Source organism: Capra hircus, chromosome 4, assembly GCF_001704415.2.
Source record: "Capra hircus breed San Clemente chromosome 4, ASM170441v1, whole genome shotgun sequence".
NCBI classification, from domain to species: Eukaryota; Metazoa; Chordata; class Mammalia; order Artiodactyla; family Bovidae; genus Capra; species Capra hircus.
The window spans coordinates 95,279,704-95,568,061 of NC_030811.1; the positions used below are offsets into that span (position 1 = coordinate 95,279,704).

The following is a 288,358-nucleotide window of genomic DNA, read 5'->3' on the forward strand; positions in this document are numbered from 1 at the left end:
AAGGAGGAGAGGGCGGGGCTCCGCGGAGATCCACGCTGGCAGGGAGGAAGATGACAGCACCTCCCGGCTCTTGGCCCCAGTGGGTGACGTGGCACCATTTTGAATGAGATTTTAAAATTAAGCACCTGGCCTTGTTTGAATGAAGAAAGAAAGGACGGAATGAAGCAATAAATGAATAAATGTGAACGACTTAACCGAGAAAAATGAAGTGGGGAAAATGAAAGGAAGGAAATGAATAAACGGAAAGATGAAATATCTGCTTTTCTTAGAAAATAGGTTTGATGTATGACCCATAATTGTGACTCTTGTCAGGTTGGATGTATCCTACAGGGATTTGCAAAAATGCTAATGAACTTTATGAATACATGTATAAAAAACAGAAAATCAAGAGGTGGGTTTTTGTTTTTTGTTTTTTTGTCTTCCAACCCTGCCTTTCAATAAGCTGGGGTGGCCGGGTTGGGGGAGTGGTCCTCCACAAATAACTGAGAAATTTTAAATGACAGTCTCCACTTCTGTCAATTCATTATCCCTTTGAGCCTCTGCTATAGAAATGTATAATGGATCTTCAAATGCCTCGCATGTAAATTGGGATATTAACAGTATGTCAAACACTTTTTGCACAGTTTCTGGCACTGTAATAAGGACTCAATAAATGCCAGTTAGTATTAGTATATCTAACAGTTTTTGAATACCTACCGCATTTCAGGCCCTAAGCTAAGCAAATAAAGGTTTGGTTATTTCATGGTGAAGTGAAGTCTCAGTTGTGTCCGACTCTTTGCAACCCCATGGACTGTAGCCCACCAGGCTCCTTGGTCCATGGGGTTTTTCAGGCATGATTACTGGAGTGGGTTGCCATTTCCTTCTCCAGGGAATCTTCCTGACCCAGGGATCGAACCCAGGTCTCCCACATTGTAGGCAGCCGCTTTACCGTCTGAGCTACCACGGAAGCCCATATTCATGGTGCGTTCTACCAAAAAATGATCTTACAGAGAAATAACCAGATATTTATAAAATATCTAAACCTAAGGGTTCATGCTGAGTAAATTACATTAAATAAAAGCAGCTGATAAAAAGATAATTTGTCTTCTTGGAATTATCTGCTTCCTCTTCTAACCTCTCTTAACCTCCCCAGACCTCACTTCACCAAGAAAGCCACATTAATTCTTTAGCCCTGGTATTATTCCATATTAACCTTTTGTATCTGCCCCAGAAGAGTTCCAGCTTTTTAAAATTTTTAATCTGGAAAATGACCCTCAAACCCAAGTAAAACTTGGTAGCTCAAATTTCCATTTTAGACGCTTATTTACGAAAAAGAATTAATGGGGAGATCTATTCTTCCTCCTCTCATTAGTGACAAGATTGCTACCACTTGAACATCACTCAACCAACTTTGACAACTCTATGCTTTCTTCATATTACTCTTTATTGTCTCCCTGTGGGTTCATCATTTGTGTGTGTGTGTGTGTGTGTGTGTGTGTGTGTGTGTGTTTTTGTTTTTTTTTTGTAGGAATGTCCCTTTTCAATCAGGAGTCCAATAGGAAGGAGATGGCTCATTTCAATGACTGAGAAGAGTTTAATAAAGAGACTGTTTTGAAAAATATGGACAAGGTTAAAGGTAGCAAAACAGGATGGTAAAACAGCTCAGAGCTAGAAAGAGCAAGCAGTCACAATTCCCCTTAAGTCTGAGGGGCAGTCTAAGGGAGCAGTTACAGAAACCAGGCAAGAGCTGCAACCGTAGGAGGGCTGTTAGAGCTGTGGCCTTTAAGAGAGAAAACAAAGAAAATACTGCAAATTGAAAAAGAAAACAAGTGAACATGGTGGGATTTCTTGGAATTTGGGTGTAGAAATTTCAGATGATCCCACCCTAACAAGAATGAGCTAGAAAAGCTACAAAATAGTTTTTAAAAAAAAGAAAAAGAAAACCTACCAGGAAACAAAGCAAATGAACAGACAACAACAAAAACTCACAGATACGGAGGACAGATTGGTGATTACCAGAGAGGAACGGAGTGGGAATGTGGGCAAAGAGGGTGACCAGTGTTAATTTATGATGATGGATGGTAATTAGACTTTCAGGGATGATCACTTTGTAGTGTATATGGTTGTAGAATTATAATGCTATACACCAGAAACATACATAATGTTATATACCAATTTTACCTCGATTAAAAAAAAAATTCTCATAGAACAGAAGAAACAAAGACATCTAAAGGGAACTAAACCCAAGAAGTAATGACATTCTTAGGAAGGAAAAATCCCACAGTGCTTTCACTCTTGAGTGTAAAGTCACTCAGTCATGTCCGACTCTTTGTGACCCATGGACTACATAGCCCATCAGGCTCCTCTGTCCATGGAATTTTTCAGGCAAGAGTACTGGAGTGGGTTGCCACTTCCTTCTCCAGGGGACCTTCCCAACCCAGGGATCAAACCTGGGTCTCCCTCATTGAAGGCAGACGCTTTACCATCTGAGTGACCAGGGAAGCCAAGCTTTCACTCTTAGGGATTAGCTATTAGGGGCTTCCCTGGTGGGGAATCTCCCTGCAATCAGGAGACTGCCTGCAGTGAAGGAAACACAGGCTCCATCCCTGCGTCAGGAAGATCCCCTGGAGAAGGAAGTGGAAACCCACTCCAGTATTCTTGCCTGGAGAATCCCATGGACAGAGGAGCCTGGCAGGCTGCAGTCCATGGGATTGCAAGAGTTGAACACAACTTAGCTACTAAACCACCATGGAAAGAAGACTGCCACACAGCCTGGATGGCAAGAGAGTTTGAGGGAGAATGGATACATGTACATGTGTGGCTGAGTCCCTTCTCTGTTCACCTGAAATTATCACAACATTTATAATCAAATATTGGTGTGTGTGTGTTCAGTCATGTCCAATTCTTTGCAACCCTTTGGACTATAGCCCACCAGACTCCTCTATCCATGAGATTTTTCAGGCATGAATACTGGAATGGGTTGCCATTTCCTCCTCCAGGGCATCTTCCCAAACCAAGGATCAAACCTGCATCTCCCATGTCTCCTGCATCACAGGCAGATTCTTTGCCCACTGAGCCATCAGGGAAGTAAAATAAGTTTTAAAAAATATTTAATAAGAAAGAAAGAAGAGTGCCGTAGAAAGGGATAAAGAGAAACTAGATGATTATTTTAAACTATCTTTTAATGTGCACCTGTGGGCTAGTGTTATAGTCTATATTTCTAGGGTCCTAGGCCTCAGAGTGAGTGTATACGTATTTGCCAGCTCTAACCCATGGGTCTTCACTTAGTATAAGGATTGGAAGCTCTGTAGCCTGTGATCAGATAAAAGTGCTCCCTCCACAATATCTCAGGATGCACAAACGTCCTCGAGTGTGACAGTGGCTAAAAGCTGAGAAAAGGACAGGAAAGACAGAGCAATCTGGGTCTTTACCCAATTCAAAGCAGTGGCTGCCAAAGGCTAAAGAATTAGCCAAAGAGGAAAATCTCTTTCCCGTGGGCTGCAAGAGCCGTCCGGGACTGGGATAGAACAGCAGGAAAGGAAAAGAACTCACAAGGACATGAGTGAAATCCAAGGACATGACTGACGAATGAAGAACGCTCCACAGCGAAACAAAAAAGTAACAGCTAGGTTGTAAGCATGTCTCCTGAGGCTCAGAGTGCTGGTCGCTGGGCTGTAAAGTACAAAGAGATCGTATAGAAGGAAAACCTTGATTGTAACCTCAAAAACAACTGAAGCCAGTGCTGAAGAACCCAACTAAGCCTGTAACAAGTCCTGACCCAGCTCAATGACAGTGTGTACTACTTAGGTATCCATAGTAGTACCCTGGCAAAATAACAGATGTACTGTTTTCTGTTGGGAAATATTACTTGCTTCACTCTCAGTGTTCTTTTATATATACCACCTGACACAAAATCAAAATTATGGAAGATTGGATAATCAAAAAAAAAAAATTGACTATGGTCAAAAGAAGAAATGGAAGCAAAACCAAAGAAGATCCAGATGTTACAGTTATCAGACAGGTCTTCAAAACTCAACCAGGACTGCGTTAGATGTGCAGAAGGCTAATTGGGAGAAACATCTGTGAGGGTAAATAGGGATATTAACTATAGGAGGCTAGGAGAGTTAAGAGACATCACTTTGCTGACAGATGACCATATAGTCAAATATGGCTATGGTTTTTCCAGTAGTCATGTACAGACGTGACAGTTAGACCATAAAGAAGGCTGAGCACTGAAGAATTGATGCTTTTGAACTGTGGTGCTGGAGAAGACTCCTGAGAGCCCCTTGGACAGCAAGGAAATCAAACCAGTCAATCCTAAAGAAAATCAATCCTGAATATTCATTGGAAGGACTGTTGCCAAGGCTGAAGCTCCAATACTTTGGCCACCTGATGCAAAGAGGCAACATTTTGGAAAAGACTTTGATCCTGGGAAAGATTGAGAGCAAGAGGAGAAGCGGGCAACAGAGGACAAGATGGCCATGAGTCTGAGCAAACTTAGTGAGATAGTGAGGGACAGGGAAGCCTGGCCTGCTGCAGTCCATGGGGTCGCAAAGACTCAGACATGACTGAGCGGCTGAAGAGCAACAACAAAGGATAGCTAAGGGAATGCAATATAGGTCTCACCTCTAGAGAGGGAAGGAAGGATAAAGGAGAGGGAGGAAGGAAGAGGGAGGAAGGGTGGATGAAAGGAAAGGAGGAGGGAAGGAGAAAGGAAGAAAGGAAAGAAGGAAGGTCTTGGACTGCAGTGCGGTTTTTAAAAGCTTTGGCCAGGCCAGCAAGGAGTCTTCAAGCCAAAGCCAAACGTCAGAGACACCCAGCACACCCTCCAGTAATGAGCCTGCCTTAAGTACTACCGCAGTCACTGCTTGGAGACATCAGCACAAAGGCTCTGATGGACTTCAGACTACAGCCTGGGGGCTGGCTCAACTATGCTGCCCACAAGAGGAAGGGTGTTTTCTTGTAATAATTCTGACTATATTTCCCCCTTCTGTCTTAAAAATATTTTTCTGGTCACATCTTGCAATTTTTCAGTCTTCATCATTTTACCATGAAGGAATTCTCTAACTACATCTGGGTAATCCTTTTTAGGTTTTAACAATTCATATTTTAAAACTCTTTCTTTGTGGCTTATGTTTTTGTTGTTGTTGTTATTGTTTGGTTGGTTGCTAAGTCCTGTCTGACTCTTTGCAGTCCCATGGACTGTAGCCTGATTTCTGAGGCAAGAATGCTGGAGTGAGTTGCCATTTCCTCCTTCAGTGGATCTTCCCAATCCAGGGATCAAACTCGTATCTCCTGTGTCTCCTGCATTACAGGCAGATAGATTCTTTACTCTGATGAGCCACTGGGACTTGGGTTTAGCTTGACACCACCTTTATTTTTTAAATTCTCGATTTTTTTTTTTTTCCTATCAGTTCAGTCAACATTTCTTTTTTTAATAATTCAATACCAAGACTTGATTTTCTTCAACAAATCCTAAGCAAAATTATTCATAAGCTGTTGCACAGAATTTTTAACTATCTTACCAAAACTCTTCCTAAAATTCTCAGAAATATGAACATAAAATTGCTCATGCACAATTTATAGTCACATAAAACATCAGTAATACAGCAAATTTTAAACTGCTTTAACTGCAGTGAAAGTGAAAATCACTCAGTCGTGTCTGACTCTTTGTGACCCCATGGACTATACAGTCCATGGAATTCTCCAGGCCAGAATACCGGAGTGGGTAGCCTATCCCTTCCCCAGGGGATCTTCCCAAGCCAGGAATCCAACTGCGGTCTCCTGCATTGCAGGTGGATTTTATATACACTTTGCTATACTATATCTCGACCCCAGGATATTTTCCTTAGTCAATAAAATATTATTATATAAATTAAGTGCCAGTTTTTAAAATATCTATCAGTGATTTTACTAGAATCGATCTAGTTAAATTATTTACGGTGACAGCTTTTTTATTACAAAATTTTTTGTTCACTCTTTCTTTGATATTCTTGTGTCTCCAGGGAAAATAAAGGAAAGAACTGTAGATACTTTCTTCTGGAATGATTTGCAGCTTTTTGGATTGAATGAAGCTCAAGATGGGAGTTTCTTGGCCAAGAAAGAGCCAAGGAACAGATCAATAGCTGCCTGTCTCCTTCTAATTCCATCTCTTGCTCTGTTTTCTCTATTATCCTTTTTGATGTTTTGCCAAAATTTAGAAATTAAATGCAACACATTCATTCTGCCTACAATAAATATGCTTTGCAGAATGTTTCACAATTCATGCTAAAGGACCTTAAATCATAATTCATTCTCAGAAAATGTTTTTCTTCTAACTACAAATTAAATTTGAAGTTCTTTTTTTTTCTTGCTTTTACTTGCTTCTTTATTCTCCTGTCCATGTGATGCCAAGAAGATGAAAACATATGGCTATATATGATTATCTTGTCATATATAGCACCCCAAAATCTCAATTCTAAATTTCTGGGATGATGCTGGGTGGCATATTTAGCCATTAATGGGCAAATCCAGCTTAATGGTCAGACAAATCAGCTGACTTAAAAGAGGCGGGACAATCGGCTTCAGGGATAGGATAATCTACTTAACCTTTGCCTCTTTTGTCTCCACATCCTCCCTTCCAGTTTTTCTTTATTCACTATGCTAAGAATGCGCCAGGAAGATAACAGTTTAGAAGGAATTGATGACATTTACAATGTTCCATCACATCTAAGACAAAACTTTCTGGAAATCTACCCTATTTCAATTCTGAGGCCTGAACGTGTTTCATTTTGAGTAGTATAGATCACTATGTGTTCCCTTAATATTTATTTAGCCCAATGGCTACTTAAGTAAATGTATTATTTTTCATTTGGAAGCTAATAATACTGACTTAATTAGTACAAATACATCAGAATGAATAGGAAAATGTACAATTAAAGTGATCAACCATCTTATAGCTTATTTAAATAAGCTATCATTGTCTTTGAGAAAAACAGAAGGAAACCCAGCATTTATGAGTAACTATTTTTGACTTGTAAAAAAATATATCTTTTTGACTTCCAAAAGTGAGATCAATACAGATTAATGCAGCTTCTGGTACACTGGAAATCATCCAAGCTGGAAATAACTCAGGCATCCATCCATACTAGAAATGGGTGACTAAGTCATGGTGCCCATTAGTGGAAACCAATCCCAAACCAGAAATGAAAAATATCCAGCTACCTCGACCACATGGATGTGTCCTACCCAACATGGACTTAAGTAAGAGAAACCCAAATGCAAGAAGGCAAATTTTATCATTTCATTTATATAAAATCCAAAAACATAAATTTAATGACAGTATTTAGAGATGATTGCATTTAGAGATGACTGATAAAAATTACAAATAAAATTGAGGGATTGATGACCATAAAGATCAGGTAGTCACGCATTTGGGAGGGTGTGTGTGGAAATAGTAATTGCAAAAAGCTGACAGGGGACTCCTGAGATGCTGACAGTGTTCCTGAATGATCACTTCGTAATTTAACTATGACAGAGGAGAGAAATATTAATAACCTAAAGTAGCAGTAATCTCATATTTTATATTATGTAAACAATGTTATTCTGGAAAAAAAATACACACCCTCCCAAATTCGTAACTACCTGATCCGTGTATTTTTCAAACTTATTTCCTTGCACAAATTTTTCTTTAAAATGGTAACTGTATATTAGAGCATGTAGCTCATAAGGTGACTTTTGTCATTTGAACCCAGGGGGTTTTGTATATTAGCTGATTGCTAAGTCACTTTAGTCGTGTCCAACTCTGTGCAACCCCGTAGACGGCAGCCCACCAGGCTCCGCCGTCCCTGGGATTCTCCAGGCAAGAACACTGGAGTGGGTTGCCATTTCCTTCTCCAATGCATGAAGGTGAAAGGTGAAAGCGAAGTCGCTCAGTCATGTCTGACTTAGCGACCTCATGGACCTCATGGACTGCACCAGGCTCCTCCATCCATAGGATTTTCCAGGCAAGAGTACTGGAGTGGGGTGCCATTGCCTTCTGCTATAAAATGCCGATGATGTCTTCATAATAATTCTTTTTCTTCACGATATTTTGGGCAACCTACCAGGTACAATTTAGGGCAAAGAGACAATTTTTAGAAATAAAAGCAGGTCTCAGTTAAGTCAAGTCATATCCTGTTTATAAGTTCGAGTATACTGGAACACATTGTTAAGCACTTTCCTAAAATAAAGGAACATGGTAAATTTTTTGAGACTTTAAACATCATTCAGAAAAAATGTTTCTACTTTTTGGGCCACACATCTTGTGGGGATCTTAGTTCCTTGACTAGGGATTGAACCTGGGCCACAGCACTAAAATCTCTGAGTCCTAACCACTAGACTGCCAGGGAATTCCTCAGAAAATATTTCTGTTCTTCTCTCTCATTTTATTGAAATTGCCCAGTGTGTTGAATTCTAGTTTGGATACTATTTCTTCTTAGAAGTTTGAAGTTCTTTCTTATTAAATTATTATTATTAAATTTTATCTTGCAGTGCTGTTAAAAAGTCCAAAGCCATTCTGATTCCTGATACTTCATTTATGACCCTTTGCAATTTTTTGTTCCTCTCTTTGAAAGTTTGTAGATCTTCTCTTTAACCTCAGTGTTCTGAAATTGGAGGAACACTTTGAGAAAAAGATTATCAAAGTACAAAAAAAAAAAATTTTGGTACAAAATTAAATTGTCTAAAATGGATAAAGAAAACACAATAAATTATACATTTTTTAAAAATAAATGATCAGTTCTAAAACCTCACAAAATCCTAAAAAATATATATATAGCTTTTATTAATCTACTGTCTTATGTAACTATATATTTCCTATTTTTTGGCTATTTTTAAAATTTTATTTTTAATTGGTAGATAATTACTTTACAATATTGTGTTGGTTTCTGCCATATATAAGCATGAATCAGCCATAGGTATACATATGTCCCCTCCTTCTTGAACCTCCTCCCATTGGCTGCTCACTTTTGATCTCTTTTTTTAATGGTAAATGTTTTGTAATATATTCCACAGAGAAAATAGAAAAGTTATCCAGTCTTTCTCTAACACAGTTAACTGAAATTTTAATTTTTATTATCAGTAATTTAGATTAACTTTTTCTACTCTACAACTTATAGTCACAATTCATTAGTGATAATACTATTTAAATTTGAATAATGTCTGATACTCATTATCTATTTCTGCATAACACATTACATTACCCCCTACATTTAGTAGCTTAAAAAATAATCAGTTTAGTATATCTCATAATTTCCTAGGACAAGAAGTTGAGCAGGACTTGGTTGGCTAATTCTCCTGCTCTACGTAATGCTGACAGGATTATTTAGTGATATTCAGGTGACAAGCAGGCTGGTCTGGACAGTCTCTGTTCACGTGCTGGTGAGATGCTCTCTCCCCGTGTAGTCTGAGGGACTATTCGTGTAGCCTCTGTGTGCATTTGCTACATGATGACTTTGTTCTCTAAGAGATGGAGTGGAAGCTTACAGTCCTCTTAAAGACAGGCCTCAGAGCTGGCACAGTAACACTTCTTATACACTGGGCAGAGCAGTAACTTGCCAGGCCAGATTCAAGGGGAGAGGAAACAGACCCAATCTCTTGATATGAGTCTAGAAAAGATTTTGTGGGGTGGTCTTTATTATACCACAGTGGTTCTATTTCAGTGGTCTCTTGCTGTCTAACAAGCTGCCTCCCCCAAAATAGAGACTTACAACAGTAACTTATTGTTCTCTCTCATGGTTCTGTAGGTTCTCTGAACTCAGTTTGGCCTTTCTCACTAGAGGTTTCTCATTCTGTTGCAAGCAGATGGAGGCTCGAATTGACTGGATATGAAAGATGGCACCTCACCAAATGCCTGGGGCCTCAGTTGGCATGGCTGAAATATTTGGGGGATGCAGGCCTCTTACATGACTAGCTTGAGCTTCCTCACAGCATGGCAATCTCACGGTAATTGGACTTTTTATGCAATGTATTGTATTCCTAGAGTACGTTTCAAGAGATCCAGGCAGAAGCTGCAAGATTTCTTAGGACTTAGCCTCAGAACTCATCTACATTACTTTTACCACGTTGGTCAAAACCAAGCAATACAGCCAACGCAGACTTAAGGGAGGAGACCGTAAAGGCCAGAATACCAGCAGGCGTTGAGGGTAGCTTTAACATTAGCAGCCACTCCCTAACAAATTTCTTACATATATATGCTCTTCATTTCAAGGCATTTCATAACCTTAAATGCTCTTGAATCAACAACTCAAAAAAATTTGCATTGATAGCCATATATAGTGAAATATTTTACAAGTTTTATGCAATTCTATTGATATGAGAAAACTTCCATTTTGATGAGATATGGTTGAGACAGAATCTTCCATTTACAATTTCACATACCAATGCTTGAAAGGATTTTTCACAGACTTCCTTCAGTCTCTATAAATCACAACATTCCTCCCCAACATTCCTCTTGCGCTGGGTTCCACAGGATAAATTCATAACCCTTTTCACTTCTGGTATGGCAGATTAGCACAGTGGCAGTGAGTTTTCCTGGAAGTCATTCCTAGTCCCATGACTAGCTAAACCATATATGCAATACATATGAAATAGCTATATAGGGAAGTGACTGCAGGGTACATAACTGTATCACACTAAACCCAAACTAAATATGTCCCTAACTGAATTCAGTTATGTGGATGGCCTCCACAAAGCCACCTGACATGAGGGAGAATATGACAGAGGAAAAGTTAGAATAGAGAGAGTCAGCTGATCAGGGTTAAACATTTATGTATTTTACAGAAACATTGGACTACTTGAGTACATTGCTAGAACCCCTCCACGGCTTACTTTAACCATACTGATAACCTTACTTTGCCCTCCCTGCCCTTTACCTCCAGCCTCCTCATCACCTGAGGGCCACTTTCCTCTGCTGTTACAGTATCTGTCACGTCCCTCCTTTGCTCAGATTTTGGCCTGCTTCAATCTACGGCCTATGCGGCAACAAGAGTCGTCACTCTGAAACATAAATTTGACCTGCTTGTAATTCTAGCTTAAAATCCTCAGTGGCTCTTTGGTGGTGGTGGTTTAGTTGCTCATTCATGTCCAACTCATTTGCAACGCCCTGGACTGTAGCCCACCAGGCTCCTCTGTCCATGGGATTTCCCAGGTTGCCATTTCCTTCTCCAGGGGATCTTCCCAACTCAGGGATCTAACCTGCTGTCTCCTGCATTGTAGGCCAATTCTTTACCACTGAGCCGCCATGGAAGCCTGATTCACTGGCTCTTTACCATTTTTCAGATTCCTTAATAAGGTTTACAAGGCTTTTCAAAGACTGGACTATACCTCTACCTTTCTTCCTAATTCCTCTCATTGGCCTTTCCAAAATTCTTTAATCCAATCACACTGAACTATTTTCATTTCCTGGTATTCTTTTCACTCTGGGCCTTCTTAATTCCTAGGGTTAGGTACTGTTAGATATGGTAGATGAAAATTTGACCCTGAAATTTCATAATTCTAACAAAAGTGTATGCCTTGTATATGCAAAATTGAAAGTCAAACAGCTGCCTTTCATGCGGTGACCCAGTAACAAAAGCAGCTTCTATCAAATCACATCAGGGTGACCACCTGCAGGGTATAGTTCAGTTTAGTTCAGTTCAGTCGCTCAGTCGTGTCCGACTCTTTGTAACCCCATGAATTGCAGCACGCCAGGCCTCCCTGTCCATCACCAACTCATGGAGTCTACCCAAACCCATGTCCATTGAGTTGGTGATGCTATCCAGCCATCTCATCCTCTGTCATCCCCTTCTCCTCCTGCCCCTAGTCCTTCCCAGCATTAGGGTCTTTTCAAACGAGTCAACTCTTCACATGAGGTGGCCAAAGTATCAGAGTTTCAGCTTCAACATCAGTCCTTCCAATGAACACCCAGGACTGGTCTCTCAGGCTGGACAGGTGGAATCTTATGTCAGTCTAAGGGACTCTCAAGAGTCTTCTCCAACACCACAGTTCAACAGCATCAATTCTTCGGTGCTCAGCTTTTGTCACAGTCCAACTCTCACATCCATACATGACTACTGGAAAAACCATAGCCTTGACTAGACGGACCTTAGTCAGCAAAGTAATGTCTCTGCTTTTGAATATGCTGTCTAGGTTGGTCATAACTTTCCTTCCAAGGAGTAAGCCTCTTTTAATTTCATGGCTGCAATCACCATCTGCAGTGATTCTGGAGCCCAAAAAAATGAAGTCTGACACTGTTTCCACTGTTTTCCCATCTATTTTCCATGAAGCGGTGGGACTAGATGGCATGATTTTACTTTTCTGAATAGTGAGCTTTAAGCCAACTTTTTCACTCTCCTCCTTCACTTTCATCAAGAGGCTTTTTAGTTCCTCTTCACTTTCTGCCATAAGGGTGGTATCGTCTGCATATCTGAGGTTATTGATATTTCTCCTGGCAATCTTGATTCCAGCTTGTGCTTCTTCCAGGCCAGCATTTCTCATGATATACTCTGCATAGAAGTTAAATAAGCAGGGTGACAATATACAGCCTTGACGTACTCCTTTTCCTATTTGGAAGCAGTCTGTTGTTCCATGTCCAGTTCTAACTGTTGCTTCCTGACCTGCATACAGATTTCTCAAGAGGCAGGTCAGGTGGTCTGGTATTCCCATCTCTTTCAGAATTTTCCACAGGTTATTGTGATCCACACAGTCAAAAGCTTTGGCATAGTCAATAAAGCAGAAATAGATGTTTTTCTGGACCTCTCTTGCTTTTTCCATGATCCAGCGGATGTTGGAAATTTGATCTTTGGTTCCTCTGCCTTTTCTAAAACCAGCCTGAACATCAGGGAGTTCACAGTTCACATATTGCTGAAGCCTGGCTTGGAGAATTTTGAGCATTACTTTACTAGCATGTGAGATGAGTACAATTGTGTGGTAGTTTGAGCATTCTTTGGCATTGCCTTTCTTTGGGATTGGAATGAAAACTGACCGTTTCCAGTCCTGCGGCCACTGCTGAGTTTTCCAAATTTGCTGGCATATTGAGTGCAGCACTTTCACAGCATTATCTTTGAGGATTTGAAATAGCTCAACTGGAATTCTATCACCTCCATTAGCTTTGTTCGTAGTGATGCTTTCTAAGGCCCACTTGACTTCACATTCTAGGATGTCTGGCTCTAGATGAGTGATCACACCATCGTGATTATCTGGGTCATGCAGATCTTTTTTGTACAGTTCTTCTGTGTATTCTTGCCACCTCTTCTTAATATCTTCTGCTTCTGTTAGGTCCATACCATTTCTGTCCTTTATCAAGCCCATCTTTGCATGAAATGTTCCCTTGGTATCTCTAATTTTCTTGAAGAGATCTCTAGTCTTTCCCATTCTGTTGTTTTCCTCTATTTCTTTGCATTGATCTCTGAGGAAGGCTGTTTTTATCTCTCCTTGCTATTCTTTGGAACTCTGCATTCAGATAGGAATATCTTTCCTTTTCCCCTTTGCTTTTCATTTCTCTTCTTTTTACAGCTATTTGTGCTATTTGTGCTATTTAAAAGCAGGGTAAACATCTGCTTTTAAAACAGTCATAAGGGGTCCAGACACCTTCTGCTCACAGTCCCTGGGCCAGAATAAATCAAGCTGCTTGAATAACTGCTGAGAACCACTAACTGGGTAACATTACCCATAAGCTACTCCCATCACATCTTCTCTTTACCATTCCCATCATCATTTTTATCATTCCTTTTGCCCAAATCTTTTTACTTATCTCTCTACACATTCTTAATACACTAATAACTTCCGTGAGGACTCCCCTGCTAGCTCTGGTGCTAATGAATCTGCCTACAATGCAGGAGACCCAGGTTTGATCCCTGGGTTGGAAAGATCCCCTGAAGAAGGGAATGGCTACCCACTCCAGTGTTCTTGCCTGGAGAATCCCAGGGACGGGGGAGCCTGGTGGGCTGCCATCTATGGGGTTGCACAGAGTCAGACACGACTGAAGCAACTTAGCAGCAGCAGCAGCAGCAGAGGAGCCTTGTGGGCTACAGTCCATGAGGTTGCAAAAAGTCGGACACGACTGAGCGACTGATACATACAAAACTTCTGTGAGAGCAAGAAGCATGTTAGTATGGTTCAACATTTTGTTCTCTCCTAGCGCCTAGGAAATTCTAGGCATTCAATGACTGTTCTCAGAATGACTAAACAAATACACTGACACTATCAAACGTTGATTACAAGACTCCTAGCCCCGACTTTCCATAAGCCCCTGAAAAAATTATTAACTATAAGACTTCTTCACTTTTTTTTTTTATACTTTACTTAAATCATTATGGTTTCCTATGTTATTCACCCCATTTTAAAGATCACAGAGTTGGGGCTTAGATATCACGAGGGAGTCAAAAGCATTCCCTTTGTAGAGCAGTCCTGAGTTACTTAAACCTTGCACATTGTAAAGAAAAGCCAGTCTTCACAGCTACCCTTAACCAGTTTCCAGAAGATGAGCTAAGCCATGGAATATTCAACCTGATAAGTGCTTTGCATGCCTGAGGCCTTAGGCCATGCTGCCTTTGTGGTGAATGCCTGTTCTGCTCTGGCAGGGGCGGAGCGGACTGGAGTCCCTCACACAGGGTTAGAGCCCTATCTGCGCGCATGTGTGTCTGCATGCTTGCTCAGTCATGGCCATTGTGTTTGACTCTTTGCGACCCCATAGACTGTAGCCCACCAAGCTCCTCTGTCCATGGGATTTCCCAGGCAAGAATACTAGAGTGGGTTGTCATGCCCTCCTCCAGGAGACCTTCCCGACCCAGGGATCAAACCCGCATCTCGTGCATCTCCTGCATTAGCAGACAGATTCGTTACTGCTGAGCCACCGGGGAGGCCAGTGTCTACCTGACTCAGTTCAGTTCAATTCAGTTCAGTCTCCCAGTCATGTCTCACTCTTTGCGACCCCATGAGCTGCAGCACGCCAGGCCTCCCTGTCCATCACCAACTCCCGGAGCTCATTCAAACTTATGTCCGTTGAGTCGGTGATGCCAGCTAATCATCTCACTCTCTGTAGTCCCCTTCTCCTCCCGCCCTCAATCTTTTCCAGCAGCAGGGTCTTTTCAAATGAATCAGTTCTTCGCATCAGGTGGCCAAAGTATTGGACCACTACCTGACTCACCCCAGTAAAAACCAAAGTAAGCTTCTGTGGTCTGAAACATTTCACATGTGTCATCGCATAGCACTGCTGGGAGAATTAAAGTGTCCCTGCGTGAGGGACAGGGAGGGGGCTGTCCACTGGGAGGGAGCCGAGCACTTGCACCTGATTATTCCCAGACCTCTCCCCATGCAGCTTTTCCCCTTTGCTAATTTTCATCTGTGACCTTTCACTGTAATAACCTGTAACCACACATTTAACAGCTTTTCATAGTACTGATAGTGACCCTTGAGATAGGGTGGACTTGGGGACCCCTGGCACTATCTAACACACCATGCTCCCTGCCCTGCCAGATTCTAACCTATATTCATTATAAACTTAGATTTTAAGTTGGAAAATAAATATTTTTTATAATATATAGGAGAAGGAAAATAGCATGGACATATTAATAAATATTTTATTAATGGACATATTTTATTTGAATGGATATATTTTATAATATGTGCATGCTGTTTTCCTTCTCCTAGCTGGAGATGGCTCTTGAGAGTCCCTCGGACTACAAGGAGATCCAACCAGTTCATCCGAAAGGAAATCAGTCCTGAATATTTATTGGAAGGACTGATGCTGAAGCTGAAACTCTGAAACTCCAATACTTTGGCCACCTGACGTGAAGAACTGACTCACTGTAAAAGACCCTGATGCTGGGAAGATTGAAGGCAAGATGAGAAGGGGACGACAGAGGATGAGATGATTAGATGGCATCACCGACTCGATGGACATGAGTTTGAGCAAGCTCCGGGAGCTGGTGATGGACAGGGAATCCTGGCATGCTGCAGTCCATGGGGTGGCAAAGAGTCAGACATGACTAAGCGATTGAACTAACTGATTGATGCTATTTTCCAGAGATACATAGTTTGAGATTAGAAGTTTGTTAGAAGAACTCAGCAAATAGCACACAAGAGAGTTTTAAATCATTTCTGTGTTTCTTGGCAAGCATCAAGTAAATGTCCAGTTTTAACCAATTATCTTGAGGCAATGTGCAATAAATTAGTTTATGCTGTGAAAACACACAGTCTTACAAAAGTAAGACTGATTATTGCCTCATTTATTTTAGAAAATCATAAGAAATATGACTATTTATTTGGAGAAGTGGTTTTGACACGTGGCATGATATAAATACCACTTACTTGGCAGTCTATAAATCTTGTTTAGCCATGGATTAGGCCTTGCATAAGTCTGATCCTAGAATTTACTCATCAGGTCTTCCCTGGTGGCTCAGAGGTCAATGCGGGAGACCTGGGTTTGATCCCTGGGTCAGGAAGATCCCCTGGAGAAGGCAATGGCCACCCACTCCAGTATTCTTGCCTGGAGAATCCCATGGACAGAGGAGCCTGGTGGGCTACAGTCCACGATGATACAACTTTTCCAATACCCCGTTTAATCAGAGTGAGGAGGAAAAGAGATAAAACATATAAAAAAAATCTGGAAACATTAAAACGGTACATGAATGTAAAACATTATTGTTGTTGTTATTGTTCAGTCACTAAGTCCTGTCTGACTCTTTTGTGACCTCATTGACTGGAGCCCACCAGGCTCCTCTGTCCATGGGATTTTCAAGGCAAGAATACTGGAGTAGATTGCCATTTCTTTTTCCAGGAGATCTTCCTGAGCCAGGGATCAAACCAATGTCTCCTGAATTGGCAGGCGTATTCTTTACCACTGAAGCATCAAGGAAGCCCAAAACATTATTATATGTTCTCAATTAGTGGCAACAAGGAAGTGTTTTCAATGTAATTTGTTTGTACTCTCTTAGGAAACTGCTTTTAAGAAGACTCTTTCATAGGAGTTACTTGAATTCTTGACCATAAGGCTCATACTTAAAAGCTTAACACTTTCACGCATAAAGTAATATGCACTTATATTGTTAACCTCTAGGTCAAGTGGCAGAGTTGGGTAAGGAAAGGCATGTTTTATACATTAATTTATAGCTCTAAAATGATGTTAAAGCTGAAACTCCAATACTTTGGCCACCTCATGTGAAGAGTTGACTCATTGGAAAAGACTCTGATGCTGAGAGGGATTGGGGGCAGGAGGGAAAGGGGACAACAGAGGATGAGATGGCTGGATGGCATCACCAACTCGATGGATGTGAGTTTGAGTGAACTCCGGGAGCTGGTGATGGACAGGGAGGCCTAGTGTGCTGCAATTCATGGGGTCGCAAAGAGTCGGACACGACTGAGTGACTGAACTGAACTGAACTGATAGCTCTAAAAGAGAGTAAGATTGGACCATAAAGAGAAGATGTTTCAGTAAGCCAGGAGCCAACCCTCATCAATATAAATACTAACCCACTCCAGTACTCTTGCCTGAAAAATTCCCTGGACAGAGGATCCTGGTGGGCTATATAGTCCATGGGTCACAAAGAGTCACCTTCACCTATAAATATGAATTAAAAGCACTTAAACTTGTTTTTGTTCAGTTGCTCAGTTGTGTTGGACTCTTTGCAACCCCATGGACTGCAGTATGCCAGGCTTCCCTGTCTTTCACCATCTCCTAGAGTTTGCTCAACTTATGTCCATTAAGCCGGTGATGCCATCCAACCATCTCATCCTCTATCATCCCCTTCTCCTCCTGCCTTCAATCTTTCCCAGCATCAGGGTCTTTTCTAGTGAGTTGACTCTTCACATCAGGTGGCCAAAGTATTGGAACTTCAGTTTCAGCATCAGTCCTTCCAATGAATATTCAGGATTGATTTCCTTTAGGATTGACTGGCTTGATGTCCTTAAAGTCCAAGGGACTTTCAAGAGTCTTCTCCAACACCACAGCTCAAGAGCATCAATTCTTTGGCATTCAGCTTTCCTTATGGTCCAACTGTCATATCCATACATGACCACTGGAAAAACCAGAGCTTTCACTAGGGGCACCTTTAATAGTGCTCAAATAACACCAGATATGATCCAATAATGTGACATAATAATTCAGTCAGGATAAGCTAGGTTATGATGTGGTCATGTTAACCCTGAAATCTCATGGATGAACACAACTGAAGTTTATTCCTTGTTTATGTTGTTTTATCAGAGATGGCAGAGCCTTCTGCTCTGCATTGTCACTGGATTTGGGATGATGGAAGCTAAGGAAATCAAGTCAGAATATTCACTGGAAGGACTGATGCTGAAACTGAAGCTCCAACACTTTGACCCCTAATGCAAAGAGCCTATTCATTGGAAAGGACCCTGACGCTGGAAAAAATTGAAGGCAGGAGGAGAAGGGGATGACAGTGGGTGAGATGGTTGGGTGGCCTCACCAATTCAATGGACATGAGTCTGAGGAAGCTCCAGGAGATGGTGAAGGACAGGGAAGCCTGGAAGTCCATGAGGTTGCAAAGAGTCCAATACGACTGAGCAACTGAAGTGAAAATTTTATGTAACAGAAATGACTTGGTCTATTCTACACATTGTGGGTTGACTCCTAGCCAGTATCCATTTACTCCAGTTACCTTCTTCCTTGCTTAAATTATACATTCAATTTCCCAAAAAACATACAGTGCAGAGGAACAGATTCCCGGATTGCAGATTCTCATTCTGTCTGCAAGCCTGGTTCTTAGATGGCTTGCTGGCCTTCCTTGACCACAGGCTTTGCTTCAGGTGTAGACATATGAACTAAGGGGTTTAACTAACGAGAATCTCAGGAGTCTTGCCTGAAATATTGGGACAAAAGTAGCATTTCAGAGTAGGGAGTTGTAAAGCATGGCACATGCATGATAAGGGAACCAGTATGAGAATGACAACACAGAGAAGTGTTGAATAGCCAGTAGAATAAAAGAGAAATGAAGCAAGAGTCACTGACTGGGCTTAGCCAATCACGAAGCCTTATCCTTCCCCTAAACTTGCAGAGGAGACAATGTGTGTCTTCATAAGGCCATTGAGTCAGATATTTTCTTATGTGCAGCCAAAGATATTTTAACAGATTAAATATCAAAATTCCCAAACATCTGCACAGTTATACTGTTAACAATAATTTCAATTATATTCCGTGCAGTGACCAATGAAACTTCATTCAACAGTCTGGATAAAACCAACTTTAGATGCGATCACATGAGTCTGTGATCCTAAATGAGTTAAAACTGATAACTCGGCAGGAACACAGAAATGAGTCCCATTGTGTTGGTCAGGGCTCTCCAGAGAAACAGAACCAGTAGGACAAAGAGTGAGAGACGCACAGGGAATTTATTCATAGGAACCGACTTAACACACTTATGGAGGTGAGAAGTCCCACAGTTTGCTGCCTAAAAGCAGGAGAACCAAGAAAATAATTCAAGTCTGACAGCCTGAGAGTCAGGGGAACCAGTGATGCAAGTCTGGGTCCAAAGGCCCGAAAATCAGAGGGGGGACCCGTGGCGTTAAGTCCAAGTCTGAATCTGAAGGGTAGAGAACCAGGAACACTGTTGTCCAAGGGCAGGAGAAGGATGTCCAAGCTTAAGCAGAGCGAGCAAACTTGACTTTGCTCTGCCTTTTTGCTTTCCACAGGCCCTCAAGCGACTGGATGACATCCACCCATAGTGGTCAGGGTGACCTTCTTTACATCCGCGCAGGCCAGGAAATGGAGTTTTACCAGCTCTCTGGGCATCCCTTAGCCTAGACAAGTTGACACATTAAATTAGCCATCACAGCCACTGAATAATCCCTCAAACTTGATCTGCTCAGACACCCTTTTCTCTTTTCAGGTTTTGCAACTGCCTTTGCAACTTTCCTTCTTAGCTTTTCTTTTTCAAATTCCTGAAGTATCATCACCCCATCTCCACCCAGCAGTCTCTGTCTTATGCAGCAATATTTAAGAAATCCACGTGTTACTTTTACAAATGACACCTACCAACTGCCTATGTTTGGTACAAAAGGTTAATTGAACATTAAGTGAAATTTATCACTAGCAAACAAAAATTTCAGGAAGAAGGAGCTGAAATGAGCTGAACATGATCTTTGAAAATGTGGCTACTACATCGCGGTGCAAATTGTTGGGGAAACAGAATTAAAAATGAAATCTTCTCCCAATCCAAAAATCTCTCCGGAAAGACAGTAGAAAAAGAAACACTTTTTATTATTATTATTATTCCACAAGCATTAAATTCGTTCTAAGAGGCTGCAAGAACAGAGAGGAATCTTAACTTTTTACATAGCCTAGCAGACAGAAGTCATCCTTTACATGTTCAAAAAAAATAGTAACGAGTCCTCAAGTAAGAGGACTTGCCAGCACCGTTTGTCACATGTAGTTTATTCTAACTTTACCTGGTAATTATGTGGCCAGCTACATTATCATTGGCTTGTTGGCTTTACCAAGAAGAAAAGCTACATTCTTATTTTCTTAATGACAGGAGGTAGTTTTGCAACTCAGAACCAAGCACCCACCTAAATAAGTCTACCACTGTCCCCCAGAAACTGGGAGAAAGGGGTGCTCTCTTCCTTTATGTTCATGTTCAAAGAGACCGCTCCCAGTTTATTGAGAGAAACATTCTCAGGTTACAAAGCTAACCAAATGCCAATCCAGTTCTCGAAAGAATTCAAAGCACTTCCAATTATAGCGTTTCTAAAGTAAATGTCAAAGAAAAAAAAGAGAAGAAAATCTCTCATTTTCTACAGGGAATCAAGCCTCTCATTTCTCATTTTTACTTGTCCTTACATGATGCACATGTTTTGATTTTATTCTAGGTGTCAAAGACAATAAAATAAGTGAAAATTCATTCAGCAAATATATCTGAGAGTGCCTATTATGTGCCAGGCACATGCTAGGTAGGTCCAAAACCCTTTGACTTTATTCTAAAATAAAGAAGCTCTGTGCTCAACATCACTATTTATTAGGGAAATGCAAATCAAAACTACAATAACGTAGAGGTAGGTGTGGGGGGGGAGGTTCAAGAGGTAAGGGATATGTATATCCTTATGACTGATTTGTGTTGTTGTACGGCAGAAACCAACACAACAGTGTAAACTAATTATCTTCCAATTAAAAAATAAATTAAAAAACGGAAAAGAAAACTTCAATGAGGTATTGTCTCAAACCAGTCGGAATGGCCATCATCAAAAAATATACAAAAAATAAATGGTGGAGAAGGTCTGGAGAAAAGGGAACCCTCCAACAATGTTGGGAGGAATGTAAACTGGTACAGCCACTGTGGAGACTAGTATGCATGTTCCTTAAAACACTAAAAATAGAGTAATCATATGACCCAGCAATCCCACTCCTATTCAAATATCTGGAGAAGAGCATAATTCAAAAGGACGCACATAGGGATTCCCTGGTGGCTTAGAGATATAGAATCTCCCTGCCAATGTGGGAGACGCAGGTTCAATCCCTGATCTGGGAAGATCCTGCATGTCGCAGAGCAAGTAGGTCCATGAGCCACAGCTATTGACCCTGTGCTCTAGAGCCTGGGAGCCTCAACTCTGAGCCCAGCTGCTGCAACTACTGAAGCCCAAGCACCACAGAGCCTGTGCTCCTCAGTGACAAACCTGCATGCTGCAACTAGAGGAAAGCCCATGCAGCAATGAAGACCCAACACAATCAAAAATAAAAATTTTTACAAAAGGGTGCATGCACCCTGGTGTTCACTGCAGCACTATCTACAATAGCCAGAACACGGAAGCAACCTAAATGTCCATTGACAGAGGAATGGATAAAGAAGTTGTGGTACATATACACGTTGGAATATTAGTCAGCCATAAAAAAGGAATGCAGTAGGGCCATTTGCAGAGGCAGGGATGGACCTAGAGTCTGTCAGAGTGAAGTCAGAAAAAGAAAACCACATATTGTGTAATATCATTTATATACAGAATCTAGAAAAATGGTAGAGATGAACTTATTTTCAAAGCAGAAATAGAGTCACAGATATAGTGAACAAACATGGTTACCAAGTTGGGGAGAAGAAGATGGGGTGAATTGGGAAACTGAGACTGATACACATACACTACTATGTGTGAAATAAATAACTGATGAGGACCTACTGTATACCATAGGGAACTCTACTCGGCACTCTGTGGCTACCTAAATGGGAAGGAAATCTGAAAACAGAGTGGATATATGCATTGTTTGTTCATGCAAGTGCTCAGTCATGTCCAACTCTTTCCTACCCATTGGACTGTAGCCTGCCAGGTTCCTTTGTCTATGGAATTTCCCAGGCAAAAGTACTGTAGGGGACTGCCATTTCCTTCTGTAGGGGATCTCCCCAACCCAGGTATCAATCCTGAGTCTCTTGTGTCTCCTGCATTGGAGGCAGATTCTGAGCCCACTGAGCCATTGCGGAAACCCCAGATATATGCATTTGTATAATTGTTCCACTTTGTTGTATAGCAAGAAACTAATGTAATATTGCAAAGCAACTATACTCCAATAAAAATTAATTTTAAAAAAAGTTCTGAAAATAAAGCTGGTTGTTGTTGTTTTTATTTTTAATCAGTCTGGGGCTGAGATTCTTTTAGTAGCAAAATTTGAGCTAAAATGCCATGAGACTCTCTATAAATTTTATTTACTCCACTTGCTGTAAATAAACTTTAATACATTTTACTGAGAATTATTAATGTGTTTCAATAATATTCCAGCCCCTGCTTAATTAGCTTCAGTTATTGTTTTACCTTGATTTTTGAAGTAGGAAAAAACATCAAAATGTAAGGCAATGGGAAGAGAGAGATTAGCTATATATGTGTGTGTGTGTGTATAAGTTGCAATTATTTTTTTTCTTTGATTCTACATTATAGCAAATTAATGGAGGTCAGAGGTCAAAGAAGTAGAAAGAGAAAAGAGACAAACTGAAGGAAAGGGAAAATGGAAGCGTCATAAATACATACGAGGGGAAGGATCATGTTTGTTTTATTTTTCTGTTAAATATCCAGAATTTAGCACAGAGCCTAATACAAAGTGGAAGCTCAAAATTATTTGCTTCATGAGATGTACACGAGAAAGGACAGCTGGAGGAGCACAGACAAGAGAGAAAACAGACAATTATATAATAAGCACCAAGGGAAAGGAAACAAACAGCATACTCCTAAAAAAGGGCTAGGGAAGAAAGCGGGGGTGGGGGACAGAGAGAAAGAGATGAGAAAGAGAGGACTGAGAGAGAGAAGAGAGAGAGAGACAGGAAGGAAAGAGAGAGAGGGGGAACAGACAGAGAGAAAAGAGAGAACTGGGGGACAGGAAGGAAAGAGAAAGTAGGAGCTCTGAGCTCTTAGCCTGGTGACAGCCAGCTCTTTGGTGCAGAGACTTCAGAGTTCTATTATCTTTGATCTTTGAAATGCTAACTCACAGATTAAAGACTTTCCAGCACTTGCTATTTAGACTAACTTCTAGAGGAAGCCTCTGAAAGGCCAGGCCACAGCAACTCCCCAGGTGGCAAATGATGCTTTTGGTTGCCCTGACAGGGACTAAATTGCCAGGGTGATGAGGGGAAGCCCTGCTCAGGTCTGAGGCCATCCATCTTTTCCTTAGAACGAGTAAAAGATACTCTGGCATCGGATATGTCTGCATTTGAAAAGAGATGTTACACAGTATTGCAATAGCACTCTTCTTTGCCATAGGATCCCTTTAGTTTGGTAATATCATCCAGGGTCATTCATTCGGTAATGGTTAGGAACCTCTGACTATTATTCAGAAGATCCCTAATCTTTCAAGTTGTCTTTTGATGGTGTCTTCCTTTTTTGATTTTTTTTTCCATTGTAAAATTCTATTGTTTTTGTTGGAACCCAGGAGATTTCATCTAGGCAGTAAGGAAGAGTGAGATGGGGTACAGGGCCATAGAGACAAAAGGGTCTGTGAGGAAGGCAAGCCCATTATCAGCTAAGTGATATTGGAATGCATTCTCCCTGAAACTGAGTCCCCCTGAAATCAAGTTCCTCTGCCAGGTGTATGATGAACCTCTCTGTCTAAAACTTTATTCCCTTTCTGGTCCTGCCCTTGTTCCCCTCAGGATTGAGGAGTAACAAAGAAAGTGAAAGTGAAAGTGAAAGTCACTCAGCCGTGTCCGACTCTTTGTGACCCCTTGGACTATACAGTCCATGGAATTCTCCAGGCCAGAGTACTGGAGTGGATAGCCTTTCCCTTCTCCAGGAGAAAGAAAAAGGGGGGTTGAAACCAAGCAGGGGCCCATGTGGGTACAAAAAGTCCCTCCATGTCCCCCATTTCTTGTTTTTAGAAAAAGGCTTTAGTTTCCTAGGCCTTCCCTAAGTTCCAAAGAGCAAACTCAAGCAGTTACTAATCAGGGAAGTGAGGGAATGCAGAAACAAAGGAAAAGCAGATAAACAAGAAAAATAATGATAATAATTTAGCTATAGACATCCTGAGTTCCTCCTCAAAGGACATGCATGACAACCTGATACACATCCTTGAGTTCTGCAAGAACTAAGATGCCCCTACCCCCAGCCCAATCCAAGTGAAGAATGGTGAGTAAGTGTTGAGCAGAAGCTTGTAGACCCCAGACTGGTTGGGACCAGACGGCTGCTTAAGATTCTTGAAACATCACCCTATTACCCACCACCAAACCAATCAGAAGAAAGTCATACTTCCTTATAGTCCTCACTCCAAACACTGCCATTAAAATCCTTCCACCCACTTCCTGGGTGGTTCAGTGGTTATGACTTCGCTTTCCAATGTGGGAATGCAGGTTTCATCCCTGGTTGGGGAACTAAGATCCCACATGCCTCAGAGCCAAAAAACTGAAACATAAAATGGAAGCGATGCTGCCACAAATTCAATAAGTCCACCAAAATAGTCCACATCAGAAAGTCTTATAAATAAAATAAAATCCTTCCCCGAAAGTCATCAGGAAGTTCAGATCTTTGGAAGATGAGCTGCTCATACTTCTTGGCACATTACAGATAAGTCCTGAACTTTCTTCACCAGTAAGCAGGCTTTGCTGCACAGAGGGCAAGTGGACCCAAGTTTGGTTCAGTAGCAATGTCAGCATGAAGAGTCACAAGAACAAGCAAATATTTGGACATAGGGAAAAAAGCAACAATTTAATTTTAGCTGTTTCCTCCTCATAGCCAGGAATTCATAGTCTTAGTTGCTCCTTGAAATCATCTGAAGAAGTTTTTAAAAATATGGATTTCTTGACCTCACATAGTTTGATGCAATGGCTTCAGAATGTGTCCTAAACATCTCATAGTAAACACACATACTCCTCACACACACACACCCTTCCAGGTGGTTTTAATAAAAATCCACAGTAGCAGTCCCCAACCTTTTTGACACCAGGGACCAGTTGCATGAAAGACAATTTTTCCATGGACTGGAGAGGGGGGATGGCTTCAGGATGATTCAAGCACATAACATTTATTGAGCACTTTATTTCTAGCGTTACTACATTAGCTCCACCTCAGATCATCAGGCATTAGATCCCAGAGGTTGGGGATCCCTGCACCAGGGGACCTGCTAATCTTCTGTTGTATTGAATACTATTAATATCCACACAACCACTGTTCTCATCTAACTTGTGCACTTGAAACACTTCAGGTGTTGTTTTACTTCAAACAACTCTTGATTTTTACATCGATCTCCCCAAATCCAACTCCACTCTTCTTCCATATTCACCCTCTCCTCCCACGTACCTCCTATCACCCCTAAAGCATGTGAAAATCTTCTTGACACCTTCAGATACCTCATACCGTTCTCACATTCAGTCATCAAGTTCCGCTGACTTCACTTAGGAAATCTGTCCAATTGTCTATCTCTCCACTAGGCAGTTCCCCAATCTCTGCCCTCCACCAATACACACACACACACTGACACACTCATTTTGCACTTGAATTACTAGGGTGGTCTCTGAACCAGCTTTCCCTCTCCCACTCTTGTTCTCATAGAATTCATGCTCCACAGAAATTTGTTTATGACACACTCTTGCTGAATGCTTTCAAGATCTTAGAACGGTGGTTACCAGAGTCTGTGTGGGGAAAATGGAGAGATATTAACTAACGGACACAAATGTCATTAAGCTTAGCAAGTTCTGGGCATCAATATACAGTGTGGTGATTATAGCTAATAATACTGTATTGTATACATGAAAGTTGCTATGAGAGTAGATCTTAAATGTTGTTACCACCAAAAAAGGGCAACCGTGTGACAGGAAAAGGGCAAATAGATGGGGAAACAAGGGGAAAAGTGACAGGCTTTATTTTCTTGGGCTCCAAAATCACTGCAGATGGTGACTGCAGCCATGACATTAAAAAATGTTTGCTCTTTGGAAGAAAGGCTATGACCAACCTAGACAGCATATTCAAAAGCAGAGACATTACTTTGCTGACAAAGGTCTGTCTAGTCAAAGCTATGGTTTTTTCCATAGTCATATATGGATGTGAGAGTTGGACTATAAAGAAAGCTGAGAGGTGAAGAATTGATTCTTTTGAACTGTGGTGTTGAAGAAGACTCTTAAGAGTCCCTTGGACAGCAAAGAGATCAAACCAGTCAATCCTAAAGGAAATCAGTCTTGAATATTCATTAGAAGGACTGATGCTGAAGCTGAAACCCCAATATTTTGGCCACCTGATGCGAAGAACTGACTCATTGGAAAAAACCCTGATGTTGGGAAAGATTGAAGGCAGGAGGAGAAGGGGATGACAGAGGATGAGATGGTTGGATGGCATCATCGACTCGATGGACATGAGTTTGAGCAAGCTCTGGGAGTTGGTGATAGACAGGGAAGCCTGCTGTGCTGCAGTCCATGGGGTCACAAACAGTAGGACACGCCTGAGCGACTGAACTGAACTGACTGATGTGACAGGATGGAGTTATTAGCTAAGGAGGTAGTTGTAATCATTTTGCCATATATAAATGTATCAAATTAAGACTTTGTAAACCTTAAATTTACACAGTGTTTATATCTTTTATATCTGTTAAGTTTATATCTCAATTACATCTCAATAAAACAGCTTGAAGGAGGAGGATCTTTCTTTTGCTCTAAGGATAAAGTTCCATTTGTTTAATTTGACCCACTAGGTCCAGACCACTTCTACAAATTCATTTCCCACTCCCCTCCCCCACTAACCCTACTTCTATGTCTTCACTGATCTTTCTTCTTCATTTTTAGGCCACATCAAATCTCCAGTCTTCTGAAAGGCCTTCATGCAGGATCACTGTTCATCCTGCCTAAACTGCCCATTCTCATGTCCTTTCTCCCCCACCCCTCCCCACCTCAGATCTTTATGCCACTTCCATGTCATTTTCAGCCTGCATTTTATGTACCTTTTAGTTCTCAAGCTAAACGTTATCTCATTCTAAACTAGGTTCCTTTCCTAAATGCTCTAACATCCTATACTGTTCCCTCAAAGCATTTCCAATAATTGCAATTAAATATTCGTGTAGTTGTGAATGTGAGTTTTACAAAGTCATGGATCAGGTCTGTCTTGTTAATGTTAAATGCCCACCATGTATCACAATGTAGATCTCACAGATCTCAAACGCTAAATATTTGTTGAACACATGGTTAAAATAGGGGCTTCCTCTTCCCATGTTATCAATATCCATGGGATTCTCTTAACTCTGGACGACTGATGAGCACCTGTGATTCCCAGCTTGGCTCTCACAGGAAGAAGGTGAGGATGAGGAAATCAAGGTAAGAAGAAAGTATAGATAGAATGTTAACTGGACAGGCTTAACACTGAAGTTTTCTAGTAATCTGTGCCTTTTTGCTCAGTCTCTGTTTGATAGATTGTCTTCCTTGATAAAAGCACACACTTGCTTGCCCAGCGGGTCCTGTTGGATTGCTGTCCTGCTGCTATCCTAAAGCAGAGATCTGGCACGCAGGATATGATGTAGATCATGGGACATGAGCAGATAGGGACACACGACAGCTTAGAATGACAGCACTGACACCAGCTGAACCGGAAATTTCCGGTCACTGATACACCTCTGTGATTCCAGAACCTGTTCGACATTTTCAGTAAATCTCTCTTCTGGAGGAGCTCTGCAGTCCAGAACTGTCTTTACCTTCCACCACATGGACGTTTCTAAAGTTACTACACTATTTAAAATTTCTGTCTAGTTCATATGGTTGACTCTTTTTTGTTTCAGAGGCGACTCACAGAAATAAAAAATGTTTCTGGCTAGTCTTGTTTTGGCCCCAGAATGTATGTTGTCATTGTTCAGTTGTCAACTCGTGTCTGATCCTTTGTGACCCCATGGGCTGCAGCACACCAAGCCTCCCTGTCCCTCACCATCTCCTGGAGTTTGCCCAGGTTCATGTCCATTGAATTGGAGATGCCATCCAACCATCTCATGCTTTGTTGTCCTCTTCTGCTTTCAATCTACAATCTACTCTTTGATTGATTGGCAGTTTACCCAATCCTCCAATTACCAGTCAAAAAGCAATCTACTTTTTTTTTTATAGTAATCAATTAAAAAATATAGAGTGAGACCATAGTAGCTAGAACTGTGAAGGCAGTACAGTCAGACTTTCCTCCGGCTGCTCAGCACTGATACAGTTAACAGGGCTCTAGATCTGACCAAGGAAATTTCTGGGGACTTCCAAAGGGATTACCCAGCAGAGGTACCCACAACCCTCATCCTTTCAGGCATCTGATACCACGAACTCATTTAACTGCATGAGGAGCTGCATTTTCCAAGTTATTCAGCACCTCCGCTCAGCAATACTGCACAGGAAGAAGTCTTAGGACAGTCAACCAACAGGGGCATCGCAGTTTGGAAACCTTCTTCTGGTGCCAGGGGATCCTAGAGATGGGACTCAGGCCCTAAAACACCGACAGGCAGCCTGCGTAACACCAGTGCAGGCACCACCGTCCCTCCAGTGTCCCCAGTAGCATGCAGGGTCTCTTGTCTTAACCTCCTGGGGGTGTCTCTACTGATGAATGGGTAAAAGTACAAAGAAAAAGAAATTATTTATTGCTCTGTTTTTTAATTCACTGAGCATAAGCAGAAGATTTATTACCAGTCTTTTATCATTTAATGAACTATCAGTATATACGTGATCATAGCTCATTACAACATAAATCTCTGTATTCATTATTAAAAGAATCTCATCTCATTGTTAACATTATTATTAACAATTGATATGTAGTGAGGGCTCACTAAGTGTTGACAGTGTGTTTAAACATGTTATTTGTGGATTATCTCATCTAATTGTGACTAAAATTTTGGGAGAAGCTAGGTAATTTGTGTATGAGAAGACCTGTATTACAAAATAAATTTTATCTCATTCAACTGTGCCAGCAACCTTGTGAGATATTAATAAACTCATATTAGGGATGACAGTAATATTAATAAGGGAGGTTAGGAAACATTTGTAGAAAAATAATGGTCAAAATTTTTGATAAGTAGGAACAGAAAAGTTTGTTTTAAAGCATTTGGTAAGGAAAGACAACAGATCTTAAACAGGACATAAGATTAGAGACCTCTATATTAAGATGGCACAAATATTCTAGTGTATCAGTCATAATAAATAACAACTTAAACTTGCAGAACACATTTTATTCCATTCTATATAATTCTCAAAATATGAGATGGAAAAGGATGAGATCCTAAATAAGAGCCTGTTTAAGAAACCAAAAGAAATAAGCATCCCACCAATGAGTTAGAAATTTTTTCTTTAGTTGTCTACTTAAAAAAAAAACTCACTGAGAAAATATATTTAAATATAGATTTGATTCTTGAACAATGCAGGGGTTACAGGTGCCAACCCTCTGTGAAGTCAAAACTCCAAGTGTTATCTTTGTCTTCAAAACAAAGAAATTGATGAATGATTCACCCAAGGACAGGAAGCTAAAACAGTTTGAATAAAATCAGAAATAAAAATCTAGTCTTTTTGATCCCACATATTGTGATCCAAAATCACTGCAGATGGTGACTGCAGCCATGAAATTAAAAGACGCTTACTCCTTGGAAGAAAAGTTATGGCCAACCTAGATAGCATGTTGAAAAGCAGAGACATTACTTTGCCAGCAAAGGTCCGTCTAGTCAAGGCTGTGGTTTTTCCTGTGGTCATGTATGGATTCGAGAGTTGGACTGTGAAGAAAGCTGAGCGCCGAAGAATTGATGCTTTTGAACTGTGGTGTTGGAGAAGACTCTTGAGAGTCCCTTGGACTGCAAGGAGATCCAACCAGTCCATTCTAAAGGAGATCAGCCCTGGGATTTCTTTGGAAGGAATGATGCTAAAGCTGAAACTCCAGTACTTTGGCCACCTCATGCGAAGAGTTGACTCATTGGAAAAGACTCTGATGCTGGGAGGGATTGCGGGCAGGAGGAAAAGGGGACGACAGAGGATGAGATGGCTGGGTGGCACCACCAACTCAATGGATGTGAGTTTGAGTGAACTCAGGGAGTTGGTGATGGACAGGGAGGCCTGGCATGCTGCGATTCATGGGGTCGCAAAGAGTCGGACACAGTCAGCTGACTGACCTGAACTGAACTGAACTGATTGTGATCTCTAATCCAACAAAAGTTTTTTCCCCACATTCAGCTGTAAAATGAAAACATGAGTACTGACTGTATTTATTGAAAAGAATCAAGGTGTAAATGGGTCAATGCAGTTTAAATCCGTGTTGTTCAAATGTCAGTTTAATGCAATCACATAAAGAGCCAGCCTTTCAGATATAGAAATTCTAAGAGTAATTTCCATTTTTAAGTTTTTTATAAAAATGATAGACTTGTAAAATAAATTTATTAAAATTTGTATTTTGAAATTTATGCATTTTCTTTAAGGGTGGTATAGCATTTAAATACCCACACCCAGAAGTCACACATGACTTGTTATCTGTAAAAATTTGGATGAGTAACTTAGCTTTGCTTATCTGGTTCATCAGCTGTCTAGTCAGATTAACAGTTGCTTTACCCTACAGGGTTGTTTTGAAGCTAAAAATAAAATTAATTATTTGGCTTTCGGGAATTAAGTATAATGACTGAAATGACAATTGTATTCACCTAGTCACATAGAAGAAGTGGCAAGAATACACAGAAGAACTATACAAAAAAGATCTTCATGACTCAGATAACCACGATGGTGTGATCACTCACCTAGAGCCAGACATCCTGGAATGTGAAGTCAAGTGGGCCTTAGGAAGCATCATTACAAACAAAGCTAGTGGAGGTGATGGAATTCCAGCTGAGCTATTTCAAATCCTAAAAGATGATGCTGTGAAAGTGCTGCACTTAACATACCAGCAAATTTGGAAAACTCAGCAGTGGACACAGGACTGGAAAAGGTCAGTTTTCATTCCAATCCCAAAGAAAGGCAATGTTAAAGAATGTTCAGATAACTGCATGATTGCACTCATCTCACATGCTAGCAAAGTAATGCTCAAAATTCTCCAAGTGAGGCTTCAACAGAACATGAACCGAGTACTTCCAGATATTCAAGCTGAACTTAGAAAAGGCAGAGGAACCAAAGATCAAATTGCCAACATCTGCTGGATCATCGAAAAAGCAAGAGAGTTCCAGAAAAACATCTACTTCTGCTTTATTGACTATGCCAAAGCCTTTGACTATGTGGATCACAACAAACTGTGGAAAATTCTTCAAGAGATGGGAATGCCAGATCACCTTACCTACCTCTTGAGAAATCTGTATGCGGGTCAAGAAGCAATAGTTAGAACTGGACATGGAGCAATGGATTGGTTCCAAATTGGGAAAGGAGTACATCAAGGCTGTATATTGTCACTTTGTTCATTTAACTTATATGCATAGTACATCATGCAAAATTCCAGGCTGGATAAAGCACAAACTGGAATCAAGATTTCTGGGAGAAATATCAACAATCTCAGATACATAGATGATCACACCCTTATGGCAGAAAGTGAAGAGGAACTTAGCCTCTTGATGAAAGTGAAAGAGGAGAGTGAAAAAGCTGACTTAAAACTCAACATTCAAAAATCTAAGATCATGGCATCCGGTCCCATCATTTCATGGCAAATAAATGGGGAAACAATGGAAACAGTGACAGACTTTATTTTGGGGGGCTCCAAAATCACTGCAGATGGTGACTGCAGCCATGAAATTAAAAGATGCCTGCTCCCTGGAAGAAAAGCTATGACCAACCTAGACAGCATATTAAAAAGCAGAAACATTACTTTGCTGACACAAGTCCGTATAGTCAAAGCTATGGTCTTTCCAGTAGTCATGTGTGGATGTGAGAGCTGGACCATAAAGAAAGCTGAGCACTGAAGAATTGATGCTTTTGAACTGTGGTGTTGGAGAAGACTCTTGAGAGTCCCTTGGACTGCAAGGAGATCCAACCAGTCCATCCTAAAGGAAATCAGTCCTGAATATTCATTGGAAAGACTGATGCTAAAGCTGAAGCTCCAATACTTTGGCCACCTGATACAAAGAACTGACTCACTGGAAAAGACACTGATGCTGGGAAAGACTTAAGGCAGTAGGAGAAGGGGATGATAGAGGTTGGATGGTATCACCAACTTGATGGACCTGAGTTTGAGCAAGCTCCAGGAGTTGGTGATAGACAGGGAAGCCTGGGGTTGCAAAGAGTCAGACACGACTGAATGACTGAACTGAACTGATGTACTTATTTGATTATTATGTGTTTTAATTTGGCAAATATCTGAATTAGCTCTGACTGGCAACATTCCTAATACTGAAGCACATTAGAACACAGTTTGCACTCCTATTTAAATGTATTTGTTTTATTCATCTATTTCTAAAATTAATATCTGACCAATTTTAGGATGCTCAAAAATTTGACATTTATAATTATCTTCAATCTTTTAGAAGAAATTTTTATGTCTCCTTGATTTCAGACACTCAGTAGGGCTATCTGTACTTCATATTCAACTTGGAGTTCCATGTGGGTTACCCAGTATGTTAGTTGGTGTCTTAGTCAGCTCAGGCTACTATAACAAAATGCAATAGACTGGGTGGCTTAAACATAAGACACTTCTTCTTCACAGATCTGAGCTTGGGAATCCAAGATCAGAGAGCCAGCATCCTAGGTTCTGGTAAAGGAATTTCTTCCCACTTTGCTGATGGCTACCTTCTTGCTGTGTCCTCATAGAGCAGAGAAATAGAACAAGAGAGTACAAGCTCGCTGAGGCCTCTTTCATAAGGATGATCATTCCATCTTGGGGCCCCATCTTCAGGATTTTATGTAAAGCTAATAACCTCCCAAAGGCCCTACTTCCAAACTCCCTCACAATGGGCAAGAGGACTTCATCACATGCATTTTGAGGGATGCGAGAGTTCAGTCCGTAACATTTGGCTAGGGTTGCCATAACAAGATACCACAAGCAGGGTTGCTTAAACAATTGAAATGCATTGTCTCACAGTTATGGAGGCTGGAAGTCTGAAACAAACATGTTGATAGAGTTGGTTTTTGCTGAGAGTCATGAAGGGGAATCTGTTTCATGCCGCTGTCTCAGCCTCTAGTGGTTTGCTGGTAACCTTTGGCATGCCTTGATGTCTCTGTGTGTGTGTCTCTGTGTGCAATATTGCCCTTCCAATAAGGACACTGGTCATATTGGACTAGGAATCCATCTTACTCCAAAATGACCTCATCCTAACTAATTACATCTGCAATGATCCTATTTTCAGATAAGGTCACATTCTAAGGTACTGGGGGTTAGAACACCGACGTATGAATGGACAGGGGCACGATTCAGTATGTAATGCTTAGTTATCCTTACTATCTATAAAGCACAAAGATATGAAGCATATTACTGAGCTCCTTAGTAGACATAGGATATATTGATTTTTCACATTAATATAAAATATTATTTAAAACATTACCTGGTCAATGTTTGACATATTGGCCATACTGAAATAAAATTCTGAGCTTTGTGAATTAAAAAGGAGCATTTGTTTACAGAAGGAAAGTGAATCCTATGTTTCATCTGAGAACACTTTACCAAATCAAATTTAGCGATTTGCTGAGTTTCCTGGTATGGTACTTTGAGTGTTTAAAAGTGTTTTCTCAATTAGCTATTAAAAACTACTTAATTTTACATAAAGCAACTTTCTCTTTAGAGCCTTAATTAAAAGTCAGTATTCAATTATTTATGTACCACTCAGGGTATCAAACAATTTAGAAGGAATAGCAAGTAACATTCCACAGATTTGGGTTCATTTAAAATATGTTTGAAATAGCATATATATGATAACATTTAAAATATGATTATGACCTTCCTTATTTGACTTTGTTATCTGTTGGCCTTTACAGAAAGCTGCCGGCTAATGCGGTCTCTGATGGGATCAAAAGCCAAGAAGATGCTGGAAATATTTTGAATACTCAAAAGTCCAGAGAAATTTGAAGCTCAGAAAGTTGTACCAGCTAGCAGGAGGACAATTAGATTGAGACATCACTTTAAGAGCTAAGTAATAATCATGCTGAAAGAAAGAAGACTTGGTTACCTAATACAAAAGTATGCCTGCACCTCCTTGGTGACCAAGCAGGATCTGGGGGCATTACACTCCCCAATCTGGGGACCTCCAGCCCTAACCAGCTGCCTTAGACACTTCTGAAACAAGAGGAGTTGAAGGGGATTTCCATGGTTCCCCAAATAATGAGTGATGTAAGTACTCATCACCCCACTCTGATACCTCAATATCTACTGCAGTAAACAGCTACCAAGGGTGACAGTGCCCAGCATGGACAAGCTGCCCAGGGAGGAACTGCAAGAGTTGTATCCCAGATGGAAGCAAGTCAAGTAATTTCAAGGGATGCCCGGAGGCATAGTGAGACTCTGACCAGGTATAGCTAAACAGCAAAACCTTCTCTGTTTTTACATACGCAGGATCCCAAAAGTCTCAGTTCAGTTTTAAGTTTTAATATCTTCACTAATATAGATGTCACAAACTTATAAAATCAGTGTGATCTGGAAGACTACCTGTACTTATTTAGTTTTAAAATATTTGAAACATTAATTTTTTGGTTCTGTTTTAGTCCATCTGGAGATGGCAGACACTAAAACAAAAAATTAAATTAAAACTGTATCCTTTGGTCAATAAGAATATGAAAAGATGCTGAACATCACTAATCATTAGGAAGATGAAAAATCAAAAACACAATATTATATCACCTCATATTCATTAGGATGGCTACTATAAGTAAACCAAAAACTAGCAAGTGTTGGCAAGGATGTGGAGAAATTAAAACCCTTGTGCCCGTTGGTGGGAATGCAAAATGGTACAGCTACTATAGACAACAGTATGGCAGTTTCTCAAAAGATTAAAAATAGAATGACTATATGATCCAGCAATTTCGATTCTGGATATATATCTAAAGAATCGAAAGCAGGGTCTTGAAAAGATATTGATACATTCATGTTCATAGCATTATTGACAAAGCCAAGAGGAGGAAGCAACTCAAATGTCCATCAATGGATGAACCAGTAAACAAAACATGGTATAGACATATAAGAGAACATTATTCAGCCTTAAGAAGGAAAGAAATCCTGACACATGCTACAGAATGGATGAACCTTGAGGACATTATGCTAAGTAAAATAAACCAGTCACAACAAGACAAATACTGAATTATTTCATTAACATGAGTTATCTAGAGTAGTCAAATTCATCAAAATAGAAAATGGGAGGGTGGTTGCCAGGAGCTGTAGGAAAGAGAAAATGGGTATTTGTTTAATGGGCATAGAGTTTCAGTGTCCCGAGATGAAAAAGTTCAGGCAACTGGCTGCACAACTATGAATACACTTAACACTACTTAACTGTACATGAAGAAAGTGGTAAATTTATATTACGGGCTTTTTATCACAACAAAAATTTATTATTCAAAGTTTCTCAAAACTGTATGACGTGATAAATATAAATAATTTACATTTTCAATGTTTTTTTCTTTTGAAGCATTTATACTTCTGAGATTATCAAAACTTAAGAACCTGTAACACCTTTGAGATACCCTAGGTTTGGGGTCTTCCTTCCATTTATGGCTGATAGTGCATACTATTTGATTTAGCTAAAGTGTGATACTACTATACTACATGTTGTAAATAAAAGCTTTAATATTATTTTGAAAAGCTTGATATTTCACAAGTTTGCATGGATTTGAAATCTATTTGCATTATCAGAGAACTTTCAATATTACCAACATTTCTTTGGTAATATAAGAAGTGAAGTGCCATCAGATCTTAAAATATAATTTCAAATATATATTTTAGAATCGTTGCAAGAACAATTCAAGGTGTTTTACTTTTAATTAAGAAAAATTTCAAATGTATTTAAAAAAAGAACAGAGATGCTGGGAAAACTGGAGGCCTATGTTTAAGATTCAGTTGCACACTATTGAAAGTTACTAGAAGAATCAGAAGACTCATAAAACTACTATGTTATGAGGAATAAAGAATGTTAAGTTGTAATTAAAAAATACCTATAGTTTTAAATGAAGATGAACTGTTTTTAAAATCAAAGTATTTACTTGCAAAATTAAATTTCACAAATGAGACCATAAGATACTCTTTTAATTTAAATGATCAAATTTTTCTTTATCTTTCTTTCTTTTCTTTTTTTTTAATTGGCTGAGTTGCTTCCAGCAGATCAGTGAAGTCATATTGGTTATCAGGAGCCTGGTGAATAAATTCAACCTTCTGAAACAAACACTGTCCAAAACCTTAAGTGAACACTGTTCTCCAAAACAAATATTTTTAGAAACACTGCTTTCCGTAAAACAAAACAGTTCTAAGGTCAACAATGCTTAGGGGATCTCTAATAAAACAAAAATAAAATATAAATATAAAAACAAGTTAGAAAATCGAAATACTAGGGGAAAATTTCTTTCCCATTTAGTAAACAGATGAAGATACTCACTTTTGGATGATGAGAAGCAGACTAAATGTAGATTTAACTTACTTTTTTTTTTAAATTTAAATTTATTTATTTTAATTGGAGGCTAATTACTTTACAATATTGGATTGGTTTTGCCATACATCAACATGATTTAACTTACTTTTTATGGTTGGTAAAGGGTAAATATTGTCCTCTATCTTTCTTTCTCTCTCAACATACGACAATGACTAACCTAGTGATGTAAATTCATGCATCAGTTGTTTCAGCACCTTTCTATTTTTCCATCTGTTTCACTGAAGTGAAGTGAAGTGAAGAGAAGTGAAGTAAAAGTTGCTCAGTCGTGTTGAATAGGGACTTTCTCCTTTGACTTAATCACGGCTGAATTTAAGCATCCAGGGCTAATAATTTTTTTCTCTTAGTTCATTGTGAATGAGCATTGTAAGCAAATGCTCTGAAATTTTGATTGACATTTTAACAATTGTTGTAGATTGAATGATTATCCCACACACTTACCCCAGCAAGATATCCATAGCCTCATCTCCAGAACTTGTGAATATGTTAGTTACTTCCATGGCAAAAGAGCTCTGCAGATGTAACTGAATTAAGGTTTTTGATATGGAGAGATGAACCTTGATTATCTGGATGTAACACACCCACAAGAGTCCTATAAGAGGGAAACTAGACATGCATAGCCCAGAGAATATGCCACTGCCATTGAAGGTGGAGGAAGGAACCACAAGCCAATGTGTGCAGGCATGTCTAGAAACTGGAAAAAAAGATTCCTCCCTAAAGCCTACACAAGAATACATCTCTGCTGATCCATTCTAGACTTTTGACCACCAGACAAAAATTTGTATGGTTTTAAGCTAGTACATGTGTGGTGATTTGTTTGCCAATAGGAAATTAATCCAACAATGGTCTGTGAGCACCTTTCACTCATCTCTTTTGTGGCATCTACACCTGTTACCTCTGGTGTTGCTTTTAGGTGTGGTTTGGAAGCCAGCACTGCTCAAGCCTGTACCTCTGGTTGCTGCCCTAAAGGTGACTGAAACCCTAGGTGACTGGTGTTGCCTTAGCTGCCTTATAAAAAGGAACTCGGTTTCTCTTGTGTGCGGCTAGCTAAGATGTAGATTAGAAGGCTATTCACCATAACAGAAACACTAAAAAAATCAATTTTAAGTAAGATAGACAACCTAGAGGAAGATCCAAGGGAACATCCATAGTTAAGCCCAGTTAGTGACTCTAATTAGTAAGTGTTAGCTCTCCTTCATCACGGCTTAAGCCAATTTGAGTTTCTATAAATTTGAGTAGAATACACTCATCTTGAACCTATTCTGTTCTGAGGTAAGGCTGGAACTATCACACCAAATTGATATGAAAAATGTTTCCTAACTGCAAGACTCTTATGCTCTTTAATTAAACATTGATCTGTGAGGCTTTCTCTGATTATCACTTCTCCTATTTGGTTCAGAGCCCAGACTACCTGTGGTGTGCTTTGCTTCCATGCAGAATTAAGAATATCATGCTGTCTCCTTTCATTCTCCTGGCCTGGGTTCTGTTTGCTTTTCATCTACTCCCTCATTTACCTTCCAAGATAATAACTTCAGAGCTGCTCTATACGTGCGTGTGTCCATCCATGTCTTCTAGCATTTTCTGCTAAAATCCTGCGGAAAGACAGCCTGTAAGAGATGGTCAACTTTCTAGAAAAGGCGGGTATGAAGCCACATTTAGGTCACTCTGAATTCTGCATTTCTGAACGCCAGCACCACTTCCAAACAATTCCAATCCAGTTTCAAAAATTGAATCTTTAGTGCTATATGTTTTACTTTATACGTTCTTTTTCAGTGTTTATAAAGTGAAGAAAAGAAAACCCAATTTACCCCAAACAGACACTAATATGTGCAGCATCTGTGGATAGCAGAGAGAGTAACTGTCTCCCCAAACAGACACTAAGAGGCCATATCCTTCAGTTGGCTAGTGCATTGGACGAATCAAGATTATAAGCTGAGTTACTAAAAGCTGAAAGTACAAGGAGTTATCTAAACTACTCCATATCTCTTAGAAAATAGTCGACTGCTCTTTCTGAAACAGTACCCTGTTCTAAGGCCAGTCCCTACCCGAGAAGGACAAATAGTAAGTGGGTCACCAAAACAAGCGCTTCGTTAAATTAGCCTCAATTCTTCCTTTTAATTCCTCCACTCTTTATACCCTGAGTTCCCTTTACTCTTCATTTTTCCATTGTGAAAATACAAAAATATGTCCAAAGGAAGGAAGAAGGGCCCCCAGGATGAAAATGAGATGCTAATAGGGGACTCTGGTGTTGACAACAGCACATCCACTCTACAGGAGAATGGGCTGTCTGGCTATAATCATCTGCCTGAGCTACCTTGATACCACTCTTTGGAAAGCTCTTGCCAGCTGCCTGCTATTTTTTTCCCCAGAAGCAGCACATTCTTTTGTGAGTTCTATGTAATTTCCCTGAATGCACACATTTCTAACATATTTTGTGGTTCAATCTTTAGCAGTATCTATTTTACTCATTTAGCTCCTAGCAAATCTTTCATTATTAGAATCGTTCTTTATGTTCAGCATGATTTTAAACAACAAGAATATTTTCCCTATATTCAAAATAATACACAAAAATGGACCTCCAGGGAGTTTATTTACTTGCTTGAAACTTTGTTAGTCATTGTACATGAAAAACAACATTTTTTTATATACAAGCAGAAAAAACAAGCCTTTGGATTTCATATAACTAAAACGACTTTAGGAATTAATATTTGACTTATATGATTATTTTAATCCACAGGGCGGCAGAGGAAGGTATCAGTGGCTTTTATGAATTTGATTGAGCATGTAAAAAATTGTGATCTGTGGCTTTAACAAGTGTTACATTTTTCTACGACAATCATTCTTTTAGGGTGTCCTGTACAAAAAGGATCTTCACGACCTGGATAATCACGATGGTGTGATCACTCATCTAGAACCAGACATCTTGGAATGTGAAGTCAAGTGGGCCTTAGAAAGCATCACTACGAACAAAGCTAGTGGAGGTAATGGAATTTCAGTAGAGCTATTTCAAATCCTCAAAGATGATGCTGTGAAAGTGCTGCACTCAATATGCCAGCAAATTTGGAACACTCAGCAGTGGCCACAGGACTGGAAAAGGTCAGTTTTCATTCCAATCCCAAAGAAAGGCAATGCCAAAGAATGCTCAAACTACCACACAATTGCACTCATCTCACACGCTAGTAAAGTCATGCTCAAAGTTCTCCAAGCTAGGCTTCAGCAAGCAATACGTGAACCGTGAAATTCCAGATGTTCAAGCTGGTTTTAGAAAAGGCAGAGGAACCAGAGATCAAATTGCCAACATCTGCTGGATCATGGAAAAAGCAAGAGAGTTCCAGAAAAACATCTATTTCTGCTTTATTGACTATGCCAAAGCCTTTGACTGGGGGGATCACAATAAACTGTGGAAAATTCTGAAAGAGAAGGGAATACCAGACCACCTGACCTGCCTCTTGAGAAACCTATATGCAGGTCAGGAAGCAACAGTTAGAACTGGACATGGGACAACAGACTGGTTCCAAATAGGAAAAGGAGTACGTCAAGGCTGTATATTGTCACCCTGCTTATTTAACTTTTATGCAGAGTACGTCATGAGAAATGCTGGGCTGGAAGAAACACAAGCTGGAATCAAGATTGCTGGGAGAAATATCAATAACCTCAGATATGCAGATGACACCACCCTTATGGCAGAAAGTGAAGAGGAACTAAAAAGCTTCTTGATGAAAGTAAAAGAAGAGAGTGAAAAAGCTGGCTTAAAGCTCAACGTTCAGAAAACAAAGATCACAGCATCTGGTCCCATCACTCCATGGGAAATAGATGGAGAAACAGTGGAAACAGTGTCAGACTTTATTTTTTTGGGCTCCAGAATCACTGCAGATGGTGATTGCAGCCATGAAATTAAAAGAGGCTTACTCCTTGGAAGAAAAGTTATGACCAACCTAGATAGCATATTCAAAAGCAGAGACATTACTTTGCTGACTAAGGTCCGTCTAGTCAAGGCTATGGTTTTTCCAGTAGTCATGTATGGATGTGAGAGTTGGACTGTGAAGAAGGCTGAGCGCCGAAGAATTGATGCTTTTGAACTGTGGTGTTGGAGAAGACTCTTGAGAGTCCCTTGGACCACAAGGAGATCAAACCAGTCCATTCTGCAGGAGATCAACCCTGGGATTTCTTTGGAAGGAATGATGCTAAAGCTGAAACTCCAGTACTTTGGCCACCTCATGCGAAGAGTTGACTCATTGGAAAAGACTCTGATGCTGGGAGGGATTGGGGGCAGGAGAAGAAGGGGACAACCAAGGATGAGATGGCTGGATGGCATCACTGACTCGATGGACGCGAGTCTGAGTGAACTCCGGGAGTTGGTGATGGACAGGGAGGCCTGGCGTGCTGCGATTCATGGGGTCGCAAAGAGTCGGATGTGACTGAGTGACTGAACTGACTGATAGGTATAATGTTATAGATGGAATATATATGACAACAATTACACAAAGGATGGAGGGGAGGGTAGATAGGTCTATACAGTTATGAGGTATTTATATTTTATGCAAAATAAAACAATATTACCTCTAAGTAAACTGAAAATTTAAGATTGTCCATTTTAGTCCCTAGAGCTGTCACTAAAATATAAAAAGGTACAGCTAGAAAGGAATAGATAAAGTGGAATTCTAAAAAATATTCAATTAATTCTAAAACTAGGCAGGAAAATGTAGAAAGAGGGCTAAAAACAGAAGGGACAAATAGGAATAAATTCTAAAATCGTAGACTTAAATTCAACTATATGAACAATGAACCAAGCACTCCATTTAAAGGGCAGATTATCGAGATGGATTTTTCAAAAAGCAAGACTCAGTTATGTTGTGAACAAGAGTCATACTTTAAATATAAATGTACAGATTGAGAGGACAGGAATGAAAAAAGATATGCCATACAAATATTAATAGTATGCCTTAAGAGGGTGGAGTGGCTGTACCATCAGATAAAGCAGATTTCAAGACAAAGATTATTACTAGAGGCAAAGAGGGACATTTCATAATGAAAAATCAGCCATTTCATGAGAAAGGCACATTAACCATAAATGTGCACACAACGGATAACAGAGCTTCCAGATATATGAAGCAAAGTAAGTCACATTTAAGAGAAAGGGACGGTTTATTACCAGAGTTGATCTTAATACCCCTTTCTCAGAAATCGATGCAGCCCCTGGGCAAAGAAATCATTAAAGAACATAATCTCTGAACACCATCATCAGACCTGTAGATCACACACTATTGTCAAGAATACATGGCACTTTCATGAAGACAGACCAAACACTGGACTGTATAACAAGTTTCAATCAACTTAAAGCTGTGAAATCATTGTGTACAAGTTCTCTGATCGCAGTGATATTAAACTAGAAAGTAGCAAACCATATTAGAAAAACACAAATATCTGGAAAATAAATGCATTTGTAAATAGTTCATGGGCTGTTGTCACAGCTCATAATATTTCAGAAGTCATTTAGTAATCACTATGATGTGAAACATGCTTTGATGTGAACAGAAGACTAGAGCCTGTATTGGGCAAAGTAAACACCTTTTCTAAAGTCCATGGAAAAGCTTTAAGATTTGGTGAAAAAAAGATAAATAATCAGATATTTCATTTGCTGTTTTATCCTCAGCATTAACAACATTAGAATTTTAAAATCTTTGTTTACCAGCCAGTTAGCCTAAATATAATCCTCCTATCTAGACTCCTATATGCATGTACATATAACATTCATTTTTCCCTCTTCCGTTGCCCCTATATTCCTAATACCCAGAAGACTATTTCGAGAATACTCATCTTCCAGTTCTATTGTATTTAGAAAAGCTGCTGCTCTTTACTACTAAACCTATTCTATGCTTATTGATGGGAAGCTACTATGAAGAAGAAAAAAAAATCTGAAAATACATTTTCATTTCATTGCTCAATAAGAAGATAAGAAATTGAGGGAAACTAGTTTCTAGAAGAACTATAACTTTTCAGAAGGTGTTTGTTCTCATGCACCTGGGAAATGAGTTCATACCGGATAGCAGCCACTTTCATAGCTTGGTCTGAGTTATGTAGTTACAGGGCATTGACATCCTCTATTTTCTTAAATCAGGAAAGAAGAAAAAAACAAAAAACAAAAAACAAAATGATCTGAAGCATAATGGGTCATCTTGCCCCCAAAGATATTTTCCAGTCTCTGATCCAGTCTTCAAAAATAGTGAACTCTATTGTCTCACTAACCCCTTACCTGTGCCAAAACCTGACATTCTAATTGTCCTCCTACCTCATGTCTTTCATGGATGTGTTTCAGGATAATCTGGTGCCTGATTTTAAGTTAGACCAGTGGCTTTTTAAACCGAACGGTGGGTCAGAGTCACCAAAAGGGCTGGTTACAATAGATCGCAGGGTTGACCTCTAGAGTTTCTGGAGTGGATCCTGAAATTTTCCGTTTCTGCCTCCCTCCCAGGTGATACTGCTGCTGCTGGTCTGAAGTCTACACTCAGAAAACCACTGGGCTTTCCTGTTCAAGAGGAAAGAGAATGCTAAGAAAGGTTCCAGGATTTCCTCAAAGGCGTTTTTGTATTGCAAGAAGTCAAGATTGTCTGAATTTAGATTTTTCAAACGTTCTCATACTTCTTAAAAATACTTAAGTATTCAGGGAAGATAGGAGCTTGAGAGAGCTAGGGAAGAAATGATACAAATTCAGTAGTTTTTGAATTAGTCTAAATTAAAGTCCTATTCTGTGAGGCTAGGTTGCTTCAACATGCCTATTCCAGATTAGCTAGCCCAGTGGTTCTCAACATATGGTCACAGGTTCAGCAGGAACAGCAGGACCTGGGGACTTGCCAGAAAATGCAAATCCTCAGGTCTTACCCCAGGTGTACTGCGTCAGAGACTCTGGAGCTGTTTACAACCCATAATTAACAAGCCTTCCATGAGATTTTGAGCGACTAACTCTCTCTCTGCCATGTGATCCAGATGGTTTTCAGATAAAGTTTGAAAACCAGTAATCTAGTCCAGTTAGAGCTTCCCTCTCTTAGACATGTTCTAGGTCAGAGAGAGCAGGCTGAGGGGTTCACAGTTGGTCAATATCCACAATGTACTGGTGCAGATAGAGGCTGGTTAGACAATCCTCATGAGAAAGTATTTTTACTACTTTTGAAAAAAAAAAAAAATAAAGGATAGGATCAGATCATTTTGTAAATTATGGCCCCACGTTTTACTGGCTCTGCTTCAATAGTTTTACTGGCTCTGCTTCAACAGAATGCCACAATCAATAGTCATGGATTTCTGTCTAGCTCATTAATTCAAATTCTTACTAAGTAGCAGTCAGACTATGGTCCCAAAGCTGAACTTTTCAAAGATATAGGAACACATTAGGATGAATTTATGATCAACCCTTTAAAAAGGAATTCTTAATGCACATTTATTCATTCAAACATTTTTCAAACACCAACTTCCCGCTAAGCTATGCTAAATGGCAATACAGAGGTGAGCAAAGTACAACCCACCTCCTTTACTGAAGATCTAGCGGACTTCAGATGGCTGCACAGGGGTGCACCTTGGTAACCATCTGGCTTTGCGGCTGTCAGTGTGGTCCTGACACCAGGGGACTGGTGTTGGGTGTCTCAAGTATCACTGAGAAGTTGTCCTCAGACCTTGCCCACACCTACTGAGTCAGAAACTGAGTGGAGCAGGGAGGTGAGATCAGCAATCAATTTTCAGTCATTTGGGTGCCCCTGATGCATGCTGAGATTTAAGAACCCACAATCTACCCTAATTATATTTTACCTTTCTCAGGTCACAGACCTAAGAATCTGGGCATCTGATGAAAACAGTCTTACTTTTCACTTTGGATGTTGTGAACTCTGAGGGCCCAGTTTAAGGACTGATATCGTACAAGCCTTTATTTTACAGTTAAGCAAAGTAAATACCAAGAGCTGAGCAAACTCAGGGAGATAGTGAAGGACAAGGAAGCCTGGCATGTTGCAGTTCATGGGGTCACAAAGAGTTGGACATGACTTAGCAACTGAACAAGTGACTTACTATTTAAGTTAATCAACTAATTAATGACAGAAGAATGGTGCCTCCAAGCTCAAACCAACCAATTCCAAATTCATTTCTCTACTCCTCTATTTACACGGAAGGAAAAGCCAAAATATGGGTGCAAGAACACCCAATTCCTGGTCACAGGAATCTATGATGTCATTAAAACATCTATCCTGCCCATATAAAATGTAACTAGTCCTTCAGAGAAGGCAGGCATAATTTTTTTTTTTTTTGTAATGACTACTACAAGGAAATACATGCAATTTCCAAAACGATCTCTGACGAGCAGAAATGCTCCTAGGAATTCTTTTCTGTGCTAAAAGAAAATAGGGCAACATTTTGCTTAGTAAAAAAAAGTGTCCTCATGTTTCTTGTTTTTGCTGAAAGAGCTGGGTATTCCTGTCTGTAGATTGACAAGGGTCCACTTTATCACATACCAGAAAAGAACTCAACATAGAAACTGACAATGAAACTAGGCAAAGTTAAACAAAAGAAGGTCTAAGTGAACTGATCCTATATGTGGTCACCTCAAACACAGGGGAAATGAACCTATGCTGTCAGAACTCAGGATGACGATCTACCTAGAGGAGGGAGCAGTGGAGGCTGGGAGGGCGTGTCCTCTAGGACTGTGCTCACAGTTATGGTCTTCACTGGAGCCCTGCTCACACAGGTGTGCTTAGCTTCTATTCAGACAACAGTCTGCATTTTCCTTTCTTATAGGTATATACACACTTGAAACACACACATAAAACAAGGTGTTTTAAGGATGCAAAGATTAGCTCTAAAAAGTTGTTTTTCCTGGAAGAAATATCTTAATCCCATGGAGGTGTCAAGGCATCTATCATGAGGAACCTTGAAGTTAGTAATTTTTCAGAAGAACTTAGTGTAAAGAAATAATTGCCTATAGCCACGTTGGACCTGGTGTATTTCCAGACAGCTCCTTTTCTTGGCTTAATAAGATATTCTCCGTACTGCCAATGCAGGGGGCCCAGGTTCAATCCCTGGTGAGAGAACTAGATCCCATGTGCTGCAGCTAAAGATTCTGTGTGTTACAATAAGACCTGGTGCGGCCAAATAAAGATTTTTTAAAAACACAAATTCAAAAGTAAGACTCCTTGTGTTAAAGTTATTCAAATCCCTTGACCCAAATTCCATTTCAATTTTTTTTCTGAATAACCATAGATGAACAAAACCTTATGTCAGAATATTTTAAATGGTTATTTTTAAAAGAAAAACAAATAAAGATATTTTGAACATAAAGAGTAGTAATTGAACTTACACTGAACATAAAGAGTATTATATTATGCTCCATCCATACCAAGGATAATTATATATATTTTAAAATCATGTACTTCAAGGATAGTTATTGAGGTGGCAAAATGGTATCAAACACTGCTTAATAAAGAGCAGGATAAAAATGGTACAGAATAGACTTAATTTGTTAAAGAATTAAGCAAAGCCATATTTGTAAAAAATATAAAAACATTTAAAAAACATAAAAACTAAGTTCCCAACAAGCCATGGGGCAACTTGCCCCTCACTGCACTGCAATTACTGAGCCTGTGCTCTGGGACCTGCTTGCCACAAGAAAAGATCCTGCAGGCCTCAATGAAGCCAAATGAAAAAATATTTAAAAAAAGATATTTCCTACATTGTCTTTTAGTGCTGTCATTAACATTAGTTTTAATCTATTCAGATTAAAAACTCTGTTTAACATAACATACAGTTTTCATCTAACTAGAAATGATTTTAGTATGTATTAATAGACTAATAATAATAATAGACTAATTAATAGAGATTGATACTACTGTGGTCACCAGCCTCCAAGAGAGCCCTCGAGTCTCCCCACTGTCTGGAAGTCACACCTCATGTCGTCCCCTTCCGCACTGTACCCGAGTTGGTCTGTGCCACCAGTAGAACCCGACAGTATGGTAGGTCACTTCAAGTACTTAGTTATCAAAGATAGCCCTTCCAGGGCTGCCTTTCTCACACCACTCATTCTGGGGAAAGCCAGGGGTTATGCCATGAAGACTCTCAGGCAGCCTAAGCAGAGGGCCTGTGGTAAGGGACACGAGTCTGTAGCGAAACGTCACCGAGGAACTGAGGTCCTCCACCAATCCTTGCTTTGGGGCCACACCCCACAGGCCCCACACTCACCCAGCCTCAAGACTGAAGAAAGAGCTCCAAGGCAGCAACAGGGACATCAATGCTTTAATGGATGCGGGAGCTTATTTGTCTGAAGCAGGATCCTGGAGCAACACCCCACCATGTCAGTAGACAGCAGCAAAGACCCCAGGGCAAGACGTGGCAGTCTTTGGTACCAGGGGCAAAGGGAGGTTATCAGTTACAAGGGAATTGACATCAGGTGTGCACTTCAGTCACCAGGAGAACCAGCAGAAAGGCCGCTCCTTTTAAACTGTCTGAGTAGAGGGGTCTGATCTAACGATTAGAACAATCAGCACCTGGGGCCTGGAGCAAGGAGGCATTTCCAGATTAGACTATGACTAAGACAGAAGGTCTGTCATGTGATGAGGGTGTAGGGGAGGCTGAGACTTATTGAGCAGGGGTTCCCTAGTGGTGGCTCAGACATAAAGAATCTGGGACCCAGGTTTAGATCCATGAGTTGGGAAGATCTCCTGGAGGAGGGCATGGCAATCCACTCCAGTATTCTTGCCTGGAGAATCCCATGCACAGAGCAGCCTGGCAGGCTACAGTCCATGGGGTTGCCAAGAGTGGGACACGACTGAGCCACTAACACTTTCACTTTTCTTTTCCCCAACCTGGACCTGGCCACACAGTAGGAGGTGAGAGGCCAGCAAGCAACAGAAGCTTCGTCTTTACAGCCATTGCTATTGCTCACGTTACTGCCTGAGCTCTGCTTCCTGCTCAGTGAGATCAATAAATGTAACACACTTGAATCATTCTGAAGCCCTGCCCCTGCCCCCATCCGTGGAAAAATTATCTTCCAGGAAACTGGTCTCTGGTTTCAAAGTGGCTGGGGACTGCTGATGTAGACAGAGCAAGAGAGCAGCCATCTTGAGTGGCCTGAGCTTGCCCCACCAACAGCTTGACTGCAACCTCAGGAGAGGCCAAGCTGGAGGCCACCCTGCTGAGCTGCTCATGGATCCAAATCACAGAAACTGATAGGATAAATGTCTGTTGTTTAAACTTGCTAAATGTGGGGATAATCTGCTGTGTAGCAATAGATAACTAATGCAATTAGTTTTATAATTAGGACAAGTTTTATTTAAAAAAAGTAAAAGAGATACTTGTCTTTCTGAGAAAGAAGGGGCTTTGGTTTGAGGCTTCCTTAAGTTTTTGCTGATAGGCATCCTTCTTCTCCCGCATGACTGCACATGCCTGCTAAGTCACCTCAGTCGTGTCTGACTCTTTTCGAACCCACGGACTATAGCCCATCATGTTCCTCTGTCCACGGGATTTTCCAGGCAAGAATATTGAAGTGGGTTGCCATTTCCTTCTCCAGGGGATCTTCCTGACCCAGGGACTGAACCATCTTTGGCGTCGCCAGCATTGCAGTCAGCTTCTTGACTGCTGAGCCACCGGGGGAGCCCCTCATCCATGATTACGTACCTGAAAATCACTATCTTAAGCTCTGTTTGGAAAAAATATTATGTGCTAGAAAACATTAAGTAGTTTATACGTTAGAAAACTGACTTCCCAGATGTTTGCTCAGTAGAAGTGCTCCTGACCCTTCTTGAGCAACCTTCTGATTGAACTGTACAAACATACATTTCATTATAATTTGACAGCAGAAAATAGGGGCAAAAGGGCATGTGTGTGCAACTCAGTAATGGGACTTTTAGTTCCATCTTGGTCACTAAGACCTAGGACAGTAGGTCTGAGTGTGGATACTTTGGAAATAGTGGGGCAAAATCAAATACCTTCTTCACACATCTTACTCAAGATCCCCAAAATGACAGGGAACATGCTGATTTAAACTTAAATCTAAAATACATAAAAGTTGACATATAAAATTGTTATTACAAATTGAATGTAATTTTCAATATTTTAATCTTTAACTATATCTGTCAAAACATCAGAGATGAAGATTTAACTTAGAGTGTGCCTGCCATGTATACTAATTGGCAGTCAGTACTTGTCAAATTAGTTTGCCAAGTTTGCTTTCAATAAAAATTATTCATTTTTTTCATTTCAAATAAATACATTGAATATGTACTCTATGATGTGAATACCATTTAACTTCATAATTCTTATTTTTGGATAGGCAGAAGGAGGGGCAGATGGAGGCTTGCCATGAACTAATGGACTGGAAGAAATAAGATGCAGATTGAAAGGAAAAACCAGAAGGAAAGAGGAGCATTTTCCAGAACAATTTTAGGAAAGAATATATAAGCGCCCCCTGGGGTATGCTAGTCACTTCAAGGGGCTGTAAAGCTCTTTATCCTATGACTTCTACTCATTCTTGAGTACAGTCATTCTTGTCCTTATTATTTCCTGCATAATGAAAATGACATCCTCACACACAGATAATATTATTATTATCATCAATTTATGGTATTGGTGCTGCTGCTGCTAAGTCACTTCAGTTGTGTCCGACTCTGTGCGACCCCATAGACTCTCCAGATGATATTATTATTATCAATTTATGGTATTGGTGCTAGTGTGCCTACACTTTTGGGTGGATTTCTACGACACTACAAAGGTAAGTGAAATATATTCGCCAATGATACAAGGAGTAGAAGTGCTTTGATCAACAAGAACCATTCAGCATTTTGGATGGGAAAACAAGCCTGACATTGAAATGTCATCTGTACAAGAAGTCAGGACAGTAAAGAAATAAAAGCGTTGAAAATATAAGCCCAGATTTTTAAAAAGCCATTTATTTTAAAAAACTGGTTTGTCAAATCACATACACGAGCAGATACACAACTACCAATGTGGCCCTGTAATAGACACCAGTGGGGCGTTCACCACACAGTACCTGAAAAATACAGCTTAAAAAAGAGGAGTCTGTGGAGTATTTCGCCTCAGATACCTACTGGACTCCCTGTTGAATGGCTTTAAGTTAGCGAATAGTGAGTGAGAGGTAGAGTCCCAAGTATAATCGCTGATGCCTCAGGGCTCCATTTAAAAACAAAACAAAACAGAAAACCATTTCCCCTTGGCAAAAGGGAAGTCTATCCTATTTTTTTTTTTCCTTTGTGAAAACGGAAGCCAAGTTTCTCTTCTCAAATGGCTCAGCATTCCCAATAAAAGTGTTGTGTGGTGACCTAGGTATTGTGCTTCTTGAGCCACCTAATTCTCTTCACCTTCAGATTCAGACTCTACGAGAGAAGAGAGAGACAAGTCAGGTTGTTTTCTTCTGAGACTGTTAAACGAGGTCAGGAAATAGTTTCTATTCTTATCTCCCTGTCCCCTAAAAAAACACATTATTGCCTGGGTGTCCATTGACTAAGAGAGTCAGAAAGGGCAGAAGCAAACTTTTGGATTTTTAAATGAAATTGACTTTCTAAAAAGGCAACATACTCAGAAATATTACTGGTGACTATAACTACTTGTATGTTTCTGGATCATCAACTTCTCATGCCTAGTTGGATTAAGTCTCATCATTATTGCTCTTCCAACTTGTATTCCCACTTTAAGCACGTCAACCAGTAAAGGTGCTATAAAAAAAATGATATAATTCCATAAATGTAATTATTTTTCTCCTTTCACATCTGATTATTTCTTCCTCTTTGTCCTCCACTAGGAATACTTTAAGAGATTTTGTTTTGTTTATCATGCAGATATTTTCATTGCCTTGATTCAGAAATGAAGGTTTAGAACTTCAGTTTTACAAAGCCAAAAAAAAAAAAAAAAAAATCTGTGGAGGGAGGAGCTATTTTGAATTACAGTGAGAAAGGATCTGCTAAATGGCCACCAAGGTTGTTAAATACAATCATACCTTCCTCTGCGTTTTGTAACCACTCCACAAATTTCTTCATCTGGTCAAGGAAAACACTTTTGCCTTTGGCACCATGTGCTTCTTTGTACCACTTCAATATCGCTTCTTCACTCAGCACATCAGCTGCAATTTCAAATCAAACATTTCAAAGTTATTACATACATATCATGTTTTAAAGCAAGTTCATGTCTTACAGCTTAACAGAAAGCAATCACTTCAAATATCAAAATTCTGTTATGAAAGAAACTCATATTGAAACTTATCAGAAGACAAGAACCAAGCTTGTTTCCACACAGCACAGTGTCCTGTGTCCAGTGCACGTTAGTAGTGCGGGTAGTGATGTTGTTTAGTTGCTCAGTGGTGTCGAACTCCTTTGTGACCCCACAGACTGTAGGCTTTTCTGTTCATGGGATTTCCCAGGCAAGAATTCTGTAGTGGGTTGCCATTCCCTTCTCCAGGGGACCTTCCTGACCCAAGGATGGGACCCTTGTCTCCTGCATTGGCAGGTGGGATCTTTATTTCTGAGCCACTGGGGAAGCCCAGTAGATAGGATCGTCAGTACTTTAGTGATGATGGTGGGACTTGGAAATCTTACAGTGTTAATTTCCTGGGAGGAAACTGGGTTATTTTGCCAATGAATCAGCAATTCTAGCATTTCAGAATACCCTTTGTCCTGCCAGTTTCAAACACATCTTGATTAACCAGCGACCTCAAATGACTGGTCTTTTAAGGGGATTTACTTTAGGAGAACAAAAGGGCAAACAATAAAAAATATTGTAGATAGAATGCAATAATGATAATATTAATGATTAAATATAAAGATGAGCTTCCTGGGTATACCATGGGACCAATATACACAGAATCCAAAGTTCTACATCAGTCTATCGCTGTCCTAAATTTATTTTCCCACAATATCTAAATCACATGAGTTTCCTTGTACACCATTCAGAGAGAAAGACGTGTTAGATAGACTTCCTGCAGGTTTTTAAGAAAAAGTGTTATCTATTAACTATCTACTACCTAAAACTCTACATTCCACAAATACACCTTGATACCCTCAAGTTATCATTAACTTGGAATAGTTAATGTTAATAGAAAGGGGAATGTGGAAACAATAGCCTACATACTTTGCCAGTGTTCTAATGGGTTGTCTTTCGGGATTTTGGAGTGAGAAATGAAATAGAAACCATAGAAAAAGGATTTATTATTATCGCCAATGCCTGCCCAATCCACTGTAAATGCTGATAAATCATTCTAACGATGTTTTTGTAGTTAAAATATACCTTTAACTTATAAAAACAAGAGAAATGTTTTGATATTGCTTTTATTCATAATATCACTGATCTCTTCATAACAAAAGCCTTGTTTTTTAAAATTAATAACTGGCTCTCAGATTCAACTGAAGAGATTAAATTGACTAAAAATGCACGATTGGTTTTAGAAAATAGAAAAGTGTGTTTTATTTTTTATTTTGATCATTAAATACACTACATTTTGCAAATGAAGATAGAAATCTGGGTTTATTCATTTCTAAGGAATAGACTTAGAAATTATAATCAGGAGTCCTAAGTAATTACTCTTAGCTTCTAGTCTTTGAGTTTCTCATGTTTCCAGCTCTGCACTCTCCACTCACAATGATAAAAGAACTTTCCTACCTCTGGCCATCAAAGCCTAGTTTTCATAGCCATGAGAAGAAGATGGTTTACAACTCGAGGAAGTGATTTGTTACTGGGTAAGAACACTTTGCAGAAAATTTCCAGGAACACTGATTATCTCAAACATGAATTTTAAAAGTCCCTTTTATAGGATTTGTTTTTATGACATCTTTAAGATGCCTGTGATTTCTACTAGTAACTTCCAAACTGTTTCATCATGTTCTCCTATTAGTAAGATAATTTTGAGCACATACATTCCCAACATATGTATATTTTTTGGTTTACAAACTATATGCATATACTAACAACTACTCTTCATGGGGTTCTCAAGGCAAGAATACTGAAGTGGTGTGCCATTCCCTTCTCCAGTGGACCACATTCTGTCAAACCTCTCCACCATGACCTGTCTGTCTTGGGTGGCCCCACACGGCATGGCTTAGTTTCATTGAGTTAGACCTAACAGAAGCAGGAGATATTAAGAAGTGGCAAGAATACATAGAAGAACTGTACAGAAAAGAGCTTCATGACCCAGATAATCACGATGTTGTGTTCACTCACCTAGAGCCAGACATCCTGGGTTGTGAAGTCAAGTGGGCCTTAGAAAGCATCACTATGAACAAAGCTAATGGAGGTGATAGAATTCCAGTTGAGCTATTTCAAATCCTCAAAGATGATGCTGTGAAAGTGCTGCACTCAATATGCCAGCAAATTTGGAACACTCAGCAGTGGCCACAGGACTGGAAAAGGTCACTTTTCATTCCAATCCCAAAGAAAGGCAATGCCAAAGAATGCTCAAACTACCGCACAATTACACTCATCTCACACGCTAGTGAAGTCATGCTCAAAATTCCCCAAGCCAGGCTTCAATAGTACATGAACCGTGAACTTCCAGATGTTCAAGCTGGTTTTAGAAAAGGCAGAGGAACCAGAGATCAAATGGCCAACATTCGCTGGATCATGGAAAAAGCAAGAGAGTTCCAGAAAAACATCTATTTCTGCTTTATTGACTATGCCAAAGCCTGTAACTGTGTGGATCACAATAAACTGTGGAAAATTCTGAAAGAGATGTGAATACCAGACCACCTGATCTGCCTCTTGAGAAACCTATACGCAGGTCAGGAAGCAACAGTTAGAAGTGGACATAGAACAACAGATTGGTTCCAAATAGGAAAAGGAGTCTGTCAAGGCTGTATATTGTCACCCTGCTTATTTAACTTATATGCAGAGTATATCATGAGAAATGCTGGGCTGGAAGAAGCACAACCTGGAATAAGACTGCCAGGAGAAATATCAATAACCTCAGATATGCAGACGATACCACCCTTATGGCAGAAAGTGAAGAGGAGCTAAAAAGCCTCTTGATGAAAGTGAAAGGGGAGAGTGAAAAAGTTGGCCTAAAGCTCAACATTAAGAAAATGAAGATCATGGCATCTGGTCCCATCACTTCATGGGAAATAGATGGGGAAACAGTGGAAACAGTGTCAGACTTTATTTTTTTGGGCTCCAAAATCACTGCAGATGGTGACTGCAGCCATGAAATTAAAAGATGCTTACTCCTTGGAAGAAAAGTTATGACCAACCTGGACAGCATATTGAAAAGCAGAGATACTACTTTGCCAACAAAGGTCTGTCTAGTCAAGGCTATGGTTTTTCCAGTGGTCATGTGTGGATGTGAGAGTTGGACTATGAAGAAAGCTGAGCACCGAAGAATTGATGCTTTTGAACTGTGGTGTTGGACAAGACTCTTGAGAGTCCCTTGGACTGCAAGGACATCCAAGCAGTCCATTCTAAAGGAGATCAGTCCTGGGTGTTCACTGGAAGGAATGATGCTAAAGCTGAAACTCCAATACTTTGGCCACCTAATGTGAAGAGTTGACTCACTGGAAAAGACTCTGATACTGGGAGGGACTGGGCGCAGGAGGAGAAGGGGACGACAGAGGATGAGATGGCTGGATGGCATCACTGACTCGATGGACGTGAGTCTGAGTGAACTCCGGGAGTTGGTGATGGACAAGGAGGCCTGGCGTGCTGCGATTCATGGGGTTGCAAAGAGTCGGACACGACTGAGCAACTCAACTGAACAACTACTACTGTTAATGTTATAAAATAAATATAGAACTAAACATGTAAAGGGAAATTCTATTTTTCCTTCTCACCATAATGAATCATGTTATGATACAATCTACAGGTTGCAAAGGCGACAGAGCGTAGCTTAGAGACACTGTCTTGTGTCTTCCTTATGAAGGTTGAGAGCTCACTCCTGCGTTTGATTGCCCCGCAGAGGCCAAAAGAGACCATGCAAGTACTAGAATCCTTGTTGGTGACTGTGCTTGTGAAAAGGACTGTACATGACCGGGAAAACTTACCAGATATATTGTCTACTGAAAAATCAGACCAACTTCGTACAGAGCTGAGCTCGTGGAAGAATTTAATAATAAACACCTGCTGCAAGACCAAATCTCTAGGGAAATAAATAATAAAGAAGGGACAGAAACAATGACACAGGGCAACTTTGAGGCAAAGTGTGAATATCAAAAAGAAAGTTAACTTCTGCGTAGGAAAAAATCTAATTACAAATGAAAGGAGCTCCTTGACAAATGTAGGAGAGAGAGAACTTGTGTTTTCCACTAAGGGAAAGTAGGGAGAAGAGTTCATTATAACCAGGAGATGGAGATGACAAAGTGATGGGATCTCCTCCAACTACCTACTAGGAATACAGACGATCAGTAAAAGTACAGTAAGAAAGGAGACATTCCACAATTGTACCAAGGCCTCTCATATTACAGTGCGTTTCTCTCCCTTCTATGTGGCCAACTTCTTCATCACCTCTGGGGAAAATACTCTGGTCCCTTGAGAGCCTTCCTCTTTCCTTCACCAAGTTAGCTCCAGCTCGGAGTTAGAGGCCCCTCCGCTGTCTTCCTTCCACTTCTCATCATCATTTATTGGTACCAGCCTTCTTTTAGCCACTGATATGGTGATTATAGGAGAGAGCCACTGCAGTATTCTTGCCTAGAAAATACCATAGACAGTGGAGCCTGCCAGGCTACAGTCCATCGCGTCGCAAATCAGACATGACTGAGTGAATGAATACACACACACATTGTGATTATAATTTTGGGTTTTCTTCTATACTCTGAAATCCAGGCAGTCAGGGACTGTTTTGTTCATCTCATTTCCAGCATTTAACATAAGACTTGGCAGCTAGTTTGCACTCAGTACATGTATAATAAATAACCTGATGAGAAAAACTAAATATGTCTCAATGTGTAGAATTTTAATTCAAAATTTCAGTTTTCATGAGGGTCAAAGAGACAATATCCTAAGAGTGTTATGAGAACTGCAAAGTGTTAGGTGATGTCACTTATTTAAATATTTAAGTTGAAAACGATGTCACCTGAAACATAAAATTCAGTGCTTTTTATGAGCAGTGGCGTATAGGGACATGAGTCAAACATAATTTACCCTAAGAAAGCTGGGACTATATGTGAGAAGGTCAAACATCTTTTAGAATAAGAAACTTCTTTTAGAAAAATGTGTGTGAGGAATAGAATTTAACCTAAGAAATATCTGCAAACAATAAAACCCATAATAGAGATACTAATAGTACTTGAGGAGGTAGTTTTATATTTTTCCAAACCTACATGCTGAGAATACACTACCTAGCTTTAGGAAGAAAGAAATCTATTTTAGAAGGTGAATAATGCAACATTAGAAAAGTAGTGATGGACTTACTATTTTCCTTACTTCCTTAGAAATATAAAAATCTAGATTCTAGTACAAAATGTGAATCTTCAGGAAGGGACCAATCACCACTGTCTCCTTTCACTGCTGCAAAGCATTACTCAAAGTTTATTCACTTTCACTCCTCTATTTTTTTTCTATAAAATATATAAAAATGAAAATTTTAATAATGGCACTCTTTTAAGCAATTAGGTTTTCAGGGGTGACGTGGGGAGTCATATCCCACAGTTTCTGTTATCCTCAATTTTAGCAATACAGGAAGATGAGTGTATGTAATAGAGATACTCAGAGAAGGCAATGGCACCCCACTCCAGTACTCTTTCCTGGAAAATCCCATGGACAGAGGAGCCTGGTAGGCTGCAGTCCATGGGGTCAAGAAGAGTCAGACACTTACTGAGCGACTTCTAAAATGGGAAAGGAGAAATGATTTCCATTACATTTTTGAAAACTGGCTTTAAATCAAAATGTAAAGGGCTTCCCATCACTAGATAAAAGAAGCAGACAAAACACTATTTAATATTTGTAAAATGTGTATGTGTATATGGAATTAATGGTTAAGCATAATCTTAACCATGTTACTACAGTTCATGGGATTTGTCACTAAATAAATATCAATAAATATCCTTTAGGTCAATCAGTAAATATCCTTTAGGCATTCAATAAATATCCTTTAGGTCAATCAGTGATCTGAGACCAACAGTCACAGCATCACCTGGAAATTTGTTAAAAGGGAAATCTGAGGGCCCAAGGCTCAGAGGATAAAGCATCTGCCTGCAATGCAGGAGACCCGGGTTCGATCCCTGGGTTGGGAAGATCCCCTAGAGAAGGAAATGGCAACCCACTCCAGTATTCTTGCCTGGAGAATCCCATGGACAGAGGAGCCTGGCGGGCTACAGTCCACGGGGTCGCAAAGAGTCGGACATGACTGAGTGATTTCACTTCACTAAGGCTGGACGCACTGAATCAGAATCTTTGGGGAATCTGTTTTAACAAGCTCCCCAGGTGATTCACACACACACACAGGCACTGGAAAAGGAGTGCTTTAACAAACATAGTCCTCAAGTCTTCCTAGACATATGAAATACAGGACAAGAACATCCAAATCCATATAAAGACAAACGAAATATATGTCTACTGGTGCACAAGCGTTTGCTGAATGAAATAAGGCCAAGGTAAAAACTACTATGAAAAGGAAGGTAAACACAGTAACTCTCCTAACAGTCATAAAGAACAAACATTCTTCAGGGATTCCATGTTCTCAAGAGAAAAAAATGCAATTATTTTATTCAGAAGAACAGCCTATATATATAATTTTGTGGAAAACTGCAAAGTTACTTAGAAAATGATATTCTGTTTTAACTTCTCAGTAAAATATAGTTTAGGTTTCTATTTGCAAGTTTCCTGATTTCATTTCCAAAAACAGCTAGGCCAGAATAAAACTGATGCTGACACTTATGTTCCTGTGTTCCCTTGGGCCTGCTCATACTCACCACAGACTTTACTAACTGAAACAATCTATTTAATAGTTAACCTACGGTGTAAGGAACAGCTAATGCCTCTTCTTTGTACTTCTTGGTGCCCATTTCTTGGATATAATTCCAGGCCACTGTTCCTTAGAGTTTGGGGCTGAAGAATAGGAAATAACTCAAAGCTGCCAGTTTTGCTAGCTGTTAGTAGTTGTTATAAAAAGTATAATGGGGAAGGATTCTGACATTCATTAATAGTTAAAAAGAGAAATCTGAAGAGTAGGATGTTAATAGTTAATATGCCATCTAAATGCCTTTACTGATTAAAAAGTAGTTTGTCTTCGCCACTGGGTACCACAGGTATGTTTGCCATAGGACCTGCAGGTCTGGTTCTGATGGGTTACCTAGCATTAAGACATTGCTGTCTCATGACCTGGGGTATCATGTAAGCCCTAGTTTTAGGATGTTGCTATCTCACAACCATATCCAAGTGAGTCTAATACAGACCTGGCCAAAAAAAAAAACACCAAAACCAAAAACACCTTTTATTGAACTTCAAATGGGACTCTGCAGTCATCATAGTCTCCCACTGACACAGAAAACTGTGCCGAATACCTTAGTGCTGAGAAAGCAAAAATATCACCCACACACTTATGGGCAAGAAGAATGCATTTGAAGAATCTGGATAGCCAATTAAAACTCTGTGAAATGCTATCACGCATTTTTTTCCAAATAGCTAGCAACCGATAATGTAAAATTTTTACATTCCAAACTGTCATTCAAAATAGACAAATTTAAGAACGCATCAAAAAGAAAAGAAACATTTGACTGGTACTCATTTATGTGTTTGTTGTGTGCGTGTCTGTTAGTCACTCAGTTGTGTCTGACTCTTTGTGATGCCATGGACTGTAGCCTGCCAGGCTCCTCTATCCCTGGAATTTTCCAGGCAAGAAACCTGGAGTGGGTTGCCATTCCCTTCTCCATGGGATCTATCGGACCCAGGGATTGAATCCGGGTTTCCTGCACTGCAGGAGGATTCTTTACCGTCTGAGCCACCAGGGAAGTCCATTAATTTATACTTTAGTTTTCTTCTGTTATGCCATTTAAGATAGCAGTAATTTCTAATGAACATTTCATCATGTTCAAAACGTATCATTGTTTAAATGTTCCTTCCCCTCTCCTCATAAAACTAACTACAAAGCTAGACCAAAGAATAGTCTAGGATCATTTTTTAAAAATATACTATAGGTATAGAGATTGAGATCAGTTAAAACCCTAGAGCATTCATTTTTTAATAAACTGGCAGTACCAGTTGTCATGGCAACCTAAACCTTATAAACATAATGAACAGACAGTAAATCTGAAAATCTAAAAATAGTCATTTCCTGGGCAAATAGGAGACTGGGTGAGCCAAATAACTAAAACACAAAGTTTAAAGCTAATTTAGAGCCAGCTTGATGGTATCTGAAAGGCCTGAACATGCTTCTGGTACAATTCAAACACAGACCTTCTTTTCAGTAATTACAGTCTTTTTCACCATCCTCCCTCCCCATCTTCCGAAATTATAAGTTCATCACCAGTCTTCTAGCCATTTCCATCAGTGAGAGGTGCACAGGGGCCTAATCAGACTGGGACCTGGGGCCACAGGCATTTATGGGTTTTGTATGAATACCCCCTCTCTCTACATAATATGGCTGCCTCACTAAAACTCAGAGATGAGCAGAAACCCATGTCCCCCTCTGCATCACCCCTTACTCTGGCCCAAAAAGAGCTTCAACAAAACACGGAAGCATAGTGGCAGAACGACACAGATACATACCTTTGTAAAAGAGGACCACAATCTTCTGAAAGGCTTTCATGAAATGGATGTTGTCGTAGCAGTATTCCTGAACCTTCTGCAGGAGGATCAGCTCTGACTGGCCTTGGGAGCTGAACACAGCCAGGAGTGGAGCGTATTGCTGGAAGAGGAGCGGGGAGGAAGACCGTTCACTTTTGTGGGAAGTATAGGGCTGATGCCACTTGAAGCACAGCAGTCACCTGGAGATGTGCTTAGAAAACTTCCACTTTGAGGATTATCTTATTATAATATTGTGTCCAACCAAAATGAATTTTCTATCCCTGCACCATATCAGATTTCTCTCATTGCACCTGCTAAGAGAGACCAAATAGGAACTCCTGGCTCTGTCAAGAGACAACTGCTATGCTATGTGTTCATCTAATGGATATTGTGAAAATGAGGCAGAGATCCTAAGCTCTGAAGGTTTCCAGGCCTGCTGTGATTCTTCCACTCCTGGCTCTGCCACTGGAAGAGTAGAGGTCTCTTCCCAGATCCCCTCACAAAACATCTTTATGGTTTTGTTTTGTTCATATTGCTCCTTCTGTCTTAAATGACCTTGGCTTCCAGTTCTTGATGTGTGTGTATCTCTCTCAGTCCTGTCTGACTCTTTGTGACCCCACTGATGGTAGCCCGCCAGGCTCCTCTGTCCATAGAATTCTCCAGGCAAGAATACTGAAGTGGGTTGCCACTCTCTTCTCCAGAGGATATTCCCAAACCAGGGATCAAACCCAGGTCTCCCACACTGCAGGCAGATTCTTTACCATCTGAGCCATCAGGGAAGCCCCTAGTTGTTGATGTTTGGCTATTATTTTGTCTAAGAGTTACTGAGCTCAGCACAAACTCCTCCTTCGATCCTTCCCTGCATAGGCTACTCACTGCTCTGTTCTCCTAAATATTGAAGAGTTATCTGATTTACATCCTACCAAGTTTATACTATGTAGGTGTCCGCTTCCCAATTCAACTGTAAACTCTGAAGGCAGGTTCTAAGTCTTCTACGTTTCTTAATAGTTTTACAGGGAGAGGATGATGAAAGCAAACACATATGTATCCCCCTACAAAAATATACAATTTATACAATCAGTTGATTTCTTCTACCACTCACTTTTCAAATTCTAACGTCAACTTGTAGCTGACTCCTTAGGAATTTTTGTCAGGTAGAAGGAAAACTAACAGACTATATTTCTCTTTAATACTGAATATATGACTATTCCGTGGATTTTCTGATGTTTTTAATAAGAACTTACCCTCAGTTATTTCACAAGCTCTTACATCTCAAACATTTTAGGTGGTGGCATATTTGAAAGGAAAAACATTAGGAAATACATGTTTGGACTGAACCTGGGACACTATGATTAGAACCCGTCTGTCACACTGTTAAAGCTGCAGCTGGCCTGCAGCCAAGACAGCCTGGCTGGAACCCTGTACCTTCAGGTGTTTGAGGGCCTGCTCCGCCACGAGTTCCTCCTTCTTGTTCCATTCCACAGCGTTCATTATACAGGTCCACAGAAGTCCAATCACTGCTGTTTCTGGAAGATCATTCCTTTTCATTTCTTCTTTAACATAGAGAACCACCTACATTTCACGAAGATAGGAGTCAAAAGAAGAACAGGCAGGTGGGGAGATCCCCCCCTCTCTGTGCTTAGTGAAAGGTTTGGGGCAGACAAACACACTGCTAGTCCCTCCCTTCCTGGCATATGCTCTCAAGTTCCAAGGCAGAGGAGAACACAATGATTTGTTCTCAGAGCGGATTTATTTTTAGTTCCCAAATTAATAGGCTTAGCTCTGGCCAGGAGCTGCTGGGTAATAGAAAATAACAGCGAATCTTGGTTTCTCAGAGTTAGTCTTTTACAGGCAGGACCCCTGTTGAGTTCAGCAGGGCAAGGATTATTTAAGCCAGTCTGACTTTCTGGGGTTTGAAGACAGCAACAGAGCTGTGAATGTCTACTTCCAATCCTCAACTTAAAACCTCTTGATGAAAAGTGTCTTGGGTTGGTATGAGGCACTCACTACAATTTATTCTTTAATTATAACTTTCGAATATCTTCATGCCTTATGTAAATAAATTGTAAAGTGCAAAGACTTCTTTTAGATGGTATATATCAATGTAGCAACACTCAGCAGGCTATTTTCCTTCAGAATTACTTTTAAATGTGCAAATGTATCCTAAAAACCTGATCATATGGAATAAATTCTGCCTAACACTGTATTTTATATTAAACTTGTTTGCAAAAATCTTTCCCCTTTTGAAATAAAATCCCAAGTAGAGTTGAGGACTTTAGTACACGCATGTATGCTAAGTCGCTCAGTCCTGTCCAACTCTTTGAGAACCCATGGACTGTAGCCCACCAGGCTTCTCTGTCCATGGGGATTCTATAAGCAAGAATACTGCAGTGAGTTGCCGTTTCCTTTTCCACGGGATCTTCCTGACCCAGGGATTGAACTTGCTTCTCTTAAGTCTCCTGCCTTGACAGATGGATTCTTTACCACTACCGCCACCTGGAGGGCTTAAAAAGTAATTAAAAACCCTTATGCATCTTGCTGCTGCTGCTGCTGCTAAGTTGCTTCAGTCTTGTTCGACTCTGTGTGATCCCATAGACGCCAGCCCATCAGGCTCCACCATCCCTGGGATTCTCCAGGCAAGAACACTGGAGTGGGTTGCCATTTCCTTCTCCAATGCATGAAAGGGAAAAGTGAAAGTGAAATTGCTCAGTCGTGTCTGACTCTTAGTGACCCCATGGACTGCAGCCTACCAGGCTCCTCCATCCATGGGATTTTCCAAGCAAGAGTACTGGAGTGGGGTGCCATTGCCTTCTCCAATAATGCATCTTAATGTACCACTCTGTGAGCTTCCCTGGTGGCTCAGATGGTAAAGAGTCTGCCTGCAATGCGGGAGACCCGGGTTCGATTCCTGGGTCAGAAGGTCCCCTGGAGAAGGAAATGGCAATCCATTCCAGCACTCTTGCCTGGAAAATCCCATGGACAGAGGAGCCTGATAGGCTACAGTCCATGGGGTCACAAAGAGTCGGACACGACTGAGCGACTTCACTTTCACTTTTGTGAGCAGTACACCTACTTTTCTCCCTTCCTTTTTAAAATGAAAGTATACTGTTTTCTTTCCTGACAGCCTGGATTGCAGCGGGGAAAGCAGCTTTCAAGAAAAGAAGGAACGGAGGAGTCCCAGACCTCCAGCTGACAGGGAAAAGCTGCAAAGAAATGTGACATCTCTATCCCTGGAAGTATCACAGTGTTCGTTATAGCTTGCTTTTTTCACCATGGAAAATCATGTTCAAGATTTTTGCTTGGATAAAGGTTACTGAATATATTGCTGACCTTAATGCTATGAGACTTAGGACCAACACCTCCACCTGCTGGCCAGAATCCATCTTGAAATCTCAAATTTTAAATCATACATGGTACCTTGCAAGGCTCTAGGCAAGCAGGGTGGTGAGGATTTGGGACTTGAGAGTTAAGTGGCAAAAGGAAAGGACTTTTAATGCAACTTTTGAATTATCACATAAAAGTTTTTTTAAAGTTCAAATGGAAAGTTTTCTTCAGGCATGACTTAAAAAAAGAAAGATATAGTCATAGCCACAAGAACTATAGCTATACAAAAATATAGTTTTTACATTATGCAGCTACCCAGTTATTGTGAGTGGAAGCCAGCAAGTCACTGGTCCAAGTGGTCTTTATCCATGACGTGAATGTAAAACCACCCCCTTTTTGTCTTAAAATTGAAATCTGCATACATTAAGCTAATACCTAACCATATTATATAATTTGCAATAAAATGGGAAAAAATCACCTTAAACTGAGGTATAATGCTAGTGGATAGCAGCGGACAGTGAATTTATTAGGCAGATGAAATATTTTGACAACCATAGCAACCTGGTAAATAAGTCATTTGTATGGAAATAACCATTCTTTTCTGGAACATCCTGGAGGATGTTTCTGATATTGAGCTCATCTATATGGTATGAAAAGGACCTCAAGTTCATAGCAATGAACAAAGGGCAGTCTCCTTTAAGGGAGGTGAAGTTTGTACCACACAATCTAGGATACGCCCCTCGCCCGTGGTTTTGCAGTGAGGTGAGCCCATGGGCCTCACCTCCTTGATCGGGCATTCCTGAGAAAGACGCTCCTGGAGTTCCTTCTGCAGCTCCTTCCTGGTGCCCAGGGACTGCTGGACTCGGAGGAAGTCGGAGAGCTCCTTCAGACCTGCGTCCGTGAAGTACTTAGCGAAATGATCCACACTCTGTCTGTTAACTGGGAAGAGTTCCTGAGAGAGAAAAGACAAGAGACTGTCACACAATAAGCCATTCACATTCTGCAAGCATAAAGAACATTTTCATATTAAAGTAGCACTTGGACTATCTCACGAAGAAAAGAGTAAGGGTTGATTTTTGAAAAGAATACATCTCAAGGTATATTTCTTGAGCACTTGCTAAGACACCTTTCAAAATTAGGCAATTTGACAAAGAATAAAAAAAGTAGTTTCACTCATTTGGAACCACTATTTACTTTTTCTTTTACTTTAATTGAAGTATAGCATATGCAAAAACAGAGCCAAGTGTGCTAAACTAAGTATAAATAAGGTGATAAATGAGTAAGGCTGGGATTATTTTAAACAGATAAGAGAAACGGAAATTATCAATCATACTGTTTCCTTAACTATGAGTTAACAGACAAAAACCAGTTTTAGTAATGCTGAAATGATTTGAGATACGATTTAAAAAAAAAACAATATTGACTATTATCATCTCATAGACCTCGATTCACATTCTGAGAAAATGCTGCTATTAGTCTAAAATAGCTCAGAGCTACAGGGAATTTTTGCTGTAACTCTTGATGATGGTGGCTCTAAATTAAGTTCATGGTGAGATCTAATCTAAACCTGTCCTACCAACTCTTCAATTCATTACATAATTCTTTTGGAAATTTTTAAAACGCGCAGTACACCATGGCTGCTCTTACATTTTTACCTCATTTCCATTTCACCTTATACAGCTTGGCAGGGGCTTAGGAACACTTAGTCATGTTCTAATCCTGTGTGACTCCCAGCACTCAACTAAGAAAGCAAGGCAGTTTTCAAAGCTCTCACATTTTTCAGACTGTTGAAGAGTCTACAAAATAGATCCAAACTTTTATGATGGCTAGATTTGGATATATATATTGGCCAATGGCTATATGGGCTTCAATAAAAATCTCTGAAGAAAGATCTGTAACAAATTTGCCAAAGAAATGCAAAAAAGCAAAATGGCTGTCTGGGGAGGCCTTACAAATACCTGTGAAAAGAAGAGAAGAGAAAAGCAAAGGAGAAAAGGAAAGATATAAGCATCTGAATGCAGAGTTTCAAAGAATAGCAAGAAGAGATAAGAAAGCCTTCCTCAGTGATCAATGCAAAGAAATAGAACAACAGAATGGGAAAGACTAGAGATTTCTTCAAGAAAATTAGAGATACCAAGGGAACATTTCATGCAAAGATGGGCTCGATTAAGGACAGAAATGGTATGGACCTAACAGAAGCAGAAGATATTAAGAAGAGGTGGCAAGAATACACAGAAGAACTGTATAAAAAAGATCTGCACGATGTACAAAAAAGATAATCACGATGGTGTGATCACTCACCTAGAACCAGACATCCTGGAATGTGAAGTCAAGTGGGCCTTAGAAAGCATCACTATGAACAAAGCTAGTGGAGGTGATGGAATTCCAGTAGAGCTATTTCAAATCCTCAAAGATGATGCTGTGAAAGTGCTGCACTCAATATGCCAGCAAATTTGGAAAACGCAGCAGTGGCCACAAGACTGGAAAAAGTCAGTTTTCATTCCAATCCCAAAGAAAGGCAATGCCAAAGAATGTTCAAACTACCGCACAATTACACTCATCTCACACGCTAGTAAAGTCATGCTCAAAATTCTCCAAGCCAGGCTTCAGCAGTATGCGAACCATGAAATTCCAGATGTTCAAGCTGGTTTTAGAAAAGGCAGAGGAACCAGAGATCAAATGGCCAACATTCGCTGGATCATCAAAAAAGCAAGAGAGTTCCAGAAAAACATCTATTTCTGCTTTATTGACTATGCCAAAGCCTTTGACTGTGTGGATCACAATAAACTGTGGAAAATTCTGAAAGAGAAGGGAATACCAGACCACCTGACCTGCCTCTTGAGAAACCTATATGCAGGTCAGGAAGCAACAGAAGTGGACATGGAACAAGAGACTGGTTCCAAATAGGAAAAGGAGTACGTCAAGGCTGTATATTGTCACCCTGCTTATTTAACTTATATGCAGAGTACATCATGAGAAACATTGGGCTGGAAGAAGCACAAGCTGGAATCAAGATCACCGGGAGAAATATCAATAACCTCAGATATGCAGATGACACCACCCTTATGGCAGAAAGTGAAGAGGAACTAAAAACCCTCTTGATGAAAGTGAAAGAGGAGAGCAAAAAAGTTGGCTTAAAGCTCAACATTCAGAAAACGAAGATCATGGCATCTGGTCCCATTACTTCATGGGAAATAGATGGGGAAACAGTGGAAATAGTGTCAGACTTAATTTTTGGGGGATCCAAAATCACTGCAGATGGTGACTGCAGCCATGAAATTAAAAGAGGCTTACTCCTTGGAAGGAAAGTTATGACCAACCTAGATAGCATATTCAAAAGCAGAGACATTACTTTGCCAACAAAGGTCTGTTTAGTCAAGGCTATGCTTTTTCCAGTAGTCATGTATGGATGTGAGAGTTGGTCTGTGAAGAAAGCTGAGTGCCGAAGAATTGATGCTTTTGAACTGTGGTGTTGGAGAAGACTCTTGAGAGTCCCTTGGACTGCAAGGAGATCCAACCAGTTCATTCTAAAGGAGATCAGTCCTGGGTGTTCTTTGGAAGGAATGATGCTAAAGCTGAAACTCCAGTACTTTGGCCACCTCATGCGAAGAGTTGACTCATTGGAAAAGATTCTGATGCTGGGAGGGAGTAGGGGCAGGAGGAGAAGGAGATGACAGAGGATGAGATGGCTGGATGGCATCACTGACTCGATGGACGTGAGTCTGAGTGAACTCCGGGAGTTGGTGATGGACAGGGAGGCCTGGCATGCTGCGATTCATGCGGTCAGCAAAGAGTTGGACACGACTGAGCGAATGAATTGAACTGAACTGATAGGGACGTAGCCAGATGGCTTCTGTCATGATTCAAATTTCAATATTCTGTGTACCATCATCCCATAACCTGCGCTGAGTTGAGTCATGAGTTTCAAAACGTCAGAACAGAGTTGGTGGGAGCAGCATTAAAACATACGTTCACGTTAAACAAACATTTCAAAACTGACTGAATTTCTGTCATTGATATTTGTCAAGAGGTCTTCTAAATTTGTTGGGGGCAAGGCACTAATTTAATTTTTAGTTTCTTCTATGAATTTAGATATGAAGTATTTTGCTAATAACTGTATACAATAGAAGTTTTACAGAAAAATAAACTGAACCTCAACAAGGTTAAACAACTAATTAGGCAGCTAGAAATTTAAGGACATGGCTGCATGACTCCAAAGTCAATAATTATTTGTGCCAGCATTCTGTATTCAATTTAGGAAGAATGTGACTGCAAAGTCTGATTGCAAGTTACGTTCAGAGTAATACACCATCAAAGTGATTTTTTAATTTACTTTTATGAACTATAACCATAGTCCTTATGAATGACATGTAATATCTTGAAAACTACTATTCTGAGCTGATCTCTACATTTCTGCTCCTACTAAATTCTCTCTTTTGCGGTTCCCAACATGCCATGCCTCAAAGGCTTTGCCTGAAATACTCTTCCTGGATATATCTAGATAGTTAGCTTCCTCACACACGTCACCTTATGAGAGGCCTTGCCACACCACACAGAGATACGTCACTGTTTGCCTACTTGGTTTTCCTCTCAGAGCACTTTTTACTTTTTATTATACTACACATTCAAATTAATTATTCAGTTTATTGCCTGTTCCCCTGCAATAAACTATAAGCCCCAGAAAGACAAAGGTTGCTTGTTTGACTTTCTTCAATAGCTTCAGCTCAATATCTTGATCACTGTTCCCTTTTCCAGTGATGGGAGAATGATGTCTCCCATCTCCTCTCTTCTAGGAGTTGCTATATATTTTTCTTGCTTCTGTATTACAGAAGTAGGTAATTGCTAAATTTCGAGAATATGCTATTTTTCCCCCAAAGGGAATTTTGTCAAACAGCTTAGTGAAACAAAAATTTCCTCCTAGATGGTGGAACTGACACTCTAGTTCCTCATTCATTTGTAAGTCAGCAAACAGCATGCAGGCATGGTCTAAGACATAGCCACCCTGTCCTCATGGAGTTTCTGGTAGAAACTGCTACCTAAGCTTTTCATGCTCAAAATATACTAGACAAAGAAACCTAGCAAAAACACTTAAATGATATGTTTTTCAAAAAGGAAATACATTAAACATTTTTTTAAATGAAGTAACCTAATCAAGTTAACCAAGCTGTGATTACTGGTGTCTTTAAGGAACCATACTTCAAGTTAGAAGAGCATAGCATTCTCAAAAGTTTAATATGGGAAAGAAAGGTTCACTCTTACCCTCAACCCACACTCACATACAGTGCCTTGTAAAACACCTGATAATAAGCATAAAATTGTAAGGATGAATGAATAAAAAATAAATTGCTATTCAAAAAAATAAAATGGATAACCAACAAGGCCCTATTTGTATTGCACATGGAACGCTGCTCAGTGTTATGTGGCAGCTTGAATGGGAGGGGAGTTTGGGAGAGAATGGATACATGTATATGTATGGCTTAGCTCTTTGGCTGTCCACCCTAAATCATCACAACAGTGTTAATTAGCTATATCTCAATACAAAATAAAAGTTTAAAAACGAGAAATAACTGAGTCTTCTGTGTTAAGTAGTAATCAACTATATCTTTTTTCCTAATAATTCACCCAGCTATCCTTTAAACAAGTGTTCAGTGAAGTTCCTCCTTGTTGTATCTGTCTTCACAGGTGGAGAAGTAGCTCATGAGTAGATTAAATCTTCCTACCCCACTGGCAGGCTTCTCACTGACTACTTCTGGCCAAAAAAGGTGAGCGTCTACAACACTAGAAGGGCTCACTTCGGTGTCCTATATTCCTGTCCTCTGACATGAGGACAGAATGGCTCTGGTCGGAGCTGTTCCTTCCCCATGGGTCCCAGAAAGAAAGGGCATGTAGATCTCAGTGGGCTTTGCTGAGCTAAGATACAGCTACTCCACAGACTCAGGGACGAGAATACACTCTTTCATATGAACCTCCACCGACATCAACAATCTATTCACTTGTCTTCAGTGACTTCCAGACACCCTACGTTGCTACAGAGTAGGTGCCACAAAGGCAGGAAACTTCTCTATCCTGTCTCTACTGACTCTACAACTTCTAGGCTAGAGCCTGGCACAAAGCAGACACTTAATAAATACACACTAAAATGAAAAGTATTGTCAGTGGCAAAAATCAACAAGAATCTAGAGTTAAATTTTTCTTCCTTCTCAAATTCTAAAGACTTCCAAGAGAGCTATTTTAAGGTAAATTGCAAAAGATAAAGGGATTTTAAGTCACTGAAAATCCAAGAGTTTACAATGAGCCAGATTTAGACTTATCCCATGGATCAATACCCTTGCACAGTAGGACACACTGGAAGAGAAAACAGAGAAGAAACTAGGTAAAGAGAACATGGCAAGCATGTCTTTTAACTTTAGACTTTGTCCTAAAATTGTAAAGGCAGATTCACTTGGAGCTATCTCTATCACAGCTGTGGCTTCTAGCAGAAAGAAATTATAGGGGCAGATAGAAATTATGAGAGCAAATATTTTTCTTGATTTTCTTTGAAAAATACAAAGATATAGATGTAAAAATATAATCAAGCAATCATGATGATGGAAGTTTCAAATTAACTACAATTAACTTGTTCACTTTCGTAGGTATCTAAGCATTTCTAAGGAATCTTGGTATAAATAAGGAATCTTGTTTGAACTTTTATTTTGTTAACAAACTAACCTGTATTTGAGATCAGTGTTATTCAACTATGACTCAAGATACCCACAAATGTCTAATTAGGTGAGATCAATGTGATCTCAAATTTCATATTTAAAACTTTAAATTTCTATAGTTATTAGCTGCATCAGAGGTAATTCTGATAAATTTTTTCACTATGTCAACAAACTTCCAAATTTGAAAGTCTCCACATTCCTTGTGACTCTTTAATTTTATCATTCCATTTATTTATGCAATGAAGATTAAACTGGAATTAGTTTCTATCTTACCATAATACAGAAATAAAAGGAACCATGTTCCAATTCAACATAGACTCGAGCATTTGCGTATTACATTGCACACACTGAGAGAGCCACAGCAGAAGCATGAAACATATAACCCTTTGCCCAAACAACACTTACAAGCAGCCTTTTATCTAAGTTGGCTTTTCTCAAAGAGGAGGTAACAGAATTGGCATCTTTTTCTGCCATCCATGCTTTAAAAAGCTTGACAGCAAATGAGGCCGCAATGCCTGTTAAAAATAAAAGAGAGAGAGTAAACCTTTTATAAGAAAAACTGCTTGTGATAATGCGTAAGGCAACATTCCCCATTAGGTGCCCTGAAATGACCAAATAACTTAGAGACTTGATTTGGTACAAAAAAAAAAAATGGAAAGCTCTCTAGGCTGTTCATTACTCAAAAGAGAATATTTTCATGAGAAGTAAAAAAAGAAGTTACAGTACTTTTCAAACTTGGACTCCCACATTCCAACCTGTTTTAACTGTAAGTTTATTTTTACCGTGGTCAAAACCATATTCAAAGCCAAGGATGTTACAGTGTTTTGCCTCTATTTCACTCTGTGGTTCACCAATATTCCACGTTTATAACAGTTATCCTGAGGTACAACAAATAAATCACGAGCCATACAACTGAAATGTCAACATGTCAACTAATCTGTTGATAAATGATGCCAGTGAAAGAACATCAATAGTGACAGGTATAAATAAATAAAGTTGTAGATGAACATGCATCATTTACTTTACAGTTTTACTTCTTGTAAAAAGCATTTTAAAAGATTCATGAGTTAAGCTATAAAAATGTCAGTTCTGTTTTCAGCTGAAATCTTTTCTGGATATTTTTAAAGAGATTTTAAAAATTGCTATGTTAATCAGGAATCCACTCAGTTACATACTCATTTATAACAAGATTTATTTCTAAATATAAGTGATCAGATAACTAATAGACAGCTTTTCTGTGAACCCAAAATGTCTAAATTAATGTTGCATTTATTTAATGAAAATTTAAGGAGTAGTTGATACATTAAACTGATTTTTCTGAGTTGAAGGCTTCACTATTGGTGATGGTTTAAACAGTCTCTAGTCCCCTTTCCAAAGAGAATTCCCATCTTACTGAGGCCAGGTGACTTCTAATTAGTCTAAGCCCTGGCACCACCCTCCTTCTGCAATGATTAATAATGGGGGAAAAATTCGAGTCCTGAATGATATTGCTTTCACTCTGAAGTCTGTTTGACTTTTACATATATTGTGACATAAGAAATAAATGCCCTGAAATGGGGGAGGGAATAAATTAGGAATCATCGGATTAACACATACACACTACTATATATAAAATAGATAACCAACAAGGACCTACTGTATGGCACAGGGAACTATGCTCAATATTTTATAATAACCTATAAGGGAAAAGCATCTGAAAAAGAATATATATCTGAATCACTTTGCTATACACCTGAAACTAACAACATTGTAAATCAAATGTTTCAATTAAAACAATGTTAAAAAAAAAAAAAAAGAAATGCCCTGACAGAAATTTATGTCCTGTCTTCCAGTTACTTGCAGGTAAACAAGCTCAACTAATACAGACACCAGCTTTATCCAGTGTTTTCCTTTTGAATAGCAGAGAAACTAAGCCCCTCCAGCCTCAAACTAAGACAATAAACATGAGCTAGAGAATTTTATGTTGTCAACTTGTTGACCTGGATTTTTAATATTATCATTACTTCATAGTCAATATAAAATTTAATATAAACTTATGTAATTAAAACATTTTAAAAGGATCTTGTAACCCTCATTGTAAGTAAGAGAAGTAAAGTATGCCTGAAACTAGCTAGGAGTCTAAAAAAAAATCAGGCTCAAACCTATCACTGTGCATTAAAAGTGGCCCCTAGTGGAAGGATTGGAGAAACTTTGTACTTGAGATTCTGCTGAGTGGATGACTCCCCTTAGCCATTTGTTGGGTGGGAAGTTGGGGAAAAGGTATAATTTCATAACCCTTTCCTATTTGGGAAGAAAGAGTTTAAGACTTTAGTTTCTAAAGATGGTAGAGTATAAGGAAGAACCATGTGACAGGGGCACTATGTCACTTCTATCGCAAAAGTGTTCTTTCCTACCCCTCCTAACATTTTACCATAAAAAATTTCAAGAACTTCTTACGGAAGAACTGAACAAACTGAAAAGTAAATACTCATGTACTCACCATCTTGATTCTGCAGCAGTTAATATTTTGCTGTATTTGCTCTATCACGTTTGTCCATTTATCTTTCTAATAATTTAATTTTTAATACATTTCAAAAGAAATTACATACACCATTTAAGTTTTTAATATAACCAGAAAGAATTATTTTCTGTTATAAATGCTAGGGATAAATCTGATGTAATTAACATTTACTGTTTACATTTTATCTTTTTCTCCTAGTATAAAATGGCTAGTACCATAAATAAAACATGAAGGATCATGAATTCTTGTCAGGAAAACATTTTAAAGTGCTATAATATTTTAACAATATATTAATAACAATTAGAGAATCTAAAACTATAGAGAATCTCTAAATAATGTGATTTGACTCTTGATTTACTATTCTTTTCTCAGTTATAAAAAATTATAACTCATTTCACTGCAGGCATGAATGAGGCTGGGACTTCACATCTGTAGGAGTAAAACCCAATTCTAAGAAGAAACAGATGTTTTCACAAAAGCTCTTTTAATTTGTCTTTAAGAAAAAAAAATAACTCTTTTGTTTAACTGCATTTAAAACTTGAATATCATTATCCTCCTACAAGAAAAAAAAAGCCCACTTCTATATTATGCTATAACCAAGTAATTGTATGTATGCCCATCAAACTCTTAATGCCTTAAAATTAGAGCAAAACTCTTAGGCAGCCGTCTGGACTTCTAAAACAGACATAATGAATACTTTAAAAAAATGTGATAAGAACGAACATCTGAGCACAAGATCTTGAGGGGGAACAGTTCAGAAGAATGGCCCAAACCAGTGAAATAATAGTTTGGGGGGCATTTAGGAAAGTGAAGGCCCATTTTTGGCTGTTCTACTAAATGGAAGCAAGTGTTTTAGGCTGGCATTCTGTTTCTGAGGGCAAAAAAGGCTAAATATCCCACAAAGCATAAAGAGTCCTGCACAATGAAGCACTGTCCCAGCAAAATATGTCAGTAAGCATCTATGTTGAGAGAAACAGTGTAGAACTGATCAATTTCAGGGTCTTTGACTGAGACTTAAGGCAAAAATTCTGGTTTATTATTATTCTTTAATTGTCTTTCTATAGGTGTGCATATTTTTCTCCTAAATTCCTACAAGAAACACATACAATCCTTATATTGTTTGAACACACACACACAGCCTCTTACGTGGAGCATGGATGGGCAGCAGAGAACACCAAGAAGAGATACTGGTATTTTTCTTTGGCTTTCTTTTCCCAGCTGACAGGTAAGAAATGAACATACGTACCTTCTTTGACTAAGCTGTCAGTGAAGAGACTGGTGAGGATGGTGGCAGGCAGGGTGCCGCTGCCCAGCAGGATCCCCGACAGCATTGCCAACTTTGTCTGCTCTGTTTCGGAAAAGGCTTTAAGGAAGAGGAGAAGCTGCGGGTCAAACAAAAGAAACCATGTCTATAAAGCAAAGGACTAAAGTAGGAAAATAATAAACGACGCACATGCACGGCTAGATGGCTCACAACTGATGGCTCACGGGGGGCACACTTACTCACTGGAGACACACACCTATGTTCCATGATAAATTGGGTGCGATAGAAAGGGACTTTATCAGGCCCTGTTCCTTTCTCCCAAATTTACTTACAATTTAGCTACAGATAACATGAAATTAAAAGATGCTTACTCCTTCGAAGAAAAGTTATGACCAACCTAGACAGCATATTCAAAAGCAGGGACATTACTTTGCCAGCAAAGGTCCGTCTAGTCAAGGCTATGGTTTTTCCAGTGGTCATGTATGGATGTGAGAGTTGGACTGTGAAGAAAGCTGAGCGCCGAAGAATTGATGCTTTTGAACTGTGGTGTTGGAGAAGACTCTTGAGAGTCCCTTGGACTGCAAGGAGATCCAACCCATCCATTCTAGAAGAGATCAGTCCTGGGTGTTCTTTGGAAGGAATGTTGCTAAAGCTGAAATTCCAGTACTTTGGCCACCTCATGCAAAGAGTTGACTCTTTGGAAAAGACTCTGATGCTGGGAGGGATTGGGGGCAGGAGGAGAAGGGGACGACAGAGGATGAGATGGCTGGATGGCATCACCGACTCGATGAATGTGAGTCTGAATGAACTCCAGGAGTTGGTGACGGACAGGGAGGCCTGGCGTGCTGCGATTCATGGGGTCGCAAAGAGTCGGACATGACTGAGCAACTGAACTGAACTGAACTGAACATTCATGGGAAGGAAAAGAGGCATTTGGAGAATAATGTGAACAGGTCACATAAATAAATTTGACTGTATACAACAAAGGGTAAACATTACAAAGTATCTTCTGAATACACTGTTGCCTTTCATGGGTGTTTCATTTCTTTGCATGCTCCCTTAGTCCTGCGCCCCCTCACTACACCCCCACCCCATCATACACCTACCCATTTTCTTTGGGTTATAATAAAAAATAAACAATAATAACAAAACAGAAGTCAATAAGCTGTGACAGCCAGCATATACTTTTTTGAGCCCACAGCATACTTTTTTAAAACAAGACTGGGTGAAAAAGGGTTTTCAAGGTTCTTGATGCCTCTTTTAAACACGGTGTGATTCAAACTAGGTATTTCCTAGACCATCGAGTTTTACCACCAACCCCGGTGATGAGGTAATGGAGGGTGTAACATAAAGAAAAGTTACGGGTGGAGAAGAGGCCACTGCTGCGGGTTGGAAAGAACAATTGTAATGAGAGGGTGACAATGCTGTCTGGGTCCTTCTGGGTTGCAAGGCTGCCAACATCATATCCCAGCAGTAGAGGAAGTGACAAAGCAGCAGCCCCAGAAAACTTGGAAGGGAACGCAAAGCAAAGGGGCTAAACCCCACTTGCCACTGTGAGTTCTAGGAGTATCCATTCCCTCCTTTTTCCTAACCCTCCTCCACCTAGTGCTTTGACTCTATTTGTATTTCATGGCTACTTTTCTCTGTTTCAACAGACTTTAGGCATGTAACTGAGATTCCCCAGGGCCGAAAATCACGACTGGGGCTCTCCAGACTTATTCATTACCCTGCACTGATGGAAAAAAAAATCATTGGCATAAATACAGACTTATTAAGTGCTTCATGGCCAATGAAATTGTTAGCTCTGTGCAGTGAATAGGGCTGTATTAATGTACCATCCCCAACAGTTACAGTATTATTATATTATAGAGAGGTTATGTGACTCTCCAAATATTTATATGATGAATAAGTGGCAGAACTGGAATCAAACTAGCCCATTTCACTCCCCATTTAAGCCTTTTAAAGTCTCAATGATTTAACAAGACTTTCTAAGCTCACAAGAAAAGAGGGAGTCAAGGAAATTGGTATCAATGGTTAAAGCTCCAGGGTGCAGCAGGAATGAGGTAAGAAAAAAACTGACAAAACTAGATACTTTATATCAATCTGGCTTTTTTCTCATTGTCAAAATAAGAAAGATTCAAGTAAATAATGAAAAAGAGCCACGATAAAAATATTAACACTATTTAAGAACATTAATATACTCATATTCACCAAAAACTCAATTATATTTAGCAAAATGGTGCAAAAGTTTTCTTTTCTTAAAATTAATATCCATATTGCTCAATTATACGAATAAGTATTAAAATCAGATGCTACATGTATTGCAGCAGAATTTTCTTTAAAAAATGGATACTCTGAAAAATAAATAATTCTTGAAAGCATATTCATCAAATGAATCAAGTGGAAAGTTTTCAAGGTTCAAATGAACTAGGATAAGAAAAACATAAAGGATATTATTAGGCAAAGAGGAAAGATGTTTATTTGAATGCTTTAATATCATTTTTTGGTAATATCTATCCCTCTATTTTTGGAGAAGGCAATGGCAACCCACTCCAGTACTCTTGCCTGGGAAATCCCATGGTCGGAGGGGCCTAGTAGGCTACAGTCCATGGGTTGGACACGACTGAGAGACTTCACTTTCACTTTTCACTTTCATGCATTGGACAAGGAAATGGCAACCCACTCCAGTGTTCTTGCCTGGAGAATCCCAGGGACGGTGGAGCCTGGTGGGCTGAAGTCTATGGGGTCGCACAGAGTTGGACACGACTGATGTGACTTAGCAGCAGCAGCATCCCTCTATTTTAATGACACACTCCTTATTTTCTAAGCATCTAGCCAAATAATGAACCACTTTAATCCATTCAAATGTTTTCCCATGGTAAAAAAAAAAATGTAATACATGCTAATAGAATAAATCTAACAGAATAATATAAAAATGTGAGTAATCTCCTCTTTAATCCTATTTCCTTAGAATAAACATTATTAACGGTTTGAGATGTGTCCTTTCAAATTCTTAAATGTACTTCTATATGCCTACATTTTATAAATAACTACATGTATACACATGCTTTTATTGAACTATACGTTGATAACAGCTCAAAATTGCTGAGTGGAACAGACAGTTTTCTGAACAGTTTATGTGTATATGACTATTTACGAAAGTCTTGATCTTCGCTTTCAACAAAGAAATCTGAGGCACAAAGAAATTAAGTAATTTGCTAAGGTTAAACTTCTGCCAAATGGTTGTTCTTTTCCTTAACAATTTATCATAGACATTTCCTCTCATCAGTTCATGTGGTTATGCCTCATGCTTTGACTGCATAGTATCCCACTGTAGAGAGAGACCATGATTTAATGAACCTGTCTCCCACCATGAAAATTTAGCTTACGTCTCAATACTGTGATGGACATCTGTATGCATATATAGTTGTATGTTTTCATGCTGAAGGATTTTTTTGGTATGAAAGTTGAGCCATGAAGAATATAGATTTAAAAACAAAGATTTTGCTGCTGAAGTGTTTGCTTTATATGGAACCATTTTGAACAAAGGGAAGCAAGAGTGGGTAAGCAGCAAAGTAGACGTTGCAAAGTAACAAAGTTGATGTTCTGTTTATTCCCTTGGTTTATAATTTGGGCAGATATCTAAAATCAGAAATGATGGCAAAACTGCCATATATAAATAAAAGGGGAGCTACAAATCAGAAAGGAACATACTGCAATTTCTGAAAGGAGGGCTTCTTTAATAAGGTGCTATTGCTTATTTGGCTATTTATTAGAGGTCAATTACTGTGCTAAGTACCTTACAGCTCATAGAATTATCCCTACAACAACCATACATGAAGTCCATACTTTTATTGCAGCTATTTTATAGATGAGAAAAACCAATGAGATTTACACCCAGATACTATTTCACAAGGTATGCTTCTATTTCCTTTGCTAAACGGCATCTTCAACAATTAAAGAATTTTAGTGATTAATAGCTCCTGCGCTATGCTCTTTCATAAGCTTTAACTAATCATATATTCTTTAAAAATATTCCTTTGAACAAAGCATGCTGGCTCACATTAAACATGAAGGAAAAATTCTAATCATGTATTTCTTTCTACAGCTATTAGCTAATGATCTATCATACTCATTTCTTCACTCAACAAGCATTTATTAAAAGCTTAAAGAGGTCTGTGGTTCTCTGGACTACCACTATAAAAGCAAAATTTTCATCCCTCTTCGTGTCATATTTTAGCAAACAGAGTATATTACATCTGAATTCTTACCTTTTTCATTTCATCCTCAAATGCTTTTTCCAAATACTTGTATCTCCTGATGAGTTTGTTGAAGACCTAAACATAAAAGAAACCAGTCAATATTATGTAAACAATTTTAAAACACAAACTCACCTCAACCACACAGGTCTACACTAATAAACACATGTAGTTAAACATTCTCCTACTGTGATATGAGAACCACAAACATTTCAAGAGTTATTATGACCTGGGGGATAAAACAGAATCAAAACGCACGTAGGAAAAAAAACAAATCCATTTGAGAATATAATAGGTGAGAAAACAAAAATGACTTTGATGAAAATAAAATGAATAAATATAATTTTAAAACTGTGTGACACAGAGATGGAAAATATTAATAACTGAAACAAAGGGGATTACAGATATAATCACTGAGATACATGATGGGAGGAGATCAGCGTTTAGGGGAGATTATACTTCAGGTGAATACAAACATGATTTCAGCAGATAAACAATAAAGACTACTGGCCCCCACAATCCAGTTAGAATTCTCAAGCAGGATTTCCAAGTGTGTCAGTGGAATCCTGGGCTGTTTTTTAAAGAGGAATGATGTTTGTTATGGACTGAACATCTGTGTTCCTCCTAAATTCATACATTGAGGCTCCACCCCTAAAGTAACTCTAACCTCTGGGCTCTAATGCCTGATCTGAGGCAGAGCTAATGTAAAGGTAATAGAAATAACGTGCACAATAAATGTGATGCAATTGAATCATTCTTTTCCTAATAGGCTGCTTGTCCTTTTTTTCTTGGCTTATGGTTCTTTATTTAATCTGTATATAAATCCTTTATTGGAGAAGGCAATGGCAACCCACTCCAGTACTCTTGCCTGGAAAATCCCATGGACAGAGGAGCCCAGTAGGCTGCAGTCCATGGGGTCACGAAGTCGGACACGATTAAGTGACTTCACTTTCACTTTTCACTCTCATGCATTGGAGAAGGAAATGGCAACCCACTCCAGTGTTCTTGCCTGGAGAATCCCAGGGACGGGGGAGCCTGGTGGGCTTCTGTCTATGGGGTCGCACAGAGTCGGACATGACTGAAGCGGCTTAGCAGCAGCAGCAGCAGCATAAATCCTTTATAGGCTTTATGTATTACAAGTATCTCCTTGCTTCTTTCTTCTGAACAGCTACCTAATAGTTTATTAATATGAATTACCAAGCTCTACTTAATTAGTAGCTTGTGGATCGACTTATGGATTTTCAGACCTATGGATTTTCATCCTTTGATGTTTTAGTTTTGAAGGATACTGCTAAACTACTCTCCCTAAAGCTGGAACCAACTTATATTCCAACAGAAATTGTGATTTCTCATGTCTCTTATGGATGAAAGGTAAAAACACTCCATCTTCCTGAAGTTTAATGATCACTGTCTTATTATGAGTGCAGTTAAGTATCTCTCCATATGCTTAAGAGCTACTGAACATTTCTATTAAAAAAGTGACCTGATGAATTTCTGAATCTTAACTTTTCTTAAATCTTATTTAAAGGTTTCCCTTTCAGCACAACAATCTCTCAGTGACAGGCTCTACCTGAGCATAGTTTCGGATGGTTTCATGATCTTCATTTGCTGAAAACACACAGTGGTTGGTCATCTTGGTCTTATCACCATCATCTATGCGTGTTCCTCCAGGGGCTAATAAGAGAATAGTTAATAACCATTAGGACAGCACTGAAATCAGACGAGCATGTGTACAAGAGATCAATTCTCGTACATCTAGGAAAACTGTAAAAGTAGGTATCACATAAACTTTCGTAGAATGATGTACATGTGTAGATACACAGTTTTGTAGAAGATTATCACCTTAATAAAATTTTGTTCAAGTGGTTGTGTTTATTACAAAGGGCTAATTAAATCTTATGAATAAATTAATTGCATCAAAATAGACTCTTGAAGGAGTTAACTTTTCCAAAAACTAATTTACTTATGAAAGATGTTTGTACGGTTTGATTTGTGTTTTTGCTGTGCGGTGCAGCATGTAGGATCTTAGTTTTCTAACCAGAGACTGAACCCATGCCCCCTGCATTGGAAGCAGAGTCTTGACCACTGGACTGCCCTTGTTTATACTTCTATGATAATGCAAAATGGTTATTCGAATGCGTATTCCTTCCATAGGCTATGAGACTGTTGATTACATACTTGACTTCACTGGACCCTTTAAGTCTGGTTCTTGCCAAAGTGTATCCTTAACTATGATAGCTAAACAATAATATTTATTCAGTGAATTTAATTTGATTATTCTCAATGTAGTTCCTGATGTTTCCCACATCAGAACATGGTTCACTTTCCAGGTTTGCTACTAATATTTTGCTGGGCTCCAGTTCACCAACACTAGTACTATCCAGACCTGGCTTTTATAGCAATCTTGATGGTTTCCACTTCAGTAGGTATTAAGAATGTTTCCTCCTCACTAACCCAGTTATCCACACAGTGTTGATCAGTATACACTCTGACCCCTTATCATTTATATTTGATCACCCAGCAGTTCCACTGGCTAGGAAAGAGTGTATTTTATTGTTGTTCATCTTTGCCCCCATACACTATACAGCATCATGGAAAAGTGAAGTCGCTCAGTCGTGTCCGACTCATTGTGACCCCATGGACTGTAGTCTATCAGGCTCCTCCGTCCATGGGATTTTCCAGGCAAGAGTGCTGGAGTGGATTGCCATCTCCTTCTCAAGGGGATCTTCCCGACCCAGGAATCGAACCTGGGTCTCCCGCACTGCAGGCGGACGCTTTACCATCTGAGCCACCAGGAAAGCCCTAAGTATCATGGAGGAAATGGACAAATAAATGGATTAGAACAAAAGAAGGCCTTTTTTCTACCACTCAACTTTCCTCATTCAAAGGCTTCCCAGGTGGGACAATGGTAAAGAACCCACCTGCCAATGCAGGAGATGCAAGTTCAATCCCTGGGTTGAGAAGATCCCCTGGAAAAGGAAATTGCAACCCACTCCAGTATTCCTGCTTGGGAAATTCCATGGACAGAGAAGCCTGGCAAGCTACAGTCCATGGGGCTGCAAAAAGTCAGACACTCATGCACACATGCTCAAAGGCTTCTCCTATAAGTTTCATCGGCGGCCATTACAAACATTGGTTGATTAGAAGGCCAGAGTCAGAACACTAGGTAGTTTTGTTTTCTGATTTTACTTCATCAGAATTAGAGCGGAAATTTGAGCAAGTCAAATTAGGTTAATAACTACTATACACTCAAATATTTGTTGAGTAGGTATTTGAACAGGCCATATTTTAGTGTTTTGATTTGAGTCATATTTCATACCTTTGGATGATATGAGCTACAAATAGCCAACTGTTTCTTACAGTTTTGTAAGTAAATTCGTTTTTAGAAATGTCAGCTCCTTCAGGAGTCTGTTCTCATGCAATTAATTTATGCACAATTCAATTAGCCCTTTATATTGAATACAACCACCTGGAACAAATTTGTTTTGGGGGGAGGGGAACAAAATCTTATTAAGAGTATAATCTTCTAAGACCTCTGGACTAATGATTCCTATCTGATAGAAGTTACATAACTGAAAAGTCTGATTTGGAAACCACAGTCTTTTAAGAGGTAAAATTTAAAAACTGCATTCTTTTACAAAACAAAATATTTGTTATACTTAATAATATTGCTATACCTCGCTTTTTTCCCCCCGATAGTGGGACCAAATATTAATTGCCATTTCTAAAAACTTTGTGAAATTTTCTGTTTTTCTCAAGGTAGAAATAGAACAAAAGTAAAGTGTTTCTTGTATCTACTCTTCAAAGCATACATCTGAAAAGCCAAGATAACTATTGTCTCAAGAATAGCAGCGGAAGGTAAATATTTTTGTGGATGTGAAGAAAATTCTTACATACTAAATTAGCAAACAAAATGTTTATATAAAAAGAATGCACCTGGCTAACTTTTTTCATTACATCATAGGTCTGGCCTCGGTAGATATCTGGGGTTATACTAACTGTGCTCATATACTGTACCAAACATTTTCTCCTACGCCCTTTTGGATGTATGCACGTGGCGTGAAAACATGAATTCTTTTTTTCACACATATGGGGTTTATTAGGAAAAAAGCCTAACAGTGGAAAGGGGGAAAGACTGACAAAGAGTGTTCAATGTGTGTGTTTGTAAAAGGAAGGTGGTGGTGAAGGAATCTCCCCTGAGCTCTAAGTTCTGCGAGTAAGAGAGAGGTAAGATGCTGCAGACCTTGTGATCCTGGTACAGGCTGCAGGGATAAATTTGCTGATCATCATTATGGAGATGGTAAATGAAGTCTTGAGACAATCAATGCAAAGCATATAACTTTGACCATATGTGAGGCAGCAAATATGGAAACCTATGAGTCACATGACAAGCGGCACTAAGAGAAGGAGCAGGGAGTCCAAATTTGGTCTACGAGAGGAAAGAAAGGGAAATACTTCAAGGACGATCCAAGGGTCAGCAGTGCTGCCAGCAAGGTACTAAGAGCTGAAAAGGGTGCCCCAGATAGACAGGTGAAGTCATTCGTGACTTTGACAAGAACCAAAACTGACCGAAGATTATCCTTGCATACGATTTACCAGTGTATCAATAAAACAGTTAAGGAAATTGAAAAAGCCAATAATCACAACAGGAAAGGTTCAATCTCACTCTTCATTATGGTTTTCATTCTTTTCAGAATCGTTTGAGGTAACACTTATTATAGCAAGAAAGACAACACCATACTGCAAAGTAAATACAAAACAACAGAGAGAGTTATTGTGTTTGTATAATATCATCCATCCTCAAAAGTTTATGCATTTAGGTAAAGAAATCTGTAGAAAAGAATTAACCAAATATTAACAATAGTTATCTCTGGGTATCGGCATTTGAGCACACTTCAGTTCAGTTCAGTTGCTCAGTCGTGTCCGACTCCGCGACCCCATGAACCACAGCATGCCAGGCCTCTCTGTTCATTGCCAACTCCTGAAGTCCACCCAAACTCATGTCCATTGAGTTGGTGATGCCATCCAACCATCTCATCCTCTGTCGTCCCCTTCTCCTCCTGCCCTCAATCTTTCCCAGCATCAGGGTTTTTTCAAATGAGTCAAATCTTCGCGTCAGGTGGCCAAAGTATTGGAGTTTCAGCTTCAACATCAGTCCTTCCAATGAACACCCAGGACTGATCTCCTTTAAAATGGACTGGTTGGATCTCCTTGCAGTCCAAGGGACTCTCAAGAATCTCCTCCAACACCACAGTTCAAAAGCATCAATTCTTCAGTGCTCAGCCTTCTTTACAGTCCCCAACTCTCATATCCATACATGACCACTGGAAAAACCATATCCTTGACTAGATGGACCTTTGTTGACAAAGTAATGTCTCTGCTTTTTAATATGCTAACTAGGTTGGTCATAACTTTCTTTCCAAGGAGTAAGCCTCTTTTAATTTCATGGCTTCAATCACCATCTGCAGTGATTATACTTGTTTTAAAATATCTACTTTCTGCTTTATTGACTCTGCTAAAGCCTTTGACAGTGTGGATCACAACAAAATGTGGAAAATTCTTAGAAAGAGATAGGAATATCAGACCATCTTACCTGTCTCCTGAGAAACCTGTATATAGGCCAAGAAGCAACAGTTAGAACTGGACATGGAACTGCAGACTGGTTCCAAATTGGGAAAGGCGTACATCAAGGCTGTACATTGTCACCCTGCTTATTTAAGTTACATGCAGAGTACGTCATGCAAAATGCTGGACTGGATGACGCATAAGCTGGAATCAAGATTAATGGGAAAAATATGAACAACCTCAGATATGCAGATGACACCACTCTAATGGCAGAAAGTGAAGGAACTAAAGAGTCTCTTGATGAAAGTGAAATAGGAGAGTGAAAAAGCTGGCTTGAAACTCAACATTCAAAAAACTAAGATCATGGCATCACTTCATCATTTCATGGCAAGCAGATGGGGAAAAACTAGCAGATTTTATTTTCTTGGGCTCCAAAATCACTGCTAATGGTGACTGTAGCCATGAAATTAAAAGACACTTGCTCCTTGGAAGGAAAACTATGACAAACCTTTGTCAGCAAAGTGATGCCTCTGCTTTTTAATGACAAACCTAGACAGCATATTAAAAACCAGAGGTGTCACTTTGCCAAAAAAGGTCCATCTAGTCAAAACCATGGTTTTTCCAGTAGTCATGTATGGATGTGAGAACTGGAACACAAAGGAGGCTGAGTGCTGAAGAACTGATGCTTTTGAACTGTGGGGCTAGAGAAGGCTCTTGAGAATCCCTTGGACTGCAAGGAGATCAAATCAGTCAATCCTAAAGGAAATTAATCCTGAATATTCACTGGAAGGACTGATTCTGAAGCTGAAGCTTCAAAACTTTGGATACCTGATGTGAAGAACTGACTCATTTGAAAAGACCCTGATGTTGGCAAAGACTGAAGGCAGAAGGAGAAGGGTACGACAGAAGTTGAGATGGTTGGATGGCATCACTGAATCAATGGACATGAGTTTGAGCAAACTCGGGGAGATAATAAAGGACAGGAAGCCTGGTGTGCTGTAGTCCACGGGGTCGCAAAAAGTAGGACATGACTTAGTGACTAAACAACAACAGCAATTTCTGAGTATTGGGATTCAAGCACACTACAAAGTGCTTTTATATGTGGACTTGAATTACCTATATAATGATAATGAGATTTTCATAAACAGTAGCAATAAAAATAAACCTGGCACAGAGTGAAAGCCAGCAGTTCAAATCAAAAGGGAGTCTGGAAGTGAATGGGGCCATGTATCAGCACAGATAGATATAAGAGCTCAGAGTGAAGAATTAAAGGGTGGCTCTACCTAGAAAGGGCTTCCCTGGTGGGTCACATGGTAAAGAATTCACCTGCAAGGCAGAAGACCTGGGTTCAGTCCCTGGGTTGGGAAGATCCCCCGGAGGAGGGCATGGCAACCCACTCCAGGATTCTCGCCTGGAGAATCCCCATGGACAGAGGAGGCTGGCAGGCTACAGCCCATGGGGCCGCTAAGAGTCGCACACAACTGAGTGACTAGGTAGGTATATACCCTGTCTTAAAGTAGGTTGGCCTAAGCAACATTTCTCAATGAAAGGCACTCGCACCATGCTGTGCAGGGCAATTTCTGATTGTACAGAATGTTCCTTGCAAAGCAGAGTAGGTGGCATACCCGGCCTCCACTCCCAGGTCTCTGTGACAACCACAACACTTGCATACATTTGCATATGCCCTCCAGGTAGTTGAAAAATCACTGACCTGGGGATCTGACCACTTCCGGTGATTTACAATTACCATAGGAACTAGTTATGAAAACCAAGCTCTGAGAACAACTAGAGAGGAAAAATGAGTGGTTGTGATACCTGTTAAACATTTAGATCAACATACCAGGACACTTAAATAGTATTCTGAAACCTTTTCCCCTGATGCCCCTGCTCTGAAAGATAACAGTTTTTACTTTGCTTTTTACCTATTTTTAATAATTTCTGAACTTTTATCTTTAATCCTTTTTTGTTAGTTACACACTCACAATTGAGAAGATTTTTTAAAAAAATTAATTATAAACTATATTTCTTAGGCATTTTATTATTGATTGATGAAATGATATTTAATGAAACACTGGGACTTCTTTTTAAATTTGTTGACAAAGTTAAATCTCACTGCTCATCGTACCAAAAAAAGGGGTGGATGGGACTAGAAAGAAAGGTGCTATGGCAATTGGGATTTAACTTGCAGGCATATTCTTTATTGTCCGAGCCACTAGGTAAGCCCCTTAAATGTACTGGAATGATCTAGACAAGTGGTCTCCAGCCTCTCTGGCACCAGGGACTGGGTTCATGAAAGACAACTTTCCCACGGACTAGGGGTTGAGGACCGCTGATCTAGATGATCCCTGAACTATAACGCAGAAATTACCCCTCGTAAATCCACTCCAGAAACATTCAAAGATCAGGGACACATAGGAAAATTGGCTTTTAGCTATAGCCAAGTGGCCAACCTTGTTGTCTGTCAACAAAAGTTCTCAGTTCTATGCTTCTCTTAACCCACAAACATTTCACAGCCACATCAACACCATTCCAAATCATAATCTAGGTAAAAGTTCTACAGGCTCCCATTTGTATTTTTTAAAAATCAACTATCATGCATGTAAAGCTTATAAAGATTCTGTCTCATAAGAAAATATTTCAATACAATTGAAAGTACGTAATACTACAAGATGCTCTAGTATATGGCTTACCGAGCATACTGCCAGCCACCAGGATATCGAAGAGTGTGTCTGCATAGCGACGATAATCTAATCTTGAGCCTGTGGAGTCCAAAAACTTGGCTACAGCTTCAAGGTCATCACCAGCTTCATTAAGCCCCTGGACAAGTGTATCCCTGAAGACTGTGGGTTCGAATTTCTCTTTTTCATCTAAAATAATAGATAATACAATGGCTCTTTTACTTATACGTCATATTGCCAAATGCAACCATACATTTCCTTTGCTCACTGGTTTTTATTTGATAGCACGATTATTCAAAAGTTGAAAGACAATTAAGATTGTCTACTAATTTTTCATGTTAAAGCCCTTGTTTAAATATTCATTTAAGCAACTGATTTCCACTAAATGGGGCCACACTTTAATACATTAAAAAGTTGATGATCAATCATTTGTATCACTCATAGGGTACGCCAATGTAACTGTGAGTAGGCCAATGCAACTATTAACTCTAACTCTCTAATAAAAAATAAAGTATAACAATCAAAAGTTTAAAAAAATTTTTTCTATCCAGGATAGAAAAAGAAAATGACTCAGGGAGACTCACCTAAGAATAAGGGAGAATATAAAAACAAGCAAAATAAAGACTGGGAGGGAGGAAATAAAGAGGGGTGGTACTTTAAAAAAATTTTTAATTGAGATATAATTGATATGTGATATTAGTTTAATGATTTGATATCTGTACATATTGCCAAATGATCACCATTAAGTCTAGTTAGTCATCACCATATACAGTCATATATTCTGGCTTGTAATGAGAACTTTCAAGATCTTATTTCCAGTATGCAATACAGTATTATTAACTGTAGCTGTCAGGCTGTACATTACATTCTCACTGCTTACTCTACCGTTGGAGGTTTCTTCCTTTTGAATACTACCTCCACCCACTTGCCCACCTCTTCATACCTTCTCCTGCAACCATCAATCTGTTATCTATGAGCTTTTTTGTTGTTTTTATTGTTAAGATTTCACATATAGAGATCATATAGAATTTGTCTTTCTTGTTTCACTTAACATAATTCCCTCCAGATCCATCCATGTTGTCACAAACAACAGGGTTTCCTTCTCTTTACTGCTGAGTAATAAAAACTTAGGTTGTCGCTATACCTTAGCTATTATAAATAATGCTTCAGTGAACACTGGGGTGAATGTATCTTTTTGAGTTAGTGTTTTCATTTTCTTCAGATAAATACCCAGAAGTGGAGCTGCTGGGTCATATGTAGTTCTACTTTTAATTTTTTAAAGGAACCTCCATACTGTTTTTTATAGTGGCTGCACAAATTTACACTCCCACCAAGGGTGTTCAAAGGTTCTCCTTTAACCACATCCTCACCAACACCTGTTACTTCCTGGAAGGATATATATATTTTTTAACAGGATAAGTTATTCCAGAATATTTAAATATTTAATAAATATCTGAGCTATATGTTTATAAATCCAGCTTCAGAGAAGACATTGTCAACCTTCCTGGTTGCATGACCCCTTGACAACCTTCAAAAATACTAAAGATTCCAAAGAACTCTTGTGTTTATGGACCCATGGAAACTTATTTTATAGAAATAAAATTAAAACTATTTATTACATGAAAGATATTAGTGAGAAGATAAGCACTGTTTTACACTTTTGCATTTCTTTAAAAGTCTGGAGTAATGGCAGATAGACAAATTCTGAAATGTACTGCGTGCAATTTGTTGCAATATCACACATCCTGAAACGACTGTTAAACTCCTGAGAGAATGTGTTAAAGGGGGAAATATTATCTTGGTATTTTATTACGGAAATTGTTTCAATTTTGTAGATGCCCTGAAGTATTTCAGAGGATTTAAGGATACAGATACTATGTAACTTTCTCTCCTCAGCACACTCTAGACAGACTTCTTTGTAGATGGTCACTTTGGAGTAAAATCTTGAACAAAGTAAGGATCACTTGAGAAGATAACAAACTAGATGTCAGATGAGGAGTTAAAAAAAAATGACTAGATAAGACAAAGGATCTAACATTCAGTTCAAAGAATTTCACCTTTTCCCCCTTATAAAGACTGAGTCGGCATATGGGGAAACAGGGCAAAGGATGACATTCCCCCAAAATATTCTATCATAAATGTCTTTAGAGAAGTAGATATTGCAACTGTTTTGTTTTGTTTTGTTTTGTAAAGGAAGAAAGAGGAGGAGAAGAGAATGCTATGGAAAAAAGAAACATTTCATGAATAAAAAAAAGAGTACTTGGAAATGAAAAATATGGTAGAAAAACTTAAGAACTCAATTGAAGAGTTAAAAGAGAAAGCTGAGAGTATCTCTTAGAAACTCACAGGAAAGTCAAAGACCTACATAATAGAAGCATAAAGATAAGAAGAGCAGACTAGCCAAATGTCCAAACAAGTGAATAAAAAGATACTTTTCTTAAAAAGGGGAGGATTTAAAACTTTTAAGAAATTTCAGTTTTAAAGGAGACGTGAGTTTCCCAGTGAAAGACTGTCTGTGGACACAGCACAAGGACTGAAAGCAGACCCACAAGGAGCCTTCATTACTGTGAAACTTCAGAACAAAGCAACTCGCTGAAGTTTCAAGGGCAAAAAACCAAATCACATACAAGGTATCAAGAAACAGAACAACCTTGAATTGCCCAACAGAAATACCAGAAGCCAGAAGATAGTCCTTCAAAATTCTAAGGAAGAACAATTTTCAACCCAGAATTCCAGTGTCTGGTCACACTATTAATTAGACACAGTTAAGTGGAGTTCAGTTGCTTAGGCAAGTCTGACTCTTTGTGACCCCATGGACCGCAGCATGCCAGGCTTCCCTATCCATCACCAACTCCTGGAGTTTGCTCAAACTCATGCCCATAGAGTTGGTGACGCCATCCAACTATCTCATCCTCTGTCGGCCCCTTCTCTTCCTGCCTTCAGTCTTTCCCAGCATCAGGGGCTTTTCCAATGAGTCAGTTCTTCACATCCGGTGGCCAAAGTACTGGAGCTTCAGCTTCAGCATCAGTCCTTCCAATGAATATTCAGGACTGATTTCCTTTAGGATTGACTACTTTGCTCTCTTTGCAGTTCAAGACTCTTCAACACCATAGTTCAAAAGCATCCATTCTTCAGCACTCAGCTTTCTTTATAGTCCAACTCTCACATCCATACATGACTATTGAAAAAACCATAGCTTTGACTAGACGGAACTTTGTTGGCAAAGCAATGTCTCTGCTTTTTAATATGCTGTCTAGGTTGGTCATAACTTTTCTTCCAAGAAGTAAGGGTCTTTTAATTTCATGGCTGCAGTCACCATCTGCAGTGATTCTGGAGCCTAAGAAAACAAAGTCTGTCACAATTTCCATTGTTTTCCCATCTATTTGCCATGAAGTGATGGGAATAGATGCCATGATCTTTGCTTTTTGAACGTTGACTTTAAGCCAGGTTTTTCACTTTATTCTTTCACTTTCATCAAGAGGCTCTTTTAGCTTCTCTTGCTTTCTGCCATTAGAGTGGTATCATCTGCATATCTGCGGTTATTCTCCCACCAATCTTGATCCCAGCTTGTGCTTCATCCAGGCCGGCATTTTGCATGATGTACTCTGCATATAAGTTAAATAAGCAGAGTGACAATATACAGCCTTGACGCACTCCTTTCCCAATTTGGAACCAGTCTGTTGTTCCATGCCCGGTTCTAACTGTTGCTTCTTGATCTGCATACAGATTTCTCAGGAGGCAGGTCAGGTGGTCCGATATTCCCATCTCTTGAAGAATATTCCACAGTTTGTTGTGATCTACACAGTCAAAGGCTTTGACATAGCCAATAAAGCAGAACTAGATGTTTTTCTGGAATTCTCTTGCTTTTTCTATGATCCAGCAGATACTGGCAATTTGATCTCTGGTTCCTCTGCCTTTTCTAAATCCAGTTGAACATCTGGAAGTTCTCAGTTCAAGTACTGTTGAAGGCTCGCTTGGAGAATTTTGAGCATTACTTTGCTAGCATGTGAGATGAGTGCAATTGTGTGGTAGTTTGAACATTCTTTGGCATTGCCTTTCTTTTGGATTGGAATGAAAACTGACCTTTTCCAGTCCTGTGGCCACTGCTGTTTTCCAAATTTGCTGGCATATTGAGTACAGCACTTTCACAGCATCATCTTTGAGGATTTGAAATAGCTCAGCTGGAATTCTATCATCTCCACTAGCTTTGTTCCTAGTGATGCTTCCTATGGCCCACTTGACTTCACATTCCAGGATGCCTGGCTCTAGGTGAGAGATCACACCATTGTGGTTTTCTGGATCATTAAAATCTTTTTTGTATAGTTCTTCTGTGTATTCTTGCCACCTTTTCTTGATATTTGCTGCTTCTTTTAGGTCCATACCACTTCTGTCCTTTATTGTCCCCATTGCTACGTAAGAGCAGATTAAACACATATTAAAACATTCAAGGCCTCAAAAATTATGTTTCTCATTCACTCTTTTTAAAAAGCAATTGAAACAGACACTCCACCAAAACAGGAGAGTAACTCATGATTTCATGATCTTATTAAGTTATGAGATCCCGGGAAAAAGAGAAAAAAATCTAAGAGACAGACAACAGTACTTTTCAGGATAGTAGGAAAAGGGACATTTCAAGCTGTACTGTTAACAACTGGACAAGTGGCCTAAAGAACAAACTGAATGGAAGAGTGTTTTCCAATGCAATCATACAGTATGAAATGATACATAGTTAGAATTCCTTCAATAAAATGTCATTGTTAGAATTCCAAAAGTGTTTATATGAAGAGATTTACATAACAAAGGAAAGTGTAGTGCTGTCTAGTTTTAAGGTACAGAAAGCTAAGAAAAAAAAAATCAATTACTATAAACTCATTTAATCCAAAGTGAAAATGGTGTTCAGAAAAATAAATTATAGTTTAGCTCTGAAGACCATGTACCAGGTCACAATGATATAACCCCTAATCAGGAGTCTAGCTAAAACTGATAAAATGAAAGAACACAGACCAAGAAGAGGATTCTGCAGGTGGGTGGGGGGCGTGAAAGAGACAAATCCTCATCTCCCACAGCAGAAAGTGCATCCATAATATACCTCTCCAACAGAAACATCAAGAAACAGCCAAGTAGAAGTGTTATGTGGTCATAGGAATGCAAATGCGGAAAGAACCAGTTAAAGGTTAGAAAGAAGACTGCTGGAAAACAGACTTGCTGCTGTTACAACATGTTTTGCAGAATGGTTTGACTATTTAAGCCATGTATGTGTGGACTATTCAAACCATGTACGTGCATGACTTAGACACAATTAAAAACTACATTTTAAACCAGAGAGCAGCTATCTGGTTTTTACAGACTGCCTACCTACGGTGTAACAGAAAGGATGTGTTGTAAGAGGTTAATACCACAACCTCAGAAGCAGAGAAGAATGGCATTCCCAGTACCAGTCACAGCGTAAGATTCCACGAAGACAGATGTAAATTAACTTGAACACTATTTGCCATGAACAAGAGATAAAAGTCCCTTTGATTCCATAAGCAAAACATTACGCAGACAAGAACATGCAAATGTTGACTGTGGGGGAAAACATAATTAGGGTCTTGTTGTGAAGCGGGGGAGGGAGAGAATGGGCGCCCTACAAGAACAGATCATGGGGTGTGGGAGGAGCAGGCAACTGTGACCAGAAAGACGAACTCATTGGCAAGCATCATCCCCCTGCTGGGCGTCCAGCTAAAGGGTAATTCTCCTCCCACCTTGGGAAAAAGTTCTGTTTCCCTTAATAAAAAAACGTGAGAAGTGAAAAAAAGACCACAGGTTGCTCACTAAGTATTAGTCACTCAGTTGTGTCTAATTCTTTGTGACCCCATGGACTGTAGCCAGCCAGGCTCTTCTGTCTATGGAATTCTCCAGGCAAGAATACTAGAGTGGGTTGCCATTTCCTTCTTCGGTCTCCTGCATTGCAGGCTGACACTTCACCATCTAAGCCAATAGGGAGGACTATTAAGCTTACTAAAACTTGTGACCAGCTCCCAAAATCAACTGAGGCCACCCACATAATGGCACCCCAACATACTAGGATGTTGATTCAGGCAGAAGAACAGACTTTTTGATGGTTTGAAAATTATAAATTCGAAGCATTGGATAATATGAGTTGGTCAATAAAGTACAATCCAGACCAAGCTACAAATACAGACAGCTTTGTTTTGAATCTAACAGACAACTTAAAAACTTTTGCTTGTGAAAAGGCTTTCACCCTCCAGTTACACTTTTTCAAAAGACTTGCTAACAGAGAGGAAGGCAGTATATTACAGCCAGAGCTATTTCAACAGTGAGTAATAATGCAGTAGGTCAAAATGCTCATGTATAGCTTGGGAATCTTAAAAAGTCATGACGGCCTGGAAGGATTAATAATTATCTTGCAGGATGAAGAACAGAACTCCCATGTGCTAAGTGTTCATCTGCAGGAATATAAAATTCCTGTACAGGAAAATGGCAAGAATGTTAATGGAAGTTTGGGGAAACAAGACAATACTTTTACCCAAAGGTTCTTTTTCACCTTAAACAACCAACAGTAAATATGATGGATTTTCTAACCATACACACAGATTGACTTCCAATATATATTACCTTAAATGATTTACTTCATTAGTTCCTAACACCATTTATTACAAATCTTAAGTTATTCAAAACTGCCAACTCAGATCTAAAGCCTCAGAGAGAAACCTGAGTATGTGGTCACTCTGGATGCCTGATGTTTGGTCATTTTTTCTCACTCCTATTTTCACTAATTTTAATTGTATTTTTCTACAAAATTTAGAGGGGGACCACTTGAATTATTAAACATTTCACCTCGCTCATTTCATCTAAGCATAACAATGGCTGAGGCGAGAAGTGTTCATCCTTCTCAGATTCCCATAAGTCGCAGCAGAAAACATAATTTCTTTGGAGAAAATATTACAAGTAAGATGTGCATATTTCATAAAGGATAAGTGCTATATGATGTGCCCTACTATAATGTTTGGGCTTCCCAGGTTGTGCTAATGTTACAGAACCCATTTGCCTATGCAGGAGACATGAGACACGGGTTTGATCCTGGGTTTGGGAAGATCCCCTGGAAGAGGGAATAGCAACCCACTCCAGTATTCTTGCCTAGAGAATCCCCAAGGACAGAGGAGCCTGGTGGGCTACAGCCCATGGGGTTACAAAGAGTCAGACACGACTGAAGCAACTTAGCATGCACACACCATAATATTTCATTTTGATGTTAAGAAGAAAAAAAAAAGAACAAAACATTTTTAGACTAACTTGGCAGGGAAGAGCATTAGCTGTGCTAGGGAATAGTTACAAACTGAAGACAGAGCTTCAGAAGACAGCCTATTAAAATGACCTTGAAATATCCTCTGCAGATTTCTTTTCTCAGCTCTATGAAATTGCCAACCATTTATCTGAAGTCAGCCCCATCATAATAGCAAAAGAAAAGCCAAAACACGATGAATTGTCAGGAGGCAGTTTACTGTTATGAAAAGCAGAAAATGAGGCTGATCCATTTTTGCCCCCAGTCAGCAGTTTGCACAAAATGGCTCAAATGCAGCTTTAAATCCTCAACAGACCTGAGTTATATAAATCTAGATCAACTGGCAAATTATGGATAACATATTTCTGGGTGGCTCTCTGTGTGTACTCCTGAAGCAATGAGACGCAGGCACAATCTTGCCTGTCAAATGAATCAGAGGCAAACCAGTTCAGTATGAGAGGCAACCTTTCTGTTTCAGAACTGACTGACTGTAAGAGCCAGTTTACTCGTTGACTCATGCTTGCTCTTGTGCAATCCATCCTAAGGCCCTCTCCTGGCGTTGGAGCTCAGCTACCGTGAATCAGCGTCACGTTAAGAAAGCTGCCTGAGCTGAAGATCCAGGTCTGAGATTAACACGTTCCCTCAGCGGGCAGGTGGTGGCAAACCTTTCTTCACCTCACAGTGGGGCATACGTTAAATATTATCACATTACCAGGAGCAAGAATACCTTAACTGTGACTAGATTTCTGATTAAGTCCTTTGGAAATCATCGACGTCATTTATTTATTTTTTTCCCAAGACTGCTTTACACAATGAGACAAAGAATGCATGCTGGTTTCGGCACCTTGCATGGCTATCTGCTTCCAGACTTCAATCCTCATTGTGTAAGTGGGGACACAGTTTTTTAAAGGACTAAACACAGGGGGTGGTTCAGGCTATACTTGTTCTTCATTTATGGGGATGAGTCAAGAATGCAAAAAATAAAAACATAAAAATAAAAGCATATAAGACAGAAATACTGTACAAAATAACTACTTTTTTGGTTTTTAAAACTTTTTTTTCATTTTTTAGAGAGAATGTGAAGTTTTTTTGCAGGCAGCATTTACAGTTAAATTTAGACTTACTGCTACTGAGTGTATATTCTTATAATGTCTTCTTATTCAATTGACCCATTGTATTGAGAAATCTTTTCTTTCTACATGACCACACTGGGCTGCTTCTTACATAGACACCACTACAAGAGAACCTCAGCTACAGACACTGGTGGGGAATGCCAAAGGCCTCTGACACAGGTTAACAATTCAACAGTTTAGTGCTAGAAGACCATTACATAGCTTCTGTTTCATAATCAGCAATGAGGCCTTCACAAAGATATTCAATCATCCTTTATCTTTACACATGATACTTCCTTAAATATTTTTCAGTCACTTTCCTCAGTGTTAGTCATACCATGTTTCATATTTTAAAAAGTTTCCCAACCAAGTTTTAGCTCAACTATTCTTAAATCCAAGAGGATTTCTGTATAATTATACAAAACTGGTTAAATATTTAGAATACTTAAAAATTCTTTATGCAGAGAAATGGTAAGATGAACACAAAAGGAGTCACACATACAGATGTTTTAACAGCCACCATCAAACTGGCTTTATCACTACTTTTCCCACAATAAAAGACACTTGAAAATATCATGAATTTTAAAGTTTTAAAGATATTTAGGTAAATTCATTCGACTTTCTAAAATTCTGAAACGGTTACAGCTCTATTATATCTCTTTTCCTCATTTACTCCTCGTAGCTTTACTATCTTTGCATATGAACATTTTCTTAAAAACATAAAGAAAGCAAAAACCAAGTGCAAATGTCAAAAATAGTAAAATTTATCAATTGCCTTCATAGCCTCACATGAGACTAAGGGAACCTGAACAGACATAATTACCCTCATTTTGTAGCTAAAGACACAAAGCTCAGACAAGTTAAATGACTTGTTCAAAAATCAAACACCTAAATAACTGGCAGTTCTGAAGCTTGAATGCCGAACTTTAGATTTTACAGTCAGAGCTCAAAAGACAGGAATTAATGAGGTTAGGTGGAAACAAAGATAATACTAATTTTCTTTGTGGAATTAAGAAACCTCACCTAAAAGTGGGCTTCATTGGTAGCTCAGCTGGTAAAGATCCCCTTGGAGAAGGGAACGGCTAACTACTCCAGTATTCTGGCCTAGAGAATTCCATGGACTGTATAGTCCATGGGGTTGCAAGGAGTCGGACATGACGGAGTGACTTTCACGTCCCTTCACTTCAGCTACAACTGGAGCCCAGACATGCCTGTAGGGGGAGCTCTTACACTCTCTCATGCACCATCAATTATTCCAAACAGGAAGAGACTAATGCCTTCACCTCTAGTCTCCAACAGAAAGCTATGGCCTACTTTACTATCCAGAAGGAAGAACAAAACTTTTCTCCACCTAACCACAGCCCAGCCAATCAGAGAGTGTACCAGTGCAACCTATGAGAAGCCTGCATACTTTGGACCTCTAGCTTCCTAATGTGACTTGGGTTATTACAGCCCCTCTCAGCTTCTCTCTTTTCTCTACAACGGCAAGTTCCTCACCCTTGTTCTGATTTGCCCCATAGTTCAAATATCCAGAATTGCAATTTCTTTGGACTATTCTTGAATAAATTGGCTTTTGCTAGTAAAATAACTGGTTTTATATTGTTAAATTTGACATTCTCCAAACTTATATATTGATTAGCACTTTAAACAACATTTCCCCCCAACCACCCTCCTTGCCTCCACCATAAACACACAAACACAACACAACTTACCCCTTTTCCGAGTTTTGAACCGCTGGCCTGTTAGCACTGGCTTCTGATGCTTATTCATAAAATTTCTAAAAACAAAAAAATAAAGATTATGTGCTTCAAATAAACAGTCCATATATTTCCAGTAAGTATGTTTGACTTTACTCATCTAAATATACTTTTCAAAATGAGATAACTGTAACTACTGAAATAGCGAAACATTTAAAGTTTTATAATATCTGCTGCTGCTAAGTCACCTCAGTCGTGTCCGACTCTGTGCCACCCCATAGACGGCAGCCCACCAGGCTCCCCCGTCCGTGGGATTCTCCAGGCAAGAACACTGGAGTGGGTTGCCATTTCCTTTTCCAATGCATGAAAGGGAAAAGTGAAACTGAAGTCGCTCAGTTGTGTTCGACTCTTCGCGACCCCATGGACTGCAGCCCACTAGGCTCCTCCGTCCATGGGATTTTCCAGCCAAGAGTACTGGAGTGGGGTGCCATTGCCTCTAGTGTTGACAAAAGACACAAGGAAAATAATCATAGACATAAACTTTGGCATAAGGGATAAAGTCCATGCAATACGTTTGGAACGCATTTGGTGAATATAAATATTTACATGTACAAAACCTATGGTCCAGCAATTTCTTTACAAGGAATTTATTCTAGTTATACCCACCAAGTATGTAAATATACTCATGGTATGTAAATATACTCATGTGTATCTAAAAGGATTTAGTTGCAACATTGTTGGATGCATAAATAAATGAAAAAGTCAAATACCCATAAACCAGTATCTGGTTCAATAAGTTATAATAAGCCATTGAATGGAACTATGAAGCATTACAAAATAAATTAGATCCAAATGTACTACATATGGCCCTGGCTACCTCTCTGATTAAGTTTCCTATACCTATCTTTTCCCATCACTCACTCCTCTAGTCACCCAGCCCTCTGCTTTTCCCACTGGGCCAGGGAAGGTCATTTTTCTTCTGGGAAGACTCTTTCCCAAGGCATTCATGTGGCTTTACTCTCTGCATACAAACACCTCCTTTTCAGAGAAATTCCCAGACCATCCTGACTAACAAGGCTCCGTGTCTTTCTCTAGCTTTATTTCTCTTCATTGCTTATAGCAGCCCCTGGCATTCTTTAGGATTTGTTTGCCACGGTCTATTGCCCTGAAGACAGTGTAACCTCCCTGTGGGCAGGGACTTCACAAGTTTTACTCAAAACTGTATCTTTAGCACCTAAAACAACACTGAGATCAAGTATTGAATAAATAATTGTCAGTAAGCTGTCATACTGAGAAAGATGTTCAAGGTAAATTGTGAAGGGAAAAAAGCAAATTGAATAAAAGAGTGCAAAGCATAATTTTTTGGTTAAAAGGGGGTACTTGTAATATTTGCTTTTCTAGGCAAGGAACATTTAAAAATGAGACAAGAAACAGTTTTTCATTTGTTTGTTTACTTCAGAGGATGCATATTTGGGCTTTTTAATTCTTCTACTGGAGTTAATAATTTAAAGTATCATAAATTATCTTTTAAAAAAGTGAAAAACCTGCTCTAAAAAGAGCTTCTACAAACTGAGAATAACCTTGCTGACATAAATATTACAATCTGAAAATGTATCTAGATTGCCTAAGTTATGAAGACCAAACAATTCAAGATAATGTGAAGCAAACTATTTCTCTTTCAAAGTTTTTTAAAATTGTAATTAAAAAACATTCTCAAGAATGTGGAAAAATTATTATTCAATTTATGTACCAAAACTTTCTTCCCACCCATCCATTGAAAGAAGAGAAACACCTATTTTCACATAGAAAGCAATCTATTTATCATGGAAAAACTTGAATCGCCATTTCACAAGTGAAATTCATTAAAAATAAAGTAACAAAGCCCAAAAGTAATTTCTTTCATGGTTAAAGAGAGAGAATTTTTGTCAGTCTTATAAAGTGAACTTACTACATTCTGCTTTTAGATATAAAGGTGACTAAGCTAGATTCCAAGCCCTCAAGGAGCACAGAGTCCAGCAGGAGATAAAATACAAACATTTCCAGTACAATGAGGCAGGTGAAACAACAGCGGGGCTCCCCTAGGTCAAGAGTAGCGAAGGGATCGACAGATGTACGTGTATGGGGCAGCAGCTGCATATGAAATAGTTACAAATGCAATAACCTCAATCAGTGAAATCTCATTTCACTTGAGAGGCACTGGAAACAGAGTTTCTAATGCATTATGTATATTTACAGAAAAGTTCTTTCATTCCGGATTTTCCCTGTTGGCATTTTCAACAGATTCACTCTAGATCCACTGGGGCACAAGTAATGAATATAGCTAAGTGTGCATGTAGTTTCCTTAATGCTTCCATACCTCCCCAAACACAACAAATATTATACAAAATATTTTCTTGTGTTAGCAAAGAAAAAAAATACCTGTTAAAGGGTTTGGGTCTTGTACTGAGATACACAACCAAAAATAGAGCCTGAAACTTCTCCAGGAGCTGAACATGTACGGAAGGCATTACCCTTTGCCAAAGATGTTTTTATTTCAGAATTTAAAATTATTTTTAAAGTGTGTGCCCCTTCTATTAGAGTCTACAGTATAAATACATAGAATTCTCTAATTACCTTAATATCTTATTTCTGTTTTCCTGCTAATGGAGAATTACCACCAAACAAAACCTACCTAGGAGTGAATTACTGTATTTTAAAAATTCTTTAGCTCCATTTATAATACCTTCTTTAGTTTTAAACAGGAAAGTTTGTATCTTCAAAGTTCAGTTATGTGGGCTTGTTTTATACAACCTGAACGTATTCTATGTGGAAAATAAGGTAAGAACACATAAATGTTTAAAAAAAGTATGCAAAGATTTTTGACATATACAACATCAAAAATTAAAATAAACAAACACACACAAATAGAGATTCACCTAGTGGTATTGAATGACTAAGTGAAGATATTCTGTTCACCAAAAGTCTCTATCACTTAGCTGTTACTATTTGGAGCAGAGGCTTGGCTGTTCTCTAAATTTAGCTCTGGTGCTACATTATAATCTGCTCCAGAGAGGGTCAGCCTTTATAAGGCATTCACTGAATCCTGGCCGAAGAAGAGCAAGGGTGCGTAGACTAAGAAACTGCACCAGCTTAAACCTGGGCAAGTCACAGCAGAAGGGCAACAAGGGCATTTCTCTTAGGCCAACCAAAAAAGGTCACAGTTATTAGATTGCATTACAATTTATAACTTGATATCCACTAACAGCATGATAATTTGGCTTCCATTCAGAACACTGTAACTCCAACATTCGCAGAGAAAAATAAGCTCATGTCCCACCAAAATGCAAAAGCTCCATGGTTTAAAACAGTACTTATTTTTTAAAAATTTTTATGTAAAGTTGGAAATGTTAGAAGATGAGGTCATAAAAATACTAAAATGATCCACTCAATCAAACATTAGAGACGAGGTCCTCTATTAATGAAATAACAATTTAAAATCAATTTCTATTTGAGCCTAAATGGCTAACTGACCTCACACCCTTTTCACATTCCATCTCTCACTTCCAACCAGACTCTGGGCTGCAGTGTGACGAGGGGCCAGCAGCACTGAGGGGCCTCATGGCTGCTGTAGGCTAATTCTGCCACTTGCCCTGCCCACCTTGAGTAGACTGACACCTCGTGAGTTGCCTTCCCTTATACTCTTCTTTAATTCTCTCCATTTTGGAAAGTGTCTGATCAGTCAGACAGACATATCTTCCAGCTGTCCCTCCTAGGGGAAGCCTGTTCTCAACTAGTAATTAAGAGATCTTGCCTGTCCTGGTCTGGCTCATCTCTGAAGTATGATAACCTACTTTATGTAAGGCATTTAATACCGCTAATATATACTACACATAAAATAACTGCTATTCAAACAATCTCGACATTATGAATATGGATACTCTAAAGTGGGGTCACAATCTTTTTCCATAAAGGGACAGAAAGGAAGCATTTTAGGCTCTGCGAGTTACAAGGTCTCTACTCTTCCGATTCGCTGTTACAGCCTGCCTGAAAGCAGCCACAGGCAAAATGCAAAGAGGTGGTCCTGGTTGCATTCCAGTAAAACTTCATTTACAAAACAAATAGTGGCTCAAAATGGGCCTCCAGACTTTAGTCTGCCAATACCCATCCTAGAAAGTGAAGTGAAGTCGCTCAGTCCTGTCTGACTCTTTGTGACCCCATGGACTGTAGTCTACCAGGCTCCTTCGTCTATGGGATTCTCCAGGCAATACTGGAGTGGGTTACCATTTCCTTCTCCAGGAGATCTTCCTGACGCAGGGATTGAACCTGGGCCTCCCGCATTGCAGGCAGACGCTTTAACCCCTGAGCCACCTGGAAGCCATCCTGGAAAGGCAGTGCCTAACACTACTGTCTGTGACAGTGAGAATGTTCTGTATCTGCACTGTCTAATATGGTCGCCACTAGACACCTGTAGCATCCTTGGAGTGTGGCTAGTGTGAATGAGGAAGAAAATGCTTAATTTTATATAACTGTTATTAGTGAAAACTGAAACAGCCAACATGCCTAGTGGCTATCATGACGGGCAATCCCGTTCCAAAGCATTCCCCATGGCTCAACACACAAACTTGATAAGACTTGATAAGAAGATGAAAATATACTCAAAGAAAAGCAATTTCTTACTTAGCATTTTTCAAATAAAGTAACTGCAGAGCATTTTGCCCAAATTTCAAAACTATGTGTCTACAGCAGGAAAGAAAAGAAAAAGTACCAAACTCCAAAGTGAAACTCTCTGTGTACAATCAATATTACTTAAGACAATGGCAACAAAAAGACCTCCGATTGATTCTGATACTAACAATGATTTTTGCTGTTGTTTAGTTGCTAAGTTGTGTCTAACTCTTTGTGACTCCATGGGCCGTGGCCCACCAGGCTTGTCTGTCCATGGGATTTCCCAGGCACACTTTATTCTTTGGGTATGATACTGTTGCCATACAAAATTATTCCCAAAGAATAAAGTGTGTTGTACAGATGCAACAACACCAGGACACAAAACTCAAAATATTACTGAGCCACTTCACTGCAATATTCTAGGGAAATACTCTGTGTTTAGGAGCAAGTTTCAAGAATTCAACTCTACGTAAGTTTCAGTATTTATAATAATTGAAATAACATTAAAATTTAAAATAAGTAGCCTATCTATAAAAGAAGAATGTTTTAAAATACAGGCAAATATTTCTTTAATATAAATATTATTGTTATATTCATATCCACTTCACTTTTATAATTAATGATATCAAAGGACAAAAATATTTATCTTATAAAGTACAAAACAATAAACTGAAACAATAGTTTCCAGTGAGGAACACTAACGATTGGAACTTAAATTGTGCTGCTAAGCAATGACTTTATAAGAAAGAGGGATCAAAAGCCTAAGGAATTGTGCTGTGAAAAAAATAAACACTGAGTTAATTATGTTCACCTAAATCTTCCTTAAGAAGACAGAAAAGCATCATGATTAAATTTTTATTATAACATTTCCAAATCTATTTCCTGTCTTAAACTTTATCTTGTTTTTGAATACTGGATTTTTGCTTCCCTTTTAATAAAAATATTTCAGAAATTACATTTTAACTATCACTGTACAACCTCTTCATTGAAATAAGATGATTACGTAATGTCCCTTATTTCATCTCAATGAAATTATTTTCAAAAACTCCCAAGAAGTATAAATAACTCCTAAATAGTTTCACTCTGCTTATCCATTCATGCTATCTATTTAATGAACCCTATACAAAGTCCCTGGGGCAAGCACACCTCCTTCTCTGGGAGCTTCCACTTTCCCCAGAGGCAGTCTCTCCTGGGCCCTTCCCTTCCCCCAGCAACTGACCAGCCCCTCTCAGCTTTCCAGATGGCCTAATCTTGCTGATGTTATTCTTATGTCTCAACACTCTGAAAAACACAAACACACCTTCAACTACAAACACTATATACTTCAGCTTTTAGAAAAGTCATCCCTCAAACATAACATCTCAGGGTATTTTAATAACAAAATGTCCTAAAACCTTTGTGCTAGATGAGACCCTTAGAATTTTTATCTACAAGACAAGAGGATGGTGATAAGAGCTGCATACCTACTAGAATACTTCAAGCTGTAAATTCGGAGAATTTAGAGGAAATGGTGGCATGAAACAGAGAAATATCCAATGATTAAATGTCTAGCTGTGGTTTAAACATGTTTATTAATTTATCAAGCATTTGAGGGGCGCTTACTCTGTGTCAAGCACTGTGCTAGAGCAGTGGCTTCAGTCCAGGGTTAATTTTCTTCCCCAAGGGACATTTGGCAGTGTCTGCAGACATTATTATTTGTCATGCTGGGAAGACTGGGGTGCTACTGGAATCTAGTAGGTTGAGGCCAGGGCTGCTGCTGAACCATCTATAATGTTGTAGGAGAGCCCCCTACAGCAAAAGGTTATCTGGTCCAAAATTTCCAGTGTCAAGGTTGGAAGACCCCACACTAGAGAGGAAAAACAGCAAGCAAAGCCAAAGATGGGCTTTGCTCTCAAGAATTGAAAATTGTACACACAGGTCTGCACATATCAGAGCCGCAATCAGGCAGATATTTCCTTGAGAGATTTGTTTGCCAAACAGTAATGTCAGTTTTAGACAAAACAAACGTATCACTGAGTAGCTCTGGTGAGGAGTGATGATAATGAGGAGACTATGTATATGGGCAGAGGGTATATATGAAATCTCTGTACCCTTAACTTTGATGTGAACCTAAAAAAATTAAGTTTAAAAAATCAGCAGGGAGTGGTGTCAAATACCAGAGCGCAAACCAGTTGATTTAGGCTAATTTTGTATCAAACACAAAAGTGATGGGAATGTTTATGACTATCAGCACAAACAGAAGATTAGATGGTAAGTTATTATGGCAAGGGGGATTGAAATCTGTTCCTCTATTAGCGTGTTAATCAAGGAACAGAAGAAAACAGAATTTTCTGAAAAACAAAACAAAAATACTAGACTGGTAACTAGTGGGAGAATGTTGCTTTGGAGCAGTGGCTTAAAAAACATGGGAATGGACCTTCAGGAAGTTCAAACGTGGTGGTGGGCAGAAGTCCAAATATCTTCTCACTTGTGAGTTCTCCCAGGCCACTCCTGCCCCCATTCTCCCAGGAGGGAACCTGCCCAAGCCTGTTTAGCAGATGAAGCTTTATTCGAAGAGTTGCACACACACAAAAAGTTACACATGCCTATTTCACAATGAGGAGAGCATAAACTGGATATAAATATCCAACCTTAGCCTGGGACTTATGGGACACAGCACACTGATATGAGACTGCATTCCCAGGTACAATTTTAAAGGAGTGAATTATACAAACTCAAATTAAAAGGGGGAAAGAAGGCGAGAGCACAATTACAAACTCTCATGTATACTTTCTAAAAAAGCCTAAACATATAGAGAATAACTAACTCCTTTGCATTCACTTATTAAACATACACTGTGCTGTGCTAAGTCACTTCAGTCTTGTCCGACTGTTTGTAACCCTGTAGACTGGGCCCTGCTAGGCTCCTCTGTCCATGGGATTCTCCAGGCAAAAATACTGGAGTGGATTGCCATGCCCTCCTCCAGAGGATCTTCCAGATCCAGGGGTCAAACCCGAGTCTCTGATGTCTCCTGCACTGGCAGACAGATTCTTAACCACTAGCAGCACCTGGGAAGCCCTACCTGGTACTGGCAATAGGGATGCAGTGGGGACCAGACAAGATGCATAGATGAGATGCCTGGCGCTCACTTTCTAGCAGGTAGGGTTCTGAGCCAAGCACTGCACACAATTAGCTGGCAGTGTGAGTTAAGAAGGAATCGTCTCCAGCATGTTAAAGTCCATCGTGATGAATTTGAGTTGCAAATTGTGTTTATTAATGCTTTAACAATTCGATGTGTGTTATTGTTGTTGTTTTTTACTTTTTAACTTATAATGGCTATCCATGAAGCTTGGAACAGGTTGAAACCTGAAGAACTAAACCTAGACCCACTCTGATAAGCTATAGACTCTAAGACTCTGAGATGTCATGCCACTTGTCTGAGGCCATGCATTCCATTCTAACCTTGGTGATAACAGCAGAGATCAAAGAGGAAAAATCAAACACAGAACAGCCAGGGCCAGAACCCATCAACTGTCTCCTCACAGTGCACTTCCTCCAAAGAACCAACCGAAGTTTGTCGGGTAACAATTTACATGATCCTTGACGGCAGCTTTTTCATTATGTGCCTCATGGATTTTATGGGTTTAGAGTTAGAGAGAGTGAAGCATAAATATTAATGTCTAGTTCAGCACTTGGATAAACTAAATTAGCATATGTTACCTCCAAAATGCCAAATAGTTCTCTGTGGAGTTCTGGTAAGGAAAAACACATTCATCTTTAGCAAGAGGATTTAACAGAAATCCTGACTCTTATGGACGTGTAAACAGCAGGAAATTTATGGCTCCCTGGTTTCTGGTACTATGGGAGCCAGTGCCCAACTTGCTTCCTGCAGAGGCTCGACCCTCATGTAAACACCATCTTCACACTCCTCCACGCCGAGAAGCGGCATCCTTTCCTCTAGCCAGCAGCTTCCTCTGTACCAGCGACACGGGCTTCTCCTTCCTGTTTACAATAACCCCTTTCTATTACCTTGTATACTGAGAAGAACGTATGTCCTGTTCTTTTTTTTCTTAGAAATGGTCACAAATCCAGGAAGCCATAGACGTTGGTTTGAAAACCATTCAAGTCTTTTGCGTGAATATGAGAAAAAGGACGACAGTAGAATGTTATAAAACTGCACACCTCACAGTGGCTTATGATAAAGTGTCCACAGTGCTGAGTTAATATTCATTACTGTTCCCCTTCTCTGCCCAGTGGTTGTCTTCAGATTTACTTAGAAGTCCTCCAAATAACAGTGCATCTAACAATTATTTTCTGAAAGTCCTCATCTAACATAAAAATAAGCTGGATTATGAGAACAGGAAACATAATTCTACATTGCTCACAAATTTGTTATTATGGTTTTCCTATTAATATATAATTTCTGTAATTAAGATAATTAAAGATAACAAAACAAAAAATACCAAAGGCTACACCTGCAGTTAAAAAATCAGGCAAGAACAATGAAAGCGCTCTCTTTTGGTGTTTGTCAAAATAGAATGGGTCATTCAGTGAGTTATCTAAACCTTTTATTTTCAAAATAGTTTACAAATATGACTATCAGAACATTTTTTGGCACTCTTCACTCATCACGTGCCAAATTTAGAACAGGTCAGTTCATTCTAGTTGGCATTTAACTGCACAAAAGATACTAGCTGAAGAGACCCATGGCCCCAGCACATACATCAGAGTGAGCTAAGAATGAAAAATACTCTTGTATACACTGCTGATAGTGGTAGATTTTATATTTTAAAAAATTTAGAAATTATTTTAAATTATCACAAACTTTTTTCCCCAGTAGATATTAAGGAAAAAATGTTGTGGAAACTCCTAATGACAATCACAATCCCGCATTAAAGTGATTCACATTAAATCTGATTATTAAATCCGAGTTGCATCTCTCAGGTCTAACTGTTTCAGTCATTATTCCATTCGTCAATAAAAGTAGAAAAAAAATCGGAACAATCCAATTGGCAAAAAAAATCAGACAAGAAAATTCTTTAAAGGCACTGTATAGATAAAAACAGGTTCCACGGATTATATTTCATTTGTAAAATAAATTTCATAAATAATTTCCTACTCATTTGATTGTCTAGCTGTCTTGGCTATTGGTATTTTAGCTATTTTGGATAATTTTGAATCAGTTTGTATTCAAGGACACAATATCCTAATAAGTATATGATTTTCTCTTCCATTGCTTCTTTTCATGTCCATTTCAACTTTCCTGTTACCAACAATTCTAAAGATACTGCTTTATAATTTTCAGTTTAGTTGAAAACATGTGATGTCATAAACTACTTGAGAGCAAGAACAAACCTAGAGTGCTTTAAAATATAATCTACCTCTTCTATGACATAAAAATTTCTAGTTCCAAGATGGTCAGCCAGAAAATTATAGGCAATATTTATTTTATAAATATTTATGTTACAGTCTATTATGGAGTTGTTTTCTTAGGGGTTGTCCTCCCTGGAATGTTTTCCATTTTCTGGCTCACCTGCCCAAATTCACCAATCCTTCCACACTCTGCTCACAATCTCATTTTCTCTGAGCCTCCCATTGAGCACCACCCATTCTGGAACCTACACATGTGGACTGTGTTGCTCAGATTAGGCATTAGAGAAGGCTGTTTAAAGGAGGAGCTGAGAAGGATTTGAGTAAAATGTGAGGCAGAAATGGGTGGAGGAAGGCACTCTGGGAGCAGGAAACCTCTGGGTGGATAGGGGAATTAAAGTTGAAAGACTGGAAGGAGCCAGATAGCCACTTGAACAGGCAACGGACTCTAGTCATTGTTTCAGAGACTGGCAGGTCTCCTAGAGGACACTGGAAGCCTCTTGAGGACAAAGACCACATCTATCATTTGGGATTTGCTGAAAACAACAGATACACACCAAGAGATGTAATTCTAATAACTCTATCTCAGGATTAACATTTATATATATATATGTACATGTATATATATATATAAGATCTTTCTTATTAATATATATATACATGTACATATATATATGTTAATCCTGACATAGAGTTATTAGAATTACATCTTTCATGAAAGTCTCTCTTGAAAAACAAATCTCTTCCAAAATGTAGGAAGAAGGGCTTATGTGAATACTAATTTCTATACAATTTTACTTTAAAATGACTTCTTACCTAGGCCTACAACTATGTTATTCATCTACTTCTCAACTGCAAAAACAGGGAGAATTGGCCCTAAAAATATCAATTAGTTTTTATATAACACTTTATAGTTCACAGGGCATCCTCAAGAATCCTCAAAGTCACCATGTAAGTTTGGTTACCATCCCTGTTTTATATATGAAGAAAGTGAAAGCAAGAGAGGTTGCCTTGGAAAAGCCACCTCATCACAGAGCCGTGGCTTTGCCACTCTGATTCTCAGGGCTGTGGCCGTGCTTGGCTGTCTCCCAGGGCTCATCCATAATCATTTCCCACCAGGTCAGAAGAGGCTACTTAATGGGACTGCTATACTCCACAATCAACAGACCAGGAAGAGATTTTACTCAGAGGCTGATGAATGTAGTTTTAAGGGCAGCTTCATCTGCTGGGTTGTTCTAACAACCCAGCAAAAGACAATCAAATAACGAGACATAAAAACACCGATTTTCTACCTTAAATGTATTTATTGGGAAGGCGAATACTACCTTTCCCTTCTGATGCAGAAACAGCTTTCTATTTTTAATTATTGCAATTGCTTTACTATACTCAGAGATAAAGAGGCAGCAGCCTAGAGTCTTAAATTCCACAGTGACCTAGCGAATATAAATACATATGAGTTGAAGTTGGAAGCACCGCGTGTGTGCTTCAACATTACCTGGCAATGAGACTGGATTGGCTGCATCGCCTTAGATATTGCGAAGGCTTGGCTTTGAAGCTTAATTAAATATGCTTTAAAAACCCTTCCAAAGAAAAAAAATCTGGAAGATTATAAATGATACCAAAATATTTCATATTGGCCTCTGGAAATATTAACATTTCATAAGTCCACAACATCATACGAGAAATGTAAACATCAGGACACACAAGTTATAAAGTTTTAAGAATTCAGAAAGCAGGTGTCAAAACGAGCATTTACTTAAGCAAACCCTGAGGAAGGGCATGGCAGGCACACCTGAGTGCGGTCCTCATTTCCTACACTGAGAGATTTGTTCTAACTACACTGATGCTGCTCACAACATTACCAAAGTACTCCTTCTTTGGAAATGTCTTCTGACGTGGTTTATGAGACAGAGAAGAAAATCGGTCTCTCTACTTCATTCACATCTTGATTTTCTCAGTTAAACTAAATATATTTGCACCCCTTGTTCAGACTTGTCTGCAAATTACTCTGTCAGAGTTCAAAAAGGATGAAGATTAACTGACAGCAGGATATTCATAAGCCTGTGACACAGCACTGAGAATGCCACCTACCCCTTCTTCCTTCGGGGGAGAAGTTAAAATGTGACATGAACAGTTTACGGAAATGCATTGTTCACAAGACAACCTTTTGCACGTTTAGGTGTAACTGTTTTAACATTAAATGGATAACTGCATAAGCTAAACTCCAAGGACAGAGAAAGAATGTTTGTATCCATATTGCTTTCTTTTTTTAAAAAAACTGAAAACAACAATTTCTTAAGAAGCTGTAATACTTCCAAACCTTCCTTTTTATTTCTCTATTTTTTTAAATTTATTTGGCTGTACAGGATTTTACTTGCTACATGCAGAATGCCTTAATTGTGGCATGTGGGCTGTAGGTCCCTGACCAGGGATTAAACCTGGGTCCCCTGCATTGGGAGCACAGAGTCTTAACCACTGGACCACCGGGGAGTCCCAAACCTTCCTTTTTAAAACTTCATTACGGAAAAATCTCAAACATATCAAAAGCAGAGAGAATAACGAAGTCAGTGTACTCACTGCCCACTTTAAACTGTTAACAGCATTGGTGAGTTTTGTCTCATTAATATTCTTACTCAGTCCCTTCCCATCACTGTCACAAAATTAAATTAAAGCCAGTGTTAGATATCCTACCATTCCCGCCTTAAATAATTCAGTACCCATGTCTAAAAGATAAGGGATATTTTAAAATATAACCATAATATTAGTTTCAGACCTAAAGGAAAATGAAATTCCTTAATATCATCAAATATCCAACTCAGTCAAGAAGTGTACCTAAGACAAGAGTCAAATGTCAAGGAAAACATTACCCACCAAAGTTACAACACTCAAAAATGAGCTATTCCCCTGCAATAAAAAAACAAACAGCATTCTCTTAAAGCACAGAGTTGGAAGTCAAAGGTTTCAAAGAGAATCCAGGAATGGTTTGCAAAATTTGTAGCACGTACATATGAAGAATTTTTTTTTCCCTTGGTTGATAGCATTCATCAGAATGTCAAGCAGCTTGAGACTGAAAACATTTAAAGACCTTCTGCCCTTGGTTATGACTGTGTGTGCTTAGTGCCACATCACCTCACATTGCCAGGAAGGATTAGTCAAGTAGGGAAATAAATCTACCTAAAATAACTTAGCGATCAAGCTGAATTCATCTCAGTATGCACTGAGCACACACTAGGTGCAAGACACTGGGTCCCGGTCTTGAGAAGCAAAGGTAAACTAATCCTGGTTAATTTACAGTATAGAAGGAGAACGGATCAAACAGATTAACAAACACTGAACTAGAAAGTCACGAAAAAGGTGCTGGCTCTAGGTTATTTTCATGGAGCTCCCGATGAAGAAGCAAAGATGTTAACTTAGGGGTGCGGGGAGGGATCAGGGCTAATAAGGAGATAGGAGAAAATCAGAGGATGTCAGCAATTGTACCAGCAACTGACGAGGAAAGACTGTCCTTATCGCCCTTGCTGATGGACAGGAATAAACATGTTTACTAGGGCCTGTATTCCTCTCCTGGATAGAGCAGAAGAAAGTTTCTTGAAAGTTGACACCTGATCAGATCTGGGAAGGAGAGAAACACTCAGTGAAGAGGAAAGGGAGGTCATTCCAAGAAGAGAGAAGAGCAGGAACAAAGGGGTAGAAGTTACTGGCACGTTAGGGAATCAGCAGTGAGGTGAGCTTAGAGCAGAGTTATGTGGGAAGGGCTGGCTGGCTGGAAATGCTGGCTGGGACCAGAAGTCAGAGCCTCCCAGACCAGACGTGGACCTCTTGTCTGCGGCTCGCGGAGGGGAACTGGAAGTACTTCTCCAGCCGAGACCAGAGCCTCTACTCTGCGGCCAGTGGAGAGCCACCGACAGGTTTTTAAGTGAATCAGTTCTGTCTTTACAAAGTATGTCTCATCCTTCAGTAGAGGATGAGTGCTGACTGTTTATTGGTGGCCTTGAATGAGCCAGATGGGAAGCAAGCTACTTAGGAATCCATTGCAATCGGCTGAGAGGTCCAAGGTATTAGGAGTAGGCAAAGGGCTGACAGGGACACATATAAGAATTTCAGACATTTCAGAATTTTCTTTTTCAGACGAGGAAAGAAACCAAAGCATTATATAAATTCCATTACACAGTGTGCAACAGTGTGTTAGCACATTTTTCACTTGTTTTAAAAAAAGTGGAAATACACCTGCAAGTTATAAACATACAATTTCTCAGTAAAGGTATGAGAAAAATAGACACTATGGGTTGTAGGACATGGAGAAAAACTGGGAAGAGGCTGGAGAGTTTTTTGTATCTTTGTCTCACTGAACCACATGAACATGTTACCTATTAGCTAAAGAATATATACTTTCCCCCTTACTTCCAGCCACGTAGATAGAGCAAAACGCAAAGAGAAAAGGTTTTGGAGACCTAGGTTCCAGTTTGGGCTGTGATACTTCCTAACTGTAGGGCTGTGGGCAAATTAACTTCTTTTTGTTTCTGTCCTCTTATTTTCAGAAACAGGGGTAATATTGGCTTATTTTGGGGTCATTACAACAATGATTAAACTAATCCTATACAAAGCTTCTGGTGGACTATCTGGTGCTGACTAAGTACCCAGTAAGCAGTAGCTATTTTATTACCAACAAAACTTCTTTGATGTGAACACATTCTTCATACAAAAAAAGTTCCTTGAACAAGTCTAAGTTATGTTCATTAGCCGATCCGATTCCTACATTCAATATTAACACTGTACAAAACAATGAATGTAACCCATATGATAAACACTACCCATTACATTATCCAGAAATTTAAAATTAACATGTTACTTACATGCATTTCAAGGCAGATATTAGCTGCTTTATTTCTAGCTGCCTAGATTTACTGAATGAATGCAGTCACAGAGGACTAAGTATCAACAAGGCACCAGGAAAACAGGTAATAAGTTGCTATCCTTTAGAAACTGACAACCTCAGTGAGCCAAACAGGTGTGACCTTCAAGTAACCATGGCCCCAGTTTGGCAGAAGACATGGAAATTCTGGCAATGAAGCACCCAATTCTGTAACATCCCTTCAGTTCAGTTCAGTCACTCGGTCGTGTCCGACTCTTTGCGACCCCATGAATCGCAGCACGCCAGGCCTCCCTGTCCGTCACTAACTCCCAGAGTTCACTCAAACTCATGTCCATTGAGTCGGTGATGCCATCCAGACATCTCATCCTCTGTCGTCCCCTTCTCCTCCTGCCCCCAACCCCTCCCAGCAACAAAGTCTTTTCCAGTGAGTCAACTCTACACATGAGGTGGCCAAAGTACTGGAGTGTCAGATTTATAGGATGTTAAATCACATGGTAAGGAAAGGTTACTCTGTAAGCATTTTCTTAGGTTTGTGGGTTGCTCCTTCATGAGACTGTGTTTTTAATCAGCTGTAACTGTGGCAATAGCAGCATTCTAAGTGTTACAAAAGATGGGTCACTCAAAAGCCTTACTACTTGTTTGAACAGTCACATCATTATTAAAGCATCCCTAAACAAAAGTTTCTTTGTTATACATTGAGTTGAATAATTTCAGACCATTTTCATGTGAGATGTTCTGGCTCAGATTTGCCCCAGCCTGCAGAGATGAAGCCTTAGAAAAAAAACATCTGGGATTCAGGGGGGGAAAAAAAAATTTTTTTTTAAAGACAGGAAATAAGGGTGAACATCTTCCAGGATTTCATAAGTGTTAGTGAATGCTTCCAAGAAATGAAGGTGTAAGGCCAGAGGAAAATACATTTCACTTCATATATGGCACAAGAGGAGAGGAAGAGTGGTGGGGAGGGATGCGTAACAACAACAACAAAAAAATCTACGTAATCATTCAAATTATTCTCTTGCAAGCAGAAGGGTCTTGGGAGAAACACTAATACTAGACTGTAGAGAAACTGTAAACACTAATTTCTAAACAGCTTTCACCAATGCTGTAAATATGTTATGGATAAGCACCCGGGAGGAATGATTGACTTCATATTAGCAAGCAAGTCTTGTGGCTGAGCCACAGGAGGGTGCACACTTGTATTTATCCCCTAGCTTCCCATAGTGAAACCTTGAGGTTACATATTACAGTTGAATGAAGGTTGGATTAAGAGGCTAATCTAATGCTATATATAGACAGCAACACCAATTTAATCTCCGCCCCTTCCCCCTCCCCTCTCTATTTCCATAAATCTCAAGATCTGAGTTACAAAGAGACTGGCAACTCTAGCAGAGTGAAGAGGCCCTTCCTCCTCCCTCCCCCTTGACTGTCTCCCCTAAATCAAGTAATAGTGCACGTGTAAATTGCTTCCAAACACCTTTTACAGGCACACAGCGCGATCGGATCCGTTTTTCTTCTACAGCTTCCACAGAGGCCGGAGGAGATGACAAGTGGGGGCGAGGCGTAGGTTGCCAGAAGAGACTTATTCTCACATGCTTTCACCTCGCTTGTAATGGGGAGCTCCTTTCCTCCCCACCCGTAGTTGAGAGCCTCAACCTTGGCTTCCTCCGGAGTTGCATCTGGCGGTGCCACGCACGAGACGCTGTGCACCCGCCACTTCCCACCGCGTGGCCAGCCCCTGCCCGCTCTTGGTCTCTCGGGGCGGCCAGACGTGGCGAGTGGTGGGTCTTTACTCTAGGGCACCGATACGCTGTATAAGCGATGGTAATGGGGTGGAGGGGAGGCTTCCCCACCGAGAGGCAGGAAGCAGCCCGAGCAGGCACATGCTTCCTCCCGGCCACCTTCGGCCGGAGGGGAAGCTCCCAGTCGGGCTTTGGCTCCGGTGGTCTAAGGCTTCCCGGCTCTCCCCTGCCCTACCTGGTTTGCTTCTCACCTGTCCGAGGAGGTAGCGGCGACGCGCGAGGCTGGGGGCTGCGGCGATCCCGGCAGCGGCGGTGGCAGAAGCGGCAGCGGTGGTGGCAGACAATGGAGGAGTGAAGGACAGACACATTGACATCCACACGGAGCTCGGCGCAGCCCCGCCTCCCACGCTGCCCCGCCTCCCAGCCCGCCCCCGGCCCGGGCCGCTCCACTTCCAGGGAAATAAGGGGGGGGGTGTATAGCGAGAACTAGGGAGATGCATGCCCGAAGAAGAAATTTTTGAACACAGAAGTTTCAGATAGAGAATTTAATTATTGTGTGTCCTTAAATATCTGAACCGGAAAGAGTGGCTTCGGGGAAACGTGCAGGAAGCATTTAATTACCCCCCAGTGATTTTCTCCATTTGGTTTTTCCTCCCCAGGCCCTTCCAATGGGACAGCCTCGCTGCGGCCTCCTGCAGCTCCTCCTCCCTGCCGGGCCAACGAGGCGCGGGGGGCGGGGACTACCGCTGGGCCTGCGGAGACCGCCCGCCCGGCTCGCCCGAGCTCGCCCGCTGCTCGCCAGCTCCTGGAAGGAGGAGAGAATTCGAATGCTTCCGCGGTTGGCTACTTAGTGTCCTAGTCGCAAGTTGCCTAACGTTGCGGCTGGCTTTCCTAATACAGAAACGTCGTTTCTTTTTAGTACTCCCGAAGACACAGAATAGCCGTCAAGCTGGCGGAAGCAATGGTTCACATAAAGAAAGGCGAGCTGACCCAGGAGGAAAAGGAGCTGCTGGAAGTCATCGGAAAAGGTGTGGGTGCTGGGCTGCGACGGGGGCTTTGCCTGCCTGGCTGGGGAGCGGAGGGAGGGGCGTGGCGGAGCCCGGGCGGCGCCCCAGGCCCGGCTGACCCCAGGTTGCGGTTTTACGAGGTTGACACCTTACCGCCGGGAAACAGCGCTCCTCCCTTTGGTCTGGGACGAGTTGCGGGGGCGGAGAGGTGGGGAGGGAGAAGCGCAGCTGGGACGAGAGCGGAGGTTGCAGACTTTCGTCCTCTGAATCAGCTTTTAGAAGGTGGCACCTTTCCGGGCTCCACATCGGATAATAAAGAACCACCCGGGGGTGGGGCCTCAGAATGTGCATTCTTCAAAACTCCTCAGGTGAATTGACCACAGCCCACCTGGGCGATAGTGGCCGGAAAGTTTCAGGCTCTTACACCGGTGTCTACAGCGCCATTTCGACTTCCGGAGGCCGAATGATCTGGATCCATTGGCTGTCTCCGCCCCCTTTGGGGGGGGTGGGGTGGAGAGAGCTCCTAAGGAGCAGGGTTCTTTATAAGGGCACAAAACGACATCTGTAACTTGCCGCATTGAGGCTTCTGCCTGCAAGGCCTCCCTGGCATCCTTCCAGAAGCCCCCGACCGCCGCAGAAACTCGCGCGAAAGCGCGAAGGGGTTGAGGAGGCGTCCACGCCGCCTGGCGCTCTTTGGCAGGGCTGGGATCTTGTAATCGCGCTCTGCGCGCATTCTCTTCCGTTCTCCCTACGCGAGTCTCCTTCCACCGCTCCTGGTACTAGGGAGGGAGACGCAGGCCCCGGGGACGAGCCAGAAGCCACGTGTCCCCTCAGTCCCCCAGCGGATATCCCAGAAGAGTTTACTGCTAAGTCCCGTTACCTGGCAGGTGCCAACAGCATGAATACGTTGCTTCTGTACTGTCGCCACGCGGGGATGGGGATGCGTGGGAACTGCGGGCGTTCTTCACGTGGCTGTTTTAAGCTCAAAATGAGCTTGCCCTTGATCGGGATCGGCAGAGAGGCTGGTCATAATAACATAAAAAGCTTCCCAATTTCCAGTCTTTCTTTATAAGTAACATGGCTCAAATCTGGACCTACATAGAGAGAGGAAGGCAAACTTTATACTGACAAGGAAAGTCTGCTCGGAAAAGAGAGAAAAATCGGATTGGAACTCAACAGGTGCTGATGACCTGAGCTCACCCGATGTGACCTCAACAATTTTAAGTCAGTCACAGCTGTGTTTGTCATGATAAGTGTTCTTTGCCCAGAATTTGTGGGACTTGGAGTTAGTGCGGTGTGTTTGTTCAGCATGGTTCTCGCCGACCTATTTGGCATGCAGTCTGTCTGTTTTGCCTATCTCTGGTTAATTTCTCCGTGCTTTTTGGTGACTCTGGGATTAGGCTCCCCAACCATGTGAGTCTCAGCTCTGTGCCAGGTACAGTGCTGGGCAAAAGAGGAGACAAAGGATCAGTTTACAATCCACCAGGGATGCAAATGCTGTTTTTAAGCAGTCCAGGGCTATCACCTTCTCTCAAAAGTGTAAACAAGAGAGCAGTTTTGTAAAGTGGGTCTCTGAAAGGCGTTGATGGTGTGTGTGTGTGTGTGTGTGTGTTGGAGGGAGGGCAGGGAAGGGAAAAGCTTGGATAAATTATTGGGTGTCTACTGGTTTTTATTTGTAAAGATTAAATGAAACAATTGATGGGAATTTAGCCTGGTTAACCCTGTGACGTTTTTTTTAACTGGGCTCACATTGTTCAACAAATTACATAGACCCTCTTTCAGCTATTTATTTGGTTCAAGCTGATGAGAAAAGAAGTGAGATGGACTTAGTATGTGATACATTCTTGTCAAGTGAAGGTCAGTTGGACATCACCGTATTCTTAAAAGTAATGAGAAAACTGTAGCCAACCTTTACTGACTATTATCATGGGTCTGGCATAATTCTTAGCACTTTACATGTATCCCTGCATTTAATCTTCATAAGGTAGGAATACAGACTTCTCCGTAGCTCAAAAGGTAAAGAATCTGCCTGCAATGCAGGAGACCAGGGTTCGATCCCTGGGTTGGGAACTTCCTTTGGAGAAGGGGATGGCACTCTACCCCAGTATTCTTGCCTGGAAAATTCCATGGACAGAGAAGCCTTCAGGCTACAGTCCAGGGGGTCGCAAAGAGCTGGACACGACTGAGCAACTAAGACACACATAACACTTTACAACATTTTAAATGAGTTAGTATATATAAAGTATTTAAGATACTCTGTTAGCTATGACTATGGTAAATGTGGCAGTCTCTATTTGATAGATAACAAACCAAGGAATTGAAAAGTTAAATAGCTTGCCCAGTGTAACACAGGTAATAAGTGGCAGAGCAGAGAGATCACCTGGCCCACAGTTGTAGAAACATGCTGGACTTGAAAACAAACTAAAGAAAAAAATGAAAAAATGAAATCAACACCATAGCAGTCCATACCATATCTTACTCACTTTGAAAGGTAATTGCATTAAAATATTATCATCTGTCAAGTTAAATTAATTTTAATTGTAAGTGATTTTGTAGTTTTGTGTGCAAGTGGCTCAGGGGTGAAGAATCTGCCTGCCAAGCAGAAGACAGTGGATTTAATACCTGGGTTGGGAAGATCCCCTGGAGAAGGAAGAAGCAACCCACTCCAGTATTCTTGCCTGAGAAATCCCATGGACTGAGGAGCCTGGTGGGTTACAGTCCATGGGGTCCCAAAGAGTTGGGCATGACTTAGCAACAACAATTTGTAAAATAATTGTTGGCTTATCGTGGAACAAAGGTAATAAACAGAGCTTATATTTGTACTCATAAGAAGCATTTTTTTTTAAAGAAGTAAGTACAGTTCTGATATTTTCCCCCCTTTTTGTACATTTCTTGACTTTGAGAAGCACTGGATTAGTCAGTACTAGTCTGTGAAATTAACAATAAATTTCTAGCCAAGCGTGACCTGTCACCTTGCCCAGTCTGAAATAAGCTCAGCAAATAAGCTCAGCAAAGTTTTGAATGTCTCCATCCTGCTAATCACTGCCCTCCAGAAGTTAAGCAGATTGTAAGGGGGACTTATAGCCCAGAGAATACCACATGTGGCACTGGGCACTTTAAGAACAATTTCTCCTTTTGAGTGAATTCATATGCTAGCTACTCTACAGGTTGTTTATCTGTTGGAATGCCGAGAAGAAGCTCCAGGTGAAACGGAGAAGCTGTTTCTCACATATCCATTTAAATTATAGTCACTGACAGCGTCCACTTCACAACATTTCAGAAGAGAAATGAAATCACTGAAGCACAGTTTAGTGGCTTATATTACTTGTAGAATGAGCCATTCTTCCCAAGTTCTGATATCTTTTTCACTAAACACTAAGGAAGCGCTGTTTCAAGTAAATGAAACCTCCTTTAAGAATATAAACCAGAAGGTCTTTCATTACTTATCTTGTTTAGTACTTGAAATCCCTGGAGTCAGTGTTGCTGATTTCACAAGAAAATAATGTACTTTCTTTTCCTTTTCTCTTTTTCCATTATTTGTGTTAAAGGAGCCATGAGACAGGCTTGAACAATAAGGTTTATTCTACCGGTCTTACTGGAGTATAATTTAAGTATGATAAACGATGCATATTTAAAATGCAAATTTTTTAAAAGAGAGTTTTAACATAAGTATACATCCACGCAGGCTTCACTGCAATCCACACAATGACCAGTTGCGTTACCCCAGAAGATTCTACATACCTTTTGTAATCTGCCACTCCCTCCAACCCTGTCTCTAGGCAACCACTGATAGGTATCTGTCACTATTGGTTAAATTTATCTATTCTAGAATTTTATAAAAGTGGAATTATAAAATAAGTAGAGTAAATAATTCCCCCCCCTTTTTTTTTTGCATGACTTTTTTCACTCAGCATCATGATTTTGAGGTTCATCTGTACTGTACCGACAGTTTGGTTTTTATTTTCTTCTTTTATTCCCCGTGTATGGATATATCATTGTGTGCTTATCTGGTCACACTTAGGGACATTTCAGTTGTTTCCAATTTGAGGCTGTTAAAAGATCCTGCTCTAAGGTCCTGTGGAGTTAATATGGTTATTTCTAGTGCCTCTGGTATATAGAAAGATTCAGTTCACTTCAGTCGCTCAGTGTGTCTGACTCTCTGTGACCCCGTGGACTGCAGCATGCCAGGCTTCCCTGTCCATCACCAACTCCCAGAGCTTGCTCAAATTCATGTCCATTGCATTGGTGATGCCATCCAACCATCTCCTCCTCTGTCGTCCCCTTCTCCTACTGCCTTCAATCTTTCCCAGCATCAGGGTCCTTTCTAGTGAGTCTGTTCTTTGCATCAGGTGGCCAAAGTATGGGAGTGTCAGCTTCAGCATGAGTCCTTCCAGTGAACATCCGGGACTGATCTCCTTTAGTATGGACTGGTTTGATTTCCTTGCAGTCCAAGGGACTCTCAAGAGTCTTCCTCAACACCACAGTTCAGAAGCATCAATTCTTCAGTGCTCAGCTTTCTTTATACTCCAGCTCTTACATCCATACATGACCACTGGAAAAACCATAGCTTTGACTAGACGGACCTTTGTTGACAAAGTAATGTCTCTGCTTTTTAGTATGCTGTGTAGGTTGGTCATAGCTTTTCTTTTAAGGAGCAAGCATGTTTTAATTTCATGGCTGCAGTTACCATCTGCAGTGATTTTGGAGCCCCCCCCCCAAATAAAGTCTTTCATCGTTTCCATTGTTTCCCCATCTACTTGCCATGAAGTGATGGGACCAGATGCCACAATCTTAATTTTCTGAATGTTGAGTTTTAAGTCAACTTTTTCACTCTCCTATTTCAATTTCATCAAGAGGCTCTTTTTTTTCTTCTTCGCTTTCTGGCATAAGGGTGATGTCATCTGTGTACCTGAGGTTATTGATATTTCTCCCAGCAATCTTGATTCCAGTTTGTGCTTCATCCAGCCCAGCATTTCACATGATGTACTCTGCATATAAGTTAAATAAGCAGAGTGACAATATACAGCCTTGACGTCCTCCTTTCCCTATTTGGAACCAGTCTGTTCTTTGTCCAGTTCTAGGTGTTGCCTTTTGCCCTGTATACAGATTTCTTGGGAGGCAGGTGAGGTAGTCTGGTATTCCCATCTCTTTAAGAATTTTCCATGGTTTGTTGTGATCTACACAGTCAAAGGCTTTGGCATAATCAATAAAGCAGAAGTAGATGTTTTTCTGGAACTCTCTTGCTTCTTTGATGATCCAACGTATGTTGGCAATTTGAAAAAGATTCAGGTCTCCTAATAATCAATTATAGCATAGAGTTCAAAAACAAATTTAAATTCAAATACATAGAAACAGTTAACTATATGACTGGGCAGGTTTTACAACCTCTGTGGGCTTCCTTGTGTTCATTTACAAAACAGCTCTTTTAGATTCTTTTTTTTTTTTTATGCAGTGATTCATAATCCTAACTTAAGGACATTTGGTTACAAAGTTTAAAAATAGATATGAGTAGAAGAATTTAGAAACTTTATACTTAAACAGAGTCAGTATTTCAAAATGCATATTGTAATTAAAAGTCTATTTAAAAATACATTTATAACTATGTATCTATGATTAAATCTGTATCCATGTATTATTTTAAAATCCAGACACTTTATTTTATACATGGTTTTACTTACACATAAATGTTATAGCAACTAACAAGCCAAATAGGTTTTTTAAATACTTAACTTTGGTATAGATTCCTCACAAAAAGACATTCCTTTTGGGAAGTGAAATGAAAGTCGTTCAGTCATGTCTGACTCTTCCAGGCCAGAATACTGGAGTGGGTAGCCTTTCCCTTCTCCAGGGGATCTTCCCAACCCAGGGATCTAACCCAGGTCTCCCACATTGCAGGTGGCTTGTTTACCAGCTGAGCCACCAGGGAAGCCTAAAACTCACACGTACCCAGATCCTGTGAGTGTCTGATGGATTGCTGGGAACAGAAATGTCATGTTTGTTTCTCCCTTTTTGTTTGTTTTGGCTACTTCTTGTGCTCAGTGAGACCAGTAGTCCCAAACTAGAAATTAGGAGTGTCACAATAAATTTTATTATGCTGCTCTAAATACATATAACAGGAGCATCTAGTGTGCACTGAAGTTGTACTCTGCCCTACACCAAGACAAGCCCTTAGTCCTAAGAGCTGTATGGGATGGATGTTATTATTTCTGCTTCATCGATGGGAACACTGAGGGTTTTATAGGACTTGTTCATTTTTAGAGTGATGCTAAAAGGTCTCTGGGGTGGTGTAAGAGAGGGCAATAACAGTGAGACTCTCACGCTTACCATCATCTCTTTTCTGCTAAAAGGCTGGTCCATCCAGGTAAGTTATCAATCCCACCCTAATGGAGCAGGTTAGGTTGTGTTTTCTTCTCTGGAGTAATTTGGAGAAAGTCTCAACAAGGGAACCAAATCATTAAATATTATTTTCATCATTATAGGTCTGTTCATTGTTGTCTCCAGTGAAATGTCTCATTTCCTATCCCCCTTTTACTACCACACTTCTTCATCTTAAGAGTTTGTTAACTGAGATTTAACATATTTCTTTCCCGAGGAAAGCAATTAATCTTTTAAACTTAATTGCAAAATATTGTTTGAGAGTCTCCTATAGGCACAGTGAGGAATGGCCAAAAAAAAAAAAAATCCTTCTGTGTTAACCATGCGTTTCCCATTTCCATGCCGTTGTAGACTTGTACAGGTTCCCACTAATATCATTAAATTAGGAACACCAAATTAGAAATCATTGGAAGTTTCTCTTCTTAGGGGTATTTTGCTCATGTGTTTTCTAAAATCTGTTTTCATTCTCTGGATTCCCAAACTGTTTTAGAAAAATTTTCTAACCATGGTCCCTGCATTTCAAAAGACTAACTGGTATTCCATGGCATGTAAGTGAATGCCTCATCTTTTTTTTTTTTTTTTAATTGCCCTGTGACTGGACAGATTCAAAATGTGTTGTTAGCCCTTGGGCTCAACTTTTATAGAATTATCGGCCTGTTCCCTAACATGAGCCAAGTGTTTGTGATTGTAATTCCCATCTTCCCCCTAACATATAGCAGGATTTGGCATGCTCACAGTCCCTATTAGTATTCTCCCTTTATTGCATAAGCATCTCTTGGTTGGATAAAAAGTAACTTCAGTTATTCCTCAGTGGATAATGGGGTTAAACTGGAGCATCTTCTTCAAGTGAAATTGGGATGCTGGAGTTTGTTTGAATTCCTTTCCAAAGATGTTTGAGTCTCTGGTGAAAACCCATGGGTACGGATAAGCTTCTGTATAGAACGTGCTTGCATAATTGAAGCCTTTCCCCTCTCTCTCTGTAGCTGTAGCCATTCAACCAGTGATACCAACTGCCTCTCAGATGGACTGCAGGATCAGACAAACGAACTATTGACAGAACGGCTGTCATAGTCCAGGGCCTTGCAGATCACTCACTTGACATTTCCCCAGCCGAGCTGTTGCAGCCTCAGTCTAGGAGACATTTCTGTATCTCCCCTCTGTTGGTGAGGAGCACTCAGATTATGTGCCTAAGATGCAGATCAGGTAGAAAGAAGCAGGCTAAACTCGAGTCTGCTTTCCAGCTTTAACTCTGGAAGAAGTGCAGAGTTTAGCATATTCTTGAACTATAATTCTAAATTTAAAAAGAAGAAATAATTCCTCATTGAGAATGCTTCAGTTCTTCTATGTCCTTTCAGAAGAGAGGCTTAGCTCATCCTTTCTCCCTGAGAACGTGCAATTTCATTATCCTGTTCCCCTTCACACTAGACATTTTTTGGCAGAACATGTGGTTGGCTTCTACTAATGGTGGTAATAGCAACATTTTCTCCTGAGACTGCTTGCTTCTGTCAGTATGTCTTATAGACGGCTGGAAAACCTGACAGTTGTGGCCCAATTACAGCTTATTTACACATTTGCAGAAACTGACCTTTAGTTTTATATCAGATGACTTTCAGTATGAAAGTCTGAATCCTGGCCATAACGGCACTTTTATATAGTACCAGGCTTTAAAGATAACATTTACCTCAGCATTTCCAAACCAAGAATTCTGTTACAAGCATGCCATCAATTCACAGGGCCTAGTGGTGACAAGGTATATAAATACTGACTGTATTTTGAACCCCAGTTATTACATTGACTGCAGTTTAAGCTTTAGATGGTGGGTTGGATTAGATGCCCTTTAAGATTTGTTTCAGTATTAAAAGTCTTAGGCCTTGTGGTTTTTGTATTACTGCCAAAAGGAAAATGCGGCCAATTTAATATACTCTGAGGCCAGTGGAAGTAAAAGCAAGATGGAACTATTTTAGTCTCTGAATCTGTTCTTGGGAATAATTACTTTGTGGAAGAAATACTGTGCGATCGATGTTTTATTTCTTAACAACCTAACCTGACTCATCTTAGTTTCACAGATAATCCTTTAAAGTTTGTTTCCTTGGTGTTAGATTCTTTTCTAAAGATAAATAAACTTTGCATTTTCTTTCTTTCTTTTTTTAAGGTACTATCCAAGAAGCTGGAACATTGTTAGGCAGCAAGAATGTGCGTGTCAACTGCTTGGATGAGGTAAAATTTTAAATGTTTAATAAGATGTTTTACTTCCTATGAGAATAGATAATGTATAAAATCTAATAATAAGAGTTGTTTTCTAGCATTTGTCCTCAAGTTATATTAAGCTTTAAAGCAAATATCAGCAAGACAGGTTGCAAAAGACAAATAGCATATAATTAATGTTTAATTTTACTGGTAATCAAATAAGTGACAATTAAACCAAACTATATCATTTCTTATGAAGTATGGGAAACACTGGATTTATATATGCTAATGGATTAGGTATAAATTGACGTCACATTCTGGAAAAAATTTTTAGAATATTTCTCGTTTTTAAACATGCATACCTTCGATCCAGCAAGTCTCCTTCTAGGGAAGGTTAACTGAACCTAAACTCTACATTATAGAACAGTTGCTATCCAAAATAACTTTCTGAGATGATGGTAATTTCTCTTCCAAGCTGTCCAGAACGGCAGCCATTAGCCATGTGTGGCTAGTAGCTACACAATTATGCAGGGCAGTTCTAGTACTATAGACAGTTAACTGAATTTCTGTTTCTCATGCAGAAAAGGAAGTGTTTTGTTAACCCTTTACCCACACATGGATAGCAAAATTAATATCAGAGAAAATAAAGCTAAAGCAACAAACAAAAAAAAGATGAAGACTCTTTGCTATAGATCATTAAGAATCCTCCAAGAACATGACAACCTTAAGCCTTCACTAATAAGCCTTTAAGCTTTGAGGTTCATAATGAAAAAGATGGAAATCAAAGGAGAAATTTGTAAGACCACAAAAGCATCTTCTGGTTAAGTGGAAGTATTCAAGGGTTGGAAAATTGGATAACCTAACAGGAGAAGGCAATGGCACCCCACTCCAGTACTCTTGCCAGGAAAATCCGGTGGACAAAGGAGCCTGGTGGGCTGCAGTCCATGGGGTCGCTAAGAGTCAGACATGACTAAGCAACTTCACTTTCACTTTTCACTTTCACGCATTGGAGAAGGAGATGGCAACCCATTCCAGTGTTCTTGCCTGGAGAATCCCAGGGATGGCGGAGCCTCGTGGGCTGCCGTCTATGGCGTCCCACAGAGTCGGACACAACTGAAGCCACTTAGCAGCAGCAGCAGCAAATCTCTGCACTATGTATAAGACAGAAATAGTACGTCTCCATTTTACATGGAACACTGATAAAAATTTGCCTGTGAATGATACTAATTTGTACAGGAAAATTTTAGCTAATTTTGAACAAGGTCATCAAATGTAATATAACACTGAAAATAAAAATTTGATTCAAATAATAAAACATATAATCTGAATGCTTGCTAAAATTCTGAATAATTCTTGGCTAAAGGAAGAAATAGAAGTAGAAATTACCTACTATTTACAGCTGAAAGCACAATATTTATCAAAAGCTACTGTTGATCAAAAACTGCTGTCATGTGGCCAAAATCATATTCAGAGGAAATTTTGTAGCATTTATTATTGTACTTTAAATCTTTGTGGTGTTTTGAGCTTTGAGCTCATGAAATTAGATGAAAAATAGTATACTCAGAAAATATAGGAAATGAATTAAGAAAAATAAAATAGAAATAAAAAATTTAAAAAGTCATTAAACATAAGCAACAAAAGAAAAAACAAAAATGAAAACCTTTGTACTTCAAACCACACCATCCAAAAAAGTAAAAAGAAAACCCACAGAATGGTTTTACAGATCCTATCTGGTAAGGGCTTTGTAACTGAAGTGTGTTAAGAACCCCTACAACTCAATAATAAAAATTACAAATCACCCGATTTAAAAATGGGCAAAGGATCTAAATAGACATTGCTCCAAAGAAAACATACAAATGGCCAATATGCACATGAAAAAAGGCTCAAAATTAGCTGCCAGGGGAATGCAAATCAAAACTGCAGTGAGAGGCTACTTTATACCCACTAGGATGGTGAAAATAAAAGAGATGATAGCAAGTATTGGTGAGGATGTAGAGAAACTGGAACCCTCATGCTTGGCTGGTGGGAATGTAAAATGGTGCAGCTGCTCTTTAAAATGGGCTGACAGTTCCTTAAATGGTTAAACATAAGAGTTACCATATGACACAGCAATCCTAGGTATATAAGAAAAATAAAACATGGCAATACAAAAACTTTGAACATGAATGTGTATAGCAGCATTATTCGTAACAGCCAAAGCGCCAAAGATGGAAACAGTTCAAAACATCCGTCAACTGATAAGTGGATAAACACAGTATGGTATATCTATGCAGTGGAGTATTACTCAGTTATAAAAAGGAAAGACATCCTGGTGCATGCTACAACGTGGTGAATGTCAGGTAAAAGTCTGCCAAGTAGAAGAACCCAGTCAGACAAGACTGTGAATCTTATATGGTTCCATTTATAGGAGAATTCAGAAATGAGCAAGTCCAGGATACAGAAAGCAGATTCGTGGTTGGCTGGGGCTGGGCGATGGGATTGGGTAGGGGCCAATGGGAACGCCTGTCAGTGGGCGTGGTGTTTCTTTCGGGTATGACAAAAGTGTTCTAAAATTGATTGTGGGGATAGTTGTACCACTCTGAAAATACTAAACATTATTTAACTGTAACATTAAATGGGTAAATCTTATGGCAGTGAAACTGTTAACAAAGAAAAGATAAAACAAAGTTATCAATTTAGGATCCCCTGCCCCCCTTCCCCCAAAACAGACAATTAGGAAAGTAGAAGCAAGAAAATTATGTGTATAAACACCAAGGAAGTAAGTGAGAGCGTAACTGCAGTGAGAAAAAAAATTGTCATAACTTTTTTGTTTAAGCTAATTCATTTGGAAACCTATATGAAAGTAGTGATTTTTGTAGAAACATTGAAATGAACATATTCATCTCATATAGAAGTATAAAAATGGAAAATAAAAAGATTTGTGTGAATGTATATAACTGCCAACTACCTTTTAAAGCTACAGACCTGAGTAAGTTTTACAAAATGTTCAAGGACCATTTAATTCTCATTTTACACAGATTGTACCATTAATTCATAAAAATACGGGCAGATGCCCAACTCATTTTAATAAAATAATCTTAATGCTGATGCCAAAATAGGAAGAAGCCCAAGCAAACTGTGGGCTCAATGCACTTTGTAAATAAGGATTCAGAAACACTATAGAAAATACTAGCAACTTTATACAGTGGTGTATCAAAAGAATAATAAGACTTAACAAAGTAAGGTTTCTCCAAGAATGACAGGATGATTCAGTTTAGAAAATCGTATGTAAATCACTATTTTACAACATAAAAGAGAAATATGTAGATCATCTCAATAGATATTGTAATGTATTTGATAAAATTTAGCTACTGAGGGTAAAAACTCTTTAACAGATTAAGGTAGGATGGCTCTTCTGTAGCTTAATAAAAGAATAAGTTTCTGGAAACCCTCCACAAGCACTGGCATCCTATTTAATGTTTAAAACATTAGACACACTCCTATACTATACTATCCTCTATATGTTTAAATCTGGAGAAGGAAATGGCAGCCCACTCCAGTATTCTTGTCTGGAGAATTCCAAGGACAGAAGAACCTGGTGGGCTACCCTCCATGGGGGTCACAAAGAGTCGGACACAACTGAGTGACTAACACACGCTAGGAGCACTGGGATCGAGACAAAGAGGTCCTGGACATGCTATGAGTGAGCTGCACACAGCTTTGGCCTCCTAGGTATTCCTTGAACACAGAACACCTAAGAGTTTTACTCTTGCAGTCTCTTTACTGAAGCATTCTTGTCTGTTTAGTTGCTGAGCTGTGTCCAGCTCTTTGCAACCCCATGGACTGTAGTGCACCAGGCTCCTTTATCCATGGGATTTCCAAGCAAGAATACTGGAGTGGGTTGCCATTTCCTTCTCCAGGGAATCTTCCTGACCCAGGAATCAAACCTGCATCTCTTGCTCTGGCAGGAGGATTCCTTGCCACTGAACCACTCGGGGAGCCCATTCTTCTTCTAGTTATTCAGTATTTACATCCTTCCTCCAGGACTTTATTCAAAATGCCACCTTGTCAGAGGCCTATTCTTTGACTGTCCTTTTAAAAATAATAACCTCCTCTAACCTTCTGGCATTCCCTCTCCCGCTTATGCAGTGTTGTCTCCCTATAGCGCTTCTTATCACCATCTGCCTTGTCACCCCTACTAAAATTTAAGTGCCCAGGACTTAGACTTTAGGGGCTTGGGCTTTGTTCATTGCTACCCACAGTGCATAGGTTTGCCTGACATAGCTTAGGCACTTGGTAAGTATTTGCTGAATGAATGCTTTTTTTAATGATAATAGAATTATAACTTAGACTAATATTGATGAATTCTTTAAGAGTTATGAGAGAGAAACTTTAGTTATTTTTAATGTCATCATATCTAAAGTATTTAAAACTACTCCCTTATTATTTTCCCATTACTACTGCCAAGAAACTTTGACTATTCCTACTAAGTTGCCTCTTGTACAACCTCCCAATAATTCTCACGTCAACATAACCTCTGATAATATTGAGGACTATGTTCATAAGAATAGTCTAGAATCATTAAAAACAATTCAAATTATGTTAGTACTCTAAAATTTGCCAAAAATGAGATTATATATTTTAGAGAGGTTTTCACCCAAAACAACTGAAATTCCAGCACTCAGAGAGTCTCTCCTGGGTTCCGAGAAAATTTACGTATAGGAAACAGCTCATTTATTTATCCGCCAAGTGGTTTTAGATACTTAACATAGAAGGTTGGATGTTCATTGGATATGGACAAAACATGTGGAGACTAAACAGTGTGGCCTAGTGTAAATACTACTGATCATTTCTCCATATTCATATAATCATATATATGACCAAATCATATTTATGATTGAAATATAAATGTGATTTTGAGGATCATTGTTTTAAAAATGAGGGCACTTTAATATACATTTCCTGCATCTTGTTGTTCTCATTGGCAGTAGTAATTCATGAAGATTTCTTCAGTAAATACAGATGAATTCAATCAGTACATAATAATATTCCATGCTATGGATATTCCATATTCAACTTTCCCCTTGATATGTATTCTATTTATTTTAAGGTTTTTCCTTACTTTTCTTTCTTTTGTAGTGCATTTGTATCTCTTTGTTCCATTTGTTTCTTCAAGAGCTATGTGTAGGCAAGATGAGAGCTCTGATAAATTTAGTTTCAGTCTTGCCCTGGCCATTTTATTAGTTAAGTGAGGTTGAGCGATTCTTCTCTGAATCTGTTTGCTAATCTGTTGAAAAGCTGAGGTAATGAAACTATCTTTTTTCTTTAAAAAATTTTTTAATATAAATTTATTTATTTTAATTGGAGGCTAATTACTTTACAATATTGTATTGGTTTTGCCATACATTGACATGAATCCACCACGGGTGTACACGTGTTCCCCATCCTGAACACCCCTCCCACCTCCCACCCCATCCCATCCCTCTAGGTCATCCCAGTGCACCAGCCCCAAGCATCCTGTATCCAGCATCGAACCTGGACTGGCGATTGGTTTCACATATGATAGTATACATGTTTCAATGCCATTCTCACAAATCATCCCACCCTCACCCTCTCCCACAGAGTCCAAAAGGCTGTTCTATACATCTGTGTCTCTTTTGCTGTCTCACATACAGGGTTATCGTTACGATCTTTCTAAATTCCATATATATGCGTTAGTATACTGTATTGGTGTTTTTCTTTCTGGCTTACTTCACTCTGTATAATAGGCTCCAGTGAAACTATCTTTTTTCCTCAGCAGTTTATAGAAGATCCAAGTGGGAAGTGAGTATAAAAATATAGATTATAAAAATGGTTTTATTAATTCATTTTATTTTGTGTTCTAACTTAATTGCATAAATTGTTCATAGGTGGGGGAAAGGTAAATAAGTAAAATTAATATTTTTTCCCTTTCTGTTAAAGAATGGAATGACTCCTCTAATGCATGCTGCATATAAAGGAAAACTTGATATGTGCAAATTACTTTTACGACATGGAGCTGATGTAAATTGTCATCAACATGAACATGGATACACAGCCCTCATGTTTGCTGCACTTTCTGGTGAAGTTTTAGCATTTATTCTAATACATTAATAATAGTCACCTGTAAAAATTTCTTATATGTATATTTTTTCATTAAGTGTGTTTTTGTTGTAGTAATTTTAAGATCATGTCTTATGGAAAGACGTGATGGGAATTGGTTTTGAAAAGGTACAGTGTGTGAAATATGTTACATAGTTAATTTGGTGATGTTTCTTCAGTTATTTAAATCACCTGATTCTGTTGATGGTATGCTTTGTTTAGAGTCATGAAGCTTGATCTGTTATTCTTACAAGTTAGTTCCTTTGATGTTCTATAGGTTTTTATTTTGAAGTAACACTGAAGCTTCTTTGTTGTTCTGTTGACACAATAGCTGCTATGATAGAGCAATTTGCTTCACTGACATTTCTGTATGAAATAGGGTGATCTGTTTAGAAACTTACTCTGATTCATGTTTCTTATAATTTGTGAATGAAGACAATTTGGAAAGTATCTAAAATTAAGTGGAATTATCTGCACTTGTTACAGTTTTTAAGAAAATATGTGATATAATATTATCATGCTTTGAAAGCAGTAATCTGTAATTTTATAATCCTAAAACTGGAAGGCATTTCTAAGCATAACATAAAATATAGGCTTCAAAAAGGGCAACAGTGCCTAATTTGATTACATAAAATCTTAATTTTTCCATATGTAGAAAATACCCTACATTTAATTTAAAATTTAAACAATATGGAAAATAGTTATTACATGTCTTAAAGGCTGTTCAGTTCAGTTCAGTCACTCAGTCGTGTCCGACTCTTTGTGACCCCATGGACTGCAGCATGCCAGGCTTCCCTGTCCATCACCAACTCCCGGAGCTTACTCAAATTCATGTCCATTGAGTTGGTGATGCCATCCAATCATTTCATCCTCTGTCGTCCCCTTTTCCTCCTGCCTTCAATCTTTCCTAGCATCAGTGTCTTTTCTAGTGAGTCAGTTCTTTGCATCAGGTGGCCAAAATATTGGAGTTTCAGCTTCAATATCAGTCCTTCCAATGAATATTCAGGCCTGATTTCCTTTAGGATGGACTGGTTTGATCTCCTTCCAGTCCAAGGGACTCTCAAGAGTCTTCTCCAACACCACAATTCAAAAGCATCAATTATTTGGCACTCAGCTTTCTTTATGGTCCTACTCTCACATCCATACGTGACTACTGAAAAACCCACAGCTTTGACTAGGTTGACCTTTGTTAGCAAAGTAATGTCTCTGCTTTTTAATATGCTGTCTAGGTTGGTTATAGCTTTTCTTTCAAGGAGCAAGTATCTTTTAATTTCATGGCTTCAATCACCATCTGCAGTGATTTTGGAGCCCCAAAAATAAAGTCTCTCACTGTTTCTATTGTTTCCCCATCTGTTTGCCATGAACTGAGGACCAGATGCCATGATCTTCATTTTCTGAATGTTGAGCTTTAAGCCAACTTTTTCACTCTCCTCTTTCACTTTCATCAAGAGGCTTTTTAGTTCCTCTTCACTTTCTGCCATAAGGGTGGTGTCATCTGCATATCTGAGGTTATTGATATTTCTCCCGGCAATCTTGATTCCAGCTTGTGCTTCTTCCAGCCCAGCGTTTCTCATGAGGTACTCTGCATATAAGTTAAATAAGCAGGGTGACAGTATACAGCCTTGACGTACTCCTCTCCCAATTTGGAACTGTCTGTAGTTCCATGTCCAGTTCTAACTGTTGCCTCTTGACCTGCATACAGATTTCTCAGGAGGCAGGTCAGGTGGTCTGGTGTTTTCATCTCTTTAAGAATTTTCTACAGTTTGTTGTGATCCACACAGTCAAAGGTTTTGGCATGGTGAATAAAGCAGAAGTAGACGTTTTTCTGGTATTCTCTTGCTTTTTCAATGAATCAGTGGATGTTGACAATTTAATCTCTGGTTCCTCTGCCTTTTCTAAATCCAGCTTGAACATCTTAAAGGGCGATATCATTATATATATAGGGTTCTTATAAATCAATTGGAAAAACAACAAATACGACAGTAGACAATTAGAAAATTGAACAGAAACAAAAGAAATACAACTGACTAAAAAACTCAAACCCGCTCCACGAACAATCAGAGAATATCAGATTAGGGCAACAAATGATAGTTTTCCACTTACAGTATTGGCAGAGGTTAAAGAGGAGAAATAAAGCCTAGCATTGGCGTGGGAACTTTTGTGCACTGTATTGGGAAGTGCACATGAGCCTAACTTGCTGGGAGGCTGCCTGGTAAAATGCATTTAAAATGTACATAACCTTTGATCCTACAATGTTTTCCAGGAACTGTTCCTAAGGAAATTATAATTCATCCTTGCAAAAAGTAATGGAAAATGCTATTCACTGAGCGTAGTTTATAATAGCAAACGATCTGTAATGATTCCTATAGTCAAAGAATGCAAATGAAATAACTGTGAATGTTTAAACAGGACAAAGCGCAGAAAGATAGGTCCTCAACCATCAGCAGTTATCTCAGGGCCTCTAGGAGTAAGGGAGGGGATGAGTTAGTAGACATTAGTGAGGGCTTTCATTCATTTTCTTTTTTCTGCCTTTGTTTTTGTTGTTATTTTGTTTTGACTTTATACTAAGCAAGGAAAAACATACTTTGTCTTGTTTTTAAAAAAAGTGATATTCAGTTCTGTGCCATTTTTGTACTACTTCAGTGTTTTCTATTCTTTTCCAGAAAATAAGGTTGATTTTTCTGTGGGTTCTGTCGCATTTTACTTTTTACTATAGTTATGATAAATATTTTGCGAAAAATGAAAATATCCACTAGATAGAAATCTGAAACTAATTGGGAGAAAAAAGAGTATGGATTATTTAAAAGGCAGTATTTGAATTGGGCATTCCTTATTTTTAACAAATGTCTGTTTTTAACTGTAGGTAATAAAGACATCACGTGGGTAATGCTAGAAGCTGGTGCCGAAACAGATGTTGTCAACTCTGTAGGAAGAACAGCAGCTCAGATGGCAGCCTTTGTGGGTGAGTTTTTAGGACAGTTTTACATTAGGTTATACCCCAAATTTCCCCCGTGGAAAAAAATGCCACTTTGCTTCTCAGAGTGTAAATACTGTCATGTGTCCTTTTAAAAAAGCAAATGTTTACAGTTTTGTCTAACCTAATGAAACACCGAATGACATTTTGGAGAACAAGAACAAGCTTTTTCAAATTTCCACTCTGAGACAGAGAGTGTGGCAAGGCCTTTCTGTTGCAGTCAAATGCATAAATGAGAATAGTTTACTCCTCTAAGGAAGTAGTTAAACCTAGTATTTAAGAATAAGAACTGTGGAGTCAATGATCTGGGTTGAATTCTGTTTGTACCACCTAATAGGAAGTTACTTAATGATTCTGATCTTCAGGATAATGGTTCAGTTCAGTTCAGTTCAGTTCAGTCGCTCAGTCGTGTCCGACTCTTTGCAACCCCGTGAATTCCAGCACGCCAGGCCTGCCTGTCCATCACCAACTCCCGGAGTTCACTTAGACTCACCTCCATCGAGTCAGTGATGCCATCTAGCCGTCTCATCCTCTGTTGTCCCCTTCTCCTCCTGCCCCCAATCCCTCCCAGCATCAGAGTCTTTTCTAATGAGTCAACTCTTCGCATGAGGTGGCCAAAGTACTGATGTTTCAGCTTTAGTATCATTCCTTCAAAGAAATCCCAGGGTTGATCTCCTTCAGAATGGACTGCTTGGATCTCCTTGCAGTCCAAGGGACTCTGAAGAGTCTTCTTCAACACCACAGTTCAAACGCATGAATTCTTTGGCGCTCAGCCTTCTTCACAGTCCAACTCTCACATCCATACATGACCACGGGAAAAACCATAGCCTTGACTAGACGGACCTTAGTCAGCAAAGTAATGTCTCTGCTTTTGAATATGCTATCTAGGTTGGTCATAACTTTTCTTCTAAGGAATAAGCGTCTTTTAATTTCATGTCTGCAGTCACCATCTGCAGTGATTCTGGAGCCCCCCAAAATAAAGTCTGACACTGTTTCCACTGTTTCCTCATCTATTTCCCATGAAGTGATGAGACCAGATGCCATGATCTTCATTTTCTGAATGTTGAGCTTTAAGCCAACTTTTTCACTCTCCACTTTCACTTTCATCAAGAGGCTTTTTAGTTCCTCTTCACTTTCTACCATAAGCGTGGTGTCATCTGCATATCTAAGGTTATTGATATTTCTCCCCGCAATCTTGATTTCAGCTTATGCTTCTTCCAGTCCAGCATTTCTCATGATGTACTCTGCATATAAGTTAAATAAGCAGGGTGGCAATATACAGCCTTGACGTCCTGCTTTTCCTATTTGGAACCAGTCTGTTGTTCCATGTCCAGTTCTAACTGTTGCTTCCTGACCTGCATACAGATTTCTCAAGAGGCAGGTCAGGTGGTCTGGTATTCCCATCTCTTTCAGAATTTTCCACAGTTTATTGTGATCCACATAGTCAAAGGCTTTGGCATAGTTAATAAAGCAGAAATAGATGTTTTTCTGAAACTCTCTTGCTTTTTCCATGATCCAGCAGATGTTGGCAATTTGATCTCTGGTTCCTCTGCCTTTTCTAAAACCAGCTTCAACATCAGGAAGTTCAAGGTTCACGTATTGCTGAAGCGTGGCTTGGAGAATTTTGAGCATTACTTTACTAGCATGTGAGATGAGTGCAATTGTGCGGTAGTTTGAACATTCGTTGGCATTGTCTTTCTTTGGGATTGGAATGAAAACTACTGACCTTTTCCAGTCCTGTGTCCACTGCTGAGTGTTCCAAATTTGCTGGCATATTGAGTGCAGCACTTTCACAGCATCATCTTTGAGGATTTGAAATAGCTCAACTGGAATTCCATCACCTCCGCTAGCTTTGTTTGTAGTGATGCTTTCTAAGGCCCACTTGACTTCACATTCCAGGATGTCTGGCTCAGCAACCCCAACAAGATGAAATCATTAAAACTCAGTTTATTTCTCCACATTCTCTGTGTTTGTCAGGCATCAGGACTTTCCTTTCCTCCTCTACCACTACCATGAGCTGTGGCCTTGGCTGAGACAGTCTAGAATTTTTAGTACCAATATATCATTAGAATGTCATCCACGGTGTGCTCCTTCTCCTTTAGCAGTCCCCACCATCTACAGTATAATCTCTCTGTCATGCTGTCTCTGCCCATTTGGATTAACTGTCCCTGCTACCAAGGGCTGTTGTTCTTTCTCCACACTCTCTTTTCTCCTTGCTCCACCTTGAACATTGTTCTCATTATAGGACCTTCTCAGATGGTACATAGGTTGCACATGGTTTGAAACACATCATAACCAAAGCTGTCTTCTTCTCTGAAATGCAAGTTATGTCTTGGCTTGTTCCATGATTCTGGTATCACTGCTCTGTTGTCTTATATGTAGACATTACTCCACAGTTTTCTAAATCCTGGTTTTGCGAATGTGATTTGTCTTTGTCAGCTTTTCGTTTCTTACGCTAGAAGTGTGTTTCAATTTCAGTTTACCCTTGAAAGTAAAAAAATTGTACTGGATGTGTCTGATTGTATTTATGTTCTCATTAATCCTGCCTAGGACTGACTCAGTGAGCCCATTTAGTCTAGAAGACTGAAGTCCAGTGACAGTAATGATGGAACCCAAAGTGGTCGCCACCCAGCTCCCACTCCTAGCATTTATTTTCTATATAAATAGTACTGTTTTATTTGCATGTATTCCCAATTCATAAATTAAAAACTAATAAAGCTAAATATTTAATAATTTCAGTTATAAAAAATTAAATATACGTTAAGAACTTACAAAGAAAAACTTTAAATATATATATAAATCACTCTGCTGCTGCTGCTGCTAAGTCGCTTCAGTCATGTCCGACTCTGTGTGACCCCATAGACGGCAGCCCACCAGGCTCCCCCGTCCCTGGGATTCTCCAGGCAAGAACACTGGAGTGGGTTGCCATTTCCTTCTCCAGTGCGTGAAAGTGAAAAGTGAAAATGAAGTCGCTCAGTCGTGTCTGACTCTTTGCAACCCCATGGACTGCAGCCCACCAGGCTCCTCCGTCCATGGGATTTTCCAGGCAAGAGTACTGGAGTGGGGTGCCATTTCCTTCTCCTGTATATCACTCTAACAGAAATTATTGGTGGATTATTTAAAATATCAGAATAACCTAAGCAATATCTAAAATGAGAAAGATAAATCTTGAAAAAAAATAACACGTTTTTTCCCTTTTCACAAAGGTGTAATTTTAAGAAACGTTTAGTCCTGTGATGGTGTCATTATTATATAGCCATTATTTTTATGCACAGATATTTCCAACTGCTAACAAGGCTTTTTCTGAGTATCCTAATTAGGGGACTGATGAGAAGATGTAGTTACAAGCTAAGTCTATGTTTTTCTCCCGCTGATTCTTTTAACTTCAAATTTTCCTAGGTCTCTGTATATGTTGAGAAGCTTTTTTAAAGTATCTTTTTTTTTTTTTTTTAACAGGAACATCTTTCTTTTTATTAAAGCTGGATGTGTTTTAGAGCTTCCCTGGTGTCTTGAAACGGCAGTGCAGTTTGTCTTCATCTGTACTCGCTACCTGTGCAGCTGTAAATCCCTGCACACTGTTATCTGTGTTAGTTTTGGTCCTGTCATCTTTACATGTTGCCTGCAATATATTTGCTTGATTGTCGTTTTCCTCCCTTCTTGAAAAGTATGTAGGTAGAAATGATCTTTCCAAACAGAACACTTTATATTTAGTATTTCTTGTTACTGTTTGACTTCTCAAGATATATATATATATAATGGAGATTTTGGTTTAAAAAAAGAAAAAGAAAGTGATGTCTCAGTATTTACAAATAGCATCAAACACCAAAAATGATATGTGATCACTACTAAAATTTGCTTTCAAATCATGACTGTGTTGTTTTTATCATTTGTTTAATTATTAATTCTCCATCCATTTCTTTTGTTTTCCTTTTTTTCCCCCTGGTTCTGTTTTTTTCAGCTCTCTCATCTTTCCTGTAGTATAGAAATCCTGTAGATTTCTAGATCCTAATTTTTAATCTATTTTGAGATATTTTATCTACCTCATCTTCTGCATGACTATTTTAGTTCTCCATTGTAACCAGGATTGCCCTTCTCAGTTCGTCTATTAACTTCTAAAAATGGGATTTCTCCGTGGTCCATGAGAGTCTCTTTACATACAGCAATTGATCTGCTTACGTATTCTTTGGTGGTTGTCTTTATGGTTTGGTTGTGAGTGGTTGTAGTGGATGTTATAGTACCTGTTCCACGGAAGAGGCCCTCTGTTGGAGACATTGCGTAGTCTTTCGAGATTGGATCCAATCGGGTCTGCATCTCCTAGGCAGTCAGGTAAAGCTGACAGGGTCATGGAGCCGTGAAGGGCTGTGCCATCTCTCTATACCTCTGGGCCCAGGGTCAACAAACCAGGAAATATTTCAGCCTCTGCTGACAGACAACTCTTGGCTTATCCTCGAACTCTTGGGCAAGCTGAGAACTTGACCAGCCTCAAAGATCCACCTGGCCCACAGTGCAGTCCCCCTGCAAGTCACCTACTGTCATCAGGATTGAGCAGATGCTCCCTGGACCATACACAAGTGGGCAGGGGCCACACAGGCCACCCAGAGCAGACCCCTCTCCCAGGGCCCTGGCATCTGGGGCTGCTCCACAGGACTCTTTCAGCTCTCATCAGGCAGAAAGGAGGAAGAAGTCTGTTTTGCAGAGATTCCTGGAAAAGCCTGCAGTTGCAGATGTGCCCTGCTTGTCCAGAGGGGCCACTTCTTGCTCCAGAGAAGTAGTGGAGAGGGAGCCAGCGGGGAGGAAGCAGCAGGCCACCAGCTTCTCCAGGGAAGGTTCTGCTTTCCTAGAACAGTGTTTACCTCTGGGGATTGGCTTCCAAAAGTGGCACAGGGATCTATGAGGAGCTACAGTGTGGATCCCAAGCGTGTGGATCCCAAGCTTATGGAAGCAAAAGCTTTTTCTCTAATTCATTTCACAAAAAGGCCAAGCTTTTCTCAAATCCTAGGGGAGGAGAGATTAGCTTAACAAAATGGGTAGTAATTATAATGACAATAAGATACTTAATACAGAATAAATTTAAATTTTGTGTAAAGAAAGCCAGATGTGATTAGGGAAGAAGGAACATCATTTGTGTAGGAGTGGAAGAAGAAACATTTAAATTATGTGCAACTTTTATTAAATACTTAGGGCCAATTTTAAGTAGAACACTGCTTTTTTATTATTGTTGTTATCTGCATAATCTTCTTATGTATTGTAGATTCTGTGTCTTTAAAAGGGGATTATTTCTTGACTTCGAAAAGCATGCTTATAGATGTTTCCTAAAATATTTTACCTCTCCCCTCCTCCTCTACTCTCTGAAAAGTTAAGGACATTGACACATGTTTACTTCAGAAAACAGAACAATGTAATGAAAAAATGGAAAATGTCTAATTTTGAATGATAAAACAATACATTTTCTATTTTCCTATTAAAAGGTCAACATGATTGTGTGACTATAATCAACAATTTCTTTCCTCGAGAGAAACTGGATTATTACACTAAGCCCCAGGGACTGGATAAAGAACCAAAACTGCCCCCAAAGTTGGCAGGCCCACTGCACAAAATTATCACTACAACAAATCTTCATCCTGTCAAGGTACTGTAGTTTATCGTATTTGCTTTCTATTTAAATTGTGTGTGTGTGTGTGTGTGTGTGCGCGCGTGCACACACACGCGTGCGTGCTTAGTTTTGTCTGACTCTTTGCGACCACATGGACTTGCAGCCCACCAGGCTCCTCTGTCCATTGGAACTTTCCAGACAAGAATACTGGAGTGGACAGTCTCCTGCATTACAGGCAAATTCTTTACCATCTGAGCCACCAGGGAAGCCCATTTATATATTGCTTTAGAATTTAAACTGCTCTTAGTATATGGGTCCTAATTGTCTTGGGTTGCTTTTTGTTGATGTAAAACTTGGGATAGGCTCTCCCATTCACTTGATACGGTGAAGTAGTGCTCTTGTCTGAAACCTACAAGAGAGTGAGGGACACAGACCAGAGCAAGAGGAAGAGCAAGGCAGAGAGGTGGGTTCAGCCAAAACCTAGCTTCCACTTCGTCTCACAGTGAGCTCTGTTTATTAGTGGCTCCAGAGAGGCAAGGAAGCCAGGGTTTCCTGTATCAGTATGTCATGCTTGAAGTCTGTCTCCAGGGGGAAAGGACAGCCGCCCAGATGGTGCCAAGTGAGGTGGCTTTCTCTGGATGAAGGGAGTTCCCCGAGGAAGGAGGCAGCTCTGAGCCATAGCAGCCAAAAGTCCCAGTCGCAGGAACCTGGTGTATGGGCCTGGTAACGGGGATCTGAGTGAGGGAGCAACAGCATCCAGTGCAATAATTATCCTTGCAGGCAGTGTTTGGAAATGTAATCATGAACACATTTCTTTCATGCAAGTAGGTATCTGATGCATTTAAGTAGTGCAGTTCTTCCAGTAAATAGTCAAATCACACAGATTTTCAAACTTTGTAAACCAACTTGGAAGTTCGCATAGCATACCTGGGAATCTTCAGGGATTATCCTGAACTATTCCCACTGCTATTTTCTTCATACTTTACTTATGACCTTTTTGCTTATAAAATGATTATGTTTTAGAAAATTAATCCAAATGAATATAATTGTTTCCATGAGTCATCTCAGGAAACAGCACTGACCTTTTTCAGACTTCATTGACTGCCATATGCCTTCATTCATAATGTATAAATCTGATAGTAACTCAGAGCGATTTGGGGGTTTCTTTGGTTTGTTTTTTAATATTTATGTATTTATTTGACTGTGTTGGGTCTTAGTTGCAGCATGTGGGATCTAGTTCCCTGATTAGGGGTTGAACCCGAGTCCTCTGCATTGGAAGTGCAGTCTTAGCCACTGGACCACCAGGGAAGTCCTGAGAACTCTTTGTTGAGCAACATGCATGTTGGGTCAAAAACTGAAGCTTCCCCTTAGTACAAGGTGTTATTATAATGTACTGAAATGGGTTTCCTTAGTCTGTTACAAAAGAAAAATCTGGAATATACTGATCGTCATTGGAGTAAGTGTACAGCTCTCATGAAGTAACTATTTTGAAGACTAACACACCCTTAGAGATATAAGTTATAAATTATATGTAATATTACTACTTTATTGCTGCATCCCATGGCATATGGTCTTTTGAAGCTTGAGGGACACACAAATAAAAAAATACCTTTCATGTGGCCCTTCCCCCAAGTTATTAATAGTGTTCTGGGCCATCAAGAGAGATGGCAAAGTAGCAGATCCTTTCCCACACAACAGACAAGTGCAATCTATTCTGCTTTTATTTTTCAAAACTCAAATGTTTTACTTGACATTTTGAAAGAACCACTAGATGCAACACTTGTGATCCTTGCTGGGCAAAAAAGAAATTCTGCCACGGAATAGGTGTGTGTGTTTCTAGTGGAAATTTTATAGGACTTAGAGTTTAACCGTTAGAAAAATACTTGGCCCCTTCTGTTTTAGTCTTTCTTTCCCTCCCAACACATGCAGGAAAGACAGAACTCTTGGAAATGATGACATTGGCTCTGTGGTACTCTTTCTATTAGGAGTGGAGCGGGCTGGGGTGGGAAGACAGGAGTTTCCCTAGGCATACAGCATTTCTCAATGCAGAGAACTTGTGTGGTTTTATAAGGCCTTCATCACTCCCCCTCCAGGCTGAGCATGACTCAGGGGTCCTCAACATCTGGGATCTAATGCCTGGTAATCTGAGGTAGAGCTAATGTAATAATAATGGAAATAAAGTACACAATAAGGGTAATGCACTTGAATCACCCTGAAACTATCTCCTCCCCAATCCCCTTCTCCTCCATGGAAAAATTGTCGCACAAAACCAGTCCCTGGTGCCAAAAACGGTTGGGGACCACCACAATACAGGATATTTTGGGTTTGATTGATTTAAAGATGTTTTCTGTATGTTTCTGATTCACTGTGTCTTATGTCTGTTTTCACCCTTTGAGATTACAGTAATTTCAGTTATTGTGACAATTGGGTCTGTAGAGTAATTTCTGTTGTTTACACAGAACCTAGTCTCTCAGGGTTAAATATCCCAAGAATTACTGTACCTGCAATTATCTTTAAAGGCACATATTTTGCATAAGTTAGATTAAGGGTATATTTATACAGACAAATTATAAACTAAAATAGCCTACATTTTATTTTTTAGAGCATTTGGTTTTATGAGAGACTACACTATGATTATAGTACCTTCTTTCAGACCAGACCTTGCCTTTGGTAGATATAGTCTATTTGCTTGAAAACCTTTCTTTATCCACACTTTAGTTAAAAGCTGCCCAGTTGCTTTGGTTATGGGCCATTTTCATTGCTTTACCCCTTTTCAAGCTGACATGGGTCTTCAGAGGGCATATTATAAAAAAAAGTGACTAATAGCCACCAGTCAAATCAAAGACCTTTAAAAATAAGCACAATCCAACACTTGATCCAACAGTGCAGCTTTTGCCACAGTGTACCTAACACAGATACATTTGTGAGGAGGTTAAGTGGCTGCTATAGCAATAAGGATGTGGGTTTTCAACAGGGACTTAGGGAGTTGTGCTGATGGCCAAGATATAGACGTTTATAATGGAGAAAAACAGAGGCAAAAGGAAGAATGACAGTAGAGTTTAGCAGGGTCTGTAAGTGATCAGAAGATAGATGTGTGCAAGTGATCCTGTTTTTTGATGATTTTTAAGCCCAGAATTTATTTATTCATCCTCAGTAATTATTAATAATAATGTTTCCATTTATAATAAGTATCCTTTTATAATGCTTCAGAGACTGAAGGAAGGAAACTAATTCAAGTATTCTTTCTTTTGTGTGCAGCTATGATAAATGCTTCCATGAGCTCACCATTGAGCTGTGGATATATATCATTTTTCATTGTGTTTGGACTTCCCTGGTGGCTCAGCTGGTAAAGAATATACTGGGTTCAATCCCTGGGTCCAAGAGATCCTCTGGAGAAGGGAATTGCAACCCACTGCAGTATTTTTGCCTGGAGAATTCCATGGACAGAGGAGCCTGGCAGGCTACAGTCCATGAGGTTTACTGACATATATTATAAAGTAAATAAAGTCTAAGTCTTAAACAAAAAAATCATTAATCTGGGTTCTATTTGGGGTGTTTGCTTTTTTTTTAAGGAATTCTCACATCCAAGTTTAGATCCTATGTTTTGATTCATAATGTATACAAAATATTGAGCAAATGGCATCAAGTGATGGTAGTTGATAGGAAAAATATAAATAATTAATGATTCTTTTCTTCTCTGCCACAAATTAACTTTTGAATTATATAATGGTAGAGGAAGTTGTCAGCAAATTTATCAATAAGGATTCTGATTATACTTATTTCATGCAGTCTAGTTTATTATTGAGTGCTATATTTGAAGTGAAAGACTGGGCTGTGTTATCACTAGGGTCAGAAATAAGTAAAAGTCTTATTTTAATTTAACAAGAACATTTAGTTTATGTTAAATTTTCACGTAGGAGGCTTGGGCATGGGTTTTCCTTGAGTTAACAGTTACCTTACTCCTTGTCTAAAGAAAAGGATCTGATTCATGAAATCCACCATCTGTTGTTTCCTAACGTTTCAGTTACCTGGGATAGGTATTTTACTGTGACACATAGGTTAACGAATACCGAATGACTTTCTGCTCTGAGAACACAGTTGTGCCTCTGTTTCCCATATATTTACATTACTGTTATGTTATACGGATTTGTACAGGTGTCCTATGCAATCAATAAAGAAGAAAATACTCCTTCTTACACTGAATTTGGGCTTAATCTGTGTGTATTTGGGAAGTGTAGGACCCATAATACATCATACTGGATAACTCTCCTTTACCCCCTTTTAAAAATCTAGTTTTGCTTTCCTCTTTCATCTATTCATATTAATGATTAGAAGCATATTAGGAAAATTTCCACAGAGAAATGTAGTTAGCAAGCAATATACCTTTTATTTTTAGACTTCTGCCTATAAAAACCTCATTTCCTTATAATTGACAAGAATGAATGAGAATTGTGGTTTTCCTAGCCATGAAATCCTAATGCTCAGTATTATTAGCTAAAAGTAGTGATTGCTCTGTGATTCGTTTCTGTATATAAAGGGTGTGCAAATATGCCATGCTTATCTTTAGTAAGAGAACTTCCCTAGCTCAGGCGATAAAGAATCTGCCTGCAGTATGGGAGATCCAGGTTCAATCCCTTGGTCAGGAAGATCCCCTGGAGAAGGGAATGGCTACCCACTCTAATACTTGCCTAGACAGTCCCATGGGCAGAGGAGCCTGATGGGCTACAGTTCATGGGATTGCAAAGAGTCGGACACAACTGAATGACTAACACTTTTATCTTGAGTAAAAGAGCTTTTAACAGATATAGAAACCATGATTCCAAGTGGCCAACTAATACTTAGTTTAACTGGATGGCAAACAACACAATAACTTTGAAATACAGAGTTCGAGAGATTTCATGGTGTCCTTCTGTTGTTAGTTTCACAACTTGATCAGTGGCAAGTTGTATTTTTATTTGAATTAACATAGCAAATATGTGACCATGAGAAAGACTTCATTTGGTAATCAAAACTGACTGCCTAAATTGAGCATGGAAAAATCTCTTATGGAATTTCTAAGCTCACTGGGGTTTCTTCTAGATTGTGATGCTTATAAACGAGAATCCTCTGCTGGCAGAAGAAGCAGCTCTGAATAAATGCTACAAGGTGATGGATTTGATTTGTGAGAAATGTATGAAGCAAAGAGACATGAATGAAGTACTGGCTATGAAAATGCATTACATCAGCTGTATCTTTCAGAAATGTATTAACTTCTTAAAGGACAGAGAAAATAAATTGGACACTCTGATCAAAAGGTACAGTTTTTACCATGTCATGTATAAAATATACTCAAATGGATAATGTTTTATTATATGAAATCTCATTATGGCTTTAAAAATTAAACATTTTAGCAACAGCTGTTATTGTTGAGATCACATTCAATCTGCCAGAAACCAGGGGCCCTGGATTGACTATTCCATTCTGTAGTATTTACAGCATTTTTGCTATCCTAAATTATGGGTGAGAAATCTGAAGTTTGGAGAGGTTAAAAAGCATTTGTAAAATCATACTTACTGCTAGAAGGTAGCCCAAGTCCAGGGGTCAGATTCTCATGATTTTACTAAGAAAAGAGAACTAAGTTGGAAGGGTGTGACTTAATCAGAGTTTACATTCTTTGTTCAAATAACTGCCATGGTAATAAGTAACCAGCTAATCTGATAAATGTCTAGTGTGTTTTACGTCAGGGGTCACCTTTTAAAATACATCCCTGGGCTCCTAAACCTGATAAGACCTGGCCTAATGGGCAGGTGGAATAGCAATTTGAATTGAATCAATCCTCATGAGGTGACTACACAGTGAAAATCGTAAGCAGCAAAGAAAAGTGAAAGTGTTGATCACTCAGTCATGTCTGACTCTGCAGCCCCATGGGCTGTAGCCCGCCAGGCTCCTCTGTCCATGGAATTCTCCAGACAAGAATACTGCCTTGCCCTCCTCCAGGGCATCTTCCCAACCCAGGGATCAAACCCCGGTCTCCTGTACTGCAGGCAGATTTGTTTCCCTTGGAGCTACCAGGGAGGCCCACGGAGCGAGGAAGGAACTACTCGAAGTTCATGTGTTCAGCTGGGAGGAAATGCTTGGCAATTCAATTCCAGTTACTCTTTTCAAACTGTCTTTCAGCTTGTTAAAAGGCCGAGCGTCTGATGGCTTTCCAGTATATCAAGAAAAGATCATTCGAGAAAGCATCAGAAAATTCCCTTATTGTGAAGCTACTCTCCTCCAGCAGCTGGTGCGAAGCATTGCTCCTGTCGAAGTCGTAAGGCTCTTCCTAACTAGGTTGACTCCGTCAATAAAACCTAATTGCCATGTTTTATACAATTAGAGGCATGTTCTCCTCAGCATTATTTAGTTACCTAATGAAGGCATAATTATCTTAAGGAAAATTTCAGAAACAAACATGGAGACAGATTTGCCTGCTAACATTGTTTCTGTTTATGCATTTTCCCCGTCAGACCTCTTCTTTCATTTATATAGCTCATGGTTTAATGCACAGTATTTCCTTAGATCAGAATATAGATATTATAGTTACAGTGGATATTTACGTTTTTAATGACTCGGTGAAACCTCAGTACGTAATACAGACCCACGTTTGTTCTCAAATGTAGCTTGTGAAAAACTAGCGTAAAATCCCGTACTAGATGGAAGTAGGAATTGAATGTCTACTTTGATGGTTTCCTGTTGGGGGGATGGGAGGGGATGAGTTATGGGAAAGCGCATTGTGTATCCTGCTAAACAGTCTTAAAGTATGTCCCGCTTCCTAGATCCTCCCTTAATGCCTCTGATTTTATAAATTTTCCACACATTAAAAAAAGTCTATTTATACTTAACAGTTATGGGAAGTAAATTTGAACTTTATTATCTGTTCTTTACTTAACTTTCGTCATGTATTTATTTAAGTGGTATTAAAGACACTCCCTGCCTTCCCTATTTTGGATAGCTTTCAGATCACCTTATCTATACCAGTTATGCTTTTACACATTTCAGTGAAATCCCTTATCAGCCTTTGTGTATTAGGCAAGAAACTGGTCCTGACACTGTTACCATCCATGCCTTCCTCCCTCCCTCTGGCAATGTCGGTTCTTCTCTGCCTTCGCTAGGCTGTTGTATCATTCTCAGCCTGAAAAAATCAGGACTAAAAATGAGTTCCAGGTGCTCCTTTTATATATTAAAATTTCATCCAATCAGAACCATTAAAGAAGAAAGGCCTAAGAAGACAAGATGATTTCATGATGTTCATGCATTGATTTATTCCTGAGAGTTCGCCATGATTTCACATAGAGATTCTTTCCGCTTGCTCTTTAATACACTTGGCTATTTGGTGTTTAAGTTTTTGGAAGTTTAAAGTTAGCGTATTATGAGGGTAGCTTATCAATTATGAATGTGTTTTGGCTGTGCATATCATACTCCAGCCAACTATGAATTAAATAGATCAGAGCTTACTTAATTCACATATTAAATATGTGCCCAGGGGTAGGCAGACCCAGTCTGGTACAGTGAACTAGGGACCCAAATCCTTTCCCATTTTCTCACCCAGAATTCTTTAGCCGTGGATTATCATGCATATGCTAATAACCTCACCGTTGCAAGGCATCTAATGCTCTTCCTCCAAACTCATATTCCCGTCCTAGGCAGGCAAGAAAATAAAATTGGTCTAGAGCTGGAAAGCATAAGCTTATCAGAGAAGCAATTAACAGTGGCTGCTGAGCGATATCCAGCACTAATAAGTGTAGCTGACATTGTACCTTTAAGGGAGAAAACAGAAAAACTAAAAATAGCAGGTCGGAGTACTTTTTAAAAAGTCAAAGCAGGTCAGTGTAGGACTCAACAATCCATCTTAGCCCTATATCATAGAACAGTGTAGTTAGTATGGTGTTTGACTGATGTTTATCCTAGTGATCTGAGTCATCAGTAATCAAGATAATATTTATTTAATGCATTTTAGAAACATTTCTCTCTTTAAAAACTTCTGCTGTCTTGAAGACTTGATCTGCAGTGCTTGTGGTTGTGCGTTGTCCCAGATAGCCACTGTTGGCTGCCTGACAGATTCCAGTATTCTGTAAGTTCAGAAGCCTCTGAAGCAGTATTAACCTTGTCCCATGACATGGTGGTTCTCACGGCCGGCTGCCATGAAGATCACCTGTGGTATTTCCTGACAGTGTTAGTGCCTGAGCCCAAACCTCTGCCTGTCGTGAACTCTGGCGTCTGCCTGTCACAGAGTTCAGCAGGAGGTGTGAAGCATAGCTGTGTTGAAGAGATGCTGCTCAAGCATTGTAACATGACACTGTTAAAGATATTTTGCTTTATCATTTGAAGGTGTATATTTTAACTTCTGGAAGGCTAGCTAAGGTCTCTGATTTTATAGGATACATATTTAACAAAGTAGATGACAAGGTTTTTTATAGTAAGAAAGAATTCTTATCACTCAACTGTGACAAGAAAGATTTCACATGGTTGCTCTGCTGTACCATCAGTTTTTTTCTGAGGCAATAGTTCACATTAATAGCCATATTTCTAGCAAAAAATATTTCAGTTTTACTTCTGGTATATTTGTGAGAATATCATTGTTTTGTGACTCCTACAAAAGTCCCATCTTGGGGAAGATTTTGAACATGTCTCAGTCATGATTTTTTTCCCCCTGAATTTTTATTTATTTATTTTTAATTTTTGGCTGCACTGGGTTTTCATTGCTGCAAGGGCATCTGTGTAGTTGTGGCAATTTTCAACAAGCTGTCTGATGCACACCCTCTCTTCAGCACAACTGCCATAGACATTCATTCCTGATGAAATTATTAACTTATAACTAGTATCTGAGGTTTTATTTTAGCTCTTTTTTCTCACTGTTATATTATCTTCATTCCAAAAGAGAATTCTTAACTCTTGAACTAAAAAGAAACTTAGTAATTATTTGTTTTCAGGAGGAGTAAAGTGGTTTTGAAATGAGTGCAGTGTAAAACAGTGTTCCAAGGTGGTTATTTGTTATGTATAACTGGTAAAGTAAATATTCTTAGAAAGGAAAAGCAAATAAAAATAAAAATGTAAACTATGAAAATTTCCACATTTTTAGTTAAGAATAAAGAAGCAAATTTGAAAAACTCAGAAATAAGAACTGTTGTGAATAGGTATGATAGCTCCATACCCTGTAATTGCTCTAAGTAGATCTTAATAGTATTATCCCAGGCAGATAAATATTTAAATAGGTCTTAATAGCATTACCCCAGGCAGATAAATATTTGCCGTTATAATTTCCTCTGTTAAGAAATTTCATAAATCCTCTTTAGCAAGCCATTCTGATTTTCAATAACTGTATAATTTTCATATTTTTGGTTTTTCTTAATAACCTAATGCAACCACATGTATAGCTCTTTAATCTTAAGAGTTTAGAGCATTTCAGTGATAACAGTGATAATTTTTATCTATTAGAATTGTGGATCTACATCAAGTAAATAGTTTTTAATAGACAAGTTCTTTAAAACACTTAAGTTGCATTAAACTTTTAAGAATTATGATAAACATTTGTGATGTATCCTATAAATTGTCCCTCAGAATATGTATTATATATTGTCTTAATTCTCAGAAGGAAACTCCACTCTGAGTTCACTGTCCTATATCTGAAATCTTTGTATGCTTACTGAATAATCCCAGTTGAAAAATACATTTATTCTAGAATAGAGCCAGATTTTTTCTTTCTGAACATCTGGATCCATGACTTACCTGCCATGTACTTGGTGCAGAAAAAGATGCTCAGAAAGGTGTCCTAAAGTCTGTGCAGGCTCTCTCTCGCCTTAATCATTTTGTCTCTTTTTCTGGAAGTGTCTCCTCTGTCCATGGTGATTTCAGAGTTTTTTTTTTTTCTCCTCTTCTTTCTTCCTCTAGGGTTCTGATCCCACTGCATTCTCTGTGCTTACCCAAGCCATCACTGGTCAGGTGGGTTTTGTGGATGTTGAATTTTGCACTACCTGTGGAGAAAAAGGAGCAAGTAAAAGATGCTCAGTGTGCAAAATGGTAAGAATGAAGTTAAGTTCATTGACGTCTGGTTTAGATTTCATCGAAGTTGGTAATTAAGTTTTCATATTCTATAAATGTAAGAGTTGGCATTTTTTCTAATAAATTCTAATATATTAGATATGAAGTATTGAATCTAATATTTTAAAATAATTTTGAAAAAGAACTATAGGATACATGTAGTTCTGTTCCCTCTTCTGTCCAGCTCACATGTTGCCCAGTGTCTATGCTGACCACACCCAAAAAAGAGAGTGTGAATGAATGAATGGTTATGAGAAAACAAGAGAAAGCTTACTCACAGGGGACTGAGACTGGGGCATATGTGAGAACCTACAACAATTCATAAATATGCAGTCTTACATCTTCCAATGCTGGCTTCAACTGCTCTCTCTTCATCAGCTCTTCCTCGTAAAGCTCTCACTCCCTTCTCACTGCCACCAGTCTTTAAGCTCTGTACTGCTACCAACTTCTGCCAGAATTATCTTTATAAAGAGCATATCTGAATGGGTTCTTCTCACATACAGATGCTACCCACATGCATGCATCTGGACATTCACTTTACCCTATAGATCATGTTAATTTCCTGTTGTTTTTAAGGTTGAAATTCTTTAGCACATTCTTCTGTAACCCGTCATGTTCTGCTAGAAACTTCTTCTCCAGTTTCGTTACCTTTAATGACTTACTTCTCTGAGCCTCAGTTTCCTTATGTGTGCAATGGGGCTAGAGTTGTGAGAACTAAATGAGACCATCTACAATGATTAAGTATGGCCACATATAAAAACACTCCGAAATTCATTACTTAAAGCAAGTCTTTTTTCTCCCTCATGTTTGTGGTTGGCTGGGTCACATCTGTTCCATGTATTTCTCATCCTCCTTGGACCAGCAGGCCAGGGTGAACATGTCCTCATGGTGATGGTAGAGCTGTAAGTAGGCAAGTAGAAACATACAAGGTCTTTTGAGGTCCAGCCTTGAAATTGCCATGCTGTCTCATTCCTCTGGCCAAAACAAGTTGCATGGCTACATTTAAAGTTAATTCTCCTCCCCTTCAGAGAAAAGAACTTTGAAGTCACATGGGAAAATGTATGGGTGCAGGAAAGAATGAAGAATTGGGGCCAGTAATATAGTCTGTAATACCTTCTATGTATAACAGCCCAGCCCAGTGCGTGGCATATAATTTTACAAAAATCTAAGCTCTATTTACACAAATGTATTGCTGTCCTAAACACAGCATTCACTTTCCTATTCCTGCATTTTTGTACAAGATATTCCATCTACTTGGAGTGCTTCTTTCCTGTTTCTCTGTCTACTGACTCCCTCTATTTAGAGTGAGTCACTGCTTCCTCTGTGTTCCCATTGCTGTTACGTCCTGTTCTAGGATATAAATCATGTTGTTAATTATTAGCCTCCATCTATGCTATCCCATCCTGCTCTAGCTTCCTCTGGGACAACAATTGTATTTTTTTTGTCCTTGTACCATATCAATTCGGGCGCACAGAAGTCTCTTAAATAAATCATATGTTAGAGTCTTTGGTAGACCATGTGTTATATATTCATTGTTGTTAGAAAATGTAAGCTAAAAATTGCAAAGATAAACAATACACATTCATACATCATGGTTTTAAAATAAAGCACACTGGGAGTTAGTCACTTAGTCATGTCCGATGCTTTATGAGCCCATGGACTATATCCCACCAGGCTCCTCTGTCCATGGCATTCTCCAGGCAAGAATACTGGAGTGGGTTGCCATTTCCTTCTCCATGGGGTCTTCCCAACCCGGTGTTAGTCCCGGGTTTCCTACATTGCAGGCGATTCTTTACCATCTGAGCTACCAGGGACACCTAGAAAAGTTAATATTTTTACAGCACAGTACTTGATTTAATGTTGTAATTGAAAAATCATGTGACTACACCTCTTGAAAATAAACCTACAATTGCCTTCAGGTAATATATTGTGATCAGACCTGCCAGAAAACACACTGGTTTGCACATAAGAAAATCTGTAAGAATCTCAAGGACATTTATGAGAAGCAACAGTTGGAGGCTGCCAAGGCAAAGAGTGAAGAGGAGAACAGTAAGTGTATAAAAACTGGGACCGTAATACTTGTCAGTAGGAAGAGGAAGGATCAATTATATTAACACAGGACACGCAGGAACTGCGTCTTCTCAGGAAACCAAGGAAGACTGGGGTTAACCGACATCAGGATCACACGTAAATATATCCTTCTTTTGAGTCTCTGGGATAAGGTACAGACTATAGTCAGCCTAGATAGCACTAGAAAATGAAAACCATAAAATTCTGAGGAATGGTGTTTATTCCCCTTTCTACTTTGTGATTCATGAGACTGCTCTGGAGCCATCTGACTCTTAATGAATAGTTTACTTATATTTTGCTCACAAAGGATTTTAAGGTCTTTGAATAAGGAAATAATTAAATTTCCCCTAATGGCTACCTGAAGATTTTAAGATTGGAAGCCTTTAAATTTCTTAATTATGAAACTGCAGGTAAAATTATGGAATAAATTTATCAATTGCAAGTTAACTTGCACAGCATAACTTTCCACAAGTGTGAGGGCAGTGAGTTCCATATGATTTTTCCTCTCCTTTCCTCATAAAGTGTATGACTCATTTTCATCAGAAACAGTGAGTTGCTTCGGCAATGATTCACATATTGGAGCAGAGAACCGCCCACACTCTTACGTCCCACCCCAGAGGATATACGATATGTATCACACATTCTGGGAAGTGATAGGTTGCCAAAAGGTTACCTGGGTGATTCTGACACTAAGCATGCTCATCTCTATTCCTCAAAGGACCATGTCCCTTTGCCACCTGGTGGAGAAACCTATTAATGGAAATGGATGATTTGTACAAACCTGCATTCATACCAAATAAACTGGTATAAATAGATTATTAATAGAACAGTCAGGCTTTCTGGCTGTCTTGCTTTCTTCTGTTTGCTGGACCAAACCTTTATATCCTGTGTGTTGAAAGTGGTATATAACGGCTGGTCACATACTCAAGAAGCCACATGGGAGGGTTGTCAGTGGATGAGAACTCCTGGTTGGTAGACATCAGTCCATCCCGCACACGATTCTACTCCTTCATTCTCCACAAATGTGCAGTAGGCTTTATTGTCCCCCGCTTTATAAGGAGACAGCCTTGGATAGGCATTTACCTGACCAAGCATGTCAAGCTAACTCATGGCAAAGCCGTATTCAAATGTGGATTTTGCCTGTCTGCAATCCTGATTTCGAGGCCTGAGTTCGAATGCCAGTTCTCTTATTTTCACTGGCTGTGCCACGATGAGCAGGTTAACAAACCCCCTGTCTTCTCCGTTTCCCCATTTGTAAAAGAACAATGCTAATAGAAAACTCCCCCTTGTGGTTGTTATGAGGATTAAATGATTTAATACACAGAAGCCCTTAGAACAGTGTCTGGCACATGGTAAGAGCCAGATGACTTTTTTTTCTTCTTTTTTTTTTTATCAGATAGCAAACTTGACGTCAATTCTAATTGTGTTGGTGAAGAGCGGCCGGAGGAGGCTGAAACGAGAATCTGCCAAGAGAATGACAATCCTAAGGATTCTGAGGAAGGCGAGAAAGAATCTCTGCAGAGTGATGCTGGGCTGGAAGGCTCACAGGAGGCTGCTGTAGGTCTGCAGGTGTCTGAGGAGTAAGGGCCAGAGAGTGTCTGAGCAAGTGCAGGCAGTCTTCACCTGGCAGGTAGCTGGGAACTCACATGATTGCGTCCTGCTTGGCTCCACACCTGCCTGGCACTGTGGCGGGATTCCACATTTCACAGAATATGTGCTTTCCAGCAAGACCCTGTCCACCACGCCCTGACTTCATACTGATTCTGTTGTATAATAGGACAGATATTCCTGGAGAAAAAGACGTTTTTTCGAAATGCAGGAGAAACATTTTTATTCCCTTTCTGAGGCAGGCTTCCCAGCAGTTGTTCTCAAAGGAAAATAAATTTCCTTTTAAAAAAGAAATATATGTTCTTGGGAACAAAGAGGCAAGCAGAACAGTTGTAGGAGAGAGGAGATTTTCAGGAAAAGAAAAATTTTATAGCCATAGAGATGGGTAGTTAGAATCATAACTTATATGTAAATAAAATACTTTATATAAATAGCATTTATGGTAAAGTGCTACTTATTAAGATGCAATAAAATGAAGAAAAGCTACATCTTAAAGGAGCTCTGACATAGTTCAGCTAATTGTAGTTTTCTATAGAATTTATCCTGAGCAGACTGAACTTTATGTAGTTCCTGCAGTGACATTTTATCTACAGTATTTGTACCTTCAGAAATGTCAGATCCCCCAGGAGGAACTGAGGTATAGCCACAGTTATCTCAGCATGTGCATTAAAAAAATATGTTTGATGAAATTGTTGATTAAACAAAGACTAAACATACTGTGTCCACAGTTACTATAAAACTGACTCATGTGCCGTTTTCCACTTGAAAGGCTGTGACCTTCCTGTAAGCTTTTCACGGGGTTCTTCTTGTCCATGAAAGATTTGTCTGATTATATAACTTGTCTGATTTCTAACTGTCATTTATAGGCTGTGCTGGCATCAGTTTTTAGTGTCTGAGTATTTAAATCGACCTAGAGTGAGATTTGAAGATAGTGCTGTGTTTCAAAGTTCCTGTGTGTTGATTGTAAAATAAATTGTGCCTACTAATAGAGCCAATTTAAATCTTTTTTCATAGTTTATTGCTAGTTAGGGGGTGGCAAATGGTAAAGAAATATTAGAGAACTTAAAACATTTTAGGAAACAGCAAATGCTGGAGAACACAGTAATAATTATTTTAATATTTACAATTGTAAATCAGAATGACAAGAATTCTCACCTCACTTCACTGATCAGATTCTTCTGTCTTGCTGCTTTTTCTCTTCCTTACGCTCAGTTACTTTTCTCCCAGCCCCAACACGTACATCTTCTGTACACCCTGTATTATGCTGCTGTAGGAAGACTTCTTGTAAGTAAATCACTGTTTAGGGTTAAGTGGGTAGGAATTCAACAGGCAGATTTTTCCTCCCCTTGTGAATCATGACAAGCCCCCTTTCTCTCATTGAAATCCCTCAATCTGCACACACTGATAAACGTTTATCTTTGACTGGAAAAATGGTCCTCTTAGGCCTTCCTCTTCCACAAGTGAATTTTTAACCCAAGTTCCCTGATTTTAATTATTTTTCGAGTGTGTGGTATCATCATGGTCCCTGTTTTTGGATAGCAGGAAAGGTTATGAAAAAGCCGAAGGGAGCGGGAGAATCAAGATGTGGCAACGTAGAGGTGATTTTCTCTTTATTGAAATGAATGCTAATATGAGTCAGAACTCCAGCACAGCTACAGCTGGCATTAATAGTAACTTTCCAGTTGGACAGAGAGGACTTCAGATGTAAGCCATGTCAGTATCAAAAGTTCTGTAGATATATTTCAGGGAAGGGTTCGTTAGAAAATGGAATTTAAGAAAAATGAGGTTGATTCTGATGGTACTCTCTTTGTCATAAATAACCAAAAAATAGATGGTTATCTATTATAACAGCATCAAAACAGGTGGTCATCCAGCTACCCTTTTTTTTATTTTACCATCTTGAATTATTTTCAATATGCCATCCAGAAACTTTTCTCAAAAACAGGACCTAAAGGATTAGAATAGTCTTACTATTGTAATGTCTTGTACTCAGAGCTGATAGAATAGAATATTAAATTAGCCAATAGGTTTATTCAAAACTTGGATTGTGCTTTTTGACCCAGTAGTGGCTTAGTTGCTAAATCGTGTCTGACTCTTGCAACCCAAGGGACTGGAGCCTGCCAGGTTTCTCTGTCCTTGGGATTTCGCAGGCAAGAATACTGGAGTGAGTTGCCGTTTCCTTCTCCTGGGGATCTTCCCAACCCTGGGATCAAACCCGGGTCTCCGGCTTTGCAGGCAGATTCTTTACCAACTAGGTAATAATGATAGCTAACACTGAAAGCTACTGCATCTCTGAAGTTATTTAGTTTAATATTCACAACAACCCCATGAATTAGGCTTTATTTTTATCCACTCACAGCACAGATAAGGAAGTTAAAGTCTAAAAAGGCCCACTCAGTCATCCAAAAGTACAGAGTTGGAACTCAGCGAGGTCTGCAAGTTTGACTACAACATTGTATACTCTTTATATGTTACCATTGCTGTAGTTTCTCTGCAGACATGAGATAATAGAGCTCTGTAGACAAGCCATTATTTCATAGGATGTGGTGGGTGACCCCTTGGCCCTTAAAAAGATGACTGCTTTTAGGCATCCGTCATGTTTGTGAGTTTACTCGAGTTTTAATATTATTGGATATTAAACAACAGAAATACTTGAAGTAGTTCTGCAGTGTTTTTATCTTCTCAGGACCGTCTCCCCTGCTTCTGAAACAAATCACTTCCCTTCTTGAGTGGGAGATAGATGTCTTCCTGGTCTCCCAGTTTTATAACAATCAGTAGTGACCTGTTTCCTTGGCCATAACAAGGCCCATCAGAGTACCTCTCAGAGATTTTACCTTCCTGAAGCCAAAGAGGGAGGATTTTTGTTTGTTTCTCCCTTGGGATGATCATAAATTATAGGGATTCAGTTCAGAAGCTGACATGTAGAGGTACCTAGGAGAATGCAGCCACTGAGTAGATACAGATAAGGGAGGGATACAGGAGGGAAGGGTGTCGAATTCACTGGGCTCTGACATGGTCCACACTGGGTTTGCTTCGTTTGGTTACATGAGCAAATTTCTCATTTGGCTTTCTATAAATCAAAAGCAAAGAACTATTAAGACCTCCTTGAAAAACTTAGTGGAATCAAATTTCAAAAGTTAAATGTCTATAAATATAATTAAAAGGAAAACGAAGGCACATAAAAGTTTTGAGATTATATACTCTTAGAAAAAGTACAAAGGCAGGTCAAGTTTTGGATTGCAGTGCTACCACTACAGGTTGTTTTTGCATCTCTTCAACGGCACCCCACTCCAGTACTCTTGCCTGGAAAATCCCATGGATGGAGGAGCCTGGTGGGCTGCAGTCCATGGGGTTGCAAAGGGTCAGACATGACTGAGTGACTTCACTCACTTTTCACTTTCATGCACTGGAGAAGGAAATGGCAACCCACTCCAGTGTTCTTGCCTGGAGAATCCCAGGGACGGGGGAGCCTGGTGGGCTGCCGTCTATGGGGTTGCACAGAGTCGGACACAACTGAAGCGACTTAGCAGCAGCAGTGTTTATTTTGGAAAAGCATATCTGTTTGCAATTGTATAGAAATTAATAATGTTTATGTAAGCTCATAATATTAAAGCATCATTTGCATGGACAAAAAGCAAGATCTTAATTTAGTAAAAACAACTTTCTTCTTCCTGCTAATAATGATTGAATACTTTAGCAGATAAACAGATTCCCCCCCCCCCCACCAAAAGGTGGCTCTAGCCTAGCTTCTATGTCCTTTAAAGATAAAATTCTAGTTTTATAAATCAATAAAGGCATCTTTTTAAATGGTGATCTTAATTTGTCTGCGATGAATCAGGTAGCTATGTAATTGATCAGGGTAGTGTAGCTAGCAAATTCATACACTTACATAAAACTACTTAATCTCAGAGATGATGCCAAATGACTAATTTTAAATGTGAAAAAATTGTCAGTTCCAGAAGAAACCATGAATGAATTCTTAGTGACTTTGGCATGAAGAAGGCCTTCTTAAATATGTCACTAAACTCAGAAGCCACAAGTGAAATTAGTTCAGCTAGATTAAAAAAAAAATCTGAACACTTCTGGGAAGATAGGGTATACATACTTTTCCTTATTCCTCCTCCTAAGTAAGACTGAAAACCCTGGACATTACATGTAAAACAAACAGAGGAAGCCGACTGGCTAGGCCCCTCAGGACCAGGCAGTGATACTTGGTTTTTTGTCTGTTTTCTTTCTGCCTCGTATATCACAGATTTGAGGCAGAAGCCAGTAACATGGAAACAACAATCAGAGGCAAAAATAAGCCTCCAGCAAACAAATGCCTGCTCTGTGGATTTTGGACTCAAAGCTGAAACACCAAATCATACCTGAATTTCAAGTCTGTACCAGCCTACCCTACAAATTTTGGACTTGCCAGCCCTGGCCGCACCAATGGCATGACGCAATTCCTTAAAATAAATTGCTCTCTGTAAATATGCATGTACCCAAATGATTCTGTATCTCTGAAGAACCCTAATAGGTTGCATGTCCTAGTTTGAGCTGCTAAAACAAATTACCATGGGTTAGGGTGGTTTAAACAGCAAACATTTATTTCTCACAGTTCTGGAGGCTAGAAGTTCGAGACCTGGGTGCCAGCATGGTCAAGTTCTTGGTGAGTGTCTTCTTCCTGGTTTACAGAGGGCCACTGTACTATGTCCTCATTAGCAGAAAGGGCATGCTAGCTCTCTGGCCTCTTATAAGCTTGCTAATCCTGTTATTCATGAGGCTCCACGCTCATGACCTGATTGCCTCCCAAAGGCCTTACCTCCAAGTACCATCATACTGGGAATTAGATTTCAACGTGTACATTTTGAATGAACACAAACATCAGTCTCTGGTGCTAGGTATAGTTCTAAGAGGCACAACTACTCTTGAACAACACAGGGGTTAGGGATGCCCACCCTCCAGAAATCCAAGTATAACTTTCCAATCTGTCCTTCATATTTGTAGTCTCACATCTGTGAATTCAGCCAACTACAGAGCATGTAGTACTGTGCTACATATTTATTGGAAAAAAAATCTGCCCATAAGTGAATCTATGTAGACCAAACCCAAGTTATTCACGGGTCAACTGTAATAGACGACATATATTGAGCACTTTGAGAAAGCCACTCTACTTACGTTACATACATGATCTAGTATAATCCTTGCAACTCTCTGAAGTAACATTGTTTTAAAGAAAAGGAAATTAAAGCCTGTATAGAAATTAACTAACTTGTCCAAGTAACGTAACTGGTAAGTGGAAGGGCTAAACTAGATTGTCCAATTCCAGAGCCCTAACTTATAACCGCAGCCCTCCACAAATCTATGCATCAGTATTTTCTCTTCCCCAGTTAAAAGATCAAGTGATGGATCCTGAAATAAATGTGCTTCCTCTTGAACCCACTTGAATGGGTCTTGGTTTTTTGAAGCAAATAATTAAAGATTCTCTCAATTGTGTATTCTGTTTTGGTAGAGTTTTAGATTATTTAGGTTAGGATCATGTATTTTATTTTGTCCTTTTCTCCAAATGGTATTTAATGTAATGTTTTCCTCTCGTGGAAAAATAGGTCTTCATTCTTGAACCAGAAGTACCCAGTATTGAGGAGTGCATTTTGAAACAAATCTTTTTCATACAAATGAGATATATTTCCATTAGTTCTCTAAAAAGATTAAGTAAAATTTGTTAGCCATACTTTTGCAGTTGGAATAGATTTTTCTTCCTTTTTGGCGATTGTGGGATTAAAAATAACTTTTTAATTTTACTATTCTTTTAGTGGTTAACCTGAGTATTGCAATACCCCATCTTCCATTTGACAGAATGTGGTCCACTGGAGAAGGGAATGGCAAACCACTTCAGTATTCTTGCCTTGAGAACCCCATGAACAGTATGAAAAGGTAAAATGATAGGATACTGAAAGAGGAACTCCCCAGGTCAGTAGATGCCCAATATGCTACTGGAGATCAGTGGAGGAATAACTCCAGAAAGAATGAAGGAATGGAGCCAAAGCAAAAACAATACCCAGTTGTGGATGTGACTGGTGATAGAAGGAAGGTCTGATGCTGTAAAGAGCAATATTGTATAGGAACCTGGAATGTCAGGTCCATGAATCAAGGCAAATTGGAAGCGGTCAAACAGGAGATGGCAAGAGTGAACGTCGACATTCTAGGAATCAGCGAACTAAAATGGACTGGAATGGGTGAATTCAACTTAGATGGCCATTATATCTACTACTGCAGGCAGGAATCCCTCAGAAGAAATGGAGTAGCCATCATAGTCAACAAAAGAGTCTGAAATGCAGTACTTGTATGCAATCTCAAAAACAACAGAATGATCTCTGTTCGTTTCCAAGGCAAACCATTCAATATCACAGTAATGCAAGTCTATGCCCCAACCAGTAATGCTGAAGAAGCTGAAGTTGAATGGTTCTATGAAGACCTACAAGACCTTTTAGAACTAACACCCAAAAAGATGTCCTTTTCATTATAGGGGACTGGAATGCAGAAGTAGGAAGTCAAGAAACACCTGGAGTAACAGGCAAATTTCGCCTTGGAATACAGAATGAAGCAACTCATAGAGTTTTGCCAAGAAAATGCACTGGTCATAGAAAACACCCTCTTCCAACAACACAAGAGAAGACTACACATGGACATCACCAGATGGTCAACACCAAAATCAGATTGATTGTATTCTTTGCAGCCAAAAATGGAGAAGCTCTATACAGTCAGCAAAAACAAGACCGGGAGCTGACTGTGGCTCATATCATGGACTCCTTATTGCCAAATTCAGATTTAAATTGAAGAAAGTAGGGAAAACCACTAGACCATTCAGGTATGACCTAAATCAAATCCCTTATGATTATACAGTGGAAGTGAGAAATAGATTTAAGGGACTAGATCTGATAGATAGAGTGCCTGATGAATGATGGATGGAGGTTCGTGACATTGTACAGGAGACAGGGATCAAGACCATCTCCATGGAAAAGAAATGCAAAAAAGCAAAATGGCTGTCTGGGGAGGCCTTACAAATAGCTGTGAAAAGAAGAGAAGCAAAAACCAAAGAGAAAAGGAAAGATATAAGCATCTGAATGCAGAGTTCCAAAGAATAGCAAGAAGAGACAGGAAGGCCTTCCTCAGCGATCAATGCAAAGAAATAGAGGAAAACAATAGAGTGGGAAAGACTGGAGATCTCTTCAAGAAAATTAGAGATACCAAGGGAACATTTCATGAAAGATGGGCTCGATAAAGGACAGAAATGGTATGGACCTAACAGAAGCAGAAGATATTAAAGAGGTGGCAAGAATACACAGAAGAAACTGTACAAAAAAGATCTTCACGACCAAGATAATCACGATGGTATGATCACTCACCTAGAGCCAGACATCCTAGAATGTGAAGTCAAGTGGGCCTTAGAAAGCATCACTGCGAACAAAGCTAATGGAGGTGATGGAATCCCAGCTGAGCTATTTCAAATCCTGAAAGATGATGCTGTGAAAGTGCTACACTCAATATGCCAGCAAATTTGGAAAACTGAGCAGTGGACACAGGACTGGAAAAGGTCAGTTTTCATTCCAATCCCAAAGAAAGGCAATGCCAAAGAATGCTCAAACTGCTGCACAATTGCACTCATCTCACACGCTAGTAAAGTAATGCTCAAAATTCTCCAAGCCAGGCTTCTGCAATACGTGAACCGTGAACTTCCAGATGTTCAAGCTGGTTTTAGAAAAGGCAGAGGAACCAGAGATCAAATTGCCAACATCCGCTGGATCATCGAAAAAGTAAGAGAGTTCCAGAAAAAGATCTCTTTCTGCTTTATTGACTATGCCAAAGCCTTTGACTGTGTGGATCACAATAAACTGTGGAAAATTCTTTAAGAGATGGGAATACCAGACCACCTGACCTGCCTCTTGAGAAATCTGTATGCAGGTCAGGAAGCAACAGTTAGAACTGGACATGAAACAACAGACTGGTTCCAAATAGGAAAAGCAGGACGTCAAGGCTGTATATTGTCACCCTGCTTATTTAACTTCTATGCAGAATCCATTATGAGAAACATTGGGCTGGAAGAAGCACAAGCTGGAATCAAGATTGCTGGGAGAAATATCAATAACCTCAGATATGCAGATGACACCACCCTCATGGCAGACAGTGAAGAGGAACTAAAAAGCTTCTTGATGAAAGTGAAAGAGGAGAGCGAAAAAGTTGGCTTAAAGCTCAACATTCAGAAAACGAAGATCATGGCATCTGGTCCCATCATTTCATGGGAAATAGATGGGGAAACAGTGGAAACAGTGTCAGACTTTATTTTGGGGGGCTCCAGAATCACTGCAGATGGTGATTGCAGCCATGAAATTAAAAGACGCTTAGCCCTTGGAAGAAGAGTTATGACCAACCTAGATAGCATATTCAAAAGCAGAGACATTACTTTCCCGACTAAGGTCCATCTAGTCAAGGCTAGGGTTTTTCCTGTGGTCATGTATGGATGTGAGAGTTGGACTGTGAAGAAGGCTGAGCGCCGAAGAATTGATGCTTTTGAACTGTGGTGTTGGAGAAGACTCTTGAGAGTCCCTTGGACTGCAAGGAGATCAAACCAGTCCATTCTAAGGGAGATCAGTCCTGGGATTTCTTTGGCAGGAATGATGCTAAAGCTGAAACGCCAGTACTTTGGCCACCTCATGCGAAGAGTTGACTCATTGGAAAAGACTCTGATGCTGGGAGAGATTGGGGGCAGGAGGAGAAGGGGACGACAGAGGATGAGATGGCTGGATGGCATCACCGACTTGATGAACGTGAGTTTGAGTGACTCTGGGAGACGGTGATGACAGGGAGGCCTGGCGTGCTGCGATTCATGGGGTGGCAAAGAGTCGGAGACGAATGAGCTACTGAACTGAACTGAACTGATCCTCCATTTACTGAAATCTAATTACAAAGTTTGAACATTCTTTGGCATTGCCTTTCTTTGGGATTGGAATGAAAACTGACCTTTTCCAGTCCTGTGGCCACTGCTGAGTTCTCCAAATTTCCTGACATAATGAGTGTAGCACTTTCACAGCATCATCTTTCAGGATATGAAATAGCTCAACTGGAATTCCATCAGCTCCATTAGCTTTCTTCCTAGTGATTCTTTCGAATGTCCACTTGACTTCCCATTCCAGGATGTCTGGCTCTAGGTGAGTGATCACACCATCGTGATTATCTTGGTCATGAAGATCTTTTTTGTATAGTTCTTCTGTGTATTCTTGCCACCTCTTCTTAATATCTTCTACTTCTGTTAGGTCCATACCATTTCTGTCCTTTATCGAGCCCTTGTTTTTGTTTACTGTATAGAGCTTCTCCATCTTTAAGAATTGATGCTTTTGAACTGTGGTGTTGGAGAAGACTCTTGAGAGTCCCTTGGACTGCAAGGAGATCCAACTAGTCCATTCTGAAGGAGATCAGCCCTGGGATTTCTTTGGAGGGAATGATGCTGTCGCTGAAACTCCAGTACTTTGGCCACCTCATGCAAAGTGTTGACTCATTGGAAAAGACTCTGATGCTGGGAAGGATTGGGGGCAGGAGGAGAAGGGGACAACAGAGGATGAGATGGCTGGATGGCATCACTGACTCGATGGACGTGAGTCTGAGTGAACTCCTGGAGTTGGTGATGGACAGGGAGGCCTGGCGTGCTGCGATTCATGGGATTGCAAGGAGTTGGACACGACTGAGCGACTGAACTGAACTCAACTGAATTAAAAAGTAATACTGCTTGTGTAGTTTATGAGCCATCTTAAATCTGAACCAAAATACACCATTTCCATCCTGAAATAGACTGTTGCTCTGCCCACCCTATGTAATTGGTTTTTGGGTCTCATGGTATTCTGTTCCTGATGAGTTCAGCTCAGGCTCCCAGTTCTAGAATGAATGCAGTAGCATTCCTCAAACTGATCAGCGAGTAGCTCTCTGCTGCTGCTGATGTGACCCTTGAAGACTGCACTGTAAGCCCTCTCAGCTTGCCAGAGGCTTTACAAGATATCGTTGCTGCTGCTGCTGCTGCTAAGTCACTTCAGTCGTGTCCGACTCTGTGCGACCCCATAGACAGCAGCCCACCAGGCTCCCCTGTCCCTGGGATTCTCCAGGCAAGAATACTGGAGTGGGTTGCCATTTCCTTCTCCAATGCATGAAAGTGAAAGGTGAAAGTGAAGTTGCTCAGTCATGTCAGAGTCTTAGTGACCCCATGGACTGCAGCCCACCAGGCTCCTCCATCCATAGGATTTTTCAGGCAAAAGTACTAGAGTTGAGTGCCACTGCCTCTCTGAAGATATCATTACTTACAACAAATACTAAAATTATGGATTAGGCTGGGTTATTGTGTTGCTGGGGCTTCCCAGGTGACTCAGTGCTAAAGAATCCACCTTGTGAATGCAAGAGACTCAGGAGATGCAGTTTCAGTCCCTGTGTTGGGAAGATCCCCTGGAGGAGGGTATGGCAACTCAATCCAGTATTCTTGCTTGGAAAATATCTTGGACAGAGGAGCTTGGCAGGCTACAGTCCATAAGGAAAAAGTCGGATATTAGAGCGATTGAGCACACACACACACATTGTATTAATTATCTATTACTATATAGCAAATTATCCCAAAGTTTATCAGCTTGAAGCTTCAGTAAGCATTATCTCATGAAGTTCCTGCAGGCCAAAAATAGAAGCAGCTTGATGGTGTGGTTCTGGCTTGGAGTTTCTCAGGGGGGTGTTATGAAGCTTTCAACCAGAGTTGCAGTCCTCCGAGGGTTTTAAATTGGATCTGGAAGACCCACTTGCAAGGTGATTAACTGGGTCTGGAGGAAGAACTGTAACTCACAGTTGTCAGCAGAGGACTTAGTTCCTTACTTTCTTCTGGAAGTAGGTTTCAGTTCTTCACCACATCGGTCTCTCCAGAGGACTGCGTAAGTGTCATGACATGACAGCTGGCTTCCTGCGGGTTAAATGAGAAGGAGAGAGGAAGAGAACATTTTGATTATTTCTGTGAAGTACTCTTGGAAGCCACATGCTGTCATTTTTGCCTTTATATCAGCCATTCATGAAACTCTCTTTTTCTTTGCCTCAGCTGTAACCTTCTGCCAGCCACCATACCAGACTGCAGATTCTAGCTGTGCACAGAATCCTATGTGCCCAGAGGTAAAAGGAGGTCACAGATTCTTGGCGACTGTTCACTACACCCGCTCGGGTTTTCATCTCTTGCTTTTGATTTCAGCCCCACTTCTACAGTGTGTCTGTGGTACAGTGTGATAATGTCTAGGCACCATCAGATAAGGGGACATGTTGCTCTGCTTTTTATAAGCTTTTATCTAGCTCTTGAGCTTAGCTGGAGAAGATCAGCAATATATTTTGAGTTACCTTACGTGTCCAGTTTTGTGTCGCAGCACCAGGCAACTGCTGAAAAGTTTTCTGTTTTTGCTTCCCTTTTACAGAGTGCTTCTGGATAGGCCAACCACATATCATAAGCTCACACCCAGAACTGATAAATGCCTCCAAAGGTGAGAGTGAAAGTCATACCTTGTGTCATCGTCATACAATGGAATACTATATATATATCAATGAGCACGACAGAATTATTGCTACTGACAACAACATGGGTCCATTTTACAATGTTGAGTAAAAGAAGCCAGAAAAAATAATTCAGCTTCTATGATTCCATTTATATGCCTTTCGAAAACATAAATATATGGTTTAGAAACCATATTAATGTATATTAATATCTAACATATGTGCTTAGAAACACAATACATGGTTTAGAAATCAGGATTATGTAGTAACTGGGCATTGGACTGGTAACAGGAATGAGGAGGTTTCTAGAGTACTGGTAATGTTCTATTTCTTGATCTATGATGATCCTTACATGTATGTGTTCATTTTTTGGGAAAATTTGTTAAAATGATTTGCATATATTTCTATATCCATGTTTAACTTCAAAAGAAACTTAAGAGAAAATGTAGGAATTATTTTTCCTTGGTGTTTGTTTACATCCTAATGTTTCAAATAACACCACAGTTAATAAAGAATATGCTAATCAGAGAAAAGTTTAATATATAACTGAAAGCTGCTAAGATTTCTAGAAACCCCAGGGGCTATCTCAGTGTGATTGTAAGCATTTGGGCAGGTCCTGTGTCTTTCTCTTCAAGGTATTTTTCCTCTTGTGTTGGCACTGTGTCCCAGTTCAGAGAGGTGATAGCCATTGCTGATCGCCTCATGGACCTTACAAAAACAGCATCTTCTGGGTCGTCAAACATAGTTCTGCAAAAATGGCAATTATAAAATCAATTAGACCAAAACACATATTTAATTTAAAGGCATCAGCGCCATATTTTTCTGTTATTTGTAGTATAGTACCACTGACAAATAACTTTAGAGCCCTACTGACAAATGCCTTTCAGGACAAGTAACACTGTTTTTATTGTATATTTTAAAAATACAATGGATGTATTTGGGATCAGCTATCATAGATGTCAGTATAAATGTGACTATTCTTGCATTCACGTTTAGTCAGTGGTTAAATGAAATGATTAAAATATTTATAGCTATGATATGTATTAGTATCTTATATACATTTTATTGAAAAGTTATTATTTCTCTGTATTATGCTACATTTTATAAAAAGTGCTGGGAGATAATATTTTTCAAGACTGAATCCAAAGAGAAAATTCCTTAGTGCAAAATGAAAAGAATGATGATTTTAAAAATTTATCAATATTCATAAATTAAGATTTTTTCAGTTATGAAGTATTTATTTTAAAAATATAAATTCCAGTGAGTATAAAATATTAATAATTGCACTCACTGAACATACTTGGGGGAAAAGTAAAAAGGAAGTAAGGACCTTCATTTTTAATATCGGGTTTAACTTTTTTCCTAACTTCTCCCTCCACCTCACTCCACCTCTTAATTTATTTTAGGTTATAATAATAATATTAAAAACCCTAGATGGTAAAGCGTCTGTCTACAATGTGGGAGACCTGGGTTCGATCCCTGGGTCAGGAAGTTCCCTGGAGAAGAAAATGGCAACCCACTCCAGTACTCTTGTCTAGAAAATCCCATGGACGGAGGAGCCTGGCGTCCATGGGGTCGCAGAGTCGGACACGACTGAGCGACTTTCTTTCTTTTTAAATATATCAAATATAAATACATAGCTTGAAATCATTCATCACAGGAAGATAGTGTGATTTTTCCTATCAAAAAGTTAGTCATTTTTTAACTCATTAAAATTCATTTGGGGAAATGGGAATAATTTAGGGAATCACCACAATTATGAAATAACATGATAATAAAAGCAAAGTTTAAAAATCACTTACTTGTCTACATTATTTGCAAATGCAAAGTCTGAAAAAGAAATTCTAAATTAGTATTTTTCAAATGTTTATTCAGCATTTTAAAACAATGAAATAATGCTATAAAGGAAAAAGTCGAGAGCATATGTTTCTGGGTTTTGAGCAGTCTTTCAGATAAATAGTTCAGTTCATCAAAATTGCCATGATGCCTAACCCCAAACTGAAATTTTCTCTCAGATATAGAACCTTAGGTGTTTCTAATGTCTAATGTCTTGAGGCAAATTCTTTACTACAATACCTGCCTCAAAACTGAGAACAAAATGCTCTATCAATTTGGTTACCACTGGAACCCATGTGGGGATTTTTATAATTAAGATACTGAGTCCCTTGTGCAGAAAGAGAGCCTTTTTCTGTTTCAGATAGACACATACATCTGTAAATGGACTAACAGACCAAATGTGGAAAAAATATTTAGGGCAGTTTAAGCCACTTGGATTCTTGGCATTAACTTCAAAGAAACAGAATAAACAAACCCTAGTTCATAAGAATCTACATCTTCCCTAGCTTTGGAGCTCAAAGGCTAGTCCTCAAAGCTTGGATTTCCTATGGTATCTTCTCGAGACTGTCATTGCTTTGTTTATTCCTCTCCAGAGGCCCAGTGCCAGGCTAGTGATGGAATGTACCAACACCTGTTGGACCAGCAAAGCCCACAGTCTGAGCTCCTGCCAACCCACAGGCAGCAGGGACACTCTGCCTTAGGAGAGGGGTTCATGGCATCACTCCCATTACAAGTGGCTGGTGCAAGTCTTCCATTTCTTTGCTGATCTCCCCAGACTCTGTCTACATTTTCAATTACAAAAAGCTCACATTTTGCTTATGATGAATATAAACAAGAAAACAGTAAAAAGTGAAATTCCCCTTTGACCTTTCCAGTTCCTCATATCAGTAGTATCACTAGTAAGTGTTTTGTATGTATGCTTCCAGCCTTCTGTGTGCGTATACATGTCCACTCACATACATACACAAAAAGATTTATTTGCTGACCATTCTCATTTTGTCATGACTCCGCATTATATTGGGCTTCTCTGGTGACTCAGTTGATAAAGAAACTGCCTGCAATGCAGGAGACCTGGGTTTGATCCCTGAGTTGGGAAGATCCCCTAGAGAAGGGAACGCATTATATTCCGCCAAATGCAGTTATTTGTTATTGTTGTTTGGTATTCAAGATTTATCATGGAATGATTCTTTATTCCAATAGTTTGTATTGTAAGGATGTGCCATAAGTTAACTTTCTATGAGTGACCATTTAGACTTTCTACTGTTTTTCTATTACAAAAAAAATGTTTCAATTAGCACTTTATACATATATCTGTTTGTGTGTGTGCAGATACTTCTGTAGTAGAGAGATTTCAAATTTAGTTGCTGTGTTGACTAGGTTGCATATTCTGTATGTATGTGCATGGGTACTGTCACATTGCCATATGACCTTGCAAGAATATTGAACTAGTTTACACTCCCACTTATTATGTATGAGTTATGCTTTTATCCCTCCTCCACTTCACCAGCCTTTCCAGTGTTTGCCTAACTGCAGGATGAAAATGTTATCTCATTGTTTTAATTTGCACTTACTTGCTCACTAGTGAAGCTGATTGTTGGACATCACATTTATTTCCTTCTATAAATCTCCACATCTTTTGTCACTAGTTTTCAAATTGATTTATAGGATCCTTTGATATAATGGGCATTAACTTTTACCTATTGTATATACTGCAAATATTTCTTCCAGTTGTGTTTTTTTAATTTTATTCCTGGGATTTGAAGAAATTTCAAGTTGTCCTTGCTTCTCAAGCTATTTGGAATAGAATTGATTTCTTTCTCAATTTAAGGTGAAGAGTAATAAAATCAAAATGTGGTGTTACAACTGCTTTATAAACATTTTCAAGTGTAGTTTATTTCCAATGAAAGAATTTATCATCCTCAATGTGCACATCACAGTAAGAACAAATATAGAAACTATGAAACTATAAGGCACAGTTTTAAGAGCTTACATAGGGAGTTCTACTAAGTTCATTATAAATGTTTGGTTTATGGAAAATGAATTGGAGATTGATGGATTAATTAGGGTCATGCTGCCAATTTGGGGGAGGGTTATAGTCAACCTATCTATGAATTAAGGACATGGATTAAGAAGAAAGATTTCAAATGCAATGAAATACTCTCTCTATCCTTTCTTCCCTAATTTTGTTTTTGGAGATTTGATATGAAAGAAATGTAAAGCTCTAAAGGTAGTAGTCAGCTATCCTCCTCACACTTGGAAAACACTCATGATAAACAGATGCAGGTGGCCTTATATTGCTTGTTAATAGGTGCATTAGTTGTTTCTAAGAGTGGGGATTTTCCATCCAGAGGTTCCTTTTCGACTACAGCATGGCTTATCCCCCTGCCCCCCACTAATCCAGTAGCATTTAGTTTGAGTATTAGCTTTTACATGAACTAAAAGAAAAACCAAGTGACCAACCAATAGAACAGTCCCACTTACCATGCAGTTGTTTCGTGTCAGATCAGGTGTTGCAATGGTTTGCATAATAAGCATCCTGACAGCCAAAAGAAGATATCACCCCCATTTTAAAAATCAGGAGGCTGAAGCAAAGTCATGTCCAAAAACATGTGATTACTAGCAGAACTGGTGTTTAGATCCAGGAGAATCTGATCCTAAAACTTGTTTCTTGCCTCTACACTGGTTGTTCTCCTAGTGGGAGTATGCATCAGAATCACCTGAAAGGCCTGTTAAAACACAGCTCCTGGGGTATGTGCGTCTGCAGCAAGCTACTAACTGATGCTGCTGCTGATCTGGGGGACTACCAGAACGTGTCCTCAAGGTGTTTCTCCTATTCTATGGGATATAAAGGGGATTGAGGAATATGTCAAATTATACTCTGTGGAAACAGTCATACAAATAGGGCGTTCTATAATGTAACTGGCCTGGTCCCTTCAAAAAGTCATGGGAAAAAAATGGAGGCTGTTTTAAATTAAAAGAGACTGAGATAGTTGGATGGCATCACCAACTCAATGGACATGAGAATAAGCAAACTCCAGAAGAAGTGAAGGACAGGGAACCGTGGCATGCTGCAGTCCGTGGGGTCACAAAGAGTTGGACACAACTTGTCGGCTAAACAACAATGAAGAACCACAATAACCAAACATAATTGTGAGCCCTGACTGGATTCTGGTTTGAAAAAGCAGTTGTAGAAGTCATCTTGGAACACGTGGGAAATTTGAATATGGATTAGATATTAAATAACATAAAATTAAATATAAATAAGTTGTTTTTCTTAGGTATGATTATGGCATTGTAGCTTTATAGAAGAATGTCCTTATTTTTTAAATTTACAGGCCAAATTATTTAGGAAGGAAATTTCATTATGTCTGCTACTGAAGCATTTAAATGGTTCATCAATACTTGATATTTTTGAGTTTACATAAGAAGTAAAGCCTCGTAGATGATGGTGAATATGATAGAATATTAATTGTTGAATATACATGGACATGTATAAGTGTTTAATATTTTTTCAACCGTTTCTGTTGCAAAAACTTCATGATAAACAGTTGACTTTTCATCTTGATTTTGCCATTTTTTAAAAATCTTGCTCATTCTTGAATAATAATCTAGCTGGTTGCAGAATTCTTGGTTGACTATTTATTTTCCTTAGCATTTTAAAAGTATTAGATCACTGTCTTCTGATTTCCATAATGGCAGTTGAGGAGTGTGTTGTAAATCTATAAATTATTCTTTTGTAGGTAATCTACAATTTTCTATTTTAACCTCATTTTGCCTTTGGTGTGGTTATTTGTTGCTGTTTTATGTCTTTTATGTTTTTGAATTAATTTTGTCTGGTGAATCTAAGGATTTATAACATTTAACAAATTTGGAAAACTGCCAGCCATTACCATTTCAAACATTTCCTTCAGCCCAATTTCTCTATTTTTCCCTGTGGGATTACAACATTTATTACTAAATTTATATAGGAAGTAAACATTATTTCCAAATGTCTCCTTATCACCTGCTTCTTATTCTATGTTGCATTCTGGGTAATTTCTTCAAAACTATTTTCCAATTTAATCTTTTTTCCCTTTGTTTCGAGAGAAACTATTTGGTTATTTTTCAAATATATGTTGTCTCATTGGCAAAATGTCATGAGGAAAAGGCTTTTTGTCTTTGCACCATTTTTCATCCCCCCATGTGACACCTGATGGTACAATAACCACTTGGCAACCGTGAAGCACATTAAGAATCACAGAACAAAAGATAGATGTATTCTCAAACACCGAAAACATCATTTAACCTTATACTAACCTTGGACACTCTTTGTTGTGTGAGTAAAGTAAAGCTCTATTTGCTTAAGTCACTGTAGTTGGATTTCTGTTACATATAAGAAAATTAAATTCCAACTAATGAATACATTACTGAAGATATTCAAGTTATACTTACATACTTACATATGATCACATATGCTCACAGTGTATGAGAGTACAACCAAATGACAATGTTTATTTCTGGATGGCATAATTGCAATGATCTTTATTTATTTTTAATATTTTTCTATGTTATCAAAAGCTTCTAGCCTTAATTCATGAAATTGTCCAGAGTCATTGATAATAGTAGCAATTGCAGCTTATTCACTGAGCCCTTTATGCTGTGCTAGATATTGGGGTGTGGACTTCAATGTGTTATCTAATTGTGATCACATTATCTTATTTAATTTAATATACACAAATGATGATGAAGGTTGCATACCTAATTAGGCTAATAAAATTAGAAAATATTTCAGTACGTAAGTGCTTAGCTTACTGTAAATTGAAGTTATTATAATCAAAATAACCAAAAGCTTGTGGAGTTCTAATTTCATTTTTTTCTTTTTTCAAAATACCTGAAGGTACTCTCTGCGCTGGTTTTTGCTTAAATGGTGATCGAGGGTCCCATGAGGCATCTACTTTTCCTCTGAATGCTATTGATTGAACAATATGAGCCTTTTTATGGTTAAAAAGCGTAATCATTGACCTCCTTTCCTTTTCTGTAACTTCTGACAAATGCAAAAAAGTAATGTTATTGCATAGCATTATAAATAGATATGGAGAGTGAGTCAAAAAATAGGATTTCTGTCAAAAATGGATTTGTCCTAACTACGTTATATGTGAACATCCTGTCATAATCAATTTGTAAAAACTTTACCAAGCTAATTCCTTAAACTTGCAAGCTCAGTATATGTCCCTCATGTCGCAGGGCACAGATCTATCCTATCTCATCCAGACATTCTAATGCATCACCATGGATGATCGAAATTACAGCTGTGCCACATCTCTTCTTTTCCTCAAGGTTATGAGGAAGAAGAAGAATAAACATAAGCTTTTCATATACCCTCATTAAGAAGTTACTCAGTTACAAATGATTAAGAATGTTCACATCTCTGGAAAGGTCAGTAGGTAGGTAGGCAAATAGCACTTATAGGTAAAACAGACCTCAAAAAATAAAATATCATGCAATGAGGTTGATATTTTTTTGTGGCTTATACAAATCAGACATACTAGTTTGTCTGCAATGTTTAAAAATATATCACAAAGAGGTTATGATTGATTACAGGTTTTAGTGTATATAGATGCATATATACTTGCAGAATTTCAAAGAATATGACTTTTATTTATTTTTTAATATAAATTTTATTTAAATTGGAGGCTAATTACTTTACAATATTGTATTGGTTTTGCCACACGTCAACAGGAATCCGCCATGGGTGTACACGTGTTCCCCATCCTGAACCCCCCTCCCACCTCCCTCCCCATACCATTCCTCTGGGTCATCCCAGTCCACCAACCCCAAGCATCCTGTGTCATGCATCGAACCTGGACTGGTGATTCGTTTCACATATGAATATGACTTTTAGAATTTAAATAGGCTAAGCCTTAAGAGATTTAGTCCAATTGTCTCACTTTTGAAATAAAAAAAAGAGTGCCAGGGGGTCAGTGAATGAGTATTCAACACATAACTGAAAAAAAATTAAAAATTTAAAAAAGAATAAGGAAAAACATGTATTATTGACAAAGCTAGAATCAAAAGGAGACCTTTCTCCAGGCTCTATTAGATGGTCTTTCCTATAAAGTAGTCAACAGATAAGCTCCTAAACTAGAGCAAATTTCATACAGCAAAAATTTCAAAAATAAGTAATTGAAAACCTTTCATTTACAAAGACAGTCATTTTCAAAGATCAAAGATATCAGCATTTTAAACCACTGAGTTATAAGACTGACTCTCCAATATTTCTCTTCAAGAAGAAATGTTCTTACGATTTCGGTCAAGCAACTCGACTCCTGGAAGGTAGTAGATTATATATAGACGGTACAGGTTATACTGGCATAAAGGGTTTTGGTAGAGAGCTGCAAAGAAAGAAGCCAAATTAAGATGTCAGATTTTGAAACCAGTTTCATTTAATACATTATATGAAAATCGCAAGATTAATATAAAACATATGTGAAGCCCTGCTTCACAGACTTTTGGTTTCACCAAAACCTTACCTATTCATTGCAGGACTTACTTTTTCTATCTGTTAAATTCATACATTCAACAGATATTTTTGGAATACTTACTATCCTTTAGGAACTGTGCTAGGTGCTGAGGATGTATCTGTGACCCAAATCTGCCACAAATGGAAAATTTTTTTAACATGCCCATAAATTAATCAGTAAAGGAAGAACTTAATATCAGCTCTAGAGGGTTCTGGGAAGATTGTAGGCAGGAGGAGAAGGGGACAACAGAGGATGAGACAGTTGAATGGCATCATTGTCTCAATGGACGTGAGTTTGAGCAAACTCTGGGAGATGGTGATGGACAGGGAAGCCTGGTGTGCTGCAGTCCATGGTGTTGCAGAATCGGACACGACTGAGCAACTGAACAACAACAAAAGAAGGTTCCTGCTGCTGCTCTTCATGAAAGGATTTGCTCATTTGGTTCTCTTCTTCCCCTCTCAAAGGTCACATTGGGGTCTGTGAGGAGATGAGCTGAGATGTGGTACACCGTTTGAATAGAGTTTTCTTTCTTGGCTTCCCACCATTGTGCCCAGTTCAGAACATGTAAAGCCAGTAGCAGCTTCAGGTCTCAGCAGGAGCAGAGGTGAACAGATGCTGGTTTTGCACCCCGCGTACCTCTGGCCAGGCACAGGGGATTCGGATTTCCTTGTGTGGATGTGCTAGGATACCTAAAGAGCCATGCTCGCTATTACAGTTGCTGGAGGCGGGAGGCATGCTAATGCAGAAGAACTCCTGGCATTTCTCTCATGACATCCCTTAGGCATCAGAAGATTTTAAAAAAATGCATCAACGTTTTAAAAATCTTCAACTGGAAGTTGTATTTTATTTTCCACAGAAAAGGTAGAGTATTTTCCCTCTCCTTCTTTAGATAATATTAAGCAGCGTCATTTCAATACAGTCTTTTATAATTTTCACTTGGATATCTTTAGCTATTGGATTCTGCCTACATGGAATTTCTAGAAAATATTTCTGGAAAATATACCTAGTGAGGAGAACCACTAGATGGCAGTAACAGAAAGAGCTCCAGCTATTGTACAAATATCACTCAACAGAATGAGGCTCATTTAATGGACATTCAGCGTAGCATTTGACTATTTATAGAATACTAGGTTTGATAAAAGCATGAAAGTATTAAGCACTGGAAACCCAGGAAAAAACTGATTAATATTTATAAAGAAGAGTTTGCAACATAAAGAAGACAGGGCAGAGGGCATGCTTGAAAAACAAACTGTTTAGATAAAAACTGAAGAAGCTAATTATCTGCATGCTTTTTTCTGCGGGAAATAAAACATTCTGATACTTGTTGTATAAACACTAACTTTTCCGGCTAATAAAATCGTTATATATAGCTATTCCCTGTGGAAAACATGAGCTTTAGAGGGACTTAAAGCAGGCATTGGAAGACACCTGGTGCATAATAAACAAAAGTTATAAGAGGAAAGGCATAAAAGAAAATATAGAGCCAGGGGCAACAAGAAAATTCAAAAGAAAGGAAATGTGTATGTATTGGGGGAAACTAGAGGAAAAATAAAATGGATATTTTTCAAGATTTCTTACGTGACAAAACTGGTTTGAATTTTAATCTTAAAAGACAAGGAATTTAATGTAACAAAATAATTATAACTACAGGATGGGGAATAGAACGGATGTATATTAAACCAGTAATAAGGACAGATTTAAAAAGGTCCACAGCGATCATGCATTGTAGTTTGAGCCAGAAAAAGAAGAAAAACGATCACCTTCAAGAATATAAAAGCAAAGCACTGTTGTTTTTAATGAGAGTTTAAGAGGAAGAAAAATTCACATGCACTTTTGTGCATAAGGCTGCTCTGTGGTTAGTCTTGGAGAATCACATCGGACACCTCATAACCCTGTCCTACATTGTAGCAGCTAGGAGCAGAGTCTGCTTTTGCATGTGATGTTAGTGGAAAATGCACAAGCATCTTACAATGACATTTACTTTGGGGATACCCTTCATAGTCTGTTTTCCCTCTGAGAACATTACTATTTAATTCCTTCTCTTGGTTTTCTTCCTGGTGCTTGGTTAACTAACTTCTTTATGTATTGTAATACTTCTGGCTTTTGCTAAACAAATCACCAAATTTGGATTTACTATTATTACTTATTAAAAAGGTGTCATAATCCTAAAAACTCACGCTTAGTGTGGTTCAACATTATCTCATCATAAAATCTAAGTGATAGCAAGTCAGAAAACTGGGCTATTAGTCTCTAAGTTAACTTTAAAAAATAGAATTAAATAATTTTAAATTATTCTGTTTTTATTATTTACTTTTTTCCTTACTCAAATTTTAGAAGGAAGGAATCCCATTTTTAATTCTTTTTTTCCCCTCCATACTATCAAGCATTTAATATTTTGGATTTATGAGTTTTGGACTGATGCTACTAAAATTACCATAAATAAAGTTTCTAAGATATGATATCAGCTTCCTGTGTCTGAAAGTTCTGAAAGCCTTCTATGATATATGGGTACATTCTTTCAGGAACTATGAAGTGAAATTGCTTACACTTTCACTTTCAATAGGTTAACAGTATTTAATTCACCTTTCCTCTAGGCTACTTATAGAGTACACCTTGATGGCGCCAGCACTGTCTTGCTTATCTTAATTTGGGATTCTGAGTCTAAGCAATTTACATCTCCCAATAATATATCAAAATGTTTCTACTACTTTACTGCACAAGCTTGAGCTCCATGAGTCACATGTGTGAAGCTATTTATCGAAACAGAAGAGAAAAAAAATTATCTAAATAATTGCACCAGTTAATTTTTATTAACTTTTAAAGCAAAATTTAAAATCCCATTTAAATGAACCTGAATATTTTTAAGACCATCTTTGAAGAAAGTTGATGTAGTTAATAATGTATCAGCATGTCCATTTTAATAGATGAGGAAATTATACAGAGAAGTTAAAAGCAGTTCCATCTGTGCCTGTACAGAGAAGCCTGTGGAAGGAAGCTTCAGTTCACTTCAGTTCAGTTCAGTTCATTTGCTCAGTTGTGTCTGACTCTTTGCGACCACATGAATTGCAGCACGCCAGGCCTCCCTGTCCATCACCATCTCCCGGAGTTCACTCAGACTCACGTCCATTGAGTCTGTGATGCCATCCAGCCATCTCATCCTGGGTCGTTCCCTTCTCCTCCTGCCCCCAATCTCTCCCAGCATCAGAGTCTTTTCCAATGAGTCAACTCTTCGCATGAGGTGGCCAAAGTACTGGAGCTTCAGCTTTAGCATCATTCCTTCCAAAGAAATCCCCAGGGTTGATCTCCTTCAGAATGGACAGGTTGGATCTCCTTGCAGTCCAAGGACTCTCAAGAGTCTTCTTCAACACCACAGTTCAAACGCATCAATTCTTCAGCACTCAGCTTTCTTCACAGTCCAACTCTCACATCCATACATGACCACAGGAAAAACCATAGCCTTGACTAGACGGACCTTAGTTGGCAAAGTAATGTCTCTGCTTTTGAATATGCTATCTAGGTTGGTCATAACTTTCCTTCCAAGGAGTAAGCGTCTTTTAATTTCATGGCTGCAATCACCATCTGCAGTGATTTTGAAGCCCCCCAAAATAAAGTCTGACACTGTTTCTACTGTTTCCCCATCTATTTCCCATGAAGTGATGGGACCAGATGCCATGATCTTCGTTTTCTGAATGTTGAGCTTTAAGCCAACTTTTTCGCTCTCCTCTTTTACTTTCATCAAGAGGCTTTTTAGTTCCTCTTTGCTTTCTGCCATAAGGGTGGTGTTATCTGCATATCTGAGGTTATTGATATTTCTCCCAGCAATCTTGATTCCAGCTTGTGTTTCTTCCAGTCCAGAGTTTCTCATGATGTACTCTGCATATAAGTTAAATAAGCAGGGTGACAGTATACAGCCTGACGTATTTCTTTTCCTCTTTGGAACCAGTCTATTGTTTCATGTCCAGTTCTAACTGTTGCTTCCTGACCTGCATACAGATTTCTCAAGAGGCAGGTCAGGTGGTCTGGTATTCCCATCTCTTTCAGAATTTTCCACAGTTTATTGTGATCCACACAGTCAAAGGCTTTGGCATAGCCAATAAAGCAGAAATAGATGTTTTTCTGGAACTCTCTTGCTTTTTCCATGATCCAGCGGATGTTGGCAATTTGATCTCTGGTTCCTCTGCCTTTTCTAAAACCAGCCTGAACATCAGGGAGTTCACAGTTCACATATTGCTGAAGTCTGGCTTGGAGAATTTTGAGCATGACTTTCCTAGCATGTGAGATGAGTGCAATTGTGCAGTAGTTTGAGCATTCTTTGGCATTGCCTTTCTCTGGGATTGGAATGAAAACTGATCTTTTCCAGTCCTGTGGCCACTGCTGAGTTTTCCAAATTTGCTGGCATATTGAGTGCAGCACTTTCACAGCATCATCTTTGAGGATTTGAAATAGCTCAACTGGAATTCCATCACCTCCACTAGCTTTGTTCGTAGTGATGCTTTCTAAGGCCCACTTGAAGCTTAGCTGTCAACAATTAGACAGAGGTTCTGGCTCAAGGTTACTTACAAGATCAGAATCACCGCTGTTACCATTTCACTTTAACTAAAATCTCTGGGCCACAGCTTGTCCAGAGTATGGAAGTGATACCTGATTTTTGAAAGACAAACTTGAACTAAACCAGGGGTTAAGAGAGTGGGGGATGCTCTTTCAGGATAAACAGCAGTAAAAGATCCAGCTGGATTTTTAATAGATTGGACTGCTCTATTGCATTGTATGGGAGAAGTAGTCCTAACCTTGAGGGGCATTTCAGGGTAAAGTAACCATTGAGGGACTTCCCTGGTGGTCTAATGGTTAAGAATTTGCTTTGCGATGCAGGGGCCATAGGGTCAATCCTTGGTCATGTTGACTGAAAAGATGTACAACTTGAGAGTTGCAAATTAAGTTTTATTTGGGGCAAAATGAGGACTGCAGCCCAGGAGGCAGTACCTCAGATAGCTCTGAGAGACTGCTCCAAAGAGGTAGTAGGGGAAGGTCAATATGTAGGATTTTGGTAAAGCGGGAGTTCAATACCATTAAGCATTCATTTTACAAAAAGTTTGTTGTAGGACCTGATGTCACTATGAAGGAATTTAGGGCTTTTCTAGATATGAGGAGATGCAAGGATTGGGATCATAAAATCTGTTCCTAAAACATCTATCTAAACACCTGTCCCACAAGACTGCCTGGAGCACAGAGTGCCTTACTCCACCCTGAACTCTCTCAGGGGGTGTTGAAGGTCAACAGTGTGGGGTTTAGTCTTTGATGGCGATGGCGATGCCCTTGTTGGTCAGTCGTCGGCAACCATCTTGGCAAGCGCCAGTTTGTAGTTGACAGTCAGGGAACTAAGATCTCACAAGCCATGGAACAACTAACTAGAGAGTCTGTGCATCATGAGGAAAGATCCCACAAGACACAATGAAGACCCTGTGTGCTACAACTAAGACCTGATTTAGCCAAGTAAATAAATAAAGAGACCATTGAGACCATGATCCCACAATGACCTCTCAGCATCCCTCTTCACTCCCTGACTGTTTGCCATCAGCAGTGGACTGCGGCCAACTGGGGAAGGGCAGGACAGGATATGCTTAAGAGCAGAATCTGTAAAAGCTGGAGATCGCACCTTTGAGAAGGGGCATTTCCTGTCTCCAGTGGTGAATCTTTAAAGACTGCAAGGAAAGCAAGTCTTAACAATTCTGGAATGTGGGAGTCCAAATATACTTTCTAATAGTGGAGCTTCATGAAACGCAGAGATAATTAGAAATGGGGAGACTAAAGATTTAGAAACAGAATGGGTTCAGCATTTTGTTGCTGTTGGAATGTTTTTTTCCATGTAGGCAAAGAGGCAGGGAGGCTGAAGGTCAGTGAAAGTCTGCAGCAACAAAGCAGGTCTTTGACATCAGTACAGATTTAGAAAGAGTTTGGAGGAGAGAAGGAAAGAGGAAAATGGAGCAAGAGAGAAGGGTGTGGAAAGGTAGACTGCCTGGAGAGAAAAGGTGTGTCCCTCCTGACTCAGCCTGGAAGTCAGGAATTCCAGTTTCCAGGACCTCACACTCTGCAGCAGTTTTAGGCCTCCCTGAAGCTCCCAGCCATGGGAGCAATCCTGGGCAATCTCTCGGCAGTTCTCTTTATAAATGCCAGTGGAGGGTGCAGTGCTGAAATGGATTAGAGGTTTAGCCTCCAGGCTATTTTCTCACCCTCTAAAGAACTAGTAATTGAAGTGGAATAATAACATTTCAGCATTTTATACAGTTTTACAACTTGAAAAGACAAAATTCTTAACACTTGAAAATACAGGGATTTCTCATTTTAGTTAATGAGCTGAGTCTATTCTGTGATTGCAAATGAACCTTATAGAAACTTAATTTGGGGACATTACTGCACAAATATAATTAGCGGCTAGTAAATGCCAACTTTTTTAAAAATATATAATATCTTTAACCAAAATGGGGTAAGGGTTCAAACTGCTTATTTGGTACTAAAATTTTTCAGAAAATATTTTGGGGGGGCAATTATATACAGCATTTTCTCTATTAAAAAAAATCCCTCTAAGAGTCTCAGTTATAACTATTTATATAACGAACTACATCACTATGATTTTAAGTAGAGGTCACTTAAAACATTGTGACAGACAATGGTATGTACCTCACCCTACCAGGCTGAGCGGACAGACTTTCAGAGAGCAGGAAAAGGCAATCCTGCACCCCACCTCAGGGATGACACTACTCTGTATGCACAGAGAGGCTTTGTATGGGAGGCAGGCACTGAATTGAATTTCAGACTCCATTCATACCCCAGCCTGGCCCCCTGCCCCCACCAGGCACTTCTGGGCATAACCTTGTTGACTATGATGGCAACCTTGATTGCTAACCTCCAAATCTTGCCTTGTAAAATAAATTTGCTTAAATTATTAAGCTCTTATATTTGGCAACTTATCCGATTAGTTTTGCATTCAGGGCCCTCAGGTTTCCAGGAAATACATAGGTTGACTGTTAGAAAACTGTAAGCTCCATACAGATCCAGATGGGGTCTTTCTTGTTTACCTTTATGTCCCCATCTAGAAGAGTATCACTCAATGAATGCATGATAAATATTTATTGAATGAATGAATGATACACAAAAGAAGCACAGTATGAGTTTAAGTTTTAACATTCCTTAGTAGTCTAGTTAACGCTCTGAGCCCTGCATTTCTATCATTATAGAGGGAATAATTCTAATCACATCATGCTAATCACATCATTGGATTGTTAGAAAGATTTAAATGAGAATATTATAAGAAAGTATTTTCCAAACATGTTGTTATTATAATGATTATTATTTAAAATGTCAATTAAAAAAAAAAAAAACTCTTTACCAGTAAGCAGAATTTCTAGACCATGTGCATCTTAATTCATTATCTAACTTTACACTATCCATAGTAAAATAATATTTTTGTTGTTACATCTGGGTTCAGCCCCTGGTCAGGAAACTGTGAGACCCCACAAGCCACATAGAGCAGCCAAAAGAAAGAAAAAAGAAAGGAAAAAAATAACCCCACATATTTTACAGAATTAGTTTAATATTTGAAGCAATCCTGAGAGGTAGCTATTAGCCCATTTTACAGAAAAGTGAAGGTAAGGTAGAGTAGATCTTGCATAATCAGTCTCTTAATCACAGAAGCATCCGTTCAGCACAGAAGGGCCAGATACAAATATGCATGTCAATCCTGATAAGTCTTTAACAGACCTTATCACATCTCAAAAATGAGCACTGAATTCCCATGAACTTAGGGAAATCTTAATAGTTAGATTTAAAGAACCTACCTATAAGCACTTAAATAATTTCTCCTTACAGTAGATACAACTAATCAACACTGAAAATATTTGAAAACTTTAATAACTATGTATTGATTTGATCGAGACCTCCACCAACAATAGCAGTTTACACATATTTAAATCACTGTCTCAGGCGATTCTGAGAAAATAATACAAAATAAATAGGGGGAAAGAAAACATCTATTTTTTGACACCGTATAAAGAAGTTTCAAACTCTGAAATCTGAAAACCCATTCACCGCTCTGACTCTTTTCCCTCGGTCCACCTAGAAACGTTTGTTCTGAACTGCCATCAAGGACCAGTTTATGGCAACCCACTCCAGTACTCTTGCCTGGAAAATTTCATGGACAGAGGAGCCTTGCAGGCTACAGTCCATGGGGTTGCAAAGAGTTGGACACGACTGAGCGACTTCACTCACTCACTCACTCACCAGTTTATTTACTGTTCAACACTATAAGCTTATTGAGAGTAGGAACTGCGTATTATTTATTTTTGCAACCCATCTCACACTTTCTTCAAATACTGAGGCCAGCTCCTGGTTATCTATGAATTAATTTTGTGGTTCACCCAATAGAAAACTTCCATTAAAATATGCTGTTTTGTGGGGGGTGGGTTGGTGTCAGCTTTATTAATATAATGTCCATATGACAGGCTTCACTAATTTTAAATACACAATTCATAGTTTTTAGTATATTCACAGAATTGTGCAATCGTTGTTGTTGTTCAGTCACTCAGCTATGTTCGACTCTTTGCGACCCCATGGACTGCAACACGCTAGGCTTCCCTGCCCTTCACTATCTCCCAGGGTTTGCTCAAACTCATGTCCATTGAGTGAATGATGCCATCCAACTAACTCATCCTCTGTTGTCACCTTCTCCTCCTGCCTTCAATCTTTCCTAGCATCAGGGTCTTGTCCAATGAGTCAGTTCTTCAAATTAGGTAGCCAAAATATTGGAGCTTCAGCTTCAGCATCAGTCCTACCAATGAATATTCAGGACTGGTTTCCTTTAGGATGGACTGGTTTGTTTGATCTCCTTGCAGTCTAAGGGACTCTCAAGAGTCCTCTCCAACACCACAGTTCAAAAGCATTAATTTTTCGGTACTCAGCTTTCCTTATGGTCCTACTCTCACATCCACATGTGACTACTGAAAAAGCCACAGCTTTGACTAAATTGACCTTTGTTGGCAAAGTAATGTCTCTGCTTTTTAATATGCTGTCTAGGCTGGTCATAACTTTTCTTCCAAGGAGTAGGCGTCTTTTAATTTCATGGCTGCAGTCACCATCTGCAGGGATTTTGGAGCCCAAGAACATAGTCTGTCACTGTTTCCATTGTTTCCCCATCTATCTGCTGTGAAGTGATGGGACTGGATGCCATGATCTTCATTTTTTGAATGTTGAGTTTTAAGCCAACTTTTTCACTCTTCTCTTTTACTTTCATCAAGAGGCTCTTTAGCTCCTCTTCACTTCTGCCATAAGGGTGGTGTCCTCTGCATATCTGAGGTTACTGACATTTCTCCCAGCAATCTTGATTCCAGCTTGTGCTTCATCCAGGTTGGTATTTTGCATGACGTGCAACCATTACCACCTTCAATTTCAGAACATTTTCATCACCCCAAAAAGAAATGCCGGGCTATTACTCCACAGACCCTCATCCCCAACCCTGGGTTAAACACTAATCTATTTTAAAACAGTTACCTCTCACTGTTGCTATCTTGATCAAGGTACCCATTCTGGACATTTATATGAATGAGTGGAATCATATAATAAATGCCAAAACTTCCTTTTGAGGTAAAAACCAAAAACACAGATGTAACATGTAACACTTTTTTGGGTCACTTTTGTCATTTTCATACTGTATCATTTCACAAAAGTTTTTTCTACCTATTGTTCTTTTGAAAATGTATTTTTAAAGAGATTAAGATCTAGTCTTATTTTCAGGAATATCTAAGTAGTTTTGTTAAAAATACTGATCTAATTTAAATTAAAAACATGAAATAGAGTGTTATCACTTTTAAGTTATGGACATATAAAATGCAGATTAATACTTAGGGTCTTCAGATTTAGCATTCCCTTTAATTCTTTTACTGTTGCGTCAAGGTTTATTAACTCATTGTGATGTAGCAGGAGTATATGCAATGAAGGCAAATAGTGCAGACCTGAAAAAAATATAATATTTGTGTAAGATTTAAAACTTTTTTTAAATGAAGAAAAATGTTTTGTACTACACCTCTTTGTATCTCATGATAATAGTATAGCAAGTACTGTAATACCTGGCTTGTAATTATCAGTATAGAGATTGTTGCAGATACAAAATTAACTCAGAGTGAAATACAGATTTTACTGGGGAAAAATATAACCAGTAAACACATTTAAGATTATTTATGAAGTCATTATTTTTATTAATGCTCCCAAACATTGTTAAAAAATTTTCTTCCACAATATCTAGTTTGTGTCCAATGATGCAGGAGAATGGCAAAATTTTTATGTTAAAAAAAAAGATTCTTTAACATTTTGGATAAGACGTATGATACTATTGAGCTAAAACCATAATCAAACAGCACAACTTAAATGACATATACATAAGAACATTAAAAATTAACAGTTTCTATCATAGATTTTCAATGGAAATGTTAAAACAGATTTTTCCACCCCATTAGCAATACTATGCATGAGTATGTGCTAAATCGCTTCAGTTCTGTCCAACTCTTTGTACTGTAGCTCTTATGGACTGCAGTCCACCAGCCTTCTCTGTCCACGCGATTCTACAGGCAACAATACTGGAGTGGGTTGCCATGTCCTCCTCAGCAATACCATAGTTGAAAGTTATTATTTAATTGAAAATCTATTCAATTAAAAGAGAAAATTTAAGACATACCTTCTATATCAAATATTGCATTGTTGTTTAGATATAGCTCTGCCAGACAATAGTTTCTGGTTAGAAATGTTATTCCATGGAGCTGAAAATGAGAGTTAGAGAACAATATACTTTCTACAAAAATTATACATAATTATATCACATATATAAATTTAGTTAGGAGCTAACATTTGCTGTTTTTATTAATTATCTGCAACTTCTTGCCTCGGCTACTGAATTGCCTTTGAAGGTACATGTGATTAAAAAGTGTGTGGTCACAGGATCAGAAAAGGTCAGTTTTCATTCCAATCCCAAAGAAAGGCAATGCCAAAGAATGCTCAAACTACCACACAATTGCACTAATCTCACACACTAGTAAAGTAATGCTCAAAATTCTCCAAGCCAGGCTTCAACAGTACGTGAACTGTGAAATTCCAGATGGTCAAGCTGGATTTAGAAAGGGCAGAGGAACCAAAGGTCAAATTGCCAACATCTGTTGGATCATCAAAAAAGCAAGAAAGTTCCAGAAAAACATTTACTTCTGCTTTATTGACTATACCAAACCCTTTGACTGTGTGGATCACAATAAACTGTGGAAAATTCTGAAAGAGATGGGAATACCAGACCACCTGACCTGCCTCCTGATAAATCTGTATGCAGGTCAGGAAGCAACAGTTAGAACTGGACATGGAACTACAGACTGGTTCTAAATCGGGAAAGGAATACATCAAGGCTGTATACTGTCACCCTGCTTATTTAACTCATATGCAGAGTCCATCATGAGAAACGCTGGACTGGATGAAGCACCAGCTGGAATCAAGATTGCAGGGGAAAATATCAATAACCTCAGATATGCAGATGACACCACCCTTATGGCAGAAAGCGAAGAAGAAATAAAGAGCCTCTTGATGAAAGTGAAAGAGGAGAATGAAAAGGTTGGCTTAAAACTCAACATTCAGTAAACTAAGATCATGGCATCTGGTCCTCAGTTCATGGCAAATAGATGGGGAAACAATGGAAACAGTGAGAGACTTAATTTTCTTGGCTCCAAATCACTAATGGTGACTATAGCCATGAAATTAAAAGACACTTGTTCCTTGGAAGAAAAGCTATGACCAACCTAGACAGCATATTAAAAAACAGAGATGTTACTTGGCCACCAAAGGTTTGTCTAGTCAAAGCTATGGTTTTTCTAGTAGTCATATATGGACGTGAGAGTTGGACTATAAAGAAAGCTGAGTGCCAAAGAGCTGATGCTTTTGAATTGTGGTGTTGGAGAACACTCTTGAGAGCTCCTTGGACTGCAAGGAGAGCCAAACAGTCCATCCTAAAGGAGATCAGTCCTGAATATTCACTGGAAAGATTGATGTTACAGCTGAAACTCCAATACTTTGGCCATCTGGTAGTAAGAACTGACTTCTTGGAAAAGACCCTGATGCTGGGAAAGATTGAAAGCAGGAGGAGAAGGGGATGATAGAGGAGGAGATGGTTGGATGGCATCACCGACACAATGGACATGAGTTTGAGAAAGCTCTGGAAGGTAGTGATGGACAGGGAAGTCTAGCGTGCTGCAATCCATGGGGCTACAAAGAGTCAGACACAACTGAGTGAATGAACTGGTCTAGCTGACTTAATACAAACTTTTCTTACCGCATCTCCTCTAAACTGTGTGGTTTTCAAAGCTTCTGGAATCTTTTGCAGCCCTTTGCTTTGACAACCTTTCCTATAGTTCTGCTCCATGTCATAGCACTGGATTTTGCTCCATAAATCCACTGATTCACCATCACATATTATTAAGTGGCTCTTATGTGCCAAGGGCTCCCTCCTCAGATAATGCTAAGCTGTTTCTGCATCTGTGTATGAGTCATGATTTCTCTTTGACTGAATGGCTTTTCTTCCTGGTACATTTCTGATTATTCTCAAGGATCTGCCCTAGGCTGGCAATGCCTCTCCCACCATGCCTGAGCAGGCTGCCACAACACGTTTCCACTGCTCCAGAGATTCATTGAGACCATTCTTTGATCTCTTTGCATCTCACCGCTGTCTTCTTGCTTTGTTTCTCTACATTTTGTTTCCCACATTTTGACCCACATTTTGTTTCTCTAAACTTCCACCTGCTCCAGGACTTTGAGTCAGATTTCCTTAGCGATGGTTTAATTCAGTAGTTAAATGCTCTACATGCCACCCACCTGCCCTTCCGCTGAGATATACCTTCCCCTTCTCACCACTGTCCCCCCGCCCCCCTCCCCAAGAAGGCCTAATTCTGAATTCTCTTTCTTTATGCCCCAGTCTATGAGCCATGTCATCTTCTCGGGCTCTCTGTCCTTCATGTCAACGATCTCAGTTGAGCCAAGCACTCTGTAATCTGAATACATTCAGGAGATCAGACTCAGGGCTAACAGCTCAACTGGCCACCATTTCCAAGGAGCAGACAAGGTACAGCACAATCCTCTTACTTTACAGCTCATCTTTCTTTAATAAGTCCTTTCCTGATAACTCTGAATCCCATGAACCTTCCTTTTCTTGAGCACATCCAACACTTTCTTAGACTTGTGCAATCACTTGATCACTGGTTTTGTGTCTTCCTTAAGGAAAGAAACCATGTTTCCTCAGTCTCTGATCCTTCCCATCTTTCCATTCTCATAACTACATGGTGAAGTGGAATCTTACTTTCAAGATGAGATTAGAAATTTGGTGTGCGATATGAATTGGAAATAGTCAAAAGCACTCTTGATAATTCCTCTAATGAACCATTACAGTACATAATGGGAGTTTTTAGCTCTGATCTGAATTCAGAAATGTTTGTTACCCTGCAAGGAGAATCCCACTACTTAAAAAAAATATATATTGACTTTATAACCCTGATAAAATTTGACAGATTTGTTTGAGTTATGAGGATGAGACATGGTAGAGTCACAGGGTGGGGCAGAGAAGTTCTAAAAGCAGTGCTTAAAGTTAAATGTGAATAATCCTCACTTTACGGCTTAATACAGGATGTAGCAGGGAGAAGAATCTCATGAAACAGTTTTGACCAAGTGCTTACTGGTTTATATGTACAGAAATAAGTGCTCATGATTGTAAATTAGTTTTATATGTTTATTAAAATCTATCACAGGAAATACTGTCATCAGTTAAATAAAAATGTTTTAACTTTTGATGGATTGATTCAGGTAGACAGATGCCAACTTATCTGACTTAGTGAGGATTTATTAGAAATTTTACTAATGCCCTCTCATAACTCAGAAAAGCTATTTTAGATTTATATTCAAAGTTTGAAAATGGGTTTCCTTAGTGAATTTAATTTTTTTCTTATATTGGCAGCAGTCCTAAATTATGAATCTATAAAATGCACATGTCCTGCTCAACCTCATTGCCTCTCAGTCTTCAGTTCAGTTCAGTTCAGTCGCTCAGTCGTGTCTGACTCTTTGCGACCCCATGAATCGCAGCACACCAGGCCTCTCTATCACCAACTCCCGGAGTTCACTCAGACTTATGTCCATAGAGTCAGTGATGCCATCCAGCCATCTCATCCTCTGTCGTCACCTTCTCCTCCTGCCCCCAATCCCTCCCAGCATCAAAGTCTTTTCCAATGAGTCAACTTTTCACATGAGGTAGCCAAAGTACTGGAGCTTCAGCTTTAGCATCATTCCTTCCAAAGAAATCCCAGGGCTGATCTCCTTCAGAATGGACTGGTTGGATCTCCTTGCAGTCCAAGGGACTCTCAAGAGTTGTCTCCAACACCACAGTTCAAAAGCATCAATTCTTCAGCGCTCAACCTTCTTCACAGTCCAACTCTCACATCCATACATGACTACTGGAAAAACCATAGCCTTGACTAGACAGACCTTAGTCGGCAAAGTAATGTCTCTGCTTTTGATTATGCTGTCTAGGTTGGTCATAACTTTTCTTCCAAGGAGTAAGCGTCTTTTAATTTCATGGCTGCAGTCACCATCTGCAGTGATTCTGGAGCCCCCCAAAATAAAATCTGACACTGTTTCCTCTGTTTCTCCATCTATTTCCCATGGAGTGATGGGACCGGATGCCATGATCTTTGTTTTCTGAATGTTGAGCTTTAAGCCAACTTTTTCACTCTCCTCTTTCACTTTCATCAAGAGGCTTTTTAGTTCCTCTTCACTTTCTGCCATAAGGGTGGTGTCATCTGCATATCTGAGGTTATTGATATTTCTCCTGGCGATCTTGATTCCAGCTTGTGCTTCTTCCAGTCCAGCGTTTCTCATGATGTACTCTGCATAGAAGTTAAATAAGCAGAGTGACAATATACAGCCTTGACGTACTCCTTTTCCTATTTGGAACCAGTCTCTTGTTCCATGTCCAGTTGTAGCTGTTGCTTCCTGGCCTGCATACAGATTTCTCAAGAGGCAGGTTAGGTGGTCTGGTATTCCCATCTCTTTCAGAATTTTCCACAGTTTATTGTGATCCACACAGTCAAAGGCTTTGGCACAGTCAATAAAGCAGAAATAGATGTTTTTCTGGAACTCTCTTGCTTTTTCCATGATCCAGCGGATGTTGGCAATTTGATCTCTGGTTCCTCTGCCTTTTCTAAAACCAGTTTGAACATCAGGAAGTTCACGGTTCATGTATTGCTGAAGCCTGGCTTGGAGAATTTTGAGCATAACTTTCCTAGCATGTGAGATGACTGCAATTGTGCAGTAGTTTGAGCATTCTTTGGCATTGCCTTTCTTTGGGATTGGAATGAAAACTGACCTTTTCCAGTCCTGTGGACACTCCTGAGTTTTCCAAATTTGCTGGCATATTGAGTGCAGCACTTTCACAGCATCATTTTTCAGGATTTGAAATAGCTCTACTGGAATTCCATCACCTCCACTAGCTTTGTTCGTAGTGATGCTTTCTAAGGCCCACTTGATCTGTACCTAATTACATCAGCACTTGTGAAGGAGAAACACTAGTAATTTCACTTCAGCTTTTTGAGAGGGGCAAAGTTTGTGCCAAGTAGGAGAGACCATTGACACAGTGAGGGGTGGTCCCAGTTGCTTCCTATCCCTTCCACTCTTCCTGCTAACCTCCTGACAGCCACTCATTACCTTTTTGTCCTTCCCCTCATCAATCCCTAATCTAATGATAGCCACACTTAACATCAGCATGGAAAGAGAACACCAGGGCAAATCATGACTTTTTCTTCTCTTTTTTTCTCCTCCAGTTGCCTGCCCACCATTGACAGAACATTACTAGTTAGTTGAGGTTTCAATTTCTCTTGCATTATGCATTAACACAAGAATACTAATAAACTCAAACCATTTCATCTTGATTATAGAATAATAATTTTCTCAAGCACGTTAACATCTTTGAGCCGTGATTATTGGAATTTTAAGATTACACTACTTGTTGGGATGAAATAATTTGGGGGAAATGGAGTGAAAGGAGATAAAGCCAGATCATGACAACCTAGGAAACTATTAAAAGATTTTGTACAGAGAAGTGTTATTGACCAGTTTTTTTTTGAAAGAAAATGGCAGGAAAGAGTGCTGTTTAGAAGAGACAGTAATGACAAGAGATTAACAAATGAAGAGTTCAAAAAGCAAGAGAGTTCAAAAGAATATACAGATCCCAGAGTACGGTAATGACAGTGGAAGAAGATCAAAGAAACTCTCTTGAGAGAGAGTTCCAAGGTAAAATTCACAGGACCTTATAGACATTGCAATGTACCAAGTTGCCGAAGTTAAGATCCAGGAAGGGGAGCTGAAAGACTTGCTGATTATTTTGACACTCAAACCATTGTTAAAGTAAAACATTATTACAATTTTCCCCTTAGAAAAATCTACACTACCAATTTTAAGGACTGCCATAAAATTTATATTAGAACGTGATATTTCACAAATTATATCAGAACCTCAGATATGCAGATGATACCACTCTAATGGCAGAAAGCAAAGAGGAACTAAAGAGTCTCTTGATGAGAGTGAAAAAGGGGAGTGAAAAGCTGGCTTAAAACTCATCATTCAAAAAACTATGATCATGGGGTCCAATCCCATCATGGCAAATAAATGGGGAAAAAGTGGAAACAGTGACAGATTTGGGGTTCCAAAATTACTGTGGATAGTGACTGCAGCCATGAAATTAAAAGATGTTTGCTCCTTGGAAGAAAAGATATGATAAACCTAGAGAGCATATTCAAAAGCAGAGACATCACTCTGCTGACAAAGGCCCACATGGTCATAGTTTTTCCAGTAGTCATGTACAGATGTGACAGATGGATCATGAAGAGACTCTTGAGAGTCTCTTGGACAGCAGAGATCCAACCAGTCAATCCTAAAGGAACTCAGTCCTGAATATTCATTGGTAGGACCGATGCTGAAGCTCCAATACTTTGGCCATCTGATGTGAAGAGCCGACTCATTGGAAAAGACTCTGATTCTGGGAAAAAATAAGGGCAAGAGGAGAAGGGAGAGACAGAGGCTGAGATGGTTGGATGGCATCACTCATCATGATTAAGTGGCCATAAGTTTGAGCAAACTCCAGGAGATAGTGAAGGACAGGGAAACCTGGCATACTGCAGTCCGCGGAGTGGCAAAGAGTCAGATGCGACTTAGTGACTAAACAAGACCAACATATCTTGGCTCAGGGTTTGGCACATAGCAAGCGGTCAATAAACAATAGCTGCTACTATTTACTCCCTAACCATTACTTTTGATAGAGTGGAGAGCACTTATGTTTAAGATAAAGCTCTTATGGGTAACCACTGATGCATTAGTGGGGAAATTTTTATGCTAGCATGATTTTAAAATTAAGGAGGCATACTTTTAGGGCAGGACTTCGTAACCTTTACAACTATCGACATTTGAGACCAGATAAATCTTTGTTGGGATTGGTGGAATTGCTCTGTGGATTGTAGTACGGTTGGCAGCATCCCTAGCTTCTATCTGCTATAAGTCAGTAGCATACACACCCCAGTTGTGAAAATAGAAAATGTTTCCAAACATTGTCGCATATTCCCCTTCTATGTATGAGGCAGGAGAGGGGTTGCAAAGTCATTCTTGATTGGGAACTACTGATTTAGACTCAAGGGAAAAGTCATATCTTTTAAACATTTACTATGACCCAGGAACTAAGCTAGATGTTTTCACCAATGTCATCTGACTCTTACAGTAGCCCATGGTATTTGTTTTATTTCTTTATTTTTTTTACCTAGGAGGAAACTGAGGCTTAGAGAAGTTAAACATTTTCTCAAGATAACAGAGCAAGGGTTCAAATCCAAGACTGTCTGATTCTCAGATCAAAAGTTGGCATATAGTGCATCAAGTGGTTCATTAAATTGGGGGAATTTCTATATAAACCATCCAGAAGACATTAACTTGAATATAATTTCAAGTAATGGAAAATATTATTAGAGTAATGGAAAATATGGAGTAATAAAAAATATTCCACAATTATTTTTTTCTACTATGTCAGCAATAACCAAAAAACATGTTTAAAATGTACCCCAAAATATTTGGCATCAAATAAGAAAAAAGAGGAGAACTATAATAATTCTAAATATATACACATATGGCAAAGTACTAATGTCTTCTGAAGATATATATATATGTGATATTTACATAGATATATGGGCTTCCCAGGTGGCACTGATGGTTAAAAAAAACCTGCCTGCCAACACAGGAGACATAAGAGATGTGGGTTTGATACCTGGGTAAGGAAGATCCCCTGGAGGAGGGTATGGCAACTCACTCCAGAATTCTTGCCTGGAGAACCCCATGAACAGAAGAGCCTGGTGGGCAACAGTCCATGGGGTTGCAGAGTCAGACATGACAGAGGCAATTTAGCATGCATGCACAAATAAAATTACCTTATTTAAGCAATAAGACAGACACAGAGAGGTTGAGTAACTTGTTCACAGGGCTACACAGCTAGTATATAGAGGAACTGAAGTTTGGCCCAGACTCCAGAGTCCTTGATGGGAGCCATTGAACTTTATTACCACCCAGGGTAGGAAGCTGAGCTGTGAAGCTCATTCCCAGATGCAGCTTGAGTCACTGGCTTGACTTGCCCCATCCACCTGATCTAATCTTGAATCTCTCACAGGATCTGGGTTTCTCTCAAAAATTGCTTCATTCTGGCTGTCCCTATCTCAGGCTAACTTTGGGTCCCAGGCACTGTCCTCTCATGCCTCCAACCCTTAGGAAGTTTTTCTCCAATTTTATCAATGACCTTCCAGCAGAAACTAGACAGATGTATCTGATTGCCAATCAGTCCAAACTAAAAGAACCTCCCAACATTGGTGTGAAGCAAAGTAATATGCAAGTAAATGCACTTGCTCTTGGTTTCCTCCACGTTGCTTTTCAGCATTCCTTTTTCCCAGCATCTTCTTACCCCTGAACGCCCCACTTCAAGCCCTTTCAACATGCTCTAGAGTCCCATTTCTGCAGATTGGTAGAGGTAAACTGCTATATTGTTGATAAGGCTTAAGATAGCCATCCCAAAGGTGTTTCTTTTAAATTATTTTGTTCTCTCTTTTACCCCTTTCTCTTAGAACACTGTCTGCTAGTAGTTGCTGCTGTTCCTGTTAGTCACAAAGTCATGTCTGACTCTTTTGTAACACCATGGACTGTAGCCTGCCAGGCTCCTCTGTCCATGGGATTCTCCAGGCAAGAATACTGGAATGGGTTGCCATTTCCTTCTCCAGGGGATCGTCCTGACCCAGGGATCAAACCCATGTCTCCTGTATTGCAGGCAGATTCTTTACTGTGAAGTCATCAGGGAAGCCCTGCTATTTCTTTTCAATTAGAGGATTGTGATCGATGACTCTCTAATTGCTGACTTTCAGGTCAGTCTGAATAGGTATTGTGCTCTGAGAAGATTTCCGAGTGTCTCTCGAATTATGTTCCATAATAGCTCCCTAGGATACAGCTTGTAAAATCAATTTTAGAGACTATGTTCACTAAATCTGAATAATGCCATCAATATAAAGAGTGTCTTCAAAAAATGTCTATTGTTGTAAAATAAGATCACAGACTTGGAAGGAAACTTAAGAATTATGCACATGATTGCTGGTGAGGAAAATGACTTCTGGTTAAAAGTTTATATTATAAACATTGATTTAATTTTTTCCAGCCAAATATTTATCTAAAATGACAATAAAATAATTGTTTCAAAAGATGTATATTCATAAAGAGAGGGAGAACAGAAAATTAGACCATAGCAATATGGTTTTGGAAAGTATATGATCTAGGGCTAATAGAATTAATAGAAACAAGAAAGTCAAATTCTAAACCAGAAAACAATCTTATATTTATACCACAAAATTCTAAAAAGGCTCAAAGACTGGATGTGAGGATAAAGAGGAGAGGATTAACCGAGCAGAGAAATTCTATTTCTCAATAATGTTCCCAGTATAACCACATGGCAACTGGACCTCTCCCCTACCACCTCAAAAGACTAGAGATTCATTCCCTGGATGGAATGAGGGACTTTTTTTAAGGGAACTCTTTTAAGACAAGAGTTCCTGGTCAAGTAGCCGCTAGAGATGTAAAGACAGAGGTTCCCACTGAAAACTGAAAGATTAAGGGAATGTATGTACACTATCTGTTGAGGGTTCCCAGCCCTCTTTTCCCAGCTTGGCTCTCAGAATGTGGGCAGCCAGGTCTTTATAGTTTAATCCTGTCATATATAAAGATAATATAATAATAACATTTTGAGGGGTAAAAGAGCCCTTGGAAATTAAAAACATGAATGTAGTCTAAAATGTAATAAAAGAGTTGGAAGAGAATGTTGAAGAAATTCTTGGAAAGTAGAGCAACCTGACCAAAGAAATAGAAAATGGAGAAAATAAAAGAAAATTAGAGAGCCAGTTCAGCAGTTCAACATTTGTGTAGGAGTTCCAGAAAGAGAATGGTAGACATTTATAAAAGAGAAAGAAATCAACAGTACACTCCAACAAAAATTCCCCAAATGGAAAGATATGAGTTTCTTGACTGTGATTTCCCCAAGCTCACCACAATGGTTGAAAACAGGCCTGCACCAAAGCACATCACTGTAAAATGTCAGAACACTGTTCTCCAGACAGAACACATGTGCTCACATGTGCACACACACATCATATTCAAGGATCAGGAATCAGAAGGAAGAATGGCTTCATATTCCGCAAAAGTTACACTGAAAAAATACAAAACAGTGGAGTGATGCCTTATCTCTAGCTTAGAATTCTACCAACCCAATGAGCCAAAATATTTGTCCAAATATGAACACTGAATATACACAATTGCAGGCATACACAATCTTAAAAAAAAAAATTACCACATGGAACACTTTCTCACAAAGCCGCTGGAGAATGCAGTTCAGAAAAATGTAAGACACACAATACAAGAAACGAGAGGGGGCAAAGGGAGTCCCTGGTATGGTTATGAAGGGCGATTAAAATTGTGCACAGAGGGATACATTGCAGGAAGTCCAGAGAGGAGCACGTCAGAAGGTTTTGGGTATACTTCTTTAAGAAACAAAAGCTACTGAATGATTCATTGAATAGATTTGGGAGAGAATAGACTGGGAGAGAGTTTGGGTTGAATAAGTAATAGTAACTAATAAAAAGTATATTCATTTGTTTAGGTTGCATAACAAATATCACAGACTGGGTGTCTTAAACAACAGAAATTTATTTCCTCATAGCTCTGGAGGCTAAAGTCCAAGATCAAGGTTCTGGCAAGACTGGTTACATTTTGATGCCTCTCTCCTTGTACATGGCCACCTTCTGATACCTTCACATGGCTTTCTATCTGTATGCACACGTCTATTCTCTTTCTTTCTCTCTCTCTTCCTCCTTGTCTCTTTCTCCCTATCTCTTCCCCTCTGACCCTCTCTCTCCTCCCTCCCATTTTCACTCTCACTCTTGCTCTCTCTCTTCTCTCCCTCTGTATCCTAATCTCCTCTTCTACGATGACATCAGTCACACTGGATTAGGGCCCGCCCTAATGTCCCCATCTTAACTTCATTACCTCTATAAAGGTCCTAGTAGCTTCCCTAGTAGCTCAATTGGTTAAGAATCTGCCACAACATAGGAGACCCAGCTTCAATCCCTGGGTCAGGAAGATCCCCTGGAGAAAGAAACGGCAACCCATTCCATGGACAGAGGAGCCTGGTGGGCTACAGTCCATGGGATCACAGAATCGGACATGACTGTGTGACTTTCACTTTCATAAAGGCCCTATATCCAAATACAGTCGCATTCTGAGACAGTGGGGTCTAGAACTTCAACATATAAATTTTGGGGGAGGGAAACAATTCAACCCAGAACAAAAAAACTACTTACAAATCAAAGGAAAATAAAATCCTGGGAAGTAGAGGAAATACAATAAAGGGAAAATAGCTAGAGCTTAACACATGGCTTAGCTCTGAAGAGCATAGGTTGTCATAATAACATAGCCAGTGAATATTGATTTAACCAAAATCACAACACTGCCACATTAGGGGAATGGGAAATGGAAAGTATGCTTGTGTATGGAAAATATGTAAGTGGAGGCAGGAAAGACAAAGCATTAAATCTTCATTTTTTGTGGAAAACTCAATAGCTATTGTCTAAATGGGAAAAATCAAGTGGCAGCAATACCAGCATGTGACTTTGAGATATGCAGCTAAACAATAAAAGATTACTTATAAAACTGAAAGTTGTTGCATCTGGGGGCTAACAAACAAGGGCAGAGTGTGCAGAAATGTTGCTAATGTATAGAATTAGCTAATTCTTTAAACTATTATAATAGGGATACTCCAGCTGGTTTTAGAAAAGGCAGAGGAACCAGAGATCAAATTGCCAACATCCACTGGATCATCAACAAAGTAAGAGAGTTCCAGAAAAACATCTATTTCTGCTTTATTGACTATGCCAAAGCCTTTGACTATGGATCACAACAAACTGTGGAAAATTCTGAGAGATGGGAATAACAGACCACCTGACCTGCCTCTTGAGAAACCTATATGCAGGTCAGGAAGCAACAGTTAGAACTGGACAACAGTTCTAACAGTTCTAACTGTTCTAACAGTTCTAACATTTCTAACAGTTCTAACTGGACAACAGTTAGACTCTATGGAACAACAGAGTAGTTCCAAATAGGAAAAGGAGTACATCAAGGCTGTATATTGTCACCCTGCTTATTTAACTTCTATGCAGAGTACATCATGAGAAACGCTGGACTGGAAGAAACACAAGCTGGAATCAAGATTGCTGGGAGAAATATCAATAACCTCAGATATGAAGATGACACCACCCTTATGGCAGAAAGTGAAGAGGAACTAAAAAGCCTCTTGATAAAAGTGAAAGAGGAGAGTGAAAAAGTTGGCTTAAAGCTCAACATTCAGAAAACGAAGATCATGGCATCTGGTCCCATCACTTCATGGCAAATAGATGGGGAAACAGTGGAAACAGTGTCAGACTATTTTGTGGGGCTCCAGAATCACTGCAGATGGTGATTGCAGCCATGAAATTCCCCACTGCAGTGGAAATGAGGCAGCAGGAATGGGGACAGGAAAACAGCAGCGCGGGTGGGGGCTTCTCCTGCTGATCGGCAAGTCAACAGTGCGTGTGGAAGCCACTTCTGTGATATGGCTGTGGCCGTGGCTTCTTTGATCCTAAGAATTTTCTACATTTGATTCCTAAACTACCTAATATTCACCCAGTATCATTTCAATATATTACTTTCCTGCTTAACTCAGCTAAAGCGTGCTTCTGTTAAGTGAACTTCTGTTTACCTTAACTACCACCTTTGCAAAGAAAAGTTCAGCTTGGCAGATGCTTAAAAGACAAAACAAAACAGAAACTGAAGAAACAAAACCTGGAAACTATTTTTGAAGAAACGAAAAAGTGTATTACGTAAAATATTGTCAAGTTACCCTCCCTAAACTTATAATTTATGATCCATTACATGACTTTTGTGATTCACTGACAAAATGGAAATATTATATTTATGAGAAAATATTAGAATGTTTATGTACACATTTTTCCATTCAACAAATACTCGTGGAGCAGCTACTATGGTGTTAAATTCAGTGGTATAGCGATGAAAAAAACAGACAAAACCCTGTCTTTTTTTCTAGCAGGGAAAGAGAAAACAAATAATACTTACAATAAGTAAGTTGTGTATTATGGAATCAATTGATAAATGCTATGGGAAAAAAATTAAGCATGGAGATTGAGGGTGCCAACAGGGATATAATGTTATATTTCAAATGGGCTGGTCAGGAAGACCTCACAGAGCATGTAATAGCTGAACAAATTCTTGATGAGGAAAAGGGAGTCAGCCATGAGAATATCTATGCAGGAGCACTTGAAGACTGCTGCTGCTGCTGCTAAGTCACTTCAGTCGTGTCCGACTCTGTGCGACCCCGTAGACGGCAGCCCACCAGGCTCTGCCATCCCTGGGATTCTCCAGGCAAGAACACTGGAGTGGGTTGCCATTTCCTTCTCCAGTGTATGTAGGTCCAGAGATAAGAGGGTGCATGGTGCTGTTGGGTCGGTAAGTTAGGGAGAGAAGAGGTATTGAGGTCAGAGAGGTAAGCTGGCAGCCTACGTGTGCAGAGCCTTTAGGCTACTGAAAGAACTCAGCTAAAAATAATAGGTAACCATTAGAGATTTTGAGTAGAAGAGTAACATGTTTTGACTTAGATTTCCACAGATCACTCTGTTTACTGTCTTTGAGGGATTCTGAGTGAGGAGCAATTTTGTACCCCAGGGAGCATTTGATAATGTCTAGAGATATTTTTAGTTGTTGCTTCTGGGGAGAAATCTGATATACAGTGTGTAGAGGCCAGGGATGCTGCTAAATATCCCCAAATGCACAATATCACCCCCACAACCAAGAATGATCCAGTTCAGAAGGTTGGTAGTATCAGAGTTGAAAAACCTTGGGGCTTTAAAGACCCCTAGACCAGAGATTAAATGGCATATACAATTCTGAAAAATTCTATAATTATGTGTTATTTAAAGGAGTATATTATTGCATGTTTGATATTATAATTACAATAGCCCTAAATTTACATGAAATTCTTAAGTATTGGGAACAATTTTAATAATATACATGGAATTATATAGGAGGAAAAAAAAGAAAAATTTCAGTATACTTTTAGGATTTCTAAGTTCATATATATGGTGTTCCTGTTAGTGAACATGATACATTCATTTGGATCAGTTTAAAATGTATACAATTCTTAGAAATAAAATCTACACTTTAAAAATATTGAGAAATAATTGTTTTTGTACAATGAAAATAGATCTTCATTCTCATGTTTTTCCCTCTTTATTCCATGTTCTTGACATTTTTATATACACTTTTTCCCCCAAATAGGTTACATTTTTTGGATCGTAATTAGATATCTTGTTGCTGTTTAGTTGCTAGTGGTGTCCGACTCTTTTGTGATCCCATGGACTATGGCCTGCCAGGCTCCTCTATCCATGGGAATATTCAGGCAAGGATACTGGAGCGGGCTGCCATTTCCTTCTCCAGAGGATCTTCCCAGCCTAGGTATGGAACCCATCTTCTGCACTGGCAGGTGGATTCTTTGCCACTGAGCCACCTGGGAAGCAACTAGATATATAGTGTATATGAATTTCACAACCATGCAGTGAAATCTTATTTAGGTTACTTTTTTGAAGTTTTAAATATTTGGCAAAATATAATTCTTTCAACAAAGTTGACATAAGAGAGATAATTAATATTACACTGAGATAACAGAAACACATAAGAGCCCAAATTATAAGGAATGCATGCCAGTTCATTTTAATCATTAATTTCTCATATGCACTACCACAGGATTTGTGGTGCTCTAAATAGTTTTTGGAACAAAGTATGGCATGTATAAATAAATGTATATATACCTAAACCTGATTAAAGGAACCAACTAAACTTTCATGAGGCAAAGCATGTTGTGAAAACTACCTGAAAATAAAGGTATTGCCGCCCAAAGAGTTCTTTACAAATATTTAAAACTGTACATACAAATAATTATTTTAATTTTCAAATTTTGACTTGCTAGTTTTGTATATCAATATGCCTTCCTAAAATACACACACGTGTGCCCTTTACCAAATTTGCAATATGTGCTGCCTGTCTGGGAGATGGGGAAAAACAACGTATCTTTATGGCACAGAAGAATGAGCTCACTCTTTCTTGAAATGATTTTGCTTATTTTAGCGTGGAAAATGTTCTTATAAATATTTTCATTACTTTTTAATGATGAAGCATGACTTTGTCAGATGTATTTTTATTGAAATTTACTTTGTAAGAGTTGTCAACTATTCAGTTTTTGCTACGTGGTAGAAACTCAGATTGTATTTTGGATAGTTGCTTGGTGAGGCATTATATACAGGTGTCTCATCAAATGCTTACTGTAATCTGTGATAAATAGAATATACCCAAGTACTACTAGATCTTCCAGAAATAGAAAGACACTAGCATTGTGGAAATATTATACACTCATTATTAAACATCTGTTTAAAAAAAAAAAAACTTGAGGAAGTGAGCCAAAACACAAATAGATCAAATGTATACAGACTATTTGAAACTGTAGTATAACATGCAAATCGCTTAGATCACTCGTCCAAGCAGACCCAGATTCTTAGGAAAGCTGGAAAAGATGAACTGTGACCTAAAATTCCCTCAGTCAGGCTCACTGGAAGATGAGACAAGAGAGAGTGTTTTGAAGGCTTCAGTTTATGTACACCTAAGAGCAGCTGCCTCTCACTATTACATCAGTAGAGATGAGAGAAAGATGACTCAGAAAGAGAGTTGCTACAGAACTAGTGAATATCTACACAATACAAGGAGAAAGCAAGCCCTAGAGAGCATCATGAAGGAGGAAGCAGGATAGCTTGAACAAACCTAGGAGAGTTGGGGCATTGCAAATCCTTAGAAACAATTTGTACCTATTTAATTTGTTGGTTCAGGGTCAGACTAGAAACCCCAGTTTTATCACCCATTGCATAAAAATGGGGAGAAGTGTGCACCCTTTGAGTGTGTTTGGCTCCAAACACACCAAACCACACTCATTCATCGTCTCCCGAAAACACTGCTTTCTCTCATTCCATTCCAGGGAGTCTGCAACCACCATGCCCTCACCAGGAGTATAGCCACTCCCTAATTCTACCTCTAGGGCCGGTACCATCATATTCATTGTTATAGTCTATCAGTAGCCTAAAGCAAGTACAGAATAAACCATATTAGATAGGATGCTTTTGACTATAAGTAATCTCTAAGCTCAACTCAAACTGGCACATAAATTAAAATACTCATTATCTCACATATCTAGGCGTCCAGAGGTTGTAAGAGCCTCAAATCTCAATGATTCTCTGAACTCTGCTTTTCTCAAAATGTTGGATACATCCACAAGTTGGAAGAATGGTTTCTGGCTTATAAGCCAGGCCAGAAAATGTCCAGAGGAAACAGCAGACCTCTCCTCCAGTGCTCTTTGAGGAATAAGGAAACCTTTCACAGAAGTCTCCCAGGAGCTACCTCCAAAGTCTCTACTGCAACAATTGGATTATGAGCCCATTCATTGACTAGCCACTCACAAGGAGGATGGGGTTATTCTGACTGGTTTAAAAAGTTTAGGCTTCACCCTTTGGAAGTGGGAATGGGACCACCTACCTGAGTAACAACAAGTGTGTACTAAAACACAAACTCAGATTCTGCTATCCAGGTAAAGGAAGATAATGGATAATGAACAGACAACTGATAAAATGATCAGTACATTTGCCTCCACAAAGTTGTTGATTGAATAAATGAATAAACAAAAAGGATGTGTTCATTTCATTTTACTATTTTATGCCTTAATTGTTCCTAAACAGAGGGTAGGGAATAAATCTAAGGACATTTATTTATATTCTACAATAATGTAAGAACAATGCTGGTCACAGATTCAAACCACTGTTAGCAAAACATTACAAATCTAAATATTTATGTTCATTTGTCAATGTTGATGTTTCTCACCAAGATTCTCCATATCATTTCTATACTGGCATAGTAACTTCCTGATAGTAGTTCACCAAGTGTAATCTAGATTGTAGAGAAAACTAATAATCACATTTTTTCCATAGAAATTTTGATGAAGTACTATCATAGCTAGGAGAAGGCAATGGCACCCCACTCCAGTACTCTTGCCTGGAAAATCCCATGGACGGAGGAGCCTGGTAGGCTGCAGTCCATGGGATCGCATAGAGTCAGACATGACTGAGCAACTTCCCTTTCACTTTTCACTTTTATGCATTGGAGAAGGAAATGGCAACCCACTCCAGTGTTCTTGCCTGGAGAATCCCAGGGACGGGGGAGCCTGGTGGGCTGCCGTCTATGGGGTCGCACAGAGTCGCACACGTCTGAAGCGACTTAGTAGCAGCAGCAGCAGCAGCAGCAGCAACTATCATAACTAATATGCGCATTAGAGTTTTAGATGCTCAATAAGACTTTAATTTTTCATGGAGTGTGAATACTCTAAAAACTTAGCAACCAGTCAACTATTGATCAACCCCAAAATTCACATTGGCTTATTCACTCATCTCATGACCACTTAAAATTTATTTGAATATGATATCTTTTCAGGATTATATGGAATTGTTGTTCAGTTGCTAAGTCATGTCTTACTCTTTGTGACCCCATGGACTGCAGCACTCCAGGCTTCCCTGTCCTTCAATATCTCCCAAGGTTTGCTCAAATTTATGCCCATTGACTTGGTGAAGATGTCATCTAACAATCTAAGTAATTTTTAAAGAACAAAGTTAAGTGATTGCTATTTGGGAAAGAATATAGTTTGTTAAACATAAATAATCAAACACTAGAAGAGAATTTAGCCCATTTTTTGCACCCTTTCTCCACCAATCCCCCTTCAAAACCAAAGTACAATAATTGACAGTGTATGCAATCCTTTCCTATATATATAATGCATCTGTAAGTCAACTGTATGAAAATTCAGTGACTGCCTGAAGGTGGGATGATGTCCACTACAAGAAAGCCAAAAAAATATTAAAAATCCCTAATCACATCTTTCCCTTTAGACATACTGCCAACATTTGTACACATTCTTTCCTTCAAAGCTGAACACTGAACACCACAAGGAACACACATGAAAAACAAAGATTAGTCACTTTTGCCATGCTTGATGAGTTCCATCTTTTTCTAATTGGAGGTCACACACTGCGACCCAGGATAATTTTTGGCCGAGTGTTTAAGAGTTTTGAACTTGTATGCCCTTAAGTAGGTTGTGCACTTTCCATTTCAGTTGTTAGCTGCCTGGGCCTTGAAGGTATTTGTGCTTGTTCTCCTAGAAATTATTTCAAGCTTATGCAACTTATGCTTGCACTTAATACTAGAAGAACTTTTTTCCATTTTCCACTTAATTGGTTAAAAAAACAGACAAATTGCAATGTAATATTGAAATATGTTTATAAACATGGCTGCTTAAAGATTCAGTGCTGTGAATCTGGACTATTGCTTGACAAGCAGACCACTACTAAAAACTCAAATTGTTATTTTTTAATCAGCTGGTGTTTGAAAGTTTAAATTTAGAATGCTAAGACCGGATCATCAATTTATAATGAACAAAATACAAGCTGTTGGAAAGTCAAACTTCAGAAAGTTGAGAATGACTGACTCGCTAACTATAGTAATTGTTTTGGCTTGAATTTTAGTTCAGTCCCGCTCTTTGACTTGAAGAAAGCTTGGATCTCCAGTTTGGCCCCACTATGGAGGAGGAGGTGGGAAGACTCTGCCGACTAACCCTGGCCTCTAAGAGCAGCCTCAAGGACCACACTCAGTGACCTTGATGAGCCTTCCTGGCAGCTGGTGACATGATGGCTGAGTGCCTGGCACTTCCTGAAGAAGCTAGATCAGCTTGGGAGGTAATTAGTCCCTCACATGGCAGGACAATGTGTGTGAGTTCTGGGGAATGCACGCAGAACCTTAGGAGGAATGTTGAGCTAGGGCACTTTACAAAGGATCCTGCCCAAGAGGGCAGTTTGCCAAGGCAAGAGATGCTCAGATGTGAGAGCGATTGGGATGCAAGGTTAGGGGAGGTCTGGAGTGGCCAGCAAAGAGGAATCAGAGTTGGAGAAACCTAGCAGAGGGGACTTCTGAATAACCCAATGGGAGAAAACAATAAACTCTGAACATTGTTAATATCAGTGGGTGCAAACTGAAAAATAACTTTGCTTTTCCTTGGCCTTTCCACTGCCTCTACACTTCTCCATTCCATACTAACTTGCGAAGGCTGGGATAGAGGTATGAGGCAAGAAAACAACCAGCCACATCCTCTTGCTAGTGAAGAAGGCAGATGGCCATCCGCAGTCAGCCCTAGCTGAATAAGAGAGGAGAGATGGGGGATGTCTCATTTATGAATTAACATATTCATCTCCACATTCTCATTTCTGAACTGAGCCTAAGACTGGCTTAAAACGGACTGAAAGTTCTTGGACGACAAAAGAGAGAGAGAAAAAAAGTCATGAGACTGCACAAGTTTTCTTTCAGGAAACTGGGAAGCAGCAGCTTACGTTTAACAGTTTTGATAGAACACGGGAGGAAAAAGTAAAGCTCCCATCTGGCAACATCTCACCAATTGACCTATTCAATATGCACGTGTGCAAAGTCGCCTCAATTGTTTCTGGCTGTCTGCGACCCTGTGGACTGTAGCCCGCCAGGCTCCTCTGCCCATGAGGATTCTCCAGAATACTGCCCTCCTCCAGGGGATCTTCCCAGCCCTGGGATCAAACCCACGTTTCTTAAGTCTTCAGGGTTGACGGGCAGATTCTCTACCACTAGCGCTATACCACTTTGTATATACATATAGTTTCTTACCTATATTAAAATTAGGATTATAAAATATTAATACTTTTAATGACCAGTTCTATTAAAAACATGAAATTAAGATTGTAGTTTAATCAGAGAGCCATGTAAAGATCAAATATCACACTACCTTGTTATGATGTAGCCATAAGTATTTTAATTTTTTAAACCTAGAAAGATCAATGACCTCTGTCAGCTCCCTGGAAAGGAAAAGAGAAAGTGAATATTAGCAACAATTAATTTATTCATGTCTAAAGTTGCTTATATAGTATGACTTGGGGAGAATTGAAAAGGCCTCTTTCTGTCCTTTCAAAATTATTGGCACATTTATACAGGCTAATTTCCTACATTCCACCTTTAAAACTTCATTCTTGGATTAAGATTTTTGTCAGCCAGTTAAAGCAAATACTAAAAGGAGGAAATTTATCACGTTAGTAGAATTTATACCTCATTACGACTGAATTTATTGGGACCTTAATTTTAAAAGACTTCACTGAGGAGAGGCCAGAGGAACAAAAGTAAGAGCAGAAGACGTCAGACTTAAGGTCAATGTGGGAAACAGCATCGGCTCCTGCTTCAGGGCTGCCTACGCGGTCTTTAGTTTGAGGTTGTCCAGATCTTGGCCAAACTGGATTTAAGACATGGAAACTGCAGGGCCTGAAGAGGCAGAGAATGAGTGAAGTGTTTTATTCTCCCATTGTTGTTTATCATATGTGTGTGTGCTAAGTCACTTCAGCCATGTCCAGCTCTTGTGACCTCATGGACGGTAGCCCACCAGGCTTCTCCGTCCATGGGATTCTTTACCACTGAGTCACTAGAGAAGCCCATAATTTTAATATTTTGCCACATTTATGTTCACTCTCTTATCTGTATACACTATTTACCTATTTGCTAGTTGATAAGTTTCTTGGTGAATCGTTTGAAAATAAGTTGCAGACATGACTCCAGGGCTTTGATTCATAAATACTTCAGCACACGCATCCCTCAAACGAGGACATTTTCCTGCTTAACCACCATACCAATATCACACCTGAGAAAATTAAAATTGAATTAAACGATATCATCTAATACACTGCTATTCATATTCAAATTGTTCCTGTTGTCCCTACTTTTTTTTTTTTTAACAGAATTTTTGCTTGTTTAAACCCAGAATTGCATCAACACTGATGCACTGGTATAACCCATTTTCAGTTGGTATAACCCATTGTTTGTGTTTTAGTTGCTAAGTTGTGTCCAACTCTTTGTGATCCCATGGACTGCAGCATGCCAGGCTTCCCTGTCCTTCACTATCTCCCAGAGTTTGCTCAGATTCACGGCCATTGAGTCGGTGATGCCATCCAATTATCTCATCTTCTGCCTCTTTCCTCCCCCCCACCCCCCACCCCCCCCACCCTTTTCCTCCTGCCCTCAATCTTTCCCAGCATCAGGGTCTTTTCCAACAAGTTGGCTTTTCCCTATCAGGTGACCAAAGTATTGGAGCTTCAGCTTCAGTATCAGTCTTTCCAAAGAATATTCAGGGTTGATTTCCTTTAGGATTGACTGGTTTGATCTCCTTCCAATGAATATTCAGGGCAGTCCAAGGGACTCTCATGAGTCTCACAATATGAAGACATCAATTCTTTGGCATTCAGCTTTCTTTATCATCCAACTCTCACATCCATACTTGACTACCAGAAAAACTGTAGCTTTCACTATACGGACCTTTTTTGGCAAAGCAATCTCTTGCTTTTTAATACGCTATCTAACTTGGTCATAACTTTTCTTCCATGGAGCAAGCGTCTTTTAATTTCATGGCTGCAGTCACCATCTGCAGTGATTTTGGACCCCAAGAAAATAAAATCTGTCACTCCTTCCACTTTTTCCCCATTTATTTGCCATGAAGTGATGGCACTGGATGTCATGATTTTAGTTTTTTGAATGTTGAGTTTTAAGCCAGATATTTCACTCTCCTCTTTCACCCTCATAAGAGGCTCTTTAGTTTCTCTTCATTTTCTGCCATTAGAGTGGTATCATCTGTGTATCTGAAGTTGTTGATATTTCTCCCAGCAATCTTGATTCCAGCCTGTGGTTCATTCAGCACAGCAGTTTGCATGATATACTCTGTATAATCCATTAGTCTTCCTAAATTAAAAATAGTCACCTTCTCTCCTTTATTGCCTTCAACGTTTACTTTCTGAAGAGTCCAGGACAGTTGTCTGATAGAATTTCTCACATTCTTGAGGGGTCTGATTGCTACCTCATGATTAAATTTAAATAAGGTCATTTTAAAATTTCAACAGTGGGTAATTACTACACCACATCAGGAGGCACAATGATGCCACTTTGCCCCACTCTTTGTGAAGGTTGTGTGTGTGTGCTCAGTCACTAAGTCATGCTCAACACTTTGCAACCCCATGGACTGCAGCCCTACAGGCTCCTCTCTCCATGGGAGTCTCCAGGCAAAAATACTGGAGTGGGCTGCCATGCCCAACTCCAAGGGATCTTCCTGACCCAGGGATCTCTTATGTCTCCTGAACTGGCAGGCAGATTCCTTACCACTGAGCTACCTGTTCACCCTGTTGGTGAAGCTAAGTTCAGTGATTTGGTTAAGGCTATATTTTCCAGTTCTCTTCACTGTGAAAGTATTTACAAATCTTATCATTGAAAAGTAATATCTGGGGCAAATTTCTGAGTGATTTGATACTGGACATACTGCAAAATGATCATCAGATGAAATCCAGTTGCTGAAACCATACAAAGCTAATACAATATTATTAACTGTATTCTCATACATTCCATCCCCAACGCTTACTTATTTTACAACTGAAAGTTTGTACCTCTTGATCATGTTCACCTATTTCATGCCCTACCCCCAAATCCCTCTCCCCTCTGGTAACTGCCAACCTGCAGAGAACAGATTGGTGGTTCTCAATAACTATTTATTCAGTGGCTTTAGCTTTGATTAATAATATTGACCTGAATCAGTACGTTTGGGATTATGAAATGGTAATTTTTCTAATCCTCTCATTCTTTTTACATTTCTTAGTTGGTACTTGGTAAAAAAAGATCTGCTTCTCCCCTTTCTTTCTCTCATTCCTTCCCATCTTCATCCTTCTCAGATGTGAAGACTTTTTTCTCAGTCTTTTATCAATTAAAAAAAATTATTCTCAGGTTATCCCAAACAGAAGGCTTTTCAAGTAGACCACCTTGTCCTTTTGACAGGTGCCATTAGTCTTCAAGTACTTCCCTGACACAACAAAATATTCTGGGTTCCTTCAAAGCAACTAGTAATATAGTTGTATACATAATGCAGTCTCCTCTTTCATTAAAGATGTGTAGCTAATTTTGGACACTGACACACTTATCGCACTGGACAACAAGGGTGGTACGTCAGCTCCACTTTTTTCCTGTGAAAAATAAAGCAGCCACTACATGGTAGCAGAGAAACTCAAGCCTCATTTAGAGTGTTTCTACAAGGATTCCCAGAAAAGTTATTTTCATATATTAATGCTATAAAATATCAACTTTGTCACATCACTGTCAAATTAATTTTCTTGTAATAGTTGTACTGACACTCTACTATAGATAATATAATAAAATGGCTCACTTTTGAGGAGAATTTAACTTAAGTCAGGAAGGTTTATTTTGCATATAAATTTATCCTAAATTAATAACAGGCTATTACATTTTAAGGTGAGGCTAGTAGAAGACAATGATAGAAACTCTACTACTGGAGGTGGTCCTAAGATGGCAGAAGAATAGGACGGGGAGACCACTTTCTCCCCCACAAATTCATCCAAAGAACATTTGAACGCTGAGTAAATTCTACAAAACAACTTCTGAATGCCGGCAGAGGACATCAGGCACCCAGAAAAGCAGCCCATTGTCTTCAAAAGGAGGTAGGGAAAAGTATAAAAGACAAAAAAAGAGACAAAAGAGGTAGGGATGGAGCTCCATCCTGGGAAGGGAGTCTTAAAAAAGAGAAGTTTCCAAACACCAGGAAGCACTCTCACTGCCGAGTCTGTGGTGAGCCTTGGAACCACAGAGGGCAACATAATTGGGAGGAAAAATAAATACATAATTAAACCCCACAGATTATGTGCCCAACGGTAACTCCCCCAGCGGAGAAACAGTGCAGACGCCTGCATCCGCCACTAGCAAACGGGGGCTGGCCAGGGAGGTGCGGGCTGCTTCGCTTAGAGTAAGGACCGGCCCTGATTGCCCCGAGGGCAATCTGAGGGAACTAACGGGCTAGCAAACCAGACTGTGGGATAGCTACCACGCGAAAAGCCCTAACCTAAGACACCGTCAGGCCCGCTCACAGAACAAAGGACTGGGCAGAGCCAGACAGCTACGGTCCAGCCCATTCCCCGCAGGAGACAGCCAGAGCCGGAAGGTGGCAATTGCGGCCCCAGAGAGGCATTATCTACCAAACTGTAAGCAGGCTTCGTCACTAACCAAGACTTCTTGGGATTCTGGACGGTCAACATCCGCCTGAGAAGGTGCGCTGGTTGTACACCCAGAAAACCAATTGGCAGGGACAGGGGAGGCAATAAATTGCAGCGACCGTGCTCGCCAAACACCTCGTCACCTGAGTTGCTCGGATCTGGGAAGGGAACAAAACGCAGGTCCAACTGAGTCTGCACCTCTGAGGACTACCTGAGTACCTGAATCTGAGCAGCTTAGACCTGGGAAGTGCATACAACCCAGGGCCGGCCTCAGACAGATCCCGGCAGAGCAACCTAGAGCCTAAGCAGTGTAGACAGGGAAAGCACACACGCTGTGAGAGGGGGAAAACCCAGTGTGGCCGAGACACTGCAAACACATGCCAGTGTTATTTGTTTGCAGCGTCCCTCCCTCCCTACAAGGCTTCCCTGGTGGCTCAGATGGTGAAGTGTCTGCCTGCAACACGGGACACCCAGGTTCAATTCCTGGGTCAGGAAGATCCTCTGGAGAAGGAAATGACAACCCACTCCAGCACTCTTGCCTGGGAAATCCCATGGACGGAGGAGCCTGATAGGCTACAGTCCATGGGGTCGCAAAGAGTCAGACACGACTGAGCGGCTTCACTTTCACTTTTCTTTCCTTTCCCTCCCCACAGCACGACTGAACAAGTGAGCCTAAAAAAGTGTCCAACACCGCCCCCTTGTGTCAGGGTGGAAATTAGACACTGAAGAGACCAGCAAACAGAAGCTAAAACAGAGGGAACCTCCTTGGAAGTAACAGGTGAAACAGATTAAAACCCTGTAGTTAGTACTGACTACATAGGAAGGGGCCTATAGATCTTGAGAAATATAAGCTGTACCAAGGAACTATCTGAAAATGAACTGACTCCACACTGCCCACAACAACACCAGAGAAAGTCCTGAATATATTTTTACTATTTTTATCATTCTTTAATTAAAAATTTTTTTATTTCTACATCCTCTATTACACCTTTAATTTTCATTTTTATAACCTACTATTACTTTGCAAAAAAAGAGACCCTATTTTTTAAAGCAAACTTCATATATATATATTTTTTATGATTTTTGTGACTTTTTTTCTTTTTTGTTAATATGGTATTTTTGAAAATCCAACTTCTACTTTAGACTTTTTTAATCTTTGCTTTTTGGTATTTGTTATCAATTTTGTACTTTTAAGAACCCAATCTTCAGTACCCAGTTTTACTTGGAACAAGATGACTGGCTTGACTGCTCTCTCCCCCTTTGGACTCTCCTTTTTCTCCACCAGGTCGCCTCTATCTCCTCCCTCCCCCTTCTCTTCTCTACCCAACTCTGTGAATCTCTTTGTGTGTTCTGGACTGTGGAGAACACTTAGGGAACTGATTACTGGCTGTATCTGTCTCGCACATTTTGATTCCCCCCTTTATCCTCCTGGCCACCTCTGTCTCCTTCCTCCCTCTCTCTTCTCTGTATAACTCTGTGAACATCTCTGAGTGGTCCAGACTGTGGAGTGCACATAAGGAAGTGATTACTGGCTAGCCTGCTCTCTCCTCTTCTGATCCCACCTCATCTCATTCCAGTCACCTCTAACTCCCCCCTCCCTCTTCTTTTCTCCATGTAACTCTGTGAACCTCTCTGGGTGTCCCTCACTGTGGAGAAACTTTTCATCTTTAACCTAGATGTTTTATCAATGGTGCTGTATAGATGGAGAAGACTTGAGGGTACTGTAAAAATAAGACTGAAAACCAGAAGCAGGAGGCTTAAGTCCAAATCCTGAGAACACCAGAGAACTCCTGACTCCAGGGAACATTAATTGACAGGAGCTCATCAAATGCCTCGATATCTGAAACCAAGCACCACCCAAGGGCCAACAAGTTCCAGAGCAAGACCTACCATGCAAATTCTCCAGCAACACAGGAACACAGCCCTGAGCTTCAATATACAGGCTGCCCAAAGTCACTCCAAACCCATTGATATCTCATAACTCATTACTGGACACTTCATTGCACTCCAGAGAGAAGAAATCCATCTCCACCCACCAGAACACCGACACAAGCTTCCCTAACCAGGAAACCTTGACAAGCCACCCGTATAACCCTACCCACAGTGAGGAACCTCCACAATAAAGAGAACTCCACAAACTGCCAGAATATAGAAAGACCACCCCAAACACAGCAATATAAATAAGATGAAGAGACAGAGGAATAAGGAACAGGATAAATGCCCAACAAACCAAACAAAAGAGGAAGAGATAGGGAATCTACCAGATAAAGAATTCCAAATAATGATAGTGAAAATGATCCAAAATCTTGAAATCAAAATGGAATCACAGATAAATAGCCTGGAGACAAGGATTGAGAAGATGCAAGAAAGGTTTAACAAGGACCTAGAAGAAATAAAAAAGAGTCAGTATATAATGAATAATGCAATAAATGAGATCAAAAACACTCTGGAGGGAAAAATAGTAGAATAACAGAGGTAGAAGATAGGATTGGTGAGGTAGAGGTTAGAATGGTAGAAATAAATGAATCAGAGAGGAAAAAAGAAAAACGAATTAAAAGAAACGAGGACAATCTCAGAGACCTCTGGGACAATGTTAAACGCCCCAACATTTGAAGCATAGGAGTCCCAGAAGAAGAAGGCACAAAGAAAGACCATGAGAAAATACTTGAGGAGATAATAGTTGAAAACTTCCCTCTAATGGAGAGGAAATAATCACCCAAGTCCAAGAAACCCAGAGAGTCCCAAATAAGATAAACCCAAGGCGAAACACCTCAAGAGACATATTAGTCAAATTAACAAAGATCAAATACAAAGAACAAAGATTAAAAGCAGCAAGGGAAAAACAACAAATAACACACAAGGGGATTCCCTTTAAGGATAACAGCTGATCTTTCAATAGAAACTCTTCAGGCCAGGAGGGAATGGCAGGACATACTTAGAGTGATGAAAGAAAATAACCTACAGCCCAGATTACTGTACCCAGCAAGGATCTCATTCAAATATGAAGGAGAAATCAAAAGCTTTCCAGACAAGCAAATGCTGAGAGAATTCAGCACCACCAAACCAGCTCTCCAACAAATGCTAAAGGATCTTCTCTAGACAGGAAACACAAAAAGGGTGTATAAAATTGAACACAAAAAATTTAATAAAATGGCAATGGGATCATACTTATCAATAATTACCTTAAACATAAATGGGTTGAATGCCCCAACCAAAAGACTGGCTGAATGGATACAAAAATAAGACCCCTATATATGTCATCTACAAGAAACCCACCTCTAAACAAGGGACACATATAGACTGAAAGTGAATAGCTGGAAAAAGATATTCCACACAAATAGAGACCAAAAGAAAGCAGGAATAGCAATACTCATATCAGATAAAATAGACTTTAAAACAAAGGCTGTGAAAAGAGACAAAGAAGGACACTGCATAATGATCAGAGGATCAATCCAAGAAGAAGATATAACAATTATAAATATATATGCACCCAACATAGGAGCACCGCAATATGTAAGACAAATGCTAACAAGTATGAAAGGGGAAATTAACAATAACACAATAATAATGGGAGACTTTAATACCCCACTCATACCTATGGATAGATCAACTAAACAGAAAATTAACAAGGAAACACAAACTTTAAATGATACAATAGAACAGTGAGACCTAATTGATATCAACAGGACATTTCACCCCAAAACAATGAATTTCACCTTTCTCTCAAACGCACATGGAACCTTCTCCAGGATAAATCACATCCTGGGCCATAAATCTAGCCTTGGTAAATTCAAAAAAATTGAAATCATTCCAAGTATCTTTTCTGACCACAATGCAGTAAGATTAGATCTCAATTACAGGAGAAAAACTATTAAAAATTCCAACATATGGAGGCTGAACAACATACTTCTGAATAACCAACAAATCACAGAAGAAATCAAAAAAGAAATCAAAGTATGCATAGAAACGAATGAAAATGAAAACACAACAACACAAAACCTGTGGGACACCGTAAAAACAGTGCTAAGGGGAAGGTTCATAGCACTACAGGCATACCTCAAGAAATAAGAAAAAAGTCAAGTAAATAACCTAACTCTACACCTAAAGCAACTAGAAAAGGAAGAAATGGAGAACCCCAGGGTTAGCAGAAGGGAAGAAATCTTAAAAATTAGGGCAGAAATAAATGCAAAAGAAACAAAAGAGACCATAGCAAAAATTAACAAAGCCAAAAGCTGGTTGTTTGAGAGGATAAATAAAACTGACAAACCATTAGCCAGACTCATCAAGAAACAAAGGGACAAAAGTCAAATCAATAAAATTAGAAATGAAAATGGAGAGATCACAACAGACAACACAGAAATACAAAGGATCACAAGAGACTACTATCAGCATTATACGCCAATAAAATGGACAACTTGGAAGAAATGGACAAATTCTTAGAAGAGTACAACTTTCCAAAACTGAACCAGGAAGAAATAGAAAATCTTAACGGACCCATCACAAGCACGGAAATTGAAACTGTAATCAGAAATCTTCCAGCAAACAAAAGCCCAGGTCTAGACGGCTTCACAGCTGAATTCTACCAAAAATTTAGAGAACAGCTAACACCTATGCTACTCAGACTCTTTCAGAAAATTGCAGAGGAAGGTAAACTTCCAAACTCATTCTATGAGGCCACCATCACTCTAATACCAAAACCTGACAAAGATGCCACAATAAAAGAAAACTATAGGCCAATATCACTGATGAACATAGATGCAAAAATCCTTAACAAAATTCTAGCAATCAGAATTCAACAACACATTAAAAAGGTCATACACCATGACCAAGTGGGCTTTATCCCAGGGATGCAAGGATTCTTCAATATCCACAAATCAATCAATGTAATACACCATATTAACAAATTGAAAAATGAAAGCCATATGATTATCTAAATAGATGCAGAGAAAGCCTTTGACAAAATTCAACATCCATTTATGATAAAAACTCTCCAGAAAGCAGGCACAGAAGGAACATATCTCAACATAATAAAAGCTATATATGACAAACCCACAGCAAACATCATCCTCAGTGAAAAATTGAAAGCATTTCCCCTAAAGTCAGGAACAAGACAAGGGTGCCCTCTCTCACCACACTATTCAACATAGTTTTGGAAGTTTTGGCCACAGCAATCAGAGCAGAAAAAGAAACAAAAGGAATCCGAATTAGAAAAGAAGAAGTAAAACTCTCACTGTGTGCAGATGACATGATCCTCTACATAGAAAACCCTAAAGACTCCACCTTAAAATTACTAGAGCTAATCAATAAATATAGTAAAGTTGCAGGATATAAAATCAACACACAGAAATCCCTTGCATTCCTATACACTAATAATGAGAAAATAGAAAGAGAAATTAAGGAAAAATTCCATTCACCATTGCAACGTAAAGAATAAAATACTTAGGAATGTATATACCTAAAGAAACAAAAGACCTATATATAGAAAACTATAAAACACTGGTGAAAGAAATCAAAGAGGACACTAATAGATGGAGAAATATACCATGTTCATGGATTGGAAGAATCAATATAGTGAAAATGAGTACACTACCCAAAGCAATCTATAGATTCAATGCAGTCCCTATCAAGCTACCAAAGGTATTTTTCACAGAGCTAGAACAAATAATTTCACAATTTGTAAGGAAATACAAAAAACCTCAAATAGCCAAAGAAATCTTGAGAAAGAAGAATGGAACTGGAGGAATCAATATGCCTGACTTCAGGCTCTACTACAAAGCCACAGTCATCAAGACAGTATGGTACTGGCACAAAGACAGAAATATAGATCAATGGAACAAAATAGAAAGCCCAGAGATAAATCCACACACCTATGGACACCTTGTCTTAAACAAAGGAGGCAAGAATATACAATGGAGAAAAGACAATCTCTTTAACAAGTGGTGCTGGGAAAACTGGTCAACCACTTGTAAAGGAATGAAACTAGAACACTTTGTAGCACCACACACAAAAATAAACTCAAAATGGATTAAAGATCTAAACATAAGACCAGAAACTATAAAACTCCTAGAGGAGAACATAGGCAAAACACTCTCCGACATAAATCACAGCAGGATCCTCTATGACCCACCTCCCAGAATATTGGAAATAAAAGCAAAAATAAACAAATGGGACCTAACTAAAATTAAAAGCTTCTGCACAACAAAGGAAACTATAAGCAAGGTGAAAAGACAGCCTTTGGAATGGGAGAAAATAATAGCAAATGAAGCAACTGACAAACAACTAATCTCAAAAATATACAAGCAGATCCTGCAGCTCAATTCCAGAAAAATAATAGACCCAATCAAAAAATGGGCCAAAGAACTAAACAGACATTTCTCCAAAGAAGACATACAGATGGCTAACAAACATATAAAAATGAAAATATGAAAAGATGCTCAACATCACTCATTATCAGAGAAATGCAAATCAAAACCACAATGAGGTACCATTTCATGCCAGTCAGAATGGCTGCTATCCGAAAGTCTACAAGCAATAAATGCTGGAGAGGGTATGGAGAAAAGGGAACCCTCTTACACTGTTGGTGGGAATGCAAACTAGTACAGCCACTATGGAGAACAGTGTGGAGATTCCTTAAAAAACTGGAAACAGAACTGCCTTATGACCCAGCAATCCCACTGCTGGGCATACACATGGAGGAAACCAGAATTGAAAGAGACACGTGTACCCCAATGTTCATCGCAGCACTGTTTATAATAGCCAGGACATGGAAGCAACCTAGTTGTCCATCAGTAGACAAATGGATAAGAAAGCTGTGGTTCATATACACAATGGAGTATTACTCAGCCATTAAAAAGAATACTTGAATCACTTCTAATGAGGTGGATGAAACTGGAGCTGATTATACAGAGTGAAGTAAGCCAGAAAGAGAAACACCAATACAGTATACTAGCACATATATATGGAATTTAGAAAGATGGTAACAATAACCCTGTAAGCAAGACAGCAAAAGAGATACAGATGTGTAGAACAGTCTTTTGAACTCTGTGAGAGAGGGCGAGGGTGGGATGATTTGGGAGAATGACATTGAAACATGTATAATATCATATGTGAAACTAATTGCCAGTCCAGGTTCTATGCATGATACAGGATGCTTGGGGCTGGTGCACTGGGATGACCCAGAGGGATGGTATGGGGAGGGAGGTGGGAGCGGGGTCCAGAATGGGGAACACATGTATACCCGTGGCAGATTCATGTTGATGTATAGCAAAACCAATACAATATTTTAAAGTAAAAAAAGTTAAAAAAAAAAAAAGAAACTCTACTACTAATGATGACAATGACTCATGCTGACAATGATACATCAACTCTGTTGTTACAGTATATGTTCTCCATGATTTCTCAAGGAAACATTGATATGATCCTTTCTGTTTTCCAAGGGCAACAAAGGCTTGGGCAAATAACCTAATTTACCCAGTTTATTGTCATCTGGACTGTGAAACATTTTTTGTAGCTAGATGTATTAAATGATAATTTTGTATTCTTGGGATACAAAATGTATTATCCTTGAATTGAGAAGACCACTAATTATCCACTGTCAGAAAATCAATATTTCCATTTTGCTAGTGTTTGAAAGCTTTTCTTATCATTATCTACTTATCCTAATGATCATTAGTGTACAGTTGTTAAAATCATGAAAGGCTTAGAGATACAATCTTTTGAAGACAAAAAAATATTTATTGTTATTGTAAAACAAACTGGTCTATAGAGAAGATCAAAGTATGACCTTAAGTTTGTCAGAATTGCCTATCATACTTGCTCCATTCTAAAAAGTTTATTTTAAAAAATCTTAAATTTGCTAGCTATTTATTCTCTTACCACCAAGAGATTCAGGGTCATTACAAAGATAACTATTATTCATGGCACTAATGAACTAAAACATATTAATATTTAACAAAATAAATATGTTTATTAATAAAGGATTTCCTCAAATCACCAGAGAAAAAGTGATTAACTTCATTGATAAAGTAGGATGTTTTCTTTAAAAAGTAGCTAAGTTCTGAATATTAAGTACAAGCAGAAATATGCTAAGCCTCTTTTCTACATAGGCATCACTGGTGCACTAGTAAAACCTATGCTGTCAGCATCCAATTGAATACATACTCTGTCTTCCACCTGGGCTCTGCCTCAGGCACTGTGACTTGCTCTGAAGAAGAAGGACTCACTTTGCTGCCTGCCATGTTGAGAAGTCGGAGTGGAACGAAAGGGAATTGTAACATAAGGCAGAAGTTTTTCTACTTACCAGTAAAGTTCGTATGAAGGTTATTGGCTGGTGGTTATAGTATAATAGGGGCTATTATTTTAGTACAGTGGTATAATGAGTCGATAGCTTTTAATCACAGTAGGAATATTAACTGCACTAATGTTGATTGTTTACTGTGTATCAGACCCTTCCCTACTCTCAACTAATTCACTTAATCTTCACAATGACCCTGTGAAGCAGATAGTACTGTTATATGTAGGCAATAGGTTTGCTAAATAAAATACAGGATCCACAGTTACATGTGCATTTCAGAGAAACAACAAATGTCCCAATGTGATGTGGGACATATTTATGCTAAAAAACTTATATTCATTTGTTTCTCTGAAATGCACATGTAACTGGTATTCTATATTTATATTGGCTCAACTGACAACCCTAATAGGTTTATGACATGCCCAGGATCATCCAGTTGGAAGAGACAGAACTGGGATTCAAACTCAGCCTGACTCCATAATCTTTGTTTTTATCCATTTCAGGATCCTGCCTCTCCAATAGAGACTGTGAATGCCAACAAGCATGGGCTACCTGCCAGTCCACACAAGGGGAAACCAATGGAAGAGAACATTTGAATCTATGAAACATAACGTGATGCTCTTCTCTTTCTTACATAAAGTACACTTACTTTTGAGAAAGAAACAGCTCAAAGACATCAGCATCCCTCTGGTGGCCACATATCTTTAGCTGCTCTTCAATTGCCTGATAACATATAATTAATCTGTCAAGCCACATTCCACTGAGCAAAAATACTGAGACATTTGCAGTCAATAACAATAATGTCTACAAAAAGATCAAAAGAAAGGTGAATACGGAGGCAACTACTCTAAACTGATAAATTCCAACACTACAATTCAACATTACTTAATCATTTTTGTGGTTGAATTTCATTATCCTTGATCCTGGGCACAGATGTGTAAATAAATTTTAATCAAGAGAAAAAAAATGTTCATGTGTACTTATATACCAAAAACAAGCCTTTTATTCTCCATGAGGAAGAGTAATTTGGTCTTTAAATATCTAAAAATATTCCTTTAAGCATGAAGGACTGATATTTGGTAGGTTTTCCATTTTTACAGAAGACAGTGTCAAGGTTGGAGATGGAGGGAGAAGAGTATAATGTACCCTATAACTTCTCGATAAATTTCAGACAAATGAATGAATGAGTGTATCAATGTTATTTTTTTTTCCTCTGCAAAGAAATAGTGTCTTCATGCATGTTTCAAGAGTTACTAATATATTTGGACCATGGGAATTTTTGGTGGAGAAGAAGCAATTTTTATTCCCATAGGTTTTTTGTTTGAAAATACATATCCAACAACAGCTATTTAACTGCTTTGCTTTTTCTTCTTAAGGTCCTTTACTAAATTACAAAATAACATTTATAGGCCATATAGCTTAAGATGATATGGAAAAATTAAAGACCGTCTATAATTTGTCAATGAAGGAGTAAAGCTAACAAGACACAGCAGAAGTGGAAAGTATAATCATTGCACTTCTGGAATCTGACAAACACTGTAATTATCAGGGTCAAAGCAATCACCAAATTTCAGAAATTTCAACCTGAATTTGTTGTGGGTGGTGAGGTTATAATGTCAGTAAGTGATTTATGGATTTTTGACATTGGTTTTGTTACTTAGTAGGGGACATTAAAAAGTTAGATTTAATGGGATGAACAAGTATCTAGAAGTGAGGAAGACAGATACCCCAGGGATGGAGAACAGCTGCTAATTTATACCCCAAACTTTCTTTGTAACCCTGTTACACAAGTTGGATCTTGGGGCTTGGAGAATTTATTGGTTCAGGTGTAGACATTTCCATTAGGGTATTTTGTTACCATGATAAATGAGCTGAATTTAGAGTTTGGAAAAACCCATTAGACATCCACATCTGGGTATTTTAATTTAAACATCGAAACCATCAGCTTGTACTATACACAGTCAATCTCAGTTTTGCCAAAGTGTTTCGAATGTTAAGGCTTAGTCAAAGTATAATTAAAATTTTGCAGCTACCTATTAAAATTGCAAGCTGGCTTCTAACTTAATCCCACAGTTTCACATCTAACATTCAGAAATACATCAGTACATACACACACAAGCAAAATGTGAATATCATTGCTCATCTTATACATACATTGTCTGTAGTTGTGAAATATGCCCAATTAATTGGAATAGGGGTTATAGTAAGATGTAACGTCACAGTAGGACATATGCAGTAGCTTAAAAACAGACAGAGATGGATATCTAGACCTAAAAAATATATCCAAAATATATTTTTAAGTAAAAATGCCATTGGCAGTATACTATTTATATATGTAACAATATTTTTGTTACTAACGACATTGATATGCACACAATATGCACACACTCCAAACCATTAACAAGTTATTACTTGAGATTATAAGGGACTGTCACTTTTTAGGAAATTCATTTTTCAATAATGTTTGAATATTTTATGATATTGATTTAGTAATCAGAAATTAATATACATTCTGAACATTTTACCGATGGAATGAATATTTCAGGACTTAAATTTTGAAAATAAAAAAATTAAAAAGGGAAATTGAAACTCACAATATGTAAATCACTGATTTAATTAATTATTCATTTACACAGCTCTTTATCATGGCATACTTCCTTCCAAGCAAAACTTTCATATGAATCTGGTAACAAGAAAGTGTCAAAATGCCAAAGAACTCGAAAATGCGCCAAGAAGTTTCAAGTTTCAGTGAATCTGTGGTGGAACAGTTCCAGTTCTCAATCAACAAACAACTTCACTAGCAGCATATTCCTTTCATCTAAAGAGACACAAGAATTCTTTCCCTGAACTGTTTTTTTAAATTGTGGTAATATATACATAATGTCAAATTTACTATTGTAACTGTACATTTTTGTGGTATTAAGTGCGTTCACATTGCTGTGCAGCCATCACTACCATTCATTTTCAGAAGTTTTTCATCTATCTCAAATGAACTTCTGTACCACTATACACTACCTCTTCATTTCTTTCCCTCTCTCCCCTGTTCCTGACACTCACCCTTCTACTGTCGGTCTCCATAAATTTGACGACTCTAAGTACCTTATATAAGCGGAAGCATGCAGCATTTGTCTTTTTGTGACTGGCTTATTTTACTTAGCGTAATGTCTTCAAGAATCATCTAGTTGTAGTGTATGTCAAGATTTCCTTCCTTTTAAGGCTGAATAATATTCCATTGTATGTGTATACCACATTTGGTTTTTCCATTTAGCTATCAGTGGACACTTGGGTTGCTTCCACATTTTGGCTTTTGCGAATAATGGTGCTATGAATATGGGTGTACAAATATCTGAAACCCTGTTTATACTTCATTTGAGTATATATTAATATTCAGAAGTAGAATTGCTGGATAACATGATAATTGTATGTTTAATTGTTTGAGGAATTGCCATACTATTCTTTATAATAGCTGCACACAACAGCATACTTTTACATGAACATTTCTACGAAAGTTTGTCCAAACAAATCATCCAGCTATTTATTGAACCACAAACTACTGTGGTTCAGGCCGACCATTTAGTCTACGGCTAGCTAGTAAAGGTAGCAATGAATCAGGTAAGATGTCTGTTCCCTATAAGTGAACTTTGAATAGGAGAAGGAAGGATACACAATGTTGCAAAAGAAGGTTGCAAATGTTAAGCACTTTGGGAAAAGAAAAATACCACTCTAGTGAATTCAGAGGAATAAGAAAGTACTATCAACCTTGGGAACTTTGAGAGGATTTTAGGGCAAGACTGACAGCGGGGCTCAGTCTGAACAATGAGGAGAATTTAGCCAAAGATTTTGATGGATGAGTGTTGTAGTCACAGGGAAGTAAGAACATAGAGGAGGAAAAGCAGGGGAAGAACGTACAAGGCATTAGGGCTGTACAGTCTTTGGCGGCAGGAAAAAGGAATACAGCAAGCAACTGTGAGGGATTCATTTTAAAAGGTGAATTGGGGTCATATACTTGTGCTCACTTTGAAATTTAGGCTCAGAAGTATGTATCTACTGCTCAAAGAAAACTTTAATGGGTCAAGAACTCAAAATCACGTATTTTATGTAATCTAAAATTTAATTTTGTACATATATAAATTAAATATATATATAATAAATATATATACTAACAGCATGGTGAAATCAGTATAAGGAAGTCCAATAAAGTTCTGATTTTTCACATGACAACAATATCAATGCTTTTAAGTAATATCCAATATCAAGTTATTTTAAAATCATTTTTCCTCCTTCTTTTGGTTCCCTTGCTTTGTTGGGCTGTAAAAGCATGGACTTAATAACAACTGGGTAATTCATCAATGGACTCAACTCTTGGAAGTTTGCATAGAAGTAGTATAGGATTTTTACCCAGGAGAAAAGATGTGACAAAGCATACCATATCTCATGGCCTAGGGTGCAGATGGAACTGCAGACAGGAAGCAAGGCTGCCGCTGGAAAATCAAGTCAAGATCTGATAAGCCTGCCCCAGGGACAGAAGCAAGTGGGAATAAGCAGTGAACAGGTACGACATGTGAGATACAGAGAGAATTGATGAGAACTGGCAAGTAACTGGAGGCAGAGAATAAGGGCAAGGGAAGCCACTGGTGACGATAATGATGTGATGACATGATGATGAGAAAGGTGACTGGGAGGGAAGATGCATGCAGTTGAGAAAGGGTGAAACTGAAGCACTGGTGGAAGAGGTCAAGGCGACCACCAGAAAGTTGCAAGTGGGAGAGCGAATCTTGCCGTAGCGTCAGGATAGGTATGTGCAGCCTGGTCATCAGCCAGCACAGAGAAGAGAGTGGGACCCAGGGAAGATCATCCTGAAGTGTCTACATCTGGAAGGAGGAGGAGAGAGCCAAGCTGCATAAGAAGATACATGAGGGATTGTTATAAAGTTATGAAGAGAAGCAAAGACAATGGGAGCAGGGAGGGCGGGTTTCAAGAAGGTAGAATTTGAATCTGCAAAATTGTGTAGCATGGTAGAAAATATCACACAGAAAAGGTATCCAATTTGCAGAGCAATTTCAGGAATGTGATAAGGGGGAAATGTTAGCTTTCAAGTTAACTGACTGATGAAACAGGAAAATAAAAACAACCCAACACAAAACTTAGATGTAGATCATTTTAGCACAGAGAAGAAAAAAGCAGCTACTTCCACTGCAGATACCTTGGGATCTAGATAAAATAGAATAAAATGTTTGAAAATTGTGGGACTACTACATCCTAGAAGAATGAAGACTTTATTAAGATCTATAGAAGAAAATATCCTCACTTTGATGATTTATCTACTATAATGATACATTCCTATACCTTCATGCAATACACATGTGCCACGAGTTAGTTAGGATTTAGTGTGAAGTTTCCAATTTATTACAGAATGTTCAGCCTTGATTAATTATCATAGCTCCAAGCCTTTCTAGACAAGTGTGAGAACTCGAGAACACCTTGTTAGGTCCTAAATGGCACCAAACAATTGTGGCTTTTTTTTCATTTCCCACTCAAGGATTTTTTTAGTCATTATCTAAACTGTCCTCAACTCTGCTTGTATTTTCCCTTGAAGAACTTTTCCTCCCCAGTGTGTCAATCTGCACTTTAGGGAAACAACATTTCAGGGCTCTACATGTATGTATGTGTATATATATATATATATATATATATATATATATATATATATATATATCTGTTGGAAGGTCAAGATTTCAAATTTATGGTGTTATTAATCTCTGTGTGCCAGCAGGCATGCTCAGGTGCTTCAGTCCTGTTTGACTCTTCCTCCATTCCATAGACTGTAGCCCACCAGGCTCCTCTGTCCATGAGATTCTCTAGGCAACAATACTGGAGTGGGTTGCCATTCCCTTCTCCAGGGGATCTTCCTGACTCAGGGATCGAACCGTGTCTCTCACCTTTCTTGAATTGGCAGGAGGGTTCTTTATCACTAGCGCCACCTGGGAGGTCCTGTTTGTCTCTATACACTGCCATAATTATATATGCACGAGATATTAAATGGGCAAGGGTCAGTGTAAATTAGTGTGGATCGGGGCAGTCCCCAAACCCCAGTCAGGAGATTACAGGCTTCTAGCCCCAGTGGAATGTTTCGCTGGGGACTGTGATGGCGTTATCCCTTCGCCCTGGACCCCGGGGTGGCCTTTAGCTGACTGGAACATCTGTCAGGATCCCCTGAAACGCTCCATGGTCTGGGAACGAGGGAGATGCTCACCGTACGGCTGATTTCCAGGGCAGCTTCTGCGGCCCTCACTGGGATTGCTGGGTGTCGGCAGGCACGCGGCAGATGACTGGGGTCCCTGGCCATCAGGACACCCGGGCACTCAGCAGCACCTGTGATCGACCTAGCCTGGCCTGCGGCTGACTGTTCTGGCGGTTACCAAGAGTTACCACCACCCTGTGGACTAAAAGCCAATCCGAAGTAGGGAAGATGTGAAGCCAAATCCGGACTTCTGTGACGTTTGCGCTTGCGGCCCTGCAACAGCCACTTCGTCGTACCTCAGGCCTCCAGCGTTTCTCCTGCGCGGGGTGCTGCATACCGCGGATGTAGGAGGGATGGCGATCGGGTGGAGACCAGAGGCCACGAGTGTATCAGAGGGCCCCACTGAAGTCACCCAGCAATAATAACTCTACTGAGATCTGAAAATTTAGGTTTCTGAAAAGTAGATGTGTGTGGAAACCACCAGCCCCTCGTGGAGGGTAGGCGTGAAGCGATGCCTGATGGGAGTCCTCCCGGAGCTTAACTCAAAAAACCGGGGCGGGGGGGGGGGGGAGGGCGGAATCAATACTAGTGAGACTGTCTTTATTTTAAATTTTGACATTTTTGTTCATCATGTAAATTTTGCATTAATTTTTATTTTCTGAAAAGAAATATTGCATTAGGATTTATTTTGTTAAGCTGAGCCACTATCTGGCCAGTCTCATCCAATCTTGAAGACTTTATGATTTTATTTATATGAATTTGGTTCTCCTCTAGCTTGGGAAACTTTGGAGGCTGGAGATTTGTTTGTTTGTTTGTTTTTTCTGGCCAGGACCTAACACATTGCATTTAATAAAAATAAAAATTGATTCAATTGAATAGGTTGGTTTCTTGGCACCAAATTTGAACTTGAAATCTAGGAATTAAATGTAATTTCTTGAAATGGATCAAGCTACTTGCATTAAAAAGTGCTGGTATTGGACTAGAGCATTAAAAAAAAAGATCTCAGTGAAGAAGTCAAAACACATTATTTCTAGAACTTTTTATAAATATTTGAGTATAAATACTTTTTATAAGTACCTGAGCCTGTTTAGGTGGGTGGATAAAAGTTCTTCTAGGTACCATGGGGAAAGTAACCATCTAAGAACCATTGTTTAAATAGTTTTTAACCCAGGAATAAAAATCAGATGAGAGGAATGGTCCACTGAGAAAAGGTATAAAATAATTTACTAGCATCTTGTCTCCCATCTTTGTTGTTAATATGTATTACAACTTTCCAGATATCATTTATTAATATGCTACATAGAAAAATGGAAATGCATATTCCTTGGTCAGTTTTGTACATTACACAAATGTGAGGGTTACAACCATAGGCTATTTACTTTTAGAGAGCATCTTATAGAAGTAAACTACTAACCAGTTAATTTCTACTAAAATCACATTTAAATATTTTATTCTGAAATCTCTTCACTTTACATTGATTCAGAGAAGGAAATAAATTTTAAACAGACATCTCTGTTCTTAGGAAAGGAACTCAGAGACTCATCTATTTAGAGGTCTTTATATGTTCCCTCTTCAAGAAAACTTTACCATTTAACTGATTGCAAGGACTAAAATAATGCAAGTTTAAAATGAAATGTGAAAGATGGGGATTAGTGAAGGCACTTCTTGGAGAAAAGGTTCTTCCTAGATGTCTTCACACACTGGTGGTCTACAGAAGAGGTACCCCTAGCCAAGTGAACAGAGAGAACTTTTACCTCCATTTGATGGGATTATAGCCTGAGGAATCCAGCCTGAAATGTTAAAAATTCATGTAAAATGTACATTCTCCTTTATAATCAATTTTGTTTTAATATAAAAATGAAGTGGTTCCCCCTAACCCCCCTCAAATCTTTGAGTAATATTTACACTGAAGCAAGACACCCTGTGTTTATCCTGTGGCTGTGCCTCCCTGGCACGCTGCCATTGCCTGCAGGGCTATGCATATCCCAATTTGAAAGCTCTATCATATCATGTATGTGGATTTGGATAAGAAAAAAAAGCCTTGTGTTCCAAGTCAGGGCATGTGCGGTTTAGTCTCAGTTCTGAAATTAACTATCTGTTGGCCACCTTCTAGTCACTCAATGGCTCTGAGCCTCAGTTTCTTCAACAGTAAAATAATAAGTAAAATTAAAAAAAGAAAAAGTAAAAAGCTGAAAGTTTACTTCAAAAAATCCACTACACTCTCCCAGACAGGTAGAATGTATGGTTCACAGAATAAAAGGTTCTCATTGAGATGTTGACATGTAATTGTTTTTCAAGAATAATTTGCTAGTAAAAAGTGTGTACGAAAAAAATTATGCATGTAATGGCCGTCATGAAAGCTACATAATTTTTTAAAAAATTATCTTCCTAATTTGTCTTGAATAATTACCACCCATTCCTACTGTATACAATGACCATAGAATAAGTAATATATCGTTTGCTATCAAATTGCATTCTTATATGTATACCTTTTTATGATATATGATGCCATTCTTTACCACAGAACCCCCTGGGAAGGTCAAAGCTGTCTTCTTTGCTCTTTTCTCCCAGGCTAATGCCTGTTGCCTCCAGACTTTGAATAAACGTCATTTCTGAATCAATCTCCAAAAGCACCCCTTCACTGACATCCAAGGTCCATGCCCAGAGTGCTATCACTTGATGCTCTAAGTGATCCAGCCATTTCCACTTCATCTATACATACCTGTTTTCTCTCAGAATTCACATACAACCCTCAAAATTCCTTCCTGTATAGGAATAAGAAGTGATTCAAGTTTGGAAACATACTATATTGTCTGGAAAAGCTAGAAACCTCCAGACTGAATCCCAGCTTAATCAAATGATATAATTTTCAGTTCCAAACCTGAATTTGCTTCAGTGTGATTTCACATCTTCTCCCAAGAACTTATCTAAGTTCTGCCCATCCCCTCCTATAGCTACCTTTTCACTATCCTTTACACCTAGGGCATCACATGTCCATTAGGATTGTAGAGGGGGCAAGAACTCCAGGTGGGTTCATCCACTTGTCCCTCAGTGGAGTGCATGAGAGTGGTGGGGCATGAGTCCAGTAGAAGATCTGAGCAGTGTCCTCTAAATCAAGAAGCCTAGGGCAGAAGCCCCCTTGCCTGAAATTAGAGGTGGTACTGGGTGGAATTCACACAACTCACAAATATTAATTTTCATTATAGCACTTTATTGTGTAATGTCATCAAAATTACTAACCCTTCTCTTGCTTTGCTCAGTTTTGACTTGATGAGTTATTGATAGACGTTTATCTTAAGCTGGCAGAGAAGTCTTGTTAATGCTATTAAGAATGCTGCGTTTCCATAGAGAACAGATTTAGGGACAAGGCAGCAGGGAGGGAAGGAGATGGTGAGATGAACAGAGAGAGAAGCATGCAAACATATACATTACCATATGTTAAATAGATAGCCAGTGGTAATTTGCTGTATGACTCAGGGAACTCAAACTGAGGCTCTGTGACAACCTATAGTGGTGGGATGGGGTGGAAAGGTGGGAGGGAGGTTCAAGAGGGAAGGGACATATGTATACTTTCGACTGATTCATGTTGATGTATGGCAGAAACCCAGAATTGTAAAGCAATTATCTTTCAATTAATAATAAATAGATGAATATAAAAAGGAATGTTGCATTTTATCACACATATGATGTAGCAATCAAGCATAAAGTCTCTCTCTATACAAATGTGTGGCTCTATATACATGTATATATATGTGTGTGTATATTTATGTGTGTGTGTGTGCATGCTAAGTCATTTCAGTCATGTCCAACTGTGTGTGATCCTATGGACTGCAGCCTGCCAGGCTCCTCTGTCTGTCGGACCCTCTAGGAAAGAATACTGGAGTGGGCTGCCGTGCCCTCCCCCAGGGGATCATCCAGAGCCAGGGGCTGAACCTGTGTCTCTTACATTTGCTGCACTGGCAGGCAGGTTCTCTACCACTAACAGTACCTGGGAAACCCAGCATATGTATGCATACATATGTAAATGCATGTGTGTGCATGCATGTACGTATATATTCACACAAATGTACACCCATGTGCGCACCCCCCAACACACACACATACATAGCAGGCAAACTCTACAATGCCCCCAGTGATCCTACTGGTTTTCGCATCCTTGTGTAATTAATCCTCTCCCCTCGTGTGCAGGCTGGACTTTGGACTCACTCTGAATGAACAGAATATGGCAGAAGGGAGGCTATCACTTCTGAGGGCAGGTTACAAAAAGACTGTGACTTCTGTCTGGGGCACCTTCTCCCTTTTTCTCTGGCCCACTCTGAGGTAAACCAGTGTCCTGTTGTGAGCTGATCTATAGGGAAGCCTGTATAGCAAGGTATTGATGTCTCTGGGCAACAGCCACAGCGGACCTGAAGCCTGCAATGGTCACATGAGCCAGCTTGGCAGTAGATCCCCCAGACTGGAGCCTTGAGATGGTCACAGCCAGGCAGCCTCCCGAGAAACTCAGCCAGAGTCACCCAGTGGAGGCACACCCAGATTCCAGACACTCAGAAATGGAGATAATAAATGTTTGCTGTTTCAGCAGCAAAGTTTTGAGGTAATTTGCCATGCAGCAATAGGTCATTATAAACATGTATGTATATTATTGGGGTTTCCCAGGTGTTGCTAGTGGTAAAGAACCCTCCTGCCAATGCAGGAGATGCAAGAGACACAGGTTCAGTCCTTGGATCAGGAAGATCCCCTGGAGGAGGGCATGGCAACCCACTTCAGTATTCTTGCCTGGAGAATCCCATGGACAGAGGAGCCTTGTGGGCTACAGTCCAAAGGGTCGCACAGAGTTGGACATGACTGAAGTGACCTAGCATGCACACACACATGTATATTATTATGTATTATATATAACATGCACATTATATATAAATATCAATATAGTTGCACAGCAGAAACTAATATAACACTGTAAAGCAATTATATGCCAATTAAAAATATATACATAAACATTTTTTTAAATGACAAAAGACATCAAAAGAAATAAACCAATATCAATATCAATTTAAAATCTCAGAAGACCAGAAAGATACATTTCAATGATCAAATTCAGTCTTTTTCAAAAGAATTCTTGCTCCTGTCACCTTATGTTGTGAACACTTGACAAAATTTCCATCCTGACAATTTCAAATTAATATTAAGTCTGGAAAGACAGATATATTCTTGGAATGTTATCTGCATGGAACTACATGTTTAAATGTAAAAATAAATTTAATCATTAAATTTTATAATAGACAATGATTTAGTTGGAGGGTTGTTATTAAACTACAACTTAATCTAAATTGAGTATTGATATAAAAAATACCATCTGCCAGAATAAATACTATTACCAAGTCAATAAATATTTTCTCATCTTCTTACATGAAAACTTTTTCAAATGTGCTATATATTAAAAAAATGTAGTGGGACAATGAAAGCACTATTATTTTCTTAAGTCTGAGGTGTTATGTTGGAGCTGGGTTTCACCTCTGTTAACATACAGGCTTCTTTGTGACTCTTTCTAACTCAAGCATCTGAACCTGGTGGAATTTTCTTCTTCACACCCCCATAATTTAAATATTTCAGAATACGGACTCAGCTTCAAAGTCATTTCCCTTTTTGACCTGGATTATTTCTGCAGAAGATCAGTGTTAGCAGTGGCATCTGGGATTCTTGGAGACAGTTTCTTTGTTGCTCTTGTCTACAAAGTGGCAGACAGACTCCCAAACTAGCTCCAAGAAGCCTGAGTTACCACAGGCTACACCTGGGCAATCAAGCCATTGAAAGTGCATTCTCACTGCATGAGGTAGCTACATCAGATGATCTGATGTCCTTTATCAATATATTCATTGCTTCAGCCAGCCAGGCACTGAAACTGACAGAGTCCCTACCATAAACTGCACGCTCTGCCAGGGACTAGAGGATGTAAATGAGATTCACTCCAATAAATGGTTGTTAGGAAGCAATCTCATGGGTATCTACAGCTTTAAACACATTAATTGTAGTTGGTTCTACTTTGATATTACCTGGCATTCAGGTAGATCATTAAAACCACTACTATTATTTGCTTAGAGTGTAAAGTGTTTCAATTACCTTTGTAAATAATTCCAAACTGTGTTATTGACCATATTGACTGTGTACTCTTTGTAGCCTTTATTCAGCTGCTAGGTATTTTACTAACAATGCTTTCATTACCACCTTTTCCCACAAAACAAAGACAAAAGATCAATAATTATTTTCATTAGAGATACTATGTATTGGAAAGTAGTTCAGAAAAACCTTTTTCATAAAAAGTACAAAGGCATTGAGAGATTTTGCATTGAACGCACATCTAGAGTTTCAGAAACTGACCTTTGCTTCATGAATTCATTTTAGATTATAACAAAGGAAAAACTGATTTTCCCAATTACGGTACACTTTCCATGAAGTTTGGCCAGTTTCTGTAAATTTGGATAGGAAAAGTGGACTAACAGTTAATTTTGGCTTTGCCCAATTCTTCTTCCTTTACTTAGAGATCTGACTAAAGCAGTAAGAAGCAGGTGTCCGGCTGAAGGCCACTAGATTCCTGCGTGTTAAGTTGCTTCAGTAGTGTCTGATTTTTCGCGATCCTATGGATTGTAGCCCACCAGGCTCCTTGTCCATGAGAATTCTCCAGGCAAGAATACTGGAGTGGGTTGCCATGACCTCCTCCAGGGGATCTTGCTAACCCAGGGGTCGAACCTGTGTCTCCTGCATTGCAGGCAGATTCTTTACCACTGAGCCACTGGGGCACTATATAGGTGATAGATGTTGGGGGCTGTTGCAGGCATGGACAATTAAAAACAGATGAGGGGATAAGGAGAAGCAAATGAGAAAGAACAGAACAAAGAAGTAAAACAAACGGGAAAGATAAAGAGAATGGAAGGGAAGGTGCAGAGAGGAGGTGAGGAGCAGGAGATAAAGAGAAGAAAAAACGAAAAAGAAACAGAAAAAAGAGAGAGAAAGGAAGTGGGGAGCAGAGAGAAGGGACACACAGTGATTAGGAATCACGTTGTCATTTGATCACTATCTTTTGAAAAGAGATGTTCTTCATTGGGAGCACAGCTTCATTCCCAATCCTGTGGCCCAGTGAGGCTGATAATCATAATCTTTAAACTCCCGGCATTAAGGGTAGGTACATGATCTGAGACAGGCTAAGCAGAATAATTGTAACTAAGGCGGAAAGGAGGATTTCTTTTCTTGTGGTAAATCTATGCAGTATAAGACCTGGAATTAATATCACTTGCTGCCTCAATACCTGAAACCAGGAAGCCCTCAAATGACCTAAGTGCACATTCTCCTCTCTGCTCTGTGCTCACAGAAAAGGTCTGCTGGTCAAGCAGTCCTCCTTACCAAGCAGACCAGGTACAATTGCTACTTACTCCCAAGCAGCAGATTTCAGTTCCTTGCCAGCCCGCAGATTTAGTCAATCTAATCACATCCTTGTGTGGGAACCAAGGCACCCCACCCTCTTATTCCTACGAAGCCTGCCTCCCACAGCCTCTGGTTGTTTCCTCCCATGGTCCAAACTAACTTGTGAGGAGCCATCAAACTGTTTCTACAGTGGCTGCACCACCTCACTTCTATCAGCAACATATGGGTTTGAATTTTCTACTCACCAACACTCATTATGATTTTAATTTGCCTTTCTCTAGTGACTAATGGATTCCCAGGTGGCACAGTGGTAAAGAATCTGACTACCACTGCAAGAGACCTAAGAGAAAAAAAAAAAAAAAAAAAAGAGACCTAAGAGACACAGGTTCAAGGTCAGGAAGATCTCCTGGAGTAGGAAATGGCATTCCACTCCAGCACTCTTGCCTGGGAAATCCCATGGACAGAGGAGCCTGGTGGGCTACAGTCCACGGGGTCACAATGTGTCAGACATGACTGAGTGAGTGAGCGCAGCACAGCACAGCAATGACTAATGACGCTGAGCATCATTTTCACGTGCCTGTTGGCCATTTGTATATCTTCTTTGGAAAAATGTGTATTCAAGACTTTTGCCCACTTCTTGATTGGTTTGTTTTTCAGCTGTTGTGTTTCTTGCATATTCTGAATACTATACCCTTGTCAGACATGTGGCTTGCAGTACATTCTTCCACTCTATAGGTTGTCATTATAATCTGATGATTTTTTCCTACTGACTATGTCTACTCCTCTAATTAATGCTAATTAGAATTCATCCCACATGTATTGTTTTTCAGTATTCATTTTTTTGCTCTGCTAAGTCGCTTCAGTCGTGTCCGACCCTGTGCGACCCCAGAGACGGCAGCCCACCAGGCTGCCCTGTCCCTGCGATTCTCCAGGCAACAACACTGGAGTGGGTTGCCATTTCCTTCTCCAATGCGTGAATGTGAAAAGTGAAAGTGAAGTCGCTCAGTTGTGTCCGACTCTTAGTGACCCCATGGACTGCAGCCCACCAGGCTTCTCCATCCATGGGATTTCCCAGGCAAGAGTACTGGAGTGGGGTGCCATTGCCTTCTCCGATTCATTTTTCTACTCTACTCTTATAATGAGAGGTTTGGTTAAAAGCCACTAAGTTAGAATAGGGTCTGTCTGACTTACCTCCCTGGCTTATAGTGTTTGGTCTAAAGGTGGGGATTTAAGCTTATCCAGACCTCACAACTCTAGCCACAATTATTGACCCATCACACTAGTTAGGCCAATCAGAATCTTTCTCTAGGATCTTTTCACTATCATTAAACTGTTATTGTATGAGCCTAGAGACCACCATCAGCCATGCTTCTTCCTATATAGAAAGTGGATCTACAGTAGAAGAAAATAAAACTAACAGACAGAGACTTCCCTGGTGGTCCAGGGCAAGGGGCATGGGTTCAGGGAAGCTCCACATGCAGCATGTCCAAAAAATAATTAAATAAAAAGCCTTTATTCTCTTAAAAAAAAAAACAAACTAACATACGGAGCAAGAGAAGATCATGTCTAATGGCATTTGAGCTCTTGGTGCTAGCTAACTTTATGCCTGTTTCCATTGCATTTTGGTTATGTGGGTCAATACAGTTTTCTTTCTGTTTAAGTTGGTTTGCATTAGATTTCTCTACTTTAAATCAAGAGTATGGCCAAGTTTGTTGATGTGGTAGTATTATCCTGAAGGTGTATCTTATAACGTCATGGCGTTTTCACATATACATACATGGCGTTTCTTGGATCTACATCCTGCCCACACTAACTCTGATTTTTACTGCAACACTTGCCCAGAGTTTTCCTCTATTGATCTCCCTTGCCCCATTCCTCCCCCAAATTAAGAACTAATAAGAAAAAATTGAAATAATTCCTCTTTTTTCTCTCTCTAAAAATTTACATTAAAAATATTGGACAGATGCCAAGAGCTTGAAGTACAGCTGCATTTTGTGAATTAATTAAATATCATAATCCTGTTTGCAGTTTCTATTAGTAACAGGAATCAATGTTATAAAAGGAGCATTTACTAAAAGGAATGTGTTGTATAATTTAATGTATGCTAAATGTAGGTGGTCTAAAAATATTCTACTGCATTCCTACCTTTACTAACAAACTTTTAAAATACTGTCACTAAAGTGTGAATACCATTCGACAAAGGAAGTCAGCTAAGCCCTTTATACGACATTATTTTAAATAATCTTTTCTACATTTTCTAAGTCAGATTGTATAGCTAGTTGATTCAGCTACCTATTGTAGTGTTAGTTGGTGGGAAATGTCATGCATCCTGTCTTTGGTACGATTACATACATTCCTTTTCAATTTCCTTTTGTTGAGTTTTGTTATATTTTGTATTATGGCCTTAGTAAGTAGGATGTCTTTGGGGTGAAGAAAATCCCTTATTTCCGATCTTTGTCGTTTACAAATTAATGACTCAAAGTATTACAAGTGCACTCCCATAACTGTTTATATTGGTGTGGCCCACGGTGAAAATGACTTCTACTATCAAAATTATTCTGTTCTTTGACATGATCCCTTGGTATCTGGGGGTTCTGTTTTCTCTAAAAGTTCAGGAATTCCCCGTCAGAAGTCCTTGGACAAGAAAATTTACTAAGAATATTATTGGATTGGTAAACTTGACAGTTTCTTTGCTAAAAAAAGTATAGCTTCCACAGCTTAACTTCTCACCCTGTGGCTATTTTGTTCCCTCCTGCCATATTTTTTTCCTATACAATTATTAATCAAATAAGCTATTTTTTTAACTTCATGTTGTTACTTAGATATGGATCACACCTAAACTGTAGGTAGCCATGGCAACATAACAAGCTCACACTCTGTGTTAATGAAGAACATTTAAGAAGCTTCATTTAACTGATGGAATGACCCTGAGGCAGTTGTCTGGAGTTCCACATGAGAGCGACCCACTGGAAAATCATAAAGTCTGGCTGTGCCTTTTTCCCAGGACAGTTTCTAAGCCCTGGATCTTATATTGTTTATCTATAAATGATCTTGGGTTTTGCTTCCAATCACCCAGTGTCTTGGTTCTTCTGATTTGTCACGCACAGAGCCACTAGCAGACTCGTTGGCAGTGATAGGTGCTAACTATGGAGGAAAGGTGTAGTTATCAGGTAGGGTGTCTTTTATTATAGCACCTGGACACTAGGCTCTACTTGTTCAAACAGTTAAGAAATGCCTTGCCTCCATAGCAAGAAGCCCAAAGGAAGAGGAGTTCTGTGCTCTATACAGTCAGGACCAGGGCTCCAGAACTCTGCTCGTCTTAAATGCTATATTCCTCTAAGTTAACTTTCCTTTCAGGTTGCCTCCTTCTGTCACAGGACCGCAGTGGCAGCCCCAGGTTTCACATTTTGATTACTACTATTGAAAGGAATAAGAGGGGCTCCTTTTCATCATCACCTTCTGAGAGTGAAAACCTTTCCAGGAGGCTCTCCTTTCCTGAATGCATCCTTGTGGGTGTCCTGGGCCTGAATGGTGTCTCAGTGCCCTCCTGAACGCTGGCCGGGGGGTGGTATTGCTATCATTCGTGGACAATTAAGGTCCACCTTGAAGCCCAGGTTGCCCTGCCAGATGGACTCTCCCTTCACTCGGCTTGGAGACTGACGGTCCACACGGGTCTGCTGGATGCCCACCTCCCCCTGTTGGAACGCCTACACCACCTCCAGGCTGCCTCTTTCCACAGGGACACGCTCCTTACCTGGCTTGAACTCTGACACTGCACCCGCTGGCCATTCCAAGAGGCTTCTCCAGAAATTAGAGAGGCTCTGAATCCTCAGTATGGGCCCACTCCATGCACCAATGAGTTTGTCACCCAGCTCGGGTTCCGACACCCCTGCACTCCATCACCCCACTGAGACTGACTGCTTACCCAGTGACAGTCTGTTCCAACAAGAGTTAAAACCTTGCTCAGATGCAACTTTTATAGCAGTCTATTTAAAGAAGCAAGTTGATATGACAAATAGCTGTGCACAAAGTTAAAAAAAAAAAGCTATGAGATTTTTCCACTCAGAGGAAAAAAAGATGGGAGTTTTCAGAACAGAAAGCTGTGACCCTGCATGCACACTGTTGCTATAGTCCCTACAGTTAATACAGGTGGTTTTCATAAGTTAAAACATATATAACCATTCTTCCATCTTATCAGAAATATCTCATTACAGAAACAGAAAATAGCTATTTAAAATGACATTTTAACTGTAAAACCTACGTAGTGATATTTATCAACTGGAAATATAAAAATAAGCACCTGACCCTGTTTTGCCATAAATAGATTAAAAATAGAACCCTTTTAATGGGTTAATGTCATGGTACTTCTGATCAGTCCCCTACCACAATTTCATCACTCCTGTGACCAGAAGGCAACTTAGATAGCAACAAGCCTTTTATGTTACTGTATTACCTGCAAGATTCCCACAGCAGGCTCAGTTTACAAATGTGAAGACTGAGGCACAGACATTTAAGTAACGGATGCAGAGTCACACAGCTGTAAGAGGGACAGGCAGGACCCACCCCCATGAAGCCTAGCTCCCTTGCCCTTACAGCTCCTAGTGTATGATCGTCTGGGGACAAAGTACATGACTGTGATATTATCTCTAATAGGAGAAATCTAAGAAACAACCGGAGAGGGGAAAGGATTTTTGAATCATCTGTCCTGTGGAAACTAAACAGCTGTAAAAGAATGATGCAATAGCGTCACATTTACCGATGAGGAAAGATGTTTAGTTTATCACACAATGTTTGCTGTAAAAACTGAGTCAGGACCATCTACAGATTACAAAGAGAGTGTTTGTATAAACCTATAAATGCCCCAAGCAGGACTGGAAAGATTCCCAGCAAACTGTCCACAGTGTCAGTCTGGGAGAGCAGACTTGGGAAGTGAATTTCAATTATGAGAGAACAGAATTTGGATTGAGATGAGGAATCTCAGGGGGTGGAGGTAACTCAACACAGCACAGAAAGGGGAGGTCAAACAGGCCACCAGAGACAGAGGAACACCCAGGAGGTCCATGCTACCCAAGGAATGGGGTGGATTCCACAGGCCAGAAACTGAGGTCTCCCCTGCCTCAACTGCATTCAGGGAGATCGGCTGCCCAGATCAACTCCCGGATGATGTCAGGCATACCTGGACCAGGCGTGCTCACTGGGGTCCGTCACCATTTTAGGGTTAAAAGGCACCCCTGCCTATCAGCCTATGACAGGTAAATTATGGGTCTCTTACTAGACAGAAAAACTCAAAGCCGAGTAAGAGACACAGAAGTCCACCAGGCTCCTCTATCTATGGGATTCTCTAGGCAAGGATACTGGAGAGGGCTGCCATGCCCTCCTCCAGGGGATCTTCCTGACCCAGGGATTGAATCTGCATCTCTTTCGTCTCCTGCATTAGCAGATTCTTTACCACTAGTGCCATCTGAGAGCCTGTTGCAGATTAAGCATCCCTTAATCATGAATGGTCTCCTGAGAACATCCTGACCTGCTTTCTGTTTAACTTCCTTCAGGAGAAGTCCAGGAAGCTCCATCATGTACTAGGAAGGCGGCTGATGCTGGCGGTGAACATCAGAACGAGACTCAGTTCTTAGCCTGACTTAAGTGAGTGGCCAGGCTTAATCTGCCAGTCTGCTGCCTTTGAACCTTGTGTCACTGCATTTGAAAGGCCACATGTTTTTTTCTGACCGTGAGTAAAGACACCATCCAGAATGAAGAGCCACCTGGGTAAGGCTCAGAGACTGGAACCCCTCCTGCCATGCTGGCTTCATCTACTTTTGTACCAGTCACCGAGTAATATTATTTGTCACCATGTGGGTAACACCGGGCTTCCCTGCTGGACTCAAACTGTAAAATGGTCAGAACCTGTCCTCACACATCCCGGGCCATGTGCCCAGGATCAAGGGAAGTCTCAGCCTGGCTCCTCTGGGCAGCTCCCTCTAAGCGGTCACACTGTCCAGAGCATGCTAGGGAGAATCCGGGGGTCTGGGAAAGGGAGAAGGTCACCATGCTCAGATTCTCCACTGCTGCCCTCTGAGGGTGGCCCCAGGATGGGAGAGGACAGGACATCAGGGCATCTCCCAAGATGACATGATGGCTATCATCATATGGTCTTACTTCTTAGCAGATTCACCAGAGTTTCACTGATGGTAAGCATTTTCCTAAACCAATCCATCTTTTCAGCAAATGTCAAAGACATTTTGGGTGAAATTGAGTGACTCATGGAAGTTAGGAACCTGATGAAATTAAAATGGAAACAATTTTATGCAGAAAAAAAGTCCAGTTGAAATTTTGACTGGATTGCACTAAATTTATAGATTAATATAGGGAAAATCCAGGTCAATATAAATGATTAAGACTTCCCATGCAGGTGTGAGAGTTTGAAATGTTACCTTATTTCTTGAGATTGTTAGCTCAGCAGACAAAGCCATCCCTTTGCCCTTCCTCTTAAAAAAAATTTTTTTTAACTGAGGGCTATTTGTTGTTAAACATGTGATATTGGGACTTCCCTGGTGGTCCAGTGGTTAAGAATCTGTCTGCCAATGCAGGAGACACAGGTTTGATCCCTGGTCTGGGAAGATTCCACATGCCTTGGGGCAGCTAAGCCTGGGCACCACAAGCAATGAGCTCACGACCTGCAGCCACTGAAAGCCTTGCACCCTAGAGACCATGCTCTGCAATAAGAGAAGCCACCAAAATGAGAAGCCCGTGCATACTAGCGAGGGGCCCCTGCTCAACACAACTATGTTGCCTGTGCACAGCAACAAAGACCCAGCACAGCCAGAAACAAATAAATACATGTCTTAAATAAATAAATACGCGATACTGGACACAGATGGGATTTGTACTTGATCTTAATTGAAGTAAGAATTCTGAAGCAATTTAATAAAGTGAGGACAGCATCATTTCAATAAAGTTAGTGAATCATTTGACTATGGAAGGGTCTTACTTGGTGATTTTGAAATGATTAATAGCAATTAGTCATAGTACCCTTAGCTCTCTTTCTTCCTATTCTTACTTCTCACAAGAGTTTTATTTATCCAAAAATATTTGTTTAAATTCTTTTCTGTTAAAGAACTATTTTAGGCCCTAGGGACACATCAGAAAAAATAAAAGAGAAAATTTCTTTCCTTCATTACATTGTAGTGGGTACAACCCAGCTATATAACATGATGCTGTTGCTGTTATTATTCATTCGGTCAGTTGTGTCTGACTTTTGGTGACCCCACTGACTGTAGCACACCATGTTTCCTCGCCCTTCACTATCTCCCAGAGTTTGCTCAAACTCACGTCCATTGAGTTGATGATGCCATCCAATCATATCATCCTCTGTCACCCCCTTCTTCTACTGCCCTCAATCTTTCCCGGCATCAGGGTCTCTTTCAGTGAGTAAACTCTTCACATCAGGTGGCCAAATATTGAAGCTTCAGCTTCAGCATCAGTCCTTCCAGTGAATATTGAGGGTTGATTTCCTTTAGGATTGACTGATTTGATCTCCCTGCAGTTCAAAGGATTCTCAAGAGTCTTCTCCAGCACCACAGTTCGAAAGAATAAATTCTTTGGCACTCAGCTTTCTTTATGATCCAACTCTCATATGCATACATGACTACTGGAAAAACAATAGCTTTGACTAGATGGACATTTATCAGCAAAGGGATGTCTCTGATTTTAATAAGCTGTCTGGGTTTGTATATCTTTACCCATAGCTGTTTCCATGAAGAAAAAGGAAAAGTTGACTCTTTCTCCATGATGATGTGGTACCATTTGAGGGACTCATCATATTTCTGGTCCTCTCACCTTCTCAGCACATGGTTAGATTACACTTCCTTGGTCCCTTCTCATTGCACGGGGCCAGGTCACTAGCTACAGCCAGTGAGCTGTAAATAGAAATAATTCGAGTCATTTCTGAATGGGAGCACTTATATAACAGTGCAAGATCCTCCATGACATTTCTTTTGCTCTGACATGAGAAGGTCAACCTCTGAGATGGTGACTGCTTCATCAGTCTGGGTTCCTGAATGACTATTACCTCCTCCCAGTGGACGTGGTGTGTGACGAGACACTTTGTGGTATTGATCCTAGGAGGTTTCATAGGGGAGACAAACCTTTTCACTGCAGTATAGCTCAGTCTATATAGATGGATACAATGAGTTCAAAGGAGAACAGAGTGAAGAATTTTGTATTAGGACCTGTGAGCAAGCAAGTGCCAGGTTATACTTGTGTGCTTGCATACTAAGTTGCTTCAGTTGTATCCAACTCTGCAACACTGTGGACTATAGCCCACCAGGCCCCTCTGTCCATGGGATTCTCCAGGAAAGAATACTGGAGTGGTGGAGTGGGTTCCCATGCCCTCCTCCAGGGGATCTTCCTGACCCAGGGGTTAAATTCACATCTCCTGCCTTGGCTGGCGGATTCTTAACCACTAGCACCCCCTGCGAAGCTTGCCAAGTTATACTTGCACAGCACAATTAGGCAATTGTGTACACTCCTCCCACTGGAATTAACTGGAATCAGCTAGCAAATGTCTCATGTTGCCTTTTCTATTTCCTTTTCCTAATGGTTGGTTCCAGGCTGTAGCTCTGGTTCCTTTTCTCTTCAGTGCTTGGCACCGTCTCTTTATACACTCTGTAAACCTCTTGAATTGCATCTGGTTTTGAATGTCTACTATAATTACCACATATTTCTGGTTTCACTCTTCCTTTCTCTACATTGCCCCAAGTGTACCATGAACATCTTCCTTGCATTCAGTCTGGATGACCTCATTTCAGTGAGCTGAGAAAATGCCACAGTGTTCCGATGCATATTGATACACTTAGATTGGCTCTATCCTTTTTCAGAACTAGTACTTTAGTAGTAAATGACACTTCAGTTATCATATTTTCAATCCCATTTCCTCCTCAATTTGAATAAACTGGGATTGGTCAGATTGGAATATCACTTAGGCAACCAGAACTATGGGGTCTCTTTCTAGGGCAGTATATATATATATTTTAACATTGGCTGCATGATAAAATTACATGAGAGAACCTGAAAGATCCCAGGGCCCAGGCAGCACCCCAGGCTGATGACAATGAAATCATGGAGGCTAGGACCTCGGCATCAGTGTTTGCTAAAGTCACCCAGTTGTCTCTAGTAAGCAGTTGAAGTTGAGACTCATTCTTTCAGACTTTAGTGCTGGATCAGGTGAAAGCAGGAAATCAAGGGAACCAACAGCAGAAGGACACAGAAGAGAATGAAGTGTAGTTTTGCAGGGCCTCCCACCGAAGGCTCACTTGCTATAAATGCTATTTTTAGCATCCATCAAAGTTGTGGTTAGACACATTTGAAGGTGCTAGGACTCTATTATTTGTTAGCTTCTCCTCTCCTCTGCTCTAGCCAGAACATGAAAAGCTACCCCTAGACTAGCAAATATTTAAAAGCCAAAGCCAGGTAAACAGAATTATATTGAGTCCAATAACAGAGAGGCAAAGCCTAAAGTTTCAAAAATGCTGAAATGGAATCAGGAAAGAGCACAGGTGAGAGGGCAGGATGAAATGGCACAGTCAGTTGTGTAACTAGGCTGAAGAGACCCATCTCCTTTGCTGAGGCAGCCACCCTCAAAGGACCTGATGAGTCTGGGCAGGGAAGAAATGGGAGGCGACATGTGACGTATTTTGCAATGGTAACCAATATTTGAGCATTCTTTGGCATTTCCTATCCTTGGGATTGGAATGAAAATTGATGTTTTCCAGTCCTGTGGCCACTGCTGAGTTTGCCAAATTTGCTGGCATACTGAGTGCAGCTCTTTCATAGCATCATCTTTCAGGATTTGAAATAGCTCAACTGGAATTCCATCACCTCCACTAGCTTTATTCATAGTGATGCTTTTTAAGGCCCACTTGACTTCCCATTCCAGGACGTCTGGCTCTAGGTGAGTGATCACACCATTGTGATTATCTGGGTCGAAAAGATCTTTTTTGTACAGTTCTTCTGTGTATTCTTGCCACCTCTTCTTATTATCTTCTGCTTCTGTTAGGTCCAGACCATTTCTGTCCTTTATGGAGCCCATCTTCGCATGAAATGTTCCCTTGGTATCTCTAATTTTCTTGAAGAGATCTCTAGTCTTTCTCATTCTGTTGTTTCCCTCTATTTCTTTGCATTGATGACCGAGGAAGGCTTTCTTATCTCTCCTTGCTATTCTTTGGAACTCTGCATTCAGACGCTTATATCTTTCCTTTTCTCCTTTGCTTTTTGTTTCTCTTCTTTTCACAGCTATTTGTAAGGCCTCGCCAGACAACCATTTTGCTTTTTTGCACTTCTTTTCCATGGAGATGGTCTTGATCCCTGTCTCCTGTATGATGTCACGAACCTCCGTCCATAGTTCATCAGGCACTCTATCAGATCTAGTCCCTTAAATCTATTTCTCACTTTTACTGCATAAAGTAATGCTCAAAATTCTCCAAGCCAGGCTTCAGCAATACATGAACCGTGAACTTCCAGATGTTCAAGCTGGTTTTAGAAAAGGCAGAGAACCAGAGATCAAATTGCCAAAATCTGCTGGATCATGGAAAAAGTAAGAGAGTTCCAGAAAAACATCTATTTCTGCTTTATTGACTATGCCAAAGCCTTTGACTGTGTGGATCACAACAAACTGTGGAAAATTCTGAAAGAGATGGGAATACCATACCACCTGACTTGCCTCTTGAGAAACCTATATGCAGGTCAGGAAGCAACAGTTAGAACTGGATATGCAACAACAGACTGGCTCCAAATAGGAAAAGGAGTGCGGTCAAGGCTGTATATTGTCACCCTGCTTATTTAACTTCTATGCAGAGTACATCATGAGAAACATTGGGCTAGAAGAAGCACAAGCTGGAATCAAGATTGCTGGGAGAAATATCAATAACCTCAGATATGCAGATGACACCACTCTTATGGCAGAAAGTGAAGAGGAGCTAAAAACCTCTCGATGAAAGTGAAAGAGGAGAGTGAAAAAGTTGGCTTAAAGCTCAACATTCAGAAAATGAAGATGGGACCATGGCATCTGGTCCCATCACTTCATGGGAAATAGACGGGGAAACAGTGGAAAGAATGTCAGATTTTATTTTTTTGAGCTCCAAAATCCCTGCAGATGGTGATTGCAGCCATGAAATTAAAAGACGCTTACTCCTTGGAAGGAAAGCTATAACCAAACTAGACAGCATATTCAAAAGCAGAGAAATTACTTTGCCCACAAAGGTCCGTCTAGTCAAGGCTATGGTTTTTTCCAGTAGTCATGTATGGATGTGAGAGTTGGACTGTGAAGAAAGCTGAGTGCTGAAGAATTGATGCTTTTAAACTGTGGTGTTGGAGAAGACTCTTGAGAGTCCCTTGGACTGCAAGGAGATCCAACCAGTCCATTCTAAAGGAGACCAGTCCTGGGTGTTCTTTGAAAGGACTGATGCTAAAGCTGAAACTCCAATACTTTGGCCACCTCATGCGAAGAGTTGACTCATTGGAAAAAACTCTGATGCTGGGAGGGATTGGGGGCAGGAGGAGAAGGGGATGACAGAGGATGAGATGGCTGGATGGCATTACTGACTCGATGAACATGAGTTTGAGTGAACTCTGGGTGTTGGTGATGGACAGGGAGGCCTGGCATGCTGGGATTAATGGGGTCACAAAGAGTCGGACATGACTGAGCAACTGAACTGAACCAATATTTGAGTATGTAATAAAAACAAACATCAAGCAAAACTGCTTTTTTGTTTATTCTTCTTGAACTGTAGTTGATGGCTATCTTACAATTGATTTAGGGTAAGAATATTGTTTATTTATGAGAAAAAACCCCTAACAGTGGAATGTCTCATAAAAATGGCACATGTTAAGGAGAAGGTAAACTGAATTCACTATGGTAGTCTACCTCAATATTATTCTTCCATAGTTCAGTTCAGTTCAGTCACTCAGTTGTGCCCAGCTCTTTGTGACCCCATGGACTATAGCACACAAGGCTTCCGTGTCCATCACCAACTCCCGGAGCTTGCTTAAACTCATGTCCATCGAGTAGGTGATGCCATCCAACCATCTCATCCTCTGTCATCCCCTTCTGCTCCTGCCTTCAATCTTTCCCAGCATCAGGGTCTTTTCAAATAAGTCAGTTCTTCACATCAGGTGGCCAAAGTATTGGAGTTTCCACTTCAGTATCAGTCCTTCCAATGAATATTCAGGACCCATTCCCTTTAAGATGGACTGGTTGGATTTCCTTGCAGTCCAAGGGACTCGCAAGAGTCTTCTCCAGCACCACAGTTCAAAAGCATCAATTCTTCAGCACTCAGCTTTCTTTATAGTCCAACTCTCACATCCATACATGACTACTGGAAAAAACCATAGCCTTGACTAGACGGACCTTTGTTGGCAAAGTAATGTCTCTGCTTTTGAATATGCTATCTAGGTTGGTTATAGCTTTTCTTCCAAGGAGCAAGCGTCTTTCAATTTCATGGCTGCAGTTGCCATCTGTAGCGATTTTGGAGCCCAAGAAAATAAAATCTGTCACTGTTTCCATTGTTTCCCATCTATTTGCCATGAAGTGATGGGACCAGATGCCATGATCTTTTTATTTTTTGAATGTTGAGTTTTAAGTCAACTTTTTCACTCTCCTCTTTCACTTTCATCAAGAGGCTCTTTAGTTCTTCTTTAATTTCTGCCACAAGGGTGGTATCATCTGCATATCTGAGGTTATTGATATTTCTCCTGGCAATCTTGATTCCAGCTTGTGCTGGTATGCTGGAGTAAATGTTATATCTCATGTGTGTGCTAAGTCATGTTCAACTCTTTTTGACCCCATGGAGTGTAGCCTGGCAGGCTCCTCTGTCTGTGGAATTTTCCAGGCAAGAGTACTGGAGTTGCCATTTCCTTCTCCAGGGTCCTGTTGGATCAGGGTCAAACATGCGCCTCCTGCATTGGCAGGCCGATTCTGTACCACGGTTCCAGTCACCTGGGAATCCCATGTTATACCTTTGTTGTTCTGTCACTTAGTCATGTCCAACTCTTTGAGAACCCATGGACTGCAGCACACCAGGTTTCCCTGTCCTTCACTATCTCCCTGAGTTTGCTAAAACTCACATTTGTTGAATCAATGATTCCATTCAACCCTCTCATCCTCTGACATCTCATCCTCTGGCCCCCTTCTCCTCCTGCCCTCAATCTTTCCCAGCATCAGGGTCTTTTCCAATGTGTCAGCTCTTCACAGCAGGTGGCCAAAGTATTGGAATAAAGATACTCTGCAGAATGGGTTAGTATCCACTCTCATGCTTATTTGCTTTTCCTTTCTCCTGCTAATATTCTTTCCTTCTCACACTCTCTTCTTTCTTATTCTTTCCTTGCTGTCTGCATTTTTAAGGTCCTAGCTTGTCATGGTGACTCCCACCACCAGATCAGCAGATTGGGCATCTTTGCTCTAGCCCATATTGATTTATTGCCTGTAACCAATACCACTCTTATCGCCACTCGTGTTTGTTCTCTGATCTTGAATCCTTGTCTTTGTCCAGAGGTTTCTTCCTAGCTCATGTGACCTCATTCCTCTGCTGCCTCCACAAATGCCCTGTGAAGCCTGAAGCTGCTGCCAGAACTCTTTACAGTGACTTACCCAGAGAAGCTTTGTTTAGCATTCTCACAAAATGAGTCACTTGGGCCTTCCATGTTTAGGGAAAGCTCCTGCTTGCCTAAGGAGGCTGACAGAGTGGCTGGGTACTCCCTGAACTGGAAGTTTGCAAACCCCAGTTGAGAGTGTCATTATTTCCACTCCTTGATCTCTTGCTCTGGATCCAGTAGACCATCTCCTTCTTCTTTCCATTCCAGCTGAAGGCCAGACTCTGCCAGAAATCTGTCTGGGCATGATTTCCTTGATGTTTCGTTCCTATATTGCACAGTGGGAAAAATGGCAAGGTTTCAGGTAGCAGAGGTTGGTGGCGGCTCCCACAACTCATTCGCCTCTGTTTTGAAACATTTGATGCCCCAGGACCTCTTGCTTCTCTGCCCTCTCTCTGCTATCTGCCCTACAGCGCATGCACACACACACACTCACACACACACACACACACTCACACACACACACACACACACACACACACACTACATGGAAATTCTCAACCTAATGATGGGAGTAGGGGTTGTAGAGAGAGAATATAGGACATCCCAGAATCTTAAGAGTTAGAAAATGGTTTTAAAACATTCAACTACTATAAGATTTTTGTATATTTTTGAATAGGTGAACAAGAAAGTTGTTTGAAAAGAGAAAGTTATGCTCAAGTGATTTCATATTGGTTAAGTGCAAAAAAAATTTTAACAGTAACATTGTTTTTTCAAAACAAGGTTAATTGCTGCTCAGTGTAAAATTACTCACTGGGTTCATATTTATTACAATCAGATAATTAAATTCTTAATGTGGTATTAAGAGACTACCATATACACCCCCACATATACAATACAACCTCAACATAATTTTTTAACATATTCTTTTTTATTGAGCTTTTAAAAGTATAACGTATATTTTAAAGCTAATGAACCATGGGTAACTCTATTCTTTCTCCCTCGTGTGCCTTCCTTTATCATTACCACTCCTGATAACATTTTTTCTATTCTTTCTAAAATTCAAACTTCATATATGTAGAGAAAATATCTTATTAATCTTGTTTTGTCTATCTCTCCATAATTCTTTAGAATATTTTAAAGTCAATCCCAAGTATCATTATTCATAGCATATAACTAAGATATTGGACTTTTAAAACATATTCACAATGCTGTTATATCAACTAAATCTTCCCAGGTGGAGTCAGTGGTAAAGAACCTGCCTGCCAGTGCAGGAGACATAAGAGACGTGGGTTCAATCCCTGGGTCAGGAAGATTCCTTGGAGATGGCAACCCACTCCAATACTCTTGCCTAGAGAATCTCATGGACACGAGAGCTTGGAGGGCTACAGTCCATAGGGCGGCAAAGATTCGGGCATGATTGAAGCGACTTAGCATACAACTGTCATCTACTATTCATTTATATCCAAATTTCCTCAACCTATGGAACGGAAGAAAATGTTTCCAAATCATATATCTGATAAGGAGTTAATATGCAAAATATTTAAAGGATTCACACAGCAAAAGTCCCCCAAACAATTTTATTTAAAAAACCGGCAGAGAAACTGAATAGACACTTTTCCAAGGGAGACATAGAGATGGCCAACAGGTATATGCGAAGGTGCTCAAATCATTATCATGGAAATGCAAATCCAAACCACAATGAGATTTCACCTTACACTTGTTAGAATGCTGGTGAGGATGTGGACAAAAGGGAACCCTTGTGTACTGCTGGGAAATATAAATTGATGCAGCCACTGTGGAAAGTAATACGGATTTTCCTTAAAAATTTAAAAATAGAACTACCATGTGATCTAGCAATCTCCTTTCTAGGTATATATCCAAAGAAAATGAAAACAGGATATCAAAGGGTATCTGTACTCCCATATTCATTGCAGCATTATTCATAGTAGCCAAGACTTGAAAACAATTTGTCTATCAGTTCAGTTCAGTTCAGTTCAGTCGCTCAGTCATGTCTGACTCTTTGTGACCCCATGAATCGCAGCACGCCAGGCCTCCCTGTCCATCACCAACTCCCGGAGTTCACCCAAACTCATGTTCATTGAGTCGGTGATGCCATCCAGCCATCTCATCCTCTGTCATCACACAACACTCACTCACACACACATACACACACACACACACGTATATGTGTGAAATGTTATTTAGTCAAGATAAAGAAGGACATTCTGCCATTTTTGACAACTTAGATTGACCTTGAGGGCTTTATAAGTGAAATAAGCCAGACAGAAAAGCAAATACTGCATGAATGAGAGAGTTTGGTAGCATTATCAATTCAATGGACATAAATTTGAGCAAACTCCAGGAGATAGTGGAGGACAGAGGAGCCTCATATGTTACAGGCCATGGGATCACAAAGAGTCAGATCTAACTTAGCAACTGAATAACAACAACAAATCATTTATATGTGGAATCTTAAAAAGTAAGTCAATTTCATAAAAACAACTAGAAAAAGAGGTTCCAGGGGATGCATGATGGAGGAAACAGGGAGAGGTTGGTAAAAAAAACAATACAAACGTCCAGCTGCAAGGTGAATAAAGTCGAAAGATGTAATGTATAACGTGGTGACTATAGTCAGTAACACTGTATTACGTTATTGACTTTTGTTAAAACAGTAGAATTCAGCAACAAAAAAGATAAATTTATGAGGTGACAAATGTGTTGATTAACTTGATGGGGAGAATCTTTTCAAAATGTATGTATCGAAACATCACCGTGAACGCTTTAACTATCTTACAATTTTATTTGTCAATTATACCGGAACAAAGTTAAAAACTTCACTGAATGAACACAAGAGAAAAAAAGAGTTAAGAAGTTTCTAAATTTTGAGAATATAAAGTGATGTATATTATGTCTTTTTAATCTTTCCAATTGCAATGAAAATTTTAACAGTGGCACTAAGCTACAATTTCTGTTGACCTTTGATATGTGAAATTTCTTTCAAATTAAATCAAGACTATTTAGCTATATAGGGATAAAAGAATCTTGATTTGTTTGAGAAACACATTTGGAAAAGTTATGATGAACTTTAATGGGAAACACACTTGGATAGAAGCCTGGGCATAAGGTTGAAATTGATCATCACATTGTTTGTTTAGAAAAGAAAACATAACATTCAAAGAATATGTTGGAAGCATTGGATTTCTTCACATGAGAACACACACATTGAAAATGTTGGGGTTTGGATAAAGCGTAAATTACAGACTACTCTGTTCTTTAGTTGAAAGTGTTGAACTTTAAAGATATGCATATATTGTTGGATATACTAAAATCAGAATATTTTTGCATGGAGAATACTTTGGAGGAAAAAGGAAACAAAATAATAGAAACTTTTGAAAACTAATAGTGCTAATGACCAAACTTTGAAAATAATTCTACAAACGGAAGAATGAAATGATAGACAATTTACAGCAAGTCAGATACATAGGTTATAGAGGGCAGCTGATCATTGCTTGCCTGGGTGGTCTCCCATTTCCCAGAAGAGTGAATTGCTGAGCTTCATGAGAGAGTCATGACATACTCTGCACCTAAGGGGACTTTGTGTGTGGGAAGGGTGGGGGGGGAGGATGGATAACTCTTTAAAAAGTCAGAGAAGGAGGTCAAAAAATCATAGAAGAAACTTTGTAAGTTATAGAAACCAATCCATTTACCCCCAAGAAAAACCACACCTAAATTCTTCCAGGCAGATTAGGATCTTTCCTACTTCTAAAGACCTCCACAGAAGTTTCCATTTCCGTACTTTAGTACTAAACAGACTTTACTCTCAGAGCACTGTTCTTTTGCCCATGTTAAATCTTTCATGACACTGCCAAGACATTCATTTGTTCTTATAAAATCCTCTGCATAGAGGAAGACAGCTGAGTGAGCTTACTTTAGGAACTCTTGGTCTATTCCTCCTTTCCCTCGGCCCTCTGTTCTCTACACTTAGAAATTCCATTACTTTAAGATAGGGATTTCTGGGGCCTTTCAGGGGTCTAGTAGACAATATATCACTTGTATGATTTAAAAGTGTAGAGAGTGGTGGCAAAGTGGAGAACAAATGCTGCTCTAAAGGCATTTAACTGCATATTCATTGTATGCACTGGTTCAGTCCAGTTCAGTTCAGTTCAGTCGCTCAGTCGTGTCTGACTCTTTGCGACCCCATGAATCCCAGCATGCCAGGCCTCCCTGTCCATCACCAACTCCTGGAGTTCACTCAGACTCACATCCATCGAGTCAGTGATGCCATCCAGCCATCTCATCCTCCATCGTCCCCTTCTCCTCCTGCCCCCAATTCCTCCCAGCATCAGAGTCTTTTCCAATGAGTCAACTCTTCGCATGAGATGGCCAAAGTACTGGAGCTTCAGCTTTAGCATCATTCCTTCCAAAGAAATCCCAGGGCTGATCTCCTTCAGAATGGACTGCTTGGATCTCCTTGCAGTCCAAGGGACTCTCAAGAGTTTTCTCCAACACCACAGTTCAAAAGCATCAATACTTCGGCACTCAGCTTTCTTCACAGTCCAACTCTCACATCCATACATGACCACTGGAAAAACCATAGCCTTGACCAGACGGACCTTTGTTGGCAAAGTAATGTCTCTGCTTTTCAATATGCACTGGTTAGGCCAAGCCAAATGTGACTTTGGGGGTGAATTCTGCATGAAAGCTGCCCACTTACAGCCTTGCTTTAGGCTTTCCAAAAGGGTAGCATGGGCTTCCCTGCTGGCTCAGCAGCAAAGAATCACCGGTTTGCTCCCTGGGTCAAGAAGCTCTCCTGGAGAAGGAAATGGCAACACGCTCCAGTATTCTCACCTGGTCCCACGGACAGAGGAACATGGAGGGCTACAGTCCATGGGGTTGCAAAGAGTCAGATGTGGGTTAGCGACTAAACAACAATTACAAAAGGGGAGCATATGGCAGTCGGGTTGCATTTGCCTATATTTACAAACAAAAAACCAAGACTTAGTCTAGCCCTGATGAAAGATGATTCTTGTCTGTATTATCCAGCACTAGAAGCACTCTTATTAAAGGCAGTTATTCCTATAATTATTCATAGTACAATTATAAAATTACAATTATTCTATATTCTGTAGGTCTTAGTAAACATATTAGCTCCAAGACAATTCCCAATAATCCTTGTGTGCTAGCCTTGTGTGAGCCATTGTGGGAAGGGATGGTGTGTGACTTGGTCATGGAAGCCTTGTAGCTTTCACCTTTGTCTCTCCAGTAAGCCAGCGCCATGCTATGAGAACACTCAAACATTGCTGTGTACAGGATGTGAGGCCTCCAGCCAGCAGCCAGCACCATCATGCCAGTCTAATGAAAACCATGTTGGAGATGGATCCTCCAAACTCAGTCATGCCTTCAGGTAATTGCAGGACCAGCAAATATCTGTTTACAACTGAATGAGAAACTCCAAGTGAGAACGGCCCGTAAGACCCCTTCCTGAGTTCTCAACCAATGGGAACTTGAGATATAATAAATGTTTATGTATTGTTTCAAGCCATTAAGTTTTAGTGGTGATTTATTAGGTAGAAGTAGATGTCAAGACATAGAGTTGGTAGGCTTAAGAGTCATACACCCAAAGTTTCAGGCCTCTATGACTTAAAGCAAGTAACAGAATCAATCCTGGTGACCCATTCCTCCCAGTTTCTTTCTTTCTTTTTTTTTAATATTTTGAGCTTTTTAAGATACGGTTGACATATAACTTCGTGTAGTGTACAATGTGATGATCTGATATACATATATACTGTGAAATGATTCCCACAATAAGGTTTGTTAACACATCGGTCATCTCCCATATTTCCCCAGTTTCTTTGGCACCAGGAAGGGAGACGTCGTGTTCTTCCCTGGGAGTGTGGAGCTAGGTATAATATTCAAAGCAAGGTAATCTTACATGTGTCACCGTTTTTCCCATGCCATGTGTATGTGCTCAGTCACTCAGTCGTGAGACCCCATGGTCTGTAGCCCACTGGGCACCTCTGTCCATGGGATTTCCTAGGCAAGAATACTGGAGTGGGTTGCCATTTCCTACTCAAAGGAATCTTTCCAATCCAGGGATCAAACCCACATCTCTTAGGTTTCCTGCATCAGATTCTTTACCACTGCATCACCTAGGAGGCCACTTTCCATGCCATATTGGCTCTTAATAATTATTCATGAATAGCCAGTTGGAGAAGGAAATGGCAACCCACTCCAGTATTCATGCCTCGAGAATTCCACAGATAGAGGAGCCTGGTGGGCTGCAATCCACAGGGTCACAAAGAGTCGGACACAAATGAGTGACTGACACAATAGCCAATATTAATCGAACTTTTATCAAGTGGCAGTGATATGCTAAGGGGTCTATTTGAGTCATCTTCATATAATCCTTACAATAGCTTTAAGAAGTAGATACTATTACTCTATTTTGCCAACTTACTACAAGACAATTCTAAGGAGCTGGTGAAATAGGCTCTTGTCTAAGAAAAAACGATAAGGAAAAAATGCTACAAAACTTCCCTGCCCTAAAATATCTTTATAAATCAGATCCCACAGTTACTTCAATTTTATGCATATGAATGTTAAGCATTTTTCAAGGCTCTCTCTAGACAGGGAACTCAGTCAGTTAATGAGTACATTTAGCAGGTGTGTACCTCTTCTTGTGAAACTGAGTAGCAATTGCCCTTGAAAGTGAGCTTCATGATAGCAGGGAACCCAACTGACAAGGGCCCCAGGTACTATGCTGTGAGGTCCACTCTTGTCCACGCCGAGGCCATGCTTCCCAGGAGTCATTCCTGGTCAGTGACTGAGTGTGCCAGGGTCACAACTGCAGCACTGCTGCCCCCAAAGGACACACAGCTCCGAAAGCTGACTGCCCAAGGCCCTACACAGATCTCTTAAAACTGTACTACAGTCTAACAGTCTTCTACCCATCCTTTCCGTTGCCTCTCTCAGGTCAAACCTTCTCATATTCCTCTCACAGGTGTTGTTGCCCCTCATAAATCTCATGCATGGCTGGTCCTCTCTTTTCATTTGCTTCTCAGATGACCTGGACTAACATTTACCGGTAGCACATAAAGCATCTATGATCACAGTGTGGCAAGAAAGTGGCATGAGCAAGTCTAAGAGGACTTAAGATTCAAGAGATAAGTAATCTGTTGTATAATTTTGGTTAAACAAACTGGTGCTGTACAGAGTTGAGTAAAAGCTGATTTATGAGGATGTTAAATGGAGACCTCTTTGTAGCAAAAAGAAAAAAAAAAGTGTTAATTAGAAAAATGACACACATAGAATGAGTGTTATGTGATCTTTTTGGTGAAGTTAGACTGATTCTTTATCTAAGAATTCCCACGTGTAGCAGCCACTTTTGGGTGCCCTGCTTTATCTGCCCTCAGCTCACCTCTGATTTTAGCTGCTGCAGAGATAAACAGTTCTGGGCAAGTTCAGACTCACGCCAACCCATCGCAAGCACTTTGCTAGTGGTAGGGTTGCCAGATTTAGAAGGGAATTAAAAAAACACCACCACAGGATGCCTAGTTACATGTGAATTTTAGATAAAGAATCATTTTTAGTGTAAGTATACTTCATGTAATATTTATAATTTAAAAAGAATTCAGTTTATCTGAAACCCTAACTGAACTGGGAGAAATATCAATAACCTCAGATATGCAGATGATACCACCCTTATGGCAGAAAGTGAAGAGGAACTAAAAAGCCTCTTGATGAAGGTGAAAGAGGAGAGAGAAAAAGTTGGCTTAAAGCTCAACATTCAGAAAATGAAGATCATGGCATCTGGTCCCATCACTTCATGGGAAATAGATGGGGAAACAGTGGAAACAGTGTCAGACTTTATTTTTTGGGGCTCCAAAATCACTGCAGATGGTGACTGCAGCCATGAAATTAAAAGATGCTTACTCCTTGGAAGAAAAGTTATGACCAACTTAGATAGTGTATTCAAAACAGAGACATTACTTTGCCAACTAAGGTTCGTCTAGTCAAGGCTATGTTTTTTCCTGTGGTCATGTATGGATGTGAGAGTTGGACTGTGAAGAAGGCTGAGCGCCAAAGAATTGATGCTTTTGAACTGTGGTGTTGGAGAAGACTCTTGAGAGTCCCTTGGACTGTAAGGAGATCCAACCAGTCCATTCTGCAGGAGATCAGCCCTGGGATTTCTTTGGAAGGAATGATGCTAAAGCTGAAACTCCAGTACTTTGGCCACCTCATGCAGAGTTGACTCATTGGAAAAGACTTTGATGCTGGGAGGGATTGGGGGCAGGAGGAGAAGGGGACGACTGAGGATGAGATGGCTGGATGGCATCACGGACTCGATGGACATGAGTCTGAGCGAACTCCGGGAGTTGGTGATGGACAGGGAGGCCTGGCGTGCTGCGATTCATGGGGTCGCAAAGAGTTGGACATGACTGAGCGACTGAATTGAACTGAACTGAACTGGGCATCTTGTATTTTGTTGCACCTCTAGGCAGGAGAGTCTCCACTCTTCTGTTGCAGAGCTTTCTCTGAAGCCCTGGGAGCATCCTCAGCCTGCACACACGAGCCCAGCAGGGAAGGGAGTTGATGTCCTCAGGAGAATAACCCTCAGCCAATGGAGGACGGTAGCTGGGGGTTGGCACGCAGCACCTGTCCTTCCAGTGGAGCGTGTTTCTCAGTTTCCTGCAGTTTTGAGTCCCTGTTCCCTCCAGCAGCCGTCTCAATAATGCACACCTGTACTGGCCTCTCCTTCCATTCTCTTTCTTCCTGCTCCTTCACTTCTGATTCCCATGATTACCCTTCAGATAAATCTAACTCCACATCTTGGAATTCACATTTGGGGGAATCTACATTAAGACAGCATTTTTATGGATACAAGCAAGTATAAGTAATCCGTTTCCCTCCAAATAACTTCAAGCAGCCATAAATTTGAAAAATGAGCTTACAGTAGTGAATGATCACCTAATTATATGAAGATATAATTTTAGATTCTAAGTAAATAAAAAAATTTATACCACTTACATTTCAGGAAGGGACATTTCCCTTATTTGTGAATAAAATAAATCATTTGCTCATATTCACTTAAGGTAAAAAAAAAAAATTTTTTTCCCTCATGAAAACAGTAAGTCTCCAGTATGTATGAAGTGAGCAACTAAGGCTAATCAAATCTACTTTCTAGTATACATACTTTAAAGGCAATAAGTGTTTTTATTTAAAGTAATAGAAACATAGTTTATGTAAACAAATCTGTAGTGGATTTGGGAAGTTTGTGATTTTTACTTCTTAAGTACTTCTGGTCATCAGTATAAATATTGTGATACTATTGAAGAGTTACATTCCTTTCTGGCAGTGTTTCCCATTTTGTCAACCACAGATTTCAAGTCCCTTTAGACTGTGAAAGGTTCTGCATAAAACGATCAATCATCCCCTTCTGGCTGTTTGGCAGAGGCAGCCAATGACTTGTTCTATCATGAAGTGAATTCATATATATTCATGAGGCACAGAGAAACACTTCATTGTTTCAGATTGTTTTGTTATTTCAGAATAAATCATAAAGACACCATCCCACCCATAGCTGGTAAAGAAATATTTGTCCTACGATCCTCACCTTTGTGGTTTGTAGTGTTTTAACTTGCACCGTTTAGCCAACATTACATGTTTCTTTTCTTTTTTTTTTTTTTAACAGTACACTGTATGCTTTTTTAAAAAGCACCATGTCTTTATTACCTTGTACCAGCAAAAACTGGGAACATCTAAAAACTGCAACAACATGCGTCCTAAATTAGTGATTTAATTTTCACAGAGCACAGGACTCAGGGCAGAATGATCAACTTTGTACAGGTAGGTATTGTCTGAACTTCCAAATTCCATCAAGCTCAGTCTTTTTGTCCCTTGTTTATTTATGCAGAACCTTCCAAGAATCTATTGTAGTTGCAAGATTTTGCCTCCTGCCAAGATGTCTGTGTGGACTTCAATCAGAGACACAATAAATAGCACAAGCAGTATGAAAACAACTTGCTGGGAAAGTTATTAATATTTTAACACCTCTGATAAACAGGAAAAGAGGTGAATATTAGTATTTAAAGCCATCCAAGTTCCTCCCTTTGTCTGCTTTTCCTAATCAATGTAATCCTAGGCTTGTAAAATGTTATAAAATTGAGGGAAATAAAATCCAGAGATAATGAATCCCAGAGACATAAAAACCATTGAACATTCTTGATCACCACCAATGTGGTTCTCAGAAAAGAGTTTACTGGATCTTTCTTAAGAATTATGTTTTCAGCAACAAGATGAATCAAACATGTACTGTCTCGGATTCTAACAATGGCTATTTGTTTAGGTGGCACAGTGCCTATACAGAACTTAGTCAAATTCTTGCCATAGGGATCAACAAAGTTTAAAAGGACAAATGACAGTAAATGTGGCTCCACATAGGACTGGAATCAGACACTTGAGTTTGAATCCTGGCCCTGGATGTATTTGCTGGTGAACTCAGACAGTTTATTTGATTTTTTTACCCTAGATTTTCTTATCTGGATAATGTAGCTGATCATACCTATCTCAATATTATGAGAATATGCACTAGGCATAGAGTGAAAATCTATGAATTTTAGTTATTATTGTTATCAGTCACTGTGCTTGATTGCAAAGAACAGAACCCCGCCCAGCTAGATTAAACAGAAAAGGAATCTGTTAAAGGTCACTGGGTAGCTCTGAGATTCTTGAGGTAGAAGGGACAGAGAATCAGACTCGGAAGTGAATTATAAAGGACAATGCCTAAGTCAGGTTGCAGAGGCTGCAGAGGGTACATATACTGAGCTTACACAGGAGCTGTATAGATTGTGAAGCTCAGTGCAAAGTGAAAATATGGGGCCACTTTTTCAAAAAGTAAGAATTTTCATTAAAGATACAAAAATGTAGAGCTCTTTCCTTTTTTCTGCAGGCTCTCCACTTGTCTTGATGATTTTTAATTTATTTCATGTTCTTTTTAGTAAGTAAAAAGCAAATTAAAAAATTGCAATATAAATCCTATTATTCATCTTGGTGTATAATGTCAGTCTTAAATGCAAATATAAGACCATTTCATTTTTATGCACAATTATTGAAATTAGCACAACTCATGTGTCATATCTTGTATATATTTATGTATTTTGTCCTCACTGCTGCTGCTGCTGCTAAGTCGCTTCAGTCGTGTCCGACTCTGTGCGACCCCATAGACGGCAGCCCACCAGGTACCCCCATCCCTGGGATTCTCCAGGCGACAATACTGGAGTGGGTTGCCATTTCCTTCTCCAATACATTAAAGCGAAAAGTGAAAGTGAAGTCACTCACTAGAAGAGTAGAAACTGCTCAAAACTATCTCAACTGTTTTTACTTTGCTTCTTGAAACAGGGCATTCTACCAACACTCTCTACCTTTTGCATGTTGATGAGTAGGAAAGACCTGAAAAGAAAAGGAGACACGGATTGCCTTAACTTCTCCTTTTCTTCTATGTCATCATTCTCAGAGTAAGAGGTTGCTACTACAGAGGACTAACAGGAATAGGGAAAGCTGTGATAGGATTCCTCGGCAGTTCATGTTTCTTAGAACGACATTACCTTTCTTCGCGTTCTGGCTGGGGCTATGGATTCTCCCCACAATACTCCAGAGTAGACATTAATATGTTTACTGTGAGCTTCGCTGAACTTCCACGACACAGTGGGCTACGGCAGCACTGTGCTTATGGGTCAGTAATTGCTACCTGCAAATGGGCAGTAAGAAACTGGGGCGGACATGTATTTTGAACAAATGGGTGTATTTAGTATAATCTGATTAGAGTTTTCCTTGGAAGATTTTATTTTCAATCCAGAAAGGCATATACTTTACAGTCTGGATATTCTTTTCTAAGAAAGTAAATGCTAGTGTCAGAAATTCATCTACTTAAAGAAATGCATAGGATGCAAGAGACTAAGCAAAAGAAACATATATAAATTCATCCTTGTCTTGTTGGCCCCAAGAATGTTAGGGCAAAAGCCACCTGACATAGTATGTTGCGTTACAGTGATTCAGAACTAAAGAAGTCTCTGCTGGAAAAATTTTCAACAGCTTAAGGCATCTGTGTTATGCTAGAAAGTTGGTTTGATAAAGTGATTTAGAACTTTGTCATTCCATTCCCAGGGACCTTTTCTAGTGACCTGTCATCAACATACACCCTCAATATACAGATAAACCAAACTAGTATTAAGAAATACCTCTCCTCAAAGAACTGGGTTGACAGTTATCAATTGGATGTCCTGTATTCCTGAAGTTCATTTTCAAACTCATTTTTCATTCTGTTCTACCTTCATGCTATTCTTTCAAGTAAAAGAGAGGTTAACTTTGGTGTGTAATTTATTTCACTTCATCAGATGCATCACTCAAATAAATGTGAGGGATTTCTTGGCTATAAGATTGTTGGAACATTAATCTTCCTTTTTGTTTTATTTCACTATTGTAAAAGTAAAGACCTTACATTCTGAATCCTTTAGCAAAATGCTAAATGAAGTCAGATACAGAAGCTTTTTTATTATAATAGAAGGAACACAGGTAAACTGTCTTCTGTTTCTTCACTAATGATTATCCATGCACATGACTTGATCTGGATGAAATTATGTAACACAGATAAACACATACTGGGGGATATCTTTGTTACTTTACTTCTGGTGTGTTTTTCAGGACTGATGTAAGAACTTACTGCTGAATAAATATCTGTTAGGATGAATGACTCTATTAGTAAGTAACTATGACCATTCTAACAAAGATGTTGGCTCATAATAGCTAATAATGGCTAATAGATTTAGGTAAAGAAACTTCATGAAATTAGATTTGCTGTATTGGGTTACCAGCATTTTCAATTCAGTTTTAAGAAGTTTTTCAAATGGGATTAGATCAAGCATGTAAAGAAAATAAGGGAAGCTTCCCTAGAAAAGTGGTTGTTTGAGTACTTTTCTAAACTGAATCATGAGGTTATTGAGAACAGCCTGTAACAGTCTGCTAGTTCTCCCCTTCATCCTTAGCCAAACAATATTCAGCTGGGCTCATGATGGCCCAGATTATATTTCCCAGACACTCTTGAGCTATTAATAGATGTGGCCATGTGACTAGATTTTTAAGACCAATGAGCTGTGGGTAGAAGTGATGTGTACAATTCAGACTGTGTTGTTAAGAACAGGAGAATATGTACATCTATGGTTAATTCATGCTGATGTATGACAGAAATCAAACCAATATTTTAAAGCAATCATCAATCAATTAAAAATACATAAATATTATAAAAAAACAGGAGAATAAAAAATCCATCTTATCTAACTCACTATGATTTTGGATTTATAGTATATGCAGACAAAGCTTTATTCTAAATAATGCAATGTCCAAGATAAAATGTTATTGGTGACAAAAATGTGGTAAGAATCTGTTAAGCTTTCAATTAACTAAATCAATGTAAGATGGGAATATTTGGCTTATATAAACATATGTATATATGTGTGTGTGTGTGTGTATGTATGTATGTATGTATCAGTTATTTAAAGATCTATCTTCAAAATGAAAAGTGAAAGTCACTCAGTTGAGTCCGCCTCTTTGGGACCCCATGGACTCTATAGTCTGTGGAATTCTCCAGGACAGAATACTGGAGTGGGTAGCCTTTCCCTTCTCCAGGGGATCTTCCCAACCTAGGGATCAAACCCAGGTCTCCCATATTGTGGGCAGATTCTTTACCAGCTGAGCCACAAGGGAAGCCCAAGTACACTGGAGTTGGTAGCCTAACTATTCTCCAGCAGGTCTTCAAAATAATTACCCTCAATTTTCTACTTGGTTTTGCAGCTTCAGTTTTACTCATGTATCAAGCCCTTGCCTAATCCAGGTCTGGACTTTCAGGGGGCTTGAGTGCTAGTCAGGTGGTCCTGAAGAGCTTACAGAGAAAAAAAGTTGATTTTCCACAATGACATGGAAAGGCTTGAAGACGTTAAGTAAGAAAAGCAAATTACAAAATGATGCATAAAGTATAAACTCAATAAATTAACAAACACACAAATAAATTTATACATACTAGCTTGGTGTGTATATATATATATGTGTAAACTCATGTGAATGTATAAATTAATAGAAAATGTTTGCAAAGATATATAGAGAATTATTAATGGTAGTTTCCTCTAGAGGAGGGCCAGCATTTGGAAGGGAATAAGGTGAAGGTGAAACTTAATATTTTAGTCCATATGCTTCTTTACATTTGAATGCTATATAAAGAATATGCATTCAGAAATTACACATGGATTCTACATATGTATGTGTCATGAAGTTAAAATACATATTATAAAAACTGAAATATACATTATTTATACTTACTAAATACCTAAATATTTGTATATGATAAAAATGAACTTAGGAAGGTGTGGCGTGGTTATGTTGCTGGGGGGAAAAGTCTTTATACATAATTTTTTTTTTTACTTCAGACCTATAAGTACTAAGTTTAGGGTTTGACTCATAACTTGCAAGCAATAACTAATGGGTAAGTTATATGTATTCTTTGAAAAGCATAGCTGATAACGTAGAGTGGCTGCTAAGATTGTAGGTTACATCACCAGACCATTCAAGTGCCAAAGCCTGATACCTTAGAGGAACTCAATAGATGCTATCATTATTAAGACTACTCTTAAAATGTGGAAAACTGAAGTCTTTTAGATATATCTGGTTATAATGTCATTAAGCCAGGTACAAATTATCATGGAGGAAAAGAGAAAACTTGACAGGAAAAATGCAGGCAATGTTTTCAATAAGCATACTTTGCAAGTGAACTCAGTAAAATTTCAATTAAAAATGTTTTATAACATGTACAAAATGATTTTTATAAATACATTTATAATATTACAGGTCACATTGAAGATACAATGGAAGAGCTTGATTCAATAGAGAAACCAATAATGGACATAAATATAAGGCAGCCATGAAAAACCTTAAAAAGAAATCTCTAAACTCTATATGAGGCGAGGTTTGCTAAGAAATATGTTAATATAAGGAGACTTAATAAATTTAGAGACATCTCCTGTTCCTAAATGGAAAAACTGAGATAAAAGGAAGCCCAACAACAACGCGCATGCTTAGTCATGCCTGATTCTTTGCAACCTATGGACTATAGCCTGCCAGGCTCCTCCGTCTATGGGATCTTCCAGGCAAGTATACTGGAGTGGGTTGCCAATTCCTTCCCCCGTGGATCATCCCAACTCAGGGACTGAACTTGCATCTCCTGCACTGGCAGACAGAGTTCTTTATCCACTAAGTCACCAGAGAAGCTGAAAAAAACAGTCAGTTTTTCACAGTTGGTTAAGTTTGGCACTGTTTCAGTTAAATTTGTTGCAGATTGAGTTCCTAATATAAGACATTTATTAGGAATTGACATATGGGGAAATGAAGGAGAAAGTAGCAGAATTGCTCAGTAAGTATTTCTTAAAATGAATCACTCTATGAGTAAGTTATTATGGCCATTCTAATAAAGATGTTGGCCATCCCATAATAGTTCATAGAATTATTAATAGGAGTAATGGACTGAGATGTAGATGCCAAAAGCCTCAGCTAACCAACTGGGACTGCTTGCTCCATGGAGTCATCCCAGGCCAGTTGAAATAACTGATCATTTTATTACTCCTCTGCCAGGTACCTGATGGAAGTGGTCTCTGGAGGGATGAGACCATGAAGGAGCTGACAGCTGGAAGGTTCCTACATAGTCCTCACAGCTGGGCAACAAGTCTTTCCTTGAGGGGTTTTGGATCATGGGTCTCCATGTCTGCCACATTTTGGAAAAATGTGACAAAGTGGTTTTAAAGTTCAACTGGAAATTCCCTGGCAGTCCAGTGGTTAGGATGCCATGCTTTCACTTGCTGAGGGCATGAGTTCAATTCCTGATGAGAGAACTAACATCCCACAAGCTGTGGGATGCAAACAAAAGAAAACAAGGTTCAACTGGAAGAATAAGCAAACAAGAAGAGCCAATACAGTTTTGAAAAAGGAAAATAAGAAAAAGGATTTGCTCTGTCAGGCACTGAAACATATTTGAAAAGTTTCAGTAATCATTGGTAGTTCTGCCATAGGAATAGACTGAAAGTTCAAAATGATAAGGATCTGAAAGCCAGAGAAATAGCCTCCTGTACACATAAACATTCAGTACATGATTGTGGGAACAGTTTGCTTTTTGTTTTGTTTTTTGAGATATTCGGAAGACGAAGGCAATGATATCATTCGAGAGTACTAGAGTGCTGTTTCTTACAGCCCACCCTCATGTGGCTGTGGCTTTGCTGATAATTAGGTTTGTTTAAAAAAAATCTGGATAATTTCATGTTCATAGAAGTGTACATAAATGGAAGCAATTAGATTGTTGATATAAGTTTTTCTAGAATGAGGATATAAACCCTAAATATTTAAGACTTATGGAAAAGCTAGAATTCGGCTGTTTACTCTGCTGTGACAAGCCTGTATGTGGAGCGTCACCAGCAGCTGTGAGTCCAGTTTGGACACAGAGAAAAACCATCTTGATACGCATCTGCTCCTCTTCTGTGGATATTTATACGTCTGTATTCTGGGCTAATTAAATTATAATCGTGTGCAAAGAAGAGTAGGAATATGTGGATCAGTCTCTTCCTGTTAATCTGTAATTCTCTTGAAACTCTGACAAGTTAAGAGACAAAGTCAGTGAGAAAAGGCTAGATGTTCAGTGAACTTTATTTAAAATTTTGTTTAAAAGTTATTTGGGACAAATAACAAAAAAAGATCACTACCTTGCAGAAATAAACTTTTTTGCCTTTGAATAATTTAATAGCTATGTTTAATTAAAAAATCACTTAACTGATATCTACTGTGATATTCTAAATATACAGGCAACATCAGCCAAGCATCACTAAATAAACAAGAAAAGAAATTTAGGAAGAAAATCACACTTTGAAATATTAAGCACTTGATATTTGAAAAGACAACTGATGATGTTTTAAAAGATATAAGTGATGTGCTTTTTACTTACCAAATGTGCTTTATATAATAAAGAAAATAAGAAAATAAATCATGAAGAACTAACATGTACACAAATATATTCATCTGACCCTGGGGTTAGAGAAAGCCTTTATAAGCATGAAGAAATAGAAACAGTGAAATACATGAGGTATATATGGGGTCATACATACCCATGACCACACACAGACGTAGAGAAAGCTTATGTGTAAAAGCATGTATGACAGTCTCAAAGTAGAGTCCAAGACAAAGATCCATGTGTAAGTAGTTTATTTGGGAATATGATCCCAGACAGCAGGAATGAGTGACGGAAGGAGAGAAAGAGGTTGACAGAAAGAGTCAATACAAAGATATATGATCTTGTTGGCCACTCTCTGTGTCAGGTTACTCTGTCCCTAGGGATGTGCTGAGATGACTCAAGGTCCATGTGAAGGAGTAAAAGAGAAGCTTCATTTCCCCCAGACCTCAATAGTCAGAGGGAGCAATAATCAGAGACTGTTGATTCTTCTCTATATCGATATCTTATCTATATCTATATTTTTGCCACACAGAATGTGAGATCTTAGTTCCCTGACCAGAGATAGAACCCAAGCCCCCTGCATCAGGAGCACAGACTCTTAACCACTGGATCTCCAGGAAAGTCCCTGATTCCTCTACATTTTCAGGATATAAAAATGGGTACAAGTGAGTTCCTGTGTGTGTCCTGTTGAGAAGTCAGGAAGCAAGAGGTTTGGGACAAGGGCTTCAGGCAAATGCTCTCAGGCTGCACCCAGGAGAAGCTAGGGGAAGCTAGCAGTGAACTGAATTCTGCAACAGGCTGGAGTAAGAGGTGAGGATAGAATACTTGAGATGGGGCACAAGAGACACTCCGTACAGAAAATAAATAAGAACCATAAGCACAATTAAATGATAAATCAAACTGAAAAATACTTTCTATGTATAGAAATAACTTCACAGGCAAAGACTTCTCACAAATACATAGAAAGAATAAAGTAAATACAATTTAAAGAGGAGAACAAATAATACAGAAAAGAAAAAAATTTGATGATAAACATGAAAAATGGTCATGTTTATTAGCAGTCTTAGATATGAAAGCGATATCTTTAAGAAACGCAATTTTCACCTGTTGAACTGACAATTCAATAAAAAATTATTCTTTTCAGGTTTGGGGTGAGTAGAAAGAAACAGATCCTTTCACATGTGGCTCAAGATTATCCAAGAGAATATTTCTGAAAGCAACTTGGCCTTATTCACAAATGCGCTAAAATGAGCAATATAATAATCAAGGAATTATTCCCTTCACTGTATTTTCAGAACTCATGACTAAATAAAACTATGGGATTTGCAGAATAAGTAAACATGGCCAATTAAGAAATGAAAAGAAAAACCTGAAAGCAATAATGAGCAAAGAAATTAAAACATATAGTATTAGATAAAAAATATTCTTTATCAATTAAATTGCTGGGATTTTTAAATTGGCAATACTAAATGCTGATGCGGATGATGACTGAAGCCACAAATTAACAGATGCTTTCTCCTTGGAAGAATAGCTATGACAAACCTAGAGAGTGTATTAAAAAGCAGAGATATCACTTTGCTGACAAAGGTCTGTGTAGTCAAAGCTATGGTTTTTCCAGCAGTCGTGTACAGATGTGAGAGTTGGACCATAAAGAGGGTTAGCACTGAAGAATTGATGGTTTCAAACTGTGGTGTTAGAGAAGACTCTTGAGAATCCCTTGGACTGCAAGGAGATCAAACCAGTCAAACCTAAAGGAAATCAATCCAGAATATTCATTGGAAGGACCGATGCTGAAGCTGAAGCTTCAATACTTTGGCTACCTGGTGCAAAGAGCCAACTCATTGCAAAAGACCCTGATGCTGGGAAGACAGAGGGCAGGAGGAGAAGGAGGCGACAAAGGATGAGATGGCTGGATAGCATCATCAGTTCAATGGACATGAGTTTGAGCAAACTCTGGGATATAGTGAAGGACAGGGAAGCCTGGCATTCTACAGTTTATGCGGTCACAGAAAGTCGGACATGACTTAGCGACTGAACAACCACAACAAATGCTGATAAGAACAGGACTTGTATACTGCAGATAATTTGTACACAACACTCTGGAAACAATTTAGCGTCATATTTAGGAAACAATAAGAAATATAAATATTTATGGACAAAAGTATTTGCTTCAGTGCATTGGAATTATCAAGGAAAAAGACAACAAAAAAAGTGTGCATTTGAAACACAACATAAATATCTGAACAGCAACAGGAGGGCAAAAAATGGTATTCAAATTTATGAATGTGAATTCATTTCTAGTTAAGTCAGGAACAATAGATTACCTATCATTGCTGATACAAATTAAGTTGGTGGAAAGCTTTAACCAGTAGAATAAAAATCAATATATGATGGAAACAAAAATATTAAACACTGAAAAGGGAGGAACAAAGTCATCATTATTGGAAGATTATGTGATTACCAAGAAATACTGAGATCAACTAAAAAGTATTTAACAGTATTAGTACTGCAGTCAGATACAAGGTCAATTACCAAATTCTGTAGTTTTTCAATAAATATTAAGAAAAAATCATGTAAGCAAATCCCCTTTTAACAGTAGTCTAAAATATAAAATATCTCTGTTAAATTTAAAAAATACATAGATATAAAGAAATTACAAAATGTGAATAAAGTACAAAAATAAATGGAACACAGAGACAAAATTAATGAATAAAGAGTAAATATTGTAAAGATTTTAGGTAAATGCTCTTTCTAATTAATCTATCATTTAGTAACTATTATATCAATCAAATTATCAATGATGTAACTCCAAGGTAACTGTGGTTATCTCTTGGTGTTTAAAGATATTTTAGAAGTTTTTTCTCCTTAAGTATCTCTGGGTTGTCCCATCACTAAGTTGTTATTTCCTTTGAAAAACTGTCACTTTGAGTGAAACAGAATTTTGGACAATCCTTAGGTTACTTGGGAATCCTGAAAAGATGTCAAAATTCTAGTTCAGTTTAACTAACCTTTAGCCTAAAACCATTGCTGTGTAACTGCCATTTTCATTTCCATGCTAAAAATGTTTACCCACTAAGATGCTGGCAATGTTGGAATATTTATATGTGAAGAGAAGGGACTGAGTTCTCAACTACAACTCTCAAAAATAACAATGCTTACTTTGCATCACATAAAGCAAAAAAGAAATACTGTTCAGGGGACAGTTATATACTCATTGGTTTATCAGGTTAGTTAAGAAATACTGAGCACCAACCTTATCCCAGATATAGGCATGTGGGCTTCCTAGGTGGCACTAGTGGTAAAGAATCCACCTGCCAATGCATGAAATGTAAGAGACCGCAAGTTCGATCCCTGGGTTGGGAAGATCCCCTGGAGGAGAGCATAGCAACCCACTCCAGTATTGCTGCCTAGAGAATCCCATGGACAGAAGAACCTGGTGGGCAGAATCTGACACGACTAAAACCATAGTTACAGTCAGGCATGTAGGAGCTAACAGCGATTAAAATAAAGCCCTTTCTCTCCAGGAGTATTCTGGTTGGGGGGTGTGGGGTGGTGAAAAACAAAATAAACAACATAAAATGTAAATGATGCTAAAAATGCTACATTAACTTTGTGACTGTGATTGTGAATTCCTTTCGATTATGGTGCCATTTGAACAAAGGATGTCTGGGGGAGAGATGTTCCAGGCAGAGGGATAACAGTAATGCAAATGGCCTGGGACAAATAGTGCTTTTGAGACAAAAAATTGCTCAGTGTAGCTGGATCAGAGAGAGAAGGAAAGTAGGAGGAGATGGAGACAAAAAGGTAGCAAGGGACCAGATCACTCACAGTCTCTGGATCATCAAAAGTGATAGGAAACCACTGGAGAGTTAGTAGCATTTAGGGTGTCAGTAGGTAGAGGGGGCTGAGTACAGGTTAGAGGAGATCGGGGCTTGGGTCAAGCATGTTGTAGCTCAGATGGTGAGAAGTGAGTGGACTCCGAATATTATTTGAGAGAAGAGAAGATAATTGTTGGTAGATTTGAAATCTATGTGATAGGAAGAGAGTCATCAAAGAGTTTTTGATCAAATCAACTGGATGTGATATTCAGTTTATAATCATGGAAGGTTTAAAGAAATCTTATGAATTGCTATGTATTATCTTCAGAACAGGCCAGATTAGCATGAATTTTTACTGATGTGAGTCACTGGGATATCAAGGTGAAAAAGAAAATAATTTGTCAAAACCTTTACACAAAAAGAGGCAGAAAGGAACTTTTGGAGGTGATGGATGTATATGGTCTTGATGGTGGTGATGGTTTCCTGGCTATATACTTATCCTCAAACTTAACAAGTTGGATACATTACATATGTACAGCTTTTTGTATGTCAATCATACCTCAATAAAACTTTTTTTTTTAACAAAGAAAATAAATTGCACCTTTTTAAAAGAAATAGAATGCTATCAACATATTCTGACTGACTCCTCCCTGTTCCTTTTCAATCCTGGTTGAAAAGCTAGGATTTAAGCAACAAGTGTTGCTTCCAAATCACCTCCACTGCCTTTCCCCCTTTCTCTCTTTTTCCTACAGCTTTCATTTCCCCTTACTTTTTCTTCCCTCTCCCTTTTAGTTTTTCCTCTTTGGTTTTTCTTTCTTAATGATATTCCTGACCCACAGGAGTGATAGTTCAGTCTGTTTTGATCAGCACTTTTCTCAGGACCAGATCCTCCCCTTAAGGCTTCCCGCAGGTGGTACAATGATAAAGAACCTGCCTGTCAATGCAGGAGACTTGGGTTTGATCCCTGGGTCAAGAAGATCCCCTGGAGAAAGGAAAGGCAATCCACTTCAGTATTCTTACCTGGGAAATCCCATGGGCAGAGGAGCCTGGTGGGCTACATACAGTCCATGGGGTCACAAAGTGTTGGGCACGACTGACCAACTGAGCATACACGCATGCACTATATGTTAAATATTAATATTCCTGAATTAAAGTTTTTTCTACAATCCCTTCGAGTCATCTACCCAAAACTCCAAACTGGTCAAATCACCTTCTTTTTTTTTTTTTTTTTGATTTCTATCAATTTTTTTTTAAATTTTTTTAAATTTTAAAATCTTTAATTCTTACATGCGTTCCCAAACATGAACCCCCCTCCCACCTCCCTCCCCATAACATCTCTCTGGGTCATCCCCATGCACCAGCTCCAAGCATGCTGTATCCTGCATCAGACATAGACTGGCGATTCAATTCTTACATGATAGTATACATGTTAGAATGTCATTCTGCCAAATCATCCCACCCTCTCCCTCTCCCTCTGAGTCCAAAAGTCCATTATACACATCTGTGTCTCTTTCCCTGTCTTGCATACAGGGTCGTCATTGCCATCTTCCTAAATTCCATATATATGTGTTAGTATACTGTATTGGTGTTTTTCTTTCTGGCTTACTTCACTCTGTATATCTTGTTCACAATTTTTCTAAAAGTCGACACTGACTTTGGAATGAGATTCAAACTCCTTAAGAGGGCAAAAGAAAAAACAGCCTGGCTTTCAACATTCAAAAAACTATAATCATGGCATTCAGTCCCATCACTTCATGGCAAATAGATGGGGTAAAAGCAGAAACAGTGACAGATTTTATTTTCTTGGGCTCCACAATCACTGCGGACGGTTACTGACTGTAGTCCAGGAAATTAAAAGATGCTTGCTCCTTTGAAGAAAAGTTGTGACAAATCTAGACAGCATATTAAAAAGCATAGACATCACTTTGCTGGCAAAGGTCCATCTAGTTAAAGCTACATTTTTTTCCAGTAGTCTTGTATGGATGTGAGAGTTGGACCATAAAGAAGGTTGAGCACCAAAGAATTAATGCTTTCTAATTGTGGTGTTGGAGAAGACGCTTGAGAGACCCTTGGACAGCACAGAGATCAAGACAGTCATTTCTAAAGGATATCAACCCTGAATATTCTTTGGAAGCACTGATGCGGAAGCTCCAATACTTTGGCCACTTGACATGAAGAGCCAACTCATTGGAAAAGACTCTAATGCTGGGAGAGATTGAGGGCAGGTGAAGAAGAGGGTGACAGAGGATGAGCTGGTTGGATGGCATCACTGACTTGATGGACACGAGTTTGAGCAAACTCCAGTAGACAGTGAAGGACAGGGAAGCCTGGTGTGCTGCAGTCCGTGGAGTCACAGAGTCAGACTTGACTTAGCAACTGAAGAGCAACAGGAGGGCAAAAAATGGTATTCAAATTCCTGCCATGCCTATGTCTCCTACCTCTTTTCTAGTTTTTCCATAGGCGGCATTTTAAGTCAGCAAAATGTTTTTCGTTTCTAAAATTTGCCATGTTTTCTCTGGCTGCCATACCTTAGTGCACACACTATTTTTTCTGTCTAGAATACCCCCACTCACTTGCTTTTGTCATTTGCCTACTTTTATTTTTCTTCAATGCTCCATACAGAATTATCTTTACTGGGAATCTTTTTGACTTCCACCAGAGGCGATGGCAACCCACTCCAGTACTCTTGCCTGGAAAATCCCATGGACGGAAGAACCTGGTGGGCTGAAGTCCATGGCGGCGCTAGGAGTCGGACACGACTGAGTGACTTCACTTTCACGCACTGGAGAAGGAAATGGCAACCCACTCCAGTGTTCTTGCCTGGAGAATCCCAGGGATGGGGGAGCCTGGTGGGCTCCCGTCTATGGGGTCGCACAGAGTCGGGCACAACTGAAGTGACTTAGCAGCAGTAGGAGCAACTTAGTTCTAAACTACAGGCTAAACCACAATCTCTAGTGCATAAGCACTGAAAAAATACTAGTTAAAATGGTGACTACATGAAAGGGAACAAAGAAAGCATATTATAAATCCCATAGAGAGAAAAACTTATTCGTTAGCATTGATAAGGAAAAATCAGTTTTAGGTTGAACACAGGGAGGTTGGGCGATGAAGATGAGGATTTAAGATGTGAATTCTTGAAAGGCTCTAGGCCTTGTTTTGAATCATACGATGATTTCACTGGATCAAAGAGAGGTTTGGCAAGCAGTTGTTAAGGAACCCTGAAACTGTGCCAACATTTCTGAGCTGATCTGCTCAAGAGTGAATAAATTTTAAGGAACTGTAATTATCATGTGCATTAGCCACCTTCATAATTGGAAAGGTAAAACAGTGCTGAAACAGTACAGTAAATGACAACATTTATGTGCTTAAGGGTTGTCTTTAAAGGCTCAGTCTTATGAAGATTTGATCTGCAGAGATACAAGCCTTTCAAGTGCTTCAGCCTTGGACTTGTATGGTATTTGGAGACAGTCACCCTAGGGCGTGGCTGTGCACAGTTGTATTTTGTTTAGCTCAACTTCTGAGACTAGCCAGATTCCCAGGACTACCAAGTATGGCAACAAAACTAGCAGAACATTTAGAGGGTCACTAAGCAGCTTGCAGTGTCCTGGCAGGAGTGGACTTTCCCCTGTCTGTGTCTGTTTCAAGTTCTTCTTTGGCTGTTTGTCAGAGGAGCCTCGCCTCCCCAGGCACTGTCAGACCAACAGCCCTCAACTGCTGTATAAACATGCTAGAGAATTAGGCCTGAAGACAATATAAACTGTTAGTTGACATAGTAAAATTCTAAGCCATAAGACATTTTAAGGATCTTTTCCATCTTTCCTTCTAAAAGCAATTTTAATCAATGCATCTTAATCAGAGAATAATAGTTAAATTGTTTCCATGAGATTTTTAATTGACTTAATCTTTTGCCAACCTTTAAGGCTAAAGCTTCAATAAAGATTGCAAAAGTACCAATTAAAGGTAAAAGCAAAGGCAAACAAAAATGTAATGGTCATGGTACAAGCGTGGCTTTTCCATAAAGAAATTTTTTTCTTTCTTCAAAATAAACTATTAAATTTTATTGTTTCATAGTATGTATTTTAAACCATGCTTGATGTCTGTGTGACATCCAAATCATACAATAAATCCTTAACAACTTGAGACCATAATAAATACATGATTTATTTTTGTTGAAATTATATTCTGAAAGAACAAATGGATATCACAAAATTCCACATGTAATGACGTCAAGATTAAAAAAACACTATTTCCAGTGGGGATTTTTCCTGTAATCATTGAAAAAGAAATGTACTCCATGAATAAAAAGCCTCCAAAATTAAAGTGCAACTTTAAATATACCAAGATAAACTGTTTATGAAGATGGTATGAATTCTCACCTAGAAGCTCATATGTATAAAACATATATGCTGTATTTCTTTATATTTAAAAATCAGTTTAATTTAGAACTCTGGCCCTCACTTTCCTTTCATCACTCCCATCCCATTCCACTTCCTATCAAGAACTTTGCAAAGTTTCCTCCGTATGGCCAAGGTACTGGTGATGTTCCTTTAAGATCTGTTCATTAGCAATCATTTCCATTGGTCACTACCAAGCTGTTCATCTCCAGTCTACATATTTCCTTCAGATCCAGAGGCTATGGAATTATATTTCTTGCTGAGATCTGAAATGCATGTGGTTATTACACTTTTCTGAAGCCTAGACACCTGTCTGGGATGCTGTCAGGGTGTAAGGCTTAGTTTCTGGTCTTTCTGCAATGAGGGAGACCTGGGTTCCATCCCTGGATTAGGAAGATCCCCTGGAGAAGGAAATGGCAACCCACTCCAGCACTCTTGCCTGGAAAATCTCATGGATGGAGGAGCCTGGTGAGCTACAGTCCACGGGGTCACAAAGAGTTGGACACGACAGAATGACTTAACTCTCTGGTCTTTCATGAAGTACCTGTAACTACCCTTACTCTTCCATTCCCAATTCTACCCTCTCCTCAACTATCTGGATGGAGGAAAAGAGGAAAAGGGGGGCTGAAAACAATAATTGTATGAAACAAACCTCCTGCCACGATTTTAAAGGAGGTAGCCTTAAAAGAATCTAAATGTACATTAAGAGAGAACTGGATGAATCATTTGTGCCACAACCATACAACTCACTCAATGCAAGGTTTAAAAAGAATGAGGTAAATCTATACATTCTAATATAGAAAAATGTACATGACAGGTAATTAAGTACAAAATGTAATTTGAAAAATTATATGTACATCATGATCCAGTCTTTATAAAAAATTTAAAAATATACTTGTATGTACATAAATGTGGTTGTAACTGTAGTTATAAATGCAGAAAATATTGGAAAACATTCCAAGACACTCTTAACTGTGATTATCATCAGAGAACAGGACTGAAGGAGGGATGGGAAGAAATGAATTTTTTCCTTATATTTAATGAACTGTTGACATTTTTTACATTTTCATATGACATTTTCACAATTTTATAACTCCAGTTTTTTAGAGTAGAAATCTGACAAGGTGACTCTTTTCCTTAATACAATAGTTTTTGTATTTGTCTAATGCATTTAAAAATGAGCTTAAATACTAAGTACTCTTGTTAATGGCATGAGAGCATTAAAAAGGAGATGTATTTGAAAATTTAAATCAGTATTCTCTGGCAAGCTTCATAAATTAAGTATTACATGCTGAAAATCTACATGCACTCTTTCTTCTATTATTTGAATGCTTCTTATTATTAGATTTTAAAATATTTTACTGATCTTAAATGTGTTTTGCAATATGCTAGGGCCAGAAATGAAATCACAGAATATATTGAAACTAAAAATGAATGTCTTTATATTATTTTAAACACTAGTAAATAACTCTCAGAGGTCCATCTCTCACATGTTCAGAAAAGCTTCCTTTGCCTCGACTGTCCTTTTCCTTTTTTTCCGGTGTCTGACTAAGTACATATATTTAAGAAAGACTGTGAAGGGCAGAGTTTTGAATTATGAAAGTAACACTTCCAGGAATTAAAGTCACGAAAGCATTAAATCGAATGATGAGCATGAGAAGCTACTCCCAAAGCATAAACTATAAGAGGGTGGCATGAAATGAGGGTAGCTGGCTTATAAAGGTATTTATTCTTCAACTAAAAGGAATGAATGACACTTTTAAATGAGACATTTAGACTCCTTTTTTAAAAAAAGATTACTCTCGACATCACTGTGGAGAGTGAAGAGAATAGAAAACAAGAAATATGGTTTAAAAAAAAATTATGGAAAGGTAGTTCAGGAAAATAATGATAGAAACGAGCTAAACTAGTGGTTTTTTGGTGGGCAATAAAAGAAGAAATTTTGAGGGATGTTTTTTATTTATAGTTCCACATAAAATGCAAGGCGTTCATTTGCTAAGCCTATACAAATGTTACTGGCCAAGCTCCTTAACATTCTCAGGAAGCAAAAATAAAAATAGATTTTAGGTAGTAAAATAAAGTCTAACCTTTTTTTCTTTTACTTTGTGCTCAGTGTAGTTTCACTTGCTCACACAATACTGCGGGCAGAGGGGTGGAACCTGGCGCTTCACGCCAGAATTCCGAGAAGAAAAGGCCGCCGTCAACACCTCAGCCGCGCATGACTCATAGATTCAAGATGGCGCTGGCGGGCCATGTGCAGACGCTGAGCCTGACGCAGCTATCCTGCAGGAGCTGTACAGGTCTCGTGAGAACTCCTCTTCCTCCCCTCTGCCCATATCCTAGTAAGTAGTTCCGCCCACAGCCTGTCAGGGAGAGCATGCGCTCTAGAGCGGAAGCTCCAATGTTTCCCTTCTCTGAGGGAAAAACGAAACTTTCCTTTGCTACTGTATTGAACCCTGTCTCATACTATTGGCTCCACCAATCCTGGGGCAGGAGGACCCTCGCTGGGGACAGAGTAGGGACGGTTGGTAACACAAGTACATCTATACAATACTGTATGCGTGTAAAGTCACTTCAGTCGTGTCCGACTCTTTGGTAACCCTGTGGACTGTAGCCTGCCAGATTCCTCTGACCATGAGATTCTCCCGGCAAGAATACCAGGGGAGGTTGCCATTTCCTTCTCCAGGGGATCTTCCCGACCCAGGGATGGAAGCTGAGTCTCTTGTGTCGCCTCCATTGGCAGACAGGGTCTTTGACCACTGTCGCCTCCAGGGAAGTCCCTGAAAGTAGGGAGTTAGATTTTTATCCAGGGCATGATTAGATGGCAATAGATACATAAATGAAAGTCTTAGTGCAGTTTGACAGAGGGTTTCTAAATCAAGTTCTGTTGTGATAAAGTGATAGGAAAGCATCCTAGTGAAATTGCCGTCAGTCAAGGGGCAGATTTCTCTTTTAAATTTTGTTTGTTTGTTTGTTTATGGCTGTGCTGGGTATCTTCACTGCTGCACGGGCTTTTCTCTAGTTGCGACAAGCCAGGGTCACTCTCTAGTTGCTGTTCGGTCTTATTGTAGTGGCCCCTCTCGTTGCAGAGCACGGGCTCTAGGGCTTGTGGGCTTGGTTACTCTGGCATGTGAGACCCCCCAGAGCAGGGGTCAGACCTGTGTCTGCTGGACTGACAGGTGGATTTCTTACCACTGAGCCGCCAGGGAAGCCCCAACAGATTTCTTGAGCTTTGATCACAGTTGTCTCTTAGGCACTTTCTTCTGGGTTCCTGCAACCACACTGACCTTATTCTAACTCAGCCCCAATTCATTATTAAACTCTAAACTCTGCCAACTCTCGTTCTCTTGACACCTCAGTCTCTCCATGACCCAGCATTAAAACTTCTATTTTTGCGTTTACTTTCATTTCCAAACACCCTCCAAGCTATCTCCCTAGTGTCTCTAATCTCTCTTCTAGCTTGACCCTCTCTCCTTCAAGTTCAGGGTCTTATTTTTCACCTGAGCTCTTGCAGTTTCCCCATTCCATATTGCAGTAGTTGTGTGTGAGTGCTAAGTTCCTTCAATTGTGTCCGACTCTGTACAATCTGATGGACTACAGCCCAGCAGGCTCCTCTGTCCGTGGGAGTCTCCAGGCAACAATACTGAAGTGGGTTGCCGATCCCTCCTCTGGGGAGCTTCCTAACTCAGGGATCGAATCTGTGTCTCTTATGTCTCCTGTATTGGCAGGTGGGTTATTCGCCACTAGCACTCCCTGTGAGGTGTATTGCAGTATGACAACATCTAAACCATCTCCTACGTTGCAAGTGGATACAGTCTCCTGAAGCATTGTGTTGATCTTGTCCTTTCTCTGTCAGGGGAACTACATCAGGGCTGATAGAAATTTTATGTAATAAAATCACATGGGAAAACTCTGGTATTATCTACTAAAGTTGAGCATACATGCATCCTATATTTCATTTATTTCACAACTAGATATACATCCCCTCCAAAAGGTATGCCTATATGCATCAAAAGACAGGCACAAAGTGTTTATAGAAGGGTTACTAGTCAGAGCCAAAAGCTGGAATCACTCCAGTCCAACTGGATAAATACATTGTGTATGTTCATCAATACAGTAGTACACAACAATGTAAAAAGTCATTCCTAAATCAAATTTTATAATGGGAAAGACTAATAACCTGTGTCAGAAATCAGAACAGTGGTTTATTTTTAGGGAGGAGGCAGGAACTGGTTACAAGGAAAGGACAGAAAGGGAACTGGAAACATCCTATCACTTTACATAGGTATATGTAACACAGTGTTTTATACTTAGTAAAAATAAAGATTAACACAAATATACACATATGGTTCAATGGCTCTCTATTGCTCACCAAATAATGCCCAAACTTCTAAATATACAAAGCAGGGTTATAGTCCATGATCTGCTCCAATCTACCTTTCCAATCAATGTGGTCAAACTTGCTCCCCAATATTCCCTGTCACATTCCCTTCCCTCCAGGTACATTGTTGCTGTGGGATCCTCTATACCACAGCTGCTGTCTGTACATAACTTAGAGGCAAATTACTTCATTAAAAATATCAGAGGGACTTCCCTGGCAGTCCAGTGGTTAAGACTCTGTGCTTCCAATGTAGGAGGTGTGGGTTTGATCCCTGGTACAGGAACTAAGATCCCGCCTGCCTTGAGGCCAAAAAAAAAAAAAAAGAAAAGAAAAAAACCAGAATTGAAATTAGAGACCTCTATAGCAATCCCTAGGAGATGGTGAAGGACAAGGAAGCCTGGTGTACTGCAGTCCATGGGGTTGCAAAGAGTTGGACATTTCTGAGTGACTGAACAACAAAAATAACAACTTTGGGCTTCCCAAGTGGCACTAGTGGTGAAGAACCCACCTGCCAATGCATGAGATGCAAGAGACTCGGGTTTGATCCCTGGGTCAGGAAGATCCTCTGGAGAAGGAAATGGCAACCCACTCCAGTATTCTCGAATGGGATATCCCATGGACAGAAGAGCCTGGTAGGCTACAGTCCATGGGTCAGCAAAGAGTTGGAAGCAACTTAGCATGCACATAACAACTTTCTTTTACAGAAAAGACTGTGGTGTTGTTGGGCCAAATGCTCTGCTAAATATTTTGTTATTGTTGTTCTCCAATTTTCTGACCTACAAGGGAACTATCAACTGTTAAGTCTCTGTTGGTTATATAAGTTTCTTACCATCTTTGGGTTGGCCATGATGCCCACTAAGAGATTCCTAAAGAAAGAGGGAAGCCAGACTGAATGTTGCCAGGACTAGGAGCCTAATGTGGCTGTGGGATGTGCCTGGGGCTGGTGGAAAACAATTAAAATCACAGTGGTTGAACTATTTTGCTTAAATCTAGTTTCACATTGATATCTGAGAGAATCAGATATGATTGCCACAATTTCTAGTGAGCAATGACATCAACGTAGCAGTAATTGTCGTGACCATCTTTGTTGGACAAAACATTAAAGTCAGGGGGGGACACTGAGTGAATCCAGTCAGTAGGGAGAATTAAATGCAGGAAGAGGAAATGGGGTTGGGTTTTGTCCAGCTGGGCTGAGCTTTAGGGCAGGCTTTCATCTGACTGTGAAAACTGGATAAATCTGAAGTAGTGTTAGTCAATCAGTTGTGTTCAACTCCGCAGCTTCGTGGCTGTAGCCCACGAGACTCCTCTGTCCATGGAATTCTCCAGGCAAAAATACTGGAATGGGTTGCCATTTCCTTCTCCAAGGGATCTTCCCACACCAAGGATTGAACTTGAATCTCCTGCATTGCAGACAGATTCTTCACCATCTGAGCCATTATGGAAGCCCCAGTCTGAAGTAAAAGCCCAGTTAAAATAGATGTGGCAACCGTGGTGGAAATCATGGGGACAGGCCACAGTTAGGAGGGCACACATGATTCGAGAACAGTATGTCTCAAACTTCAGCATGTATAAAAATGACTTGGAGAGCTTGTTAAAACACAAGGTCCTGGGTTCCACCCCAAGGGATTTTGATTCTGGCCTGAGGTCAGGCTCAGAAGTTGCATATCTAACTAACTCCCAGGTAAAACACAGTTTTAGAACTATCAGGTGTGTGGAACAAAACTAATTCTAGCTCTCACCTTGGGGATAGGATACTTAATGCTACCAACCTTGATAAAATTGAGTTTGGGGACTTGGCGTGCGCTAAATGCACAGAATGAGGACATCTCTATGGAGCAAGATAGCAAAATGCCAGTGAAAAGGGACAAACTGGGACTTCCCTGGGAGCCCAGTGGCTGAGATTCTGGGCTTCCAATGCAGAGTCCCCAGGTTTGATCCTGGGTCAGGGAACTAGATCAAGCATGTTGCACCTAAGACCCAGCCCAGTCAAATAAATACATATTCAGCAAGAAAAAAAAAGGACAAATTCCTTCTCTCCCTAGTGTAGAATCAGATGGATGGAAACCATAGCCCCACTGTCCTAACTTGCTCTCTAGAGCTTACATGTGAGGTTTTCCTTAACAGCACCATGCTGCCATTTAAAGGAAATTTAGCGGAGAATTTGCCTAGACCAGTAGTTTAAAACCCAGGACAATTTTGCACACCAGAGGACATGTGGCAATGTCTGAAGGTGTTTTTGATTGTCATCACTGGGTGATGGAGGTGCAAATATCATCCAGCAGATAGAGCCCAGGAGTGCTGCTGAACATCTTATAACTTAGGAGACAGCTCCCACAACAAGGAATTATCCAGCCAAAAATGTCTATGGTAGAGCCAAGATTGAGAAGTTCTACCAAGAAATATATCTATGGGGTTTGAAATTTCCTCTTGGGTTTTATATCGAGTTACACTGGATTATGGGTTTCCCAGGTGGCGCTAGTGGTAAAGAATCCACCTGCCAGTGCAGGAGATATAAAAGTTGTGGGTTCAGTCCCTGGGTTGGGAAGATGCCCTGGGGGAGGGCATGGCAACCCACACCAGTATTCTTGGCTGGAGAATCGCATGGATAGAGGAACCAGGCGGGTTACAGTCCATGGGTCACAAAGAGTTGGACATGACTGAAGTGACTTAGCATGCACACTGGATTATAATCAGCACTATCTAAATTAATATTATCTCTGTTGAAGCAGCTTATAAGAAACAGAATATTTACTCTATGTATTAAACCAAAAGCATATAAGCAAAATAAAAATAAAGAGCCAACTAAGAAAGGTGGTGAGAAAGGAAGAAAATAGTACAGAAAGATCAGGTTAAGGGAGTTCCTTTAGTGGAATTCTAAATAGAAACTTTCGGGAAAGTGAAGAGCGTAGGCTCCATGCCTGATTCAACTCTACAGTCCCTGGACTATAGCATCCATGATAAACACTGATTTTAAGTGTTGATATGAAATAAATCCAAGATGTTAGCCCCTCCTATTGTTAAGAATTTTGAAGATTCTATAAGTAGTTTTAATTTTCTTCTAAACTAATGATGGCTACCTTTCCAATGTACAAGGTCTATCTTATTAACTGGAACTCTCTGAAAATAATTAAAATCCACAGAGGACCAGATATACCTCACTGTTTTATTCAATAAATAGGTTTTGCTTATAGTTATTCTGATTTTTCTCCTTTCAAAGATAAAACACAGTCAGGCTAATTATTTTCTTAATCAAGAAAATATTTAATATTTGATCATTTTTGTAGCTTTTTGTTCCATACCTTAAATACAGTAATCATACTTTTTTGAGAATTTTCTATTTTTTCCAAGGTCATTTTTAAATTCAAAGACTCTAAGGAGAGCTTTCCTGGTGCCTCAGTGGTAAAGAATCCTCCTGCCAGTGCAGGAGACACGGGTTTGACCCCTGGTCCTGGAAGATCCCACATGCCTTCTAGGAGCTGAGCCTGTATGCCACAACTGCTGAGCCCACGTGCTGCAACTGCTGAAGTCTGTGGGCCTGGAGCCCATACTCTGCAACAAGGGAGGCCACCACAATGAGAAGTCCATGCACCTCAACTGGGGAGTAGCCCCTGCTTGCCGCAACTAGAGAAAAAGCCATGTAGCAATGAAGGCCCAGTAGAGCCAAAAATAAAGAAAGAAATAAAATTACATATAAAATAGATTCCAGTGGGAAACAGTAGTCTTAGACTCAGTTTCAAGGACTATTTCTTCCCCTACATTTCAGATTTTGTGCTAGACACTTTCACATTTTCTTATTTCTCTGTAAGGTAGGTAAATTTGGTCATGTTTTACAGTTGAAGGAGCTGACTTAAAGAGTTTTAGGAAATACATCCAAGTTCACACAGATTATAATGGCAGAAATAAGATTCAAATTCAGGTTTTCTGAGTCTAGTGCCAGGAGTCACAATTGAGTGTTAAAGTTACTTTCAAGCTTTTGCATATCAGACCAACAGTAGTAATTCTGATATTAGTGAAGTGAAGTCACTCATTCGTGTCTGACTCTTTGAGACCCCGTGGACTGTAGCCCTTCAGGTTCTTCTGTCCATGGGATTTTACAGACAAGAATACTGGAGTGGGTTGCCATTTCCTTCTCCAGAAGATCTTCCCAACTCAGGTATTGAACCCGGGTCTCCTACATTGTAGGCAGATGCCTTACTGTCTTGAGCCACCAGGGAACTCTAATTCTGATATTATTTGATTATTGCTAATGGCATCATACTGATGAGTCAGCTGAGGACTGGGAAATAAATTTCAAAGCTTGCCCAAAGAATGAAAGTTACTCAGTCACCATACTGAATGATTCCATATCTGATCTTTCAAGACTCTAGCATTTTTCACAAAATGAGTGGCTTAATGATTATATCTTCATTTTAAAGCAGATAATAGTGTGTAAACTATTTACAGCTGTGTAAAAAATTACCCCAACTTAGTTAAAACTTTTATCATTTCAGGGTGTTAAGTCAGGGCTGCAGTCTCATCTGAAGGATTGGCTGTGGGCATATTTGCTTTCAAATTCACTCTTGTGGTTATTGATAAAATTCAAGTCCTCATGGGTTGTTTGGCTGAGAGCTTCTATTCATTACTGGTGAGAGACACCTGTTTCATGCCACTGAGGCTTCTGCATAGGAAAGCTTATGTTATGGAAGCTGATGTCCATAGAAACAAGTGAGACAGCTAGAGCAGGCAAGCAAAACTGAGTCACAGTGTTTTGGTAACCCAATCATAGAAGTCACATCTGAATGTTGAATTTCCTGTCCATGTATAACAACCACAGTGTCTTCACTCCTAATTTTGCTTCTGCCAGACATGATATCCTGAGGCTGCACATACAAAATACTAGGGACAGAGCATATTTAACACAGAGCATATTTAACACAGAGCATATTTAACCTGGTATTTAATACTTAGGAGTTAGTTTGAGCAAGTTGATTAAGAATCTAACAATTAAACTGAAAATTTAATGATCTCCTCCTCTTCCAGTGGTTGGGACTCCATGCTAGGCCTGGGTTCAATCCTGCTTGGGGAACTAAGATCCCACAAGCATGCAGTGTAGCCAAAATAATAACAATAATAATAATAATAGTAATCTACTCCAGGCATAAAAAAAAACAGGCTTCCAAAGTGGCTCAAAGGTAAAGAATCCACCAGCCATGCAGGAGCTACAGGAGACATGGGTTTGATCCCTGGGTCAGAAAGATCCCCTAGAGGAGCGCATGGCAAACCACTCCAGTCTTCTTGCCTGGAGAATCTCACGGACCGAGGAACCTGGTGGGCTAACAGTCCATGGGGTCACAAAGAGTCAGACAAGCGAAACAGCTTGGCACAGCATTGCACCTCTAAGCAACTGGAAAAAAAAAGAGGCTGCTGAGTGGGGCTTCCCTGGTGGCTCACATGGTAAAGAATCTGCCTGCAATGTAGGAGACCTGGGTTTGATCCCTGGATCAGAAAGATCCCTTAGAGAAGGGAATGGCAACCCACTCCAGTGTTCTTGCCTAGAGAATTCCATGGACAGAGGAGCCTGGTGAGCTATATAATCCATGGGGTAGCTAAGAGGTGGACATGACTGAATGATCAACACACACACCAGGCACAAAAAATAATAAAGGGAAAGAAATTAGCTATTTTGGCCCTGTTACTACCTTTAGGCATTGGGTCTACCAGTCAATGGTTAATATTAACGTACTTCATGTATTTAACATGAAGTCCCCTGATAAGCAGGATAAGACACTCTTTAGTGTGATGCATATACACAATGGAATATTATCAGCCATAAAAATGAATGAAATTGGGTCATTTGTAGAGATGTGGGTGTAGCTAGAGACTGTCATACAGAAAGAATAAGTCAGAAAGAGAAAAACAAATATCATATATTAGCACATAATGTGAAATCTAGAAAAATGGTACAGATGAACCTGTCTTCAAGGCAGAAATAGAGACACAAACATATGGATACTAAGGGGGTAAAAAGGGTGGGATGAATTGGGAGATTGGGATTGACATATATACATTAATAGGTATAAAATAGATAACCAATGAGAACCTCCTGTATAGCACAGGGAACTCTGCTTAATGCTCTGTGATGATCTAAATGGGAAGGAAATCCAAAAAAGAGATGATATATGTATACATATAGTTGATCCACTTCACTGTACGGCAGTAACTACCACAATATTGTAAAGCAACTATACCCCAATAAAAAAACAAAAACAAAAAATATTGTAAAGCAAAAAAAAAAAAAAAAGTTTTTCATAGTTACTATTTTAGAAGGATGTCTGATCCATAATCTCTATGTGCACAGAATAAACACATACATAATTTTCTAGGAAGAATGTTAGAATAAATGACTACATACAGTCTTAAGATAGAGATGTGATTGACAGTACATATACATTGAGATTTTTGAATTCAGGTTTAAAAATTTTTTTGATTATGTAGAATTTCGAACATACACAAAAGTAAACAAAATAAAATATCCAAAATCCAGCCTCAACAAATCAAGCACCATCCCAACACACTTCCTATGTTGCTTTTGAAGTTTTGTTCCAGGCATCATGTGATTTCATCTAAGGATATTTCAGTATTTAATTCTAAAAGAGAAGCAGTTGTTTTTACATAAAACCACAGTATCATTTTTTCCTCCTAAAAGATACAGTAATTTCTTAGTACTACTAAATCATTAATGTTTTGTTCTTAATTGTACTTTCTTTTTATAGTGAGATAGATAGATAAAAAGTAGGTCTGAACTGGGGTGATTTTTAGCTCACAGGGGACATTTGGCAACATCTGGAGATATTTTTGATTATAACTGGGGGTGCTACTGGCATCTAGTGGGTAGAAACTAGGTATGCTGCTAAACTCACAGGACAGCATCCCATAACAAATAAGTGTCTATTCCAAAATGCCAATAGTGCCACTGTGGAAAAGCCCAGGTGATGGACAGATAGATATGAATAGCAGTTGTATATGTGTTCTCAGTGACTCAGTTGTGTCTGACTCTTTGTGACACGGGCTATAGCCCACCAGGTTCCTCTGTCCATGGAATTTTCCAGGCTGGAGTGCATTGCCTATTCCTCTTCCAGGGGATTTTCCTAACCCAGGGATTAAACCCGCATCTCTTGCATTGGCAGGTGGATTCTTTACCATTCAGCCACCTAGGAAGCTCCAAACAGCAATAACAATAGGTAAAAGTTTATAAAGAGGTGAGATATATCCATCCTACAGGGTCAGTTTAATAGCCACACAAAGGGCAAAAATGGAATTAAAATTGACAACAGTTTCAGAATTTTGATTCCAATCAAGATATCCCACCAATCGGTTGGAACATTACTGTTTTAAGGCTAGAGATCCTTGTGTGTGTTCATGCTAAGCTGTTTCAGTCGACTCTTTGCGACCCCATGGACTGTTAGCCCACCAGGATCCTCAATCCATGGGATTCTCCAGGCAAGAATACTGGAGTGGATTGCCATTCTCTCCTCCAGGGGATCTTCCCAACCCAGGGATCGCATTTGGGTCTCTTAGGTCTCCTGCATTGGCAGGCGGATTCTTTACCATGAGCACCACCTGGGAAGCCCTTGGACATCCCTGGTAGTCATTAATGGAACATCTGTGTCATGTGTGGATAAACAGAAGACTACCTTGTTTCTTACGTGAGCAGCAGAGCCAAAGGAAGTCATGAACAGAATGTTTAGTAAATGGAAGTAGAATACGTGTTCTGCAGCCCATGAAAAACCTCGCAAAAATTAACTTGAATTTGCAAAATAATCAGTCAGAAATGGCTTTCATGTAAAATGATGCTATGAACGGTAATGCTTGGGTCATATCTTTAAGATGCAAATGGATATTAGTTACTTTAATGCCGACAGAGCTATGCTCATTACTCTCCACACAGAACCCCTGGCAATAATTTACCTAGGAGCGCAGCAGTTCATGCAGATCAAAGCTGCATTATTTAAGTGTGTCCAGGGGGCAGATTTTTAGCTCTGTGCCTTATACTTTCAGAAAAAAAGAAAAAAAGGTGGTTTGTATCATGACAAACGAGAAATGTTTAACTAATTAGGTGCTTCATTCAAGCCCTACAATATTTAAACTCCTGAATTCCTCCTATTATCTGGGGTGAGGCCCCTCCCTACTACAAATACAGAACAACTGTGGGAATGTAAATGTCTTCAAATGAACAGCAGCATATTTTCATTTAAATGAAACCCGAATGTGAACTAGATTTTGGAAAGGAAATGGCAGAGAGAGAGATGAGAGAGAGGGAGAGGGGCTGTAGTTGCTATAGAATGCGCCTGGCTGCTTCAGCTCTCAGACAACTGATGAAGTCCAACTCTGAAATTTCAGGCAATTTGGATACCAAGCTCCTCCTTTTCTGTAGTCTTCTCTTCCATTGGTAAAATTCTTTCACAGGGTCATGTAGGGATCCCACCCCTTCTCCGTGTTTTCACTCTGTAGCGCTACACAACTTTACACCTGAATGAACGCCAAACCTCAGTGGATATATAAAGGGAACCTTGAGGAGGAATTTCACAGTTACAGTGCAGAAGCAGAGGGAAAGGAATTAACCAGCTCTCCAGCCAAACAAATCCTCTACTCACCATGCTTCCTCCTGCCATTCATTTCTCTCTCATTCCCCTTGCATGCATCCTAATGAAAAGCTGTTTGGCTTTTAAAAATGATGCCACAGAAATCCTTTATTCACATGTGGTTAAACCTGTTCCAGCACACCCCAGCAGCAACAGCACAATGAATCAAGCCAGAAATGGAGGCAGGCATTTCAGTAACGCTGGACTGGATCGGAACAGTAAGTGTGTTTTACTTGCATGAATTTGGTGTTCTTATTTGGTAGCATTAACTCACATTCCTGTCGAATTATTTCATTGCTAACTAACCTGAACCATATATGTTTTGCTAAACAATCTGGGAGCAATCCGCTGCATGTGTAGACTGGCATTCTTCCTTACAAAGTTAACATAACTAAAACAGTGATTTGATAATGTAGGCACAGGCTTCGGTTTTCCAACATTCCGAGAGAAAATGTTTCCAGGAATTCAAGTGTTGCTTCTTTGAAATGCAGAATGAAATTTTTTTTTTCATGAAGTGTTGTTCTAGATAGCTTAAATTCAGGTTATGTTCTGTTTATTTCAAAACATGTACAGTTCTGGTAGAGTGTATAAAGGTAAATAACCAAAGCACGTATGGGAAATCACAAGGGGGAAAAAAAGAAGCTTTCTGAAGTGGAAAAAAAAAAAAGGCTCACACCAATTTTTAAAAAATGTCTAGTGAAATAAATGAACTTTGGATAATGATCTTTGAGAAAGAGGGATAAAACTAAACATTGGAGAATCATATTTTTTCTGAAATAACTTCTTATTCACCAGATCAAAATGTAGGTTATTGTAGATTTCTGTGAAAGACCAGGGAAACTTTTATGATTTGGAGATTTAAAATAATGACAGTACAATAATACTTTGTATAAAAACTATTTTTCTTCCTTTCTGTTTGCTTAATTGACATACTTGTTGACCACTAGTTGGAGGGATTCAAATGTCTTTTCCTAACTTTTGCTTCACTCCTTTCACATGCTAGTAATTGGACTTTAAGAAAGACACAGAAAGAGTTCACAAGAAATCTTATACAAATGTTTTTGCTCCTCCTCAACTCCATTCAAACGCTGAAAAGAGTTTCAACCTTTGAAAAATCAAAGCAAATATGACTGTTTATGTCTTTCTAAGAAAATCAACGTGTTTTTTAACTTTCATGAGGATGTTTGCTTTTACATATACAAGCACTATCTGATTATTATTAGATTACCAAGCAAGGCGGTGGGTATTCATTGTCAATGAACTGTCACTGCAAAAATGCCAAATTTCTATATACACAGAAACAAAAAGCTAGGCAGGTCAAAATCATCTCGGCTGTTTCCAGGTGCATTCCTAAGGCAGCTACAGGAAGGTGAGCTGGGTCATAATCAGACAGGCAGAGTATGCTGACTGGCCAGCTAGGTTACACTTTAATTTCAATCTCACACTCCATATCTGTACAGATGTGTATGTTTATACATTACATTTTTTTTTCCACAACTATCACATCTCTTTAGACTATATCTTTTACCTTATAAGTTCTGGGGGCACAGTGCTAAAGTAACACTCCTAATTCAACATCTACTTCATATTAGCTTTCAATATCCTATGCAAGACCACTTCAATGTCCCTTATAATCCTTATTTTTTTTTTAAATTTCAGCAGTCTGTACTTTGAACTATATATATATTTCTGGTTAACAAAGCTGGATTTTTTTCCCAAGCTTGTTACAGGCAATTTTCCTTAAGTTTAGATAACAAAGCAATGGAAAAGAAAACCCAAATATTTCAAGACTAATTTTTGCTTTAATTACATAAGGCATGTAACAAGAAACAGTCTATTAGAGAACATACTTATCAAATTCAAATGACTAAACACAGTTTGCCATGACCAATATTCAGGAAACAAACACTGTGGTTCCTTTTGCATTTGTAAATCAGTCATGTTAGGCATTTTTCTGCCATAAAATTCATGGAAATGTAGCCAAGTTGTTATGGCAACCATACGTTCCTGATTTAGGAGCTTTTATATTCTTTACATGTTGAGTTGTAGTGACATTTTGAATTTCAAGCATTTTAACTGTGTTTTTAAGATAGTTTGGGAATTTATGTTTAAAATGTAGTTATTAAGTTTGAGATGCAAAAATGTCAGACATTGTACACATATGTATATATGATTCTCTGCAGCTGAATTTTATAATTGAAACAAAATATTATGGATCTCGTATACAATATTCAAATTCTTTCCCCATTTTTTCAATAGATTTTTGGAAAAACCTAATTAAAAGCACTTGTAGACATTAACTAATAGACCTGTGAGTGAAGAACATGAACATATACTCCCTCTTAGCTCATTAAAGAATGAATATTCATACATAAAACTTAGAGCTGCTTAATACATATTGGGGGAGTAAAACTAAGAAAATAGGATTTTCAAATACTCCAGTAAGCAATTAGCTAATGTTACACATGAAAAATCAGGCTCAGTTTGTTTTATCCCATAACTGATAATTTTCAGGCAAGCTTTCTCTATAACCATCCAGGTGGATTTTTGCATTGTGAGAATGAAATAAGAGTTCACTTCCTATTGGCTAATTTGCTATCATTTGGACATTATTTTTTGTCATTGCAGATTACCTTTTTTTTTTTAAGTGTTTGCCTATGCCTCTCATGGACACACAAACACACACACACACATATATATATATATATATAATTTTTTTTCCCCTGCTTCTTGCAGCTCGAGTTCAAGTAGGCTGCCGAGAACTGCGTTCCACCAAATACATCTCGGACGGCCAGTGCACCAGCATCAGCCCTCTGAAAGAGTTGGTGTGTGCAGGCGAGTGCTTGCCCCTGCCTGTGCTGCCTAACTGGATCGGAGGGGGCTACGGAACAAAGTACTGGAGCCGGAGGAGCTCCCAGGAGTGGAGGTGTGTCAATGACAAAACGCGTACCCAGCGAATCCAGCTGCAGTGCCAGGATGGCAGCACGCGCACCTACAAAATAACCGTGGTCACCGCCTGCAAGTGCAAGAGGTACACGCGGCAGCACAACGAGTCCAGTCACAACTTCGAGAGCCTGTCGCCTGCCAAGCCAGCCCAGCATCACCGAGAGCGCAAAAGAGCTGGCAAACCCAGTAAGCACAGCATAAGTTAGAATTCAGACCTCCAAACTGGACTGGCTAGGAACCATCTGCTTTACAGATTTGATTGCTTGGACGACTGGAGCCTGCCACTGCTATTTTCTTACTTGAAAATATACGCTTTCTGCTTTGATCAAACTCAGCCAGCTGTCCTGAGTATCAGGAGCTTCTTGGGAGATAGATTTTTTCAAGTTTTTCAAGATGTATAAGTATCCATGACGTGATTTGCCTTTAAATTCCACGCGTCCTGTAGTATTAATTCCCCATGGTTCTTGAAAGACGGGTGATACTATACCTGTCATTGAATAGTCACTTTTTAACATGGAAAATGGCTTCTCAGTAACCCTTCATTTCCCAAACCATCCTCTCCACCCCACACCCAACAAAACTTCTTCAAAATTGAAATTTTTTTAAAAGAGTTGTTGCTATGAATCTTCAGGTTAACAGTTCAGAAGGGTGTTTTTTTTTTTGGTAATCTTCATGGGAACAGTTTAGCTGCCAAGAGTGATCTCCCTTTGAAAGAGTCAAAGACCTTGTGACATTTCACTTCAAAAATAAGCCCTGTAGCTTTTTACAGTCTCATAGTATGAAATTATACCCTGCATGCTGACCCTTGCTTGGAATGGAATGCCAGAAATGCATGGCAGCAGCTAATAAGTAAAGCTGATTAACTATTTATTTGTCAATGTTATTATTTAATGAGCTTTCACAAATGATTGTTTTCAAAATGTTAATTTTTTATGTTTCAAAGTTTTTTCATGTACCTAAATATTTTCCTGTATAATTTGTGGTTGATCTAGAAGTATGACAATACATACTGTAGATATGTAAAATAAATATTTTAGTCTCCTTGTTACATATATGTTTCATCATGAACTTTATCAATAGTATAGATCTTTAAAAATCAATAAGATGCTTTGTGAAGATGACAAAGGTAACAGTTTCCTATTTAATCTGTGCAATCAGAAGGTGACTTGACCTTCAATGAGTTTCTTTTAACAAAAATAAACACGGCTAAACGTTATTGTCTTTGCCTCGAACACATGTAAAATGGTACAGAATAAGCACACAAACTACGGAAGAAGCACATCAGAATCATTAGTTTTTTAAAATATAAGGCACATTCAAGTTTTGGTAGAAAAATCCATAGTAAGAAGAAGAGAGAGAGAGAGAGACCATCTAGTTGGTAAATAAGATGTTTGAAAAAGTTGGATGACAATCCAGCAGTGAGTTGTAAGAAGAATATCATGTTTATATATACCTGTGGATGCCAAATCTACTGCCCATTATAATCACCCAGAGGAGATAGTATGCAGCCCAGTAACCAGGTTGCCATCCAAATTACATCATAGTTTCTGAACGTGGAACTCAGATATTAGCAGTTTTTGAAGTTTTTCAGGTTATTCTAATATGCAGTGAAGTCTGAGAAAGGAATTGTGAAAAAATCACTCCATACATTGGGAAACTTTAACTACTATCGCATGGTCCTCAAATCAAAAACTAAAATGAAAGAAAACAACAAAGAAAACAAAAACAAGTTTTTCAGTGTTTTCAAGTTTGACGTGTTGTTTATTAACCAACGTGATCAGTCTTGAACAAGATTATACAGTTAAATCACTGATTTGTCAATTTAATCATTGACTGATTCCATCATACTAAGTGAATAAAACCAAACAGGCTTGATTATGTACCGGTAAGATCTAGATTTTCTTTTTTTGGATTCTGAGCGTGATGGAGTCCTACTGCTTTTTTTGTAGATTGTTCTTTTCTGTAACCACAAGTCTAAAAGTCACATGTGTATTACATAAAGCATGATGATAGTGAAGTCGCTCAGTTGTGTCCGACTCTTTGCGACCCCATGGACTATAACCTACCAGGCCCCTCCATCCATGGGATTCTCCAGGCAAGAACACTGGAGTGGGTTGCCATGTCCTTCTCCAATGCATGAAAGTATAGAAGGTCTTAGAGAGGATCTGCAGTCCATGGCGTCGCTGAGGGTTGGACATGACTGAGCGACTTCACTCTGATGCATTGGAGGACATGGCAACCCACTCCAGTGTTCTTGCCTTGAGAATCCCAGGACAGGGGAGCCTGGTGGGCTGCTGTCTATGGGGTCGCACAGAGTCGGACACGACTGAAGTGACTTAGCAGCAGCAGCAGCAGCAGCAGAGAAGATCTAAAAATTAGTGTGTCCTAAGGCCTGAGGCTTAAAAAGGAATTGACCAGACAATAGCCTCCCAATCAATAAGATTATGTTGTTGCCTTTTACTAATGAAACATTGAAACAATGGTTTTGGTGATAAAATACTAAAATCACCACTAATTTGATTGGTAATAGTGTTCAGTAAGTGAATATACAAGAAAAAAATGAAATGGAATAAAGGAACCTTATAAGTAAGATCAGTCTCTGCTAAGTCAAGAATTGGATCCATTTCTTATGGTCACCAGAGAAGGCAATGGCACCCCACTTCAGTACTCTTGCCTGGAAAATCCCATGGATGGAGAAGCCTGGAAGGCTACAGTCCATGGGTCGCTGAGGGTCGGACATGACTGAGTAACTTAACTTTCACTTTTCACTTTCATGCATTGGAGAAGGATATGGCAACCAACTCCAGTGTTCTTGCCTGGAGAATCCCAGGGACAGGGGGGCCTGGTGGGCTGCCGTCTCTGGGGTCGCACAGAGTCGGACACAACTGAAGTGACTTAGCAGCAACTTATGGTCACATTCAACTTACTGATCTACTTCAGGCCATATTACATTGTGAGGCATTCATTGCATGGCATTTAACATCCAATGATAGGAAAAGGTCAGCGATCAATAAGACAAGCCTAAGATACAATCAGGCAGTCAGTGAAATGAAAATTTAAACAGAAAATGCAGCTTTGTAATTATTATTTTAAAATGCTGAAAAGTACTTGCATCTTAATTGCTGATTATATTTCAGTTTTTGTATTTTTTTTTACAGTTAATTCATATTTTCTAGTCTGATTGAACTCTGCATAATTGTACTCTTGTTTTAGTAACTATCATTTCATAATGGTGATTGTGATAATTTTGGCAAAGCCTGACTTCTAGTTCACATCATAATATTTATCCATAAAAGACTTATCAAATTCATTTTGGCCAATATGAATAAAGAGCTTTTTTCAAGTAGCTTTACTGATAGAAGATAGCTTGATAGAGAGATAGATAGGTAGATAGATAGATATGTAGTTAGATATTGATATTTATGTAGATATAGTTATTTTTTATCAATAACAAGAATGAAAGAAAAATTGATAGCACATATACAAATAAAGTGGAGAAGGCAATGGCACCCCACTTGCCTGGAAAATCCCATGGATGGAGGAGCCTGGTAGGCTGCAGTCCATGGGGTTGCAAAGAGTTGGACACAACTGAGCGACTTCTTTCACTTTTCACTTTCCTGCACTGGAAAAGGAAATGGCAACCCACTCCAGTGTTCTTGCCTGGAGAATCCCAGGGACGGCAGAGCCTGGTGGGCTGCCACCTCTGGGGTCGCACAGGGTCGGACACGACTGAAGCGACTTAGCAGCAGCAGCAACATACAAATAAAGAATACATATAGTATGCTACACCTAACTTAAATATGGACATAGAGGCTTCAGAAATATTTATTTGCAAAAAACTAATATTTCAACTACAAATCATTTGCATTTATTCACTTAGGCTAGTTGCGAATAACCACTAATTGACAACACTCTGTTAGCCATGTTTATTTTACTGTATATTTTTTTTTAAACAATGAAAATCAGAGTATGTTTTTTATTAAAAAAGACTGCATCGTAATCCTTCCTGCCTTGTATAAACTCAGTAAGGTTTTGCCAGATGACCTTGCTGTCATTCACCCCATGCTACTAGAATGACTTTTTAAAATTGTATAACCTGATCTACCTATTTTGTACCGTATTTACTTTAATAGACTTTCAGTAGGTTATACTCAGTAGTCATGAATGGAAAGAATAGTATTAGCTTAAGCAAAGCCAGGAAACTTCCAAATTGCAGAGTAAATTAAAGCCTTTAAAAGTTTAAATTTAGTGTGTTGAAAAAATTTTTTTCAATCAAAGGATACTGGAGTGGGTTGCCATTTCCTTCTCCAGGGGATCTTCCCAACCCAGGGATCGAACCTGGGTCTTCTGCACTGCACGCAGATTCTTTACCGACTGAGCTACAAGGGAAGCCCACCATGAAATGTAGGTATCAAAATATAATTCATTACATTTGGAACTAAAGTGTGGTTTGGATTAGACTTAACTCTTGAAAATGTTTTTTAGCACTAATGTGGCAATTCACTGCATACCATAAATTCAGCATTTATATATACTTTCTATAATCACACAGTTCAGATGGAACATAAAATGGAAGGCAAAGCTTTGATAAAATCCTTGCAGACACTCAGGAAAATGACTGAAGTCTTCAGTGATACAGCTTATTGTTAGACTGTCTCCTTCCCTCCAGGACAGATAGTGATGATTCACATCTTGGTTTAATTCGAGCCTATTAAAATATAGCTCTATGGTAAATTAAAATTAGTTTAGATTTGTGAACTGAGTATACATATGGCCACTAGAAATCCTTGTTACATCCACAAAGAGAGCCCTACTAGAATAGATATGCCAATATATTGGTCTGTCCATCATTTCTAAGCCCATAGTTAGCATCTACGGTATTTGGTGCCTTTGCCTGCATATTCTGCAAATTATCACAAAGAACTATAGGGTAACAACTACTTCAAAAATCCTAGTGGGAAGGTGTTTCAAGTTCCAGTTTCAAAAAATTGATGAAAATGAATTAATGCCAAGGTGTGTAACTATTTCCAGTGCAAATCAGGCTGAGTGATAATAGTTTATCATTTGCATTGCAGACCTGCTAAAGGATTTATTTTTTGTTACAAGTGAAGACTGAAACGGCTTGGGAGATTTAAGATGGAACTTAAGTATTTTCTTTTGAATTTTAGTAACTGCAAACCAAGGGTTACCTTGTATTATTGATTTAATTTCTTAATGATGGGATTAGATGCATGAATCCGAGACAATGTCTAAAGTGAATGACATTGTCAGTGATATAGACATAATCAGCTGAAGTTCATAAAACGAATCAAACGCCTGATAGGCTTAAAGATAAGTTACTATTAAAATATAACGTCGTCTTTTTCTTTCCCAGGTAGCTCTGTGGTAAAGAATCCATCTGCCAGTGCAGGAGACACAAGAGATGTGGGTTTGATCCCTGGGCCGGGAAGATCCCTTATAGTCGAAGATGGCAACTCACTCCAGTATTCTTGCTTAGAACATTCAATGGACAGAGGCACCTGGTGGGCTACAGTCTACAGGGTTGCAAAGAGTTGGACATGGCTGAGCACACAAACACACATCTTTTTCAGTAGGAATAAATTCATCCTAAAAAATTTATTGTCATTAAATTTGCACAAATTTTTAGATCTTTCATATTATAATATTGGTGAATTTTTACAAAATGATCATTTAAATCCTTTTATTTATTGAAGTATTAGTTTAAATTTGCCTTTCAAAGACAGCCTAAAACATTGAACTCAATAACCAGGATTTTTAAAAAATCCTTTCCAATCTTTAATTAGCTTTATACTTCATATAAAATAGTTGACAATTTTTACTAACTAGAGTTTTCGGTATACTTTTTTGCCTTGTTTCCTCTCTCACTTTTTCATATGTGGTCTATACATTATAAAATATTTTCTTTATGTTGTGTGTTTGTATTATTTCCTCAAGCTTAGAGAGTTAAACAACAACTCTCTTATCACAAATTGTCTTATTGCAAACCAAAGACAAAATTTGCCAAATGCATTTAATAATCCAGTGAAGAGTTGCCACTTTGCCTTTTCATTGACACTAAGACTCGATGAATTTTATTCACGCTGTATACTAGTGAAGAAATATTTTACATTTAGTCAATGACATAGCTTGACATTTTGAACAAATAATAAAAATATTTCAGTTCAACTTATCTACTTTTGTCTTATGTAGCAATTTTATACAAATGACTGCCAGACATGTGAACTTGGGAAGAGAAGACCTGGGATATGGTTTAGAATGGGCTGCTACTAACTGGTTGG

General features: G+C 39.4%; 4 protein-coding genes and 1 non-coding gene across 7 annotated transcripts; 2 read left to right on the forward strand and 3 right to left on the reverse strand.

The window, feature by feature from the left end:
• Positions 49,804-112,967, reverse strand: BZW2 (basic leucine zipper and W2 domains 2). 2 transcript variants are annotated; one of them, XM_005678994.3, is made up of 12 exons: positions 112,826-112,967; positions 95,985-96,049; positions 85,888-86,064; positions 79,203-79,306; positions 77,645-77,710; positions 73,356-73,491; positions 70,015-70,124; positions 63,690-63,860; positions 61,010-61,156; positions 59,567-59,705; positions 50,886-51,008; positions 49,804-50,265 (listed from the first exon to the last, which is right to left on the reverse strand). In XM_005678994.3, the coding sequence occupies exons 2-12, from the start codon at positions 96,040-96,042 to the stop codon at positions 50,237-50,239; spliced, it is 1,260 nt and encodes a 419-aa protein (XP_005679051.1). In that variant the 5' UTR covers positions 96,043-96,049; positions 112,826-112,967; the 3' UTR covers positions 49,804-50,236. The 2 variants fall into 2 exon arrangements, with proteins under 2 accessions (XP_005679051.1, XP_017902844.1); XM_018047355.1 differs by having other exon boundaries at positions 49,806-50,265; positions 112,810-112,967.
• On the reverse strand, positions 80,358-80,430 carry TRNAC-GCA. Its single transcript has one exon. It is a non-coding gene; the product is annotated as a tRNA-Cys (tRNA).
• ANKMY2 (ankyrin repeat and MYND domain containing 2) lies at positions 113,073-151,541 on the forward strand. 2 transcript variants are annotated; one of them, XM_018047354.1, is made up of 10 exons: positions 113,073-113,602; positions 122,109-122,173; positions 128,084-128,222; positions 131,106-131,204; positions 136,685-136,845; positions 141,889-142,103; positions 142,966-143,074; positions 146,719-146,847; positions 148,788-148,917; positions 150,335-151,541. In XM_018047354.1, exons 1-10 carry the CDS (start codon positions 113,536-113,538, stop codon positions 150,520-150,522), a joined length of 1,302 nt encoding a protein of 433 aa, XP_017902843.1. In that variant the 5' UTR covers positions 113,073-113,535; the 3' UTR covers positions 150,523-151,541. The 2 variants fall into 2 exon arrangements, with proteins under 2 accessions (XP_017902843.1, XP_005679050.1); XM_005678993.3 differs by having other exon boundaries at positions 113,075-113,602; positions 142,966-143,101.
• On the reverse strand, positions 161,136-214,460 carry LRRC72 (leucine rich repeat containing 72). Its single transcript, XM_018047356.1, has 8 exons — positions 214,273-214,460; positions 201,034-201,103; positions 181,141-181,222; positions 180,311-180,421; positions 170,202-170,291; positions 168,791-168,943; positions 163,887-163,914; positions 161,136-162,831 (listed from the first exon to the last, which is right to left on the reverse strand). Exons 1-8 carry the CDS (start codon positions 214,377-214,379, stop codon positions 162,666-162,668), a joined length of 807 nt encoding a protein of 268 aa, XP_017902845.1. The 5' UTR covers positions 214,380-214,460; the 3' UTR covers positions 161,136-162,665.
• Positions 278,946-283,275, forward strand: SOSTDC1 (sclerostin domain containing 1). Its single transcript, XM_005678991.3, has 2 exons — positions 278,946-279,331; positions 281,850-283,275. Exons 1-2 carry the CDS (start codon positions 279,127-279,129, stop codon positions 282,263-282,265), a joined length of 621 nt encoding a protein of 206 aa, XP_005679048.1. The 5' UTR covers positions 278,946-279,126; the 3' UTR covers positions 282,266-283,275.

Bases quoted from the DNA above. Each gene is read 5' to 3' on its own strand.
- BZW2 (XM_005678994.3), bottom strand. From the start codon at position 96,042: ATGAATAAGCATCAGAAGCCAGTGCTAACAGGCCAGCGGTTCAAAACT. The intron at 86,065-95,984 runs GTAAGTTGTGTT...CTATTATTTTAG, and splicing joins GTTCAAAACTCGGAAAAGGG to ATGAAAAAGAGAAATTCGAA. The intron at 61,157-63,689 runs GTGAGGCCCATG...CGTGAAATGTAG, and splicing joins AGGAATGCCCGATCAAGGAG to GTGGTTCTCTATGTTAAAGA.
- ANKMY2 (XM_005678993.3), top strand. From the start codon at position 113,536: ATGGTTCACATAAAGAAAGGCGAGCTGACCCAGGAGGAAAAGGAGCTG. The intron at 143,102-146,718 runs GTAAGGCTCTTC...TTCTTCCTCTAG, and splicing joins GCATTGCTCCTGTCGAAGTC to GGTTCTGATCCCACTGCATT. The intron at 146,848-148,787 runs GTAAGAATGAAG...AATTGCCTTCAG, and splicing joins GATGCTCAGTGTGCAAAATG to GTAATATATTGTGATCAGAC.
- LRRC72 (XM_018047356.1), bottom strand. From the start codon at position 214,379: ATGTGGCTTGACAGATTAATTATATGTTATCAGGCAATTGAAGAGCAG. The intron at 201,104-214,272 runs GTAAGTGTACTT...TTTCCTTTCCAG, and splicing joins GAGCTGTTTCTTTCTCAAAA to GGAGCTGACAGAGGTCATTG. The intron at 170,292-180,310 runs GTATTAATCTGC...CTTTCTTTGCAG, and splicing joins GCTAAATCTGAAGACCCTAA to CTCTCTACCAAAACCCTTTA.
- SOSTDC1 (XM_005678991.3), top strand. From the start codon at position 279,127: ATGCTTCCTCCTGCCATTCATTTCTCTCTCATTCCCCTTGCATGCATC. The intron at 279,332-281,849 runs GTAAGTGTGTTT...TGCTTCTTGCAG, and splicing joins CGCTGGACTGGATCGGAACA to CTCGAGTTCAAGTAGGCTGC.